The sequence below is a fragment of the Malaya genurostris genome, chromosome 3 (assembly GCF_030247185.1).
Source record: "Malaya genurostris strain Urasoe2022 chromosome 3, Malgen_1.1, whole genome shotgun sequence".
Lineage (NCBI taxonomy): Eukaryota > Metazoa > Arthropoda > Insecta > Diptera > Culicidae > Malaya > Malaya genurostris.
The window spans coordinates 205324757-205613114 of NC_080572.1; the positions used below are offsets into that span (position 1 = coordinate 205324757).

Sequence of the window (288358 nt, forward strand, 5' to 3'; positions counted from 1 at the left end):
ATTCGAAGCCGAAACAGTTTTATTGAAATATTAATATCAATAATATAAATCAACTAAAGTCACGGATACCAAAAACATACTTTTTGATGATATTTTGAAGAAGAAAAACAATTTTTGTTTTGTAACATTATGAGATATCTTGGCAACTTTGCGAAACCAAATGAGATGAAAACAAAGCGCAATCAAGTGAACTAAGTGAAAAACTTCCATCTCATATGTTTGAAGACTTTTATTGCTTGTCGGGTAATTTTTGAAGTTTTTAATCGTTAACTAAACAAGTGGCAAGTGAACATTACTAATTATGAAGTCATCCAGCATTCAATGGTAGTGTAATTGTGCGAAATAGTGATCATGTTTTGAGATGAATCGATTAGTAGATAATCAGAAACATGACGAACTGTAAATATTAAGACGAGTATGTGTCTTAAATTGAAAAGTGAGTTTATTTTAAATGAAAAAAAAACGATCACCGAAGAATTTAAAACCATTTCTTTCAATGGGAAAGTGTGACAATAGCATTTTTAATTATTTTAAAACATTTCACAGTTTGGTTTAGGTAGGTTGTAAAATATTATTCATGTTCAAAGTAATGAGGTGACGGGATGAGATGGAAATAAAACGTGCTTTAGATTTAAAAAATGACAGATTTTCTTTACATTCTGAAATTGATCACAGACTGACAATGGTATGTAGGCGTTACGAAGCGCTAAATTACTTTTTAGTAAGTTAAAAGCGTTACTTTTTTGTGATTAATAGGCGGTGCGAAGTGTTATATGTGTTACATATTTTTAAAATATAGGTGTTACGAAACATAACATGCGTTACTTTTTGTGAGCCATAATCGCTAAGGAGCGTTACATGCGTTATGTTTTAGTAAGTTATAGGTGTTACGGAATGTTACTAAGTGTAACTTTTTAGTAAGTTAACTTTTTTTTGTAAATTACATGCCTTACGAAGAGTTACATGCTTAATTTTTTTGTATGTTATAGACGTTACGAAGCGCTACATGCGATACTTTTTTGTAAGTTATAGGAGTTACAAAGCGTAACATGCGTAACATTTTTGTTAGTTATAGGTGTTACGATGCGTTACTTTTTTGTAAGTTATAAATGTTACAAAGCGTTACATGCGTTACTTTTTTGTAAGATTTAGATTTAACGAAGTGTTACATGCGTTATTTTTTTAAGTTGTAGGTGTTACGAGCGTTACACATGTTACTTTTGTAAGTTTTAAGTTTAAAAAAAATTTAAAACTTTATATGTGTTACATTTTAAAAAGGAACAAAAGTTATGAGGCGCTACTCTGTTACTCTTTTGTAAGTTTTGTGTGTTACGAAGCGTTATATGTGTAACATTTTGTGAGTTATAGGTATTAAAAAAGCGCTACAAGAGTTTTGACATCCAAATTTTATCATATTGAAGTCACTTAAAGGCAAAATCTACTGGAAATGTCAACATTATGAAATGATTAGAAATGATCCTACAACGACATGAAATACTTTGAAATTAGCAAGATGACTTATCTTACCGAAACGGGAACTTGTATCTATTTTTTTTAAGGAAAACAATCATAAATAATATTCAAGTGAATTAACTGTTCTTTCCTATTTATGAAGGAATCATTCGTTCTTTTATTGATATGATAGTATTCAGTAAATTGAAATCTTATTTCACAATACTCAACTGTTTCAATATTTTAAATGTTACCGACAGCCACGTACCCAAAGCATTTTTTCAAACCCGAACCCGACCCGTACCCGATCAAAAATAAAAAAAAACTTTTACTCGTACACGACCCGAAAACGAAAAAAGTCTTGAAACCCGAAACCCGTCCCGAACCCGACAAACTCGGGCTTGGATCGGATCTCGGGTACAAATACCCGAAACCCGATCATCTCTAGTTGGTACTAATGAAAAATAATACGGAAATTTTGTAGAAAAACGGCCCTCTGTCATGGCACCATCTCTATTAGACCAAAATCGGAACGGCAGAAATCAACTGATTACAACGTAAATAAACAAGCAGTAACGCAATCATTAGGGCTGAAAAGTCACCACTTGTGGCTGAACACCTAATTTAAATTCATATTTCAAAAAAATAATGCCACCGTATTTCCGTTTTGACTTCCTGCGCAGCTCTCACCGACGTCTTTTTGAAGCACAGAACAAAACCTCACCAATGACAAAATATTGGTTAAACGTTTTTGCTTTCTCATATAGAAAGGCTATGCAGCCACTGTAAAAACCGACTTTCGAACGGTGATTCAAGTGTCATATGCCATTCGACTCAGTTCATCGTGATCGCAAAATGCAAAATGTATGTGAAAAATAATGTCAGGAAAGGCTGAGCCAATTTTCACAAATTAATATTCAAATGAAAGGTCTTATGCCCCCACAGACTGCTATTGAATTCATTTCCAATTCGACGGTTTCGGTAAAATTTATTTTAAAAAAATTTAAAAAAATTGTCACTCACTTTTCTCAGAGATGGTTGAACCAATTTTCACAAACTGCACAAGATTCAATCAAAAGATCCTATGATTCCAAAACTTGCTTTTGAATTTTATCTTTATATGATTTCCGGTTCCGGAATTACAAGGTAATATGTGCAAATCTATGAGAAAATGCGCACTCAATTTTATCGAAAAGTTCTAAACCAATTTTTACAAACTGAGATGCAAATAAAAGGTCTTAAAATTCTTTATAAAATCCTCGAAAAATTGATCTAGATCCGACTTCCGGCTTCGGTATTACATCGCGATAAGTGAAAATTTTTCATTTTCATGAGTAATTTTTAACAAGTGATGGCGAAACGAGGTGCAATTTTATATTAAACTTACTGGTAAATTCATCTAGATCGCAGACCTTGTTAGTTAGTGTATATAAATCTACTTTAAGACTACTAGTCCCGGTTTCCGCTTCCAAAAGCACCAATAATAGTGATGAACGGAACTCACTTCGACTTCTCAGCAACGGTTGAACCGATTTTCACAAATCAAGATTCAAATCAATGCTCTCATTGTCTTAAAAAATACTTTGCACTTTCATCCAGATCTGACTTCCGGTTCTGAAATTATAGAGCGATAAGTGTCAAAACTTTCAAACTGTAATACAAAGTGACGATATACTTTCAAACTGTAATACAAAGTGACGATACAGAACCGGTACGTGCTGGTACGGATGAAGAAAACACCACCGCCTAGCATACAGCGTGCTTTGTTAATTTTTGTATAGCGTGAAGGGTTGCCACATTTAAATCAACTTAATATAATTAATCAACTTGATATAACTGTTTACAAACTGAACGAATTAATAAGGTTATGGTAGTTTATACCCAAAGAAAGTTTTTAATTTTATTCAAGTATGGAAAAAAATTCTAGACAGAAGCGATGTTTTTGAAAATATAAGTAATATGAGAAAGGCATCATTACACTACTAGGTGGATTAAAAAAGATTTTTCCTTCGCTAAACATTCTTCATAAATTGTTGAAGTTGCATGCATTTTTGTTATTTAAAATAAAACACAATTGGCGGTTTCGTGCTACGAAAGTGTTGTTTTACTTAAACGTAATCAATTAAATTATCCTTCGAAATAATGCTTTCTCGTCGTAAAATACTGATATACAAGTACTTGAAAAACGAGGTCACAATATTACCCCCTTCTACTCCACTCTTATGACCACATCTGAAGTGCAAAAATACTTGTGCTAAATTTGATAATTATTTACTGAGTTATTTCAGAGTTATGCCGAAACATACAAACAATTTCACTTCTTGACAAGAATAAATATCCTTACGACCATTTCCGAGCTGCAAGAAATATCTGTGTTCGTAAAAAAATCGATTTTCGCAAAACTCGAAACATTTTGCCTCAGGCTCCCCTGTTAGGAGTGCTTGCTAGACTTCCTTTCCCTAAAATATCCCGATTCCAACCTATAAACAGCACGAAGTATTTATGTCAAGCTCGGTTGTAATCATTTGGGTTATTTTGGAGCTATGTTGGATCATTCAAATTTGAGTCGAACAAGAAGTCGAAAAGATTCGATTTAAAAATAAAATCAATTTTATGTTATTTGGTTTTAACTGCCGCATAATGTCTACTTAATCGATTTTGATTGGTTCTTTTCGACAAGCATTAACTGAGAGAGACGAAAGATATGAAATGAAAAGACGGATAGGTATTCTAGATTGAATCAGTTATAAATTTAGAACGGAAAAGCTAGCCTAGGCAGGCTCATATAGGCATGATCAGAAGAAAGAAATGAATTCTATTTTACCTTCTACTTGAGGGGGTCGAACACTAAATTCGAGTCCCAAAGTATGGTCGTGTAACAAGTGTAGTTCTTCACCACACTATGCTACTGACACGTCTCTCTCAGTTAATGCTTGCCGAAAAGAACCAATCAAAATCGATATAGTAAAACCAATTTTATCAGCTGTTCTTGACTTGACCTGACTACAGATACGATCGTTCTAAAAATTTCGTTGAAATTTATTCGCACTGCAAAATTCTGATCAATATATCAATATAAAACGATCCTGACCAAAGCCAAATTCCATGATTATGTTGATAAAATGATTTCTACGGCAGCACTCAAAATGATAGATTTTTCCAGCAGCGTTCCTTATCTCTCACTTAATGTACAACCTGTTTCTAATTTACTTCAAGTGGCGCTAGGCCGAAAGCCCTCAGTTTCCCAGCTCTAATCTGTTTTCATCGAGGGTGGTTGTCAAAGCGATAAGACCACAAACTTTGCCTTACGGGTACAAAAAAAATACTCTCACATTTCTCTCGCGTCGTTTTTTACTGCTATTTTGTTTTTTTTTGTTCAGGAGTAATACATTTTACAGTGCTTAGTTTTTTCAACCTTTTTTTATGCTGTAATTTCGTCCCTTTTCTTGCAGTCGAACAGAACAACATGCATGTTAAACGTTAGATAGCAGTAAAACATTCGGCGTGGGCCTCCTTTACGCTTCTCAACTACTTTTCACCGTCACACGAGGATAAGGGCATTAGGCCAACTTTTAAGAATTTCATCTTGAGTTCACCTTAAGCATTTTGAGGGTGAGTTTTTTTATGATCAAGATGACTCATTTGAAAATATTTTCTAGGGTGACAACATATTTAGTGTATTATTTTTTCATTCGATTTTTTTTTTCAAGAAAAATGCTAAACATGGACCAGCCGCGAAGTTTTGTATTATTATATCATTCTATAAATAGAAATAAATATCGCGAAAACGTTTTGCTGAAGCAGCGATGGCCAATGAGATGGATGCATAAAACTAGAGCATATGCTCCAGTTATCATCATTAGCTCTGGCAGAGTATCACGTTCCCACGGTTTGTTGTAATTGCTTCAACATTTATTTTTTACCTCCCGATTCAAGTTTCTCTCTCTAATGGCGCCAGTATGATAAAATAATTACCCTGCCAAAACATTGAACGGACGGCAGACTGTTCATGTTCAATAGATTCATCACTACGTACGTCTGTACATTCAGTTACTGGTGCCTTTGCGAGATAGGCTACATTAGCTCACACCGAACTTCATTGCAAGTCTTATATTGATCCGATATAGACCACTAAAGTGCGCTCATGATCTGAAACGGAAAACGTATACAATTGAAAATAGCTATTATCGGTAATATATTAGAATATAATTGCGATGATTTGCAAACAACAAATGTATTGCACACTCTGAACTAGAAGAGTACTTAGGATCAAGCTTCACTTCCTAGCTTCATTTCTTCCCTAAGCACCAACCAAGAACGCCGATGGCCAAACATTGTTTATGTCCTTCAAACTAAGTGATACATTTTCAGCAGATGCGGATTATTCATTATTTTCTGTTCCTAATGATTACTTGTCTCATCATCAGTCTCAGCAAAGACCTCGTCATTTGATGCAAATCTCTTTCCAGCAAGCTTCTTTTTTCTAATCTGAGAACAGAAAATAGTCGCAGTGGACTAAATTGGGTGAATATGGTGTATGCGGTAGCAATTCTCATTTCAATTGATGAAATTTAGCCATCGTAACGATAAGTTGATTTCATAAGCTGTGTGAAAACGCGGTACTTACTTTCCAAACATTTTTGTTCATATTGAAATGCTCATTCAAAATTGTCATCTTTACGATGTTGGCTATCTCTTGAAACTTCATTTTTCGATTATTCTTAGCCTCGTTTGAACGATCACTGTGTGGTGCATCATCGGTGTTTGCACAACCACACTTAAATTAAACTTACCAATCAATAATGACTGATTTGTTTGAAGCGGTGCCCTAAAAAAGCTCATCAAGTCTTTTATACATTGCTTGTCGATGATGGTTTCGATTATGAGAGTGTTAGATTGTTGATTGAGGTCAGCGAAGAAGTAACTCGACTGTCCTTGAGTGTTGATGTCTTCTTGTCCGTTTTTTCACGAGGCTTACTAAAATGGTCGGTTTGTTGATAGTATTGACACCTTGCTCGCTGATTTGCATAGGAGGCCAGCGAACTTCATGATTAGCTTACGTTGTAATCAAAAGTCATTCAAGATGGATTTTGTTTAGTTAAGCGTATTCGTAAGACACGTTGGTTTTGGAAGCAAAATCAAAGTCAAAGTCTTGACATTACATTCCTTTTGTGGAATTTGGCCTTTCTGTTTCAATAGACTTCGCAGCCGATTCTTAGTGTACAGAATCATTGCATGGCTAGTACTATGGATCCTACTGACACTAAGAATCCTTCCAGGTCGGGGCTCGAACATACGACAACTGGCTTGTAAGACCAGCATCCTATGCATTGAACCGCCAACCCGGGATTGGAAGCAAAATCACTCTTCCCAATTAACTATTATCACGAAATCACTTTCACGGGGGTTCAAGGAGCTCCGACCCCTTCCAAAATCAAAAATCTCTCAGTTTTAATCCATTCAGATTTAAACAGTTATGTGAAATTTCAGCGAAGGACCCATTGGTTTTGTTTTGACAGTCGTAAAACTTTATTTGAGGGACAAAACGGTGAATAATTGAATACATCAGGAATCAGAACATAATGGCTTAGATGGCACGTTCCCCACGTTTATCGGAGATTTGTGCCTTGCCTTTGTCTATGTCTTCTTATCATTTTCCTGATGTGTAGGGATATGGGAGAGGAAAGTTTAGGAGGGGAGTAAAACAACACGAAACACAAATAATGTACAAAGCTTTTCTTCACTCCCGGAAGGATGCGGAATGCTCTGCTGGTTAGAAAGCAGATTGAGACACCCAAATCCTAAAGGAAATTGGTGTATCATGTTTGCTCGTAAGACACTAAGCGTTCCAGAAGGTATGCTGAATGCATTATAAGTGCCTATTGACACGAAAATAAATCTTTGTGTCTCCGTAAAAAATTAAAGTTTTACTTTATCAGATGACAGTTTGTGTCTTATGACACGCGCTGTCACCTTATGTAATCCATAATTCATTCTGAATTCGAGCTTCTTAAGAACATCCAGAGACTCATCATCAATGCTGAAGATAATCAACTGATTACCTGCAACACTAGAGTTGGACTTCAGAATTCTCCATCAAAGCGCCGGAATCGTCGGGTTATGGAAATTTTACCTTTTCAAAACATCGATCGCCTTCAAGCTTTCCTTGCTATTCCAAGGAATACTAAAAGAGATCTTATTTTGAAGAAGGCTATAGGGTTCAATTACGAACCTGTTGAACCTTGTCTTCTCATTATCATTTCCAACCTCTGAATGAGCCAGACGCGACTGTCCTCGTTCTCAGGAAAGAACCAGACAGCACCGTATCGTAGCTCACAACCTGTGAAGCTGGGAATGAATGAGGAGGGCGGGGTTGAATAAAGGAGACCATTAAAATCTCTCAGTAAATCGTCCTTCAAGTCCGAAGTAAATATTCCGTCCACTATTCGTACTTGAACACAATTATCAACAGTAGAAGCTAAATTTTTCTCAGAGGAAGTATCTCTCAGAGAGGGCCACGGCTAGGTGACTCTCTCGTATCTTGTTCAATATTGCTTCGGAAGGTGTGATTCGAAGAGCGAGGATCAACACGAAAGGCACGATCTTCCGAAAGTCCGTAAAACTTTTTGGTTTCACTTACGATATTGATATAGTGACACGTAACCTTGAGAAGATGATGGAAACATACATCGAACTGAAAGCTGAAGCTAGGTCCCACCACGAATATTGATAGACGGTGACGATATCGAGGTGGTTGACGAGTTCGTTTATTTGGGCTCACTGGTGACCGCCGATAATGACACCAGCAGAGAAATTAAGAGGCGTATTTTGGCTGGAAATCGTGCGTACTTTGGACTCAGAAAAACCATTCGATCAAGAAAAGTACGCCATCGCACGAAATTGATTATCTACAAAACGCTCATTAGACCTCTTGTTCTGTATGGCCACAAGACCTGGACTATGTTGGCAGTGGACCAACGCACCCTTAGTTTTTTCGAAAGAAAGGTACTGAAGACCATCTATGGCGGAGTGCAAATGGAAGACGGAAGCGTCTTATTGAAATTTATAACAATTAATTAATTAATTAATTTTTATAAATTATTTATTTCCAATCAGCAAACTCTTAATAACAACCTTTATTTCCGAGAAAACCAAACGCAAATTTTGTCACATACACACATAGCTAATTTTTTGGATCTCAACTACGTGAGTATATTACACTCGTATCTTCGGGCTTGTTTTCCAGGATGACTGTAAAGATTTCCGGAAACTATTCTTTTCGGAGGCGTTTTGTACAAAAGTCTTCATTGTCTGATGGTGACTTCGCCTTGCGTCTTTTGGCCAATGATTTGGATGGTGGCGCCTTTGGTGTTGATTAGGCCGGCCTTCCACCGGCTTAGCGGGATTGAATACGTTGCTGCAGTCGAATTTATAGGCTTCTTATCCACTAAGCAACGTTTAATGGCATTAATCAGTGCATTAATGTTCATTTTCCTTGATTTTGACGATTTGTTTGGAGTCGCCATGGCTAACAGAACAAGAGAGACAAAGTTTTTACTTATATGACAGATGTATTGAAGCTGTCAAGTTGTCCACGAATTGCATGTCACCAGAGATGCCAGATAATACAATAATTTTATCTAACAAAAACGAAAAGATCGCGCCAATTTTCAAAAGTCTGTAATTTCTGACGAATGTCTACAAACAATCGAAGTTTCAAAAGTCTGTGAAAAGTCTTTAGACGAAAAAAGGTTTACATGTTAACTAAGAAGTTTGATAATTTACAGACAAATTTACAGACTTGGCATCTCTGCATATCACTGACAATTTTTCGCGATTTGTGGAAAAAATGTAGTATCGGTAACCGCACACCTTGAGGTGCCGGTATTCGGCACAAAAAGAACGTGACATTTGTCGGAATGACGCTATCTGCTTTCTGTCAAAAGTTACGGTGGGGTGTCCGAACACTGCCGGCAACCGAACATCTTCCCCTAAAATTAGTTCCTAAAGTACACGCGACCGAGAAGTTGGTAGAAAAATAGGGAGGACGGCGGTGCGTGCACAGTCGCGAACAAAAACGTTATTCGGCTTTTTCCCGAAACCACGTCCAGCCAAGCGGCATTTTACTCGTTAGATGTCTCTCTGTGGTCGGCATTACAACCAAAAATATCAATTGTAATTTAAAAATGTTATTAACAATTAAAAGTTCACGAAAGAGTCGAAAATTGAAAAATGGTCGGCTTTTCGTTTATTCGCCGTGGAAATTTTTCACCATAGCCAATTCGATTCGGAATATGAAACTGTTTGACTTTATGCTTTCCGATGATTGGTTTCCAAGAAATGATGACACCCACCAACAAATATTACGAGTTTGAGAACCTGTTTTCGAAGCCGCGGTATTGAAAAAATAAAAAGAAACAAATGTTTATTGAAGTTTAATATATGTATGTACTTTTATCTGTGAAGAGTATAATTTCGAAATATTGTTTAAACAATAAGTAAAAAAAAATTTTTATCGCGTTTTTTGGAGAAACCTGGCCCTTAATGATATGTGCCTCAGAATCTGCTGCCACACTTATTTTCTCAACACTTTGACGTGTTGATCCTCGACTTCTCGTGGCATCGAAACAGTAAAAATAAATGCAGGATGTTTAGTTCCTTGAATTACGTAAACTATCGTACAAACATCTATAAACACTCATCCGACCCAGATCTTTACACCGTTTCTGCAATCACTTACGAATAAAAAGTACAACGGAAGCTGCTTTCATTCACATCCCGACCATATGATTCGGTTTATTTTACACCTCGCAAATATTTATATAGAATCCGCCCAGTCACGCAGTACAGTAAACAATCATAGATTACTTCGTACTCAAAATTGCAGAGTAAATTCTTGCTTTTCGATTTATTATTCTCGTGTACTTCGCGAATAAACAACAGTGGATTAGTAATGCACTTTCATTGCAAACAGCGTTTGTTGTTCCAACGAAACTGTGGAAACTGTTATTTATTATCTGCTTTTTTTTCGATTTGCAGTAGTGTACACTACGTACTTGACGTCATAAGCTAAATTTTCAGACGAAACACCCACTGAGAATGACGTCTGTTGTTCGTAGAAAACATCTAACATACGCTCCTAGACATATACAGTATGTATAATTTTTCGGTTTACTTGAACAATTTTCAGACATAGATTTTAGGTTCCGTGATTACTCATGACGATCAAATAGTTTTGAAAAGGAGCGTCGTCTGCGACGGTGTAGTTCTACCGACAGGCGAAGCAACTAACCTCCGATTATTAAAGTCGCCAACCCCTTAAACGATGATGAGTCACATGTTGCAAAAACCGATATCCGGTGACCAGTTCGTATGCGCTGTCGGTTCAAAGAAGAAATTCTTTACCGGTTTGAACAATAATTTATTGCTACGTCAAAATGATTTCCGTTTCCGAATCATGTTGTGGGCGAACGAGGAGCATTGTGCATTTGGCATGCGCCGCTCGCGCAACTAAAGGTAAGCCCCAAGTCGACATTGTGGGCATTGTGCGGCAGGAGAAGGCGATGAATAAACATAACCGCAAACCAAAATGAGCTGGCTGAGTAGATGCGTTTTCAGAATAATAAATAGAGTTGTGGTAAGTGAGCTAGTGAAGTTAGCAAGATTGGATATGTCGTGGTAGTGCTGTCTAAATCTTTTTGAGCCTGAAAAGATCAACCAATCAGAGGTGGGTGAGTTTCATGAGCAATTTTACAAGTCTAAATTTTGGATAATTCTAAAAACTCTTCAGCTAAAATCGATTCATTGGACTATGTTAAATTACTGCAAATCGTGATTACAGTCCAATTCCAGTCGAATGCCTTATTCGCAAGCACTTTCTTCCCATCATTGTGCCTCGAAAACTATTACGGAAAATCCAAAGAAAAATTAATTTAAATTTATTACTGTTGCATAATTTTTTTCGCAATATTTAAATTTCTCCCCTCTTATTAACTCAAATATTTAACGATAATTTGATTAGAATCAGGTAATAGAATGGCTGGGAAACCGACCTTTGAACGAAACCCCGGAGACCCATAGTGTTATATACCATTCGACTCAGATCGACGAGATCGGAAAATGTTTGTGTGAGTATGCACTTTTCAAAGATTTTGTTTGAAAGCTATTTTTGGGTTGTGAAACACGTTCGAAAAACAAATCGGTATCACTTCCGTTTCTGCAGATATAATGGTATAAGTAGCGTAAGCGACAAAACGCGTTGTGTTTTTACCGCTTAATTTTCTCAGCCGTTTAGCCGACTTAAACACGCTTAGGCTCGTTTGAAAGCTACTTCTGTGTCGCGAATTTAATTCGAAGATGAAGTCGCTATCATTTCCGGTTCTGGGGATACAAAGGTATAAGTAACGTGAGCGTACTATTTCTTACCGCTCAATTTTCTCAGAGATGGCAGAGCCGATTTCTACAAGTCTAGACTCGTTTGAAAGCTACTATTGAGTTTTGGATGAAGTTATAAAATCAAATGGCTTCCGGTTCTGAAAATATAATAATAAGTGATAAGTATAAGTGACGTAACCGACTAACCGCACGTTTTTCATCGGCTGAATTTTCTCCAAGATGCCTCAACGAATTTAGATAAACTAAGGCTCGTAACTCGTCATTAATTATGAAATCTACTCGGAAATATTATTTGAACCAAACGATTAACTTCTATAAATTATAAAATAAGCTGTTATTTTCAGACATTTTGTTAATAATTTCATAAACTGTTTCGAGTTTGTTTGTATCATTACATTATTTTTATTCTAATTTAGCTATTGGTTGAACTCATGGACGCAGCTGGGATCAGAACTAAGTCTTGAAAGGGGCCTTTATTAAATTGAAACTCCAGTTTTCTTTATGAAATGATAAATAAGTTTCATGTATGAAAGGTCACGACAAGCAAGAATGTCTCGAACTGGGATATTGGATAGTCTACCTTGGGTACGCAAAGAATTTATTAGTTGAGATCTGACATCACGATACTCCACGCATGTCCAAACGACATGATCAATATCTCGATAACCTTCGCCACAAGCACAATGATTAGTCTCGGAGAGCCCAATTCGAAGGAGATGTGCATCTAACGTGTAGTGATTGGACATGAGTCTGGACATCACACGAATGAAATCTCTACTCACATCCAGTCCCCTGAACCATGCCTTTGTCGATATTTTCGGAATAATTGAGTGCATCCACCGACCCAGATCATCTTTATCCCAAGAAGCTTGCCAGCTGGCAAGTGTTCTTTGGCGAGACGAGCTATAGAATTCGTTGAAAGCAATTGGTCTCTCATAAATTTCACCCTCAATAGCACCACGTTTGGCTAAAATATCGGCTCTTTCATTGCCAGGAATGGAGCAATGAGCCGGGACCCAGACTATAGTGATTAGATAATTATTGTTCAATATGTCGTTCAGGCACTGTTTTATTTTGCCCAGGAAAAACGGTTCAGTCTTGCCAGTCATGTTTGAGCGAATGGCTTCAATTGCACTCAGACTATCTGTGAAGAGGAAATAATGGTTTGGAATTAATGTGACGATTACACTCAAACTATAATGAACTGCTGCTAGCTCTGCTATATAAACAGATGCAGGTTCTTGAAGCCTAAATGAGGCCGAAACATTATTGTTGAACATACCAAACCCTGTCGCTTCTTCAATTCGCGATCCGTCCGTGTAAAACATTTTCTCAGAGTCAATATGCCTGAACTTACTTGAAAATATTTTTGGGATTTCCGTCGAACGTAGATGATCCGGGATTCCACGCACTTCGCGCTGCATGGATGTATCGAAAAATAAAGTTGAGTCAGGGACATTTAGGAGGCTGACACTGATAGGAATATATCTTGAAGGGTTGATTTCCTGTGACATATGGTTAAAATATACTGTCATGAATTTTGTTTGAGATCGAAGCTCGACTAGTCGTTCGAAATTATTAATTACCATGGGATTCAGCACCTCACATCTTATTAGCAGGCGTGATGAAAGCTCCCAAAATCGATCTTTTAATGGAAGAACTCCCGCCAGAACTTCAAGACTCATTGTATGTGTCGAATGCATGCACCCTAAAGCAATTCGCAAACAACGATACTGAATTCGCTCCAGTTTGATAATATGAGAGTTTGCAGCGGAACGAAAGCAAACGCATCCATATTCCATCACTGAAAGTATCGTTGTCTGATACAATTTTATTAGATCTTCCGGATGAGCACCCCACCAAGATCCTGTTATTGTTCGAAGAAAATTTACTCTTTGTTGGCATTTTGTTATCAGAAACCTAATGTGTCCTCCCCACGTGCATTTGGAATCGAACCACACCCCGAGGTATTTAAAAGTTAAAACCTGTTGGATCATTCTTCCCATCATATGGAGCTGAAGCTGCGCGGGATCATGCTTTCTTGAAAAGACGACTAACTCTGTTTTCTCCGCAGAGAATTCGATACCAAGATGAACAGCCCAATCGGACAAGTTAACTAATGTCGTTTTCGTTTTCAAATTGCACTACACCGGTGTAGCGAAAGCTCCACCTAAACCGTTCGTTTTTACCAATTGCACTACACCAGTGCTACACTTTTTCTGCACCGATACCATCGGTGTAGCACTCATCAAAAGTTTGGTGTAGCTCTGTGCAATGGAATCGTGTATTGTAGTCAATGGTTACTGTTTATGTTTTCGTCATTTTTGTTCGTTTATTCATGCCTCAGTGTAGCACTGCACCGGTGTAGTGCAAATTAAAAACGAAAACGCCATAAGGTATCTTGCAATGGTTTATGCAGATCAATAGCTTTGGGTCCAGTAACTGAAACCACGCCATCATCTGCCAATTGCCTTAGTGTACATGGGGTTACTAGACAGCTGTCAATGTCATTTACGTAAAAATTATAGAGGAGCGGACTGAGGCATGAGCCTTGCGGGAGACCCATGTAACTATTTCTGAGTGTTGCCAAATCGCCATGTGAAAAATGCATGTGTTTCTCTGACAAAAGGTTGTGCAAATAATTATTTATAACCGCTGGGAGTCCATTTTGGTGAAGCTTGTCTGAAAGAACATCAATGGAAACTGAATCAAATGCTCCTTTAATGTCTAAAAATACAGATGCCATTTGTTGCTTTTGAGCGAAGGCAATTTGGATGTCAGACGAAAGTAATGCAAGGCAATCATTCGTCCCTTTATTTCTACGGAAGCCAAACTGAGTATCTGACAACAAACCGTTCGTCTCGACCCAAGTGTCGAGACGTCGTAGAATAATTTTTTCGAACAATTTTCTGATGCAGGACAACATCGCAATGGGTCTATATGAGTTGTGATTGGAAGCTGGTTTCCCCGGTTTTTGAATGGCGATAACTTTCACTTGTCTCCAGTCAGGTGGAACAATATTTTGCTCAAGAAACTTGTTGAACAATTCCAACAAACGTCTTTTTGCGAGGTTGGGCAGATTCTTCACCAAGTTGAATTTAATTCTGTCCAACCCTGGAGCGTTATTGTTACAAGACAAGAGTGCTATAGAAAATTCCATCATTGAAAATGGGTTATTAATAAAACCATTATTTGGAGGAGATTCCCGTATAATGCTCTGCGTAGGAACAGAATCTGGGCAAACTTTCCTAGCAAAGTCAAATATCCATCGGTTCGAGTATTCATCACTCTCATTGCCCACGTTACGATTCCTCATTCGTCTGGCCGTGTTCCAAAGAGTGCTCATTGAGGTATCTCTTGACAAACCTTCGACAAAATGTCTCCAATAGCTACATTTTTTGGCTCGAAGTATGCTCTTGTACTTGGTTTCTAAAACCATAAGTTTTTCAAAATTCTGAGGAGTTCCTCCTCCCCGTTTTAGAAACGTCTTGCAAGCATTTTGTTTTGCGAGTTTAGCCTCTGAGCACTCTTTGTCCCACCAGGGGTTGGGAGGCCTTCTGTTAGTCGTTGGCCCAGGAAAGCGTTTAGTTTGGGATTGTTCGGCTGCCTCCAGAATCGAACAAATGAGGAAGTCATATTCTTCAAGTGGAGGGAGCTCTTCCATTGAATTCAAAATACTAGAGATACTACTTTGGTATTTAATCCAGTCGATATTTTTTGTCAAATCATATGGAATACTAGCGGAAGTAGCAATGCAATTGCTACTGCTAATTGAGATGATGATTGGTAAATGATCGCTACCGTGTAAATCAGGCAGTATTTTCCAGGTGCAATCTAGTCGAATTGATGTTGAGCAAAGAGATAGATCTAATGCACTTGGGCGTGCCGGAGGTCTTGGGATCCGTGTCATGCTACCCATATTTAATACCGTCATGCTAAAATTGTCACAAATGTTTTGTATTAAAGATGATCTGCTATCATTGTAAACGGAGCCCCACATAATACCGTGCGAATTTAAATCCCCCAGAATCAATCGTGGTGCAGGAAGGGCTTCAACAATTTCATTAAGCTGTTGCTGTCCAACTTGTGCTTTTGGAGGAATATAAACCGAAGCTATGCAAATATCTTTGCCTTTAATGTTTATTTGGCAAGCAACAACTTCTATACTAGAAGTTGAAGAGATGTTTTATCTATAAAAGGAATAGCATTTCTTAATTCCCAAAAGCACTCCACCATACGGAGAGTCTCTATCGAGACGTATAATGTTAAAATCATTAAAATTTAAAGCTATGTTTGAAGTAAGCCATGTTTCGCATAAAGCAAATACATCACATTTTTGACTATGCAATAATATTTTAAATGAATCAAGTTTTGGCATGATGCTTCGACAATTCCACTGCAGGACAGTGATTGTATCATTTGCGACGGGTGATAAATTATCCATCAAAAGATACAAAACCTGAGACAATTGGCCATTGAGCTGATAATTGCTTCAAAAAGGTTCTAGCTATTGGAAGGAATGCCATTATGAGGGTCTTTAAGGGTTCAGATATATTGAATGCTGAGAAAATCCATTCAACATTTTCCGAAAACTTCAGTAATCCTGTTGGTGGCTGTGAAATGGAGCCCACTGGATTATTATCTTTTTCTGTACTAGATCCTGGATTGGTTTGTGAATTTGACAAACCAGGAGGCACAGTCTTTGGTTTTGACTTTTTTTGTTTAACACGGGGATCTTTTTTTGAAGATGAAATTTTAGGTGTCTTTTTTGGTAATTTGGAGGAAGACTTCTTTCTCTTAACTGACCCTTGGGTAGTGATAAACGAATTACCTTCACTATTTTCGTCAGAGTCAGAGTCCTCTGGTTCCTCTAGATTTGAAAACCCGTTTTCGGTTTCCAAAGGGGGGACATCAATGACCGTTTTAAGCATTTCTGCATATGTGCGCTTAGACCGTGCTTTTAAAGAAAGCTTAATTTTGTCTTTGTGCACTTTAAATGCAGTGCATACTGAAATATCATCATGAGGACTATTCCCACAATAAATACATTTTTCAATTTCCTTGTTGCAATCATTATCTTTATGAGGCCCTTCACACTTAATACATTTTGGTTTATTACTACAGTAAGTAGCTGTGTGGCCGAATTTTTTGCAGATCGTACAATTCATTACATTTGGAACAAAAAGCCGAACAAGGAGGCGAATTTTATCGATATAGACATGGGACGGCAACGCAGACCCGGCAAATGTCACTCGAAACGAGTCTGATGGGCGATAAACTTTTTTTTCCTCTTCATGAACTACTGAGTACAGTTGTTTGCACTCCAGTATTTTCACACCCTCAAGCATAGAGTTCTTGAAACGACCAACACCATGCTTGAGTAAATCATCTACCGAAAGACTCGCTTCGGTAACAACACCGTCAATTTCGACATCTTTGGAGGGTATGTAAACTTTATACTCTTTAATGAAATGTTCCGAAGAGACAATATCATTCGCGTGTTTCAAATTATTTACCACAACACGAATTTTATCGTTATTTACTTTTATGATCTCTTTGATTGAAGAGTATCGTGATGTCAAACCTTTATTAATTTGAAAAATGTTTAATGGCTTTGATATACGTCTAAAAAAGACTATCCAAGGCCCAGAAGAGCTCTCCTGATATTTTTTCGTTCGTGGGGGTATCAGATTCATGCTAGGATTTACGTCCATGGATTCATCCATTACATTAAAATTTTTAACTAAACTTTAAAATAAAATTTGAAACCAACACTACACAGTACTCAATCAAAAGGAAAAGAAAAAACTTCTACCTTGAAATTGTTGTCTATCTCCGTTGCACTGCCGTGTAGATCCTCGTTGCTCTAGATGTTCTTGTTGGATGTATCTGGACGTTGATACAATGCTGAAGCTCACTGTAGCGATAGAATATGATGTGATGCTACTGCTACCTGACATCCAGCACCACTCGAATTCCGATTTGCTTTCGTCTTCGCCAGCTGTAACCAGCGCAGGTCACCGGTGTATACCTGCGTGTTGTATGGCAGTGGAAAGACCGAGTTGTCTTGTCTCCTTCTTCCTAGTGCTCCGCACCGATATGCTTCTGCACCGAAGTGCCTTCGCACCGGTGTGCCTTTGCACTCTCCTGCTTCTATGTGCCTTTGCACTCTTCCTCTTCGATGTGCCTTTGCACTCTCCTGCTCAGCACTTGTGGCTGTATATTGCGGCCTGGGTAGAGTTTGGGAAACGCCCTTTGTTGTTTCCTTCACCAGCTTGGCCCAGCACTAGGGCTCTCTTATGCAGCACGACTATACGTTTTAACGGCTGCTGCCAACAGGTCTCTACCTGTAGTTCAACCGTTGTCGTATTTAACGCGTGTAAACCAACCAGCGTTATTAAACTGTACGCTTCTATACACAACCTTCTCGGTTGAACGGCTATTACGAACTCCGGTTCGAGAAATGTAATCTTATATATGACGTAACCGTAGCTTACAATACTAGTGACCGAGGACAGAATTTTGCACATGTTCCAATGAGACCATTGAAGTTACAAGATAAAGGCATTATCACGCAACTAGGGGGATTAAGAAGGGTTTTTTAATGAGAGGTTTGTTGAATTGTGTTATTTATTTTCCGAATCGTAGTAACTCGGAAACAATTAACTACGCAAAATGATGATAAACTACGCAGATCATCTAAAAAAAAAAAAGTTGTAGGATACTAGACACTCTAAAAAAATACACACTAAGAGAAATATTTGAACGCCTTTCCAAGAATCAATATATCAACCGAAAAAAAAATTTAGTAAGAAGCGAAACTTTTTCATTTCAAACTATTTTCTATACGTTTCGTTTTTCATTCGTCATTGCATTCGTTCTTACTGAGATTTAACAAGTTTCGATTTACTGACTGATTAAGTTTGTGGTCATTCAGGGGTTAACCCAATTTTTGACAAGAGCATATAACAAAATTGTTTTTTGTTACTTTACGCTGTGTTCCAGTATCACAAGATAGAATAAAAAAATCCAAAACCTCCCTTCTTACGAGCTACGGACGACCGATATAGGGTTAACATTTAAAAATATTTCTTGCAGAACGATTTATCTTTTATCTCAATAAAAGCGTTTGTTTCAGTGATGACTTCCTCATTGGAGTACAATCTCCTTCCTTCAAGTTTGAAGGCTTGCAAATAGTAATCGTATGCCCGGTGAACGACCATAATTAAGTTAAAACCGGGTATAAATGAACGATAAAAAACAGTTATCGTTGGGGCCATATCCGGTGAATATGGTGGATGCGGCAGTGATTCGAAGACTATTTCATGTAATTTCGCCATGGTAACGAGCGACTTGTGACACGGCGCATTATTCGTGTGTAGAAGCTCTTTATCTGCTTCATTTGAATTTCGTTCTTCAAACGTATCAATTGGCGAATGTAATGTTCGCTATTGATAGTGTTACGTTTTTCAAGGTAGTCGATGAAAAATTTCCCTTGCAAGCCCACATTTGAGATTTTGACTACTTTGGACGGTTCTTCGGAGTGTAGTGTAGGATCCAAGCTTCGTCCATTGTCTCATATAGATGCAAATAACAACACAACAGTATAGAACAATTGTCGAACTTTTTTATCTGCGATATTAGTTTTTTAGAGCTGTGTACTGTTTTCAAAAATGCTGATCAACGAAATGTAGCAAATTGTCGAAGAATAACCAGCCTCTCAGGATCATCGAAATTATTCGAGATAATAGCGAGTGGTGCTATTTTAGATCGTGCAAAGAACTATATTTCATATGATCAACACGGTTTCATGCCTGGTAGATCAGTTACAACGGATTTGTTGACCTTCACGTCTAAATATATATCTAGTATGGAGGCAAAAGCACAAATGGATATTATCTACACCGATCTAAAAGCAGCTTTTGACAAGATTTATCATCGAATACTGTTATGTAAATTACCTCGACTTGGTTTATCATCGCAACTCGTGTCTTGGCTCAACTCATATCTTTCCGATAGACAACTGCGTGTAAAAATCAATAACGTTGCGCCAAGTTATCACATTTCATCGGATTCTACGTTCCATTATTTTCGGCTATAACATTGATGCAACAATGTAGCCACTCAGCCTTAGACTCGAAGGTGTTCAGAAATGCTTTTTTCGCATGGCATTACGACATTTGCCTTGGAGAAATCCTGTAAACTTGCCACTATATCCGGACAGATGCCAATTATTGGGAATCGATACTTTACAGCGCCGAAGAAAAATTCAACAAGCATTGACCATTGTGAAATTAATAAACGGGGAGATTGATGCTCCAGAATTGCGTAGCAAAATTAGTTTTTGAGTACCAAGCAGATCATTGCGATATACGACTCTACTTCAAAACGGATTCCACAGGACTTTTTCCCACTCTGTCGGTTCATTTAGACATATGTCCGATGAACCCAATAAGAAATAAATAAATAAAATAACATGTCAGCTTTACTAATGTGATGACTATTGGTATAATAACCCTATTCATTCGATGCTTGCTATTTTTCCATTTTGATTTCCGGTTTCCAAAATCGGCTGTCATTTGGCTATCCGGAGAGTTCATCATCTTCAGTGTAACTATGAGCACTTTAAACCCAGCAGACGACCGAAAAACGGTTATTTTTGATGGAGTAGAATATCTATAGCATTTTTGAAACCTTTGTTGACCCATTGTCCATTGTTTTAAGAATATCAAGACCAGGGTCACATAAAGCACCTCGAAGGGCAAACATCAGAATACCATGAAACTCATGAAAAAATTATACAGAACATTCTGTTGGCAACGGATTTATTTATTCACGTGTTGTATCATATCTCGTGTTTGAATTTCTGAAAAACATGCATTGGACAAGCAAAGAGAGTACTAAAAATTCGCTTTAAGAAACATAATGAAAAAATAGCAAAAAATTGGAAAGTAGTCGAAAAAGGATTACCACAAGTTGTAGTTTTAATAAATTTCCTGTTTTTTTTTCTTGGACAGATGACATTCTACTATTTGAGTTGCTATTGATAAAATATAGGAAAATTGGTTGGCATTATTGGATGAAGACGACATGCAATCGCAACGACAGCTCGCAGTGGCACTGGAAATTCAATAGCAAGCAATTCCTTTACTCATTACAGTGGATCCACGAACAAGGCATAACTCTCGGTGAATTTCAGCAGGAGAAGATCCTGGTACACATTACATTTTTACAGCGAATAGTTCACAACTAACGAAGGCAATGATTACCGAGGGTATTGTTTATATTAGCCCACGGTCTTAGAAAGCCTTTGACAGGACAAACCGAGTAAAAAAAAGTTACAGGGTTGTGGGCGAGACACGACCGAACATAATGACATTAAAAATACAATTTTTAAACTCTCTCATCAACAGATTTAAATTTAAAAAATAGGCAAATAATGGTGAAATACTAACGTTACTAATATATCATCGTCAACTGCGTTCAAGAGGTATTTATAACAATATTCTATGCTTTTTGCGAACTTCGACTTCCGTTCGTAAGTAAAGATTTCTGTTTACGACCAACGCAGTCGCAACCTAATATTGAAAGAATGAGAAAAAAATTCCCCCGAACACATTTTATTTACCTCGAAATTCGACATATTCATACTAAAACTATATTGTAATTTATTTTTCAGTTTAATGACACATAATGATTCTGAAACTGTATGACAGTAGCTTTAACTTAACTTTAACTTTAAAGTTAGCTTTTTTAAAACCAGTCGCAGGAAATGTTCGGTATGTTAGCCTTATTAAATATTTTTTTATAAAAATTGTTTTTATTATCCTTAAACGAACATCTACAGATACTTCAAATGAAAATTACCGTTCTTTTTCTATTTCTGTATACAATAAAGAAAATTGTCAAATTTATCTACCGTTTCATAGAGTGGACCCTTAACGGAAAGATGAAAAGCGATACATAAGATTTAAACTTTTGCGTTGATTAGGGCCATCGTCCAAGTACCATGCGCGCGGGTGGGTTTAGAAAATTATCGATGGAAATTTTGACAAATTAGCCAAACCCAAAAGCATACAGACCTTTGAAAAGCTTTTATCTATCTGCAGGGCAAAAATGGCTGAAAAATTCGGAGGATTTTTCGAGTCTTATCAAAAATAGCTGAAAAAAAGAGTTTTTTTTGTGATCTTTAACAATTATTTGAAAAAATAATTCGATGATATGAACTTTGTTTTTCAAATGAACCTTATGCTGGCTACAAGAATCACATTCGGACACATTTTTGGAAAACCTTTTCACGCTTTTCACGGAAAATCAACGAATTTCATACAACCGATTTCGTTGAAATTTTGGAAATTCGTTGATTTTCTATGAAAAGCGTTAAAAAGTTTTCCAAAAATGTGTCCGAATGTAAACTTTGTAGCCATCATAAGGTTTATTTGAAAAAAAAAAGTTATATCATCGCATTATTTTTTAGGATAATTGTGAAAGGTCACAAACACTCATTTTTCAGAGCCCTTTTTGATATGACTCAGAAAATCCTTCGAATTTTTCAGCCATTTTAGCTCTGCAGATATATAAAAGCTTTTCAAAAGTCTGTATGTTTTTGGTTTTGGCAAATCTTTCAAAATTACCATCGAAAATTTCTTAAAACCACTCGCGCGCATGGTACCTGGACGATGGCCTTAAATAGAAATATTCCAAATTTATCACACTCGGTAATCTGTTTTTGTTTTTTAGGGCCGATGCGAAGAAATTGGCTCCGAGTACACCGTAATTTGTTGATTGTCGTTCGAAAAACAAAGAAAAATAATGAGATGACAATTACCTCACAATCGATACGAAAGCTCATGCATGTACTCAAAATTGGAAAGGACCATCGGTGGAAAAGTAAAAACAGTGATGACTAATGACTACTACAAGTACAAGCAACATCGAGAAAGAATCTTCGAAGTTCTAAACGAAAGGGAAACATGCCCACCTATCGATCAAGCGCCATTGAGCCTAGCCAGACATTGAAACAACCAACCCACACCTCGACACGAGATGACTCACTTTAGTCGCGCAAATACAGTGTCATCTTTCCTGCTATAGGAAGAAAAAGGAACGGGCAAGGTACCGGAAGCATCAAGACCCACGTGCGTCTGCGTCTGCGAAAGCGAATGCAACCTGGTAGCTTGTAATAAGGAACTGTCATCAATGTGTGAGGGAAAGCGTTGTGTAATTTTCGAATTTTTTATTAAAGTTTTTTCCGACAATTTTTGCCACTTTTGCTTTTGAATATACTTTTTTCGCATACAATAATTTATTATAAATACATCCTATTAGAGTTTTCCGGTTGTTTTCCGTGTGAGATAGTGATTTTGTTCCCAAAGGGGACACTCAAATTTTTTCACGTGAGAAAATGAATGCGTTTTCTGGTTCTGCCTGTTGCTGTGTTCTTATGTTCATCTTGAAAAAGTAATATCAAATTTACTGGCAGTGATGCTTAAAATCTGGAAAAAGCACTTCGATTTGCATCATTTGTACTTTCGAGAGCGGTTTACCTGACTATTTTGGGAGAGTGGAGTTTCATTGTCATTCATTATTTGGTTTTCGTCTATTTGGTAAGGCATATCCGACTTTTGTTTTCGGATCGATCTCGTCTCAAACGCAAACATTTCCTATGGAAAGACAATTTCATAACTGCGAAGAACTGCTCTGCTTTCGAAATAATTTACGATATAAAAATAAATAAATCTTCTTTGGCTTTTCCTAATAAAACAAAAATAATCATAATTATATAGACAAAAAAAAACAATTAGGATCGTGCTTAACAGAATCGATTCATAACATGTTGTCTCTTTGCAAATGGAACGGAGAAAACTAGAGAGTGAGAGAGAGAGAGAGATGGAAGCTGGCGCGGCTGATCCGTGCCGCGTTCCACCGCTGAGGACGTATTTCACTGTTCGACGGCTATATCTCGATTGCATTGTTAGAGAAAAATAATAATAAATAATCGCTTAGTTCTTTGTGATTAATGACTTGAATAGGTTGAGTGTATTTTTGTCTCTACAATACTTTTTTGTTCTATTCTCTCTAGAAAGTCGGATTTACTTAGGTTAAATGAATAATAATTATTATAGTAGGTTCATAGAGATTTGACTAGAATTATTGATTTCTTCCTCTTGCAGTAATAATGCAATACTAATGCGTGTTTTTTTTTCAATTAGTAGTATTCAATTCAGAGTTCGGTAGACTCTTTATTTTTTCTTATTTGGAACGATAGGTAATTGTATACCATTTTGCAGTGAGGTTAGTGAGTAAATGTACAAAATGAAATTTCGTATTAATTTCAAATTCACTGAAAAATTCTCGAAATTTTGTTTTGGATTGAACTCGGATTAATTAGATTGCTATAAAAATTCACATATTTACAGGCTTTACTGGACTTGATTAGGAGATCATCGACTCCTTCGATTTACGATATTTGCTACCTATTATCATCGTGTATTCAGGTGATTTGTTTAAATGTCATTTACAGTCTTTGGTATCTTGGATCGAAATGGAACGTCTCACGGTGCAATGCGCCATCTAAATGGCTATCCGTGCGAAGGAATAATCAGTTCAATTCATTTGAACTGCAAGTAATGCACTTTTTTCTATCGAATTCATTGAAATGTTACGTATTTGATTGGAGTTCAAAGTTTTATGCTACATACGCAGCCAGTTCGATTGTCGTGCAAAACGTTCGCGTTCATTCCGTTTCGAATCTTTACAAAACATCACACAAAGCTAGTCCGATCGATCGTTGCCTGCTGTGCGAAGGATCAGACTGTCGAGGTCACTGAGCTTTCTTTCATTGCATTTATTGCTCTTCCGATTCAAGACGCTAGTCCCTAACAACAAGTGTTCGATGGTGCTAAATGTAAACATACACGTAAATAGAAAATAAGTCTATACACAAATCACAACTTTTTCCGAGGCCCTCAATAGTTCAATTCGCATGCACAGCCTCGACGTTTCACTAGTCTACTAAACGGTACCGAAGACTACATGTTTCACTCGCTTTTGAATTTTATACTCTTCCGCTCGACCCCGAACTAGACGAAGAAAGTTTTAAATCACGGGGTGCGTTTAGAACGCTACCGAGCACATTCGAGTGTATTCCCAAACCCAACTATGTGTCTGTGTGCGGTTTTCTAAAATCCAAAATTGTTGAAAAGACGCTGCTTCAGTACTTGTTCGCCTTCCTCCTCTAGCCTCTGGACGGTGACGGTGTTGACCAGGTTGAATACAACGGCGAAAATTGTGCACGCTGCATACACTCCCAGCGCCACCCACCAGAGCAGCTGTTCATGTAGTTTCTGCTCGAAGTTTTTCAGCACTAGCAGCCCGATCGTCAACCCAGCCAATGCTCCGGTCAGATGGGCTACGTACGATACTGATGGCGCACCACTTTCCGGTTCCACCGCGTACCGGGAATAGATCGCGAAACCCACGTCGCACGATGCTGTTTTTTTTTTTGGTGAAAGAAGAAAGATACGGAATGGTTACTATTTTGGGTAGAATAAGATAGCAAAATGATTCAATGATACAACAATTTTACTAAAATGATATGCTAGAAATAGATGATAAATGATATACGAATACTAACCGAACAGGAATATCGCCAGCAACCGAATTACTCCATATTGCATGTTTCGGTAGTTTAACATCACGTTAGCCAGATGGGCAGCTAGAAGGGCGTAAACACCACCACTAGCACCAACTAGGTATACTTCGGGATCGAATACACTAGTACCTGTGAAAACGAAGCATCATGTTAATGTTTGAATTGAAACCACGAGCCAAAAAAATCGTTCAACGATAGAGAAATAGACCGTACCTAGCGATCCTGCAAGGACACCTGCTAAATATACACAACCGATCCTAGTTGATCCATGTACCATCTCCAATGGTAATCCAACTAGGAGCTGAACGACTAAGTTGAAGCCGAGATGAAACCACCTGTGAGTCGAAGAAAAAAAACAGAAAATTGTTAGTAAACTCTCAAAAGACCAACCGAATTGGGCTGACTTACCCAGCATGTAGAACCATGTAGAATAGGAACCGCCAGATTTCGTGTCGTTTATCCGGCCGATAAATGAACATCGAGTCGATTGGAACCGGTCCGGCCGGATCCGCTTGTCCCGAGGTCAATGTATGATAGGTGAAGAATCCCAACTGCAAAAAAAATGAAAATACACAGGTTTCAAAGTTAGTTTCGGAGTCTACAGAAAGGGCTGGAGAGTTCGATCAGATACCGGAAGGGAAAGGATCACACTTTTTCGATGAAAGACTGTCACCTAACCCAACCGTGAGAGCCAATATGCGACCAGATTCCTTCTTTCTGAGATCATCTCTCCAGCACGCTTGTTGGCTGCATTTGCTTGCATATATTATATGTTGTATATGCAGTGATATAATAAAAGTATAATAAAAAGAAAGGGTACATACCTCAACTAATGTAACTAATATCACAAATAATGGAGGCGGACAGCATGAATAATTGTCTGCATAATATTTCCGATCCCGCTCTTCGGGGAGCACTTCCATTGCAATTACGTGCACCATTCTGGAATGAAGAAAGACCAAGAAGACAACACATATAAGAACGGTAAGTGAAGAGAAAACATTTTGATTCACTCAGAGCTTTCCTCAGAGCTTGCGAGGATTGCGGATTGTTCATGCATGCATAGACAGGGGTAAGAAAGATGTACAAATTAGCATTCAAACAGGTACAGGGCGCAAGCGCAAACACAGAACTCACTTACCTCTTGAATAATGGTGGATCTTCAAATATCAGATGAAAATCGTTCTCCGAACAAACTTCACGATCGCGATGATGTACTGCACACTTGAAACTACGCGACCGCTTGCCGCTCATCTGTTCCGGAGTCGGGAGAAACATGGAAGAAGAAAACAGAATGACATTAGCGATTATGATTTGAGACATTTGGCTCGGCTGCGAGTGCAGCGAGCGGCCGTGAGGAAGAGGAAAAAATCGTTTAACATAAAATTGCAATCAAGCGGTGTAATATTTTACTATTGCTATTATGAGAAGAAGAAAAACACTCTGGTGAAAGTATAAATTAAAATAATTAAAATATTAGCTATTGTGTTTCCGAAAATCGAGCTCATCAGCTCGAGTGTGTCTACTAGACGAGGTGGTTTGATGGTGGCTCATTTTCCCTTCGAAAACAATTGCGAGAAAAGCTTCGGCTGCCTCATAACAATCGAAAATTTCCAAGAAAACAGCCGCTTTCAGCTACAGTCTTCTTTTGGCTGTAGCCAGCCTTTTCCCGAGTAACTTGAGCCTCATATTAGATAATTATGGGCACTTCATTGCTAACCGACTCCACCAACTAGGTTCCAAATCAGAGTCGAAAAATAGTGGTAAAAATAAAATAGTTGATGCACCGAGAAACCGAGCGCGCCCGATTTTTTTTTCACCGCGTAAAAGCGTTGCGGTGAAACTGTGATTATTGTTTTGATGACGCTCGTTTCCCACCGCACCACCAACGTCGAATGAAGAGAGAGACAGACAAAAAAAAACTCACGCCACAGGAAAAAGAAAACACAATCGCATCATTAGCCGAAATGCGAAAGTGTTGCGTTGCATCGGTGCGACCGTGAGACCGTGGCGCTGACGTCACATGCGGAAGGTCTTGAGCTCTCTTGAAAATGAGACCTTCCCAGAGCTGAATAGTTCCAGCAAAAAGAACGTGTCAGCGAATTCTGATTTGGGCAAATAGGTCGTTTTCATTAACGATTTAATACTAGAACAGATATTTTGAATCAATCAATTTTGAATTTCCTATGAATCAAGTAACTAGTAGGTATAAACTACACTGTGGAAAAAATTCATTGTGATCTCCGAGAAGAAAATAAGATTATCGATTTCCGAAGAAAAATATTTCGTAAGTAGCACATATAGTCTTCATGATAAATATTCACGGCGAACGAATTACTGGCTGTAATACTAGGGAAGCTCAACAAGTTCTGAGATATGGCAACACTTGTTTCAATAAACCGAATCTAACATCAACATCATATAACTGAATGTTTTGAACGGTATGCGTGCTCAGAACACTGTGTCATTTGAGTCTACTGGTGCTATTTACACAAAGTTACAAAATTCGGCTCGGCGGAACATGGAATTTAGACTTTCCCCGTGGTTTATCTCAACAACATGTATGCTGTGCGGGACCAGATTTCGATTCAGGCATGTCTGTTTACAACTATCGAGAAATAACGGCATTATGTGCAGTATCGTAATTCGTTCGAACTGATTGTCTTGGTTTTCATTACGCGTAATTGCTCAGATTATATATCCGAGAACCTACACGCACTCATACCGAGCCGATCTATCAAATCAATAAATCTTGTGTCATATAACTCGTTCATCATTCAATCCCTTAACGCATGATCACAAGTACACCGATTTCTCTGCAGCTTTAGAAAAAATAAATGATGTTTAAACTAAGTAGAATTGGTTTCATTGACTCTTTGCTAAACTGGTTGGGCTCGTATTTAACAGATCGTAAAATGCCGCACGGAACGACCGAAATTTCCAAAATAACTATAAAATTAGTTAAAATTGAGAATTTACTTTGCTGAAAAAACTCTTATTTTTAGAGAATGTGTTTAGTTGGCGAATATTCTGGACACAAACCAGCAATATTTCAATCCAACACGAAATTCTCATTGACAACTAATTTTGTTATTAAAATCAGAAAATTTGTTTCTACTTATCTATCACTGTCATTACTGAAGGATAGCACAAAGAAAACAAAAATGAAATTGGTTTTATCAACAAGTTTATTAGCCAAAAACTCATGAGAAGTGTCAAAGCAAAACAAGCCATTAAAAAGCTAAAAGGGGCAGTCTTGTTGAAACTGATTGCAAATTGTTTAGATGTTTTTCGCATGTGTTACGATATTCCATATATAAATTTCTAAACCGATATGTGAAAATAACGTCAACTGTTAGTGGAAAGTGTATTTATTAAGAATTTGTGCGCATGTGAAGCGATTGTGGGTAATAATGTTTTTACGTGGAACAGTGAAGTGAGTTTCGAATGTTGCACTCTAATTGTACACGTCAAATGATGTTTTTTGTATCTTCTAACATTCCGGGCAACGCAGTCCGGTGTACTACTTGTATTCGGTTTTTGTTTTCGGAGTGTTGAGTTTTCAGTGAGAGAGTCGATCTCGCGAAGTCGAATGAAGAAAACAGCGGTTTAGAAGTAAAATTTTCCAAAAGCAGTTTATGATTCGCTTATGTCTTTTTCTCCAATACAACATCGTATTTATACCTGCCAATATAGAAAAGATAACCGCGACTGAATTTTTTTTCGGTAGTAGTGTGCCATCTAGTGGCTAGTAGTCATTACGGTGTTAACGTTTTTTCGGTGACAGAGCGCCATATAGCCGCAAATTGCAGAAACTAATTCAACCATTTATGTTGGTTGAAAACAACGTTTTATTTCTAAAAAAATAGTTAAATGGATATGAAGGGTGCCTTAGCTAAAAAAATGACAGCACGTTTAATGGGTGAATTCAACTAAATAAAAAGCCATTTCAACAAATATTTTATTATTATTAAGGGAACTAGAATTAGAAAATCTAAATTAGCAAAAGTAAGATTTTTTTAGTTGTCTTAAAAAATAACTAACTAAAATCAGAAAATCAACTAATTTTTTCGCCAAAATACTGATTTCGGTCTTTCCGTGCGGTGAAAATCGATAACATTACTTCACCATTTGCTGTCAACTCCGCAGTTCCTCAAGGTTATAATTTATCACCATTAATATTTGTTTGTTTCACATACCGCCAATTTATTTGAAAAAATCAACCAAATCTGCCGATTTACCAAGATTGTTACAAGCTGTCGATATACTGTCAGTTCGCAGAAATGTATTTATGGCAACTTTCATTGCAGATCTGTAAAGCAAAGCTAAGTCACGGCATTCCTTTTGTGGAATTTCGCCTATCTGTTTCAACAGACTTCGTAGTCGATTCATAGCTTACAGAATAATCATTGCATGGCTGGTACTACGATCCTACTGACACTAAGAACCCTTCCAGGTCGTGGTTCGAACATACGACAACTGGCTTGTAAGACCAGTGCGTTGACCGGCAAACCCGAAACGATCGTAGATCTGCCCTAATCACGAATCGATTATTCTGAACTCTTACGCTCACTTAGCAGTATACTTAATGAAGTGTATTATTTTAATATTTGTAACCTGTTGGTTTAAAAAAATGAGGAGGTTTTATGCCTACTGCGGACGAAGTTGAAATTTTGGTAATAGCTTAGCTCCAGTGGACTTTTACTTGACCCAAAAACAAGAACAATTTGAAAAAATAAAGGAACTATTAAATATAATTATACTATGTGACTATTTGGCCGTTAAAAAAAACTTGCTTTGAACAACAGTTAAATCGTTTTTGATAACAACCCTTTATTTTTTATTTAATTTTTTTCGGATAAATCGTCCATTGGAATGTTACAAAATTAATGTTCGATTCAACGCTTACTTTTTCGACTAACGAAAGAGAAGAATTTCCAAAAAAAAAATAAAATATTATCACAGATCGATTATTTCCGGATAGCTGGACAGATCGATTATTTCCGGATAGCTTCGGTAAAATTTGCCACCAGATACCGAATGCTCGTAGGTGGTTCCCCGGCATGACAGTTACTGAAGGAAGCGAACCCGATAACCCGGACTCTGCTGAGGGATAGCGAAACAAGCACACCTATTGTTTTATCAATCTTTCACCTTCTTTACCTCAGACCACTCACGGGCCATACAATATCGAATCGAAGAAAATGCGCTGGCACATGACATTTGCCGTCACGGTGGGTAATGAAACCAGCTCGTGTACATTGTTTTCGTTCGCTGTCTGTTTCAGGAAGGGGAAAGGATGATGCACAATTATAAAAGGGGGGCGATTGAATTCCAGCATAATTACAACATGCAGCCTGGTAATTAGAGTGATACGCGTCAAAACCTTGGCATTGGGGTACGTTCATACAGCCCGTTTGGGAAAGTAATGCACTGAAGGGCTTAGAAAAACGCGGTTCGTTCCGCTAGCTGACCACACGGTGTTCCACAGACGACTAGCTTCTGAAATAGTTAATTAAAATCTTTCTCTTCGAAGCTGAGGGTTTTAATTACACGAAAAGGGGTATATTAGATGGAGGCTCAGACTAGAATAACTAGAACATTTATTTTACTCCGTAATCTTCATAATTGATTATAGTATACAATAAACAATGGATTAGTCTGGGAGCGCGGTGCAATGTGGAGAAGCAACGACGCGTTTCAAGGTAAGAATTGACGTTTTGATGCGTTTTAAAATCTAGATAAGAACTCGAAGAAGGCAAAAAACGCACTCGTATATCGAGAAAGACGGAAATAATGAACTATAGGTAGCAAAGCGTTCTGCCCCAGAGCAGCCGCAATTATATCCACATTCGTCCATCAAAAACACTACTTTTGCTTTGAAGTTTTTTTTATCTAACTAGCAATTATGACATCAAACTAGGAGTTTTAAGCGCCTGATTTTAATCTGTCCACATACAGCATGGCAACGGAAACGCGGAAGAAAAAAAACATCGTCATGTCGTCAACCGCAGCGTTGATTACCGCTGATTAAAGTGTCAAACTATGTGTACCAAAATGACACTTTAGTTTTCCCGGATGACAGCTAGAAAACAATTGATACTCCCGAAAAAAACGTACCTAGTTGGCACAAACCAGGTACCAGTTGGGAGTCAGCTATCCGTGAAATTACTTCTCTCTCGCTTCCCTAGAAGTGGCTATTGTTTTCACAGTGACTGGAAGGTTTTGCCGCCCTCTTTTGCGAAGCGAGCCTATTTAGTGCCATCGGAGGAAAAAGCTAGTTTTTACGGAATCATTTTGATTTTCACAAGATATGCGCGAGGCAAATCATCGATGTTCCACGCAGGGGAAAAAGTTGAAAAGTTGAAGCTGAATTCACATTCTTTTGCTAACAGGGTCGTTATGACGTGGGTTGTTATTCATGTTTATTGGATGTCACTTACCATGGTTATTGCTTCACCTTCCCGTGAAGGATACAGTTTACATTGAAATTTGGAATCAACCAGGTAATCTTAAACGTATCATCACCACCAGCAGTTTGGCTCGACGTAAGCCAACCAGGCAGCAAATGCAACCGGCCAAAGTGGGCAAAGTTCCTTGAACCTGTCTGTAGTTTTCCACTTTTTTTTAGTTGTGTTTTAATCGCTTCAGCTGTTGCTGCCCTCGACATTGCACTCCCTTGGAAGACCTTTAGGTACAATCTCGTTTCGTTCGTTGCTTTACACTTAATGCTCCAAATGGCAGTGCACCAGTTCCCAGATGTTGAAAGACTCCGTCGTCTACTGCAACACCCCAGCCGACTATCAGTGAAATGGGGGAGAAGTACTTTGCTACCTTGCAAGTGTACAAGTTCGTTGTTTAATGAAAAGAATGCATTAGGAAAAGCGCACAGAATTGTATACAAATCGCAAAATATTTACTATAATAAATAGCAACAAAACGTTCTGCTTCGTTGAGCACACTCCGGCGCAACGCGAAGCAACATATTTATATATCTCAAGGGTGGTGTAGTAGCGAAAAAACGGCAATTTTTTCTCGCCGAGTGCACCCACCACAAGGCCTATTGTTCGTCGTTAACTCCCCACGATACAAGTACACAACAACAACAACAACAACAAAAAAGCCGCACAAGAGAATTATTCCGACTGACATCAACCGGGTCGCTGACGTCACAGAAAATCTCACGCAGCCCAGCCCAGAGATCAAGGTGATCAAATTGGACTTTTCTCTGTTAAATAATTCATCGCCAACACTCATTCCGTGCGAGTTTCCGTGCACATACACTTCTATCTACGATCACCTTGGACTTGAAACGAAAATTCCACAATGAAAAGAAGAGAAAAAGGGTAAAATATAATTTAAATTCATGTTGTTCTTGTAATTTCAATGAATTTTATATGTGTTTCCGGTACGAACTAATCGGTGGAGGTCGCGCGGCGGTTGCGCAGGCCACGGGGGTAAATTCCGAGAGCTGCTCGCTGTAACCTGTCGGTCAGGAAGCATGGTCAAAGCGAATCCCATCTCATATCGAGGCGAGTAAGAACTGCGGATGCACGGAAAAGGCCCGAAAAGGAGCCGGGGATTTCGAAATAAAAGTACGGCAATATAAACACGTCTCCCGCCCGGTACACGACCAGACGGTCAGTATCAGCGCCTTAACCGGGCGCGATAAAAAAACACGTCACGTTACGAGCCATGAAAAATGATAGAAACAATATGAAATAATAACGTTCTCATCAATTAATTACATTACTTCTCAGTTAACTCCCCTGCTGGATTATCTCCTTTTCAACCGATTCCGGTTCGTGAGATTTGGTACGATTGCTACATTCGGGTACGTTCTATATAATCGAGCTCTCCGCTTCTAAAACGGACAAACGAGAAAAAAAGAAAAAATCGTCAGAGGTCGAAAATGATTCGCTACGCCACCGTTGTGTAGGGCTATGGTTTAACCTTTTGTAGTACGAACATCATTATCATCATTCTTTTATTGAAACAATTAGATCAGCGATCTGGGATCAGGAGGAGCCCTTTTCCGATTCGGCCAACCAACCGAGTGCAAACAGAAGATCGCAGCCAGCCACGTGTGCGGAAATCATGCACTTTCCATTCCTGGTAGTGGCCAGAAGTAGCAAACAGCAAAAGGATGATGATAGCCGGCACACGCCTTTCTGTTTACACCTGCAGCGGATTTTTGTTTGCGCCAGTCAATCCATCCTGGAGGTGGTTGAAAAGGGCGTAATCGGCTGTCCGGTTGTAGCAATTTACAGACTTAACCTCAAATTACGGCTTTTCGTCCAGCGGAATCGAAAAGAACGAAATAGACATCGTGATGCACCTGCCCCCGTTTCCCCCGGGTACGGGAAAGGCATAATCGCATGAAGGCGAAGAATTTGTTCGTTTCAGAGGGCTATTGGAAATCGGCGATCCGTCAAATTAAAACATGACGAGCAACATTTCGCTGACTCGGTAGTCCACTGTCTGTCGGAGTGGGGCGTTACGCTTTGTTGTAAAGCCGACAAAGACGCAAACAAACACTCACAAACTGTCAAACTGACGGTTTCTCCCCGTGATGCCTTCCCCGATAAGTGAATATTATATGCGTGGCGTAAACATCACCGGATAATGGCTTAGGTCCAGAGCCTAAGTGGCCGTAATTCTTTCCGCGTTCACGCAAATACATTAATATCATTTCCATCGAATCAACGCTTATAAGTAGCTTGTTTACAAAGATTTTGACATGAGCTATCAAGGTATTCCTCATCCCTGAGAGAGCGGGATAACTCGCGAGTAATTTAAATACAATTAGTTCACTACTACGCGATAGCAATCTGCCGGGAGAAAAAAAAACGGCACGAAGCGCGAGCGCTAGCAAAGTTTTCATCACCTCCGAACTCAGGCGCTCCAAATCTGGTTAATTTTATTAGCCCGTTTTGCCCCCGTTGGTCAGGTATAATTTCGCTCCGTGAAGATCCGATATTATTTATAATTAACCGTGTGTAAACATTACATAAATACCGACTTCCTGTTCTACTTTTCCTGGGCGCACACGGGCGTACAACGCTTCTTGAACTGGACTTTCTCGATCGGTACTGCACCATTGCTGCGCGCACCGAACCGAACGCAAATTACCACTTGGAGGCCCCCGGAGGCCGCTAACTTAAAGCGGTATTTAATGGTTGCACCCCCAACGAACGTTGGCGGGTAACACGAAATCGTTTTAGCCTAGTGAAATAGAAACGCGAAAATGAAATTTCGTTCAGAGAAAAAAAACTGCAATAATCAACCGTTTCGGTTTTGGGTCAGCCAGAGTTGCATTGATTAGCGGAATAGGTCTGACGGTTGTTAAATACTGTGCGGGTAACAGACTTCCTATATGGAAAGAATAAGCTTAATAGATTCGACGGTAAAATGATATTCTTTCTCGGAAAAGAATGGAAAACCTCGGCTCGAGCCACACAAACTAAAACAAGTATCAATTATTTCCAAAGAAAACCTATCAATTGCAGTGGTTTCTGAATCCGAAACAGCAGAAGTAAACAGCTACCTCGAATCATCCATAGGACCTTCTAACCCACACGCCCGAACGACAAATAAACAACTAAATTAGTACCGAGGGCACGCATGGTCTGTTCGAGCGCTACGATCCAACCAAACCGTACAGACATTCTTTAATGAATATCGAGCAACCGGAAAAGTTGTACGCCGCCTGGGCCATGGCGCGAGCCAAGCAGCGGCAGCCGTAGTTTCTGTTTTATTTTTTTTTACACTGATGTTGTTTAATCGATATCAGGTTTGTTAAAGACGCCAAAATGTCTGATGTAACACGAGCAAGAGTGAAATGTGCTTGTAAGCCCGAGCGCCGATCGAAGCTCCTCAGCCGAAGGTCCGCGACGGCGTTGCGATGGGGCCCGTTCACGCATCGCACCAGTCAGCAATTAATTACGGGCCGTATCTTTGAATTGACTCTCGTCCGGGATCGGATTTCAAGTGGCTATGTCTGATCAAACCTGCGCTGCACGGCATCTGTGTGACTGGCACACGTTTTGTTTATCGCGCCAGGCTGAGTAGTGCGTGCGTTTCGTTTGTATTGTTTATCTCAAGTCCACCAGCGAGTTGATCGGATTCCGTTGATGGACTAGAGGCTGGTACCGGTCCGTTCTAGTCTACACGAAATGGTTATGAAGTGTGAAAATACTCCGGGATTACTTACGAGCCAATTATAGGCGTTGTTTACACCAGTCTAAACGAGCAGCAGTTAATAAGAGCGTAGCAGTGAAAATAAACCATCAACGGTGAATCTTTAGCAGCAGCAGGGGTTCTTTGCCATGGATGGATTTGCCAAGTTTTCGTCGACTCTCAAATGTCTCTGAATGGTGCAACCGTAGCGGCCCGAGCCATTCGTGGTTTTTTAGTTATTAGTAGTCAAGTGGTTGCATGGATGATTGCGACTACGGACTTTACAAGGAAAGGAGGCTCACAAATAATGGGAATTAGTTTTGTGAACATTCCAGTTTATGACTTCAAGGAAAATGCACCTGCGTACGGACCCAATCATACTATTTCGCGGTTGTTTCAAGTGTTACTTGGTACCTAAATACCGGACGATCAACAGTGCCTGGTGAAGGCGCATTGCTGTGTCTGAGTGGAATGATTTCATTTCTATTCTATAAAAATTTGCCATCCCATGGAATTAATATATGAAAATTGTAGAGCCATAGTTCTCAAGAAAGAACAAGCATGTCAAGATGAAATGCGGAAAAGTGAGACCAGGTGTACTATTGTGAGAAAGTGAGTATCACTTTCTCCCGTTCCCGGTGCCAAATTCTGATAATTTTTGAACGACTCGGTTCAAAACAATAATTTGTGCATTGTATCGTTAAGTATTAACCATTTCATTCGTTTTCATTAGCTCGTAGTAAATAACACCACGATAATCCCACAGAATGCAGAGCATTGTCTTCTTGCCGAACCGGGTTGACTATGCTATCGTCGTAGTCTACATTTCATTCCTCATATAATTACTTTTGAGTTTGCGTGTCATCTTCGTCCAATAATTCGGTTTCTGGGAATTTTTTGACGGTCTTCCACATTCCTCGTTTCTCACACCAAAATCACCCTTTTGAAGCGTTCAAACCAAATCAAAATTAACATATTTTCGGAACAGATTTGAATTTATTAACATCACAATTTTAATTAATTGTATGACATGGCTTAAAAAAATCAAAATTTTTATTTGAAATAGGTTTTATTCAGTTCGATGTATGCATGTTTATTTCCACGCATAGCGAAATTAATGTGTAATCCTAAAGAGCCATAATCAAAATAAAAACTATTTCATCAAGATTTATTGAGTTTAAATTGATCTTCAGAAGGAATACATTCAAAGACAAAATATTTAAACCACTGATAAATGTCAAACAATCTAAAAAATGTTGGTATCTTACGTAAAAAATGTGCCTATTATGTCATCTTATTTCATATTTGAAACCAAGTCACGTTTAACAAACATAACGCCTGGATATCAGGAGTATTATGCATGGTGTATTTTTTATAACAAGAAGTTTATTAACCAATCATGGAATCTTTCGTCTAAATCATTCAAATTGTTTTTAAAAGTTCTCGTGGCACATCCGAGCTGTAACCCGGCAGAGGTATTTTTCAAAACGATAACTCAAATAGACCAGACGCCGCCAGACAAGGCCAGTGCAGAGGTGCCAGCCCTGGTTGTAGTAATACCACTCAAATTATTTTACAATGCCAAATATATTTATGAGCTTGTGCTATATTTTTATACAATTTTTGATCTCTATTGGCCGATCCTTACATGCAATTATTGAAGCTAAAAGGATGACAATTGTTTTCCCAGGTGTAGTCAATTGAAATAATTTAACGTGATCGGCATTGATTCAATGAGAACACGGTCACTCGAAACAAGTTCAATCGAATTATTCGACATCCGGAATATTGTCAACATGCGAATACAGGTTTTCCACTCCGGCCATGTCCGTTCCTGCGGCTGAGAATTTAAAAGCAAACTGCCCCAAACAGCTCGACGATTATGTCGTTACAGAAAATTGTCGCTTTGTTAACGTGTGAGCCGAGCACAATCATCGCCAGCTAAAGATAATTGCATAATTTCCTCATAAAGACGAGCAGATTTGGACCCCGGGAGGAACGTTTCGTCATTCATAATCTTAATTGATCAAAACTCGGCGTCTTCGAATGGCGCGCGAGTAAAATAGCGGAAGGAAAATTAAGTCATGATGACAAATTGAAAGCGCGTGGAACGGACCCGAAGTAGCCGAGTCGAACTAATATTCCTGTCTGACTACAAAACCAGCGACGCGGTTGGCAAAATAATGAGAAAAAAAAACTCAACTCATACAGAAAAGTAGCAACCGACTTGGCACCATATGGCTATACCTATAGCTGATCTCGCTCGTTCGTTCGCGTTCATTCACTGACGGAGAGTGTTGCCGTCAGTTATCGAAATCGTTATTGCTGCTTCACAGGATGTGTTCAACAATCGAACACAAGGGCAGAGGTGTCCATCAGCCGCGCCAGTGGAGAGTGAAATCGATAACATATTCGGTATTGCACAATTGTCAGGAAATTACGGTTCAAGCATATTGCAAGCTGGCAACTCGGAACATACACGCGACTGGCGCTAAATTCTACCAGACGGTTGAGCGAGCAGCTGAGCGACCGGATACAGCGATTTACTGCAAGAATTTCAACGATTCCGCACGTCTCAGTGCAGCTAGTGTTCAGCTACTACAACGATTAGTAAAACGAGAAGTGTCGCGGACAGAATGCACTTGTGACAGCTCGATGATGGCAGTCCGCGCAACAATGTACGAATTCGTCTAGACAGTTTTTCCTTTAATCTTTTCGCTTTCATTTTGGAAAACTGCCAACCGAAGCACTTAATCTTGTTCTGGATTTTCTCCCCACGGCAGTATTCCTATCCAGACTCCAAGATACGCACGACTGTTTGCGGGACGTCTCCGCAGTGTTGCGGCGTTGTGAGAAAGCGAAAAACAGTTTAATGTCTCATGACAAGACATTTCCTCTCGGGCTGCCAGACGGAATTCTTCGTGTTTGTCAGGAGGCCGACTGCCGGCAGAGTATCCCAGATCGAAGAGGAAACTTTTACTTTTGTTGGTCGCATTGTGATGTCTGCTGGTATTCCCATTCCAATGACGTCACTCTGAAGTGTATGCTCTCTCCCTACTTTTGGCTCAGTGTCAGGCCCCACAGCATTGGCGGCGTGGTAAGCAATACAGACGCTGCATTTGTCATTCAAATAAACGAGCCGGAACGGCGTCGGTTCCGCGTGCGACAAGGTCTCGGTCAGCTAGGTTCCAACACCATCTGATCGGCGTGTTTGCATACATGCTCTATAGGATGGATTTCAATTCAATTTTTTCGAGAGCAACCTTGACAATGAATCATTGCGCGGAACGATGCGGTACTAGCCAAGGTCACCTGCGAATGTGGAACAAAAGCAAGCGCAAGCTAATCGAAAGTCAGGCTCATCAAAATTCCGATCCACCTTCTTTTATTTGGCCCGTCGACGGCCGAACACAATTCAATGATTCACTGTCAGCGGGCGAACATAAACTATTTCTCGTTTTGACATTTCTTTCATTTTTAAATATTTCTGCAATTTTTCCTCTGCATCCCGAAAACGAAGTCTGAAAAGCGATATCGCTCCGGCAACACCCACTTTATTATTGTTATTGAATCCCGAGCGCAACACGCTACGGTATTCCATCGGCAAGGATCTTCTGCCAAGATGCGTCCCGACAAGCCTGTGCAGTGCAGTGCAGTTGAGGACCGGATCCGCATACAACGTGAATAATTATTTTCAACATCGCCGCGAATCTGTAGAAAATATTCCCAAAACAAAACAGAGCCATTCCAATTTATAATTGACTTAATTTATATTCATCAGGTTTATTCTCTGATGCCTTCCCCTTCCTACCCAGAACGATCCGGTTCACCGCTGATCTAAGCCGAACAGTGCACAGAGCACAGAGCAAATCCACCATTCGGAGCTGTTCCCATTTTCGGAAATTCAACCGATCGTGGCCGAAGTCGCGGTCTTCTGTTTTTGGACAAAGCACGAAAATTTAGCTGCTTGCGATTCCTTGCCGCAAGGGTTACGTACAGTATCAAAATTAACCTATCGCCTTTTTTTTGTTTTGCTGGTCAAGCTACGCATTCTCCCTGATTTATTTTGATTTTCACGACTACAAAATTCGTCGAATATCAGAAACAAAGCAGTAGTGTTGCCGGTGCGCCGCAGTGCTTGATGGTTCGGTTGGTACAAACCAATTTGCAATTAATTTCAAGAATTCCATTTTGGGAATTCCTTCACTCCAAATGCCCAAAAACCGTTGCTGGTGTGAAAGAGCAACGGGGTAGGTGGAGTTTGAAAACATGCAAATAAATTGCGGTGTGTAAGTACACGCGTGTGAAGATGAATTCCTTTATTTTTTTTGTTGCTGCTGGTCGGGCGTCTCAGGGCAAGTGCCGGAAAGTATCGAAGTGTCGACGAGAAGCTGCTGGAGACTGGTACCCGGTTGACTCTGCGGTGTGGAGACCTTCGGCAACAAGACAGATCATTTCAACACGAAGCGCGAAAACGAGAAGAAAATATTTAAATTTAATATTACAAAATTTATGTATGCAAAAACATAAAAGAAGAATGCAAAATCCCGAAAAGACGCGTGAGAAGCACAGAAAAAAGGGTTCCCGATATGCGCCGAATTTGGTGGCAGGCGCCAATCGCCTGGAGGACATGCAGGAACTCGTATAGTAAAAAACAAGAGGCCGGTGACCGACGAAGGAGTTCGACTAATTCGGTCGGCTTTATGCAACCAATGGGCACCTACAACTAGCTCCGTGTGTGTGTGTTGATGTGTGTATGTATGTTTAAATATGTATAGCGATATCTACACGAACTATACATCGACCAAGGACTGTGCAGTCTAAATTATCGTTATCGCCTCCGGTACGAGGGTAAATTTCGCGTGCACAGGTGCAACGTTCGTCCCGGAGAGCTTGAACTGCAGTTGTCCGACTGCCAATGCGGAGAACTATTCGTCTTACGTCTTGTGGTGACCACCTGGAACATCAGCAACGGCAGCAGCACATGCCTCGCATGTTTGACTCCACCAACCAACCAACCAACCAGCCAACGAGAAATCCAACCTGTAATGGCAGTTTTGCATGTTGGGCTTTTATTTCCCTGCCGCCACGTATCAGTTCTCTTTTGGACTGTACGCGAAGCGACGATTAAATCCTCTAGCGCCGCCGTTTGTTTTTTTTTTGGTGTTGTTGCTGTAGTTGTTGTACACACAACTGCCCACAATCCTTTTAGTGACCGTCAATACCCACCACTCGGGAACAAAACTTCGACCTCACACTCCTGTCACGTGATTATTGAATTATTAAACAGGTCTAATTATAGAACTACCTGTCTGTGGTGTACATATATCGAACTGTCAGTCCCAGAGCCGACGGGTGACCGGTTCCGCCTTCTGCATAACAAGCAGTAAATGTTTCTCCCTTTTAGTGGTGCCAGATCAAAAGGTCCAATTATGCAGCGTTTCGTAATTGAACCGATGATGTTTATGGCAAACGATTCCGTGCCCCAGACAAGTGCAACACACTTACAAATTCTATTAGAAGGGCACGGCAGGGCAAAATCGATTCCTGCCGATGATCTCGGTCGGACACCATAACACAGAGTACAGAGAGGAGCCACACAAAAAATTAAAGGGGGCAACTCGCGCATCATCAATCATTATCTCCGAAAGCTAGGGTAAAGGAACTTGGGGTGGTACCGCAGACAGTGGTAAACTACCGCCACCGTTGCAAAACATTGCAGGGTGGTTGGTTCGTCGGTCGGTGTAATAAACTTTTATGGCCCCCAGGGTATCTCTTCTTCCTCAAAACGGCTGCAGAATGCATTAATACAGACAGGAATTACTGTGCGTTGTGGTGGAATGGCAAAGGTAGTCCCACACTGGCTCGGTTCCGAGGAATGGCGCATTTGGCTGTGATGAGATGTAGAACGCACTGAAACATAAACGCTTATGATAACGATGCCATTTGGGGAAGCTGCGTTATGGTCCACCGCTAGCGTTCTCAACCGAACTTCAATTTGATCCGTATGAGTTCCAAAGGGTTCGGTAGGGACCACAGACCGATCGGTCAGATTTTTAATTAAATATTCATGGAATATTTTAATTTCGAAAATTCCTTAACCCGATATATCATTAGTTTCTTCCATTAAAACTCGTACAGCTCTCGTTTGCTCAGCGGTTCGATTCGTCTGTGTTTTATAGATGTGAGAAGTTATTATTTTTAATAAGTGCCTCTTCAATCTACATAAAAGCGATATGGTCCTGAGCACATGTTAAGAGCCATCTTATCCTGCCAGCAACTGGTCTCGGTCAAGATCATCATCATCGGACCCGTAACAGGATACTTCGGAGTTAACACGAGCACTGGCAAGCAAGGAAGCATGCAGGCAAGGCCTTCCGCAGCAGCGGCAAGAAACCGATTAGATTTTAAACAGCGTTAAAGCGTATTTCGCCTAAAGCGCCGACCCGTGCAATAATTTCACCTGGACCGATCCACTGTTTGTCTGATATTGTTACTAAAGATATATAATATAACGATGAATGTAATTATAAGCAAAATAAATATTCTGTTTCTTCACGTTCTCTCCGTTTTAAGCTTTCCTTTCGCTTGTCGTAACGTACCCACTTACTCGTTGCATTTTTTTTCGGATGCTTCTGCGACGGATTCCCGGGTCATCTTATTATATTCCTTCTTCAGCAGCATCGCTGCAGCCGGTCATTTTGCCACATTCCGTGCAACTATTAATCTTGGCTCCTGCGCAAGATTTTGCCCGACCGGAGCCATTGGGCCATTGTTGTTCCAGGCAGCAGCCATCCGTTTGATATATTTCTAATAATCATTTTTGCGTCCGTCGTGAAGTCGCGTTCGTTAGCATTCGTTGCCATGACGTCACAGAAACACGAATGACTCACAATACAAGAGGCGAGGAGAGGCTTGCTGCTAAAATTGGCCAGCGCAAATATTGTAAAACATTCCCACGCTCACTTTCAGGACCGCGAGATTGTACCGTGGTCAACCGAATGCAACAAAGAACAGCCACAGCACACCTTTCAATCATGTAATTAGAATGTTGGTGTCAGAGCGTATTTGTGTATGTGTGTGTGTTTCTTTAGTCTGGTGGTGGGTTGGCAAACGGAAGACGGCCTCGGCGGAGAAATCAGATGTCACTTGATGAATGATTTGCAGCGGTGGTATCAAGGTGTTCAACAGATCTCGATACTGAAAATTTAGTTGAACATTGCTGTCCTTGGTAATAATTTATTCAACTGTTTTCCTTATGATTATTATATTCCTTGCATGAGCGCATGTACCGAAAAAATCTTTGGAACGAAAACTAAAATCACTCCTGGAATCTAACAACGTAAAATTCTGGTTCAATCTTGTCATCAAGTTTGACAGATTTCCCCAACACCAACCGACGAGAATCCCTGAGAATGTATTCGTGTGATGCGTTCGATTGGTTTTTCAGTGACTCTTCCGAGAAATTGCTTGGCATGCCTTCTCGAACATCATCCGAAAGTGACGCCCCACAAATTGGAGGTTTTGAAGTAGCACAGCGACAGCAGAAACAAAAAAAAAAGAACAGCCAAACCGGTACCCACTAACTATAACACGGACCGTAAGCCGCCAGTACGCAGGAAAAATTATAGCCTTTGAGCGAAATTCCTTAAGCCACGCAGCAGTATATCATATGGACATCGTACAATCATTATGCAGGTTGCAGCCAGCGACACACCGAATTCCGTTCCTTCCCTGATTTGACGGTATGTAAGGTAATGATAGCAACTGTCAAATTGTTAACGAATATATTGCTCTTATTCTCAATCCTTTTGGTAACCGTCAACGGTGTGGCCCTGAATCAATACAGTCCATCTTCTTGCCACCACGGAGCGGCTGTCCCACACGGGTGACGGGTGAAGTCGTTGGTGTGAATATACAAATTTATCTACTAATTACCACCTTCAATTTCACCCTGTCGTTTTACACCAGTTTCGTAAATATTATTACTGCCGGTGTTTGCCTTCGTTCCTCTACTCGTGTGGTTTTTTGCTATCCATATGTTTATTTTCTAAACATATGAGATACTCCGATGATCATCATGCTGCTATTCTTCGCGGCGGTCATCTTGTTTATCTTTTTTCACTTCTTCCACCGTATCCCCGGTTGCCGGTAGGTGGTTTTCGGTTTCGGCTATTAGCAGCAGTGGGAGCCAGCAGAAGCACCAGCAGCTGACCCATTGCGGTCTCTTGCTCGGTTCTACTATTAGGGAAGACAGCCAGAACGGAATCTCCTATGGCTCTCGTGTGTACCCACAGCCAGCAACCGTCTGTATGTGTGAGGAAAGGTGTGATTGAGTGCACGAAAGATGAATGCTCCTTTGCGCTACATGTCTCTATTACATGCCGGAGACTCGGATGGACTCGGCGCTTGCTAAATGTCGGATCACCAGCGGCCAGTGAGTCAGCCACGCGTAGAATAATTTACGAGATGCTGTTACTGTCACATGCCTTCTGGCTTTTATTTATTTGTTTGTCCTCTACAACCAGAGGCACCTCTCTCGCGCGCTCTTCGCTCAAATGTTCTAGATTGCAATCGATCCTAAGGTACTCGCGTGTGTGTCGCAAGGAAGCAGACCATTCGGTGATTGACAGTTGCGTTAAAGTTGTTTATTAGATTGAAAGTCTGCCGGGTCTGCGGTGCCCGCTTTTCCCTGTGCTATTAAAAGGCAGCCACCGCGAGGGAAAAGATTACCGTAATTGTATTGTTTTAGCTTTTTTCGCATTCCTAAAGAAAAGCAGAAAAAAGCAAGCAATCCCTCTCCGCTGGTGGTGGTGGTGGTGGTGATGGTGATGATGATGCTGAGATGCTGCTGCTGCTGCTGCTGTGCTGGTGGCATCGGTTGGAGTTGTACAACACCCATAAAAATTCCTTCTAAAGACAACGGCGGCAACGTTTAACACGGCGGTCGTTTTTATAGCACACCAATCACAGTGTGCAGAAGGCGCGAGTGCGAGGATAGTCGACCTACGAGAACAAACTAAAACATCATCATCAATAAAGATACCAACCGTACTTTGGGTAATATTGCAAAATAAAGCAATAACAATAAAAGTGTTTGTATTAATTTATTTCGAAGATTCTCTCCATGGTCCGGAGATGTTTATTGCATAACTTCGGGAAAGCATCTTTCTCGTTGATTTCCGATCAAATTAAGTTACAGTATCCGAGCCGGGGGGCGTGGTAATAAAAGCAAAGCAACATAACAAACAAGTCCTATTTTTAGCAACCTGAAGAACGGGGCATTCTTGGGGATATGTCTGGGAAGAGTCCCTGGCATCTACGGCGATTACGTCATGCTCGTCCTTCCAGCATTCGGTAGATCCGAAATGATAAACGACAGCGGTCGGGAGACGCACTGGAAAACTGTCGCTTAATTGTTCCACGAGCGAACGTCTGTGTAGGTGTCGCTGAAGCACATTATAAATTAACAGGCTTCCCATGTCAACAACGACAACCTGCGGCACATCATCCTCTGATGTTGCCAACGATTACTCTACAGTTCACCATAAATTTCAGCTTTTTGACCGATAAAAACCGACGCAGTGCCTCCGCCGTCGAATGTCGGTGATGGTGGTCTAAAAACGCCATAAAATCACGCTCGGCGTAGGTCATTTGAATAAACGGAGGGAATGCCTTTAAAATCGATTAATGGCCGATTAAGACGTTCCCGGGTAATCCGGGTGAGACCTGCCATGGCAAAGACGACCCGTCGTTCATTAAAAGCCGGGAGGTATCCCGATGAACAAACATACAAAGACAGAGAGACGGCCAGGTCAGTCAAAATCAGGGAAAGAGCAAAAAGGGAAATATGTAATGCACTGTCCGTGTTCTTCGGGGGTCGATATCTTAGAGGTGAAAAAGGAATTAACAAGCATACCCGAGAAAAAAGAAGCCCAGTCTTCTGGAACCCGAATACGTCGTCTCGTCTCGTGCTGTGTCTCGGCTCTGTAACAACTTAATTAAATTCGACCGCCGGCTCGGCAGTCAAGGACACACGATCAGCCTCGGCATTAATGACACTACTGCCGAACTGACATCAATTAAGGGAGTGCAGAAAAAATTTTCGGACTCGGCAGCTTGATCACCGAACCAGAATATGAATCACCATCACCTTTGATGTTGAGCGTGTGAGTATCCGCTATCGAGCCGGGGGATGGGGCCCGGTTCGGTAGTGATCCAATCAGAGCACGACTAGTGACAATGAAAAGCCTGGCCCAAGAACCGAGAAATTTACCCCCCATCACGTTCACAACTGTGGCACTTTCCCACTTAAAACCTCAATTGACTGCTTCGGCGACTGCGAGTTCACGAAACGGTGAAAAAGAGCAGTCAATAAACAGGAGAACAGATCTAAACCTATAATAAACAAATAAATAAATTTATACAAAAGAGATGATACCGTCCAATAATAATATTGGAATAATAAAGAATAATACCACAAATCGAGCTCAAGCTCCAGTGAGACCACACTGCTTTATGGCTTTTTGAGCGAGCAAAGGAGCAAATTCAGTCTGTTGGCGAACAAGTTACGAAAGAGGAGCCGGAAAAAAAACTCCATATCCAACAAGCTCCATATCCATCTACCAAGAAGGCACCACTGAGCCAGTTCAGCATCCAGGCAGAAAAGAAGGCAGTTTGTGTGAAGCGTGAGGCAGACCACCAGGTGATACTCATTAATTCGTTAACACAAAAGTACAATATTTTAGTGAGAAAGAGAGACGGTCGCGAGAGTTCACCTCGCACACGTCGTTCGTCCACCACCTTCGAGGCGAAGGGATCAGGATTTTTTTATTTCCACCGATGCAGCGTGGTCGTCGCCGGTACTCACACTTGCCCGAGTTTCCTAGTGAGGCAGAAAGCGCGAGGGGACTGCACAGAAGCGCCAATGTGAGACAAACGAGAGAATCCACCCGCAGTGTGTCTGCTGCGGACGGACGGCTGGCTCACGGATACCTCATACGAAGGAATTCGAGATTCTTGAAGCTCAGAGCCGATCGAAAGGGTAGATTCTGTTAATTAAGAAATATACAAACAATCTCTCGCTGTTGCGCGCGCCTCTTCACGGGGTAATTACGAGGTTCTTTATTGGCTGCACTGGCCGCTCCCTCGGCGATCTTTCGGTAGCACATCCTGATTTCCGAGTAATACAGTTTGCGAGCAACCCAAGTACTAAACAATGTAATTGCAATAGACAAACATCTAAATGTTTAGGGATTTTAAAATTTTGGTGACACATGTAACATCTTTTAAATTGGTAGTTTCGATTTAGAAAACAAAAATTTCTTCGGAAGTACGGAAGTATGTAATATTTAAGAGAAAATATCTTTCCACTATTAACAAGTTTTACGCACAACCATTTTATTTACTTTAAGTTTCGTCTTCGATTCGTCCCTGCAAAATTGTTATGCCACTTAGCATTTAACATAAGCCGCTAAGCAGACATAAAGTTTCTGTCCCATCCAGAACACGTTGTCAGATTTCGACATTCTGTTATGCATTGACACGTCGAAAACGAAACGTAAAGTGCATAATACTGGTTATGCGCTCTAAGCACAAAAATTGTCTAACCCTTCAATGACCACTACCTGAATCGGCGAGTATATATCGAAACAAGTTTTCGCTCTGTATTTGAGTTAAGGCTTTACCTAAAAAAAAAAGTTTGCAGGTAGCAAAAACCTTACGTCAACTTTGCGGTTCATGTTGAAGTGATAAAATAGTTTAACACAAATTGCTACGCACTGCCAAATTGACGATTGTTTCGATCACACAGTTGATACGATAAAACGCTATCCAAATGTATTTTCTGTAGTTTGATGGAAAAGCAATTTGTGCATGATACATACATTGTTTCGTTGGTCACTTTTCGGTACTGACTGAGCTTCACTCTGTAGTAACTCCGAGGCCACCAACACTCGTTGGAGCGTTGAATAATTAGTAATCATTAATAAAGAGGTCATTCAAAGAACTGAGCATGACAGTTGCAGCAGCCCGAACAAACATTCTCCAACCCAGATCGACCATTAGTTACTGGATGATTTATGTCGCTCTGCTTTGGTCACTTACCTGAAAATAGATGAAAGCGAGAGAAAAAAAAGATACATTAATAGCTGAATTTGTTGGATAATTATCACAGCTTTTTTTATTATTGATGTTCGGCGGATTTTGTCGACTTAATCCTATCAAGAATTTCTCTCCGGTTTTACCGGCTGTACGACGGATGCGACTTCTAAGAAATTTGGATCAGCTTCCAAAGGAGGAGCATCGACAAAACGCTCGGTAATGACAATCCAAAGATGAGATATTTGGAAGAAGGAGAGAAAATCACACGGATTCAGCTTTCGACCGTAAACGGCGTTTCGGTCACTGGAAAAATGAGTTGAACCATGCCGGTGCTAAGCCTGCTAAGTATCTACAAAATATGGGTAATTCTGCTTGAAAAAAAGCTATTGAGTACGCGGTATTCCTTTAACACTTCGCGATAGAAACCACGGGGAGCACAATTCCGTCGAGGTTTTGGTCTCCGTGCGGTACAACTCCGACGTTTATTGATTCGTTACACTTAATATCGATAATTTAATAGCAGCTGACAGTAGATGTGAGGTAGTAAGTGTTAACATAGAAAAACCGACCATCGCATCGATTGACTCACGGTTGGGCAGAACGTTGTTAGCGGTCGCACTGACCGCGGCAGGGCGAACAAAAAAAAACAAACAAAAAGCGGCTGAATTCAGTTCTCCTTCCCCTATCGACAATTTCACGGTGAAATTATCGTACAAGGGAGTGAGGTTTATGGGAATCTTTGGGACCTGGAACCGACACGCGATTGGTCCTATGTGATGTGATGCCGTCACTATAGCGAATGAGGTTGTGTGCCTGTTTACCGTTCCTATTAGTGTCGGTAGCGGGTGTTCTAGGCTAAACTTCTAGACCTTGCAGTTGCAGTCTCACCTTTGCTACACTGGTTTCACCGTAAGAGAGCGTGATCTTACCGAAGATGAAGGGAGGAAAAACTGGAGGAAAAGACAATAATGAAACAAAATAAAAACCAATAATAATAAAAATATTTTAAAATAAACATAAATTATTCCTCGTCTACCGCCCGATATCATGGGCTTTTGCGTTCTCGGCTGGGCCAAACTACTCCGGTACCAGCGGACACAGTCGCGGGCTTTGTGCGCGCTCAACTCGTTCCTGGTGATGTGTTTTTGTTATAATTTTACAAATATGCCACCAAAGGCGCTGGTGATATCATTGTTCTCATTGGCACCTCACGCGCGCGGTTGTTCGTTCCAGTCCATACCAGGACCCGGGCACTATAAATTCCCACGCCTTCGGAACCAGCGCACCACCTCTGGCTACACGAGTGCCAACCACAAAAGGCTGTGTGTGTGCTTTTATTGTTACACTTTATACGCTCATCCCATTTGTTTTTCCCTGCTTTCATCTGCGCGGGTCAAGCAAGGCAGGCGTTTACGACATCATCACGATGCACACTGCTGTCGCGTCGGACCGCAGATTCCGACCGGTCAGAGGCGACCACCCTCGCGGTCGGGTCTTTACAATGTAATAAACCACTACAGGTGGTTCAAATGAAGCCGTTCGTCAGGCGTTAATTGGCACGAAGGAGCCGCCACCACAAAATGGCACGGCTTAATACAACCGCCAGAAGATGCTTTGTGGTATATCTTATTTGGGAAGTGGTGCGATACTTTTCATAGTTAATCGAACTCCCCATTAGGCTTCGAGAATGCGACGTCTATTAGGAAGCTATAAATATAACTATGACTGGCATACATAAATTAAATAAACTTATTTATAAGCCTTCAGCATATTTTTAAGTTCAGTGGAATCATCTCTAATTATCAGACTTTTTAGTACCGAAAATAACTGCTCATCAGAGAATTGTTGGGCAAGGACCTCTACAAAACACGGAAGACTCGACGCATTAGATGAAAATTGATTTCTTTGTTCTACAGATCTTCGTACGAATGTAGTCGTGTTACTCGATTGATGTGGATTTGTGCAGCATCATGCTGTAATTATACCGAATCCTAGCGCTGGCGTTAGCTAAAAGCAAAACTCTTCATCGTCTTCCAACAGTATCCTGAAGCGGTACAGACCACAGTTGGAAACTTTCTCACGACTATTTGTCCAGCCTCGAGGAAACCTCTAATGTATATCGGTTCTAATTTTCACTAATTACTTCCCATGATGCTGGAACGAGAGCAGGCATTCTTATTCGCCCTGCCGCCTCACATCGGAAATGGAGTAAAAACAATGGAAATTGCCCGAAATCAGCCACTTGAAGATAGTTTCATCCGTCTTTCGCCGATTTCGTACCGTTCTCGATCATGCTTCCTGGTATGCCGATGATGGGTGGACCCTGCCACCCGGTGCCCCACGCAATCCAACATTGATTGTTCAGTTCCGATATCTACATCATCTACTTCTACCTATCTCCTCCTTATGAGTAGCTAATTATCGTTTCTCCAAAACCATAACATAAACATCTTTCTTTTGCTATCCGACACCGACACCGGGATCTTGGTTGGAAGGCCAACTAGCATCGATTAGTCTTTACGCGCTATGTGTTATAGCAGAAAGACGAGAAACGAGCCCCTTCTTTTCGTCGAATGCTAATTTTCAGAAGCTGAGCGCTAAAGCGAGATAAGCGCAGTGCGAATCAACACCAAGCGTGTCCATATACGATCAGCGCCTATTTTGAACCTGAGTTCCGTGGGTGCGAGACTATTCAATTCCAATGACTGCGAACCGCGATCTCATGATTATCGAGTTGGCAAATTTGAAATTGACACGATTTCGTTCATTTTCAAATCGGTTCAATAATATTCCATTGTGGATGTGCCGAAAAATTTATTTTTCCATTACTACCAGGAGATAAACTTAAACCGTGGAAACTTAAACTTAAACCTTCTACGCACCGCTTTTTAATCTCAGCTAATAGTTGAAAGGCAAGACAAAAGATAGAGCAATTGTGAACGATTGACACAAATACCAAGCAAACTATTCACCGCATATTTTCACACGCACTGCGGTTGATGTTGTTTTCACGAGGTCGTAAGACTTTAGTTAATTGAATCATTTAGTCGATTGTGGGGATGGTGAAAATCGTATCACAAACGAAAAAAAAGTAGAGCATGATACGGCCGTCAAACCGAGGCCGGTCGAACCGGTTGCTCCTGTCAGCAGAATGGTGTCAGTGACGGGGTGTCAGGTGAAGTGATTATGCTAGTTTATGGAACCGTGTCCGAGTCAATAAACCGAAGCAAAGGTTCTAGAGATCTTCGAAATCGTACCGAACCGCGAAACGGACCCAAAGAAAAGCAAAAACAGTCTGTGTGGGCGAAAACACCGACATCACCCCGCCTGCACGCGCTCCCAGCAGTGCACAAAACTTCGTCAGCTTCCCGCGATCGTAAACAAGCTCCATTCCCACTCGATATTTACATACAAATAATCAGACTATAAGGAGAGCTCCATCGGGCTGCACAGAGAGTGCCGGAGGTTTTATTTGCTTTTCGTCTAACCACACCAACTCCTCGTTTGTCCTCCCGGGGATGACGACGACGACGACGCCGCGCTCGTCATCAACAACGTGCAGCGTGCTTCGAAGCCTTTTCTGGACCTCTCCGAAAAGTTCTCACACCGCGGGATGACGCGATTTCTCTCCACACACTCTGTAGGCTGGATCCTAGCGGCGTGTGGTGTGTCGCGCAGGAATGCGTGTACTCTCGATTCTTCCCGCTTCTTTGCATACTAATGTAATAATCGATGACCGGCGGTGGCGGCAGCAGCAGCAACAGCAGCAAACCTGGGCTGCCACCGGGAAACCGAGCTACGACCCGCGGAACACACATCTCTAGAGCTGGGTTCAAGATCGAGTGAACTGTCCAAAAACGCTGATTTTGAATTGTTTCAAAAACAATACACGAAACAGAAGAACAACAGAACAGACGACGATTGAACGGGTGTATACAGATGCGGAGAATCGCGGTTTAAAGAGCTTAATTTGTTCCAAACGTTATGGGAACGGAATTAGTTTTAATAACTCAATTCTGTGTAAGTATGGAGGTACGTACGCAGTCGTACACAGTTGAAGCATGCTGGGAAATATTTTCTAATTTTAATGTCAATCATCATCTAGAGGTTTGTGGTCATTTTTGGAATGTCAAGTGTCACTTCGAGTATGTGACAAGAGGAAATATTACGGTACTTCCTGCGCCATGAACAGTACGAACTAAGTATAGGAATTATGAATGTTTTTTTTCCTCTATTCTTCGGTACGGTTCAACGCCCGGTTGACAATAACGACAAGTAATGTTTAAAATAGATCCCGCGTTATTGTGGTGTGGAACAAAATATATTTGCACATTGGCTCACCGGAATCGACAGTCGATAGTTTCTTTTTTTCAGAATGCAGCACTATTTTAATTCTATGGGACTCCTCACCTTTCTTTTAATTTCATTGTCAATTGGATTATAGCGATAAAAATGAGTCACCTCCCAATTTCTATCGGCACCCTACTCATCACTATTTCTGATGGTGGCAACAATGTTGAATTAAAATATTTTATGTCAGTGCATGATTTGTATACTAAAATATTATATGAAAAGAAACAGACACCAACATAACAGACAGTGAAACGATCATATGAATCATTCATTCATATGTGCAATACTATTCATTCGTTTACTTTGAGGTGATGTGCCGTGCCGTCGTGCCGTCCCGACGGTCCGTTCCATGTTTGCTCATTTGTTTATACTCAAAATCATCCAATCCGTGACGACAAGTACTTGGGGCATTTTACCGTCGGTGCAGTCCCACTGCAGCTAATGGTGTTCCACATTGTGAAAAGGTAGACTAAATCCAATCTCAACGACAGCAATTGACTGGATGAGCGATCGTTTATTTGTAACTAAAAAATCCCTAAGTTTTCACATTCAACATTACTGCCCATACTCGCATATCAATCCCATTTCGATTTTCGCCATTTTTGAGTTAGCTTGAGGAATGAAATCTATTCTCAATATACTCTCAGAAATTGCAATAAAATTTGAGGGTTTGTTCAGTAAAATGTGAAAAAAAATATCAACTCATGTCTGTCCCATTTGCAAAATACCCGTATATCAGTCCCATTCAGTGCAAATTTCAATAATTTTATTTGCTGAAATGTTGGAATAGTAAAAGTGTATTACTGATATTTCATGTAATAATGCCATGATTTAGCATTAGGTAGCACAATATATCAAAAAATTCGGAAATAATATTTTAATCGTCTTTTTCTCGACTTGCCGATTTTCCATATGGGACTGATATGCAAGTATGGGCAGTATGAGCAATATTCTTAAAGAGTCACATAAGTACTGTGTGAAATTTGCGTCTGTTCAGTGGTTTAAATTGAACTACTAAAGCATTGATGAGCTGAAGGCGAAAAATAAGTTGAATATTTTCAATAATCGAAAAAATAAAAAAAATTACTCTAAATTTGTAATTTTTGTTTTCTTTTTCAAATAGAGATTTTAACCTTAAAGTCACTACGATCATGAGCACTATTGAAATTTTGGAAAAAAAATCAACTTCGAAATTTAGGCAACCCAGCCAGAAGAGTTTTTCTTTATTTTGAGACTTGAAACCGTCATCAGTTGCATTGTACCCAATAAAGAAACAAAGACTCAAAAAGAATAAATAAATGATTGAAATTATGAAAGCAAAATATACACATCACCGGCAAAGCGAAATTATACACATCACCGGCAAACTTTCGCCAACCAGCAAAATTGATTTATTTCAACCACTTATTAACTTTTCTTTCCTATCGTTCGTCCAGTAAAGATGTTTAAAATTTATTGCATCATCAACAATTGTCTAATTTTAGTCTACGAGGAGTACGAAAGGTCCTGAATTTAGCTGTTCATTGAACGTGGAACCTGTAATTCATGAAGGATTTAGTAGTCGGTCGAGCAGAACCCTAAATTCAACATTTTTGCAACTTGACGTTCCCATGTAGGTCATTTTAGTTTTGAACATTTCACTGGAGTGAAATCTCGCATGTAAGATCCGGCGCCGAAATTCTCGAAGAAAAAACTGTACAATTGCAACTGAACACCGGGTGAAATCCAGTAATGTGCAACACCTCGCCAAGCTGGAGCAACTTTTTGGTTAATGAGCGTGAAAATCAGCACTCCGCCAGCACAAGCGCATTCAACGACTCAACCAACTGCAACCACGTGTAGTAGCGGTAGCCCAGCTGCTGCTGCTGTTGCTGCTACCGCCGCCTTTAATGGAGAAGATCAGGCACTAGCGCTGAGGTTTCTCCTGCATTTCTAATGAGGCTAAAGCCCGTTGCGCTCAAGTGATCTTAACACAAAATCGCAAGCGCAGCGCGGGCGCGTGCAAGCCAAACAGGCCTGAATCAGAGCGAAACAGGTACGCGCAGTTGCCTTCACCATGCCACTGCCACTGGCACTGGCGCTTTTCCGAAGAAAACTGTACCAACGAAAAACAATTCACCACGCGCGGTGCCACGCCAGGAAGGAATGATAATGTGAAGCCCTTCCGTGACGGAATGTGATGGCCGCAGCAGCAGCGGCGGCGGCAGCTCAAACAAACCAACGTCGCCATCGAAAGCGTGCTGTCAACTTTGGGCGACACCTACCTACCGGTGCTGGGGAACATGGCAAATAAAATTAAAAATTTCTCAGCCCATTTAGCCAGACGGTAGAAAATTTACGATTGTTCTGAGAGTAAGTTAATTTCTTCTTATTTGCCCTCTACGGCAGCCACAAGCCCAGATGTTCCGGCGAGAGAAATACGATGGGACCAGAAATTGAGGTTAAAACCCGTCATAAAACTAGAATCGGTTTTTCTGCTGTCAAAACAACAAACAATAGGCAAAATGAGCCTAACCGTATCGTCGCAGAAGTCTGGCAAAATTACTCTTCAATCGGTTCTTGTTTGTTTTTCCTACCGCTTTCTGCCTCCCGTCCTTCGCACGGTCTATTGTTTCTCGGCAGGACCCGTAACGACCAAACCGAGGCGAGGCTGCAGAAGGAATAAATTTTTTTATTGATATGTTGATTTCTTTTATTATCGATTCCCACCCTTGGCCGTTTCGGGGTTTGCTCTTCGGTTTGTCCTCACCCTGTATTTTCTTTTCTCTTTTATAATCCATGAAATTACAATAATCACATCAGAAGGAAAAGTCCGAATCGTTGGCTTGGGACGAAAGGATTTCTCGGTGTGTTTCTAAGTTGACAGTTCACTCCGGGCGACACAATAGAGTTCTGTCAGCTTCGGATCCACTCTATTTCTCTCGCCGTTTCGTGACAAGCCTTGTGAGAAACTGAGTGACAAGCGAGAATCTGAACACTCGCCGAAATACAGCACCACTCTACCGTTCTGCCTGAAGGAGGAAAACTTGAAACAAAGGACGAATAAATATAACCGCAGGCGCTAAGCCCGGCACCGTGCGCATTGGTCTTAACTGTCGATTCGGGCTACATAAAAAGACAATGTCCCCTCTCTTTTTTTTTGCAGTCACTTGTACGGAGGCCGGTTGCACTTTGGCCTCCTCGCGTCTCAAGCAAAGTGACAAATGTTCTGCAATGCGTCCCACGTTCTGCATTCCCATCCGCCTGCCGATAGCAGTAGGTACCAAGAAATGCCAACTTCTGCAAAACGAAAAGATAAATAAAAGCCTTCGCGCACCACAAAAAAAAAAATAATAAAACCTTTCGGTACGAAGATCTCTCCTCGGGAATCTTTGGATGCGTTCTTGCTTCCTTCGAATAATCGCTATATTTTTGCGCTGGCTGTAGTGCGCAATGTCTCGAAAATCCGTTCGGTATGGATATGCGTAGGCTTCTGGATAAACAAGTTCGATCGCATTCGGCGGCTCGGATGGTCCAACCAAACAAGCCGACAACGAGAGTGTATTGGCTCTATTGGCTATTCCCATCACTACCGAAAGTGTCAACGGTGACAGCGGCTTTGTTTATCGAACAACCGCAGTACGATGACTGGTGCGCTCTGACCCATTTGTGTACAAATACAAACATACGTTTGAATCGAGAAAATCCCAAGCCCTACACCCGATGTCAATATTGCATGCTTGTGTTACAATGTATGCCATAATTACAGAGCAAACTGTTTAATCTAAGGCAAATATTGACAGCTCATTTGATTTTTGTTCGTATTCAGAGAGTCCCCGATGAGGAATGCAGCAAACATTCCAGCAAAGTGTAACCTGTGGAAATGTGGAACAACAAAAGTGCTATTCTACTGTTACCTATGTTGGTCGCACCGACCGACCGGCGACGGCGTCGGCGGCTACTTCCACGACCGTCTGTGGTGTTGACACATTGCGGAACAACGTGAGAACTTCGACGCTCACACACCCATCGATGATGTCTGGCTGGTGTACGCGCAGCTCGGCCTACAACAAGCGACATGTCGTGCCTGGTAATATGTGAATTAATTTAAATTAGTTTTCACACATTTGATCCAACTACAAAAAATAAAACAGTACCTCTTCATAATCTATTAGTCGAAATGGTAGAGATACCACTGTTAACTTGACCCAAATTTAGTTTGAACTGTCGCGATTAGGTGTCATTTTTTAAGGCGAAAAAAAAAATTATCTCGTCCAATTTAAGCAATGCCACGGACTACCAGGAAATAAATTGCTCAATTCAACACTCAAGAGATGGATTTCTCTGCACTTTGTAGGTGACCCGCCAGCAGAAGTCCAATAAGTGGAATGAGTGCGGTGTTTGGTAAGAGGGGTAGCTAGAAGCGGAAATTCCTCCCACGTTATTTCACAATCGTTCCGCATCGTTGCACAGGCGAGACAATTATCTTTATTCGATATTTATTTCCGCTCCTGCGCCAAGCACTAGCACTATAGGGTATACATGGAAGTGCAAGTATGCAGTTCCCACGTGAATTTTCCCTATCTCCGGTGGTACACACAACCGACCATGGTACCTTTCGTCGTAACCAACGTGTGAGTTTGAAGAATTAGGCACACCACTCCGTCTGAATGAAACTGATGTGATGGTACACATCGTACACGTAATAACACCAACCAGTGAATTTGGCTCCGAACCAAAGGCTAACAAGTTGTCTTCGTAACATTGCGGCAAGCGCCAATGTTGATTCGGCCATTTCGCCATAATTAACAGGTAATCAACATCAATGCCACGTGAAATAACTGAATTTGATTTCCCGTCGAGTGTGCGGCACCGGTGGCCTCGAGCTTTTCGAGCCAAGCCACCCATCTTAGAAATTGGTGCAATCTTCGGTTTCCCTCCAAATTGATTTAATACGATTGCCAAATTATGAAGGCACGGTTTCTCACGCAGCGCAGCGCAACAATGGAAGTAATAATTGCATACAAAAGAGACCGCCAAGACTAACCAACTGAAGCATAAGGGTAGTGGTATGAAAACATTCCGACACGATAAGATAAAACCATTCGGGGGAAGTACCACACGCCAACGCAATCGAATTACCTGTAAGCACGAATCATTGCAATTAGTCACTCGTAGCAGCTTCTCGAAGACGATGCAGTTCTAGTAATACAGTGATAGTTTAAGTGAAGGAACCTGGTAGACCGTTAACATGCAAGTACTCTGAACGAGTTCATCAGCCGAAGCTGGCGAGTATTACATCATCTTGCAGCAAAAAAAAACAACAAATGGAGTGACGCACCGCTCACAAGCTCAGACGATGACGCTATGACGTATGCAACGGAATTTCTCAAATCGCTGTCACGTTGCGTCGTGAATTTGTCAGAGCAACAATCACACGCCACCGCTACCGTCGTGATTCAGCGCGACCTTGCCTATTTAGGTGTGTACCATTGAGGCATTCCAATCAATATTACCTAAGCCATGACTTCGTCATCGCGAAACGGATACACAGAAGTTTGAAATATAATGTCTCTTCCTGGGCTTAACGCCATTCACAGATCGACCGCGGCCAGCAGCTTTGGAAATTCAATCAATTGATCGATGAAAAACCCACAGGGCAATCCCAGTCTCTAGTTGTCTTCTCGTCCCCCGTTTTGAAGCTAATGAATGGGAGTTAACGCAAATGATGATACCGCGATCGTGTAGGGGAACTAAAGGGCCGTACGCGCCCCTGGCTGAATTTAGCCTAGCGTAAACTGATTGAACGCAGGCGGAATGAATTAACCGATCCATGGCACCTATGTGCGCGGACACAGTTACTGCACCTTTACATATATAGGCACCAGTCAATCAGCACGCGGTCGCTTAAACTAGAAAAACGGTAGCATTGCTGCCGTCGTCTCTCGCGCGAGTGCCGCACGTCCAGACGTGTTTGATCATGAACCATATGCGCGAGAATCAACGCCCCGGCTGTATTATGAATAGGGTTTGCTTACTTCCACTACCAGGCCCCGCTCGGCAGACTGTGCGAATGATTATCGGCTCGGTTTGTATCCCTCTGGGTGGTAGAGGCATTCTTGTAACGCAACAACAGACACCGGGAGCTGAAGCGTTTTTTTGGTGTCTAGGTCTTTTATGAATGAAATGAAGCTGGAAGTGGCGAACTTGCTGTATGGAAAATATGCAAAGCAAGAATTAATGATCAACGATTTGTTTAAGTCCTGTAACTGTTTAAGACCTGTAACCGTCTTGAACTTGTTTTGGGCTTTTATCAGTATCTAACGAGAAAACCAGATCGGAAAAAAACTGACCATTGATACTGCAAAATGCAAATCTACGAAAAAGTTACCGCAGAGACGGTACTTGAATCAGAGTTTAAATTCAAAAATAGTCATACCTCTACGGTACCCTACCTGTCAGAGATCAGTGCCGTTGGTTCCTACCGTAGGTAGTTGAACATGCTTGGTTTATTTTCTGTTCAATAGGCTGTTCCTTCGTGTGTTTCAAATGCTAATTGAAAAACGATTTCTCCGAACAGAAGAAAGCTTCGAGGGTTCGAGTTCGGTCTCTGTGACACCTTTTCCGCAAATTTTCATTTCGCTATTGCATTTGTCAGTCTCTTTCCAACCTGTTTATACAGTCAGTCAGTAATAGCCGTTCAACCGAGAAGGTTGTGTATAGAAGCGTACAGTTTAATAACGCTGGTTGGTTTACACGCGTTAAATACGACAACGGTTGAACTACAGGTAGAGACCTGTTGGCAGCAGCCGTTAAAACGTATAGTCGTGCTGCATAAGAGAGCCCTAGTGCTGGGCCAAGCTGGTGAAGGAAACAACAAAGGGCGTTTCCCAAACTCTACCCAGGCCGCAATATACAGCCACAAGTGCTGAGCAGGAGAGTGCAAAGGCACATCGAAGAGGAAGAGTGCAAAGGCACATAGAAGCAGGAGAGTGCAAAGGCACACCGGTGCGAAGGCACTTCGGTGCAGAAGCATATCGGTGCGGAGCACTAGGAAGAAGGAGACAAGACAACTCGGTCTTTCCACTGCCATACAACACGCAGGTATACACCGGTGACCTGCGCTGGTTACAGCTGGCGAAGACGAAAGCAAATCGGAATTCGAGTGGTGCTGGATGTCAGGTAGCAGTAGCATCACATCATATTCTATCGCTACAGTGAGCTTCAGCATTGTATCAACGTCCAGATACATCCAACAAGAACATCTAGAGCAACGAGGATCTACACGGCAGTGCAACGGAGATAGACAACAATTTCAAGGTAGAAGTTTTTTCTTTTCCTTTTGATTGAGTACTGTGTAGTGTTGGTTTCAAATTTTATTTTAAAGTTTAGTTAAAAATTTTAATGTGATGGATGAATCCATGGACGTAAATCCTAGCATGAATCCGATACCCCCACGAACGAAAAAATATCAGGAGAGCTCTTCTGGGCCTTGGATAGTCTTTTTTAGACGTATATCAAAGCCATTAAACATTTTACAAATTTCTAAAGGTTTGACATCACGATACTCTTCAATCAAAGAGATCATAAAAGTAAATAACGATAAAATTCGTGTTGTGGTAAATAATTTGAAACACGCGAATGATATTGTCTCTTCGGAACATTTCAATAAAGAGTATAAAGTTTACATACCCTCCAAAGATGTCGAAATTGACGGTGTTGTTACCGAAGCGAGTCTTTCGGTAGATGATTTACTCAAGCATGGTGTTGGTCGTTTCAAGAACTCTATGCTTGAGGGTGTGAAAATACTGGAGTGCAAACAACTGTACTCAGTAGTTCATGAAGAGGAAAAAAAAGTTTATCGCCCATCAGACTCGTTTCGAGTGACATTTGCCGGGTCTGCGTTGCCGTCCCATGTCTATGTCGATAAAATTCGCCTCCCTGTTCGGCTTTTTGTTCCAAATGTAATGAATTGTACGAACTGCAAAAAATTCGGCCACACAGCTACTTACTGTAGTAATAAACCAAAATGTATTAAGTGTGAAGGGCCTCATAAAGATAATGATTGCAACAAGGAAATTGAAAAATGTATTTATTGTGGGAATAGTCCTCATGATGATATTTCAGTATGCACTGCATTTAAAGTGCACAAAGACAAAATTAAGCTTTCTTTAAAAGCACGGTCTAAGCGCACATATGCAGAAATGCTTAAAACGGTAATTGATGTCCCCCCTTTGGAAACCGAAAACGGGTTTTCAAATCTAGAGGAACCAGAGGACTCTGACTCTGACGAAAATAGTGAAGGTAATTCGTTTATCACTACCCAAGGGTCAGTTAAGAGAAAGAAGTCTTCCTCCAAATTACCAAAAAAGACACCTAAAATTTCATCTTCAAAAAAAGATCCCCGTGTTAAACAAAAAAAGTCAAAACCAAAGACTGTGCCTCCTGGTTTGTCAAATTCACAAACCAATCCAGGATCTAGTACAGAAAAAGATAATAATCCAGTGGGCTCCATTTCACAGCCACCAACAGGATTACTGAAGTTTTCGGAAATTGTTGAATGGATTTTCTCAGCATTCAATATATCTGAACCCTTAAAGACCCTCATAATGGCATTCCTTCCAATAGCTAGAACCTTTTTGAAGCAGTTATCAGCTCAATGGCCAATTGTCTCAGGTTTTGTATCTTTTGATGGATAATTTATCACCCGTCGCAAATGATACAATCACTGTCCTGCAGTGGAATTGTCGAAGCATCATGCCAAAACTTGATTCATTTAAAATATTATTGCATAGTCAAAAATGTGATGTATTTGCTTTATGCGAAACATGGCTTACTTCAAACATAGCTTTAAATTTTAATGATTTTAACATTATACGTCTCGATAGAGACACTTCCGTATGGTGGAGTGCTTTTGGGAATTAAGAAATGCTATTCCTTTTATAGATTAAACATCCCTTCAACTTCTAGTATAGAAGTTGTTGCTTGCCAAATAAACATTAAAGGCAAAGATATTTGCATAGCTTCGGTTTATATTCCTCCAAAAGCACAAGTTGGACAGCAACAGCTTAATGAAATGGTTGAAGCCCTTCCTGCACCACGATTGATTCTGGGGGATTTAAATTCGCACGGTACTATGTGGGGTTCCGTTTACAATGATAGCAGATCATCTTTAATACAAAACATTTGTGACAATTTTAGCATGACGGTATTAAATATGGGTAGCATGACACGGATCCCAAGACCTCCGGCACGCCCAAGTGCATTAGATCTATCTCTTTGCTCAACATCAATTCGACTAGATTGCACCTGGAAAATACTGCCTGATTTACACGGTAGCGATCATTTACCAATCATCATCTTAATTAGCAGTAGCAATTGCATTGCTACTTCCGCTAGTATTCCATATGATTTGACAAAAAATATCGACTGGATTAAATACCAAAGTAGTATCTCTAGTATTTTGAATTCAATGGAAGAGCTCCCTCCACTTGAAGAATATGACTTCCTCATTTGTTCGATTCTGGAGGCAGCAGAACAATCCCAAACTAAACGCTTTCCTGGGCCAACGACTAACAGAAGGCCTCCCAACCCCTGGTGGGACAAAGAGTGCTCAGAGGCTAAACTCGCAAAACAAAATGCTTGCAAGACGTTTCTAAAACGGGGAGGAGGAACTCCTCAGAATTTTGAAAAACTTATGGTTTTAGAAACCAAGTACAAGAGCATACTTCGAGCCAAAAAATGTAGCTATTGGAGACATTTTGTCGAAGGTTTGTCAAGAGATACCTCAATGAGCACTCTTTGGAACACGGCCAGACGAATGAGGAATCGTAACGTGGGCAATGAGAGTGATGAATACTCGAACCGATGGATATTTGACTTTGCTAGGAAAGTTTGCCCAGATTCTGTTCCTACGCAGAGCATTATACGGGAATCTCCTTCAAATAATGGTTTTATTAATAACCCATTTTCAATGATGGAATTTTCTATAGCACTCTTGTCTTGTAACAATAACGCTCCAGGGTTGGACAGAATTAAATTCAACTTGGTGAAGAATCTGCCCAACCTCGCAAAAAGACGTTTGTTGGAATTGTTCAACAAGTTTCTTGAGCAAAATATTGTTCCACCTGACTGGAGACAAGTGAAAGTTATCGCCATTCAAAAACCGGGGAAACCAGCTTCCAATCACAACTCATATAGACCCATTGCGATGTTGTCCTGCATCAGAAAATTTTTCGAAAAAATTATTCTACGACGTCTCGACACTTGGGTCGAGACGAACGGTTTGTTGTCAGATACTCAGTTTGGCTTCCGTAGAAATAAAGGGACGAATGATTGCCTTGCATTACTTTCGTCTGACATCCAAATTGCCTTCGTTCAAAAGCAACAAATGGCATCTGTATTTTTAGACATTAAAGGAGCATTTGATTCAGTTTCCATTGATGTTCTTTCAGACAAGCTTCACCAAAATGGACTCCCAGCGGTTATAAATAATTATTTGCACAACCTTTTGTCAGAGAAACACATGCATTTTTCACATGGCGATTTGGCAACACTCAGAAATAGTTACATGGGTCTCCCGCAAGGCTCATGCCTCAGTCCGCTCCTCTATAATTTTTACGTAAATGACATTGACAGCTGTCTAGTAACCCCATGTACACTAAGACAATTGGCAGATGATGGCGTGGTTTCAGTTACTGGACCCAAAGCTATTGATCTGCATAAACCATTGCAAGATACCTTAGATAACTTGTCCGATTGGGCTGTTCATCTTGGTATCGAATTCTCTGCGGAGAAAACAGAGTTAGTCGTCTTTTCAAGAAAGCATGATCCCGCGCAGCTTCAGCTCCATATGATGGGAAGAATGATCCAACAGGTTTTAACTTTTAAATACCTCGGGGTGTGGTTCGATTCCAAATGCACGTGGGGAGGACACATTAGGTTTCTGATAACAAAATGCCAACAAAGAGTAAATTTTCTTCGAACAATAACAGGATCTTGGTGGGGTGCTCATCCGGAAGATCTAATAAAATTGTATCAGACAACGATACTTTCAGTGATGGAATATGGATGCGTTTGCTTTCGTTCCGCTGCAAACTCTCATATTATCAAACTGGAGCGAATTCAGTATCGTTGTTTGCGAATTGCTTTAGGGTGCATGCATTCGACACATACAATGAGTCTTGAAGTTCTGGCGGGAGTTCTTCCATTAAAAGATCGATTTTGGGAGCTTTCATCACGCCTGCTAATAAGATGTGAGGTGCTGAATCCCATGGTAATTAATAATTTCGAACGACTAGTCGAGCTTCGATCTCAAACAAAATTCATGACAGTATATTTTAACCATATGTCACAGGAAATCAACCCTTCAAGATATATTCCTATCCGTGTCAGCCTCCTAAATGTCCCTGACTCAACTTTATTTTTCGATACATCCATGCAGCGCGAAGTGCGTGGAATCCCGGATCATCTACGTTCGACGGAAATCCCAAAAATATTTTCAAGTAAGTTCAGGCATATTGACTCTGAGAAAATGTTTTACACGGACGGATCGCGAATTGAAGAAGCGACAGGGTTTGGTATGTTCAACAATAATGTTTCGGCCTCATTTAGGCTTCAAGAACCTGCATCTGTTTATATAGCAGAGCTAGCAGCAGTTCATTATAGTTTGAGTGTAATCGTCACATTAATTCCAAACCATTATTTCCTCTTCACAGATAGTCTGAGTGCAATTGAAGCCATTCGCTCAAACATGACTGGCAAGACTGAACCGTTTTTCCTGGGCAAAATAAAACAGTGCCTGAACGACATATTGAACAATAATTATCTAATCACTATAGTCTGGGTCCCGGCTCATTGCTCCATTCCTGGCAATGAAAGAGCCGATATTTTAGCCAAAGGTGGTGCTATTGAGGGTGAAATTTATGAGAGACCAATTGCTTTCAACGAATTCTATAGCTCGTCTCGCCAAAGAACACTTGCCAGCTGGCAAGCCTCTTGGGATAAAGATGATCTGGGTCGGTGGATGCACTCAATTATTCCGAAAATATCGACAAAGGCATGGTTCAGGGGACTGGATGTGAGTAGAGATTTCATTCGTGTGATGTTCAGACTCATGTCCAATCACTACACGTTAGATGCACATCTCCTTCGAATTGGGCTCTCCGAGACTAATCATTGTGCTTGTGGCGAAGGTTATCGAGATATTGATCATGTCGTTTGGACATGCGTGGAGTATCGTGATGTCAGATCTCAACTAATAAATTCTTTGCGTACCCAAGGTAGACTATCCAATATCCCAGTTCGAGACATTCTTGCTTGTCGTGACCTTTCATACATGAAACTTATTTATCATTTCATAAAGAAAACTGGAGTTTCAATTTAATAAAGGCCCCTTTCAAGACTTAGTTCTGATCCCAGCTGCGTCCATGAGTTCAACCAATAGCTAAATTAGAATAAAAATAATGTAATGATACAAACAAACTCGAAACAGTTTATGAAATTATTAACAAAATGTCTGAAAATAACAGCTTATTTTATAATTTATAGAAGTTATTCGTTTGGTTCAAATAATATTTCCGAGTAGATTTCATAATTAATGACGAGTTACCTAAGATGATATTTAAGTAATAAGAGAATATGTTTTAATAAATGCAAAACGTTGTGACTATGTTAGAATTAAATTAGGATAAGAATATTATGTAAAAGTGATGCTACGGCGAAGAAAAACTTATGTAAACTGCCTTAAGAAATAAACGTATTTATGAAAAAAAAAAAACCTGTTTATACTGTTCGATACTGCTAAAACCCTGAGCATTAATGGTTTCTTGTGTCATTTAGTGAAATTGAATCTTCTATCTCAACTACCACGGGGACCCGTTTCTAAATGATCTTCGATAAAACAGAGCGCAACACATTTACACTTTTCACGACTATTTTCATCCTTTTTGCAAGCACACATCTCAAATAATATACATTCATCGAATATTTTAAACCAAATAATAAGTTAAATCTAGTTTTAAAACCGTTACTAACCGTTCACTAACCGATTTTTTGTTAGTGAAAATGAATTCGTTTGAATATGCTCTGTAATCGGTGTCGTATTTCTGCTTTCATTGTTCAAAATGTAACTTTATTCAAGCTATGACATCTAACTCGAGTTTGGAAATTTGATTATAGGTTTTGAACAAAACCAGTTCACACTTTGTACTAAATAGCAATATCTTAAAATGAAATTAAATATCCTACAGATCAATACAACGTCCGTTTATAAGCACAATAAATTATTCCAGCAAAATTATATCTGATCCAGTCAAGGTCATTTTTCGAAAGTTATTTCACCGAAAACCGAAAGTTATTTGACCGAATATATAACTTTTCGGATAATGTAGTACTCAGTGCATATTGTTTCTTCAGTTTTTTGTTAGCGTTTGATTGACACTCGTGCTACATGGAATTGAAGGTCCCGGACCTCAGGTCATTGCAGAAACGGGAGCCTATTTTGACGGGCTTCACAAATCTTTCTTTTTTCAAAGGATATCACAATGTAAGAGGGCCGATAGGTCAAGTGTATCGCTCTACACGGATAAAAATCCATTTCTGGTACCATGATTAAAAATCATGAAATCATGAAACATGTCTTCTCATTAAATTTCATGAGTAAAATGATTGATGTCATGAAAACGTTTATAGGAGATGAGTTATTATTCATGATATCAATAATTTTGCTTATGAAATCATGAATAATAAGGCATGATTTTTTTTTGTTTCAATTATAAAGGTTTTAACCTTAAGGTCATTCGCCTCTTCGGGTCAGAAAATTTTTCTGATCCTATGTGCGGGGTTGGGAATCGAACCCAGGTGGACTGCGCGAAAGGCATCGACTAACCCATCACGCTATTCACGTCCCCCCTAAGGCATGATTGACATGTTTCATGATTTCATGATTTTTAATCATGATACCATCAATGGATTTTTATCCGTGTAGATTATACTGAAGAACAAAAAAGTTTTTCCGTTAAAAAATCGACTATTTCTTTGTTAGGCCCGGGACTTCTCATTCCACCTTTGTGACTAATTTATGGCGATCTTGATCCTCCACGAGCAAAGTTTGTGCATTTTAAATTCTATGAAGTAGATTCCCCCCAATTTGGAATCTAACGATCGCGATTCCATACAATATCCAAATTATGTTTATTATTGTGAGTAAACTCATTTGCTAATAAGTATTGTCATTTGCTAATGAAAAGTGAACTTATTGAGTATATTTGTTATGTTATACATCAAATCAAAAGTTCATATCGTGAAAGTTTTTTATGGAATTAGGCATAGCGGAAAAGGACTGAAAAGTTCATATATAATGTTTGTAAAGAAAATCACTGACGCAAAAGTTTTCCTGATATGGGTGCAGATTCTCTGCAAATTCCTATTCCATTCCTTGAAATTCCTCAATACTATAAGCTTTTTTCGATCCATTTATAATACCAATAGTCTTTATAATATCTGAAAAGATACAACATTGTGTAGAAATCCGGATTTGGATCTTCGCAGTGCAAATAAAAACTAAGGTCGATATGTTTCTAGAAGATATTAAGTTAAAGAGATATTGAAGAACGAATATGATTTCATCCAATACTTGCTCACAATAACTACTGAAACTTAAATTTAAAAAAAGATTATAAATAGATACGTAATGATCGATTGAACGTTGAAGACTATTAATCATTCAGGGATATAATTTACAACAGTCTAAAACTTCAAGGAAAAAGATTACGTTTATCTTATGCTTGAATTTTCTAATTTATATAATTCACCGTATGAAAGATACACTAAAACTGAAAACTGTTGAACTCTTAACAGACATGTACTATCCCTGACAGTTGATTGCTTAAATTTCCAGTAGTTCGTTAGTAAATCGAAAATGCTGTTGGATAGAAAAAGACCCCCGGAGGTCCGGGTGTAGGCTGCGCCTAGTAAAGGAACATATTTCTTTGGGCTCATCGTTGTCCCTGCCAGTTATGGATTGTGCAATGGTACCATACTGGATCAAAGAAAGAGAGCGAGAGCGAGAGAGAAAGCAGGAGAAAAATAAATGACAAGTGCGTGGGAAATAAACAAAATTGATTCAATTATTTATCCAAGCAACTCCACATCGCCACCACAAGCTTCGCACAGAACTTGCGGCAAAGTGGCACGATTGAGATGATGATGATGATGATGTTAGCGTCAGTCGCGGAGGCCACGGCAGCGATGTCATTGACGATGACTGTGGCGACGGCTAAATCAAGAACTAGACAACTTTTGACGGTTTAGGAATGCTCTTCTACGCCCTGACTCCCGCGTTCGTTGCAAGATACTTAAGACACCTTTTCATGACTTCGGGAGCACCTACGCGTAAATCAAGCAACGCAAACTCTTCAAATCGAATTTTAGAAATGAAACGAACATAGCTTTACGGGTGGTGACGGACGGGTCGAAATCATTCTCCGGCAACGATCCGCATGACTGCGGGAGGTTTTCGTCGACGTTTTTTACACCTTGTTTACATTAACAGCCAAAAAGTAAAATGCGAATGACCTTTATTTTGGGGCCAGTGGAAACTTTCTAATTGCAGTTTAAATTAAAATTACTGATTTCAATGAAATTAAAATAAAACGATTCTCTTCGTTTCACTAGCACATTGTTTCAGCAAATATGAGACAGATTGATTGTAAAGTATGACTGTTAATGCAGTCAATTTTTTCTCTGCAATTACTAAAGAATAAATTTAAATTGACAATTACCTATCACGGTTATCCAGGACTTGGAAAAAACAATAAATTGCTTTTTCTACATCAATCCTGAACATGCAAATGACATCCATTTTCTCATGCGTATAATCAATCAACTTTAGAAATGTTCAGTAAGTGATAACTAAGTCAATTCGAAAATATTATTCCAGAGTTCCCAATCACAATCAAAATCCCCATTTGTTGGAAACGTTCTAGATTTCAGATTGCTTGCCCTTCACTGGTTTATTTCACGACCCATTACCAAAATATCTTACAGCAAAAATCCCAACTCACCCATTGCTATCGTATCCAGAAATGGGGAAAGAATATAATTTTTCGTTTCCTCAACTTCTTTCCTTCCGGAACGGTTGTTTTCCTCCTCCGTGCGAGAACTATTGGCTGCTCGGTTTCCGCTTATGGAATGTAGCTAAGGCAAATTGCTACTGCACTAAAAATCCTGTTTGTGGCCTCGTTTTTCTTCCTCTCACTTTTTACTTAGCAAAAAGGGAACACACTTGTTTTTCATACTTTCCCTATAAACAAACGGCTTCTATTTCGATTTTCTTCCTGCTGTTTTGCCAAACACGGGCCACTTTTATTATTCCCGCACAGAACTCGTCCAGAATACTAGACTCGATATCACAAATATTCGATCAAATTTTGCTGTTATTTATTTACCTCATTCAGAATTGTGACAATAACCTTATATTCTCGTTTTAATTTCTGCTACAAATTACACAATAGCACGCTTCTTCTAACTTTTCTACCCGCAGTTCAATTGCCGGGTTGCCGCGGTCACTGGTTTGGGTAATTTTTCACCAGATTTGATAATTTCGTAGTACTGATGGGACCACCGAGGCCGGGATCAACGGTTTCTAGCTCCGGAAGCGAATCAAAAGGACGTCTTAAACTGAACTGATGCAACGTGCTAACTCAGTATTACAACCCACTCCCGACGATGTCTAACGAATGACTGGCTCGGCTTCACGCGTTGCACCGTACTAATATCAGCCGCCGCTGGCCGCACAGGAGTTTCGTACAGCACATAAGTACTTCACTTTTGAGGAAGTAGCGAATAGGGATGTCGGAAATTTCGAATTACTCGATTATTTAGTAATCGAGTATAATTTTGAAACTAATCGATTGAAATTTATTCGATTATCTGGGTTATTATTCGATTACTCGATCATTCATTCGATTATTACTATGGGATTTTTTTAATTATTCGATTAGCTCAATAATCGAATATTAGTTTTAAGTTAATCGATTAAATATTACTCGATTATCTGGGTTATTAATCGATTACTCGATTAAACGATCGATATTACGACATCCCTAGTAGCGAAGCGACCTGGCTCTTGGCACGGCAGCAACAGCAGCAGACCGAAACTCAGCACAAAAGGAAAACACACAATTTGCCGGCATGTGCGGTCTCGATCTCTTTCGGCATCGTGGAGAAAAGCAATATTGACGTGAGCGAGAGAGTGTTTTATATGAGAATACAAAGTAAATACTCAACAGCTTCGAAGAGAAGAGCATTGAAAAAAATACGAATGTTCCTACTCGGGTGAACGCGCTCTTCCCTACTCACGAAGCGGAAAGTGTGCTCTCTGTTTATGCTTTTTTATACTGTAGTATAGTGAAAAAAGTCACAAAAGGCCAAGATAACATTCTAAGATGGTAATGGCATTATTTCAAAAGTCGTGTGAAAGATTACAAGCATTATTTTTGCTTAGTATTGTAATTTTCATTGTCGGCTAGAAAAGATTGCGATGCGATAAGATAGCGACAAAATGCCACAAAGATAGCGAAATTGTCATTCGCATCGATTCAACTCCTTCGAGACCACAAGCCAGAAAAAATATTTTTTAAATTGATCGTTACAATGACAAATTTCTATTAACAGAATAATTATTAAGTAAACTTCAATCATAATGAATTCATTTTGATAATGCACATGAGATATGCCATCGGTTACAACTTGCACGGATTTTTAAACGTGTGCTATTTATTTGACATAATGGTTATTTTGTGCTTAGTATTTTTCCTTTTCATTCATATTTTATATGAATCGACGGTTTGCTATTCAAAACCTCTTGCTTTATTCGAAACATTGTCGATTTTGACTATAAAAATAAACTATAACAAAAAATCGTGAATAGTCCACTCTAAAAAGTTGGTCGTCTTTGACAGATATACATTTGTTGATGCTTTCAATGAACAATGAAATAACACTTGTCTCTAAGGAATATTACCAGTTGAAACTGCAATGACCTCAATCCACCAGCCGATTAATTTTTCTTGTGGCTCTAATGCTAATCAATTTCAATACAACAGACAGCGAAGGGGTTAAAACAATTCGACCGTCCCACGACAAAAGGGCCTAACTGCAAATTACAGTTTCTCTTTGTTTACTTTTTCATTCACGATTTACCGAACTGATTTTATATTTGACGCTTTACTCTTCGCAAAACTTTCAAGGTAAAACTACAATCTTTCGATTTATATTGGAAACTTTAGAGAATTTGCAATAATGGCTCCGTAATAATCAAAAGAGAAAGTAAACAAAAAGAGGCTCTCATTTGCAGTTAGGCCCTTTTGTCGTGGGACTATCGATTTGTTGATGTATTCAATGAACAATGAAATAACACTTGTCGCTAAGGAATATTACCAGTTGAAACTGCAATGACCTCAATCCACCAGCCGATTAATTGTTCGTGTGGCTCTAATGCAATTCAACAAACAGCGAAGGGGTTAAAACTACCCGTAAAAAAATAAACCATTGATTTTACAGCAAAAACAATTGATTCACAATTAGATATATGGGTTACAATACATTTTATTGTATCTTGACAAGATTTTTTCCATTTCCAACGATTCAATATATTGTTCCTACGATTCTACAATTGAATTCATTGTACACGTGGTGTTTCAAACAATATGCACACTGTACATGTTATTGTTTTCCAAGAAAATATGTATGAGAAAACTTTAGGATTTGAATTGTTACGATACTTAACAACCTATACATTCTATTGTAAAAAGCATTTTCACAATTGATTGAATAGTGTATAACAATACATTAAAATATTTTTCAATGGTCAAAGCAAAATTGTGGCAGGTTTTGTAACAGCAAATCGTATTGTTTTTCTACAATATTTTTTATTCGGGTACTGTCCAATATTCTGGCAGAGATGCCAGCTGAAATTTTGTGCGTCTGCGTACTAGAAATGCTCCTATGGGAGCTCAAAATTTGAAAGTATGACGAGAAAAACCAAATAAAAGCCCTACAGTAATAGCAAAAGTCATTAAATTGGACGATTGTTTATAAAAACTTCGAAAATCTACAAAAAAGTCTGCTTAATTGCAAAGTCTGCTAACAAACCAAATTGTCAATTTACATACCAATCTGAAAATCTGGCATCTGTGTGCTCATTATTTCGCTATTCTGTGAACCACTATACGAATGCAGAAATTAGAATTCAAATTATTGCTCATTCTTACATACTCAGTCTCATATAATAAATCAGCATGTCGAAAAAATCGATTCAAATTTTTCTAAATTTTTTGATTTTTTTTGATATACAAAGCGTCACAATTTTAAATATACTCTAATGTAATTTGCACTGTATGGGTCGTATATGCGGGTATTTTCATATTAAAAACAACATTGTAAAAATAATATCCTGATAATTCTAACAATTTTTTTCTTGTTGATATAGTGACAATAACAATTCTGGTTTGATTCAACCAATGTTTTTTTTAATAAACAACATTTGTTTGGAACTACTATATTCTATTTTACAGCAAGCATATTATGTTTGAATCTGTGATATCTTGGTTTGAATCAACTTTAGGCATCAAACCGTTTTGTTGTTTTAAACAGTCGGGATTTTTCAGCGTGAACAGACAAGAGTTGATCTATTTTTACATTTTACGGAGCGAACACGTAATTATAATTGCATATATAGCCATTGAATCGGCGAAGCAAATCGTGTTGCAAAATCGTTCTGTACCGATTAGAGAGATTGGTATTTGTGAAACTTACTCAAAAATAGTGAAAACCCACATGAGTACACACGGAATTAATTTTAGAGGTCAGTAAGACTTTACATACTTACATACAGAACATTCAGTAATCAACTCATTAAAAATTTGATTTATGGAGTGTCATTGTAAGTATAATAGAATATTATCTGAGACGCACACATCCGTCAGCAATTATCATAAGAGCAAATCCAGATACGGGTCGCATGTCATCAGAATTCACTTACTTCAATTTAGATCAAACTTTGCCACGCTTTCAGTATGACAAATCATTTGCTTTTCATGCATCTTCTATCCACGAATTCGACTTTAGACTGATTTTTGAAAAGAAACTATTTAGTTGTGTGTGCACATTCTTCAAAACGCTAGAGCTCGGAATCTGCAAATTGTTCAGAACTGATTTCGAGGAAGAGGTTTATAAAATTTGTGCACTTTGCACATTTATTCACTGAAAAAGTAAATTTTATGATTATATTCGATGTAATAATGTAATAGAATAAACGTCTCCTTAATTTTCTTCAATATATTTATTTTAAACTTGAGCTTAAAACCATAATAATGCGATTAGTCTCATTTAAAAAATGAAGAAGACTAAAACACTAAACACTAGAAAAGCTTCGAATTCACTAATAGTGACTTTCCTCGTACAAGTTGTCATTTTTATATATTTGGCCATAATATTAAAAAAGCTTAAGTAAATAAGTGAAATAAACACAAATGTTCTGTAAATTTTTGGTGCATAACATTGTCTATTTTTGTAATTAACTGGAATTTGATCATTTTTTCTTATTTCCGACAGTCAAACAGATTTTTAGACAGATTTTGTCAATTGTCTGCAATATTAGTAAAGATTTTGCGTAATGGCATAATCGAGTCAAATTTTTTTTAACAGGAAAGATATATAATTATAGACTAATTGCGTTTTAATTTTTACATAACACTAACCGGGCAGCGGAGGTTGTACTAAAACCTGATTATTTTTCCCAATTCTCGGGTAATTTTTCAAAAGGGCCTATAAGCAAGTGACATAAACTTTAATCACTCTCTCTTTCGATTATTGTGATATGATTAAAAAGATTTTCTTTAATATCACTATTTTGTTTGAAAGTCGAAAGTTTCGGGTATCATTTCATGCAAAGAGTTGAGTGATAAACATGGAAACCGCTTGGTAATTAATGGAAGAGAAAGTAAATAAAGAGAAACTGTCACTTGCGTATACGCCCTTTTGAAAAATTAACCGAGAATTGCATTACATCTTTTCTGCACCGATAACGCTGGTAGCACTTTTTATAGTAACACACCGGTGCGGTGTAGTGCAATTTAAAAACAAAACGCTGTTAAAATCCTCTATTAGGGGAATAAATAATCTCGTACTGTTTTAGCGAAATTTGAAACTTCATTGACAAAAATGATCACAAATTCAATATTCAAAGTGTTGTTCATCGATTTCCACTACTTTTCCCATCTTTCTGGTAATTCGCAGATAATTTTTTTGAAAAATTCGACTGGTTTAGCTGAAATCCACGAATCGAACCATTTTTTGACTTCATCTCAATTGGAGAAGTGCTGGTCAGCCAGACCATGTTGTTACGACCAAAACTAGTAGTAATTGGTAAGAGCAATGTCTGGGATTTACGGCATGTGGGGTAGGACCGACGACACGACCAGGCACTCCGAAGAAAAATCGAAATAAAACGTGTCTGTTAGCGATTTACCACCAGTTACCACAAATATAGCGACCCCTTGATAATGATAAAAATATTATTCTCGAGCAACACTGTTTAAGTTGCTACGAGCTAGTTACCTAGGAACCCCGAATAAATAAACAAAACTAAATTGAGGAACAGTTAAAATTATTTAACTTTTGGTCCCTCATTACCACTTTATAAGAGTAACCTAAGAAAGTAGAACGTGCAAATGTTACAGCCATCATGAGTGCAAGCTGTAATAAAAGTGAGTGCATGAAATTTTATTTGTGAGCTTTCAATATAGGTATGTTGTGGTATATAAACATACCATGATTACGTTCCAAATCATTTTCATTCGGCTAACACAGATTTTACTCTTTGCAGTTCACCGTATTCGGAAATGATCTTAGAGTTGGACATGTACGGCCTATGCAAGGGCGATATACTGTTCCCTAGAAAAACATTTGCCAAAGTTCATTTGTCTGATAAAATTTTGCCAATACAATGAATAAATGAGAATTGAGGGAAACGCTTAAAAATCATTCACTAATTTTATTTCATACTATTACGTACATTAAACTATCTGAGAAGAGTGACAAAAAAAATGACGAATAAAAACAAAAGGATTTTCCCTAGTGAGTCCAAACTTCTGCAGTACATTCGATCATTTCAAGATCAGTTTAGTTTTTTGTATGTCAGTTTCCTTCAAGTAGAATTTATTTCAGGTATCATTGTTTATCGGTAGTAGCATGGCATAATTATTTTGAATGCCAAATCCGTGTATCCTTTTCAAATACAGTAGTACTTTGTAGTCCTACCCATAGGCTAATTTCAAGCCACAAATGTGACTAAAATTACTACACCAAGACCCCGACTAATTGATCCACTGCTCTAACAGAAACCGCATAAAACGGATCTTCCACTTGAACCGATGAATCCATTTTTATTTTTTCGTAATAATATACCCGTTTTGCAGTTTCATTTGTTTACATTTCTTAAGTCTTCAATATACAGTTACCAAGGTTATGGTAACTGTTATTCAAAATCATTAAAATATCAACTTGCGTTGCCAGTTTGAATATTTTTCCAAGCGATTTCGCTTTGACATTACGAGTTACTGAGGGGTAGTTAAATTTCCGATACAGTTTTAATAGACGAGTGGCAAGTCGTGTCGTCGGTAGGACTTCCCATTTGAGCGTTGCTAAGTATGTTTTGAGCGACTGTGGAACATGTGGGCAAGCATTGTCATATTGCAAAATTACTTTGTCGCATCTATCGGTGTATTGTAGCCGGATTTCTTGCAATGCTCGGCTATAATCAAATAATTATAATTATTTTTTTATTAAAAAACACAGCACAAGCTCAACAATAGCTTGAAAAGTACTACGACAACTCTGCTCCATATAAATCAACCGTTTGTCGGTGGTATGCTGAGTCTAGACTGAGTTTAAATAGTCCGAGAACTTATTGATCAGCCCATTTAACATATCAAGATTTGTTGCTAATCAAACCCAGTGATTGATGATTTCAAACTTATTAAGGTTTCAAACTTATTAAGGTTAGTCTGAATCGTAACGTTCCTGTTCTAAAGAAACTGGGTTGCAAATAATCTGCTTCGACAAAAGTTTTGATACACAAAACATGAGAGTTCATTGCAATCTGTATCGAATAATTTGCTATGGCGGTGCCTTAATTCATTTACAGAGAAAATGCCACTCGAAAAGCTGAATTTCTATCAATTATACGGAATGAAATAACAAGGATAACTGAACAGGAACAATCTAAACCTGACACAGCAGTGAAATGAAAAAGGGATTTCTAAATTTCTAAAGGGAAGTTCTAATTTCATCTAAGCCCAAAGCAACAAAAATAAACCTAGATATCGTAGTTAACGCCAATCACAGGATGAAGGGCTATGCTTATAAGTGGTCGCTAACGAAATGAGTAGGATACAATCTCAGTTTCAACAAACATGGAGAATTTGGAACAGAGAGAGAAAGAGTATGTACAAACAGGCATGCGCATAAACTCCGCCTTCACGATCAGTTGCTAAGCACACTGAATTAGTGGAGAACTATGATGGTCTCATTCTTGCGTGTGCAACCTAGTGGAGCATTCTCATATGATCTATCTCATTTTGGGACTCTCTCATCTTCGCACTGATCGATGCTCCGGTGACTATATTCGTGCGATTCGGATGATCACAGTCGATCATCATTATGGGGCATGAAATAGTACATTGCTTTTAGATCTAATATAAAAAAATGTAAACATTCTGTTTTGAGACGATATAACTAATAATGTTACAACCTACTGCTGTTTCTTGCAGAAAGATACCATTGTAACTCGATCAGTTTCATTAAGATAAATATTTCATCTGTTGGACATGGCTTTATGAGGAGGATAATCCTTCTGACACGAAAAAGTGATTTATGTATTATTCATAATTGGTAAATCCGAGGTTGTTGTTGTCCTTCAATGTTGTTGATATATAAAATGTATCAGAAGTCCTAATCAGCCCCTATCGCATATTCCAAGAATTTCTCTTTTTTCGAGTGTAGATTGATTATTGACTCAATAACGTATGACCAACAATATGAAACTTCGGTACACAAAAATATGTCCCTGGTTTCCACTTCATTAATGATCGGGATCACCAGAAATCGTACAGAGAATTGCTAGATGATCAGTCCTGGAATTAGAAATTATCCTTCAATGTACATCTACTGCTAACCCCAGAATTGAATGATCAGTACTGGCGCCGGTTCGAATGTAGATCGGCTAATGAATAGGAAGGAAGGAAGGAACAAATAGGGGTAGATGGGGTAAAACGCACTCCCTAAGGAAATGTTGCTATATCTTAACTATAGAGAATAACACGGAAGAGTTTCATGCATGACTATCTTCCGTAATCATTATTTCTCAAAATTACGTACAAATGCTCGCTGAATGCATTGAAAAATACATGAAATATCTTATTTTCCAAAACCCTTAAAAGTTTTCTATTGAAATATATGCGGGGCATGACGCCCGATCGTGGAATACATGAAAAATATACAATTTAAATTACGAGAAGTGCGATTATCTGAACATAGAGGCAGGATGATCTTAAACAACGGGTAAACATCCATCAAAACAACGGATTAAAGCTCTTGACAACCACGGGGTAATATGCACCCTCATAAAGCTTCTTCTTATTATTTAAAGAAAGCTTTAGACTTTTCGTTGACGAAATATTTTCCAGGTGGAAGATGGTTCACTATTATTCATTAAATTGATATCTTATGGATAATTGTTGTGAGCGAATTCTTGAGCATTTTGCCTCACACAATTCGGGTCGTTTTGCCCCAAAAATATGAGACGATAAATTTGTTGATTTTTCTATAAAATTGCAAATACATCGTCTGTATTAGAACTAACTTTAGAAACCAGAATAATTGGCAAAGAAGTTCATTGGTTACACAATTAAAATCGTTTTCCTCACCCTAGAAAATTGCTATGGAACGAACATAAAAAATTACGTATAACAGAGACTTAACTGGTTTTTTTAAAGTTTTCCAGAACCATCGCTACCAAAATTTTAAAGTAATCTGTTGTTATGGCGGACTTTCAGTTCCATTAAAATTTCAGTGAAAAATTGGTAACTTTTGAGAAAAGCAAAAGGTGCATTATGCCTCGGGGGAGATTTAACCCCATCATCCCCTAATTGTTCACGGGACTATTATGTGATTATTGCTTTGAGTGAATATCTGAATATTTGCTGATTCATCTGGTTTGCTTTCATGTACAAAAAAAGACATTTTGACTTGATTCAATTTTTCAACAGCAAAACTAGCTCGAAATTCTTCAAACGAAAGTGAAGCAGACAAAAGCAGTGTACTACATTCGGAACTAAACCCTCTGTTTCAACAGTCTTTGCTACCGACTCTTAAGTGCACAGGAAACAGATAAAAAGGGAGATTAGAGTCGATTCTAGTAATTTTGCAGCTAATAAGGTCATGGAAATCGTCTTTGTTCGTTTAACACAACAAAACCTGAGAGGGCTGGGTCTGGTGAGTAAATTGCATGGGATCGAACTTCCCATCCGGACTCCTCTATCTGCTCCCCGCCGGTTTCAAAGCATGTGTGAGACGGATCATCGTCATGAAGGAGCACTTGTCTCTGCCTGGAGAAATATCCTGGATTGTTTTGGCTGAATTACTCGGTACAAATGGATTATTTATGGTTTGTAGCATTGAATATTAACCGTTCCACGCAGTTCCAAATTTCAGCACCTTTCAATAGATCTCACCAAACGCAAAGCATTGTCTTCTCACCGAATCGATTTTGTTTTGTAGTCGGTGCTTATGCCTCACCTGGACTATCCCATGATTGTTTTTGCTTGGGATTCTCAAAAAAAAATCTCTTTTAAACTTCAGTCACAATTCGATGCGAATATGACTTTCTTTTGTACCTTTTCAGTAGCATTTCACTAATGGTTGGTTTTTTGTTCAATTCATGTGGTACAGTAAGATTTTTGGGGGCGACAAATGAATATTTTTTTTCGGTCGGTTTTCGTCGATAGTGAAGGAGGAATCGTTTTTTTTTGTCCTATCAGTGATGGGTTCACGCCTAGGCACGCGAGACCTGGGCCTAGAGTGGCGCGATTTGAGGAGCGGAAATTTTTACAGAATGCCAATCAATTTGAAAATTGATTCTGTTTTGAACATTTACAAATAATTTCCAATGCAACAGAATGTGTCATTTTTCAATTAATTTTTTTATTCGTTGATGGAACATTAGTATTTTTAATGTTGAACGTTTGTTTAACGTTTCTTGAGAAATTTTAAAGCTGTTTATTTTACTCTATTTTAATAAGGCTACTCTTAGATGTAAACAGCTTCTTATTTTGTTTTCGGTATTGAATAAATTCATGGATAATTAATATTTAGTATTCATTTAGAACTCAACTTTTTGTTAGGATATTTCGTTTTCAAAACGAGTCCTATGGGATAAAATAAATAAATAAATATATTTGCTTCATATCAATTTTTTTTGGATAAGTAAAATTTATTTTTTTTTTTTGACCTTCCATACATGAAACTTCTTTATCATTTCATTAAATCCATTGGAGTTCCAATTTAAATTTTATTTTATGTTAGACTATTTTCTCTTCCATGAGTTCAACCAATAGCCAACTATAGGATATTGAATATAAGTGGTGAACTGATACAAACAATCCTGAAATAGTTATAAGATCATGTACAAAATAAATGTATTTTATTTAATGTAATTTAAAATAGCAACTCGCTTGATAAAAACAGTGTTTAGATTAACTAATGAGTACCAACATACTAATATGATATTCGAAATGTATTAGGTTTAAACTACTATGTATTGTGGATGCCACGGCGAAGAAAAACTTATGTATATTGCCTATGAAATAAACGTATTTATGAAAAAAAAAAAAAAATTTATTTTTTGTCTAGATCGAAAATGTCTATATATTTTATAAATTTTTAAGATCTTAAGGCGAGAATTAATCATTATTGTAAAATTCGAGCAGCATTTATGTGTTGTTCTTATTATTATAAGCAAAAAATTTCAAAGCCGAATTTTAAGTCCGAACGTTTAATTTTTTGGATCGAATTTACAGTAACTTGAGTGAAGTGAGAGTATTGTATAAACAAAAGTTTTAATGAGGAGTCGAGTGTGTTAAACACTGAAAACTGAAACAACCTAATTATTGAGCTAAAGGTTCTTACTGCATATGAATACTCAAAAATAGACAGAAAATTTAAAATTTCGGCTACCCAAAATTCGAGGTCGTCGCTTTGTTCACGAAATTTATTATAACGACATAATTGGTGTTATTGCTCGGACGAAATCCAGAAAAAAAAATCAAACTAAGTAATACGTTATAGTTTAAGAAACCTAATTTTTTTTTTCATTTGTTAAAGTTTATAAAATATTTATTTGTATTGCTTAACATACTTGAATGAAATAAAATTATATCTAAATAATGATAAGAAATAGAATTTCGTCTATCGAGAAGGGGGGCTCATCGGACAGGACCTAGGGTAGTAGTAAGCCTAAATTCGCCACTGCTTCCAATGTATGATACCGGCCGAAAGCCTTCTCAAGCATTCGACGAAATTCAGCTATGGGTTTCTAGTAATGGAAACATTTTGTTCTCGATTGATACTTTATTGGCACAAAATACGTTATATTTGGACTAAAAAACAAATACGGTACAACAAATGGTAACCTGTTGTATACTGAATATTGTTGACAGATGTCAAAATTATTATTTTCTTTAATTTATATTCCGTTAAAAATCATTTAACAGAACTAAAACACTTACTTCTCAATCATTCGCAGGCAATAATGTTTTTCCTCTGTTGTACCAAAAAATAATGAATAATTATCCAAATAAAATGGAATAAACTAATATTACCATATAAAAGTTGAAGCTTAAAACAAAACTGTAGCTCGTGTAAAAATTATTTCTCACTCATACCCATGAGCAAACACACGAGGCAAACAGATCTGTTATTGATCACTGGGTTACAAGATTTTTAAAAAGCGACGCATAAGTATTTTGAAGTAGAACTAAGCAATATTTTCGTTCAAGGATATAATGTAATTTTAATTTAATTTAATTTATCGTTTTTGATTAGAGTAAAAACTATCGCACAGAATTAAGAATATCTATCTAGTCTAATAACATTAACTTAACAATACACTGGAATCTCAATTTACGCGCAGAGTTGGGGTGCGTAAATTAAATTTCGCGTAAATTAAATAGAACATCGCGTTATTTCAAATTTTTCGCGTTAAAATAGGATTTTCAAATTTCATTTTATTTTAGTGTAAATAACATGAACAATCCTACTATGTCCTATGCTTTAGCACCTGAGGACCCTCTGAGTATATTCTGAGACTATGGAAATGCTTAAGAGATGTTCCAATATCCAAGAATTACTTGGAGTATTGTCCTTAGGGACTACGTTGTGCACAGCAAGAACTACAACGGTTAATGACTGTTTTGATTATGGTTCATACTTTTAGAGTTACACATCGCTTACTTGTCTATTTATAGTTCTTCCAGGTAGGTTCCAAGTCGTCCAAAACCGTAGGTGAAAACAGGTCTTAAGATCTACTCGAGGATTCAGCAGTCTATGTATAGGTTTTCAATGCTGCTCATAGTCCTAGAGCTACATACTGCTTACTTGTGTATTTTGACCTTTACTCGGAACATTCCCAGTCGTCCAAGAACTTCAGTTCTTAAGATCTACACGAAAATTCAGCAGTTTATACATAATTTTTCAATGGACTAGGATGGCCTAGAGCATTCACAATTGTTCTATTGATCGCATGTGGCATCACGAATATGGACCGAAAACGATAAGTTCTTTAATGCACTTTGTTACACTGATAGATGTTAAGGCCTAAACTTCAGGTAGTTTCTGGATGGAGAATCGGTTACGTTGGTAGACCTTAAGGCTTTTTTCGAGAAGGTTTTGGGTGTGCAAGTTTTTTACAGATCTTAACACAGTATGTCAATTTTCTGTGAATAGTACTACGAGTACTAATGTACATTTCACAATATTCAATTCGATGAAGCATGTTAGATTGTTTTGTATGTGTATATAAATTGAGATTTCCTTCCTTATGTAAATATCTTTTGTTACGCGATCATCGTGTAAATTAAATAAAACGCGTAAAAATGTCGCGTAAATTAAGGTTTAGTGTAGTTTCGATTTAAATGTGTCTTTGTTCATAGTAAAATCAAACATATGATAAACTCTATTGAATTGATTGCAGCAAACATCCATTAGATTATGTTGTCCATACTGTGTGTGATGAGCTGATCGTCGTATGGAGTCCATTCTTCGCAAAGATCTTCCCGAAACATTGATATGAATCCTAGCCAGAAGTGTGGGGCCAAAAAAAATATATTTGTGAGAATAATGGTAATTATCTTCTGTTTAAGTAATTATAAGAAAATACCCTTGACATCTTAGAGCTAACAATGCAAAGTAAGATCAATCCCATCAACCACTGCCAACCACCAACTGGATACTGGATCTCCCAGAGTTGCGGTGATCTACATACAACAATGTTATAATTCAATAAATTATCCTAATCTTAAATACTGTTAAGAAATACCCTCGGCGTCTTAGAGCTATGGCAGTGTGCCTTATTAAATATATCGTTAAATAAAAAAACGCAAAGCATACCAAAGTTTCGACATTACATTTCTTTTGTGGAATATGGTCTTTTTGTTTCAACAAACTTCGCTGCCGATTCTTAGGTTGCTGTCAGATTGAACGCGATTTGCGAAGCGTTTTGATGCGATGCACTATTATCGCATCGCGTTCACTGTGACAGGTTTGCTTTGATCAAATGTAACTAGCTTGCACGCGCGACTTGACGCTTCACGTTCCGCGCTCACTCTGACAGCAACCTTGGCGTACTGAATCATTGCATGACTAGTACTACGATCCTACTGACACAAAGAATCCTTCCAGGTCAAAACCCGAACATACGACAACTGGCTTGTAAGACCAGCACCCTATGCGAACCGCCAACACGGGCTAACAACGGTATGTGGCCTAATAAACATATCTATGAAAAAATAACCAACGGAAGCTGAGAGACGCTTGTCGAGTTTCGAAATACATTTGAATAAACCAAAAACAGTTATAGACAAAATTTCGTTGCTGTATTGTCAATAAAAAAGCAGAAGTTTGTTCTGACACTGATCGAAATTCGAAAAAGGTTCGGTATTGAGACTCGATGGAAATATGATAAAATATTGTAACTTACAACTAGATATGAAACCTAATTCTTCACGTCAACACCTGACCAAATATCGTACATTGTATCATGAATCTCTTAAATTTCCGAGGCTCAGTCACAAATTGAAAACTTCTTACAAAGTCGAATATTGACAAACTTACTTCTAGAACATAATATTTCTCATACCACCAATAGTCACAGCCATGTCTATAACGATATTGTGCATGATCAAACAAAAGATCCTAGATAATTACCTCAAACAAACACGTCTGAAACTAATTGATTTACCTGCTGGGATGTCCATCTCGGTAGTTTTTTTTCACAAATCTAATACTCAAATCCATCTCGCATACGTATACTGCCAATCAGCATTGTTTATTTTTCCACTTAGCTGCAAATGTTTGGTAATCTATAGCTTTTCAGGGGTTTCGCATTATACTGCTGATCCGTAAAAACAGGACTTTCAACCACGAAGAATGAAGATTGGTCCACAAAAAAAAGAGAAAACCAAGATCAAGTAACCTTCTAATAGACGATCACCTTCCAGTTCCAATAATTTAAAGACGTGACGACAACAAAAAAGATTAAGGAATCCTTTACTTTTACAGTCTCTGTTCGTTTATCAGCAGAAAACATGTTCAAATCTTTCTTTTCTCACCAGCTTTGATCAGGCGAAACGGTACGGTACACTTTGAGGAGCAGAAAATTGCCTTCTGTACGTGATGAGCCTGTAGTTTGAATTTGTTTTCACTTCGGTTCCCTTCCCTTTCCAGGCTTAGAGAAAATGTTTTAACATTACAATAAAACCTCCGAACGTTCTTTTGCATAAATAACAGTGTGGGTATTTGATTTATGGCGAAAGTACAAGATAAAATGGTAAACATCCAGTTTCGGAACATTACCGCGCAGTGAGGGGGAAGGTCGACGGAAATATCAGAATTCACTCTAGGCACTTGTTCAGTAAAACTATAAAGGATTTTCCCACGGTCTTCAGTTAGTAGTAATAAATGCATATTTTTCATAGTTTTCGTTATTTCTTTTATCACGTAGATTTTCGTTTACAAATCCAAGATCGTTTGAGGACAGCGTTATTTAGTGCTTGTGTAAAATGTTTCTTATCACAACGAGATTCATGCATCAAAAAACTAAGATGCAGAAAAAAATATATTCCTCAAGAAACGACATCGCTAATACTTAATCTTCTAAAAAAATTACTTTTTAATACAAAACATCAGCAAGTTTTAGTTTCAATGGATGGAAAAAATGCCTTTGGTTGAGTTGCATGAGAATGAGGTATGCGAAATAACTTCAAATTATATATTTCCAATTTTGATTGTAAGATGAAATGATATTTTTCATGTACAAAACAATTGTAATATATCAAAAGGTTGAAACATTTCATCTACACACAATATTTGGTTGTGTCTGATTGTTTCATGCGTCAAAATGTGACTAGGGGCAAGGTGGCGATTAGTGCGCACCTAAGCTTTTTGAAGTATTACAAATAAAATATTACTTTTATGAAGATCCTAAACAAGTCCACGGAAACATAAAATCTTGTTTTTTAATATCCTCAAATAAACGATTACAATTATTATATTACTTCCAAGCATGAAAGCCACAAAATAATCGTGTTTTGTCCCTAATTGTGCGCAAGGTAAGGTAATAGTGCGCAGTGGTACACAATTATGCACACAATGAATTTTCCGTAGTTCTCGAATACTCGAATTTTCCTCGGAATACTCGATTATTACTTCGTTTGGGTCGAAAAGCTGTTACGAAACAAAAAAAACGTGATCCTATTAGAAATAAATATAAAGCTTATTTTCTAATGACAGATTTTATATTTACGTCTGCGTATTGGTATAATATTATTAGGGAATTTTAAATGTAGTCGAATATAGTTAATTGGGTCAAATCTCAATAATTATTGTAAGTAAACATTAACAGGAGCTTACAATTAGATGCGCACTAATATGTGCAGCGCACTATTACCCACCTTTCCCCTAACCATTTATGCCGCCCTCATTTTCAGATTCTCAATTTCGAGATTGATGAAATCTGCTCCAGATTGCGCCCGTATAAGTACAGATAGGGTAAAGTGTTATAATATGGCCCCCTTAAGAAAACATTGAGATATTTTCAACTGTAATAATATATTTTCCACGAGAATGTGAGTATTTCATTGCAATACGGCTGAGGAACATAATTTTCAATGACTCCAATAGAAAAGATGAGAATTGATTGATATAAACACATTTTCCAAAACGACCACATTCTTAGTTTTTTCGCATGTCTCAGTCATAATGTCCAAGCACCCGTAAAGTATGTCTCACAACAAATTAGTGGCATGACACACAACAAAGGACATTTTACCCCACAGCAATGATGCATTATGCTTCTTGAAATGTCCATAAAGTGACTGTTTTGAGATCAGTATGTATGTCGAAGAAATGGCGGATAAAACGCTTATTTAGTCGAAGCAAAACCTTACATCGAAAAGCTGCTAAATGAAATTTTAAATTTTTTCTTACTTTCCGGCGAACGACAACTACCAAACTTGCATAGGAGAAAGATGCTACGAAAAGATAGTGTAAGTGATAAAACTTTGGTTCAGAAAAGGGCTAGCAGGGTGGCTTTATACGAATTTCCCCCATGTGCCTCAAATGAAATGCATTTTGTAACTGAAGGTTGTAGTTTTCGAACAGTATGTAACATTCTAAGTGAAAATATTATTGTCCGCACTATTTTTTGCGCAAGACCAAAAAGTGACCAAAATAATCGCTAAACTTACTAATTACTACATACTAACAAATGATTGGATTTGGATGGGGAAAAGAAGTTACATTCAAAAATCGTTGATCAGTTCGTGCTCGCATCTCATCCAACACAGTCAAAAATTTATTATGGTCGAGACGACAGAAACAAAGACAATACAGTGCAGTAAACAATAGAGTGTACGAAATGGGCAAATACGATTTAACAAAGCCTGAAACTTGGCTACAAGACCAAATTCAATTTGTATTGACTTCAAGCGCTGCAAAGTTAGACCAGCAGCAACCGAAATTGAAATCTTGCTTATTGAACGAATGGATCTAAACGTCAACGATGTAAGTGAGATTCAATTCAACAGGGCGTCTAACTGTGTGTACATTATGTTCAAACGTGAAAGAGATGCAATTGCATTTGCTTCGGTTAATAACGGGGTGCAAAGTGTTGATCATGACAATGTTAAATATAAAATCCCTGTGTACATGGTGGACAATGCCATATAGATCCCAAGACCTCCGGCACGCCCAAGTGCATTAGATCTATCTCTTTGCTCAACATCAATTCGACTAGATTGCACCTGGAAAATACTGCCTGATTTACACGGTAGCGATCATTTACCAATCATCATCTCAATTAGCAGTAGCAATTGCATTGCTACTTCCGCTAGTATTCCATATGATTTGACAAAAAATATCGACTGGATTAAATACCATAGTAGTATCTCTAGTATTTTGAATTCAATGGAAGAGCTCCCTCCACTTGAAGAATATGACTTCCTCATTTGTTCGATTCTGGAGGCAGCAGAACAATCCCAAACTAAACGCTTTCCTGGGCCAACGACTAACAGAAGGCCTCCCAACCCCTGGTGGGACAAAGAGTGCTCAGAGGCTAAACTCGCAAAACAAAATGCTTGCAAGACGTTTCTAAAACGGGGAGGAGGAACTCCTCAGAATTTTGAAAAACTTATGGTTTTAGAAACCAAGTACAAGAGCATACTTCGAGCCAAAAAATGTAGCTATTGGAGACATTTTGTCGAAGGTTTGTCAAGAGATACCTCAATGAGCACTCTTTGGAACACGGCCAGACGAATGAGGAATCGTACCGTGGGCAATGAGAGTGATGAATACTCGAACCGATGGATATTTGACTTTGCTAGGAAAGTTTGCCCAGATTCTGTTCCTACGCAGAGCATTATACGGGAATCTCCTCCAAATAATGGTTTTATTAATAACCCATTTTCAATGATGGAATTTTCTATAGCACTCTTGTCTTGTAACAATAACGCTCCAGGGTTGGACAGAATTAAATTCAACTTGGTGAAGAATCTGCCCAACCTCGCAAAAAGACGTTTGTTGGAATTGTTCAACAAGTTTCTTGAGCAAAATATTGTTCCACCTGACTGGAGACAAGTGAAAGTTATCGCCATTCAAAAACCGGGGAAACCAGCTTCCAATCACAACTCATATAGACCCATTGCGATGTTGTCCTGCATCAGAAAATTGTTCGAAAAAATTATTCTACGACGTCTCGACACTTGGGTCGAGACGAACGGTTTGTTGTCAGATACTCAGTTTGGCTTCCGTAGAAATAAAGGGACGAATGATTGCCTTGCATTACTTTCGTCTGACATCCAAATTGCCTTCGCTCAAAAGCAACAAATGGCATCTGTATTTTTAGACATTAAAGGAGCATTTGATTCAGTTTCCATTGATGTTCTTTCAGACAAGCTTCACCAAAATGGACTCCCAGCGGTTATAAATAATTATTTGCACAACCTTTTGTCAGAGAAACACATGCATTTTTCACATGGCGATTTGGCAACACTCAGAAATAGTTACATGGGTCTCCCGCAAGGCTCATGCCTCAGTCCGCTCCTCTATAATTTTTACGTAAATGACATTGACAGCTGTCTAGTAACCCCATGTACACTAAGACAATTGGCAGATGATGGCGTGGTTTCAGTTACTGGACCCAAAGCTATTGATCTGCATAAACCATTGCAAGATACCTTAGATAACTTGTCCGATTGGGCTGTTCATCTTGGTATCGAATTCTCTGCGGAGAAAACAGAGTTAGTCGTCTTTTCAAGAAAACATGATCCCGCGCAGCTTCAGCTCCATATGATGGGAAGAATGATCCAACAGGTTTTAACTTTTAAATACCTCGGGGTGTGGTTCGATTCCAAATGCACGTGGGGAGGACACATTAGGTTTCTGATAACAAAATGCCAACAAAGAGTAAATTTTCTTCGAACAATAACAGGATCTTGGTGGGGTGCTCATCCGGAAGATCTAATAAAATTGTATCAGACAACGATACTTTCAGTGATGGAATATGGATGCGTTTGCTTTCGTTCCGCTGCAAACTCTCATATTATCAAACTGGAGCGAATTCAGTATCGTTGTTTGCGAATTGCTTTAGGGTGCATGCATTCGACACATACAATGAGTCTTGAAGTTCTGGCGGGAGTTCTTCCATTAAAAGATCGATTTTGGGAGCTTTCATCACGCCTGCTAATAAGATGTGAGGTGCTGAATCCCATGGTAATTAATAATTTCGAACGACTAGTCGAGCTTCAATCTCAAACAAAATTCATGACAGTATATTTTAACCATATGTCACAGGAAATCAACCCTTCAAGATATATTCCTATCCGTGTCAGCCTCCTAAATGTCCCTGACTCAACTTTATTTTTCGATACATCCATGCAGCGCGAAGTGCGTGGAATCCCGGATCATCTACGTTCGACGGAAATCCCAAAAATATTTTCAAGTAAGTTCAGGCATATTGACTCTGAGAAAATGTTTTACACGGACGGATCGCGAATTGAAGAAGCGACAGGGTTTGGTATGTTCAACAATAATGTTTCGGCCTCATTTAGGCTTCAAGAACCTGCATCTGTTTATATAGCAGAGCTAGCAGCAGTTCAATATAGTTTGAGTGTAATCGTCACATTAATTCCAAACCATTATTTCCTCTTCACAGATAGTCTGAGTGCAATTGAAGCCATTCGCTCAAACATGACTGGCAAGACTGAACCGTTTTTCCTGGGCAAAATAAAACAGTGCCTGAACGACATATTGAACAATAATTATCTAATCACTATAGTCTGGGTCCCGGCTCATTGCTCCATTCCTGGCAATGAAAGAGCCGATATTTTAGCCAAACGTGGTGCTATTGAGGGTGAAATTTATGAGAGACCAATTGCTTTCAACGAATTCTATAGCTCGTCTCGCCAAAGAACACTTGCCAGCTGGCAAGCTTCTTGGGATAAAGATGATCTGGGTCGGTGGATGCACTCAATTATTCCGAAAATATCGACAAAGGCATGGTTCAGGGGACTGGATGTGAGTAGAGATTTCATTCGTGTGATGTCTAGACTCATGTCCAATCACTACACGTTAGATGCACATCTCCTTCGAATTGGGCTCTCCGAGACTAATCATTGTGCTTGTGGCGAAGGTTATCGAGATATTGATCATGTCGTTTGGACATGCGTGGAGTATCGTGATGTCAGATCTCAACTAATAAATTCTTTGCGTACCCAAGGTAGACTATCCAATATCCCAGTTCGAGACATTCTTGCTTGTCGTGACCTTTCATACATGAAACTTATTTATCATTTCATAAAGAAAACTGGAGTTTCAATTTAATAAAGGCCCCTTTCAAGACTTAGTTCTGATCCCAGCTGCGTCCATGAGTTCAACCAATAGCTAAATTAGAATAAAAATAATGTAATGATACAAACAAACTCGAAACAGTTTATGAAATTATTAACAAAATGTCTGAAAATAACAGCTTATTTTATAATTTATAGAAGTTAATCGTTTGGTTCAAATAATATTTCCGAGTAGATTTCATAATTAATGACGAGTTACCTAAGATGATATTTAAGTAATAAGAGAATATGTTTTAATAAATGCAAAACGTTGTGACTATGTTAGAATTAAATTAGGATAAGAATATTATGTAAAAGTGATGCTACGGCGAAGAAAAACTTATGTAAACTGCCTTAAGAAATAAACGTATTTATGAAAAAAAAAAAATGCCATATAGAAGTACGCGTGCATGACCTTCCTCCGCAGACCAGCGATCAGTTCGTTCGGGAAAGTATCTCGCACTACGGTGAAGTTCTTTCCATCGAAAGGGAAGTATGGCGGAATTTTATTCCGGGTATCTGGAATGGCGTGCGAGTGGTACGTATGCAACTACGTAAAGCAATCCCATATTACATCTTTTGTGATCAAGACGGGATCCTTAAACAAAGGCTGATTACTTATGAAAATCAACTGGTTACATGTCAGTTTTGTGAACAACCTGCACACTACGGCAAACCTTGCACTGAAACTGCAAAAAGGACATCTTCAAACAAAAACAAGGAGAACCGCTCAACAACGGAAACTAGTGAATGCAGTGCTCCTGTTTCAAAAACACCTTCTCCATCAAACCAACTATCAACTGTAATCAATGTACAAAGTGCATCTACAGGAACTAGCAGTGAACCCAAGACTGCGATCAACAATGACAACAAGGAAACGGAAACCACTCACAACTCCAACGATGTAGCAAAGGATGATATGAGCCATGGACAAAGTGACCTCCAATCTTCGCTAGAAGGAGAAGGAAGCTCCGCTCCTTCTAGAAAAGGCGTGACAACGAGATCCAACAATAAAAAATAATATTGTGTAACTAAAATATGGGTCAATCGGCCACGTAAAGCTTATGTGTACGCAAATTGGCCTGAATAAAAGTTGTTATAAAAAAATCGTTGATATTGAGTGACAAAACTCTTGTTTGTCAGAGCATTGTCTTGTGGAAAAAAAAACTTTTTCGCTCCATATGTGGCCGTTTCGGCCTTCAATAACTCAAATAAAGCGCAGCAATACTCGCACTTGGTAGTGCTTATATTCGACGAAATCTTAGTTTCATTCAACGCCAAAAGTTTACACGAATCTTCAACAGTATGGCCAAACACGCTTTCAAAGTGCGCTCACGTACGAGTTTTTGGTCCAGATTCACCATACGCGGTACCCAGTGGCAGGATAATTGTTTATCTGCAGGATTTCGCCCAAAATATGATGGCTACGCAAAGTACTAATCCTTACGGCACCTGCGAACCTCCTTTTTCCGGTCGACCAACACCATCTCAAGGATTTGTTGATACTATACTGCCCTGCGTAACCACATCGCAGGGTCTACCGGTGCGGATTTCACCTGCACTTGAGTTTCTTTGTCGGCGAAACTCTTCATACCAAAATTTGTTGGTTTCTTTTGCTGCAAAAGCCTTTCAGAAAATGCTGTTTTATGAGAGAACAAAAACCGTTTTCTTTAACACTAATGCCAAACACGATAATAAAAGTCGACTGTCAAACTTGTATGGTTGTATCGCGTTGAAATTTCACTGATGCCTATTTTATGTCTTCAATGGTAACACGGTCAATAGTAAGACCTAGTTCTTATTATATTCATTGTTTAATGTCATTCTCATCATACCATTAACAATAACGGACATGCAATGCCATTATCCGTATTGCCTGTTGCGACATTTTATATCCCGAATATTATTCCGATATTATGATATGCGTTGGCATTAAATCATTTGGGATATCAGGTGACCTTAGAGCCACCTAAGCCAATTTGTTCCTGATATCATCATGATAAAGTATATTGATATCAGCGCTAATGTGAGCATGCTGTAAGTATGTAAGGACTGTTATTCTTTTTGCGGTTGCAGCACATTTTGGAGGTCATGAAAGTTACTTTTCACCATTTTCTGTCAAATAAATTGCATTTACTGAGGAATCTTACAAATTTTCATTAAAAAATTTATCGAATATTCCAATTAAATCTTAGTGTGAAAGCCTACTATAAGAAGAACTTTCACTGTTAAGGACTTACAAAGCGTTACTACCAAATGAATTTAAAAAAAAACTAAACAGTAATGGATGGTTAAAGCTGTAACAAAATACATCTAATTGAAATTATCATGTCAGTCGAATGAGATTATCTTCAGTTATTCAAGACACTTCCTCAAAAAACTCATAATTCGTAAGCCATCGGATCATGTCCATTCAAGAAATGACTCTTTTGTTTGTTAAGGTAACTTCGAAACATGATATATTAATTAATCTTCCACGCCTGTCCCGCAAACCGCAAGCGCACTTTATTTCATTCAAATTCAAATTTTTATATTTTTGTATCCGCAACCAGACTATAGTAAGCCACTTGAGCATCAAAATATGAAAACCGGCGTAGTGCATAAACAAATAGGCCGTCTCATTAAATTCACCTTCGTGACGAACGTGCGCACCCAGTTGAATTGTTTCCTGAAACCACACTAGAAGGGAAAACAAGATATGAAATGCTTCTCATATACACGATCCACTAACGGCATCAAACGGAGGGTCATAAACCTATGCACGGTCGATCGCTGATGGAAACATATATCCAAACAATAATGATGACTTGGTGCCTGCCGAAGAATTTGAAATAATTTTTCGGCAGAATCGAATTAGCGGTCAATGACGGCGGCGGTGTTCGCATCAAAGGTCGCGACGATTGCCTTCCGTGTGGGTAATTTTCAAGCTCGGAGTGTTTCGCTTTTTCTGTTCCTCTGTGGATGCCGAAAATGACAAAGGGACTTTACTCTGCTGCCTGCTCCTAGAGGGCCAACAGGTGTTCAAGCATAGCTGCGGTGTATAGAAAAACGCTACTTTTACCTAACAACAACTGAAGGCAGCGTGCAATGGAAAAAAAATTTACGGTTCCAATTTCCAAATTTTTCTTTATTGCGGTTGAATTCTCCTTCTGTGTTACACGATTTAACATTTTCGCGGAACCGCGACTTTCGAGAAGATTGCCAGCGATATTCATGCAGTCTCAAAGACGGAATTCCTGAACTGGTCGGCCATGGTGCAGAGGTAACTCATTAAATATTTCAAGCACAATCCGCACGAATCGAACACAGTCGGGTTCTTTTCCGAGCGAGACCTTTTTATGAGCTTCCATACACTCTGTTTGACCAAATTAATTTTTAATTTCTCGTGTAATTTCGTTTCAATCAAGTTACGTAAATTATTCATGACAACAACGGGACGTTCATTTCTTTGATTTTTTTTTGTTTGATCAACGGTTGCGGACAGTTGCTAGTCGGCGTGTGAACAGAAACTGCAGCTGGCGAAAGGGATACTTGACGCGTTCCTGGGACAGGTTGGTCTCCGGTACGCTTCTTGTCTCATGCCACACGACCAACCGGTACAGCCGTCTTGAACGGAGCACGAGTCTGGCACAAGCTGGTCATTTTTGATTTGATAAATTCAACGGTATGCGACTGATTTTAAATTCCGGTAAGGTTATTCGTTGAAAGAACAGTAGTTAGGGCAACTATCAATTATTTATCCTTCTTCTAGTAGAATTTGATGTGGAAGATTGCATTCATCGGATTGTTAAAAGTACTTATTACTTTAACAATATATTTCCAGGTAATCCTGACTAAAAACACAAAATGTGTTTATGAAGGATTTTCTACAATTGTTTTTTTTTTCGTTTTTCTTAAATTAACTACAAAAAAGAGTATAAAACGAGGGGAAAACCTACATGAACACTGTGCAGGTTGCACGATTAAATTCAAACAAAAGTATAATCAATAAGATTATCTGCAATCGCTCAGTGGATCTCCGCAGTAAGCTTCTCTGAACTTATAAAGAAATCTCTTTCATCGTTTCTTTTCACCAGATAGAATATTATGCAAACACTAGACTGATTTGCATTAAAGTGCGATAAAAATAACTGATAATTACAAAAACCACTCTGATTAATGCTGAAAACGACTCCGGTTTTAGTTGAATCAAAGTTTGGGATTTGGAATCAGTCGTCCTCGAGAAGATGATTCGAGAGTTATTCGGCTTTCGATAATTAAGGTTGTAACAAAGTAGCCAAATCAATTTCCATTCGCGATCGAAAACTGCAAGTTGGTGCAATTAAGTTCTATAATTTCGAGACATCTCGCTTTAATTAGTAAAATTTAAATACAACCCTAGTATAAGAAATATTTTGCAGTTTAATAATCAACAATGTCAAGAAGATGGTCAAAATAATAAATTAAAATATAAAGCTGAATGTCATATAACTTTCATAAAATCAAAAATCTGTGTTTTTCTTGGTAAAAAACGAATAAAAGTTGAAAGTCGTTTAAAAAATATTTCAGCGCCCAAAGCTTATAGCAAAGAAATTTGATAAATCCATTGCCGACAGGTGCGTATACAGGAAGTGCTTTAAGGGTTCAAACTTTCTCCGAAACATAAAATATTATTTTATTTTGAAAACTTCTTTCTTTAAATACGTAAGTCAATTATGAAATAAATAATTTTCAACACGGGACTTTATAACTAAAAATGTTTCAAGTAATTATATACACATTTCCATTCGTGTAGAAATTGATCAACATGTTCTAAAGCACTGGAATAAATATCGTTTATCTGATTTGAGTACAAATGACACATTTCGCGCCAAATCACAAAAAATCACTTTGATTACAATGAAAGAAAAATTGATCAAGACCGCCTTTTGAAAGTGGCCTAACTTGTATTATCGATTTTATTCAAATGGATAGAATCGAAAAATGGAAACTCCTACAAAAACTGATGCATAGGTGACTTGCGCAGAGTTAGTCAAATTTCCGAATGAAAATACAAAAAAAAATCTGTTTTAATCCACCTAGTGGTGTTATGATGTCTTTCTAATGAAAAAACGAGAAAAAGAAGTGAGTTCCACTATTGTAGGTACTCCCGGCACCGGAACCCGAGAACTGGTATAATCGATGTCGGTACGTATGGCCGTCAACTAACATGACGTACAAACTCTACTAGTTTTTATTCAAATTGTGAAAATTTTATACGATTCGTAGTAAATTTTTGTTGTATCCTAAAAAAAACAGTCATTTTTGGTATGATTAAAAGACCTATCATTTAACCCTAAGGTTGGGAGTATCAGTTCTACATTCTCTTAACAAAGTGAATAAGATCCACTCTTGGGCATATTATTATTATCTCCCGTCGTTAAACCAAAGCCGGGAATCAGGATAGCCGGAATCGGTTTGCTTAGCTGCCTACTGATAATGGCTATCGATTTATGCAGTTTTTAGTTCAGTTTAGAATTTTTTTTCGAGTTTTGTTTCGCCGCTTTAGATGACGGTGTGAAATATTCAACACACTATGGGGTAAAGTGTGTTGATTCCAGCTATCCTGATTCCCGGTCCCGGACTCCGGAACCGGAAGTCAGTCCCGGATGAAATTTAGGCATTCCGTATGAGACCTTGAAATATCTTGTCATTTGAACTTATGTTTGTGGAAATCGGTCAAACCATCGCTGAAAAAAGTGAGCGAGATCCATTTTGGAATATATAACCACTATTTTCGATACTTCCGGAACCGGAAACCGGGAGACAGGATAGCCGGAGTTGGTTGCCTACTTAGAACGACTACCGATCTATGTAGTTTTGAGTCCAGTTTAAAAAGAATTACCGGTTTTTGTTTCACCGCTTCAAGTGACGGTGTACAATATTTAACACACTTTACCCTATAACCAGTGGCGTCTCGTCCTCATGTGCACCTCGTGCACTGCACAACCGGTCGAATTCAAGGAATTAACTGCGTTCCCAACCCCATAAAAAATTCAACTATTTTTCGGAATCTTTATTTATACGATGAAAGCAGGTTGGATCGCACCGAAATTGCGTGTATTTACACGCAACTCATATACATCAGACATAAAATTTCAAGTATCTGTTGTCGCTGTGTTAGTGTCTTTTCCGTGCACATGAGTTACTGCACAGATTCAAGAAGAGAAAGAATTACTCAGCTCAGCTCTTAGATTTGTTTGTGTAATAAAAATCCCATCCGAAAGTATATCGTTATCTCATTATATTGAAAAAATACAAGCGAATCTTCATTCCTCAATCTTTAGTTTTCACTTACAACGAACTGTTACATCTGCTATCATACCACATAAGCAGTGCACAACTAGTCAATTTCGTCACGAGACGCCACTGCCTATAACTCCGGAACCGGAAGTCTGATCCGCATTAAATTTAGGGATTCCGTATGAGAAATACGTCCAAGACATGAAATGTGCGTCTTTTCCTCAGCTTTCAAATAAGCGATTCCATAGAACATCCTTTAAAGTTAGTTTCATGAAAAATGTTAAAAATGTTCAAAAATAAAATATATCAAGCTTGGGCCTAGTTTTTTTCTTTTTTTTTCTTGAAAAAAGAAGCCTTAGTGGCTTAACTCAATCTCGGCAAAGTTTCAGAGTGGAAAGATTAAAACTTTCGGAGCAGTGAATTTTTCAATCATGACCCGCACGCGCGGAGCGTACCACAGCGCAACTCGCTCGGATACGGGCTTAACTTGTCGACACATACCGTGCCACTGATCGAATCCTAACTTTGACAGTTTATTGCTAGCAATGTTTCAGTTTAGATCGCGGTTCAAAAATCAAAATTCGTTGCTGCAATCCGTCGCGTTTCGTCGGGTTTCTTCTTTCCTTCTTGAGAAATTCGATTTTTGGTAAGGTAATGATGTTTTGTGTGCACCGTATGTTTTCAGTAAAATATAAATATTAATGATTTCAATATAAAGACATTTCTTTACCGAAAATAAAACTAAAAATAGTTAGATGAACAAAAAAATTTGGGTGGCTGATTTTGCGTGGAATGCACCGTATATATCAAACTAGATATTTTGGGTGAACTTCTTACAAGGCAGTTGTAATTCCATAAAAAAAATCTTGTTCATTTATAAAACGATGCTTAGTTGGAATAAGCTAGGTGAAATATTGTCATCATGCCAAAGATTTTTATCTGTAACAATGAACAATTTCGCTATAAGCGGAAAAATTAATTGTATGAGCATTTTGGTTATAAATTGAATGACTAAATTTACCGTCTTAAACAACAGGTACGAATCAGTTCGGTTTCACACCAACCCCAACAACAACGAGATCCAATACAAAAAAAAATTATCTAAAAACTCAGCTAAATCGGCCACGTAAAGCTTGTACGCAAATAGGCCTGAATAAAATATCTTTTAAATAAAAAAAAAACATGCACGAATGTGTCTAACTCATATGAGTTGATTTAAAATACTCATGGTTTACATAGCCAGTCCCTGTTCTACTAGCTTTATTAACGGGATTTCACCATAATGCTCATTCATTCCAAGCATTTTAGAAAACTTACATTACATACTATTGAAAATTTGAACATAATACCGATGGTATGGAGAAAAAATGATCTTGCTGCGTTAAATATATGAGATGTTCACGATTAAGTTCTACCCATTCTTGTACAGGTGAATCTTGAAAAGGCATCGTAAAGTACGACGTATTCACGTCAAAACAGTTTTTGGTTCAGTACACAATGAGTTTTTAGTTCAGATTATTAGCAATCTAGTTTATACGAATATATGAGCAAAATGCAGTTTTCCATGAATCACATAAGCCAGTTTTCATAAGTTTGATCCTCAATCGCGAACATTTATTAGTCTCAGTATGTAATTATCCCTTTGTAATTATCGTGCACGTTAAAATCGGCAGCAAAATCAGTTGAAACGAAAGACCAAGTTTCGCATTAGCATTTATTAGAAGGGTTATTTTTTTACATGTGACAAATTTAATTTTATCTTACCTTAGCTAACAGGAAGTGATATGATGAAATTCCTCTCAAGTTAGAAAATTTACTGAATAACAAAACACACATGGTCATACTTCAGCAATATACTATCCTCTTCACTCACACCCCCGTCGGCTTCCGTTTTTTCGTGAATCAAGGACCAGCTGCCAGTACTTATCCGGTATGGGTGCGGCATCAATCAAACATACATTTTTGAAGAGTATAACAATATGGAATCCGAAATCAATCAATCGAAAAAGTAAATAACTCCATTAAACCCGTATCAGAAAACGCGTGGGAAAGTTTTCCTGCTGCCATCACTACATTTCCATTCGCTGACCGATGAAGCAATAACGTAAGAAAAACAATCACACCGAAAAAAGAGTTCGAAAAATGAAGAGTGCCCACTACTTCGAAGAATTCGTTCAATGAAATCAAATGGTGCCGGTTCAATTAAATGTTATTACATACTTTGGCTCGCATTATACATTTCATACACCTGATCGAAGAGCGTGAGAGCTGGCAGCGGGATTCACATTCATCTCTCTCGAATTCGGACAACCGAGGTGGATTGAAAGGAAGCCCGATTTTGGTTCCCTTTGCCGCCGACACTTCCTTTCGAAGCTACGAAGAATTTTTTGTTCCTACTCCCGGAACGTGACACAAAGTGGCCAACCCGCATCAGAAAAGCATCCCCGGCGTTGAAAGATCTACTGTTGCCTTCTGTCCAAGCTCAGCTCACTGCTACCGACGATGAATTCGAATCAATTGGATTTCGTCAATTAAATTGCATGAATTCAATTAATATCCGTGATTGATTGAGTGAATTCGATGCTTCCTTTATTTGGTCATTACTCGGAGTGTTATTGGCGAATCGTCGTCGCATTGGAACGAAAATTATACGGCTCGGGCTTGCGTTGAACTCGATTTTTGGGATTTTTTCATCGATTATGTCGATCGGTAGTGGAAATTGGGGCGAAAATAGCCACTGATGGCTACCTTATCGAACCATGCAATAATTGTATTGATTAAGCTTTATAGCTATATAACTTTACTGTCGAAAACAAACTATTAGCGATTTTGCAATATTTAGCTTACAAAACTATGGAAAGCCCCACCTTCCCGATAGCCATTTTGAACAATCGATTTGTGTTGCATTGTATTGCATCACTTTAAGTACGGCATACATTGAATACATTTTGGCAGCGCCTCATAATTACCAGTCGGCATCGAATAAGGGTTTTGGTTTCGAAAAATGCCGATTTAAAAGGTCAACTTTCAATTGCTAAATTATTTTCACCATGACATGCATAATTCACCATCGCTGAACCCTCGGATTCTGCTGACAGATTTGGTTCTCTGGTTGCCATCATCAACAGTGCTTACTACCATCATCCTATTAGGTTTGCAATACGTATGCTTTCCAAATAACAATTCTTCAATAACTAAACGAAAATAATACTGGTTCTACATATGGCAGAGGGGTTGTCCGGCAGACTTAATCATTATAAATGAACTGCTGGAAGGACGAAGCGCTAAACTAGTAAAATCACGGCATGATTGAATTGGGAAGAAATATGAATAACGCTATGGGTAACAGAACTTTGAAAAGTGCTCTGTACTGTGTAATGAACCGAGCGGAAACAAACTTCATATGGGTCATCTATTTCGACGATATAATTGATACAAGTCCATATAACTGATCATGCTGAAATATTTGAACTGTTGATTACTTTCACCCTCAAAATCATCCCGTTTTGCAGTGCCATACAACACGTCGATCAACAAATCTGTCATTTGACGGACAGATGGCGTCACAACTAATTGATCCCCCGAAGCGATCAATAGAGACATTCTTCAGATGTTATCGGTTCATTAGTGTGTTAGTTATTGTACTTTCGATGGCGCATACTTTTGAAATAATGTGCTAGCGAAGAAATAGCTTGATCAGCTTTATATGGGCACCGCTCTAAATAAATCAAGTATTAAATACTGGGGACGGGTATAGTGTGATGGATAAGTCCATGCCTTTCACGCAGCCCGCCTGGGTTCGATTCCCAACCCCGCACATATGGTCAGAAAGTTTTTCTGATCCGAAGAGGCGAATGACCACAAGGTTAAAACCTCTATAATCGAAACAAAAAAAAAAGTATTAAAGACTCATCCAGAAAGTATGGACGCACTTTGATTTCGCTGTAAATAATTCACAAGTGTTAGATATTCAAATTTTATTCGATATACTGTTAATATTTGACTACAACAACAGAATATTATTCTCAACATTTGCTACTTAGCCATTGTAGACTAGCTGGTGCGAACGTTCCTCATTAAATTCCGTACAGACTTCTTGGCGACAAGTTTTGACACTTTTTTCCAATCTTTTTCGAACTGTTGAATGACTTCGGCTGCCGAGACATGTATCCTAAGATGTGCCTACGTTAATGCCCAAAATTCCTCGATTGGTTTCTTACCAAATTTTTCGACTTTAATCGATGTCTCGGGCGTTAAACTTGCCCTTCTCGCACCGTGTAATATTGTGGTCCCGGCAAGGATTTGTAATCGAGTTTCACGTAGATTTCGTCGTCCATGATTATGCAGTTCAAATTTCCAGCAAGAATCGTATTGTACAGCTTTCGAACCCTAGGCCTGATCGATGCTTCTTGTTTCGGACTACGTTTTGGTTGTATCTGCTTCTTATAGGTTCGAAGATTCAAACGTTCTTTAGCACGAAGAAAATTTGACTTCGAAGTGCCCACTTTTTTGCCCATATCCCGAACTGAAACCTCCTTCTTTTGCTCGAACGCCTTCAGTATACGTTTATTCAACTGAGGGTTACCAGGACCTTTTTTACGACCCGTTTTCGGTTTATCCTCAAAGGTGTTAACCTCACCGAACTTCCTGATTGCATTTCGCACGGCTCCACTTACTCCTTCCATTTTTGCTATCTTTCTCAGTAACAGTCCGCGTTCTGTGCACCATTTGTACACAATTTTTCGACGTTGTTCTGCTGAATGCATTTCGAAACAAACTAATGAAAAAGAGTGGTTAGAGAAGATTGTAAACAACAGGACGCAGCCATAAAAATTGACAGATTCTGAACCATTGCGAAATGGCAGCGGTTTTTGGTTGCGTCCATACTTTCTGGGACAGTCTTTAAACCTGGTCTTGCAAACACTTAAGATACACCACGCTCTGGTCGTCCGATTCAAACTGTTTTTTCCGGAAATCATCTTGTTTGCATCGTATTCTCTCAGCTGATCAGAAACAACTTATCGCTACGATAGCTACATTCTAAGATTTGAAATAACTATTGCTGTCATTTCCACCATATTCGTCAAATTTAACCCTCTGCGACTATTTTATAATTTGTTTTATAATAGCGACTATTTTATTTTCTGCTCTCAGATAAATAAAAAAGCTAGCTGGAAAGAAATTAAGGGTGAGGCGTTCGATTGCTGGCAACCCACCGTAACTTTTGACAGAAAGCAGATCATCAATGAACAACACTTCTCCTGCAATCACCACTGTAAGAAAACACTTCTCCCGCAATCACCTCCAGAGGAGTTTAACAATAAAACGATTTCACCGGATTAGGGAAACTATCGGGTTGGATCTTCGTATCGGGAGTACATTAAACAATCTTTTTCCAGTCTGTTTTCCATTGGATCAATATGAAGTTCAATATGGCTTATACGTCTTAACAAATATAATGAAATATATCCCAAAGCCACAATTGACTGTGGAGTACAATGTATTTCAGCAACACCAAAAGAGAGCAAAGTCAATTATCAAAGAACATTTTTTGTAGGAAGCCGTTTCACCGGGAGCTATTTAACCGTATGAGTCATTTCACTGAATGAGTCATTTCGCTGAAATGATTATTCCCCCGAAAAGGTTATTTCGTCGAAAGAGTCGAAATATAGTATTGCATTCCAGTCTAGCGGTCTCAAAAATAAGAATAGCTGTTTACCGGTTTCGACTTCTGATTTTATTCTTTATTAAGGGAAATATCTTAATTTTCCTAGTCGGAAAATCGTATTTCCCCAAAGATCATCTTAGAAAATGTTTTAAGTTAAAGTATTATGGAAACATTGCTGTAAGCTAACCATTTATTTATTTAAACAATACATGGCATTAACCATTTATTTATTGAAATAATAGTGTGTGGTGAAGTTTAATCATGCAAATAATCGTTGGCATACGATTTTCAGACGAGATATGTTAAAACATTTCTTTCGATCAAAACGTTGGGTAAAAACAACTGTTCCGTCGTCGGAAGATATTAACTTTTATGCTCTAATTATTTGAAATCAATTTCAATTCAATCCATTTTTAGGACAGTTGCATGATTCGGCGAAATGGCATTCGACGATATGACGCTTTCAGTGAAATTACACATACAGTAAAATGGCTTTCGGTGAAACGGATTTCGATGAAACTTATTCAGCAACATTTAACTGTGGAGTATAATTCTTTTCAGCAACATGAAACGAAAGTAATCGAAATTAGAAGTCTTCATGAATGATAAGCGATTCCACCTAAACCATGTTTATGTTCGTCAAATTAAATTCTAAACATATATGTTATAACATCAAACTTCATCCAACTCCCCAACTAGAACACTCAGGATAAAAATGCATTAATATCGGTAGAAATGTTTGCATGATCTACCATTACAGCTTGATTTGCAATTATTATCGCAAAAGATGTCGAAGACTTCCTTTTATGGTAGTACAACATGACGTAGTTTGTGTATTTATAGTATCTCACGAATAATCATCATCAAGACCACTATGCGAGTTTGAAAAGCATAACTATGCACTTTCTGGTTATTTATACATGAAAATAAATTGAAGAATTACTTCAATATCTGCAGAGCTGGATTATTCAGGAATATTGGCGGACAGAAGTCATACAACACAATTATCTTTAGACAGAACATAATACACATATACATTTGCCTTTAGTGTGTGTGTATTTCATAATGTACAGAACACATCACACATTAATGGTTAATGTCCTATAACTTATGTTGACTTCGATTGCAATACCTATTCAACTTATATTCACATGTTAAATGTAAATGTAACTGATCTAATGATTAATGCATTAAGATCCACCGGGATATTGGAATGTAACAAAAACTATTCAAAGGGAACACATGAGCACGCGTCCAGTGGCACTCAGATGGAATAGCTTCGATTGAATGTACGCACAAGCGTTCAGCATCGATGCTTCCAGCTGGACTTTTGAATTCCTTAAACTGGTTCCCAAGACGCATCCCAATCAATCTGCGTTGTTCGGTTTGTGCACTGCACCCGACTTGTACATATGTCGTCCACATTCGACTTCAAAGAAACAAACGGTATCCTTTGCTCCCAACGACGAAACCTTTATGCGATAATGATGCTTTGCGACAAACGATGGAATAAAAAAACTCTCCGAACAGGCTGCAAGCAGTATAAATAAGTCAGTATGATTACGTATGATGTTGCGCAATATAATGGTTCCAAGGTAAAAAATGTATTGAACACGCGTGCATCAATTTATTGATGCAACTCACGTCACGTCAAACACCAGAATCATTTTCTGTCATATTATTTATGTTGAACTTGAAAATTTCATACGGCAGACGAAACATTGTTGGTGCGATGGGGAGCTGGCGCATCGCCTGAGGGACACTGCAATGTGCAACAAATGGTAATTATGCATGGTACAGGTGCTCGTACATGAAATTTTTACGGACAGGAGATAGTGGATGAAACACACTCAAATTGTGCAACCAATGTAGGATAAATGAGACTTTTCGTGCACAAAGAAATAACTAACAAAGTCAAACATAAACAACTCCTCAAAATCTTGATGCGATCTGAAAAATCGTTCGTAACTAATCCTCAAGTGATCAATCAATATCTGTTTTCAACTTGAAACAATATGTATTATACAGATAGCATTTTTAGTGTACAATTAAATTACCTACTGTGCTAAAACAGCTTGCTACTATTTCTTCATTGAACTCAGGTCAACCAAGTGCTTTAAGGCTTGTTCGCGACAAAATCTGGACAAATAAAATTGGGAGTAAAACCAATTTGCTGTTTATTCAATCCAAGATGCATTTTGTCGTGAATACGACTTACTTTACTATGGGGTGCCTTTTCAAAATTAGCCATATGGAAGAATGGGCAGAACTTAATCGTGAATATCTCGACTTGTATTAATGGTAGCAACATAATTCTTTCACCATTTCATCAAAAATATGATCAGGAATTTAGGATAATATTTTGAACAGTGTGAGATAACCACAAACAACTGAAAAATTAAGTTTTCTCAAAATTTGAAAACAATGCGGAAAACTCTTCACTTTCGCTTGGGTTTTTCTCGCAAGGACGACGATTTTGAGGTATTCAGGCACATATCTTCAACTGAATGCGTATAAAAGGGGAACCGTGGTGAAAACCGATCATTCGTCATCTAACACTCGATGTGGATAGACGAATAACCTACTACGACTAATTTCGATTTTGTTTTATTTTTTATTCGCAGTTGTCTACCTACCCAAGCTATGGGTAAAAACCGCCATAGATCCGAGAAGGATCCAAAGGATGCTAAGCGTCTGAAGCCAAGTGATGTACAGGTAAACGACCGTTTGCTGAGTAAAAACCAATATGCTGATCTGCCAGTAGATGTCGAAGAGGAACTGCAGAAGAAGGAAAAAATGCCGCCTTTCTACCTGAAGGGCTTCCCACCAACTCTACGCTCGGATTTCAACACACTGATCAGCAAAGGACTACAGGCAACAATCCGTTTATGTACTAAAGGCTACAAAATAACTGTTCCGGCTTTGAACCACTACAAAGGAGTGGAATGTTATCTGAAGCAGACAAAAGCGGAATACTTCACACACGATATTGCCGCCAACAAACCTATGAAGGTTGTACTTCGAGGACTACCCGACATGATGGAAGCCGAACTAAAGCAGGCACTGTCGGAGGCTGGACTAAAGCCTTTGATGGTGTTCAAAATGAAGCGACATAATACGGATAAAAAGTTTAGAGATCAACTGTACCTGATTCATCTGGAGAAGGGCTCCATCACCATGAGTCAACTGAAAACGATTAAATCGTTATTTCACATAATCATCGAATGGCAAAAGTATAAACCGGTACATCGGGATGTCACACAGTGCACGAACTGTTTGAACTACGGCCATGGAGCGAGGAATTGCCACATGAAAAGTCGGTGCGGGAAATGTGCCGAACCACACAATACCAACGATTGCCTACTAGATGACATCGCTGTAAAATGTGTGAACTGTGATGGCGACCATCCATCTACTAGCAAATCGTGTCCCAAACGTGCTGAGTTCACAAAAATTCGACAACAGGCGTCCCGCAAACAATCAACGCGCAAGAATGTTCCACAGAAGGATGAAGTTAATTTCCCACGGCTCCCACCGAAGAGGGATATTCCGAATTTGCCGCCACTTCCTCGCAGCAATCCAAAGACTTCAGCCGCTGGATCTCAAAAAGAATCTTCCTCAAGAATCCCTCCTGGATGGGGCAATAATCAACCACAAGCAAAGGATGACTCTGGTGATTTATTCTCTGCTGAACAACTGATCGTCATTTTTGAAACAATGACAACAAAACTACGAAACTGCAGAACGCGGTTAGAGCAAATCAACGCCTTAGGCAAATTCATCATCGAATATGCAATATAATGAGTTGGTTATAGTAAATTGGAATGCTTGCTCACTCAGGAGCAAAACTGCTGAATTGTCCGACTTTCTTCAAGAGAAGAATGCCGATATTGCTATTTTAACTGAAACTCATCTTAAACCTGAAATTTCTATTTTTATTTCCAATTACAGGATTCACAGGCTCGACAGGGCAACTACCAGAGGAGGGGGAGTTGCCATTGCCATTAAACGATCCATTCAGCACAGGCTTCTGTCAGCCTTTAAATTGCAACTCATAGAAGCCATCGGAATTGAGATTACAACGACGATGGGACCCATCATCATCATTGCAGCGTACTGCCCCAAACAAGCCAATCTTCGAGATGGTACGTGTGCATCATTGAAGCGAGATCTGGCTATGCTCACTCGACGACAGAACAAATTCATCATTGCTGGGGACCTGAACGCACGGCATGAGCTGTGGGGAAACAGAAGACAGAATCGAAACGGATTCGTACTTGCCGAAGATTACGAAGCTGGACAATACAACATCTTCGCTCCGGATCAACCAACGCGACTTTCCAGATCGGGAGTTCATTCCATTTTGGATATATTCATCAGCAACATCGCCATAGACAGCTCTCCGGTTGTCTTCTACGAGCTCTCTTCTGACCACTTTCCAGTAATATTGACGTTGGGATCTTCACCAGAAACAGTGCCTATTCAACCACGGAGGAACTATTATCGCACCGATTGGGTCCAATTTCAACAAATCGCCGACCAACTTATTAATATCAATGTTCCACTAGATTCCCCGATGGAAATCGATGCGGCCCTATCTTCCTTCCAGCATTCAATCACAGTCGCTCGTGATAGGACGGTTCCAGTACAACATATGCCGAGTTCCTCTCTTCAAATCGACAGTGTCACCAAGAAACTCATCCGACTTCGGAATATCTACCGGAGGCAGTATCAACGAACTGGCATCCTAGATAGGAAGACTACTTATAACAACTTAACTAGGATAATCCAGGAAAGGATATCTGAGCTTCGCAACAGGAACTTCCAGCAAAAGCTTCGAAAAATTCTCCCACATTCAAAGCCCTCTGGTCCTTAACGAAGGTGCTTAAGAAAAAACCGAAGCCTATTCCTCCTCTGATGTCACCCCAGGACGCAGCTGAAGGAATACCTTTAATCACACCAGTAGAGAAGGCAAATGCGCTAGGCCAGCAGTTTGTGTGTTCTCACAATTTAGGACTCAACATTGTTAGTCCATATGAAAGAGCCGTTGCTGATAGCGTAGCTGAGGTTGACCAATCAGACAGCTTAGTTCCTGAGGAAAGTAGAGTCACTGCGAATGAGCTGATGGCTTTTGTGAAAAAATCCAAAAATATGAAGGCCCCCGGTTTCGACAACACATTCAACATTGAGCTGAAACATTTGAGTATTCGCTCATTTGTCTTCTTAGCTAAACTTTTTAACAGGTGCTGGGAGCTTGGTTACTTCCCTTCAATGTGGAAGTTAGCTAAAGTTATCCCAGTTTTGAAACCGGGGAAAGATCCTTCCTTTTCCAAGAGCTATCGGCCCATCAGCTTACTCTCTGCCCTATCCAAGCTGTTTGAAAAGTCAATACAAAGGCGAATTCTTGCTTTTGCAGATGAACAGGATATATTTCTGGAAGAACAGTTTGGGTTCCGGAAAGGAAGATCCACCATCCACCAGCTCACAAGGGTTAACAACGTCATCCAGCAAAACAAATCAGTGTCCAAAACGACTGCCATGGCAATATTGGATATTGAAAAGGCATTCGATAATGTGTGGCACGATGGACTGGTGTTTAAACTGCATCGGTATAATTTTCCCATGTATCTTATTAAAATTATCAAAAATTATCTTGCAGATAGAGCATTCCAGGTTTCTCTGAATAATGCACTTTCAGAAAGATTTACTATTCCTGCTGGTGTACCCCAGGGAAGTATCCTAGGTCCCATTCTATACAACATTTTCACATCAGACATCCCACCTCTTCCAGGTGGTGGTGTTCTGTCACAATTTGCTGATGATACTGCCATTCTTTACAAAGGTCGTGTCATTAATGCTCTGAAAAATAAACTACAGGCAGGTCTGGACGCTTTAACAGAATATTTTACAAGCTGGAAAATTGTGATCAATGCAGCAAAAACTCAGGTCATCTTGTTTCCACATTCAAGATCTCCAAAACTTGTTCCATCAGACGAATGCAGAATACGATTCGGTGATGAGGTCATTCAATGGTCCGATGAAGTTATCTATCTAGGACTCACCTTTGACAGACATCTGATATTCAGGTCACATGTTGACAAAATCGTTCAAAAATGCAGCATACTCATTAGGTCTCTGTATCCGCTGATTTGTAGAACATCTAAACTATGCCTGAAGAATCAGATGGCTGTCTATAAACAAATCATCTACCCCGCAATTGAATACGCAGTCCCTGTTTGGCGGGGTTGTGCACGAACACACAAACTTAGGCTTCAACGCATTCAAAGTAAGATCTTAAAGATGATTCTAAATCTACCCCCTTGGACAAGGACTAGTGAAGTACATGAGATGGCCTCACTGGATATACTAGAACAAAAATTCGAACAATACTGCACGAAATTTGAAGAGAGGTGCTCAATCTCTGAAATACAAATAATTCAAAATTTGTACGTATTAGGTTAGGGATAGTTATAAGTAGGTAGACATTTTATAAATAATTAAAATAAATATTATGATTAAACATTAGTATGTAAAACAAGAGTAACTAAAACACCTATTATTAATAACGAATCGTATGAACAACAAAGATGAAAGGCCAAAGGGTCAAAACACTTGTACTGTAAAATGTTGATGTAATACACAAAAATAAGATTAATAAACAGATATTTATGCAATGCGAAAAAAAAAACCGATCATTTCTTTTCGTGCGTTCGATGGAAACAGACATCGTGGAAGTTAAACCTTCAACCAGCAGCGACGGAGAGTGCACGCTCAAACGCTCAGGTCGCAACTCTCATTTGCTTTTCGGTAGTCGTAACGAGAAGTTCAAGTTTCAGATTTTAGTTCCGCAATATAGGTTTAGAATTCAGAGTTTCAGAGCTTAGTTCCAGAATATGGGTTCAGAATTCAGAGTCTGCGTGCTGAACTAACTCAACTCGTCACTCTTCATCACGAACGCTTACATAAAAAGTTCTTTTCAGAGCCACCATTATTTTATTATAAAGAACTATACTGTTTATTTCATAATATTTAATTGCGTTTCAGAATGTTTAATGTAACTAATCTGTAATTTAGTCTTGGTGCATCGTTTAAATTTCTAGTAACGAAAGAGGGGAAAGTTGCACAATTCAAACAATCGATCAACTACCAATTCGAATTCGGAAGCATAAATAAAGCGTGTCATATTCGTATTCACGACATCCAGTTATGTCTCTGACATTGCAAACCCGTACTTTTTTATTTTAATTTTTACTGTGCATTAACAGTTCGGCTGAAAAGTTCGTATCGTTTCTATGAGAGGGCGCCACTAGAATTAAATCCATACCATTTTCAGTTAGTACCAACCTTCAAAAGATACGTGTATAAATTTGACAGCTGTCTGATTATTAGTTTGTGAGATATTGCATTTTGAGTGTAGCTACTGTAGCTTGTTATTGTGAAAAAAATGGAAAAAAAGGAATTTCGTGTGTGAAGTGGGAATTTCGGAGTGAAGCGATGGAGCCATGTTTCGTCCATTGTTATATATCGACGAAAAAAATCGGTTTTATTTCGATATAACAGCTCCAAACACTGCTCAGAATCATCAATTCGTTGTTGTTTTTGATCGATTGTGAGCTCACGCGGCACCCATTTTGCACAAAGCTTTCTCATATCCAAATATTCGTGAATAATATGTCCAACACGTTCCTTTGATATCTTTAGGGTGTCAGCTATCTCGATCAACTTCATTTTACGGTCATTGAAAATCATTTTGTGGATTTTTTTCACGTTTTCATCGGTAATAGCCTCTTTTGGAGTCCACTGCGTTCATCGTCTTTGGTGCTCATATGACCAGTACGAAATTTTGCAAAACACTAATTACGAATTGTTGCTTCACCCGGTGCAGAGTCTGGATAACACTCATCAAGCCATTTTTTGGTATCGGCGGCACTTTTTTTCATCAAAAAGTAGTGTTTCATCAACACACGAAATTCCTTTTCTTCCATTTTTTTTCACAATAACAAAAGTAGCTACACTCAAAATGCAATATCTCACAAACTAATAATCCGACAGCTGTCAAATTTATACACGTATCTTTTGAAGGTTGGTACTAACTGAAAATGGTATGGATTTAATTTTAGTGGCGCCCTCTCATAGAAACGATACGAACTTATCAGCCGATGTTATTAGTCACCTTAATACTAATTACAGTTACCTAATTAGGCTGCATGCAGAAATTACAACATTTTTTGTTTACTCTAGTCCTTTAGGTCGGTGCAGATTGCTCTGATTTTGTCCAAGATTTTCGAAATTTTGCTAAAGTTGTAGCTTGTTTTGTTTAATTTGAGAGAGGTGCCCAATACTGCTTGATAGATCGCAACTCCGGGCAATTTGGTGGACTCGCTTCTTTCGGTATAACATGAACTCCATTCGTTTTATACCATTCCAAAACATCTTTGACGTTGTGACAAGATGTCAAATCACGCCAGAATAGCGCGATAGCGTCATGGCTGCGTACGAATGGTAACAATCTCTTCTTTAGGAATTCTCCACTTGTTTACCGTTCCGGTAGTGATGAAGCTTTGGCTTGCTCGACCACAGCTGCATATTGCCTACCAAATCAATTGTTTGTTGGGAAGCTTGGCCTTTTTCTTCGTCCTGCAATGCTCTTCTGTGCCGTTTTGTTGAAAAGCAGTTTAAAAAAACTATCCGGGAAGCTACTTGAAGTCTTCCAGTGATAGATTTTGCGAGTCTGGGTTTTAGCAGTCACATTCTGTTTATCATTACAGTTCAGTACAGTTTTCACCTTGAACATCTTCATACCTTGTCGATGCTTGGAAGTGTTCACGAAAGCTGGAGATATTTTTATTTTTCTAGTCACAATACGTACCGAAAGATCTGGTCTCTTTTGCAATATTTGTTTCACCCTTTCTTTCTTCTGGTGGTGAGAAAGAAATTAAGTATTGTAGAAAGGGAAACTACAAAATATTCTTCGAAGAATTAGATGTATTTCGTAAAGAAATACTAGGTGCTATTGGATGAAATGTTCCTCATGAACCGTACTATTCCAGAAACATATACCTCATACTTTCAGTTCAGTTGAAGAAATTCAAACCTCCCTCGGTCTGCGAGTTTATTTAAGTAGTGAGTTTGTATATAGCAATTAAGATAAATATATTATTCTTGTGAAGTTATTCTAGCAAATATTCACTTGAGTAATAAAAAGAATAATATACAAATTTACCTGATTAAAATTTTTCATGCTGAGCTACCCTACGCTCACCGAAAATGTCCAAAAATATCAAATTCAAAGTGATTTTGATTCAATAATTAACGAAACATCGCATTGGTAATCAGTGGCGTATCTAGGAAGGGGCGAAGGGAACACCGTTCTTAGGGGGGCGACAAACCAATCTTTTTTTACTCGTCCAGGAGATGGAGTTCAACCTTTTCTTCTATTTTTTCTCACTAAAGCAACATTTGGGGCGGCAAATTCTATACTGTTGGGGATAGTAAAAACCTGTTTGAATCCACCTAGTGGTGTAATGATGCCTTTCTCGTTTTCATTTTCTCCTGTATATTACAGCAGGAATTCCCCGAAATACTACAATTTGAAAAATTCAGAAAATAGTTTTGAAGATTTCTGTTTCAAATACTACTACATTGATACACTACATTTGAACTTAAGTTAGTGAAAATCTATTCAATCATATGTGAGAAAGTGAAGTGAGCTCCATTTTATCATATTTGATTATTATTGCCGGTACCGAAACCGAAAGCTGGATACCGGCATAGTGACATTCGGTTCATTCAACCATACACTAACATGAACTACAAATTTATTTACTCTATGACGATTTGAATATGGGAAAAATGTACCGGAAATCGGACTTGGATAAAATTTAGCAAATCATTTATGGGACTATCAATGGTTTAATTGGTTACAGAGTCTCATGGTCTGCAAACTAGAGGAAATAATTAGCCAATATAAAAAGGTAGCTTATGAACAAAGTATTCCTGAAATTGACGTTTTCATACTGAGCACCCTATCTCCGAAGCCAGGGGTTTGATCCGAATGAAAAAATTGGGATATTCTTATGACATCATAAGAATTTCCATCTCCGAGAAAAGTGAGTGACATTATTTGCACATTTTTTGTGCATTACTTTCACATTTTTGTGCATTATTTTCACATTTTTGTGCAATATTTTCACATTTTTATGCATATCACTCTGTAATTCCGAAACCGGAAGTTAAACCCAAATGAAGTTCCGGAACTTTGTATGAGACCGTAATCTAAGTTTGTAAAATCGGTTCAGACATCTCCTAGAAAAGTGAGTGACATTATATTCACATTTTTAATGCATTATTCCCTTAATTTTGTTGCATATCAGCCTATCAAGTTTTGTTTATTTTGTTTATTTTGGGAAAAGCCCGATGGCGATAAAATTTGGCAATCTCTCTCTCCAGCAGGCATAAAACCTCCTCATCTTTTGTATCTACAGATTACAATGATACATATGAAATTCCGGAACTTTGTTGGAACCATGAGACCTTTTATTTGAATCTAAGTTCGTGAAAATCGGTTTAGCCATCTCTGAGAAAAGTAGGTGGCGCTTTAGTTGGCCAATGCGCAAGGTTCAATGTTGGCACATTCTTTCCAACGTATCGACCGGTATTTTAGGAATAATGCCACCGGACCATAATCCACACAAAATAGTTACTTTTTAAGCTTGTTCAGTAGCTCTTGCAATGCTTCTGGCTGGTCTTCACTCTAGATGCGCAATTTTGCTTGTTGACGCAGCCATTCCAGAAATTAGCTTCGTCGTTGAACACAATTTTTCGATAAAAATGTGGATCTTCCTCCAACTTTGCCAGCGACGATTCATGATTAAATTATAATCCATACGAAGATTCATGATTAAATTCTAGACCAAATTGAACAAGTTTGACAATGACACAAGACACGAGTCACACGTGATCTGTCAATACAGTGTTGCTAGAAGAATACCAGCTAAAAATCCCCCTTTATATTGATTGAATGAATTATAAACAACTAGGGCAACGGCTCCCTATTTCATCTCAGCTCCTATTTCCATCTCATCCCTTCACCTCATAACTTTGAACATGAATAATATTTTACAACCTACCGGAAGCAAACTGTGAAATGTTTTAAAATGATTTGAAAAGCTATTGTCACACTTCCCTATTGAAAGAAATGGTTTTAAATTCTTCGGTGATCGTTTTTTTCATATAAAATAAACTCACTTTTCAATTTAGGACATACTTTCGTCTCAAGATTTACAGTTCGTCATGTTTCTGAATATCTACTAATCGATTCGTCTCAAAACATGATCACTATTTCGCACAATTACACTACCATTGAATGCTGGATGACTTCATAATTAATTATGTTCACTTGGCACTTGTTTAGTTAACGATTAAAAACTTCAAAATTTACCCGACAAGCAATAAAAGTCTTCAAAAATATGAGATGAAAGTTTTTCACTTCGTTCACTTGATTGCGCTTTGTTTTCATCTCATTTGGTTTCGCAACGTTGCCAAGTTATCTCATAATGTTACAAAACAAAAATTGATTATCTTCTTCAAATTATCATCAAAAAGTATGTTTTTGGTATCCGTGAGATTAGTTTAATTATATTATTGATATTAATATTTCAATAAAACTGTTTCTGCTTCGAATATTACCAGAAAGAACGTGTTAAATACTAATGAAATAACCATTGTGGCAAATCTAGTAGCACTGGTTTCATTCCGCTATACGCCAACATAACGCTGTGAAGTGTGTGTGTGTTTCATCGGCTGTGCACAGAGATGCCAGATCTTTTCATAGAAAATATGTATTACGTTGCATAGAAAGTCTATATCTGCTCTATCTGTTTTCACTAATAAAATGATGTTAAAAGATAGTTCTTTAGATCTCCGTAAGTCATTGCCCCATTAATTAAATAATTCAACTGGTAAATTTTTTACCAATAATGATAATGTGAAAAAATTGTATCGTTTGAGTTGTATATCTGGCAGCGGTAAGGCAGTCGGTCACCAGAATGCCTGCAAGCCATATTTTTCCAGCTGGCAGCGTTTAGTCAGCCATCTGGCAGCCATGCGAATGCGGGTGAGAGTGTAATAGTGGAATATTTTGTTTTGATTGCTGTCGCCATTGCTAATTTATAGGATGAATAAAAGATCAACGATAGGATGGATAAAAATCCATTGAGATGAAATTAGGAGCAGAGTAGTGAAAACATCATTAGTGTTTTTAGCTGTTTTATAAATATTAGTTGAATTTTCAAGAAATGTGAATCAATTTTCAACGTGGAGCAAGGCGAATGAAGCAGTAATATGAAATAGTTACAGTGATTTTAGTGGCTAAATCGGGGTTTGAAGGCGACGTCCTTACAAATGAGATGAAATAGGGAGCCCTTACCCTATAAAATAAACAGTACGATGAAAAACCTGTCAAATTCCAATGAATCAACCGTTACAATGAGCATGTATTGAACAGAACTTCAAATGCAATTTTAAAATAACATGGATTTGGAAAGAAAAAAAACTACTAGAGCCAGCCCTATGAACTGTTGACGTAAAAGTACACAATTATTGTCAAAATCACTGCTTTTTTAGATATTTAGTCCACGATTTTTGTGTGTTTCTTTTATAATTATTTGCATCTAACCAAATTTTGAAGAACAGTTTAGTTTGTTGGTGATGCGATGATGACAGGATCTGATCATGATCATCCAGCACTCCATGATCGACGTCGTCCTGCGATTTCTACAACTTCGAAAAATAAGCACAATTTCGCAAAATTTTTTTGAAAATGTCTCTCATAAAACAAATCCCTACAAACGGTCCACTTCTTGTTGATGTGCACAGCAACCTTCTCTACAGCATTAACGAACCGCACAGAGTGAAAGACGGTTCGGTACTGATTATTTTGTAAGAGAACTTTTTTAAAATGCAAACAAAAACATTAAAAAACCTCCAATTGTGTATTATGACTACTGCTTGTTCGGATCTTTTTTCCATATTTTGAAGCCGGATTTATACATAGAATACAAAGACATAGTCCTGCGTCAAACAACTGGTAGCCACTGAGGCTGAACCGAGGATCGTTTAATCATAATGTATGTCCATTATTGAATGAAACACAGAAACACATGTCAGCTGGATAGATAAATGGTACGTATAAATTCAAACAGTTGCTCTCACAAACCGTTTAGTAGCGGTGGGCGATAATTTCATAATAAAGATGTAAAGCTCGATCAGTTATGATGACATATTTTTTATTTCATTTTAAAATTAATGTGCCACGAAAAATTAATTTAAATACACATGTGCGGAAATTAACATTTTATTGAAAGTAAAATTATGTCCCATATATTATTATGTCGTCGTAGCAATTTAAGTTAGCATGAAAAATAACGCAAAATACGTGATTTTTATGATAATAAAGAAAACAATGTAAATGAGACATAAATCTTACAATTTTGTTCATTTATTCAGTCATGAAAAATTCATTGCAGTCCACATATTTGCTACATAGCAACAATGTTTGCAAATTGGTTCCATTATTTGATGCTCATGAATTTAAATTCACGTTAAAATATTCACCAATTTATTCACTATTTAAAACAGCAGTTATCGTTACCAATCAAATGTATGCCACCCTAAATGTGGGAAGTGTTGGCGCATCATCTGTTCGGTTCGTTGGCGTCACGTCAAGCCATCATTAATAGATGTTTCGCACTCATTACAGAAAGGGCAACATCCTACAATTTTTGCCCCGACAATCGCATTGCTGAATTTAATTTCATATCTGCACCGAAATATCAGCGTGCAAACAAGCCAAACAACTGACTGCCATTTATCCGCTTGCGTAGTCGTAGAAGTTTGGTAGTAAGAACATTGCGGTAGTAAGAACAGTTCGCTGTATTTTGCCGCATTGGATCGATGGAAAAGGGGTACGCGATCTTCGATGCGAGAACAAGATTATAAGATACGACGCGGAAAGGTTCGTCGTCTGCTTCTGGCGGCCCGCGCTCGGAAAGTCTCTCAGCATTTCAAAGCGAAACCCCGTACACAGCAGAGCAAAAGGGGATATCTGCACTCACTCGTACCTGAGCGTAGGCCGAAGGCAGGTAAGCAAGTAAGGTAGGCGGGTAAATGCGATAAAGTAAAAGTGAAATTTTAATGTGCCTCCAACCAGTCAGCCACTCATCCAGCAACGATGTTGGCGTTGAACACACAAAAAGGACCTCTCATTGCTTCGTGTGAAGAAGAGTCTACCGCAGCAGAACGCAACCAGTGGATGCAGCTCCGTTTAGGCACGTCTTCCGAAATTGTTACGACGACAGAAAAATAAGGAAAGCTTTCCCAAAATAGTGACATCGACAATCTTACTCAGTTTTTATCTGTTTTTTTTTTTATAAATATAAAACCTGTTTTTAGCCACCTAGTGGTGTAATGATGCCTTTCTCATATCAATCATACTATAATACACTATAATACGATATAATACTGTGTTATTCTTCAAAATAATTTTCTTCGATTCTTAAAAATAAACCGAAATCGGTTTGTTTGAAATTGGAGAAGATTTGAGGTCGATTTAGAAATGTTTTTACTGTTTTTCGCACTTTTCAGTGATGGTATAATTTTTTTAACACACTTTACCCTACATTCCCGGACCTCGAAGTCGGATCCGGATGAAATTCAGGAATTTTGTATGGGACCACAGAACCTTTCATTTGAACCTAAGTTTTTGAAAATCGGTCGCGCCATCTATGAGAAAAGTTATAACATATATTTTTATTTTTTGCACATTTTACTCCATAACTCCGGCACCGGAAGTCGGATCCAAAACATGTTCAGGAATTTTGTATGGGACCACAAGACCTTTCATTGGAATCTAAATTTGTCGAAATACTAATAAAATATGTTCGAATTGTGGGCAAAAGCGAATTTATATTTATTGAAGACATAGCTTAAAATTGTCACGTGTTTTCAATGAAAAAATACAATGCATTATCCTCGGGTTTTTACAGTCCCATTCGTGAATATTCGCTTTCAAAATAAACGAAGAGAGAGAAAGCATTTCCGTCTCTCATTTCAACAAAAGATAGTATCAATGCCAACGTCATACGTTTCCCCACGATAAAACGAAATCAAAATATGATTCGCATGGAAATTCAATAAGCGTATTGATTGCAAATTAAAGTGCTGCACTGTAAATTGATGAGATGTTCTAGTTCTTTATAGGTTGGCTGATAACAAAATAAACAGTATCGGACCCAGATGGCTTCCTAGGGGTGCTGCTGGTGGTATTTAAAAAGCACTTTTGCCTGTGTGAAGCCGACTAAAACGCTGCGCCTGGCAAAATCGACTGTGTCTGACCAATTTCTTTTAAATGCCCAACGTCAATTTCTCTCGAATTTTTTATTACGTTTCGGGATAATTTTTTTTTGTTTGCCCACCACACTTCCCCACACCAAAAAGCTTCAATTTGGAACCCCCTGGTAGTGGGCGCAACTGGTCTCAGCGGGAAACAAGAAACAAATATACACTGGCAAAAATAATACCAGAAATACAAATATAATTTTGATACAAAGTCCGCCGAGATTTTTTATTTATTTATGCTTTGATGTGCAATTTATCATTCCGTTCCTTTTAAGGGATCCACAATTTAATTACTACGCTATGTTGAAAAGAAAGTACAAATATATTAGGAAATTAGTTATTAATATGAAATACTGTTGACAATAAATACATTATAAAACTAAACACTACATTAGCTAAATATCTCGTTCAGTCTGTGCTTAAAATGGTACTTTAGTCTAGCCGCAAATGTGGCACGGTTGTTTATTCCTTGTATATCAGGCGGAAGTGCATTATATTTAGTTGGCCAACTAAAAGGATCCGTCTTTGGCCAAGGCTTGTAACTGCTCGAACACGAAACAAATTGTTACTACGGCGTGTTGTTCGAGAATGGGATATAGTTGGGAACTGTAGATTATGGTGAACTGTGGAGTTATTCAGATTATCATGGACGAATAGAAACGTTTGGACATCAAATAAGTATGTTATTGGTAAAACATTAGTCAACTTTTTCAATAATATTGTGTTCACGCTGGGGATGATTATGCGTTGGTATGGTTTTCCTAATAGAACGAAAAATCATATACTTAGTCTTTGTGGCATTTAATGAAAATAAGTTCCCATTAAAATATTGATCAAGAATTCTTAAATCACTTTCCATTGAGTTAATAATAGCATTGATGTCACTGTCAGAATAGAACAGAGCTGTGTCGTCGGCGAATAGTCGTGAAGTTTCTTTAAGCTGTAAATTACCTGTGTCAATAATATATAAAAGAAACAATAGCGGTTCAATATTACTTCCTTGTGGAACACCAATGTTTATTGGAGCAATGTTGATGCTGAGCAATTCCAGGAATGAGTAGACGAAAAAGTGACAAAATCAGAAAGAAGGTCGATTCTGATTTTGTCACGATTTGGATGAAACTTTGCACAAAGCTTCAGTATGGCAAACCATAAGTTTTGAACCGATTGAGAGGTCAATCCGACTCACGACTGATTTTTAAAAAGGGCGTATGTATTTTTGCATTTCACAAAAATTGCCTTTTTCAAATCGTTGTAACTTGGAAACCGTTAATTGTACAAAAATGGCGTTAAGGAAGAAGTTGTAGGGAATCGATTGGACACTCTGCCATTTTTGTACAATTAACGGTTTCCGAGTTACAACGATTTGAAAAAGGCAATTTTTGTGAAATGTAAAAATACATACCCCTTTTTTAAAAAACAGTCCTGAGTCGGATTGACCTCTCAACCGGTTCAAAACTTATGGTTTGCCATACTGAAGCCATGTGCAAAATTTCATCCAAATCGGAAAATGTCGAGTCTGATGATCTGCTAAGCATTTCTGGAATTGCTCTGCTGTCACTTTCGATGGATACAAATTGTTTTCTATTAGTCTACGGATAATTGAATTAGCAATGCCCCTGATACCATAGCAATCGTGTTTGTCCAAAAGTATACTATGATCTAATGTGTCAAAAGCTTTTTTAAGGTCTAAAAATAATGCACCAACTATATTTTCACTATCGATCTCGCTTATAATTTCGTCAACTAATTCAATTATAGCGGTATGTGTGCTAGAACCTTGTCTGAAGCCATATTGGAATTTAAAGAGGATATTATGCTTACTTAGGAATTCGATAAGTCTAGTGACTAGAAGTTTTTCAAATATTTTGTTAAATGCGGACAATGTAGATACTTTGCTTGCAACATACAATCGGCGGTTGTCTTTTCCCATATTTCGCATCCAAGAAGTAAAATTTCAACAACGAGACGATGAATGTTGTCTGTTCTCGACAACAAAATATGGAAAATAATTTATGATACAACAAAATAATAATCTGCGAAAGTTTTTGTAAATATTACTCTTTAAATGTGTGGCAACGGAATAGACATTTAAGAGCATGGTTTTCTTATTTTGGTGAGGTCATATACTAAAAATTACATCGGAAATTTTTTAGCCATTTTCTCAACCCTTGCAGAAAACTAGTGACTGTGCTCAAAACCGCAGCCGGCGCACAAAAGGAACGTACCCAAAGACGCTTGTTTTAGGGCTTGTCCTGCACCATATGTCGCATCAGAACAACACTAAACAACCGTCCTGTGTCGACCTGTGCCGGTCGTCCGTCAGCTACGTTAGCGAGCCCTCAAGTGTACACAAGTCACATTATTCGGAGGAATGCCAAAATTTTAAAACAATGCAGACGGTGAATCTAACGGTACTTTTTGCCGGTCTTCTTCGGAGGGTCTTAGAATTTCAATGCGCCCTTATGCTTCGCTGCTCGATGTTATTTCGCGAATGCGACCGAGCGCCGAAATCGTGGGGCATCATAAGCACATGACCGTTTAGTTGATATTGGAGGTTGTAGAATATTGAGTTTCATTTACTGCTTCGAATATTTAGGAATGAGTTATAGCTTGGGGCCCTTTTTTAGACGACTGTATATTTATCACAAACAAATATCCATTCAATAATATTTATTTGTGTACTTAAGATTCCAAAAGTGTTAAATTGATTACTAAATTAGTAACATAGTTAGAACTTGGGCAGTTTCAAAGTGTACGAATAGAATAATGATTTAGTTTTATAACACAGTTATATATTACAAATTGTTGAAAAAATTCTTCAATCAAACTGTATAGTACTCAATGCATTAAAACCCGATAGCAATAGTAGTCGAGTTCGAGAAAATTTTGTTTTACGATAAAACCTTTATCCCCTGATGTAAAACTATGAGTTAATTCCCATACTGTTCTTCAATGAAAACTCTTCAGGATTGATGTCGTCGATGTTTTGGAAGAAATAATCGTTCAGCAAGTCACGGTAACGGGGTCTATTCAACGTCACTTTGGCTTCATTCTCATTTTTGAAGGAATGAGGATCGATGATGCAACCAGCATGAATTCCGCACCAAACAATGCACTTTGTGAGTGTAAAGGTGTCTCGTAAGGATTGCCGTCGCTCATAATACGGCAATCTTGTTTTTTTCATAAATTTCACTTTTTTTCTCAATTGTCTGTGTGTTTCACGAATTGAACTATTGTTCTAGATATAGATTTTCGCAATTCGGAAGCGTTTTTTTGTGATGAATTATCAAAAATTACTGTACAAAAAAACAGAATTGACTTTAACAGTTGCACGACCAGAATGACAAGTATCCTTATCGGAAGATGTGACAACAGAAGCACCCTATAGGGTAACGGTACAAAGATAAAATACACCCTATAGGGTAACGACATCCTCATTCATCTCAGCTTCAGTAGTCATCTAGATGGACTTTAGGAGTAAGATGAAATTAGATGCATTCGTTTCGAGTTTTCGCGTCTGTATAACAGCACTATTACACATTTTTCAACCTATTTTTCCTACGGTATTGCTTCTTAGAGCCGAAGCTAAGGTATTGTACTCGATTATTTATCACAATTCGTTGATTGGAAGTCGAGTAATAGGCAAAATAGCATGGCGTCTCTACTAATGAGATGACAGAGATGACTACAATAGACCTATAATGATTTGTTTTAGTTTTGTTAAGACATAGAGCCACTTTGAGCTCAACGTAACAACAGGCAGTTACAAAAAAACGATTAATTCTAAAGAATAATGAATTATTACGAAAAAAAATCTTACAGTGAGTGAATAATCAGTTCGCAATGAGTTGTGATGTGATGAATTATTTTGCGATGAACCAATCTGGAACTTTTGTTCATTGGATTTTCAATCACTTACATAAAAAAATCAAATTTAATTGATTTAATATGATGCCATATTGAATCTACTGAATTAGGAACTGAAACAGCTAAACAGAATAGTTAAAAATTTTTATTCACATGAGCATAGTAATATTTAATTGAAATATATTAAACACCAAAACAATAGCACAGAAAATTTTAAAAGTGGAATACAGTAACTAAATTTGAAATGTATTTGAATTATATTTGAGGTTAGCCCAAAGAAAATTTCGAAAATATTATCGTGACTCATCTGGGCATTTTTGAGCTTATCATATTTATTAACCCGTAAATGACTTTGATCATCAACTAACCCAACGAACAAATCGGAATAATGTTCATACAAACCTTAATGATACCGTTCCTGTTTTTGCGTCATCAACCATATGGAGGTTGGGATTTTTAACACCCATCATCCTACAACTAGAATTTTGAAAGAGATTCAAGATCAGATTGTAAAATTTTGTGACTTTTCTAAGTCGTCGTTTGTTTGACTGTTTAAAAAATTTTCAATCTCCTTGTGATTCAGGAACCGGAATTTTCGCTAAAACTCAATTATACCACATTGAAGCATTTTTTGGCACACCAAAATCTTGGTATTACATGGCATTTATGGAATTTGGCCTTTCTGTTTCAACAGATTTCGCAGCCGATTTATTGCGTACAGAATCATTGCATGGCTAGTACTACGATCCTACTGACACTATGAATCCTTCCAGGTCAGGGCTCGAACATACGACAACTGGCTTGTGAGACCAACGTCCTATGTATTGAACTGCAAATCCGTATTAAAATAATAAAGTAATGCTTAAATAAGCATTGAAATTAAAATAAGATATTACTACTATATTAGTTTATTAATTATTAGTTTGTATATGACAATTCTAGGACGCTGTTTTATCTGTTAATTACGACAGTAATGAATAGTTATTTGTTACTTAAAGATTCTGGTTTGAAGTTGGGTTTTGATATGGTATTTTTGTTTTGCTCGCTACACATATTTTGTCCCGGGTGCAAATTTTCCTCGATACGACACTGGTTTTGTTTCACGTTAACTGTGGTACATCGATTAATCAATGTGCACGGAACACGATCAAACTTTAATGTTATCTACTATCGATTGTTTTGAGTATTGTACCTATGAATAATTTATTTCATACAACTGTATCCAGCTTATAATCAAACTTAATAAACAATCAATCAAATAAACGAATATTGGGGCTAGACAAGCATGGCATCGGTGCGGAGAGCTATTGTAATTGTAAGTGTTTATATATTCGAACTTTCTCGCCTTAAGGAAACTATTGTGATAAATTTCATCACGTCTCCAAGACACAAATGAACTTATTCGTGCCAACTGTCGATTGGAAGACAAATGATGCGTTTTCGAAACCATAAAAAAGAGCAACTGCAATCAGGTGTGCGTCAGCCTCGTAATCAAATGCCGCAGCCAAACAATGGCATCCAAGAAAAAAAAAGCTTACGTGAGTCAGTTAGCCGATCCTACCTCGAACAGGGCTTCCGAAACAGGATTCAGCTTAAATGAGAAAACAAAAAGCATAAATTGGTCGAAATTATCCGTCCATAAAATGTTACTATTCATTAAAAATAACAAAAGTACAAGCGCGTTAAACATGCAAAGCTTGGCGATCTCTCTTTTTATGATCCTCTTCTACACTTATGGTTCTAAAATGCTTGCTCTAAATTCCCAGTTCCAATCACCATATTCCAGAACCAATTCCAAAGCGGTAAGGAAAAATGGAAAATCATGCAAGCTTGCTTATCCTTTCTCCCGACGTCGAGGATGCAATTTGGAGCATCATCAGACTGAAAAATTGGCTGTTAAACTGCCGCCGCGCCACAAGTCTTTGGCTTGTGCACCTCTAACTATGTGCACTTGGTCGGATGCGCTCAGATGGTGCCGGAGATTACGATGACGGGGCGGTGATGAGCAGCATCGGGCTGCCTGCAGTGGTCCTGTCTGGAGGCTAAACGAAGACGGGTCCGTCTTTAACAGGACATGCCTGCCGCAAGAACGATGGCACAGGTGTTCTCAGTACCATCGAAATCCATCAACTACGGAATGATTATTTGCATGCCGAAAGCTAATAAACAAGTCAGATGTAAGAAGTACTATCCTGACCAGAAAGAAAATTTGACTTTCAAACAGTTTGGAACGATTGATAATATTAGTTCTTTTGAAAAATTAAGGTACATTTTGAATAATTTTCAAACAGTTCATAACAACATTCACATGAAAGAAATTAACCTGGTTGAACAGTAATCAATCAAATTTAGTGTGTTCTGTTTTGAGGTAGAACATTTTAGATACTAGTTTTTAAAAAAGCTAAAAAGAGTACATTACTTCATTACATTTCATCAATTAATTGTTTGTTTATTAATAAGTAATTCAAATCATTAGTTGATTACATTCTTCACTCTTGATTGCTTATTGTCTGTCCCACATAACATCTCAGACGATGACAAAAATGAAAACAATAAAACTCATCACGATAAACTCCGTAACTTTAAGTCGACTTCTTTTTTTCTTCAACATGCATTATGAAAAAACTCGCACTTTGCTCGTTTAAAAGATGTCTGAATATTTAGTATCATTCCAACTATTTGAATTTGACATTTACTCTTCAATTGGGAAAATGGCACAGTAACAAGACGAGCAACGCGTCCTAATTTCGCTCGTGTATTGCAGAAGTCCGAACTATCCGCACGCCAAGTTAACGAAAATTTGAACTAGCTGAATCAACTGTTACCAACATAATGAGCACGTTTGGAGAGCATTTGTCGACAGCTGAGAAAACTGAATTGGGGAGAAATCGAGAGCTTAAGCTACCAAAACGGTCGGATGAGTTGACAACTTTTTTAAGCAGATGGCGCAAACAAACTGAAAGTGTCGTCCATCCAATCACGCGTTAGCTCATCTCACCCAATACTACATTGTGGTAAAAGGTCAAACTCAGGGACGAACAAATTGTACTTGGCCAGTAAATTTTCAAAAAACGATTTGTTTTTTGATGAACCTAAAAAAACTTGTTTTAATCCACCTCGTGATGTAATGATGCTTATCTCATATAACTTTTGTTTTATAAAAGAAGTTTCAATCATTTGGTCATTCGCCCAGAGCCAGAAAAAAATTCTGACTCTATATGCGGGGGTAGAAATTGAACCCAGATGGGCTGCGTTAAAGGCATCGACTAACCCATCACACTATACCCGTCCCCATATAACAATATAAATATAACTGTGGATTTCGCAAAAACAACTGTTCATTGAATTAAAATAGGAAAATTTGTTCGAACGTAATCTAACAAAATCTACAAATCCTGTTTACCCTGCAGTTCTGAAACCGGATGTAGTAACCACAACGAATACAGTAATTCCGTATGAAACTGTAAGATTTTTTTTTTTTGAATCTAAAAATTTGAGAAAATCGATTTAGCCATCTTGAAGAAAAGTTAAAGGTATAGTTTTGTACCATTATTTTCAATACTTCTGAAACCAGATTTCTAGGAGAAGTAGCTGAAGTAGATCGCCCGTAACAGATCGGCTGAAAAGTTCGTATCGTTTCTATGAGAGGGCGCCACTAGAATTAAATCCATACCATTTTCAGTTAGTACCAACCTTCAAAAGATACGTGTATAAATTTGACAGCTGTCGGATTATTAGTTTGTGAGATATTGCATTTTGAGTGAAGCTACTTTTGTTATTGTGAAAAAAATGGAAAAAAGGAAGTGAAGCTACTTTTGTTATTGTGAAAAAAATGGAAATTTCGTGTGTTGATGAAACACTACTTTTTGATGAAAAAAAGTGCCGCCGATACCAAAAAATGGCTTGATGAGTGTTATCCAGACTCTGCACCGGGCGAAGAAACAATTCGTAAGTTGTTTGCAAAATTTCGTACTGGTCATATGAGCACCGAAGACGATGAACGCAGTGGACGTCCAAAAGAGGCTGTTACCGATGAAAACGTGAAAAAAATCCACAAAATGATTTTCAATGACCATAAAGTGAAGTTGATCGAGATAGCTGACACCCTAAAGATATCAAAGGAACGTGTTGGACATATTATTCACGAATATTTGGATATGAGAAAGCTTTGTGCATAATGGGTGCCGCGTGAGCTCACAATCGATCAAAAACAACAACGAATTGATGATTCTTAGCAGTGTTTTGAGCTGTTATATCGAAATAAAACCGATTTTTTCGTCGATATATAACAATGGACGAAACATGGCTCCATCACTTCACTCCGGAGTCCAATCGACAGTCAGCTGAGTGGACTGCACGCGATGAACCGAACCCAAAGCGTGGAAAGACTCAACAATCGGCCGGTAAGGTTATGGCGTCTGTATTTTGGGATTCGCATGGTATAATTTTCATCTACTACCTTGAAAAGGGAAAAACCATCAACAGTGACTATTATATAGCGTTATTAGAGCGTTTGAAGGACGAAATTTCAAAAAAAACGGCCTCATTTGAAGAAGAAAAAAGTTTTGTTTCATCAAGACAATGCACCGTGTCACAAGTCGATGAAAACCATGCTGAAATTGAACGAATTGGGCTTCGAATTGCTCCCTCATCCACCGTATTCTCCAGATTTGGCCCCCAGTGACTTATTTCTGTTCTCAGACCTCAAGATTATTATTATTATTATTTATATTATTATTATTATTATTATTATTATTATTATTATTATTATTATTATTATTATTATTATTATTATTATTATTATTATTATTATTATTATTATTATTATTATTATTATTATTATTATTATTATTATTATTATTATTATTATTATTATTATTATTATTATTATTATTATTATTATTATTATTATTATTATTGTTTTAACTTTTATAAATCAGAATAATTTTCATAACAGTATCTATGTTAGTATTATTTGCTGTATTCATTGACATCACTACACCCCTAGCACGGTATTATTGCACTAACGGCTGTGAAATTTGTATATGAAACATGAAGTTCCGATGTATGCTTATTTCTTAGAATAAATTACAATTAATTGATATTCTTTTATTCTTTCTGTCGCACTAATCATAAAACAGCTAAGATTTTCATCAACCGCAGCACCGTTTTTTACCAAAATCATACACCAGTAGCAGACATTCGTAACCGTTTCGTTTTCTTTATAGCGTGTACGAAATAGAACAAAGCACGCATCGTTCGTGTTGTGTTTTCCTCTTCCACGTTGCACGTACCGGTGCGTACCGGTGTTGTATTGTCATTCTATATGGCGGTTTGAAAGCTTTGACACTAATCTCCCTGTAACTTTGGAACCGACAGTCGGATACGGATGAAATTTCAATTCGTGAAAATCAGTTGAAGCGTCGCTGAGAAATCGAAGTGAGTTCTACTTCTGGAGTTTTCGGTGCTTCCGGAACAGGAAAACGGGGTAGCAGTAGAGCTGAATTAAGTTTATATGCAACTAACAAACAAACAAACTAACAAATTCTGCAAATTAGAAGAATTTACCAGTCGATTTTATAGGATTTGGACCTATTTTTGACCATCGTTTGTGCAAAAATACTCAAAAAATTGAAAATTTTCATCTAAACTCGCTTTATTTCCGGAGCCGGAACTCGGATCCAGATAAATTGATCTGGAAATTAAAAAAAACTCACTTTATTTTCTATCGTTCAATTTTCTTAGAGATGACTATACCGATTTCAATACACTTCGTTTTAAAAAAATATTTTAATGAAACTGTTTCAATTGAAGAGATAGGCATTACGATATTCCTTTACGTATGTTAGTAACGAATAAGAAATCACTAAACAAATTCCAAAAATATTTACCGATTGCAACGGAAATCTTAGCTTCGCAGTAAATCGCTACTAGGATCCTCTAAAGACTTCTAGTCTTATGTGAGAAGATATGTCCGTTTGGTTTCAACATTTCTTTTTATTCTATTACTATGAAAACTTATCTGACAAAAAAATCATAATCTATCGATGATCCGTGCCGAACTCGTGCTGGCTGTTAGTGATTATGAATCAGAAAAACAGCCGTCATTATCATCCTCTGAAAGCCGGCCAAAGATCGAATCGACTTTTAGATAACAAAAAAGCGCATTTGACCGCCGAAAGAGCTAAAATTTTACGTACCCCAAATTATGGTACACAAAACGCGATCTTTGAAGGTGAATGCGAAAGGAATTTAAATTGCTATTCTGCTGACTAAAGCCGGTGCAACAACGGCAGCAGCAAGCAGCTTACAAAAGACGAAAATTGCATCACACTGACGTGGGCCACTGGTCCACACTGATAATAATGCTTTGTATCAGTTCGTTCCAGCGCAGAGATATCTGAGGGAGCAGACGGGACCCGTGATTTAGTGTTTAGTAGGTATATCGGACCGCTTGGCGATCACAACCCTGAGTTATGCGTTGCTTTACTTATTTGGTGCAACTTTCGATGGACGATTTGTTTTTGTGCGCCTTTTAATTGGATTCCGTCAGTTGCGAATCCACGTCCGTAGCAGGACTCCGAACCAGACATCGCCCATCATCATTTCAGCTGGACATGCCACAACCGGTTGCGAATACCGAACAGTAACAGATGCGTTCGTCCGAATGTGAAACGGAGAAAATCACACACAGTTAATAAGGAAAGTGAGGTTAGAGGATAAAACGTGTAGCTGGCAAAGCTGCATTTTAATCATCGGTTCGTTTTTGGGGAACGTTGTGTCTCGTCCAGCCCAGTCCAGATGTCGGTGCGTGTGAGATCGGTTTTTATTGATCATTGGAGCTAAGGGTTCACTCAATTACTTTGACGGGATATGCAAATAACTTCAACGTTAAAATAAATGCCTTATATGCAGCACATCTGGTTACAGTTTCTAACTCCATCAAATGTGATCAGGCTTTCCAGTTTGAGATAACAAAATTAGCAAATTTATGCAATTATCCTTAAGTACAACTGATCCGGTTAGGTGAGTGAAATAGTTGATTATCTATTTTATACTATGAGTTGGTTCATGTCAGTCAGTTTACTTTTTGAAATCTATATCTGCCAATCGGTGGTTTAAAAACAATCGCTGCCAAATTCTATAAATTTGAAAATTATAAGTAAGAGTCTAGCCTTTTTTTAACCGTTTATTTAACTCCGGCTTTAACCTTTCGGTGCTCGTTCATCGGAAGCTCGTATAACCTTTATTTTTATTGCTTCAAGGTTGCCCCCATCAGACCAAGCTGACCGATCTGATCTCTCCGGCACCGACTTTTTTTTGCTCTGTGCATGTGCAGCTCAGCCATAACCGAAGCAGTGGTTCCGGAGAGCTGGAATCGGTCGGATTGGCCTAGTGCGGATAGACTTTTAGGGGCTTTGGTTAGTTTCAACCATATTTCGAATATATCCAATAAACTTACTTTTTCGCCTCGAATTTAATCAGTAAGAGTTTAATTGGGAAGTTGTTGCGTAATAATCACCAGTTTGAGCTTCGTATGATTATGATTGTCAAGAATATCATGTCAAATTATATGAGGATGTGGGTAAATAGCTAACTGAATAGTTTGTTTTGAAACAAAAACAATAACATTGAAATTCATAATTCGAAAAGATGGCACAAGTTAAAAGCATTGAATTAGATAAACCACGAAAATTTCATAAACCAAAAACCAAAATAAAACAGCATCCACAGCCACAGTAATGCGAATTCCACATAATTCCATAGACTCTTTTAATTATTCTTTCAACTATTTTTTGTCACAAATTTATTCGGTAGATACATTTGGGACCATTCAGATTGAACTGAGTAAATCACAAAAACATACTTCAGCCTACGCCGCTTACTCAGTAGCATTCGAGGAACCAGAAGTACCAGTAATGATACTTTTGAATAAGATAACTGAGCCCACTTTGAGAAAATATAATGCGTGTGTTCGCCATGAGTACAGTGAAGTTTTCAAATAACCTAACAGTAGCTTTAAACTGGTCTAAAAGTTTTGGGATCATTCAGTAATAGCCGTTCAACCGAGAAGGTTGTGTATAGAAGCGTACAGTTTAATAACGCTGGTTAGTTTACACGCGTTAAATACGACAACGGTTGAACTACAGGTAGAGACCTGTTGGCAGCAGCCGTTAAAACGTAAAATCGTGCTGCATAAGAGAGCCCTAGTGCTGGGCCAAGCTGGTGAAGGAAACAACAAAGGGCGTTTCCCAAGCTCTACCCAGGCCACAATATACAGCCACAAGTGCTGAGCAGGAGAGTGCAAAGGCACATTGAAGAAGAAGAGTGCAAAGGCACACATAAGCAGGAGAGTGCAAAAGCACACCGGTGCGAAGGCACTTCGGTGCAGAAGCATATCGGTGCGGAGCACAAGGAAGAAGGAGACAAGACAACTCGGTCTTTCCACTGCCATACAACACGCAGGTATACACCGGTGACCTGCGCTGGTTACAGCTGGCGAAGACAAAAGTAAATCGGAGATCGAGTGGTGCTGGATGTCAGGTAGCAGTAGCATCACATCCAACAATCAGCAACCAACAAGAACATCTAGAGCAACGAGGATCTACACGGCAGTGCAACGGAGATAGACAACAATTTCAAGGTAGAAGTTTTTTTTTCCTTTTAATTGAGTACTGTGTAGTGTTGGTTTCATTTTTTATTTTAAAGTTTGATTAAAAATTTTAATGTGATGGATGAATCCATGGACGTAAATCCTAGCATGAATCCTATACCCCCACGAACGAAAAAATATCAGGAGAGCTCTTCTGGGCCTTGGATAGTCTTTTTTAGACGTATATCAAAGCCATTAAACATTTACCAAATTTCTAAAGGTTTGACATCACGATACTCTTCAATCAAAGAGATCATAAAAGTAAATAACGATAAAATTCGTGTTGTGGTAAATAATTTGAAACACGCGAATGATATTGTCTCTTCGGAACATTTCATTAAAGAGTATAAAGTTTACATACCCTCCAAAGATGTCGAAATTGACGGTGTTGTTACCGAAGCGAGTCTTTCGGTAGATGATTTACTCAAGCATGGTGTTGGTCGTTTCAAGAACTCTATGCTTGAGGGTGTGAAAATACTGGAGTGCAGACAACTGTACTCAGTAGTTTATGAAGAGGGAAAAAAAGTTTATCGCCCATCAGACTCGTTTCGAGTGACATTTGCCGGATCTGCGTTGCCGTCCCATGTCTATGTCGATAAAATTCGCCTCCCTGTTCGGCTTTTTTTTCCAAATGTAATGAATTGTACGAACTGCAAAAAATTCGGACACACAGCTACTTACTGTAGCAATAAACCAAAATGTATTAAGTGTGAAGGACCTCATAAAGATAATGATTGCAACAAGGAAATTGAAAAATGTATTTATTGTGGGGAAAGTCCTCATGAGGATATTTCATTATGCACTGCATTTAAAGTGCACAAAGACAAAATTAAGCTTTCTTTAAAAGCACGGTCTAAGCGTACATATGCAGAAATGCTTAAAACGGTCATTGATGTCCCCCCTTTGGAAACCGAAAACGGGTTTTCAAATCTAGAGGAAACAGAGGACTCTGACTCTGACGAAAATAGTGAAGGTAATTCGTTTATCACTACCCAAGGGTCAGTTAAGAGAAAGAAGTCTTCTTCCAAATTACCAAAAAAGACACCTAAAGTTTCATCTTCAAAAAAAGATCCCCGTGTTAAACAAAAAAAGTCAAAACCAAAGACTGTGCCTCCTGGTTTGTCAAATTCACAAACCAATCCAGGATCTAGCACAGAAAAAGGTAATAATCCTGTGGGCTCCATTTCACAGCCACCAACAGGATTACTGAAGTTTTCGGAAATTGTTGAATGGATTTTCTCAGCATTCAATATATCTGAACCCTTAAAGACCCTCATAATGGCATTCCTTCCAATAGCTAGAAATTTTTTGAAGCAGTTATCAGCTCAATGGCCAATTGTCTCAGGTTTTGTATCTTTTGATGGATAATTTATCACCCGCCGCAAATGATACAATCACTGTCCTGCAGTGGAATTGTCGAAGCATCATGCCAAAACTTGATTCATTTAAAATATTATTGCATAGTCAAAAATGTGATGTATTTGCTTTATGCGAAACATGGCTTACTTCAAACATAGCTTTAAATTTTAATGATTTTAACATTATACGTCTCGATAGAGACTCTCCGTATGGTGGAGTGCTTTTGGGAATTAAGAAATGCTGTTCCTTTTATAGATTAAACATCCCTTCAACTTCTAGTATAGAAGTTGTTGCTTGCCAAATAAACATTAAAGGCAAAGATATTTGCATAGCTTCGGTTTATATTCCTCCAAAAGCACAAGTTGGACAGCGACAGCTTAATGAAATGGTTGAAGCCCTTCCTGCTCCACGATTGATTCTGGGGGATTTAAATTCGCACGGAATGATGTGGGGTTCCGTTTACAATGATAGCAGATCATCTTTAATACAAAACATTTGTGACAATTTTAGCATGACGGTATTAAATATGGGTAGCATGACACGGATCCCAAGACCTCCTGCACGCCCAAGTGCATTAGATCTATCTCTTTGCTCAACATCAATTCGACTAGATTGCACCTGGAAAATATTGCCTGATTTACACGGTAGCGATCATTTACCAATCATCATCTCAATTAGCTGTAACAAATGTATTGCTAATTCAGCTAGTATTCCATATGATTTGACAAAAAATATCGACTGGATTAAATACCAAAGTAGAATCTCTAGTATTTTGAATTCAATGGAAGAGCTCCCTCCACTTGAAGAATATGACTTCCTCATTTGTTCGATTCTGGAGGCAGCAGAACAATCCCAAACTAAACGCTTTCCTGGGCCAACGACTAACAGAAGGCCTCCCAACCCCTGGTGGGACAAAGAGTGCTCAGAGGCTAAACTCGCAAAACAAAATGCTTGCAAGACGTTTCTAAAACGGGGAGGAGGAACTCCTCAGAATTTTGAAAAACTTATGGTTTTAGAAACCAAGTACAAGAGCATACTTCGAGCCAAAAAATGTAGCTATTGGAGACATTTTGTCGAAGGTTTGTCAAGAGAAACCTCAATGAGCACTCTTTGGAACACGGCCAGACGAATGAGGAATCGTAACGTGGGCAATGAGAGTGATGAATACTCGAACCGATGGATATTTGACTTTGCTAGGAAAGTTTGCCCAGATTCTGTTCCTACACAAAGCATTATACGGGAATCTCCTCCAAATAATGGTTTTATTAATAACCCATTTTCAATGATGGAATTTTCTATAGCACTCTTGTCTTGTAACAATAACGCCCCTGGGTTGGACAGAATTAAATTCAACTTGGTGAAGAATCTGCCCAACCTCGCAAAAAGACGTTTGTTGGAATTGTTCAACAAGTTTCTTGAGCAAAATATTGTTCCACCTGACTGGAGACAAGTGAAAGTTATCGCCATTCAAAAACCGGGGAAACCAGCTTCCAATCACAACTCATATAGACCCATTGCGATGTTGTCCTGCATCAGAAAATTGTTCGAAAAAATTATTCTACGACGTCTCGACACTTGGGTCGAGACGAACGGTTTGTTGTCAGATACTCAGTTTGGCTTCCGTAGAAATAAAGGGACGAATGATTGCCTTGCATTACTTTCGTCTGACATCCAAATTGCCTTCGCTCAAAAGCAACAAATGGCATCTGTATTTTTAGACATTAAAGGAGCATTTGATTCAGTTTCCATTGATGTTCTTTCAGACAAGCTCCACCAACATGGACTTCCAGCGGTTATAAATAATTATTTGCACAACCTTTTGTCAGAGAAGTGCATGTATTTTTCACATGGCGATTTGGCAACATTCAGAATTAGCTACATGGGTCTCCCGCAAGGCTCATGCCTCAGTCCGCTCCTCTATAATTTTTACGTGAATGACATTGACAGCTGTCTAGTAACCCCATGTACACTAAGGCAATTGGCAGATGATGGCGTGGTTTCAGTTACTGGGCCCAAAGCTATTGATCTGCATAAACCATTGCAAGATACCTTAGATAACTTGTCCGTTTGGGCTGTTCATCTTGGTATCGAATTCTCTGCGGGGAAAACAGAGTTAGTCGTCTTTTCAAGAAAGCATGATCCCGCGCAGCTTCAGCTCCATATGATGGGAAGAATGATCCAACAGGTCTTAACTTTTAAATACCTCGGGGTGTGGTTCGATTCCAAATGCACGTGGGGAGGACACATTAGGTATCTGATAACGAAATGCCAACAAAGAGTAAATTTTCTTCGAACAATAACAGGATCTTGGTGGGGTTCTCATCCGCAAGATCTAATAAAATTGTATCAAACAACGATACTTTCAGTGATGGAATATGGATGCGTTTGTTTTCGTTCCGCTGCAAACTCTCATTTTATCAAACTTGAGCGAATTCAGTACCGTTGTTTGCGAATTGCCTTAGGCTGCATGCACTCGACACATACAATGAGTCTTGAAGTTCTCGCGGGAGTTCTTCCATTAAAAGATCGATTTTGGGAGCTTTCATCACGCCTGCTAATAAGATGTGAGGTGCTGAATCCCATGGTAATTAATAATTTCGAACGACTAGTCGAGCTTCGATCTCAAACAAAATTTATGACAGTATATTTTAACCATATGTCACAGGAAATCAACCCTTCAAGATATATTCCTATCCGTGTCAGCATCCTAAGTGCCCCTGACTCAACTTTATTTTTCGATACATCCATGCAGCGTGAAGTGCGTGGAATCCCGGATCATCTACGCTCGACGGAAATCCCAAAAATATTTTCAAGTAAGTTCAGGCATATTGACTCTGAGAAAATGTTTTACACGGACGGATCGCGAATTGAAGAAGCGACAGGGTTTGGTATGTTCAACAATAATGTTTCGGCCTCATTTAGGCTTCAAGAACCTGCATCTGTTTATATAGCAGAGCTAGCAGCAGCTCATTATAGTTTGAGTGTAATCGTCACATTATCTCCAAACCATTATTTCCTCTTCACAGATAGTCTGAGTGCAATTGAAGCCATTCGCTCAATCGCTGCTGGCAAAAATGAACCGTTTTTCTTGGGTAAAATAAAACAGTGTCTGAACGACATATTGAATAATAATTATCTAATCACTATAGTCTGGGTCCCGGCTCATTGCTCCATTCCAGGCAATGAAAGAGCCGATAATTTAGCCAAACGTGGTGCTATTGAGGGTGAAATTTATGAGCGACCGATTGCTTTCAACGAATTCTATAGTTCGTCTCGCCAAAGAACACTTGCCAGCTGGCAAGCATCTTGGGATAGAGATGATCTGGGTCGGTGGATGCACTCAATTATTCCGAAAATATCGACAAAGGCATGGTTCAGGGGACTGGATGTGAGTAGGGATTTCATTCGTGTGATGTCCAGACTCATGTCCAATCACTACACGTTAGATGCACATCTCCTTCGAATTGGGCTCTCCGAGACTAATCATTGTGCTTGCGGAGAAGGTTATCGGGATATTGATCATGTCGTTTGGACATGCGTGGAGTATCGTGATGTCAGATCTCAACTAATAAATTCTTTGCGTACCCAAGGTAAACTATCCAATATACCAGTTCGAGACATTCTTGCTTGTCGTGACCTTTCATACATGAAACTTATTTATCATTTCATAAAGAAAATTGGAGTTTCAATTTAATAAAGGCCCCTTTTAAGACTTAGTTCTGATCCCAGCTACGTCCATGAGTTCAACCAATAGCTAAATTAGAATAAAAATTATGTAATGATACAAACAAACTCGAAACAGTTTATGAAATTATCAACAAAATGTCTGAAAATAACAGCTTATTTTATAATTTATAGAAGTTAATCGTTTGGTTCAAATAATATTTCCGAGTAGATTTCATAATTAATGACGAGTTACCTAAGATGATATTTAAGCTATAAGAGAATATGTTTTAATAAATTCAAAACGTTGTGACTATGTTAGAATTAAATTAGGATAAGAATATTATGTAAAAGTGATGCTACGGCGAAGAAAAACTTATGTAAACTGCCTTAAGAAATAAACGTATTTATGGAAAAAAAAAAATAAAAGTTTTGGGACCTATTTAGGCTGTTCCGAGAAAGTTGAGCATACTAAAAAAAACTATCTCGAACCGGAAATGTTTGCCATAACTTTTTCGTGCTTTATCAATGACCTCAAATTGGCATTTAAACAAGCTAATCTTATCGAAACTCATCTCCGAAAAATCGAGTCGTGCCATTTCAGTCCCATGTCTAAGACCTTCTAAATTTCCATTTCTAGAGCACAAAAATCCAAAAGACTCTCTTACTTCGACTCGTGGAGAACGCAAAGCATCTTCTAAATTTGTAGGTCATATTAGTTGATGGCCATACAAATTACTTTATCTGTACATGTTACACCATCAGGTGCCGGAAGTAGCGGTCTAAAATTCCAGATTTGGAAGCAGATAACAGTTCGAGGATCCAAATCAGGTGAACAAGGTAGTTAGGCAAGTAATTGGAAAACCAAACCGTTTATTTTAACTATGGTAGCGATGCTCATGTGCTTCATGTAGCGCCCTTTCACAACGATTTCACTTCACGTCTTTAATCACTTTAGTACTGCGAAAGTATACTAAGACAATCCCAGAAAACCGGCATCATGATCTTTCCGACCCATTGAGCCTCCCTTCCAGGCAGTCATGCCTCGACGACTTCAGTCCATTCTTGAGCAATCATTTATTATCTGGCGTATAATAATGGATCCAGCCAAACATGTACTCGAAGTGCACTTACGTTCGTCTTTTTAGTCCTAAATAAGTATGTGCGAGAACCAGTGGCGGAAGCAGAATCGTAAGCTCGCTAGCCTTCTCTTTCTAGTCATCGAGTACAATTAATTATCATTATCGATTATTATCATTGTCGTTTATTTTGTCCCATATTTAATTTACATTTTATTTAGTTTTGACACTGTTCGCTTCATATCAAACATTTTTTTGTTCATGTTTCTGATTTCGCGAGGGGCCAGGACCCCTCGGGCCAGGACCCCTTTTCTAGGTACGTGCCTGATACCAAGAGATATTACAAAAAACTCCAATACTTCGCCATTCAATAACTCAAACTCATCATCTTATCTCTAGACCTCGTTCTTCCTTACATAGACATGCACTTAAAGTGAAATTCTTCAAAATTCTTTTCTTTAACACCTGAATAATATTGTTATTTAAAAAAGCACAGCAACAAGACCTGCAAATCGAAACCTTTTTGAGTCCAATTTGAAATAAAAAGTTACGGTTTTCGCATCGTCTCGATAGAATGACGGCTTAAAACTCTCATCGCAGAAATACATATGAAATTCAATAGGAATCCACATGAAGTTCGATTCTATGGGGCTATGAGACCTTTTGATTGATTTTATGTTTGTGAAAATCTGTCAAATCATCTCCGCAAAGACGATGTGAGCTACTTTTCGGAGTTGTTGATCACAATTTTTGGTAGAAATTATTCAAAAGCCAATAGCAAAGTTTTTTTATTATATCCGTATATCTCAATGATAGAACCTAACTTTATTTTGTTTTAAATCAGGGTAAATAAATAATAATAACCATCATCATCATCATCAACATTTGTATTGCACGATTTTGATTACTAAGTGTACTAATTAATTTCCGTTTTTCCCGATAGATGGCGTTCTGTTTGTATGTTTTGTGTTGCTGTTGGTAAAAAATAGGTGGCATTAAATTTCGTTGTGATGACTGTCGAAATCGCGTTGTTTTTTTTCCAAAGAAAAGGAAAGTTACTGGTGATATATTCAAAAGAAAATGTGACCGAGAAGAGGAAATTTATAATGATCGTTCTCTAACTCTATGTGAAACATGCTTTCGAGACATGAATTATCAGAGATACTCTAATGGTATCAAACTAACATTGCATTAAAAGCTTTGCAATTAGTATCGGAAAATTATTCAAAAGCGCAATCAAATTGAAAACTTTGCAGTCGTATTTATAGATTTGAAAAAGATAAAAGATTCAGAAACTGTTCAACTCACTCTTGATTTTCATAGCGATTGCATAGCCTATCCATACGAGAAAGGCTAAAATTGTACTTCAACAGTATGTTGACTAGATTAGTGCCACATTCACACAAAAAACTATTTAACCATTATTACGAAATGAACGATCGCCAAGAAAACAATAATCATCCGTCGCATGTAATTCGAACTATTTCCAGTACGTCGCGGTTCATTGAACAACAACGCGCCACCGGTTACGTAGAAACGGTCGAATATACACTGAAAACCTATTCAATATTTGTACACACTTCACTGGATAATTTCTGAGCGTGTCCAAACGGAAGGCAGATGTCGACGCGGTTGCCACCACCACCGTTGTGTGAATAATTACTTTTCTACCCACTGATGCATGCAGCGAATTAAACCAATCAACCTTTTTCGAGCAATGGTTTGATCTAAGCCGGCCGGTCGGTCTCATCGTCACCATCGTACCATAAAGTCGCCGGATGATGCGAGCTATGCGCTCAAGGCAACATTAAAAAAAAACATCAGCCTGTTCGGGCCAACAAAACCAAAAGATCGATCCTTTCTTCGTCTGCAATCTTTTCTTCGATGATGATGATGATGAGGAACAAGGCCTGACGGGGAGACGTGATTAGATCAACATTCCTTAGACAGATTTTGACTTCTGCGGCAGAAGTCGACCGTGCTGCCAATTAAGATGGCGCTACCCAGTGTTATAAGTCTGTTTTGAGATACCGATCAAAAACGATTATGTGGGAGCAAAAAATCGAGCGGAAAATGCTTAGCACAGGATAACCAACGAACGTGTTCGTATGGGCAGATGTCGATGAAGACCAATGCATGCAATAAAATGATCAAAAATCACAGTTTCGTGTGTGAGATTTATGGGTCTTTCAGTCTGTTTGATTAGTGACGGTGGTGGCCGGGAAGGACCGCAACCAGGAAGGCTAAATACATGACTGATCGCTCCAGGGATGAACATTTTGAATGCATCACAACCGAATTCAACCGACTTGACCGGCCGTTCGGCATAACCGGTACAAAGCTAGCATTTTTTTTCGTTTTTTAGAATATCATGGAGAACTGAACATTCAGGTAAAAGAAATTGAAATGTTTGGCATTCACCAGTGCACCGAAAACGAAAACTTTCGCATTTATATTTTATTACGTACAATACAAAATGGATTGATGCTATTATACTTCACATCATTATACTTAGATAAGAACGATTGAGTTTCAAAGTCGTACAGTTGCCCGTATCAACACAATCACAAATTAATATTGTGGATAATTTGAAGTAGCAGTATAAATGTTTAGAATAATCTATTTACTAACAAACTAAATTGGTGACAACCCGGGTGGATGTAAATAGCAAAGAAAGACCAAAGATACAACAAATTTAGAACTTGCTATTTCTAGGCTGTCATTGCAATACTTGATATTTTCTTAGTATTTCAATGAAGGAATCAAGAAATAGTTTAATGCCATCTATATTAGTTATTGCATCTCATTTTATTATTGATGAAATATTTATTTGTAATCTGTACAACTGATCGAATAGATCCGTCTTCGAATAAAAAGCAATTTAATAAACTGACTCAGAATTAGATAAAAGAATTGTTTATAATATTATTCTGAATATAATCTGAATGTTAAAAAAACAACTCAGATAAATTTGTTTTCTAGAAATATTTTACTATTGGTTTGTTTATTTGTTTGGAGCCGGGAAAAGCCCGCTGGAGCAGAGATTTTTAAACCTCCTCCAATAGGCATAAAACCTTCTCGTTTTTTGTATCAACAGATTGAAATTATCCAGCAGATACATTTTTTTACTTAAAAATACAACTATCACAAATATTTATCTCAGCATAACAAATAAAAAAAAATTAAAAAAATAAAGTAACATAAATACTATAACTGTGCCTGTCTCTGAGATCGTAGATAGAATTAGAGCTAACTAGAGAGAGTATTCAGGAAACGTTTTTTTGCAGTAGTACGCGACAAGTGGAAATCGAAAACATCAGAACAGCGATTGAAAAGGCGACATATGCTGAGGAAAGGTTCGTTAGATGCATAATTTGTTCTAGCACGAGGTAACCTCAGAAATGGCTGGTATCGAAGACTGCGTCGATGGATGTTGAAATTCAATTTTGTAACATATCTGGACAATCAGTTCGTGATAATATCAAATCAGAAACAAAGACTACTTTTGAGACATCACGGCGAACGAATAGCAGGTCAAGATCAATTAGCTTACAACGGTCCTGGTAGCTGGGAAGGTGATGAGGGTCGTTCCAAGACGATGAACTGCAAAGGGAACGAAGTTGCGTTGAATTTATTATTTATTTATTTATTTATTATTAAATTTATTCATCTGACAATAAAATGGTCTTAATGAATTGGTTTAGTCAAGTCATAAAATTGTAGATCGCTGTACTTTCTGCACGAATTTGTGTGATGGTTCATCAAATTCAAAAAGGTGTTCAACGGTGCCAAATGTCCTCAAGCATGATGTTATCGGTTCGTAATACCCGAACGTCGTTCGATGAAATCTCGGCTGAAATAAACTGGAAGAGCGCAGTGATCGTTGTGAAGCACGAAAATCGAGTTGAGACAAAATCTTCGGTGAGTCGATATCCCCGTTGATCAGTTTTGCCACGAAAGTAGTTTGCTGAATTTTCCTGCGTCGTTCCAATGAGTCGAGTCCGATCAGTCGACAGCGATCGTGGTATGGTGGAAGATCAAGCGGGTTCTGCCAGGGAAGGTTTCTTAGAGCAAGACGAACAAATCGTTTCTGAACGCGCTCAATCCGTAAGTTCCATGTAAGTTGATAAGGACTCCAAATTACGCTAGCATTTTCCAGTATTGGACGAACCAAAGAACAATATAACGCCTTCAAACAATACGGATCTTTGAAGTCCCGCCCGATCTTTGCAATAAAACCTAGTTGTCTGGTCGCTTTTGAAATTACAGATGAACGATGCAGATTGAAGGTAAGTTTGGCATCTAACAAAACACCAAGGTCATTAACATGGTCAACTCTCTGGAGCGTTTGTCCATCAATTGCATAGTCGAATCGAATTGGGTTCAGTATTCGGTGAAACGTTATGACCTGGCATTTTGAAATGCTGACAATCAACCAGTTTCTACGACACCAGGCGACAAATGTATCTAGAAGTTTTTGAAGCCGGAAGCAGTCGTCAATAGAGCGAACTTCAAGATATAATTTCAAATCATCGGCATATACTAATCTGCAGCCAACTCCGAGCACCGAAACAGCATCGTTGAAGAACAGCAAAAACAAAAGTGGACCCATATTGCTGCCTTGAGGAACTCCTGATAAATTTGAGAACGAAGATGATACACAAGAGCCTCTACCACATAAGTAAGAGCATAGCCAGTCAGTAAACTTTTGTGTGGCGCCCAGCCGCAACATCTTGCACAAGAGTATTCGGTGGTCAATTCGGTCGAAAGCTGCTTTCAGATCAGTGTATACTGCATCAATTTGTACTTTATTCTCCAAACTAGAAAAACAACTGGAAGTGAAATCTAAGAGATTCGTGCTGACTGAACGACCTGGCATAAATCCATGCTGATCAGTAGAGATGTAATTTTTAGTACGAAAAAGTACCTCAGTGCTCACAATTATTTCGAACAGTTTAGATGCAGCTGATAAATTGGTTATGCCTCGATAATTTCTAACATTTGTACGATCACCGCTCTTGTATACAGGAAACATGAAAGACTGCTTCCAAGTCATCGGAAAAATACCTTGCTCAAACGATTTGTTAAATATAGTGCACAAAGGATCGGCTAAAGCAGAAGCGCAATGACTGTACACCGCTGCAGGTATGCCATCTGGTCCGGCAGAGAACGATCGTTTCAACTTCTTCGCTGCGGCAACAATCATATCGGAAGTAACCAAAAATGTGTCAATGTGCACTAAATTCTCAGGAACATCCACCGCGGCGGTCTCCGCATCGATACCGGAGGCTGTTTTTTCTGCAAACCCCGAAGCAAAGAACTTTGCAAACAGATCACATGACTCCAAGGATGACCTGGATTCAACACCATCGAGACAAACTTTTGAAGGAATTGATGAGCATTTACGTTTCGAGTTTACAAAAGTCCAGAATTTTTGCGATAGTTATCACTGGAACTTTTGAACATTCGTTTTATTTCAAAGCTCTTCCAGCGACGATGTTTGCGCTGCCAAGCATTTCGAATTCGTTTCAATTTACGAAGCAAAGCTGTGCTCCAAGGGGGACTTATTGGCCGTTTTACAAAAGGCAAATTTGAACTTAACCACTGAGTTATTTTGTTACAGAAAAAATATGCCATTTCATTTGCGTTGTCGATATCTTGCAAAGCACTCCAGTTAACGTTTTGCAAGAATTCAAGTAAAGCACCAAAATCAATTTTTCTATAATTTAATGGCCTTGATTCATTCGTGAAGTCCATGTTCCGAAAATTGTTTTCGCAGTCACCAGCCAACGAGATAACTAAAGGCGGATGATGCGGGTCGACAGGTAGCAGTGGAGTAACACTACAATCAACTATTAATTGATGCTCCGAAGAACAAAAGACCAAATCGAGCAATCGCCCAAGATGATTTCTGCACTGGTTTGCTTGATGTAGATTTAAAAAATCCATACCGTCGATCAGCGCTGTACCAGCAGCGGATGGCAACAAAGAACAAGCGGGTTGTGTTTCTTCATGCCGTTGATTCCACACAATGCGGGGCTGGTTGAAATCACCACACACCAGAACAATATCATTCACAGAACCTTTACTGCACAGTTCCGGAACAGTTGAAATGTGCGCATCGATCACATCAACGTTTTGGCTTTTATCAGGGGGAATGTACACACCGCATAACAGTAACTTTCTACCCCGCACTGTAGCACTTGCACACACTTGTTCAAGACACTGACCATTCACCGTTTCAATGATAGAGCTGACGTGTTTTCGTGAAACGGCAATCAAAACTCCACCAAATGATGCTTTGTCACTATTAGCTGAGCTGCGGTCACAGCGAAAAACATTGAAGGAATTTCCAAACAACTGCTGAGAGTTTATTCGGCTATCCAGTCCGGTCTCGGTCAAAAAGATGACATCAAAGTTGCAGTCACTCGTCGTTAAAAAGATCTCGTCGATTTTTGTCCTCAACCCCCGAACATTCTGGTAGTACACCCAGATACCAACGTCATCTTGTTCGTCATTCTGCGACACGGGATAAAACAAATCAGCGCTTGATAATCTGGAAGCTAACGAATACTTACCAAGATGAGTAGTTTGGAAGACCTCTTCACCACACCTACCCGCAGGACCAGGACGGCTGATGAACGCTGGCAGCGGTGGCACGACTGGGGAAGGGGGGTCAGGGGCTTCCACAATATCAACTACGGTGCGTCCCAGTATACTGCATTGCATCACTGCTGAACTATTCCTCCTTGCGTTGAAACAGGCGTTGGAGATGGATCCACAGCAGCTGGTTTCCAAAATTTTTGGGATGATTTCTCCTGGAATTGGCGAAAATAGATTCCTTGGGGCCAAGTTGAAGGTTCCAAGGCGATAGCTTGTAGTGCAGGATCGAGGCCAACTTTAAATGATACAAAAGTCATGTTGCTAACATCGGTACCTTTGGCGACCAGTTTAACAACTACTGGATCCTCATTCATTTCAAGATTGGCTCGCACCATAGCAGCAATATCATCATTGGTGACGTCTGGACGTATACGAGACAAATATAGCCAAAATTTGTCGGGTTGCTGTTCACAAACTGGAACACAAACAACGTTTTCTCCGATTTGCTTCGATCCAGATTTGCACTCGAAAGCTTTTTGTTCCAAGTCAGGCCCACGAGGTCTTTTGGCTGGACGGCGACCCTCGATGAATGGCCAGCGCATATTGAGCGGTGTGGGAGTCAGAGGAGCAGGTTTCGACAATGTTTTGATTTCGTTTTGTAAACCATTAATTGCTTCCGTCAACGACACCAAAGGTGAATTTTCGTCTGCCAATTTCGTAATGGAGCGGAGATGCGAATTTTCGAACAAATTGGCGCAATCATCACACATCCAAAATAAATTTTTACGATGAGATGAGAAATAGCCCAATAGAGCGCGGGAAACTCCAGAGCATGCCATATGAAACATGCGTCCACAGTAGCCTCTGCATACAACGGAATCGATGCCTGCAATAATCAGACTGCACTTTGCACAATTTTTCTCCGAACTCATTCTAAGTGCAGGAATACGCCTTTAACTATGCAGATGGTAAATCACAGCAGCAAACGGTTCGTCGATTGTTTATTGTCAAACTACAACGACGGCCTCAAGAAGAATAGCTACAGGCACGACACAGATGAACGTGAATTACGACTTGACTAGCACTTGGCGGTTTAGAATAACACCTCACTTCGATCCAGGCAGTATACAGTCATTCACTGATAAAAACTTTAGTGATTAACTAACGCGGAAACGGTTTGAAACGGCAAAAATACGGTATGTAAAAAAACACAACAAACTTAACTGAACAGTGTTCCCAAAAAATTCAATATTCAATACGCTGGATGCCGTTTTGATAGTACGGTGCCCAAACAACGGCAGCGTGCTCGAGAAAAGATCGGACCAAACTGAAATACAGCGCTTTTAAACAGTATGTTATATGTCAGTGAAGTGCTTAGTTACGCGGAATACGAATCCAAGCATTTCAGAAGCTGAAACAGTTTAAAATCGTCGGCGAATGATAGTTTTAGGCACTTCAGCGATAAATTTAAATCATTCAAATAAAGTAGAAATATGAAGGGTCCGAGATGAGTGTCTTGAGGTACACTGGAGCTCACTCGGAAAGGCATGATAATACAGGTAACAATTTTTACTGCCATGTCACGATTTGTTAGGTAAGACTGAAGCCAGGCCAAAAGTGCGTCGTTGAATCTGAGCCTCGCTAATTTAGCAACGGCTATTTGATGATTTATTTTGTCAAAAGCAGCTGAGAAGTCCGTGTATATAGCTCGACCTGTAGTCGCGCTTGTAATGACTGGATGATAAATGATGTGTAAGACACAAGATTTAAAGGCATAAAACCGTGCTGAACTGGTTTGATATTACAATTACATAAGTTCTTATTACTTATTTTACTTTAATGGTGCACATCCCGTCTCCGGAACATGACCGAACGAATTGTAGATTTCTAGGATGCTCGTTCTTGAGCCGCCTTTCTCCAATAGCTCTACACTCCCGCTGTGCATCTTCTTTGATTGCACACACTCAGCGAGTTCGGGGTCTACACCGCAGTCGACGACCTCTCCCAGGTTATCTGCTGGGCATCACCTAGGCCATTCTCTCTTCCGGCATTCTTGCTACATGTCCAGTCCACTGTAGTCTGCCGTATTTTATACGCTTTCCAATGTCCGCATGTTCTTTCTTGAAGGGCACAAGAGGCTCTTCAACAGCTCTACGATCCACACCAATAATAGCAATGTCATCCGCAAAACCAAGAAGCATGTGAGACTTATTGATGATGGTTCCGTTTCTCTGCACGTTCTCTTCGTATCGCACCTTTAAGCGCTATATTGAACAACAAATTTGAGAACGCGTCGCCCTCCTTCAATCCATCTAACATCACGCAACCATCGGATGTCGTACCAGTTATCTTGACGCTTGATTTCGATCCATCGAGCGTCGAACGAATCAGTCTAATTAGCTTTGTCAGGAAGCCATGTTCTAACATGATCTGCGGCATGTCGTTTCATTTCACTGATTCATACGCCACTTTGAAATCTACAAACAGATGATGAGTCCGCAAGTTGTACTCCCGAAACTTATCGAGAATTTGTCTCAAGGTGAACAACTGGTCCGTCGTTGAACCTTCTTCTCCTCTTCTTCTCAGATCATTCCAATCACTTTGTGGAATGCGTAGTCCCGTCTTTCTTAGCGGCCTTTCCATTTTTAAGCTAAGGAGTGTATCGATAAGTAGTTCAACATTCAGTAGTTCAACATTCAAACAGTTATTACTCTGAAATGGCCTAATTTTTTCAGCGTGTTTTGCGGTGACATGTTTGTTTACATGTCAATAACAGCTGCGCATTCGATTGGTTTCGGTACGGTTTATCGTTTCAATGATGAGTCGAATTGATCCGGAAACGCGAAAGAAAATTCTGCACACTTGGTGCACAGAAAGGGGTGTCACGTACAACGAAATTGCAAAACGGGTGAAAGTACACCACACCATTGTCAAAAATATTATCGAGAAGTTCGGTAAGACGCTTTCCATGAAGGATTTGCCCCGATCCGGTAGGAAAACGGGTCCCAACCAGCCCGGCCGGGACTTAAAAGTGATTGAGTACATCAGGAAAAACCCATCGGCGTCGACGCGGGATTTGGCCAAGCAGTTCAACACCAGCATCGGGATGATTCAACGGATCAAAGTTCGGAACTCCCTGAAAACGTACAAGAAACAGAAGGTGCCGAAAAAGTCCCTGATACAGCAAGTTCAGGAAAAAAAAGAGCGCGAAAACTGTATAACTGGATTCTACAGAATACAGACTCTCGAGCGCTGCCCGGACCGCAATATTATACGAAATCGTGTACCAGGACCTGGACGACGCTGACACCAATGTTTGAAGAAGAGAATGCTGCCACTGTACAGAAAGCATAAGGCTCCTCCTCTCTTCTGGCCGGATTGGGCTTCAGCCCACTACGCCAACTCCGTTCTACAGTGGTTGTCAAAAAATAATGTACAATTCGTGAAAAAGGACATCAACCCACCGAACTGTCCGGATCTTCGGCCAATTGAAAGGTATTGGGCAATTGTTAAGCGGCACTTTCGGAAGGAAGGTACAGTGTCCCAAAACATGCAGGAGTTCAAAAAAAACTTGAAAAGTCACAAAAGTAACTGTGCAGAATTTAATGAAGGATGTCAACTCGTGTTTCACAGAAACTAGGATTTTCTTCAATATAATCAGGGAAATGCATAAAAATGTAATTTTTCTACAATATATCGAAAACTGATGTCAATATATGTTTTTTATTTCGCTTTTTTATTCAATAATCAATGTTGCTAACTACTTTTCGATACACTTTTCGTATGTGGTCTAGCGTGGGTGGGGCCACAGCATGTCCATCATCCTCATTCTGTTTGTGCTCTCTTCTATCGAATGTTCATTTAATAGTCGCTCGAAGTGTTTCTTCAACCTGGCAGAATTTCCTAATTGTTGTTGTTCACTTATTCAAATTTATTCATTATTTTGGATATTTTAACTTTTATTTCAAACACTTTTACTATTGAGTTATTTGGTTTTAATAACAGCTATTGGTTTACAAATCACTTGTACTCGGGAAAGGTAGCTTTGTGAACACTATGATGAGCATATAACACATTAAGTTTAATAGTGGCCCACAACGTATCGTAATGAAAATCAAATCCAAAAAACTGCCGTGTCGCTTCAACACAAAGAAAATCATTAGGATGAATTCAGATAACTATTAACTCATACTACTATGTGGGTGCGCCCATGTATATTTTTAGTGAAATTTTTTTTTTTTTCATTTATTCATTTACATTATTTTTGAGCTGGGGAAAGTCGTGGGAGTTATTTATTATAAATTCCTCACATCCGATTATAAGTGTCGAAGCTATAGATTAATATACCAGATACCCAAGCTTGAAGAGAAGATTAATCAATACTTTTTTTCAAATTTCGATTTTGTTCATCAATGTATTCTCAAGGAATAGCGGTACAATTGTTCCATAACAGCATCCACAATATTCGCAAGATTTAGCTCTCAGGGACTATTTTCTAATCTCAGATTGAAAAAAAATTGGAAAGAGATTTGCATCAAATGATGAGGTCATCACTGAGGCTGAAGTGTTTTATTAAGCTAATAAAAAATAAGAAACTGTTGCAGTGGTATAAGCTTTTTTAATTCTTATATCTTTTTAGCACGTAAAACACTTCAGTTTCAACGCAGACCTCATCACTCGATGGGATTCTCTTTTCTATAAGCTTCTTTTTTTAATCTGATAATAGAAAATAATAGAAGGGGGCTAAATCCGGCGAATGTTGTGAATACGATAGCAATTCGACTTTCATTTCATGGAATATAGCCATTATAACGATCGACTTGTGATATGGTGCATTTAATCAGCTGTAAAAAAACCCACTTTGCAAACAATTGTTTCATATGCAGGTGCTCACGCAAATTTATGAATCAACTTCCATTTGTTATCTTTACAATGTCAGCTATCTCCAGCAACTTCCCTTCTCGATTAAGAAGAAAAGAGCTTTTGAGATGATATCCGAAACAACAGCATCATTTGAACGTACAGAATGTGGTGTTTTCAAGGCCGTTCAAAATTTGTTTAGAGAAGATCTTGTCAAGCTATTTCTTTGCTTGTGCAGTGTGTTTATTTTTGTCATTAAAAGCAATGTTTTATTAACAGACTAATGACATTTTTCTACATTATTTATTGTTTTCCAATAGTAGAGTTACTAAAGGCACAACTAATAACTCTCTAATAAACCGAATGTCATGTTTTCCGATGCCATACCATACCAGGAACATCCACATGCTCGATCTTATCTTCATCAGTTAAAACAAACATCCACAACATTGACGCCACCACTCTCTTCTGATAATCAATATTTGTGATAGTTATCCAATTGTAATCGAAACAGTTGCAGAACAAATCTATCTTGATTTCAATATGGGAGGATTTATCGTAAATCAATTCATCCTCCTTGATCAAATTCTATTTTAAAGCGTTACAAAAGTGCCAAACGTTCAGCGCTGATAAAAATTACCTAACGACCATCATTACAGTCGATACAAACGCTTCACTGTGCGAAACGCTTCACACTCACATCCACAAAAAAAATCTTCAATCCAACAGAAACACTTTTTGAACTTAGTCAACTCACAGAGGAAAGATCCACCACGTCCGAAACTTACGAATTGTTTCGCAAACAATTTGAGAGTGTTTTCTCTAAAGAAATGTTCCTCTATGTTTTCTAACTGGATGTCATCCTATCACCTCGACTGCTACTAGAGGTCACCTTGGACCGTTCAACAAGAAAGTTAATTTGGACCGCTTATATTCATTCTCTATCTCAACGATCTAAATTTGTCGATCAAATGTATGAAACTATCGTTCGCCGATCACTTAATGCTCTGCCATCGCTTTTAGTCGCCAACGATCTGTAGTTAAGTTCGACTATAATATTTCACAAACTGCTCTTGAACGCTCATTGTCTGTAAAGGACCTTGGTGTTCTCCTGGATTATAAGTTGAACTTTTAGAATCCCATTGAGCTTTAAATCTTCAAAACCTCTAAGCTACTAGGATCAATTTTCTGCGCTACTGAATAATTCACTGATGTACATTGATTGAGAGCACTGATTAATGCCTTAGTGCGCTCAACGTTCCTTCTTTACCAAAACGATATCCATCGCAAATTTGCTGCTTTTGTGGCAGATATACTTCAATTACGAGTCGATTGATCTGAGCTATTACAATTGATACAATTAGATATTCTTCGCCGTAATTTTCAAATTTATTCCTATCTTCGGATTCTCTATGCTAGAACTAATTATGAGTGTAATATCGCTGACAGACATGTGATTTCCGTACAATGATTTCTATACAACGTTGTACGCGTACAACGATGAGGTGACAGACATGTTTTGCGCACAGAATGAATGTACTGTGAAACGAAAAAACTCAAAATTTAGCTTAATTTCACAGCACCGATGATCGATAATATAGAAATCAAAAATTTTTGTGGTTTGAAGATTATTATTAGCAACTAATTTATGAAAGATATAATCTTGTCTCTCTGTCTTAGCTATTAAACTATTTGTGTGTGAGTGTTCATTGGATGACAGTATCACTCATATCATTGTTAAAATGTAATGAGCATTAAAGAAAATTAGATGTTCATAATTTTGATGTTCTACCGTAACATTCACTGATAAAAATAAAAAACAAATATAAACATAGAATGGAGGAAATATGAAAGGCTTTTAGAACTAATTTTCGTAACATGAGCACTATGTTTTTGCAACGACGCTGATTTCTACCAAAACGGTGATGAATCACTAAATGTTTGTTTGTAAATCTTACCGCATTGCCAAATCCGCATAAATTTCAAGGTGTTCAGTCATAATTCCTTTTTCACCCACATATTCACGATACAAATAAGAGCGCATAAACTATTAAGATTGAGTCTCAAAATAGTAAATAAATCTAAGATATTATTAGTATGTAACCATCAGAAACGGCATGACACACACATATCTCAGAAAAATTCTGTCAACGTAACAGTTTATTCATCACGAAATTTTCATAAAAAGGATTATGTTCATCATAAAACTGAATTTAAAACCTTCTTTAATTTTAAATCATTCCGAAATAGATTTGACATAGGTTTAAAGCTATTATATAATAGCAATATAATAATGCTTCAGAAATCTTATGAAAAACGGTCTACTACAATGGAATATAATCTGATAATGGTTTTATTAGGATTTTGAGAAGTTTAAAGTTGTTATGCTATATTTATGAAGTAACACTGAAAACTATTACAAGTATTTCTTAAATTGAATATGTAACTTGGTACGTGTTCTGCTTCAATTTACTCACACTGAAAGACATGATTCGCTGTTCTCTCTATTCATACCCAAAATAAGACTCTTTCTAAACAATTTAAAAACAAGTTTTCTTTCCATCGAACGGCATTCAACCCGATGACACAAGACTAAGTAATAAGAAGATTTAGAGTTTCCAGAAGTGAATATAGGGGACCAATGTTATAAATAGAATTTCGATAGGTCATCAATAAACAGGATGATAACACAATTGGTTTATTCGTGTATTGGATATTTATCGTTTATTATTACCACATGTGCATTCAAAATATGAATCATTATGTTTTTAAATCCATTTCAACAACAATCTTACTTGTTATTGAATAGAAAACAATTACTCAATAGTGCTGATTTTTTGTACAAATATGAATAAATTGTTTTCCTGATTTGTGTTTCAAAACTTCACCAAATTAATGAATATTTCTTGGTTTGACTGCTTTTTGAAAATATGCTACAAAGTATATAAGTTTTATGCTGCTTGTTAGCATTTTACCGAGATTTTTTTCAAAATATGACGATGGTTGCTTATTATTTGATGCTCAGGAGAAGGAAATATTGTTTCATGAGTTCACCATCGCTCGCCAATGGCGCTGGTAGCAGTAAACAGTGATGTGATTTTGCGCAGTACAACGATGAATGACCGTATTATACCCCTGACAGACATGTGATTTCCTTACAATGATTTCTGTACAACGCTGTACGCGTACAATGATGAAGTGACAGACATGTTTTGCGCACAGAATGAAAATACAGTGAAACGAAACAACTCAAAACCTAGCTTGATTTCCTAGCTCCGATGATCGATAATATAGAAACCAAAAAATTTCACGGTTTGGAGTGTATTCCCAGTAGCTGGTTTATGACTGATATAATCAATGCCTCTCTTAATTAATAAACTAGTTTTGTGTGTGAGTGTTCATCGGATGACTGTTTCGCTCATATCAGATTTTGTAGTTTTAAGGAACATTTATGACACATTTTCTGGGATACAGAATTTTTTCCTTCATTGTTTAAATGTTATTAACATTAGGGAAAATTTGATGTTCTACCGTAACATTTACTGACAAAAAACGAAGGAAATATGATTGACACTAGCACTATTTTATTATGCAAAGAATCTGATTTCTACCCAAAAAGGTGATGAATTGCGAAATTTTGTTTGTAAATCATGCCGACTTTGGCAAAATCCGCATAAATTTCACTTTTCACCAGCATAATCACGATAAAATTAAAACCCCTAAACTTTCAACATTGAGCCTCAAAAAAGTAAATAAATCTAAGATGTTCTTAGTATGCAACCATCAAAAACGGCATGGCACACACACATTCCTGAAAAATGATATCAATACAAAATTTTCATAAAAAGGATTATGTTTATCATAAACCAGATTTCAAAACCTTCTTGTATTATTCATACCGAAAATAAGACTCTCTTTCTAAACAATTTAAAAACAAGTTTCCTTTCTATCCAGCGGCATTCATTCTGATGATATAAGGCAAAGTAATTAGTAGATTTAGAATTTCCAAAAGTGAATATAGGGGATCAATGTGATAAATGGAATTCAATATAGGTCATCAATAAACAGGATGATCAATCAATTGGTTTATGTTTGCTATTGGATATTTATCCTTTATTATTACCACATGTGCATTCAAAATATGAATCATTATTTTTTTAAATCCATTTCAACAATAAATTTACTTATTTGTATTTCAAACACATTTCTTTGTTGACTGCATTTTGAAAATATGCTACAACGTTGATAAAGTAAAAATGTTTTATGCAGCTTGTTAGCATTTAATCGAGATTTTTTTTTCAAAATAAAACGATGGTTGTTTGTTATTTGATGCTTAAAAGAAGGATATATTGTTTCATGAGTTCACCATTGCTCGCCAATGGCGCTGGTAGCAGCAAACAGTGATGTGATTTTGTACAGTACAACGATCATTGACCGTAGTACGGAAATCACCGTTGTATCATGATGCTCGCGTGATACCACCGTGATTCAGGGTGACAGACATGTGATTTCATGGTGTACAGTGATACCGATATCACATGTCTGTCATAAGCATAACGTACATTTTGCCACTATGTGCCGCCTATACAACAACAGTTTCAGTACATTCGATTTTCATTTATCACGAAGTGCTGTCAAGAAACTGTTCCCTGGGTTAATGTCTAATTAGTTTTAGTTACTGTAGAAACACTGGATTTGAGTAATATGCATCATCAGGATGATTGCAATCTATTGATGCAAAAGAAGAGTAGTTTTTATGCTTGCTGGAATTCAAATTTGACAGAAACTAACTACACTAGACTTTCCCTGCTCCAAATAATAAATGACACAAAATATACACGAAATTTTGACAGATGACATCTACAGGGTGTCTCTATAGAACGCTAGAAAGATTTTCAATATGTGACGCCATCTGTCTGTACGACCGGTGACTTATTGACCGACGTGTTATACTAGCATCAAATATCAGCCGTTTTGATATGTGAAAAAAATAGAAAATAATAAATATTTTACATGAACTCAAGGATCAATTTCGACCAAACGGTAAATAATCGATGACAGATGACAGAGCACATATGTTAAATACAATTGATTACGAGAATGTAATATCTTTGTATTCCTGTCGAAGATTCATGGTTTGCATCAAATTTATGATTATTAACGTTCTATATGAGAACGACGTTCGGTACAAAACACACATGTCCAATTATCAAAACTTCGATCGAGTGCAAGATGACTATGTTTTGATCAAAGACCGCACTATAATTACATCAGCTTGGCGCACAATCCTATCACCATGTTACCGACCAACTATTGTCTGAAGAGATCCCTTGACAATAGCCGACAGAGTTCTCCTAAACAAACACCGACCGAAAGGACAGGGGTCTAAGTTGCGGCGATCGATCACCATGCTAGAGATGACTAATTGCCGTTCGTCGTCCGCGGCGGTCATGACCACTTGATGATTTCCTTGATTATTGGCACCCTTAATAGAGAGAAGAAGAAAGGACTATCCGGATTGTAATCATCCGTTTGCTGTTGAGCCGTTGATATTTTCGGCCCATTAGAACAAACAGAATTGACCGCCGGGAAAATTCGAACGCGCAAAGAACTTCAAACTGGCCACCTCCAGAGTGTCTTTACGAACGCCGACCGACAACACCCCAACCAACAGGTTTCTTTTCGGTGTACTGTTCGTTTTACGTTTTCGGTTCGTCGTCCAACATCAGAGACAAAACAACAAGTGATTAATTACAGTTTCTCCCACCCAGCCGTAGCTAAATCATCAAACTGTTTCTTTCCGTGAGAGAGAAAATAAATGTTGCGGCGATCGGTAACAAATCATAAAAAAAATAATTCCCTGAATGGATCCCCTCTCTGAAAAACTAAAATCTTATTACTGAAACAAGTTCATGACGGATGATAATCAGATGCCGAGAGGTGGGCTTTGCTTCTAATTCTTCTACATCATTGCTTCACCGCGGTTCATGTTAGTTCCCTCGAATGCGGCCAATTCCGCATGAGGGGCAGATGTGAAGACCACCCAAAACCCATTGCTTCGCCTATTAATTTTCGCGCCATTCACTGATTTGTTGTGTCCGATTAGAACGTTTGATCTTTTTCCTTCTGTTAGAAGACAGTAGGCTCTTTTCTCGCTCGCTCCACCTGCCGTTCGGATCGAGGAAAGGAAATGATCATTAATGGGGGTTTCTCCAGCAATCTTCCTGAGGACCAGAGTGAAATCACACCCGCGGGAACCGACACACCAATGCCGGTAAGAGCGATGGAGAAAGACCACCGAAACATTATTGGTTGATTAGTCATAGACAATAGACTCCCGCGAGCTACAGTGATGAGAAGCTACTGGATCGATTGAATTTGATCTTACTGTTCTTGTTGGAAAAGTAGTTTGATGAGTTAATAGAAAGGATTCGAATTTAAAAAAAAATTATGAATGTGACGAATACACCAAAAATTAATTTTTCATATGTTCAACTTTCTGACCAGATTTTTTTCGCGAACATGCCTTACTCTAAGTGTCATCAATTTTGATGTAATATTTTATGAACACGTTAGTTAATACCAGAACACTTTTTGCTTTTTTTGTTTGGTTTGAATAGTAGAGACTTAAACCACTCTTGATCCTGAGAGAGACAAGCAATGGTTAATCATCTTACCCATCACGCTATGCTCGTACGCAGTAAAAAATACTTTTTTCGTATAAAACTAATTGATTGCGAATGTGCAAAGAACAAATTAATTAGGTAGGTTGGTTATGGGCTCTTCCATGGGTCGAATATGGAACCCAATTAAACCGCATTCATTTTGGGATATAGAAAAATATCTAATATAGTTCATACTATCGCAATTGCAGAAGTTTCTCTTTTCCTATTTTCAAGTACCAGTTTTTTTAAAGATTCAAATATGACTGCTTTCCTTTTTTTTCACCAAACGATCTCTTCGTTCAACATACATATTTAAAACTATTCGATCGTGTTCTTTTTGCCTTTCTCTATAGAAAGGTATTAGTTCGAAGATCAAATAGCTGTGACTTTTGGTTCCGGAGATATGATGGTATAAATGACGTAACCGACAAAACGTGTTGTTTTTTACCGCACAAGTCTCTCGGAGATGGTTTAACTGATTTTAACACGCTTAGACTCGTTTGAAGGCTACTATTGGGCCATTGATCAAGTTCGAATATCAAATGACTGTGACCTTTGGCTCCGGATATATAATGATATAAGTGGCGTAACCGACAAAACACGTTGTTTTTATCGCTCTAATGTATAGAGATTTCCGAAATTAATTTTTTTTTATGTCAAACGTCTTGAAATTGCATGAAACGTCGAGATTTAGTGTCACTTATATTTTTACACGTTTCGTCTTCGGCTCATCAACGCTTATTGCAGTTCAAATTTAACTGTCATCTCCGCCTAGCTGCGAATAACTTATTTATCGTAAAAACAAAAGTGGAAAGATTCACAAACTATTGATGTTGTAGATCTTCTAACAGCCGGTTGTCTGGAGTTTTACGAAATATTTTTTTTTATTATGGACTTTTTAACCGACTGATCATTCGGGTCAGCTCAGCTCTGACAGTATGCACGCAGTCATTCAATTTGGAAGATTTCATTTTTCTATATGATACTACTAATGAACTGCTTATAAAGCAATTTGACTCAGTGCACAGTGGTTCAAAAGCGTAATTTCACGCTCCTAATTGATAACTCAAAGAAACTTGGTTTTTGAGGCACAGTATTTTCAGCAAAGACGCCATCTTTTGGCAAATTTTGTTTATGTGATTAATTCCCCTCAAAGTGAAATACAAATATTATTTTAGCTCAGGGCCAACATAGGGGCTAAATTACTTCGACAAAGTTATTCAGAAAGTTATTTCAAACAAATTTGCTGCATGTACTACTCCCGTAACTTGAGTGTAATTCATGATATAATGTATTTTCTGAAAAGGTTATCTTGAAACAAGTTTTTGTCAGAAAACATACGTATTTTCAGTTTATATGAGCTTTTCATGTTCTACAAAGTTTTTAATCATAAAAAACTACACAACTTTCTCAAACATACTATGTCGCTATCATTGCAGTTACATGAAATAGAGCCATTTTTAATTTTTTTTACATATTTTCAACTTGTCTATCATCAAAAGGCGCAGAAAGGTGCAGATGAGACCACTTACATATAAATCTACTTCAGAAGAGCTTTCATAACGTGGAATTACTCGTCTGCGATCGTCTGCAGGCGAGATATGTTCTTTTCAAATATCCTTGTCCTTGACATTTGCAATGATAAGGTTCATTGTATGTCAGATCAGATTTCAGTATATATTCATTACTATGGTACTTGCCACAAAAATTGATTTTTTTTTTGCACTTTGAAGTCTATAAATTGAATAATTAAGTAACTTTAAAAAAGCAATAATCAAATCCAATTCATGGGATCCCGATTTGTAAGTGATCTGGATTGCTCGCGTGTATAATACTCCCGACATCTGTATAAAAAAAACTTTTTAATCATTATGAACAGTACAATATAGCAAGCGTTTATCGATCTCCACATATATTGATGAATAGAGGATATTTATCCGCAGAGCTTTTCTATAGAAAAACTTACCAAAAAATGATTATTAGTTTCATCGGATCCTTTGATTACAAATATTCGTGAATGGCAAAAACAGTCAGAGAAGAATCTGTCGGACGATGCTAACAGTCTTTTAGCTGGTTAAGAACACTGTCAGCTATCATAAAATAGATACAAATAACTAAAAAATGAGTTTTGATCATACTTTTCTCTACCAGAAGATGCAATAACTTAATTCGATTTGATGATTGCTTTTTTTAAGTTTCTAAACTATTCAAGTTGGAATTTTAAAAAAACATAGAAAATGGCTCTATTTCATTAAACTGAAATTATAGCAGCATAGTATGTTTGAGAAAGTTGTATAGTTTTTTTCTATGAAAAATTTTGTATAACATGAAAAACTCATATAAATTGAAAATATATGTATTTTCTTACAAAAATTGGTTTTAAGACACCTTTTCAAAAATACATTATATCATGAGTTACACCCAAGTTACGCGAATAGTACCTTCTGCAAACTTGTTTGAAATGACTTTCTGATCAACTTTACCGAAGTTACCTACCCCCATCTGTCGAATCTGAGTTGAAATAATATGTTTATCTCACTTTTAGGGGGATTAATCTTTGCTGAAGGTACCGTACCTCAAAAACCACGTTCCTTAGAGTTATCAATAAGGAACGTGAAATTGCGCTTTTGAACCACTGTGCATTGGCTGAAATAAAAAATTGTCCGTTCAGCACTTATAGGTGTATAGCGCACCGGCTATCCGTGGCATTAAGCTATTGAGAGTAACGTTTCATTCCTTTACTCATTGATCGTATTGTCAGCGGGAAATTCGGCATTTCATCATCACATCAACTCCGTCATCGTGGCTCTAGCTGCCGCAACAGGAACAGCTATCATAGCGATCTGTTCGGAAGCAACCGTTCCCATCAGCAGGGGGTCCGCGGTAAGCCTTTAGACAAGTCGAGTGCTTTTTAAACCGAAACACCGTCCGTTTCGGTTCAAATTGTTTATGTTTTCTGTACCGAAAAAGTGAAATAATGCACCAATTAGTGACGGTTATTGTTGGTTGAGTAGGAATAAGGTCGCTGTCGAGTTGCAAAAAAAATAATCAAAACGCGACCAGTGAATGAAGTGGAATGAGAATTTCCCAAAATTTCAGCAACAGTTCGGAGCGAATTATGGCTGAACTTTCGGCAAATCGTATTGTTATTCAAACAGTGAAGTTTCGGACGTCTTAATCAAAAGCCAGAAACATTTACTTTTGAATTACGTCGAAAAATACAAGCTGCAACCTCGAGAAAAAATGCGGACTGCACTTCTTAAATTATTCCTTCGTCTGTCGGTACTGTTTGCATACCTCCTCGTATTATTATCTCTAATTGTTTGCATTCATACGCACGCCTGTGTTTATTGAGTTATACTTCATTTCATGTGCTCATGTTTAACTTTCAAACAGTGCAGCTCGACAACTGAATGTTCCGTCTCCGCTCTTGTGAACACAATCAAAACGTAATAATAATAGTAATAATAATGAAAATAAATACTGGTAAAACAGCGAACCATATGCCAACTATTTTCCGCTTTCTTCCTGGCCAGGAAGTGCCAGGAAATAATAATAAAAGGTGAATTATAACAAGTCTATTTAGACACGAGCCACGTAGTCTATTGAAGGAGCAGCTTTCGATTCACTAGTTGGAACAGAAAGAAATCTGCTTCTTGGTATACAAAAGGCACAAACGGCATGTGGCTTAAATTTTTTTGTTCAATCTACCACTTAACTTCCGTTGTTTTGTTAGGCCCCTAAATCCTTTTTCATGAATGTTAACGATAATTGAGGGTACCGGTGGAATACGAATAAAAATAAGGACCTATGTGTACAAAAAGGGGTCGATTGTCGGCAATCATTTCTAGCCGAATTTTAATGAAATTTTTATTATTTGAATATACAGAATCGGTGATCAATCTTTCATTGGAGTGTGACAAGCTCTGGCGAGCGTTTCATATTAGAAAAAGATGGAAGATTTTTTTATACAAGGCTTTGGCATATATCCGTCCATACCTATAACCAACAATAATCGCAAATTTCAAATACTCACAATAGATGTCTATATAAGATCATTTGAATTTTGAATTAAATGATGGTTGAACCAACTGTTTGTTCAATTTAATTTCTAGCGTATATTTGATTCCGAGGTGTAATTACTGTACATACTAGCTAAATTTAAATCTCATTCATTGTAAAACGAATACAATATTGATTGAAATGGTTACTGACTTTGACCGGAGAAGTATCGGATAAATCAATAAAATAAGCAGGTTTCGGTGGTAAAGTCTAGAATTTAAATACCACAGACGCATGAAACACAAAATGTAAAGAGTATGAAAAAATGTCAATATAACAGTTTGTACGAGCTTCTGCGTGGTAACGGGTATATTGTGATGGGTTAGTCGATGTCTTTCACGCAGCCCGCCTGGGTTCGATTCTCAAACCCTTAAGGGTTAAAATCCCTATAATCGAAAACAAAAAAAAAACTTCTGCGTCGAGCTGGACTTCCCGAGAGTAATTACTGTGCTTATAGCGAAGGTTATCGCGATATTGATCATACCGTTAGGACATGTGTCGAGCCCCGTATTTTTATGTATTTACTTAACACGACCCTAACGTTTACCAATCACAATTTGTGAAAAAAAATCAATTAAAACGTATTTCCTTTTACTGAATCTCATTGTTACCATTTTGCTTAGGGAAGAGGAACTCTCCTCGCTATGCAGCAAATTGAAGGATACGATGGTTTACTATTCTTGCCATCGTCCATGTATTCGCCGTCGCTATTATTCTTGTAAGTTTTGTTATGAGGCATTTTTGTGTCTTTCCCAAGTGTTGGGTTCATGTTTAGATTGAGCAGATGCGCCATGTACATTGGAAACAGATGATAGGTTCTGTTGATTAGAATGTTTTTTGTTGTTATTAAGGTCTGTTTCCGATGTACTGAGGTTGCTTGGGTCCGGTGTAGAGCAAGTAATGTTTGTCCTTGGGTGTAGATGTTTTTATTATCAGATTCTCGCAAGGCTCACCGACAGTTTCATGCATTTCTAAGATCAAGCAAGAAAAAAGCGTAGCTTGGGAATTTCATGCGAAAAAAACCGCATGAATTCGGAAATCCGCGTAAAAAACCGCGTAACTTCGGAAATCCGCGTAACTTCGGAAATCCGAGTAAAAAAGCCGCGTAAAAAGAAACTGAATGAAAACTCGTAAAAATGACCCCAGTGTACATACACACAGGGACATGTCCCTATCCTTTATTACCGAAAAGTCTAAAAGTCTAAAGAGCCCTTGTCCGCAAGTTAAGAAAGACGAGACTTTAACATTCCTTCAAAGAAAAAGGTAACAAGAAAATAATTACTTACTAGGGAACATAGGTTATTCAATATCCAATTCACAAATATCATTGTCACAAAGTAACGTAACGCTTATGTACTAAAATGTCTATAACAGATAGAGAGTTTAAAATGAAGCATAATTTTACAAAATCAGTCGTAAAATATGAGCAGGTTTCCATCTGCTATATCTGATAGATCATTTTTGTTTTTTTTTGCTTTTAATCTACATGTTTTTTAAATGCGGTCATTCGCATTTGTGGTTTGAAATACTACATAAACTTATATGCTGTGATCTTAAAAATTCCATTAGAATTAACTGACGGAGTTAACCATCAACATTGAACTACTTTTTTATACTGCTAGTAACAAATTTGAACAAATTGCGCCGAATTAGTTATTTTATCCCTATAATTCGAACAATATTGAAGTACAACAACAGCAGTACATGAATCAACAGAAAAGTTAATCAACGGAAAGTTTATTGTAGGAAACACGACGATTGCTGTTAATAGTATGTCCTGACTCTGCTCCGGAACAGACGATCATGCGCGTCGCCTCATCTAACAGAAACGAAACACCTTTTTCGATGGTCGAGTTCTCACTTGCGCTTTTATCGTGTAACAATAAAGCTCCGGGGTTAGACAAAATCAAATTCAACTTGTTGAAAAATTTGCCTGACTCTGCCAAAAGGCGCTTATTGAATTTATTCAATAGGCTTCTTGAGGATAATATTGTCCCACATGACTGGAGACAAGTAAGAGTTATCGCCATTCAAAAACCAGGGAAACCAGCCTCCGATCACAATTCGTATCGGCCGATTGCTATGCTTTCCTGTATCCGGAAATTGTTCGAAAAAATGATTCTGTTTCGTCTAGACAATTGGGTCGAGACTAATGGCTTACTTTCAGATACACAATTCGGCTTCCGCAGGGGCAAAGGAACGAACGATTGTCTTGCGTTGCTCTCAACCGAAATTCAAATGGCATTTGCTCGTAAAGAACAAATGGCGTCAGTTTTCCTAGACATCAAGGGGGCTTTTGATTCAGTTTCCATAAACATCCTATCTGAGAAGCTGCATCAGCAAGGTCTTTCACCAATTTTGAATAACTTTTTGTATAATCTGTTGTCCGAGAAATACATGTATTTCGCGCATGGTGATTTGTCGACATTACGATTCAGTTACATGGGTCTTCCTCAGGGCTCATGCTTAAGCCCCCTTTTATACAACTTTTACGTAAACAACATTGATGAATGTATCAACACATCTTGCACGCTAAGACAACTTGCCGACGACAGCGTTGTGTCTATTATAGGACCCAAAGCTGCCGATCTCCAAGGACCATTGCAAGATACCCTCGACAACTTGTCGACATGGGCTCTTCAAACGGGTATCGAGTTCTCTACGGAGAAAACTGAGCTGGTTGTATTTTCAAGGAAGCGAGAACCAGCACAACTACAGCTTCAACTAGGGGGTGAAACCATAGCTCAGGTCTTCACATTTAAATATCTCGGGGTCTGGTTCGATTCCAAAGGCAACTGGGGATGTCACATTAGGTATCTGAAACAAAAATGCCAGCAGAGAATCAATTTTCTTCGCACAATAACCGGAACTTGGTGGGGTGCAAACCCAGGAGACCTGATCAGGCTGTACCAAACAACGATATTGTCCGTAATGGAATATGGATGCTTCTGCTTCCGATCCGCCGCGAACACCCATTTCATTAAACTGGAAAGAATTCAGTATCGTTGTTTGCGTATTGCCTTAGGTTGCATGCAGTCGACTCATACGATGAGTCTCGAAGTGCTCGCGGGCGTATTACCGTTGAAAAATCGATTCTGGGATCTCTCATATCGATTGCTTATCCGATGCGATATCTTGAATCCGATGGTGATTGAAAACTTCGAAAGGCTTGTCGAGCTCAATTCTCAGACCCGTTTTATGTCCTTGTATTTTGATTACATGGCTCAGAATATTAATCCTTCTTCGTTTGTTTCCAACCGTGCTCATTTCTTGGATACTTCTGATTCTACTGTGTTTTTCGACACATCCATGAGAGAAGAAATTCATGGAATTCCGGATCACGTGCGCCCTCAAGTGGCCCCAAATATTTTCTATAATAAATTTAGAACTGTCAACTGTGAAAAGGTGTTTTACACTGACGGATCAAACATCGACAGGTCCACAGGCTTCGGCATCTTCAATCAAAACATCACCGCTTCTTACAAACTCAGTGATCCGGCTTCAGTTTACGTCGCAGAATTAGCTGCTATTCAGTACACCCTCGAGATCATTGAAACCATGCCCAAAGACCATTACTTCATTGCCACGGACAGTCTAAGTTCAATAGAAGCTCTCCGGGCAATGAAGCCAGGAAAGTATCCCCCATATTTCCTGGGGAAAATACGGGAACATTTGAGAACTTTATCTGAACGGTCTTATTTAATATCGTTAGTCTGGGTCCCTTCGCATTGTTCCATTCCGGGCAATGAAAAGGCAGACTCATTGGCTAAAGTGGGCGCATTGGAAGGTGATATTTATGAAAGACCAATCTGCTTCAATGAATTTTTCAGTATCTCTCGTCAGAAAACTCTCGAAAGTTGGCAAACTTCATGGAGCAATGGCGAACTGGGACGATGGCTGCATTCCATTATCCCTAGGGTATCGACGAAACCTTGGTTCAGGGGGATGAACGTGAGTCGCGATTTCATTCGTGTTATGTCGCGGCTCATGTCAAATCACTACACCTTCAACGCACATCTCCGGCGTGTTGGGCTTGCGGAGAGCGGTCTCTGCACCTGTGGCGACGGTTATCAGGACATCGAGCATGTCGTGTGGTCGTGCGTAGAGTATCGTGACGCCAGGTCGAAGCTACTGGAATCCCTTAGGGCCCGAGGTAGACCGCCTGAGGTTCCGGTTCGGGATGTGTTGGCGAGTCGGGATAGTTCATATATGCTTCTCATATACCAGTACCTTAAACACATTGATATACAAGTGTAATGTGTTTATCCTCGTTCAGAAAGTATAAACTTCACCTACAGGTTCGACACTAACATCTGCCCGATTCTCTCGATCCCCGTCCCTGTCCACCATCTTCATTGGAACTAACAAGATCTTTTTTTTTGTCACTAACTTTTTCGTTCCCCCTTCCCTGTCTCTTCACCATCTCGATGGCAACTAATTAGATCTCTATCGTTTTCAGACATTTTGTCCCCACATCCCCTGTTTTACCCCGTTTCCACAATATTTATTTTTTTTTTCTTCATCTCTTCCGTAACATCACCATCATCGTCCAGGGAAGACCGCTCCAGTCGAAAACCAGCATGCGGGCCACCCGCCAGGCCTTCGTAGCCTGGGGGTGTTTTCCGCGGACCCACACGGACCGAAGGATGCGGCCAACATGGATATTTGCAAACGCCATATGGAAGACCCATATGCAATATCCAATTCACCGGCATTACATAATGATACTATTCTAGTTTTAATATAGTCGTAATTAAGATTAGTAAATATCCTTGGCATCTTAGAGCTTAAGCAGTGTGCCTTAAAATTATATTATAATATTGAATAAAAAAAAAAAACGACGATTGCTGTCTTCACCAAGTTCTAAAATGACCTGAAAAGAACCTTTAGAGACAGTAATCATCTCATGTTTGGAACAAAATCAAACATAAAAGCAAAACTCCATTTTTTCCCGGCTTGTTTGTTTGATTTGTGGTGGCACCGAAACCAATTTTATCCATTCGGACGGTTGAACAAAGGAACCACTGAGAGATTCCGAAAAAATATCGAAAATTGCTTGGAAGCGAAATCCCGGTCTTTAATTTCGATGCTAGCCGGTGTTGTTCCGCATTTGTTTCTTTTTTTTCCTAGCAAATCGTTCCACCAGTCATTCAGACCAGCCCAGACAGCAAAGCATTAGGCCACTTGCGTATTAATTACCTAATTATCTACGGATGGCCTAAGCCAACAAAACGAGCCAGTTTCGTACATCGTGTATCTGATTCCAAATGTGGGTGATTGCAGACAGGCATCAGACTCCGGTCGCACAGGTCTGCTGAAGCATTCGGGTGGGACTGAAGCGGCATTTATTGTGTAAAACACAAGAAACTCATAAGTCATCCGAAGAATGCAAGCAGCATTTCGGGAGAAAAACCAGCAAGGTCGGATTAGAAGGGGCGCTAGGACTGCTAAAAAAAGGCCCCTTTGAGATGAGTGGGCGTTCTGGACACACGAATTAGTGCCGATTGAAATAAAGATAACGTTTTAACGATCTGTTGAAATTAGCAGGTTGGCAGAGATTTCGCTTTTTCATGTGCAGTGTTTTCCAGTGTGGATTTTTGTCTTCCCTGTGTTTGGTTTGCGAAATATCCGATGACATTGGTGCTTGTTTTTTGTTTAGCTGAAGCCTAACCGGGACTGATGATAATTGCCCATCATTGGCCACACAAGGTAGAAGGTTTTTTACGAGCGAACTCGACGTCACTGCGGCAAGCATCACATAAGATGATAAATGACTTGTGGATCAAAATCTTTTTCTACCTTTCATGTAACTTTAAATAAACATTATGAGTTATGTGTTACAGAAATGTTTAGTTTGTTTTTGACTAGTCGATTGAATGTTTATCAATTCGATTGACTAATTAGATGGATTACATTCACGTTGAGAAAAATAACTTTAGTGTAATAATATGCCGTTGGCAGTACAGTTATCGCCTGTAAGATTAGAATGCTGACAATATTATTCAATTTCAACTTGAAGCTTCAGCTCTTGAAAAGCAATGTAAATGATATCTTTTTCCCTAATTGCATACAAAGCATAAGATCTACTGTTGTAATAGTAAATTTCAAAAATAAACTCTTGTTTCAATATGCCCGGGTTGGCGGTTCAATGCATAGGACGCTGGTCTTGCAAGCCAGCTGTCGTATGTTCGAGCCCCGACCTTGAAGGATTCTTAGAGTCAGTAGCATCCATAGTACTAGCCATGTTATGATTCTGTACGATATGAATCGGCTGCGAAGTCTGTTGTAACAGAAAGGCCAAATTCCACGAAAGAAATGTAATACCAAGACTTTGCTTTTTCAATATGTATCCAATAACGGAAAACAATACAGCTATATTGTAGTTATATTATCCAGCAGTTTTCCTTTGATTTTCAAATCGAAAATAGTTAAACGTTACATATATTTCGTTCACACGAAAAACTTCAAACTAGATAAAGGGCATTTCAGTTTAATAACTTCTATATTCCAAGCAAGAATTACCCTTCATGAAGTGTTCGTATAAAATTGCAGGATTTTGTGAAGAACTTCAATCTGTACATAATTTTATCGCCGTATTTCGTATTTCAAGTGATTGAAAATTCGTTAAAATATTCGATATTACGAAAACCACTTCATTTCCGAATTCATGATTGGAGTATATCAGGTGTACAACTTTGCTTCCGCCGTTTTCCGATAGGTGGATGTACCGGCTGAGGCTGGTTAAAATACATAGATGATAATACCTTTAAAGTGAGTATGTACAGTGCCTAACGAATTGTCATCGCCGTTTCAGTGACAGTTGTTCTTGTTTTCGTATTATTCACGCTCGAAAATGTCTGTTTATGTGCCCAATTCTCGCCATTTGCGGGAAGTTTTACTTTTCTGTTACAATTCGAAAAAAAATGCATCGAATGCTTCTAGAAACTTACGGTGATGCTGCTCTGAGTAAAAGAACGTGTCGGGAGTGGTTTCAACGTTTTAAAAATGGTGATTTCGATTTCGAAGACAAACATGATGGTGGAAGAGAAAAAACCTTCAAAGATGAATAACAATTTACTACGAGCTCTTAAAACCAGGTGAAACAATCATAGGAGATCGCTACCGAACGCAACTGATGCGCCTTAGTCGCGCGGTAAAAGAAAAGCGGCCACAGTATCAAGAGCGACATGGCAAAATCATCCTCCAACACGACAATGCTCGGCCTCACGTCGCAAAAGTGGTCAAAAAGTACCTGGAAACGCTGAAATGGGAAGTCTTGCCCCACCCGCCGTATTCCCCAGATGTCGCCCCTTCTGACTTCCACCTATTCCGTTCGATGGCACACGGCATGACAGATCAACATTTTCAATCCTTCGAAGAGTTGGAAAAATGGATTGCTTCATGGATAGCGTCAAAAGAGGACTCCCTTTTTCGAGCCGGGATCCGAAAATTGTCGGAAAGATGGGAGAAAGTTGTCGCTAGCCACGGACAATACTTTGAATAATACATCTGTAAGCACTTTTTCGCAATAAAGCTTTAAATTTTGGAAAAAACGGCGGAAGCAAAGTTGTACACCTAATAGAAGTTATGAAAGTGAAATGCCCTTCAGTTTGCAGTTTTATGTGTGATCTAGCTCAGTTGGTGAGACTCTTAATCTCAAGGGCAGCAGAGACAATATAATTGGCAACACGGCTGAACGAGAAAACGACCATTCACATTTCGCATAAAAAGAAAGGAAATGACTTCGAGCAAGCAGTGATTGATTGTTGGATCTTGTTTAAGGTCATTAAAATATATACACTAAGGTCTTTATTTACGTATTTTTTACACGGATATCCGAAGTTACGCGGTTTTGCCTTTTTCATATAGAAAGGATATGCAATCACTGTGAAAATCGACTTTTTAACCGAGGCCCGGAGGGCCGAATGTCATATACCATTCGACTCAGCTCGACGAACTGAGCAAATATCTGTGTGTGTGTATGTGTCCGTGTGTGTGTGTATGTGTGTGTATGTAACAAAAATATGCACTCACTTTTTTCAGAGATGGCTGAACCGATTTTCAAAAACTAAGATTCAAATGAAAGGTATTATGATCCCAAAGATTGCTATTGCATTTCATTTGAATGTGACTTCCGGATCCGGAGTTATATGGTAATATGTGAAAATTTAAGAAAAAGTTTATACTCAATTATCTATGGAACAGTTAAACCGCAAACTAAGATTCAAATGAAAGGTCTTATAATATCCTAAAAATTTGTGGAACATTTTATCTGGATCCGACTTCCGGTTCCGGAACTAAAGCGTGATAAGTGGAAAATTACCAATTTTATTAGTATTTTTCCACGAACGATGTTTAAAAAAAGGTACAAATCCCCTTAAAACTGTCTGATAAATTCTTCTAGTTTGCAGAGCTTGTTAGTTTGTGTAGAGTGACTATAATCAGAGTGGCGACAGCTGTTCGTTTGGAATGACAGCTCCCATTTCCAACGAGCAAACGACCTGTCAATTCAATGTAAAGCTAATGGAATGTTTTGAATTGTTGCCAAAATTACGGATGAGATGTCGTCACTCTGGTTATAGGCACTCTAAGTTTGTGAGCATGATAACTTAATTCGGCACTACTGGTCCCCTCTTTTCCTGTTCCGAGAGCACCGAAAGTGGAGAAGAAAAACTCCTAAAACTAAATTCACTTCGATTTCTCTGCGATGCTTGAACCGATTTTCACAAATCTTGATTTGAATTAAAGTTCATACTGTCTTTAAAGCTACTGTGAAATTTCATCTGAATCCGACTTCCGGTTCCGCAGTTACAGGGCGATGAGTGTCAAAGTTTTCAAATCGCCATATAGAGTGACAATATGTACAACACCGAAAGAAGAAGAAAACACAAAACGAACAAGGCGTGCTTTGTTCTATTTCGTACACGTTATGTAGTGATGTCAATATTAATAATAATAATAATAATAATAAAAATAATAATAATAATAATCATAAAAATAATAATAATAATAATAATAATAATAATAATAATAATAATAATAATAATAATAATAATAATAATAATAATAATAATAATAATAAAACAATTATTAATATTTTATTATTATTATTATTATTATTATTGTTCATAAGGCGGACTTTCTCGAGCAAAACACGATCATTTAGCAGTCTCGGTTGGAAACAGCTTTTATACTGGAATTTATTAAACATTATTAGTGTAACTTCACAAATACATCAGTAACTTACATTCAGTATTTCTCGAGTTCACTCCGCAAATAAGTCTACTTCTGCAATTTCTGACTCTTCATGCCAGTGACATCCTACCATAAATGATTTCTGTTAGACAGATGAACACGTGATATAATAGTCTGCATGTTAGGTTTAGTTTAGGTTATGAATTCATTTTCGTAGGTTATACAAGTTTTCGTTTAGTTTTACATTTCGATACTTTAGATTATACAATTCAATAGGTAACTCGTTATTCTAGTTAGATAGATTAGCTTATCAGAACAAATTGGCTCAAATGGCACGTTCCCCTTGATATTTGGAGATTTGTGCCTGTTAGCTGCCTGCCAACTAGCGAAGATGTGAGCACACTTATGCACTGACTCAGACTGGTTTTACTTCTACTTCTTTTGTTGAGTGTTTGCCTTCGCTTCCGTCGTCGTTCGTCATTTGACAATTATCGATCGGGGAGCATTCGGAGCTCACGTAACTATTCGTTTGGTTACAGCGGTTTTTAACATCCCCTTGCCCGTGTAGTTCCGGGTCTCGTCGATCCTCACATTGTTTCTGTTTTGCGCAAATATCGATAAGTGCTAGTTTCACTGTTGGTCTTTTAATGAGGCCATCACTGGTTTGTACTACTGCTCTTCGAACCTGTCCATCTTGGCCAGTCAGTACCTCTACTATTCTACCTCGTTGCCATCCGTTGCGTTTGTTTTCGTCAATCACGAATACCACATCACCGGGCTTCAAAGGCTTCGTTGGTTGGAACCACTTTGTGCGTCTAGTTAATGTTGGCAGATACTCACGAACCCATCTCCTCCAGCATTGATCAACAAGATACTGCGTGAGTTTCCAGCTGTCGCGCAATGTTGCTCCCTCGGTCACAAATGCTGTCTTTGGTTGAACGATTCCTTGAACTCCATAGAGCAGGAAGTGGTTAGGCGTGAGGGCCTCTTGATTATCATTTTCAAGTGGAATGTAGGTGAGCGGACGAGAATTGACCATGCTTTCAGCATCTAACACCACGGTCTCCAGCACTTCGTCCGTTGGATAGCGAGAATATTCTGCAATTGAGGATAAAGCTGCCTTTACGGATCGAACCATCCTCTCCCAGCACCCGCCCATGTGAGGTGCTGATGGTGGGTTGAAGTACCAACTTGTCCGTGCATTTGTGAATGATGCTGAACACTCTTTTTGAAGCGTCCGGATCTCTTCTAATAACAAGTTGCTGGCTCCCTTGAAGCAAGTGCCGTTGTCGGAATAGAATGCTGTGGGTGAGCCTCTCCGGCTGACGAAACGGCGGATCGCCATCACGCAGGACTGTGTCGTCAGACTATGAACAATCTCCAAGTGCACCGCCCGTATCGTGAGGCACGTGAAGAGTGCGATCCATCTCTTTACCAAGCAGCCAATAGTCGACGTCGGTGTAGGTGAATGCACGGAGTTGTGGGGTTAATCTTACTGCTGGAAGGGGTGCCATCATCGGTGCTCGTGGTTTCGCTTTTCTAATTTTGCAGCACTGACAACTTTTGATGACATGCTTGATCACCGCACGAAGCTGAGAGATTCTAAAGCGTTGCCGTAACTCATTAAATACGGTATCAGGATTAATATGCAAGAAGCGACGGTGATAGCTGGCAACAAGGAGATGTGTTAAGATGTGATCTTTTGGCAAAATAATTGGATACTTAGCTTCAAAGGGGGCAGTGGGTGCAGCCCCAATCCGACTATTCATTCTGATTACTCCTGCATCATCAAGGAATGGAGATTCTTTATATAGTGCGCTGTGCTTCTCGATTTGTTTCGGTGGAGTATCGTGGTTCTGTTTATTGTATCGTAGTGTACAGTATTCATCCGGATAAACTTGGATTTGCACTTGACGCCACAGGAGATTCTCGGCATACAACAGCTCATCACTTGTCAAGTGCTCAGGGACTTCAAACCCTCGGAATTTTTGCGAGGCGCGATATACATAGGCCGCAGCTCGAAGCAGGCGATTCCAATTTGAATATCTGCTAAAGTCGATTAGCAAACGCGGTAGTTCTTTGTGGTAGAAAAACACAGCACGTAATTCCTCATCAGTGATCCACTGTTTCTTCGTCTGCTTTGGCCAGTTGCTCATCGTCTGGTACAGAAATACTGGGGCAGTAAACCATCGGTTGCTGGGACTGAAACTAGGACCGTTTCCCCATTTTGTGGCATCATCAGCCACGTTTTGTTTGGAGGGAACATAGAACCATTCGTCGATGCTGCTATTGTTCAGTATTTCGCCTACACGGCACGCTACGTACGGATGATACCGACGACTATCAGATGTAATCCATGAGAGAACTGTGGCAGAATCTGTCCATATGTATCGCCCTTCTATTGGCAAATCTAACGTGGAACAAATCCCATTACTCAAACGACAGCCGATGACACCTGCTTGCAATTCAAGCCGTGGTATAGAGAGCGGCTTTAATGGCGCCACCTTGGTTTTTGCAGCAATTAAAGCACAGCGAACAACACTTGATTGGACTATACGAAGGTAGGCCACGCATGCGTAGGCGAGCTCGCTAGCGTCAACGAAGACGTGTAGCTGAATGCTGGCCGGTAGCTTGCTGTTCGATTCTCCGAAAAAACATCGCGGAATTTCGACTTCATCTAACTGCTTGAGGAGACCGGTCCATTTACTCCACATTTCGCACAGTCCTGGGGCAATTTTTTCGTCCCATCCCGTACCGGCTCGCCATATATGCTGCATCAGAATTTTACCATGTACTATGAAATGAGCAATGAATCCGTAGGGGTCAAATAAAGACATGACGAGTCGAAGTACCTGCCGTTTAGTTGGCGTAACATTCTGTTCCAGAAGCATTTTCAAATCATCTTTCAGGGAGGTATCGAATGTGAACACATCTATCGCAGGATTCCATACCATTCCTAGTACGCGCTGAACGTAGGGCGATACTTCCAAATTCATTGACTTGTTTTGAAGTTTAAATGTTTCGCCTAATTTCTGTAGGACTTCCTGTGAATTTGAGAGAAAGTTTCGGATCTCAAATCCTCCCTGCGCATGCACATACTTTACTTCAGTCACCAGCTTTATTGCCTCTTCTGCCGTATCCGTGCTGTCCAAATAATCGTCCACATAGTGAGCATTAATGATAGCTTCGCACGCCTTAGGGAACTGCAGTTCGAACTCTCGGGCATTTTTGTTCTTAACGAACTGAGACGAGCACGGGGAACAGGTTGCCCCAAAGGTAGCTACGTCCATGACGTAGGTTTGCGGCGATATATCTGCATCGGTACGAAACAAGAATCTTTAAGACTGCTTATCCTCCGAGATAATTCGAATTTGGTGGAACATCTCGCGGATGTCTCCACAAACAGCAACCGACCTTTGTCTAAACCGAAGCAAGACAGCGAACAGCGATCTCAACAAGTCAGGACCTTTTAGAAGCATGTCGTTCAAGGACAAACCATTCACTCGCGCTGCTGCGTCCCAAACAAGACGAACTTTAGCAGGTTTTTTTGGATTTTGCACTATTCCTAAAGGTAAATACCAAATGCGGTTGGGATCAGTCGATTCTCGTTCGTGTTCGGTGATTCGATGAAGATACCCTTTCTCTTCATATTCCTTTATGAGCGCCACAACTTTTACTCGTAAATTCTGGTCCTTGTCGAGTCTCCTCTCTAAAGCCTGTAATCTACGCAAAGCCAGTGGGTAACTGTTTGGAAGATTTGGTCGATCAAACTTCCAGAGCAATCCGGTTTCGAAACCATTATCGATCCTGCGAGTCGTACGCTCCAAAATTTTTCGCGCTCGGCTGTCATCGGCAGATTCTAGTGGTGTCGATACTCCAGATTCTTCGACCTCAAAATATTGCTTCATTAATTCGTGCAATTCACGACTTTCAATTTGATTCTCCTCTGTGTGAATATTTAGTTGCTTAATTGCTACAGAACGTCCGGTATGTTTGCCAAACGCACACCATCCCAGTCGTGTTTTCACTGCCACCGGTTGGCATGCCTTCCCTTCACGCACTTTCAAAGAGGTAAGAAGCTGTGCGTGTTCGATTCCGATAATTAATCTGGGAACCGCATCGACGTAGCTGCGTAGCGGAAGACCTCTTAGATGAGGGTACAGCATTTGTAAATCTTCATATTGAAATGATTGCGCTTGCAGGTTGAGTTTCTGTACCGTCCGCACATTGTTCAATCTGAACTGATTTTTAATTCCTCTGCCAGATATATTTACAGAAACTCGAAGTGAATCTTTTTCTTCACGAGTGATATTTCCCGTCCATCCAAGCCAAAGGGGTTCTGCTGGTCCGACAAGATCTAACTCTGATGCCAGCTCATTCTCCATTAAGGTGGTTTGACATCCATCGTCAAGGAATGCAAACGTATCTACTCTCTTTCCGTTCATATGAAGTGTCACTGGTAAATAGCGAAAGATGCAAAATCCGTACGTTGAATGGTGGTTTTGGCGTGTAACGTTTTCACCAGCGAATGCGATCTTAGAGTTAGCCCCGCCTTGAATAGTAGGGTTCACAGCGATAGCTCGGCTGTGCAACAAAGCGTGGTGGCGCAAACGACAGCCTTCCACACCACATTCCTTTGCGGAGCGACACGGCCACTTTCGATGTGGGATCAAGCATGTTCTACATAGACCTTTAGAACGCATAGCCTTCCACCTTCCATCTAGATCCAGAGCTTTGAACTGTGGGCATTCCGCCACTTCGTGTTTCTCGTTCGAGCAATACGAGCAACATTTTTTTGACATATCTAATCCTGGGGAGGATTTTCGCTTTACGTTCGAACTTGTAACTGTACTTTGATAATGTCCAGCTTCCGAATGTAGATATAGTCTTTGCTTATCTTTTCCTGTCGTACATGGTTTCGATTGTAATGTCGTTTCCGTCAAGAACGTTACATCCGAAGCTGTATCGACTAATTCTGTCATAAACTTCCCGAATGTCGCCAGGCTCACGTCTGCATGCGAATTTTTATACGATGACCACTGCATTCTCATCTGCGACGGAAGTTTTTCCACTAGTTCATGAAGCAATATCGGATTGCGAAGATGGTCCAGAAGACGAGCAATGTACATGTGGTCTACCAGGTTGCGCACCGCCATTCCGAACGTTATGATTGACTGTAGATTCTCAGTTCTCGGTGGGGGGACCTTTCGCAGTTTCGCAAGCAAGGTATGGATAAGAACTTCGGGTCTACCATACAGTTTCTTTAGAGTCTCCATCACGTGAGGAACAGATTGCGGCATCAGTAGACGGCTCTTCACTGTGTCCAGGGCGTGACCTTTCAGACAACGTTGAAGTCGCGATAGATTCTCTGCATCCGAAAATCCACAGGCCGCCGTTGTGTTGTAGAAACAGCTAGAAAACAGAGGCCAATCCTGTGGGTCACCAGAAAATATTGGCAACTCACGTGGCATCACTTGTCGTGCTGCTAACTGCGCACCAGTGGGTGCTGCATTAAATGTGTCTGTGTGTTGAAACGTGTGGTGAGATTCATCTAACGGTTGGGGTAGCGTGGAGCTCGTAATAAGAGAGGTTGTTGATTTTGTATGCATCGGTATCCCGATCGAATCCGCTGGGATTTGAACTTGTGAGCCTAACCCACCCGTTAAGTTGCTTTCATATTTCGGTGGGTACAGATTTCCCATTCCACTGATTGGTATCGACTCTGACACAGCTTGCTCCGTTACTCGTGTCGATAGAACTGAGACGGTACTGGGTAATGTAGATAAATTGGCAACGAGAGAGGGAACTCTTGATATAGGTAAACAAGACGAGATAATTGGCTGATACTGATTGAGTAATTGCGTATTCACACTCGATACCAAGGAAGTTGTACGAGAGCTAGTTCCAAGATTATATTCGTTGGAATTCGGAAACAAGGATGTCGTATGAGAGGTATTTCTACGGTTATATCCGCTATACTGAATAGACGTAGGAAGGACGGCTGGCTTGAATGGTACTTTCGCTCGATGAACCGATACGTGAGAAGGAACTATTATTTTCGAGTTTGGGGTGGACGAAGATGTCGGGACGCTCATTTGCTGCCCCGTTATTATAGTAGTGCTCAGGGCTTCAGACTCTGACGTAAGAATTTCAGGTTGATGGGGTACTTGTGACTTGGAAACGGCTCCAAGGGATAACGAACTCGGCGGTACTACTCCCACGACATGTTCATTATTAAGCCAAGTAACAACTTTTTCTCGACTCGCCCTACTGCTCAGTTTACTTTTCTTGCTCTCATCGTCGTCCTCCAGAATGATACTCATCTTCTGTTGATAAAAAGTCTCATCTTCTTCCGCTCGCTTTTTCCTTATGGCATCTTCTTCCTCTCGCTGTTTCAATTGTAACAAACGCTGCTCTTCTAGTTGTTTCAACAGTAGTTCTTTTCTAGCTCGACTGCTTGTTGAGCTACGTAGTGATTTTTGGGTATGCTGGCTAGCTAGTTCTGCAACTTCGTCATCTGCGCACCGACGACACCTCCAGCTCTTGTCGGGGTCCAGATTGGAATCGATAACTCCTACACAATTGGGATGAAACCACGTATCACACAAATCGCAGCCGATCATCTGGCCCGTAAAGCCACCCGATGAGCATTTTCCGCAGATTCGGTCAGTTTGCATCCTAGGTTCGCTGTTTACTGCACAGGCGATTTATAATGCTTCACTATACTGCTGTATTGATCGAGTAGAATCTATACAAGCAACCACTTGAATTATAAAAGTTTGTTCATAAGGCGGACTTTCTCGAGCAAAACACGATCATTTAGCAGTCTCGGTTGGAAACAGCTTTTATACTGGAATTTATTAAACATTATTAGTGTAACTTCACAAATACATCAGTAACTTACATTCAGTATTTCTCGAGTTCACTCCGCAAATAAGTCTACTTCTGCAATTTCTGACTCTTTATGCCAGTGACATCCTACCATAAATGATTTCTGTTAGACAGATGAACACGTGATATAATAGTCTGCATGTTAGGTTTAGTTTAGGTTATGAATTCATTTTCGTAGGTTATACAAGTTTTCGTTTAGTTTTACATTTCGATACTTTAGATTATACAATTCAATAGGTAACTCGTTATTCTAGTTAGATAGATTAGCTTATACTAGGATCGGTATAGATTAAACAATTTTATATTTTATTCGGGAAAAATGTAATATATAAACTCACGTATTAGCATGTGATTTTGATCAACAAAAACGACAGATCTTCGTTCACTGGTTGATTCACCGGTTGGTTTGCTTCGTGATTTCTAATCTAACGTTGACCACCGTAGATTCCGACTGCAAACCATACGACTTAGACTGTTAGCTGCCTGCCAACTAGCGAAGATGTGAGCACACTTATGCACTGACTCAGACTGGTTTTACTTCTACTTCTTTTGTTGAGTGTTTGCCTTCGCTTCCGTCGTCGTTCGTCATTTGACAATTATCGATCGGGGAGCATTCGGAGCTCACGTAACTATTCGTTTGGTTACAGCGGTTTTTAACAATTATTATTATTATTATAATTATAATAATAATCCTACTACACGTTTTATGCTGCTGATTCATGTTGTTTAGCTTGACTTACATTAGCAGAAGTAACGGAAACGCAGGTTCATTTCGTTTGTTAAATTTCGTTTAATTAGTTTAATCGAAATAGAGCATGAGATAGTAAGTATAAGTTTAACTACGTTCAAAACAGTTCCAATTTGTTGGTCATATTTGTTGGTAGCAAACGAACCAACTTCGGCTATTCCGTTTATCTTGATCCGATTTCGGAAGAATTAGAAATAGTGATTGAAAACTGCAAAAAAAGGATCTCACTCACTTTTCTTGGAGATGGCCAAATCGATTTTCACAAACTTATAGGTTCAAAAGAAAAGTCTTACAGTTTCATATGGAATTCCTTATTTTGTTGTGGATACTACTTTCGGTTCCGGAACTACAAGTTAAACAGGATTTATAGAGTTTGTGAGATTAGATCCGAACAAATTATACTATTTCTATTCAATAAACAATTGTTTTTGCGAATTTCACGGTTATATTTATGATGTAATGAATAATATGAGAAAGGCATTATTACACCACTAGGTGGATTAAAATAGGTTTTTATTTTATTACACGGATATCCGAGGTTACGCTATTTTTCTTGTTTTGTCTTTTGTTATACGGTCTATTTTTTTTGTTTTTGACGCTTAGAATTAGAATTTTTTTAGATTACACCAGATCTGGACGTTTCATGCATTTCTAAGACATATTTCTGCGGGTTTTTTACGCGGATTTCCGGATTTCTTGGTTGTTTTTTCGCGGTACGTTCTCCCGTGTAAAAAGAAACCTCAGTGTAATTGATTTATCGAATTATTGGATGGAAAATTATTTTTGATATAGTTTATTGTATTAATGAATTTTTAAACGTAATAACAAGGTTTCTAGTAATTTACCAAAAAAATTTGTTCGACACTGATTATAATTAATTTTTGCAGTTTAAAGCTGTTAATATATCTACTGACATCAGACATATTGTTCTATTTCGGTTACACAAGCACAGTAGTTTTATTCTACTAAGTTTGCACAATCTAATTTTATATACTCAATTGTTACGATTTGATGCCATGTAGGAACATCTCTGTCCGATTTACCGAACTCAAAAAACATTCCAAAACGACCGAAATTAAGAAATTTTCACTAAACTTCATTTTGAAATCATTGTATTTAAAAAAATTGATTTGCACCATTTTTGTTTAAAAAGTTTTCATAACAGTGGATTGAAACAAATGTAAGGAAAATGTAAACGGCACAATTTTAAAAATTTCAATTAATTTTGAAAATCATTAGCATTTTAACTGTTATTAAGCCGTCTTGACGGATAGTGCAATAAACTTCTTCAGCTACAACGCATCCAAACATTCAAAATTGAAATGTAGCTTTCAAAAACATTTATTCTTAGGGTCTTTCTTAAAAGTAAGGCTTCAGTTCAGTGGTAAACGTATGATGCAAATTGACGTTCAGGCAATCTCAACGACCGTTTAACTGTTGATCGGAAAGAAAAGAAGTGTTCAAAATGGATTTGCGTGTAGTGAAAAGGATCACATGCGGAAGTTAAAGTTTTCAAGAGGAATCCAACAATTCTGGAAAAGAACTGCACATCAGTACAACCACACACGAAAAAACACGTACAAAGTTCAAAAGGCACCAAATCGCAATAAACGCCAGAATACGGTAGAAAAATCAGGTGTAGGGAAGCTCTCCACACAAATGTTGACAAAACCGCATTAGCTTATTATGGATGACGAGACACACGAGAAAGCGGACTTCCGGCAGCTTCTTGGAACTCCTGTTTTTACTGCCCATCATAAATTTGATGGCCAAGAAGACGTTAGAAAGCAGAAGACGCGAAAATCTACATAATTTGTCAATCAATTTGCTCATGTGGAAAGCGGAGGACTCCATTTGTGACAACCGGAACAATCAATAGGCATAAATACATAAAGGAATGCTTCCAAATGTATACTACTACTTCCACTTCTAAGGTCACACAATGGTCCTACGCATTTCTGACAGGATTTAGTCTCGTGCCATTACTTGAAAGATGTTTGAGTTTCTAAATAAGAAGCAAAGAAACAACCATAAAACAATATAAATACAGTTTGATTGTATTCCTAACAATAATCCATAATGCCATAAAACACCCTGGGGTATAAGTAAACATTTTCATATGTTGTGGTAAAAAAAATTAATAAATCCTTTCGTTGTGAAAGTTACTTTGCCTGTGCTCTTTTCATTAATTTCAAATTATACCGACACATGTTATTCTAGCAACGACACGATTTTGTGTCATCGTTCTGGCATGAATCAATAATCATCACCGTCATGGGTTGATCCTATCACCAATGTCAGCCAATTGGATTAATTGTTACTACCGCCAATCCCATTCTCGTTTTGATCGACTGACGGTGGAATCCGCCTTCAAACTAGTCAAAAGCAATCGGGCAGACACAAACGAACGTTCCGTAATTAAAGGTGATTATTTATGTAGACGAGTTCAAAGAACACCCATCGGTTTAAACGATTGGCTTTGTAACGACACCGCATGATTTTTTTTCTTCGGTTGGGAAACGCAGTGCCACACATGTTCTAGTTTTGTGTTAACATCAAACGGTGTTTGTTGCGTTGAATAGTAAGCAGGACATCGACGAACGATTTAGTCGATCGTCGTTATGAGTTTTCGGAAACATCATGCCTTCAAAACTGGTGGTACACAGTTTCTTTGGAAAAGGTTATTCAATGCCATAGTTTGATTGTTTATAATCACATAGAATAAATGAAGCTTATACTTATCAATTATGTAAAAACATTGTTTTTGATGTTATAGTTTGCTCATTTGTGATAATTAGAATAATGTCTATAGTTACATTGATTTCGTACGACAGTTTTAATTCGAACTTGATTTCGAAGAATACTTTGTAATTTATAAAGTAGGTAGAAGAGAGCCTTCGATAGAGAAATATTCAGAAATAATGACTTTATTTCAAAATCAGAAGTCAAAAATCAGAGAATAAAATCTTTTTTTGAAAACTTGATAAGAAGTAAGACGATTCCAATTTGTTAACTATATAAAAAATTATAAATACAAGAAAGTTTCGTTGTGTGTTTACCGCCCGTTAGGAATTATTATTTGGTCATCTTAAAATAATATGATTCCACGTTAATTTCAATCATACACTTTTCAAGTTACCTGAAACTCGTTTATAGTACCCCCATACCAAATTCTGTTTCGAATACAGGTTCCAAGGAACCTGATTTGCATTTTCAGCACAAACATTATATTCGTTTTATAATACTAAACACTGCAAAAAAATGTGTGACTGAAAATGATAGATTCCACGAATCCTAAACTGTAACATTACAAGCAGAAAAACACGACACGATTTTCAACACCTCCCAAGCTCAACAGTCCTCTAGACTTATTGAAAAGTCTCATATTTCCGAGAAAAAAATCATCCCTAGATAAGCATACGATTTCATCTGATCTGGTCACCGATCTACAATGCTGTAATTGACAAAGCTAATCCAAAGAAGCTCCTAGTTGTCCTGCCTATAGCAGACGTCTCCAGGTAATTCCCCAGCGGTAAGGGATAGAGGGAACCAACTGTACAGTTAGTTATTTTTATCCATGACCCATCCTGCGACACGGAGACCTTATGCCAACTGGATGAACACCGACCGTTTACTGTAATTCGATCCGAAATGACCCATAATATCCTATGTACACAGCAGCAAAAAAAAAAGAAAGACTTGAAGACTTTGAGCAGAAACCGACTGTCAGTTGTCAGCATGTACACGAGACCAAACACAAACAGATGGACAAGCTAGCAAGCAGACAAATTAACTGCTAAATGATATAAGCATGTAACAAATTTGGAAAACTTCGAAATGGATGGACGATCAAGCTGCAGCTCAACGTTCTACGGTGAGATGTAGAAGCTGGAGTCGGTTTAAACAGCTGCTACCTTCTTGACGTTAGAGGGAACAAAAAACCTTGGTTCAGGACTGTGGCAAAATCGGCATTTTAGTTCAAGCATGTGACACGTGTTTAAATAAGACCAGATTACAACTCAGTGTCACGTGGTCATAGTGTCTAGACATCTTACAGATTTTAGCACAGACATATAATAAACTATAATTTCAACAATAAAGAAATTGCAAATTGATGTAGCAAAAATTGCTAATTGAAAGGATTTCATTCGATTCATACACGAGATAAAGTACTGTATAGTCTGTCTCCCAGAGAATGTTATCTGTTATCAAATTATTTCTTAAATCTTCAACCTGTAACCGTTTTTTTTTCACTTGAACAAAAAGTCATTCACATTTTATTGATTTTATGATTACATTAACACGGTCAGGTCAACAGCATTAATCATCGTCACCTCTTGGGTGGGTTCCAAATCAACTTTCCACAGCTATTTACGCACTGTACCTGTGTACCTGGTATAGAGTTCTACAGTTTGGTTTGGTTTGGCTTTCTGGCTACAAAAAAATAACAATCTCACATTTACATATTCATAACTTAATGTATCACGAACAATAATTCGGAGCGACGCTAGGGGTTGTGAGTTTGCCACTTTTGTTATGGACTGTTCGACTGGTTGGTGTAAATGGCCCACTTGATTATACTGGTAAAAGTGACTAATGATGATGGCCGCTCGGAGCTTTGGAAGAAAATTGTATCGTTGTTCACCTATTGGAATAGTTGATCTCTTTCTCTTAAATTCATAAACGATTCATGATATAATCATACGTATCACTCATGAATATAAAACGTGGTGTATACTGAAATACATATTTCATCTAACTTTTCCGTAACTTTTTTGAATGTGTTTCTATCGTTTATTTTTTAATTAGACATACTTCAATATTGCACACCCTACCCACGTTTTGCTACACTTTCAGAATACTTCACACATCATAGGGTGTTTTAGAATGTTATTTCGTGGCCTTTCTTCAACCATTCTACTAATAACAAATCAGCTGGCCAACTAACAACTGATCCTATCAGGTGTCATGCATGGAAGAAATTGAATTCCAAGATCGCGGTCGTCTTTTTACAGCTCATGACAACTCTCGGTCCCCTGACTATAGCAGAAGCTTATCATTTCCTTCTATGAACACATAATACTATTCTGGAGTATTTCAATGTATTTTTTCATAATAATATGTTTCAGAAAATAAATTAATATATGTCGAGTTCAGTACCAAAAGGGTGAGTTTTATGTGTTTTAATTGGCCATTAGTATGTTAATGTGTAGCAATGTTGATACACAGAAAAATATGGAGTAGGTAATGCCAGAGACAGCGAGATTGATGTAGGACTGCATTCGAGATGTGTATAGATATTAATTGATTGGATACCGTTTGACCATAGCAGATTTGGTAGTACTGAAAAAACTGGTTTCTACAGATTGCGTTTGTATTCTAGGAAGTAGAGCGGCGATTAAAGACAGTTTTCTCTGTTCTTTACGTTACTTTTGAAGTACTGGAAAGGACTAATAAAAGGCCACTAAGGCTTTGGCTTCTGGTTACGGATGATTACATTTGTATTCAAGGAAGTAGGGCGCCATTCCAAGTATGAGTCTGGACCTAGCAAAAATCATTACATAAATATAATCGTAACACAAGCCGTACAATTGCTTATATATATATATATATATATATATATATATATATATATATATATATATATATATATATATATATATATATATATATATATATATATATATATATATATATATATATATATATATATATATATATATATATATATATATATATATATATATATATATATATATATATATATATATATATATCAATATATCATACATCTCAATATTTGAGAACTATCAAAATGCGGTACGGGATTCATCTTCGGCTTTCAGAAGGGTCAAATTGTGGAATTCTCAACGGTACAGTTCGGTTAAGAGTTCGGTACATTTTACTCGAACGAATTCCGCACAGCGAAAAGTCCGCAAAGATAATCAAATTATTCTAGATTTGCACTAAGTTGTTGATTTCTAGCTTTGATTTACAAAGAACTACAATCTTAATAGTTCTTTATATAACATTTAGAGCCATTAGAATGGCTGATTTAAAAATGCACCCAGGTGAGCATAGCTAAAAAAGATGTAGTCAAAACTGTTCAAATCGACAAATGAATTAATTTTATTAACCCGGTAGTACTAGATAGGAATCCGAATTTCATACATATTTGACAGTTATAAAACAAAAGCTTCTTTAATTAATTTTATTTGATGAAGGAGCTGAAAGGAACTTAATCTAACAGTAATCATAAAAATCATGATAAATCTAGCATATTAAAAAATTACCCATATGAACCGATATCAGACGAATTTTTATGCGAGAACAGGAAGTGAAAAGATTGTCAACAAGGATGGCAATCTTTTCACTTCTTGAGAATCAAAGAACGCTCTCTAGCAACTCTTCACACAATTCAATCACTACCATCAAAGACAGACGGATATCATCTCAGCAACAACAAAATCGGCATGGTTCATTTAACATAGAATAGACACCAGTGCGAGATTGAATTTCTCTCGATGACCTGTCTGAGCATCACGAGTTAGCACGCTGCTGTGGGGATTCTCTCTGAAGCAACAAACGGTTGCTTATTCTCGTTTCGCTATCCCATTCTATATTCTATAGAATCATTTAACTATTGCCGCTTATTCTGACTAAGTGCATATAACCTTTGTATAAGTTGTGTCTATGAAAATGTATGAGAATGCTTCAAAAGGGTTTTGAAATATTGCAACGTAGTATGAGAATCATCAAGTCGAATCAACGATTCGATTTCTGCGATAATTGTGAACTTGCGATTCTCTCTTGGTAAATTCCACACGGCTCCGATCATTACCAGACTGTATATTTTTTAAGGGCCGTGAAAAACTCAGAGTATGGAGTGGAGCAAGGAAATATGGAAAAATTCTCTCACTGTTCATGCATTGAGATTCACGAATTCTTGTAACATCTTCTACCGGATTGAAAATGTTGTATACAATGTAAAGAAATATCGAATAGCTTCTGTCAAATTATCGGCAATTACCAAAAGTGATTGCCAGTATTGATTTTGAAATCAATGAACAAATCAGAAGGCGGTACGTTGCTATAGACGAAGAGAGTTTTTTATCTGGCAGGCAATCTGTAAATGTGACAGAATGAGTCGAAGTTTGAATGAACTTGTAAGCAGCGACACTTACACGAATTTTGCGCCCTTCAGAAGTGGTCAGATTGCTAGATTGTTGAAACCGATTAAGCCATCTTCGCCATTTGATCTTCGAACTTGATCCACAATCCAATAGTAGCTTTCAAACGAGCCTAAGCTTGTTGAAATCGGTTGAGCTATCTCCGAGAAAATTGAGTGTATAGAAAAAATCGTGAAAAGGAACACATACACACATACAGACATTATCCGTCGAGGTGAGTTGAATGGTATATAACACTAGGCTCTAGGCTCTGTTCGAAAGTCGGTTTTCAAACAATTTTATTGACTTTCTATAGAAAAGGCAAAACACAACTCTTAACTGTCTTTTTCAAGAATAATAGACCACGTCATTTTTAATATTTTGATAATCATGATGAAGTAAACTCTGGTCTAAAAATGATGGAAAAGCAACGCGGGGGTGCTCGGCCATCCATGGAAGTTGACCATCAATGTCAATTTCCCTCTCTGAGCAGCCTAGATAGCCGTGTAGTGTCGGTAGCGGTTTCCCAACTGGCTAAGAATAACGCTACGGTCCACCTGTACCGGTGGTATAAGTCCACCAAACAGGTAAGCCGTGTGGCATCCGGCGGAATTATTTTTTACCAAGAATTGATCCACTGGTTTCCTGTTCCATGTCGTAAAAGGCCACAAAAATAGGAACTCCTAAGTCAAGGTGTATTTCCGTGCCGATGGCTGAATGGCTGCAGGAGGTTAAACAATGCAGTCGTGAACGGAATAACTTGGGATTTTCCCTTACTGTGTTAAGCGAAGCTCTGGCACAGTGGACGACTTCTTTCTTCGCAACTCGTGGGATTTAAATGATTAAAACATTTAAAAAAATCCTTACATGGTTCGCTATAGGCGATTATAAGCCAATATATTTGGTTTCTTGTAGTTGTTGTACGGTAAGTGCTGGAGGTGGAGTGTTCGTTACTTTAATTGATAATGGTTAGAGTAGCACAAATCAATCTCCAGCATAAACGTACAGCAACTATGAATCTATCCAGACTTCTGCAAGAAGGTAAAGCTTCTTTAGCTTTGGTTCAAGAACCATATTTCCAAAAGGGAAACTTCTACGTTGGAAAATTGTTAAACCCAGTCTTTGTTGCCTTCAACAAGACCGGAATGACTAATCCACGTGAAATGCCTCGAGCATGCATACTTGCAAATAGTGCTCTCGATGTTTCTCTCATATCGGAGCTCACAACTCGGGATATTTGTGCTGTCACAGTTGGTATGACTATTGATGGCATAGACAGGAAATATGTCTATTGTTCGGCATATTTGCCGCATAACCAACCTTCGCCAAGCGATGACTTCAAAAAGGTTGTATCATACTGCTGCAAAAGTGATTTACCGCTTGTAATCGGCAGTGACATAAATGCTCACCATATCATTTGGGGCAGCACAGATATAAATTCGAGAGGCTCTGATATGATGGAATTTGTGAGCAGTACAAACCTGCACATAGTCAATGCAGGAAACCGTCCAACTTTTGCGAGATCTGGAAGAGAGGAGGTTTTGGACGTAACTCTCTGCTCTGATAGAATTGCGCATGACTTGGTAAATTGGCTCGTCTCCGATGAGCTCGAACCTTCGTTGTCTGATCATAAGTACATCTTCTTCGATCATTCAAACGTTAAATTTGATATTATCACATATCGTAATCCCAAATCTACAAACTGGGACCTCTATGAAGAGGGCTTGGCGACTAGATTTTACGGGTACCAACCAACAATTGAAACCCCAATTGATTTGGAAAATGTTGTCGACGAGACAAATTCACTCATAGTTGCAGCATATGAAGAGGCTTGTCCACTTCGGATTGTGCGAGCTACTAGAGGAACTCCTTGGTGGAATGCTGAACTTGCTAGACTAAGGAAACTATGCAGAAGAGCTTGGAACCACCGACGCAGAAATGGGTCGGAGGCATTCGTGTCGGCTCGAAGGGCTTACAAAAATGCTCTTCGATCGTCTGAGCGAAGTGGTTGGAAAAGCCTCTGCACAAATGTCTCTAGTCTCAACGAGGCTAGCAGATTAAATAAGTTACTTTCGAAGTCTAAGGACTTTAATGTCAGTTTCTTAAGAACTTCAGATGGTGAACACTTGTCTGATGAAGGTGATGTACTTCACTATCTTTTTAACACTCACTTTCCAGGATGTATGGATCCATCACCGACAGCTCTTCCCGAGACTTTATCAGGTAGTTACGATTCTTGGGCCCTTGCTCGAAGCGTTGTGACGATTGAATCGGTCAAATGGGCAGTTGAGAGTTTTGCTCCGTACAAGTCTCCTGGAAAGGATGGAGTTTTCCCAGTGTTACTGCAGAAAGGGTATGAACATTTCAAACATGTTTTGAAGAAAATACTTACTTTTAGTCTTGCGACAGGATATATTCCAAGAGCCTGGCAGGAAATAATTGTCAAATTTATTCCCAAAGGCGGTCGCAACACTTATGAGGAAGCGAAGAGTTTCAGGCCTATCAGTCTAAGCTCATTTCTTCTTAAAACAGTGGAACGCATAGTCGATCACTATATCAGGAATGTTAGTTTGGGCGTGCATCCGCTACATGGAATGCAACATGCTTACCAGCGTGGAAAGTCCACTACTACCCTGTTACATGATGTTGTGTACAACATTGAAAAAGCTTTCTCACAAAAGCAATCTTGCTTGGGAGTTTTCCTAGATATTGAAGGTGCCTTTGATAACGTGTCTTTCAATTCAATTCTGGAAGCAGCCCGTGGTCATGGCATACCTTCAAGTATCACAAATTGGATACACGCAATGCTTAGCAATCGACTTCTTTGTTCATCGCTTCGGCAAGCAGAGATTAGAAAACTGAGTGTCTGTGGGTGTCCTCAAGGTGGTGTACTATCCCCACTTTTATGGAACCTAGTCGCTGATGGTTTGTTAAGGAAACTTAATAACCTTGGATTTCCGACTTATGGTTTTGCCGACGATTATCATATATTGATGACCGGTATAAGCATTAACACTCTCTTTGATTTAATGCAGCAAGCCCTGCGATCTGTTGAACAATGGTGTTGTCAGGTTGGATTATCTGTAAATCCGGGCAAAACATCAATGGTGCTCTTCACTCATCGTAGGATAATCACAGGAGCTCGTCCGTTGCAGTTCTTTGGTTCAGAGGTCACTGTGGTCGATCAAGTTAAATACGTCGGGGTTATTCTTGACTCAAAACTGAATTGGTCTGCTCACATTGATTTCAGGATTAAAAGAGCTTGCATGGCTTTCGGCCAATGCAGACGAGCTTTTGGAAAATCATGGGGACTCAAACCCAGATATATTCATTGGATCTACACAACTATTGTTAGACCAATTTTAGCATATGGATGTCTTGTATGGTGGCAGAAAGGAGAAGTCGCGACAGTTCAGTCAAAGCTAAATCATCTCCAAAGGATGGTCCTAATGGCGATGACAGGAGCATTCACGACAACTCCTACTGCTGCTCTAGAGGCGCTACTGTGCATTAAACCACTACATGTGTTCCTAAAACAAGAAGCATTATCTTGTGCATACCGTCTTAAGGTTACAGGGCTTTGGAACAGTAACCCATTAGATTATGCTACCAGCCACACTCGCTTGTGGTCTCAAATGGTTACGTGGGATGAGTATTTACTCGCTCCTAGTGACCTAACTCTCACATGCAGTTTTCCTTTCAAAACATTCAATGTGAGCTATCCTTTTCGTGAGGAATGGTTGTCTGGTTGTCTGGAACGACAACTTGATGAACACATAGTTTGTTATACGGACGGTTCTCTGTTGAATGGTCGTGCTGGTGCTGGTGTCTACTGTCGTGAAATGAGGCTGGAGCAGTCTCATTCACTTGGTAGATACTGTACTGTGTTTCAAGCAGAAATCTACGCGATTCTGTGTGGAGTACAATCGGCACTTCAGCAGAGGATCTGTGGTAAGCGAATTTATTTTTGTTCCGACAGTCAGGCAGCCTTAAAAGCACTCAGTTCGAATGACTCACGGTCGAATCTAGTGATCGCATGTCGAACTCAAATTGAAGACCTCAGCATTTCAAATGCTGTTTACTTCTTATGGGTACCCGGCCATTCTGGTATTACTGGAAATGAATGGGCTGATGAGTTGGCTAGAGCTGGTGCAACGAATGATTTCGTTGGTCCTGAACCAGCTTTACCACTTTCAACTAGTTGGATAAAGCACAAGATTCGTTCTTGGGCTGTATCCAAACATGCCAGCTACTGGCGCAGCTTGCAAACTTGCGCTCAGACAAAAGCATTTCTACCAGATTTAAATCTGAAAATGTCAAAGTGTCTACTGCATTTCTCCAAGCATCATTGCAGTATTCTGGTCAGAGCTCTGACTGGACATTGCAAACTCAATTATCACATGGCTACTATTCAACGTGCTGAGTATTATTCGTGTGATTTGTGTGAATGCGATTATGGTACTTCATATCATCTGATATGTAACTGTCCCGCATTGACGCAGCTACGTATCCGGGTTTTTGGTTCTCCATACATGGTTGAGTCTGTGTATGCGGAGCTAAAATTGAAGGATATTCTCTCGTTTCTTACCCAATGTGGTAAGGAGCTATAGTCAGAAGGGTTCATCGTTCTTCCTGGAGTGAATGAATCCCTTCTGTATTCACCTTAAATAGGGTTTAGCAGATTGTTTGGCATCCTTTAGGGGGTGCCGAATTTACTTCTGCTCGTACATACTGCGAATCGTTCTGCATTCTTCCGGGAGTGCAGAATGGTGTCGCTTTTGTAAGATCTTCAAATCCTCTCGGGGGTTGGAGGTTTTATTAAGAGCAGACTGTTCGGGACCTCGTAGAGGTTCAGAATTTACTTCTGCTTTTATGTGTTTTTGTGTCGTCAATTTTTCCCATCCTCCTAGTCCAACCCTTACCATTTCCTTTCAATCCTTCCCTCTTATATATCGGGAAAATGATGCTAAAAACAAATTGATGGCAAGGCACAAATCTCCAAATATCAAGGGGAACGTGCCATTTGAGCCAATTTGTTCTGATTCCTGATTCCTGATCCGTCGAGGTGAGTTGAATGGTATATAACACTAGGCTCTAGGCTCTGTTCGAAAGTCGGTTTTCAAACAATTTTATTGACTTTCTATAGAAAAGGCAAAACACAACTCTTAACTGTCTTTTTCAAGAATAATAGACCACGTCATTTTTAATATTTTGATAATCATGATGAAGTAAACTCTGGTCTAAAAATGATGGAAAAGCAACGCTATTTGAGAAACGCTTCCTAATACGTAAGAACTTATTCGTTAGAGAGTTACAAATGAGCTCGAAAGAAAAGCATATTTTCTTTCCGCTACATTGAATTAGATAACATACTTCATGCCGCCCGAATACACGCCTTGACAAACGTTATTTTTCATCAGGTCGAACACTTTTCCTATCCATTCTTTTCCCCTTCTGTGGATGAATTTTCCACTCTGGCCACGGTAATCCCATGAAATTCATTGCTGTAACTGACTATAACACATCACATATCGTTGCGGCATCGCCCACGGCTACAGTGGTATCCGGGCAGCTATAAAATACAGGCCATAAGCGTGAAGTAACGTGTTGAGCGGAAAGTAGCACCCTAGCCACCGTTGAAGGATATCTGATTACATTCACGTATCCACGGATAGGCTAGGAATTCTCTCCATGATCACCAAAATAAACCAGAGCGTAAACTCTGACTGGCGTGTCCGTGCAAGATGTTAAAGATTAATCACACAAAACCGGTGTTCAGTAGTGGCAGGGCGCCTCCGCTCGTGCCGTACATTGCCAGGCTTACGCGGAAATTAATGGGAATTACGGTCGGAGTAGACAAGCGGCAATCGGACAGGATAGCTGAATGCATCCAACTTGCACACGTATAGCGCTAGTGCACATGCCTTCTTACACCACAACCACCCCCACTGCTAGGATTGCACATACAGCTGCAAGGAAGTTGAGCCCTGAATTCCGAAAGATATTCGAAACAGATAGGAATCCTAGGTCTTGCCTGCTGTTGTAAGGCTGATACACTTTTGAAATCGGGATGCAGGAATTCTAGGTAGACATATACACACAAATATGTTCAACGAAATATGATCGCTGTTTTTCGGGAGTTTTGTTTTCTCTTATTTTTCAACGAATTTTTTACGTCATCTGCCTTTTCGGCAGTGGCATTGCCCGAAGAGTCAGTTATGACAAGAATTAGTAGAACTAACAGTGCACAGTGGAGAAAAGTGACCCTTTGGTAGTTCAATGAATAAGGGAAGAGCATAAGTGCTCCTGAAAAGCTGTATCATATCAAAACTGTGTCAAATGTTTGTGTTTTTTTTTTTTATTATTTAACATGTTTGTGTTTGGAAATAAAGTGGCAATTATTTTCTTCATCATTTGAATTAATTTTATTTTGGAGAGACAGAAAATCTGGCTCTAACAAATGGTCTGAACCAGAAAAATCGTCAAAATCGATTTTGGGATGAAAAGGTTTAACAATCGATTCCAATTATCAAACGCTTGGTTTTATTACAAACATTAAGCTACTGAATAAGTTGCGTATATTTAAATATATTTACGAAATTTATACCAATTTAATTTAACCCGGGTTGGTCAAGCATACGGCGCTGGTCTTACAAGCCAGTTGTCATATGCTCGAGCCCCGACTTGGAAGGATTCATAGTGTCAGTAAAGGCCAAATTCCACAAAAGGAATGCAATGTCAAGACTTTGATTTTTGACGAAATTTATATTAATGATTATCTATGTAACTTTGTAATTACTTGTCACTTTATAATTACTTGTCAATTTAGGGTTTCTTGGTTCGATTTCAAAGTAACTTGACGAATTTTAGGGAATGAGCTTAATTTGGAAAAGCGTATCTTGCTCAAAATAGTTTGGGAATCTTTTATTTAACCCTAAAGATATCGTGACCGGTTAAATAACATGTTTTTTATGTTAGCATTGAAACTTCAATTTATCATCTAATTGTTTTTGCGAATTTTATTTAATGACTTTCTCTTATTCATCAATATATAGTTAATACTCTATTTTTGCTAATTTTGTGATTTATTATACTTTGAGTAACACTTGACGTATACCGATTTCTACCACAACCGGTCATTTGAACGGAGGAACTATTGGGCGATTTATCAACGTCGAATATCAAATGACAAATACTTCCGGTTCCGGAAGTATAATCGAAAAAGTAACATACGTATGTTTTTTCCTATTCGATCAGCTATGGCACGTTTGAAAGCTAATGTTCGGTTTTTGAACATATATTAATGGCATATGGAATATGGTTATTGATAATATATGAATGGTAATTGATCATATAAAAATGGCACCTCCGGTTCGGGAGATATAATCGTTTGAGTTACGTAACCCATATAGTGCATTTCTCTTTATTCGCCCAAGCTACGATGTGATGATGAATCAAGTATAAATAGATTGTGGCGTGCACTTCCGGTTCCGAAGATATAATCAAAAAAAAAGATAGCAACCGACCTCGCGTTCAATCACACCTTGGGGAACTATCCGAATCGATCTGGAAATTACTGGATCTACCTGTTTTTGTGTCAAAAATTAGCTCAATAAAAAAAAATGTATAAAGAGACCACTTGAGAGATAAGAGAAAGACATTATCACATCCCAAGGTAGATAATTTAGTTTAGTGAAGTTTTATAATGCGACTGGATGACGACAGAAAGACATTATCACACCACTAGGTGAATTAAGTAAAGGAATGGTCAAAATAATGATTCGTTTAATAAAAAATTATGAACATTTAAGGGTCTTTGGTTTGTACAAAAAGTACGTATTTCGTTTCGAAATTATGTTTTATCTCTATTTCGTTCCTAATGTCATTTGACCGGTCGTGGTACAAATAGGTACATATAAAACGTTGGATAACATAGGATTAGCAAATGTACTATTGCTCTGCATTATGATGTAATCAGTCAAAGATAAACAATGATAGAAATATTGCAAAAATATTTACAATATAAACCAGAGGTGGAAATAAGCCCATTTTGCGCAGCAAAATGTGAATCAAGATTTCCGATTGTGAATCAGAAAACCGAACACCGTGAATTAAAAAATTGAATAACAAAACTAAAATGGCGATCAGTTTTTAAATGGTGGGAACTTACACAGAGTAGCAGCAGACCTTATCCATACGCCCTCTATTTATTGCGAGACAAATTTGTTCTCATACTCAGAAGACAACCATGCGAAGGCAAAGAGCATTAGCTGCTCTCAAAAACTCGTTCGCGCATTTAAGTACCGCGGCAGAAATGGATGTACAACGCTTCGTTCATTCTCAGCGCATTTAGCCAAGAACGGAGTTCGAGTGCTCCGTTCGCATGAGAACATGTGTAGCAACTTTGTGCTAATTAACAAGTCCCCGATCAAAATGTAATATTCATACAATTTTGTAATAATATTAAACCCTATATTTTTGGCAGTTGTGTTTTCTGAGACTTGTTCAATTACTTTCCTGGTGTACGGCACAATAGTTAATAATTAGGTTTTCTAAAGCGGGTAAAAATATCTGTAACTATTCAATCATTCTAGAGTTTTTTTTATCTACTTCTTGAAAATCCTGATGCGATCTTGCTCAACACCACCTTACAATTTATTAAATATTATCTAGAATTAAATATAGTAGTCACGTAAGTAATTGTAATTATATTAAACTATCTTTTAAACCTGAAAATATCGATAATTGAAGTAATTTTTGACACTTTTATGAATTTTGATTCCGAAAAATATTTTGATAGGCATATATTATCGAACTTAATTCGACAAGATAAAAATATGTGAATTCTATACAATTACATTAAAATGAAAGGTTCGTCATCAATATCCAGTACGCAAAAAAATCTTTTAGATCTCAAACAACATGTAGGTTAAAAAGTGGACTGCAAGCGCATACGTTTAATTTATACAGCAAACTGCTTTGAATCTGTTCGATAAAATGAATTCAATATGTGGAATGAATCCCGCAGCCTAGAGAAACACGTAGAAAGTTTCCTTGCAAAAATCAACACATTTGCTCTGAAAGTACCGTCTAAGATTTTATCCGGTTATCCCATTCGAAGTGGAAAAATCAAGAACCAACAATCATATAATCGTAATCACTAGCAAAGATGATCGTTTGTGATATTTCCCAATAAAGATCACTACTGATCTAATTTTTTTTAAGATCAGTTGATCATCTTTGAATCACATCGATCAAAATCAATACTGATCGGTGAAATTTTGAGCTACTATTATCACTGATTCCTGTAAGATCAAATTACTGGACGATTCGATCAGCTTTGAGCATTTTGGAAGAAAATCACATATAAGCAAAATCAGATATGAGCGCTGATTGATTTACGTCTAAATTCGTTGATCCCAATGAGGGGCGTGAAAATTAGTGACAACAGTAATCCTACAGTAATTTTTAACTACGAATAACGCGTGTCAATGAGACTTTTAAAATCGTGGAAAATTGCAAATTTTGCATCTTTTGGTGATAAGGAATATTAAAGGAGTTTGTACACCAATGATTTTTGTCAATTTGTATGCATGAGGGTGCTCAAATTGGGGAAAATTGTCAATTTGTAACTTTCAGGAATGCTCGTTTAACAGTCTTTATCACCAGAGTTGGGAAAAATGCCAGTTTCGTTACGGCACGGTTTACGAAGATTCAACACATGTTCTCCTTTGATACAAACCGTATTCTATTTCGCAAGCTGTTGTTTAATTGCAGTAAAATGAATACTAGATGAAAGGAAATGAATGCTAGATGAAGGTTTTATGAAAATAATCAGATTGAATCGGAATCCAATTGATAATGTTAATTTTACAGTTTCCGCTGCGCAATATCAACACACAATACAAAATTAGTAAAAAATATACCTCACCAAACAGTGATTTTAGCGACAAAAGACTTTGTTTTACTTCCAGCTGGTTGATGGTGATGATGATGTTCATGCACTATCTAGATACAACCCAATAAAACGCTATTTGACATAAATTTGATTTCATTTGATTTAATGCAGCATTTCAATCGTGAGTTTGAATTGGCGTAGTCAAATCCTGCACTCCTATTATTTCTGTGTATGATATTCAAGCTAAATTGGGTAATATTAATCAACTCCATAGCACGCTTTGTGACGCTTTGACATGTTTTTCTCATAGTTATAATTATTATTCATCGCAGCATGTATGTTAATAGCTGTTTTTATTGATGATATTACTCCACCACGACGGTATTACTGAATAAATTTCAAACACATCACGAAACATGGAATTTCGATGCAACCGACGAAATAAACTCACTTAACAAGCTTAAAATTATTGATATCAGATAATATATATATATATATATATATATATATATATATATATATATATATATATATATATATATATATATATATATATATATATATATATATATATATATATATATATATATATATATATATATATCAGTTTTGACGTTAACGTCACTTATACCACTACATCACCGGAACTGTAAGTGACAGCCATTTGAACTTCAAACTTGTTGATTGAACACAGAGTAGCGTTAAAACAAACCGAACTTTGTTGAAATGTTGATTCCGAATCAGACAGTAATACTGATAACGATGAAAACATTTATAAATTCTAAATAAAATCAAAATTTATCTTACCAAAAATCATTCGTTGCAGAATTCATTATAATAAATAAATAAATAAATATGTGATATGAAATAATAATATTAACTATTTTTATTTACTGTGAATCAAAAACTTTGCTTATTTCCACCCCTGATATAAACATTAGAATAGTAACTACAAACCTCACAAATGAGATGTCCCGAATTTCAGGAACATTGCAGTTAACAACTTATGAAATTATTTCTGTTTTTTTACTCATTTCCAAATTTGGACTTTCCCACAATCAAACTTTACTGCTTTACCAATATTTATTGCATTTCTCGGGATTTTACTGCCATCTTAAGTTCGTAAACTTTCCCACGAGTACTTTCGTCCAAAGCGGCTGCATGGTTCGTCCAAAGTAAACATACATTTGCATCCAACAGAACAGGGAAGCTTCCGAATCATACTTGCCAAGGGACAGTTTGTCGATTTGTTTGTTAATTAGATTATCTTTAATAATCGCTCGATTTCATCTGCCATTCCTCAACGGTTCGCCTAGTTTTCGAATGACTATTTTATGGTTACGCTTTTTAATTTCTTCTTTTGGACCAATTTGAGAATTGACAGACCAAAGAATACGATACTAAAAATGCCAAAGCGGAACCGAACCACATTTTAGGCAATGACAATGCGTTTCCTTGCCGGATCGCCACAGACGAAGCCGATTAGCTGCCGTTTCCTTTCAATCATGGGGAAAAATTGTGCGGAAAATTTCAAACAAAATAAAAGCTGCTGAGTTCGCCCTGCCGACTAAACGGGACTGATGTTGGTAAATAGAAGACAAATAAATAAAAATAAATTGAGACACAAAGGACATTCCGGTGGTCCAGTGCGGAAGAAAGATGGTCACAAGAAAAATAAGAGGATAAATTGGCCCTGTACTCTCTCAATGCCGCAGTGAGCTAACCCGAAAGGTGGTGATGGGACAAACGAAAATAAAGAATAAATAGGGTCCAAGATAAATTAACGGCAATTTCAGCAACAATAGGACCCCTGCATGTTAATATCAACTCACGTTGCACCAATGCAGTGCAGCTTTTAGTTCTACTGAAATAGGTTCTTACAGTTCAAACTAGGATAAAACTGCAAATGAATGAAATTGATCGAATTATCAATTTGGAAGCACTTAAAGTTAAACTGTAGGTTGATTATTTATTGAAGGTGAAAATCCAGTGAAATCCTGACCCGGAGCTTTTTAGTCACGAACAACTACCATGTATTATATTGAACGTATTTATGTCTTGCATAATTTACAAACCGACCAAATACCCAGCCAATGTAGATCTAATGAGTTACACCCTTAATAGACTTTTTCTTCCAGTAACCTGTCTCATTCTACATTACGAGGCAAGAAATTGCCTGATGTTTGGCGTTACACTGAATAACAAAACCACGTGGAAACAAGTTTAACATCTCTTATATTAACTGTAAAGCTTCAAAGGCGATTTCCAAAAAATAAAGCGATTACCTTAACTTCACTGAACGTTTACGTACAAACGCTCAAATCCATGCAAACTATACCAAATAGCTAGAGATATACGACCCAGCTAATGGTAAACTCGAACCTACTTTGACTCATAGACGTCGGTAGGCCAATTGAGGGATTATTACTGTTTACCGCTTATTTTGTCGTGGTTTCGAATCTCTCGGTCTATGTACTGTTTCCAAAGGTAGCTGGAAAGCAATTCACACGCATACAGCGGTGCTACGGTTCATTCCACTGGGGTTTTCCGTCAGTTAGGTTTTTATTGTACACCATACACTGTCCTTTGCAATGTTTTGTGAGCCGTATTCAAGCATAAATGGCTTTGGCTGTAAATAGGATTTTAAGCACGGTTCAACTGATCTCTATGCAGTAGTTTGTTATTGCATTAAGAAAACTTTCTATTCGCCAAAATATGGCTGCACTGGAATCGATGTTTGCTATTCCACGTTCTGTACAAAAGTCTTACTCTTGACACTAAAGTTGAGTGTGAACAATATTAAACTTTCACTTCATATTTGAATCTTAAGACGACGAGAAATTCTAACTGCAAAAAAGACTATCCCAATTAAAATTAATTACTGTTTGAAATCATCATCAATTACTCATTCACATGATCGAAACCAATACAGAAAAATATAACGAAATTTACACGATATGTAGATCAATAGTACTAAAAAAAGACCTCAGTTGAATCCAGAATCTGATTTACAATCAGGATCGATGTAAAATCAAATTGGAATGCATTTTTCATCTGTGAATGCCTAATGACTGATCAACTAGCTTTTCTAGTTTATGGCTTTAAGCATCATAACCCATTTTGGGAAGTTCCACCCCGAGAATTTTTCTTCAACAACTGCCTCAAGCCAGGGCCGGTGAAAGAGGTGGGTACGGTGGGTAGTACTACCCACTCGAAAATTCCAAAGGTGGGTAATTACCCACCTGAAATTTCGAGCGAAAAACAACGGTAATATTAGTATTATTCATAACAATAAGAATCTTTTTATAGTAATTCGGAATCATAAATAAAATCCAAATTATAGAATGCTAGTTCTGAAGGTAGAGCAAAGATGTGAAGACATACCGCAGAAAGATGAGACTTTTTTTTATTTAACAATATATTTATTAAGATGAGACTTGACAAGGATCATTTGAGCAAGCAGAAATCTTTCAGTAACTTAACTTTCTCCTTCCAGCAGAGGAGCCGAGCTTAAGCATCTCATCAGTGTAAATCACTCAAGTCTTCGATATACCGGAAAGTACCGATAAAGGTTTTTTACACTTCACTATCCGAACCGGCAAAAGAAGAATGCAGTAGCAATAAGAAAGTAACAACTTCTGATAGCTTTCACGAATCTAATAGTAAATAGTAGAAGGGGTTTATCGAAATTTTTCCAGTAGATGTTTAAGCTCCTTTGGTAAAAATTGATGGCTAAGGTACTAAGATACTTGTCTTGTCTCAGCTTCTATATTTTCATATAAATAAAATCGCTCAAAATGTTTTGACGTAGGACTACGTTTATGTTTTCTTCACCATTCTGCAAATTCAAAATACAGAAAATAATACCGTTCAAACATCTTTTGAACATTAATATCTCAATCATTTTGAATTGATTTTCAATATCATTACACAAACTGCTTGGAAATATTTCTACGCATATTTCAGATAATTAGTGATTGAAACTTCAGTTAGGAAGGAAAATCATTGTCATGGTTTCCTTTAGCAAATAAGACAATTTCGTCTGTACACGATTTTCATAAGATTTCTGGGTTCCAATGAGTGCGTTCGCATTTAATAAAATTACTCATACAAAACAAGATTCTGTATCGAATAGACTCCATCCTTATAGAATTATTTGTCATAGACTTCAGTTGTAGTGATGACTGTCTCGTGCGAGCCAAATATTTTTCACTTGCGTGTCCTTTTCTGATCAGTAAAGGACAAGCAGTCACCGGGGGCTAGGTTATTGTGGATAAGGTGGGCGAGGAAGCAGATTGCAGCCCAATTCGATTAATGTTTTCATTGACTTATGTCACGATGCATTGTCTTGGTTAACGGTGATATTTGTGTTAATTTTATGAACACCGTTTTTTACTATTTCACACATCAAACGCATCAATAAATCAATGTACTAATCACTTTTGAAGGTACATTCTAGCTCCAGGTAGTCGATTTTAATTATACCTCAAGCATCTTAAAACCAGACGCCATGATTGTTCAGCTACCTATTACGTTTTCTGGTGGCTTTCCCTGTATGAATAATATGACTACGGATAAAAATAGTAGTTCTATGTTTCGTCCACTGTTTCATACAAACGCATTGTGAGCGAATGCGACACCCATTTGGAAAAGATGCCTAGATTTTCGTACAAGATCGAAGAAGAACTTCCAGTTAATGTGCTATCCATCTCAGAACATCTAATCGAACGAACTTTGAATTTGCGTTCGTACATTACGATTATTAAAATATGCTTATTTTTTCCGGTTGACTGTTTCATTTGGCCACGCTCAAAATCAGAACTCCACAAACTTTTATTTTTAATGTATCCGAGTGAGGGAAATACTTCTCAAGCTAGTGCTTGGCTTGCGCTGATTTTTCCCTTTAAAAAGCAATGTTTTATCAATACACGGATTTCGTTATTCGATAACGTCACTTATATTCAGTGTTTGTGATGCTATTGATGTGAAAATTTGACACATGTTCTCTGAAAGTTGGTACTTTCGCAAAATTAGATTAGTTCGACATCACAAACGTCATCTCTGGGTCAGTCCCGGGACTTATTGATCAACGCGTTGTGTACATCAGCGGCTGAATTGTTCATGGATTTGATTTATGCGCCGTTCGACTCGCGCCACATTTAGATCGAAGATAGGTTGTTTCCAAACCAAAATTCTCAAAGAAATAATTTCGAAATTTCGCAGACACGAATAAGTTAAAACGGATGGCAAAACACTGCTGCCATTGTATTGAAAACAAATGTTGTCATTGATTTTGAAACTAGCTGGGTAGTCCAATGTTACATGCAATGTTTTTTAGAAACAAAATATTAAGAAAAAAACGACCTTGCACTTTTACGGGATGAATATAATTTCCGTTAGAATAAAGGAATACACTGGAACCTTAATTTACGTGTAGAGCCGGAGGTGCGTAAATTAAATGAAGCATCGCGTTATGTCAAATTTTTCTCGTAAAAAAAGGTTTATCAAATTTCATTTGATTTTAGTATAAATAAAATGAACAATCCTACTGCGTCCGATGCTTTAGCGCCTAATGGCTAAGATCCAAGAACTACTTGGAGTATTGTCCTTAGGGACTACACTGTTTCACAGCAAGCAGAGATGTCCATCTCCTCTGTGTGACGAAGAACAAGCAAAATTTCTCCCCTCGCACTGACAACTTCCACGAGAGCTCTTCTCTTTCACATATATACAGCACTGCTGTATAAAGTGTGCACGCATCATGAGTGCGTTTGTTTATTTCCTTTTACCTCCTCCACTGAATCGCACCTAAGTGCTAGAGCGTTAGTTAATAAATTCTCTGAGGTGGATGCAGATACTTTCACAGAGGTGTACACGCCGGTGAGCACTCTGCTGTATGGTTTGCGTAGAAGAAGCGTGGACCAGTGTTGCGAAAATATCAAATAATCAAATCTCACCGCTGCAGAAAATCATGCGCGATTTTCGACAGCGATTATCACTATCTACAATATCAATGATAATTGTGATCACTCGAAGTGAGTATGGAAAATATCACACCCCGTCCAATATCACCATAGTGATGTTTCGTAAACTCACACATGATTATAAATTATCATCATTGAAAATCATTCTCACAATTATCAGCCATGCAAAGATTTTCACTATCACATGGTGATATTCAATGAGGTGAGTGAAGTTTTGAAAATCAATTTCAACCAAATCTTATCATGCAGTATGATTATTTTTGGAATGGGTGGTGTCGAATCTCGATGTCTGAAGTAATTTGAAATTGTTGATAGTGAAATTCGGTTCGTAAAAATTCATCTAAACCCATGGCAATATGGATATTTTTGAAACGGGTATGATGAGTAGATGTTAAATATCGATGTCTGGAGTCATTTTGAAATCCAAGATGGCGGCTCTCGGATCATGAAAATTCATCTGAAACCATGCAATATGGGTATTTTTGGAACGGGTACGATGAGTAGATGTTGAATATTGGTGTCTGAAGTGATTTTGAAATCCAAGATGGCGGCTTTCGGTTCATGAAAATTCATCTGAAACCATACAATATGGGTATTTTTGGAACGGGTACGATGAGTAGATGTTGAATATTGGTGTCTGAAGTGATTTTGAAATCCAAGATGGCGGCTTTCGGTTCATGAAAATTCATCTGAAACCATGCAATATGGGTATTTTTGAAACGGGTACGATGAGTAGATGTTGAATATGGGTGTCTGGAGTCATTTTGAAATCCAACATGGTGGCTCTCGGTTCATGAAAATTCAACTAAACCCATGCAATATGGGTATTTTTGGAACGGGTATGATGAGTAGATGTTGAATATTGATGTCTGGAGTCATTTTGAAATCCAAGATGGCGGCTTTCGGTTCATGAAAATTCATCTAAACCCATGCAATATGGGTATTTTTGGAACGGGTATGATGAGTAGATGTTGAATATTGGTGTCTGAAGTGATTTTGAAATCCAAGATGGCGGCTTTCGGTTCATGAAAATTCATCTGAAACCATGCAATATGGGTATTTTTGAAACGGGTACGATGAGTAGATGTTGAATATGGGTGTCTGGAGTCATTTTGAAATCCAACATGGTGGCTCTCGGTTCATGAAAATTCAACTAAACCCATGCAATATGGGTATTTTTGGAACGGGTACGATGAGTAGATGTTGAATATTGGTGTCTGAAGTGATTTTGAAATCCAAGATGGCGGCTTTCGGTTCATGAAAATTCATCTGAAACCATACAATATGGGTATTTTTGGAACGGGTACGATGAGTAGATGTTGAATATGGGTGTCTGGAGTCATTTTGAAATCCAACATGGTGGCTCTCGGTTCATGAAAATTCAACTAAACCCATGCAATATGGGTATTTTTGGAACGGGTACGATGAGTAGATGTTGAATATTGGTGTCTGAAGTGATTTTGAAATCCAACATGGTGGTTCTCGGTTCATGAAAATTCAACTAAACCCATGCAATATGGGTATTTTTGGAACGGGTATGATGAGTAGGTGTCGATTATCGATGTCTGGAGTCATTTTGATATCCAAAATGTGAACTTCTAGTTTATGAAAATTTTTCGAAAAATTTGAACTTAGTTTGTGTAGAACGCTCGTCGCGTGCGATTGTATTTCTTTGTTGCTCTGCGTTGTTTCGCTGTGTTTCGGTCGGATTTTTCTGCAGGTTCCAGTGTTGCATTCAATATTTTTGTTGTTAAAAACGGAGAAATGATGAATTTGAAAGAGGAAAGAAACTACAACTGATGCCAGAAGGGTGGACAGTGCATGGAAGTTCTTTTTTGGTGTTGGTATTTTATTCTCGTGAATGCAATCTATCACCGTGTTTTACCCACCAAAACTGAAGTGAAAACCACGGAGTTTTAACTTTTTCGGGAGTTGAGTGTCATCTAGCGGCAAGTAACACTCATCAATTAACCATTTACTATATATTAAATGGCATTAAGTGTGAATTGAAAATATTAAACGTCACCGTGATTGGTAGTATCTGCTACACAACCTTGTAATTTTGTCGCTATAATCTGCATCTCTAAATTCTAATTTCATAAGCTTGTAGGTCTACTAGAAGACAACTGTGCAGGCTATTGCGCATTAACGTCGATTTTGCAGTAATGTTTCCGACATTACTTACCGTTTGTTTATAGAGGTAATTTTTTTCAAATTTCGGATAAAAACGGACAATTTTCTTTGAAAAATTAGTGCAACACTTCGAGACGGTATTGTAGATTTGAATTCATTGTGCGAAAGCAGACATTTATTTAAGAATCACTATCAAAAATTTATCATCGACAGTTCTGCAAATATTGCACTTGAACCAATACTACTGTTCTAAAGCTTGGGAAAAGTAAGGAACTCGTTTGTTGAGCATTCTGGTAGTCGAATTGTTGACATCAAATTGGTTGCTGTCAACCAAATGATTGGCGATTGAAAACTAACACAATCCAATTATACATATTTTCGAAAATTTGCTATGTTTAATCTATCACTTCAAACAATTTTCTTACTTTCGTAGTATATTTTTATTGCTGATCTTGGATTTCAAAATGACTCCAGACATCAATATTCAACATCTACTCATCATACCCGTTCCAAAAATACCCATATTGCATGGGTTTAGATGAATTTTCATGAACCGAAAGCCGCCATCTTGGATTTCAAAATGACTCCAGACATCAATATTCAACATCTACTCATCATACCCGTTCCAAAAATACCCATATTGCATGGGTTTAGTTGAATTTTCATGAACCGAGAGCCACCATGTTGGATTTCAAAATGACTCCAGACACCCATATTCAACATCTACTCATCATACCCGTTCCAAAAATACCCATATTGCATGGGTTTAGATGAATTTTCATGAACCGAAAGCCGCCATCTTGGATTTCAAAATGACTCCAGACATCAATATTCAACATCTACTCATCATACCCGTTCCAAAAATACCCATATTGCATGGGTTTAGATGAATTTTCATGAACCGAAAGCCGCCATCTTGGATTTCAAAATGACTCCAGACATCAATATTCAACATCTACTCATCATACCCGTTCCAAAAATACCCATATTGCATGGGTTTAGTTGAATTTTCATTAACCGAGAGCCACCATGTTGGATTTCAAAAGACTCCAGACACCCATATTCAACATCTACTCATCGTACCCGTTCCAAAAATACCCATATTGCATGGTTTCAGATGAATTTTCATGAACCGAAAGCCGCCATCTTGGATTTCAAAATGACTCCAGACACCCATATTCAACATCTACTCATCGTACCCGTTTCAAAAATACCCATATTGCATGGTTTCAGATGAATTTTCATGAACCGAAAGCCGCCATCTTGGATTTCAAAATCACTTCAGACACCAATATTCAACATCTACTCATCATACCCGTTCCAAAAATACCCATATTGCATGGGTTTAGATGAATTTTCATGAACCGAGAGCCGCCATGTTGGATTTCAAAATAACTCCAGACATCGATAATCAACATCTACTCATCATACCCATTCCAAAAATACCCATATTGCATGGGTTTAGATGAATTTTCATGAACCGAAAGCCGCCATCTTGGATTTCAAAATGACTCCAGACATCAATATTCAACATCTACTCATCATACCCGTTCCAAAAATACCCATATTGTATGGTTTCAGATGAATTTTCATGAACCGAAAGCCGCCATCTTGGATTTCAAAATCACTTCAGACACCAATATTCAACATCTACTCATCGTACCCGTTCCAAAAATACCCATATTGTATGGTTTCAGATGAATTTTCATGAACCGAAAGCCGCCATCTTGGATTTCAAAATCACTTCAGACACCAATATTCAACATCTACTCATCGTACCCGTTCCAAAAATACCCATATTGCATGGGTTTAGTTGAATTTTCATGAACCGAGAGCCACCATGTTGGATTTCAAAATGACTCCAGACACCCATATTCAACATCTACTCATCGTACCCGTTTCAAAAATACCCATATTGCATGGTTTCAGATGAATTTTCATGAACCGAAAGCCGCCATCTTGGATTTCAAAATCACTTCAGACACCAATATTCAACATCTACTCATCGTACCCGTTCCAAAAATACCCATATTGTATGGTTTCAGATGAATTTTCATGAACCGAAAGCCGCCATCTTGGATTTCAAAATCACTTCAGACACCAATATTCAACATCTACTCATCGTACCCGTTCCAAAAATACCCATATTGCATGGTTTCAGATGAATTTTCATGAACCGAAAGCCGCCATCTTGGATTTCAAAATCACTTCAGACACCAATATTCAACATCTACTCATCGTACCCGTTCCAAAAATACCCATATTGCATGGGTTTAGTTGAATTTTCATGAACCGAGAGCCACCATGTTGGATTTCAAAATCACTTCAGACACCAATATTCAACATCTACTCATCGTACCCGTTCCAAAAATACCCATATTGCATGGGTTTAGTTGAATTTTCATGAACCGAGAGCCACCATGTTGGATTTCAAAATGACTCCAGACACCCATATTCAACATCTACTCATCGTACCCGTTCCAAAAATACCCATATTGTTTGGTTTCAGATGAATTTTCATGAACCGAAAGCCGCCATCTTGGATTTCAAAATCACTTCAGACACCAATATTCAACATCTACTCATCGTACCCGTTCCAAAAATACCCATATTGCATGGGTTTAGTTGAATTTTCATGAACCGAGAGCCACCATGTTGGATTTCAAAATGACTCCAGACACCCATATTCAACATCTACTCATCGTACCCGTTTCAAAAATACCCATATTGCATGGTTTCAGATGAATTTTCATGAACCGAAAGCCGCCATCTTGGATTTCAAAATCACTTCAGACACCAATATTCAACATCTACTCATCATACCCGTTCCAAAAATACCCATATTGCATGGGTTTAGATGAATTTTCATGAACCGAAAGCCGCCATCTTGGATTTCAAAATGACTCCAGACATCAATATTCAACATCTACTCATCATACCCGTTCCAAAAATACCCATATTGCATGGGTTTAGTTGAATTTTCATGAACCGAGAGCCACCATGTTGGATTTCAAAATGACTCCAGACACCCATATTCAACATCTACTCATCGTACCCGTTTCAAAAATACCCATATTGCATGGTTTCAGATGAATTTTCATGAACCGAAAGCCGCCATCTTGGATTTCAAAATCACTTCAGACACCAATATTCAACATCTACTCATCGTACCCGTTCCAAAAATACCCATATTGCATGGGTTTAGTTGAATTTTCATGAACCGAGAGCCACCATGTTGGATTTCAAAATGACTCCAGACACCCATATTCAACATCTACTCATCGTACCCGTTTCAAAAATACCTATATTGCATGGGTTTAGTTGAATTTTCATGAACCGAGAGCCACCATGTTGGATTTCAAAATGACTCCAGACACCCATATTCAACATCTACTCATCGTACCCGTTTCAAAAATACCCATATTGCATGGTTTCAGATGAATTTTCATGAACCGAAAGCCGCCATCTTGGATTTCAAAATCACTTCAGACACCAATATTCAACATCTACTCATCATACCCGTTCCAAAAATACCCATATTGCATGGGTTTAGATGAATTTTCATGAACCGAGAGCCGCCATGTTGGATTTCAAAATAACTCCAGACATCGATAATCAACATCTACTCATCATACCCATTCCAAAAATACCCATATTGCATGGGTTTAGATGAATTTTCATGAACCGAAAGCCGCCATCTTGGATTTCAAAATGACTCCAGACATCAATATTCAACATCTACTCATCATACCCGTTCCAAAAATACCCATATTGCATGGGTTTAGTTGAATTTTCATGAACCGAGAGCCGCCATGTTGGATTTCAAAATGACTCCAGACATCAATATTCAACACCTACTCATCATACCCGTTCTAAAAACACCCATATTGCATGGGTTTCGTTGAATTTTCATGAACCGAGAGCCGCCATCTTGGATTTCAAAATGACTCCAGACACCAATATTCAACACCTACTCATCATACCCGTTCTAAAAATACCCATATTGCATGGGTTTAGTTGAATTTTCATGAACCGAGAGCCGCCATGTTGGATTTCAAAATAACTCCAGACATCGATAATCAACATCTACTCATCATACCCATTCCAAAAATACCAATATTGCATGGGTTTTGATAAAATTTTACGAACCGAAATTCACTATCATCAATTTCAAATAACTTCAGACAATGATTTTCGACACCACCCGTTCCAAAAATAATCATACTGCATGTTAAGATTTGGTTGAAATTGATTTTCAATACCACACTCACCTCACGGAATATCACCATGTGGTAGTGAAAATCGCGCATGGGTGATAATCGTGATAATGCTTTTGAATGATAATCATGTGTGAGTTTACGAAACATCGCTAAAGTGAGATTGAACGGGTGATGATTTCCCCCATACTCAGCGGTGATATTTGATGTTTTGAAAATTTCGCACACCGATATTAAGTGATAATCGTTTTCTAATATCATTCTCAGAATATCAAATGATTTTCTTCATGATGTTCGGCGATGATTTTGTAAGTGATAATCACCAACAATTATTATCGGCGATAATAACTGATTTTTGATATTTTGAGAATGATAATGCCAACACTGGCGTGGACACGCAAAATCAGCAAAATAAAACAATTTATCGTAAAATTTTCGATTTTCCTTGCAAATTTTTCATAGCAAGGCCAGATCTACTCTCTATTAATTGAAGTTCACAGAAGTGTTCGCTCACCATCACGCGCCAGTGCACAGTGGTTCAAAAGCCCATTTTCACGCTCTTAATTGATAACTCATAGGATCGTGGTTTTTGAGGTACAGTATCTTCAGAAAAGTTGTTTAGAATGATAGACGCCATCTTTTGGCAAATTTTATTTATGTGATTAATCCCCCTAAAAGTGAGATAAATATTTTATTTTAGCTCAGGGCCAACATAGGGGCTAAGTTACTTCGACAAAGTTGTTCAGAAAGTTATTTCAAACAAATTTGCTGAAGGTACTATTCCCGTAACTTGAGTGTAATTCAAGATATAATGTATTTTCTTAAAAGGGTTTCCAAAAACCAGTTTTTGTAAGAAAACATATATATTTTCAATTTATATGAGTTTTTCATGTTATACAAAGTTTTTCATCTTTAAAAACTACACAACTTTCTCGAACATACTATGCTGCTATCATTTCAGTTTAATGAAATAGAGCAATTTTTCATGTTTTTTTGCATAAAATTCTAACTTGTCTTTTATCAAAAGGCGCAGGAAGGTGCAGATGAGACTACTTACATATTAAACTACTTCAAAAGAGCTTTCATACCGTGGTTGAATTACTCGTCTGCGATCGTCTGCAGGCGAGATATGTTCTTTTCAAATATCCTCGTCCTTGACATTTGCAATGATAAGGTTTATTGTATTTCAGATCAGATTTCAGTATATATTCATTACTATGGTACTTGCCACAAAATATTATTTTTTGAGCACATTGAAGTCTATAAATTGAATAGTTTAGTAACTGTTTTGTCACGACTTTTAAAAAATCATCATCAAATCGAACTAAGTTATGTCATCTTCTGGTAGAGAAAAGTATGATCAAAACTCATTTTTTAGTTATTTGTATTTATTTTATGATAGCTGACAATGTTCTTAACCAGCTAAAAGACTCTTAGCATCGTTCAACAGATTCTTCTTGGACTGTTTTGGCCATTTAAGAATATTTGTAACCAAAGGATCCAATGAAACTAATTACCAATTCGTGGGATCCCGATTCGTAAGTGATCTGGATTGCTCGCTTGTATAATACTCCCAATACCTGTATAAAAGAAACTTCTTAATCATTATGAACAGTACAATATAGCAAGCGTTTATCGATCTCCACTTAAATTTATGAATAGAGGATATTTATCCGCAGAGCTTTTCTATAAAAAAAATTTATCAAAAAATGACATAACGTAATTCGACATGATAATTGCCTTTTGTCAAAGTCGTGGCATCTTATCTCACTTTTAAAAAACGTCGGACAGTTACTTTCAAAAAACCGTCTGTAATTATTACTAAACTTTTCTATTTGTAGATTTCGATGTCCATAAAAACCTTGTATTATGAGAGTTTCCATGGTAACGAATATATACTGAACTCTGATCGGATATACAATAAACTTTATCATTGCAAATGTCAAGGACAAGGATATTTGAAAAGAACATATCTCGCCTGCAGACGATCGCAGACGAGTATTTCAACCACGGTATGAAAGCTCTTTTGAAGTAGTTTAGTATGTAAGTAGTCTCATCTGCACCTTCCTGCGCCTTTTGATAAAAGACAAGTTAGAATTTTATGCAAAAAAACATGAAAAATTGCTCTATTTCATTAAACTGAAATGGTAGCAGCATAGTATGTTCGAGAAAGTTGTGTAGTTTTTAAAGATTAAAAACTTTGTATAACATGAAAAACTCATATAAATTGAAAATATATATGTTTTCTTACAAAAACTGGTTTTTGGAAACCCTTTTAAGAAAATACATTATATCTTGAATTACACTCAAGTTACGGGAATAGTACCTTCAGCAAATTTGTTTGAAATAACTTTCTGAACAACTTTGTCGAAGTAACTTAGCCCCTATGTTGGCCCTGAGCTAAAATAAAATATTTATCTCACTTTTAGGGGGATTAATCACATAAATAAAATTTGCCAAAAGATGGCGTCTATCATTCTGAACAACTTTTCTGAAGATACTGTACCTCAAAAACCACGATACTATGAGCTATCAACTAAGAGCGTGAAATTGCGCTTTTGAACCACTGTGCAGTGGTCACTTGGGTGTATTTAGACGAGAGCGCGTAAGAGCGATTCATGCGAAGAGAATGTGTTTCACTCGCGCCAGCTGCTTTAACCACAAGCACACACTCAAATGCTGTCTATTCGACACTGAGAAGAAGTGCGCTTTCCTCTTTGTGCGATGCTTCGTTTTTTGCATCCTCGGTGTGGACAAGAATCTGACGCCAGCGTGTATCACTCTGGTGAAATGCCATCTCTGACAGCAAGAACTACAACGACGAGTGCCTTTTTTGTTTGTTGTTCAAACTTTTAGAGCTACTTATTGCTTACTTGTCTATTTATAGCTGTTACAGGTAGGTTCCCAGCCGTCCAAGAACATCAGTGAAAACAGATCTAAGGTATATGAGCATTCAGCAGACCGAGAACGATAAGTTTGATAATACACTTTGTTACACAGGTAGATCTCAAGGCCTAAACTCCAGGAAGTTTTCGGATAGATCATCGGTTACGTTGGTAGAGGTTTTGAATGAGCAAGTTCTTCTACAGATCTTATCACAGTATGTAAATTTTCTGTAAATAGTACTACGAATACATACCGCACTTAATAGTTATATAAGAGCGATTACATAAAATATTAGTTTTCCAGATAATTCTTGGATGGCCACGCTCTTATTTAGATTATTTTAAATTAAACAATTCATTAATATACATTTCACAATATTCAATTCCCTGAAGCATGTTTTTACCTTTTTCTATAAATATAAAAAATAGGTATAGAATTCGCTCAAACTTTCGAAAAATTTTCCGAGGCCCGGAGGGCCGAATGTCATATACCAATCAAATCAGCTCGACGAACTGATCAAATGTCCGTGTGTGTGTATGTGTGTGTGTCTGTATGTGTGTTGTCAACTAAGAGGTCGAGATCTCAGAGATGGCTGGACCGATTTTGATCAAACTAGTCGCAAATGAAAGGTCTCCTCGTCACCCAGAACGCTATTGAATGGAGATCGGATGTTTACTTTTTGAGTTATACGAAGTTTTATGTCAAAATTTTCAGTTTTTGACAGTATCTGTCACAATTGACCTTGAAAACAGCATATGTTTTCAGACTAAGATTTCGAACGGTAATAGCTATCCAACAAGCCATAGATTGTTAAAATCCGTCCATTTTTAACGGAGATATCGAAATTTTTGTGTAAGCGACTTTTCCCCCATATTCCAGCAGTATAAGTTCTGAGCGCTTGATGGCAAAGAAAGGCTTGGGAGCAACGTAAAACACGATTTTTTATACTGTCACATACAATTGTTTCTAAGTACCAAAAAGACTACGCACAGCATACTTTTTCATGACATTTTGCCTCGGACCGATTTTAGCACGGTTCGTTTTTGGCAACATAATCGTTCGAATATGACATATTGGAAAGATGGCAGTACTTCCGAATTCAGAACAATTTCATAATTATATTGATTAAAACTGCTTACAGCAATAAATGCTGGAAGAACATAACAGCCATATACCATTCGAATCAGTTCGTCGAGATCAGCAAATGCGTATGTGACAAATAATTTCACTCAATTTTTTACCTTTTTTCGAAGATGACTCAACCGTTTTCTACAAACTCAGATTCATATGAAAATTCGTATGCTCCTAAACAAGGTTCCTCAATTATGTTTGGATTCGACTTCTGGTTCCGGAACTACAGGATGATATGTGAAACGAAATTAAAATTGTGCAACTCATTTTCCTCGTAGAAGGCTGAACCGATCTAAGATTCAAATGAAATCTAAGAATCATCTAAGATTTGCTGATTTGAATAGACGACAACCAAATAAACATATTTCAGTTTTAGTGGTATTCAGTTTTCGATTCGGAAGGCACCCAACAATTTAACTCGTACTACGATTTCTCAAAGATGCCTAAACTGATATTTAGACATTTTGAAACAAAGTTTACATTTACTCAGGTGAATTTGTCTAATTTCGGCTACACCGATTTACGAATTCCGGCTCCAGTATCGAATTGTTTCTCAAAGCTCAATCGTTTTCTCAAATAAAGCCAAATCGAATTTCAGAAACAAAAGGTCAAATTAAAATAAACTTATAGTCCCACACAAAATTAATTAATTTTATCCAATGTTGACTTCCGATTCTGGAATTACAGGAGGATGAATTTTTAAAATTCAAACCGATATAGAAGATGATAATCCCGAAAAGCTTGAAAGTTGGACTCAAAACTATGGCAATTTATTCGTCATATGGCCATAAGCATCGGTTTGGGTTATGCTGGTTCTTGAATACCGGCTCTGGAAATACCTTGAATTACCGTAAATTCTAAAGTGGAACTTACTTCGACATATCATGGAATGTTTAATCGATTGTCCCACTTTTAGATAGAGTAATGAGTGATTAAAATGTCAAATTGCAGCGTAAAACGACGGCCATTGAAATAATGTTATGAAAACCGAAGAATATTCATGGAAAAAACACATGCGGATTGATAAAAAAAGGTATCATCTCACTGCTAGGTGGATTAAGCACGTTTTTGTATGTGTATTTAAATTGAAATTTTTATCATTATACAAAAACCTTTTTTTACGCGATCATCGCGTAAATTAAACAAAAAATCGCGTTGTTTCGAATAAAACGCGTAAATTGCGGTTTTAGTGTACTTTAAAATAGTGGGTCGTTCCCTCCGGTATGAAAAATTACCCACCTGAGTTTTACATGTTTCACCGGCCCTGCCTCAAGCAACTAAAAATTACACATTATGTGAAAGAATACACTTTTAAGATTGACAAAATATCAGTTTCAATCCCGAATGTACTTTTTTGATGCTTAAAAGTACACGTGGAACTTTTGGCAACGTGAAAATATAGTTGGTTCATCACCGCAAGACATGGACAATAACCATCATAGATTTTTTTCGTTCACCTCAATACCAACTTGAATTCTGAAAAAATCACTAGGTCTAAGAAATGGATAGAAGTGGTTCGTTACTCAAAAACCCATTCTAATCTACCCTGAGGGATAATTATGCATTTCTCATGTTACTCATAGTATCATACATATTACTGAGAAATGTTCATTGAACAAAAACTGGAAAGTTTGTTCGGACGTGAACTAGCCCAATCTACAAATCGAAACACCCTGTGGTTCCGAAACCGATATTGGTATCCGTAACAAACTCAGGTATTCTGTATGAAACCGAAAACTTTTCATTTGAATCTTAGTTTGTGAAAATCGGTTTAGCCATCTTGAAGAAAAGTGAGTCCATTTTGCAGTTTTTGACCACTATTTCCGGTACTTACGAAACGGAATTCCGAATACTGCTATTGCCTTGTTGGCTCGTATGGCCAGCAACAAAACTGGTTCACAAATTGAAACAGTTTTGAAAGTAATTGAAAAGGATTTTTCCCTAATTTACGTTTGGTATACAATTTTTCACACTCTTCATCTGGCAATTCCGGAACCAGAAGTCGGATCCAGATAAAGTTCAGGAATTTGATATCGGACCTAACACCTTTCAATTAAACCTAAGTTTGTGAAAATCGATCAAACCATCTCTGATAAAATTGAGTGAGTCCATTTCGGAGTATATTGCCATTATTTCCGGTTCTTCCGGAAGCGGAAACCGGAAACCAAGAGAGCCGGAATCTACTAGCATTGAATACCGATTGGAATGATTTTGAGCCCAATTTATAATTTTTGAAGGTTTTTGCTACGAAGCTGTAAATGACGGTATACCATTTTAAGCACTTTTCACCCTGTAATTCCGGAACCAGAAGTCGGACCCGGATGAACATTATGAGTTTTGTATAGTATCTAAGATCTTTCAGCTAAACCTAAGTTTGCTGAATCAGTCAAACCATCTCTGAGAAAAGTGAGAAAATTCCATTTCGGAGTATATTACCACTATTTCCGTAGTAAGTTAGTATAGCAAAAATCGATTTGTTTGATAACATAACATAACATAACATAACACCTTTCACTTGAACATTACTTAGTAATAATCGGTCTCTGTAAGTATTTTGAAATCGATATTTTTACTCATCTTTTAAACACTCTACAATTCTGGTACCGACAGCTGGATCAAGATGATATTCACGAATTTTCTATGGTATCTTTAGACCTAAAACACACACCCCAGGCATAATGCACCTTTTGCTTTCCTCAAAAGTTACCAATTTTTTTCACTGTAATTTTAATGAAACTGAAAGTCCGCCATAACAACAGATTACTATGAAATTTTGGTAGCGATGCATATTGCCCCGTGGTTGTCATGAGCTTTAATCCGTTGTTTTGATGAATGTTTTCCCGTTGTTTAAGATCATCCTGCCTCTATCGTCACTTCGCGCAATTTAAATGGTATATTTTTCATGTTTTCCACGATCGGGCGTCATGCCCCGCATATATTTCAATAGACAATTTTTAAGGGTTTTGTAAAAAAAGATATTTCATGTATTTTTCAAGGCATTTAGTGAGTATTTGTCGCAATTTTGAGAAATAATGATTACGGAAGATAGTCATGCATGAAACTCTTCCGTGTTATTCTCTATAGTTAAGATATAACTACATTTCCTTAGGGGGGTGCGATTTACCTCATCTACCCCTACTTACCCTCACATTAATTTTCATGTGAAATCAAGTGAATTGTACATCTAACAATACGTAAAGTCATAAGGTTTTTGACGTGGAACTATGTACTTCTATGCTATACTGAGTGTCACTTCGAGGACATTGCGAAATTACTCCAGATTTAGTGTCCTGAAAACTTTTCCCCTGCTCGTTTTTTACTGTAATTGTTGAACTAATCAAAAGAAAATGTCGAAAAAATGTTGTCAAGATCACGTTTATTACGAGATAATTGCATAACTTGTGCAAAATAGATCGTCCAAACACCAGGCTTATTCAAAAAGTAAGGGCCATACGCTTATATTTTAGATTAAAAAGTTGTTACACGTTTAAACTTGTGCATATCGGAAAGTACCCTACTTTCGCCGCTATTTCGGGTGTTCTTTGGATTCAATAGTCTATCGGTACGAATAGTAAACGAACAATTCAGCCCGGGTTGGCGGTTTAAGGTTTAGAGCGATGGTCTCAAAAGCCAATTGTCATATGTTCGAGCCCCAACCTGGAAAGATTCATATGTGGAATGTAATGCTTTGCTTTACTTTGCTTTACAAACAGTAAAAAATTTTCGCAAAGATCGTTACTCCTACCAGGTTGTTACATCGTGTTGCAATAGAATTTTTGTGAGTAAAATAGTCTTCAGTTGCAGCAATTGATCGAGGGTTATGCCTAATTTATGGGCTTACTGTAATGAGTGAAGAAAGGGTTGGACAAGACCCAAGATTTTCGTCCATATTACCATTTACCGTATAGTCCTATCCTTGTACTGCTTCCGTTTCTTACATTTGAAGCAATGGCTTGGTGATCAATGCTTTGAATTTGATAAGGAACATAGGAACGCGATAGGAAATTTTTGTAGTACACAAATTGTTTCGATAAAAAGGAAGTTGTAAAGTTTTTTTTACCTTAGTATTCGGAATGACGTACATGTATTGCATATGCATTCAATGAGACCCTTTATATCGTATGGCTGTACACTAAGGTATTGATTACATAGGAACGATCAAGAAATTGTCTCGAATGAAATCCAAAATATATTATTCATGTCGAATACTTTTAGGTTACTCCAAAATCATGCAAATATTGGAAATAAAACTACAAGCAATATTCAACAAGTTTCATGTGTTGTTGTAACCAACACCGACAAAATTCTAAACATTCTAAACATGAATAAGGACAACAAGAGAAAAACTAATTGATGCAAAAACAACATCGAAAAGTGAATCAACTGTCTCTCAGCCGTCACAGAATGATGGTCATCTTTCTCCCAGAAAAAACAATAATTAGCAGAAAAATTGAATTGAAATGATTTCATTTACATACTACAAGATAAACCGACTACTCTACATAGTTCATTTTTTGAGCCATGTCAAAAGAGTGTGTACAATTTTGTTGAAACAACACTTAACCATTGTATTGTCTGGCTAGAGATTCGAAGAGTGCGTCCCTTCAAACTCGTAAGATACCAACGGATAATTCACTTAATAAAATTTTAAATTACCCATTCCATAGTTCCATCTGTGAAACAGTCAATTTGTGTCAATTATACCTTCCTATGGATAAACGGAGGAAAACATAGTTTACCAGAGCACCTATCACTTCTAAATAAAGAGCGCTCGAAAATGAACGTCACTTATTTAAAGGGTTGTTGGTTGTTTGAAAACGGATCAATCAACGCCGCTGACAAACAACCAACCACGGTATAGGAAGATAAAATAGAACTATCAAGGGCCTCTCATCTGCGAGATGGCTCATCTGCCGCAGATCGTTTCTCACTTCTCCACGTTTCCAGACTAATTGTGCGTTGTCCCGCGGGAGTACTGCTTACACGCTTTATATCGAGTAAGTGGTTTCAATAGTTGTTTATTTTAACCCATTAAGGAAAACCAGACTGGTGACGGCATGTCAGTGAGAGGGTTGCGACACCGACGTCATCTGGCGTGCTGCCTTCGGTGTAGGTAATCGAATTTCATGATCGAGAAACCCACCGAAATATTTTCATCAGCACGTGCTACACTCCATTCCGATCGTGTACAAGGGTTTCCTTCGGTAGAGCGTTAGCATATGAATTTCTAAGATAACGAGTGAAAGAACGAAAAGCGAACGGATCATATTTCTAACCTCACAAACCTTGACGACACGTATTAATTTGCTCAATTATCAGCAATAGTAGGGATTCTTTTTGTAACTGTCAACCCTCCATGAACTATTGGCAAAAAAAATACAATACAAGCCCTGTTCCACACTATGCAATGTGTGCAGACTGCATCCGGTTTCCTCTCGTCGGCAGTGAACTAGATGGATGAAAATGTAAGGATTCAGATACACTATTTGGTATGGTTTGATGCGGATTGTCTCTTTATTCATAGAAGCTAGCTTTGGGGTGACAATGTAAATATGCACATCTGCATTCGGAAACAGTTATTTTTCCATCCAGTACAGTTTTGACGCCGTTTTTATTTGGTTTGCCGATTTTTTATATATTACATTTCATTTTAATGTAAATTTGATTCGCATTACATTTTAATTCAAATTTGATTAACGCGGAAAGTAATTCTTCAAAGCGAGGAATGTAACAGAAATTTCGAAATATTTATTGAATTTTTCAGTAACACCATTCTACGGTGATTCCAAAATTATATTAACTTGTTCTGAAAAGAATAGTTAAGTTTATTGGCAATTCAAGAAATTTGTTCTTGATCAAACTTATCACGTACGAGGCGAAATCTGCGTTAAAACCATGTCATGATGTCGAGTGGAATATATTTGGTTAAAATTTTGTCTTTAGGTCAAAACACAGTTCGAAATTCGGCTACAACTCCCTGCTGATGAGCTGCCAGACAGATTAAATATTGACACAACAGGAGCGGTAAAAGTTTAAATAAATTTGTAGGCTAAGCGCACAAATTTTACACAAACAATGCAGACCTCCCTGGCCGGTCAATCCTAGGATGTCGGCATCTGTGTTCGATGACAGATTTATAAAAATGTCCTCCTTCATAAAGACTAATTGTGACCAAGCATTCCCCGATTCGGGAAGGTCGGATCTGAGTCGGATATTTTGTTTTCATCTGGTTATTTAATTTCGTAAAATAAATTATCAATGTTAGGAAGCAGACAAAACGGAACGCAGGAGACCTCCGCAGGTAATCTCATGCAGTCAACAATATTTTCCTCCATGTGGAAGTTCTAGTTCAACAATAGTGGCCCCTGCGGCACAGCAGCCCCTTTGTACATCACCGCCGACGACGACGGCCCACAACGGTGTCAGAAATCCAATATAAATTAATTCAGCTCTATTCTAAGTGAAAATGGAAGAATTACGAAAAGTAAACATTCCCGTAGAAAAAAAATCTACCAGCAGCACACTGTTATAGGTCAATACCGACTTGGGAAACAGACAGGAATGTCCTGTTCTTATCTTTGTGTGCTACACGTTCAGACGTGACGTGACGTTTTGTTATCTTAATTTTATAACTTTTTTTTTCTTTTTCGCTGTATAGTTTCGATCTTCCTTTCCTTCGAGCCTTCCCACATGATGTCCTCGTCAGAGCGGCTGTCCATTGCGTCCAGAACCAGAGTTCCATTCAATCTGACCATGAATTATTGCATTTTCTCCCTCTGCTGCACTCTTATGGGTAGTTTCTTCTGTTCGACCGGTTGTTGACGCTAATAAAAAGCACAAGATGCAGCCAAACAAACCTCCCATGTGTTAAGAAAACTGACCTACATCAAAAAATGGGACGAAAATAAACATAAAATGTAATCTAGACTGCATAAAGACGCCGCTCGCAAAACGATCAAAAGGCAAATTTTATATCGTGAATTCGAATCAGTTAGTTCTATTTTCATTTTGATTGTTTGACAAGTTTCAAAATTCCTAAATATTATCGAAAACTTTAAATTTAAATTATAAAACAGTGAATTTTATCAATAAGACAGTGACCAAATCGAAAACATTGAATAAATAGATCAACGAATAAAATAGTTGTTGTATCCACACACTTAGAAAAACTGTGTAAATTTACGTCTTCATAGATGCACATAAATTGAGCGCCGTAATTCACTTAAATTTACAAATTCAAAGCATGTAAAGGTAAGTCATAAATGAATATTATGTCATCACCGAAGAAAAAGAAATTACGGCATGCTTGAATTTACGTCAAGCGTAAGCTTAATTTTTTTAAGAGTGCAAAATGTATTTTACCTTAATAACACACTTAGAAAAAATCATGTAAATACGTTTTCTGAAATCGACAAATTCGAACATAAAAAATGACTCTTTTTCGCAATTGATCTAACACATAGTTAATGCATTCTGACATATTTTTAAGTGCTGAAACATGTAAGTTCAGCTGGGTAAGTTTGGCGAATATTCAAATCTTTCTTGTAAAATTCAGTAATTGCACGGTGGTTCAAAAGTGCAATTTCACGCTCTTAATTGATAACTCATAGAAACGTGGTTTTTGAGGTACAGTATCTTCAGCAAAGTTGCTCAGAATGATAGACACCATCTTTTGGCAAATTTTATTCATGTGATTAATCCCCCTAAAAGTGCGATAAAAAAATTGATTAATTTAGGTGCGATAAAAAAGCTTTCATACCGTGGTTGAATTACTCGTCTGCGATCGTCTGCAGGCGAGATATGTTCTTTTCAAATATCTTTGTTCTTGACATTTGCAATGAAAAGGTTCATTGCATATCAGATCAGATTTCTATATGTATTCGTTACCATAGTAACTCGCACAATAAATGATTTTTATGGACATCGAAGTCTACAAATTATTCATTACTGACGTTTTTTGAAAGTAACTTTCAAAACGTTTTTTGAAGATAAGTCACGACTTTGAAAAATGGCAATCATCATGTCGAATTACGTTATGTCATTTTTGGTAAGTTTTTCTATAGAAAAACTCAAAAACTCTGTAAAACTGAGGCTCGATCGGAAGAACTATATTTTCGCGCTCGCAGTTCGAATTTTGTATGAGATTTATTACGGGGAAACTGATTTTTAACCATAAAAATCGTCTGAAAGTTACCCTTCAGAATCTAAAAACAAGCGTATTTTCGTTGAAAATTTAAAGAGGAAGGAAAGACCTCCGAACGATCCGACGTTTGTAGGTAAAGTTATTAAAGAGAGGTCCGAACAATGGCTCATTGGCTATAAGTTTTCTAGTGGAAAACCTTGTGGATAAATACCTGGTCATTCATCAATTGAAGTGGAGATCGATAAACGCTTGCTATATTGTACTGTTTATAGCGATTAAGAAGTTTCTTTTATACAGATGTCGAGAGTATTATACACACGATCAACTCAGATCACTTACGAATCGGGATTTCATGAATTGATTATTAGTTTCATCGGATTCTCTGTTGACAAATATTCGTGAATGGCCGAAACAGTCCAAGAAGAATCTGTCGGACGATGCTAAGAATTTTTTAGCTGGTTAAGAACATTGTCAGCTATCATAAAATAAATACAAATAACTAAAAAATGAGTTTTGATCATACTTTTCTCTACCAGAAGATGACATAACATAATTCGATTTGATGATTGCTTTTTTTAAAGTCGTGACAAAACAGTTACTAAACTATTGACTTTATAGACTTCGATGTGCATAAAAATCATATTTTGTGGCAAGTACCATATATACTGAAATCTGATCTGACATGAAGTGAAACATGGATATTTCCAAAGAACATATCTCTTTTCAAGTAGTTTAATATGTGAGTAGTCTCATCTGCACTTTTCTGCGCCTTTTGATGATAGACAAGTTGGAATTTTGTTTAAAAAACCATGAAAAATGGCTCTATTTCATTAAACTGAAATGATAGCAGCATAGTTGTGTAGTTTTTAATGATAAAAAACATTGTAGAACATGAAAACCTCATTTAAATTGAAAACATATATGTTTTCGTACAAAAACTGGTTTTAGGACACTTTTTTCAGAAAATACATTATATCATGAATTACACTCAAGTTACGGGAATAATACCTTCAGCAAATTTAGCTAAAATAACTTTCTGCACAACTTTGCCGAAGTAACTTCCCCTATCTTGGCCCTGAGCAAAAATATTTTTTTATCTCACTTTTAGGGGGATTAATCACATAAATAAAATTTGCCAAAAGATGGTGTCTATCATTCTGAACAACTTTGCTGAAGATACTGTACCCCAAAAACCACGTTTCTATGAGTTATCAATTAAGAGCGTGAAATTGCACCTTTGAACCACTGTGCATTGTACAGATTAGGTTCTTAAGAATTGAATCATGCGTACACGTCACTTGAAAATTTCATAATTTTTTTCTGTGTTGAAGCAGTGTAACATCTTACACAGAAAAAAGGAATCCGCACGACATGTGAATCAATAGTATTATGAAATAGACAGCAGTTGAATCGAAAATCTGATTTAAAACCATGATCGATATAAAATTTTATTGAGATGCATGGGATTTTTCAATGAACAAGACTGTATATTTAAAAAAACGCCTTGGTTTGCTTTCGGAAATGAGGAACTGTAAAATAACTTTCCAATCATTTGCCTGCTCCTGCCTGTGCATAAAAATTGATATAAATTCACAAAATATTTTTATCTGCGTACGACGGGTGTTAAGTCCTAATCAAGAACTGGGTTTCTTCCGTGATTTTTAAGCTACACATTATCCATACAGTACTCTTATAGCTTAGAGCTCGTATCATATACCATTCGAATCAGTTCATATAAAAATGTATGTGTTTTTGAAACATTTTTGTGCACTCACTTCTTTCAGAGTGAGTGGCTTTGCAGACTCTAACTAAAATTCAAATATAAGGTCTTGTGTTACCATGTAAAGCTTCTAAATTTTATCCGAATCGGGCACTCGGTTCCGGAATTACAGGGTTTGAAGTGAAAAAAAAATTAAAAAGCATTAACTTTTCACGAAGACGGCTGAACTGATTTTGGCAAACTTAGTTTAAAAGCCCATATGAAAATCCTGAATTTTATTTAGATCCGAATTCCGGCTCCGGATTAAAAAGGTGCAAACAATTCAATTCCAAGAGTGTTTTCTCTATAACTGATCATGCAAACAAAAGCGGATTCTTCTAAACTGATAAGCCAAATCTTTTAACACGCAGATCTTGTTAGTTGACGGCCAAATATACAAATGGTCACGAGCACTTTTCCGATACTTCCGAGACCAGGAACGATGATCCGGTTTACTCTAAAGTCATAAACTTCGAAGGGCTTCGAATCCTATATGAAATGATTTGAACTCCAGCTCCGGAGTTAAAAGTGCCAGGAGTCCGATTCCGTACTTGAAATAGTGTTTGAAAACTCCAAAATGGAATTTATTTCGAATTTTCAGAGACGGTTCTACTGATTTTCACTAATTTAAATGAAATTTTAATCGGATCCGACTTCCGGTTTCGAAATTAAAAGGTGAACATTGTTCGAAATGTCCAACCATGATTTAATTATATGTAAAATTATTCAAGAACGTAGATACTGTTAGGTGATAGTAAAACGAATTGGTTTCGACTATACCGGATTCCATTTTCCGCATCCAGAATAACCAATTGAACTCACTTTGATTTCTCACGGACAGATAAACCGATTTTCATAAACTTAAGATCACTGACTGTTGAGACTGTTGTCGTTTGTATAACATTGATTCCGTCGATTCTTGAAACAAATGAAATGGTCAATATCAATATCCTACTAACACTGAGAATTGATCCAGATCGGAACTCGAGTGCATGAGGGACAACATTTAGTGAAAAGTTTTCTCAAGTGCAAATTACCATTATAGAATTTTATTGATGTTTATCTCTTAGATAGAAAATTGGATAAACGGTACTCACCACATTAACGAAATCCTGGAACGAAATGGAGTCCGATTTCGAAGATTTGGCTTTCAGGGCCCGATCATACAAAATATCGCGTTTGTTGGGTGGAACACTGGAAATGAATTCTGGTGACTTGAGAGCATCGATGAATTCATCGACAGGAATCTCTCCGAAGCCTTCCGGATCAAACTGAGAAAAAATCATGCGTATTAATTGAAGACTGAACAGTTCTCTGAAACATACCGCATCGAAAAGTTGTCGCCATTTCTGAAAAACAAATCCCGAGCATTTAGCAAATTATTCAAAATAATACGAAAAATAAATACTTACATCTTTCATGAGTTCCTTGCGCATCTCCGCCTCATCGTATTCGGAGTTGAGATCGGTATGATCCGTCTCATACACAGGCTCGCCATCAGCACACTGTGAAATCGTCCCGATGCTACCAAGTGACCCGGCAATCGTCGAGATATGCTCTATATCGGCCAAAGTTTCCTGTTGGCTATGACTGGCACCATCGACCTTAGTAGCACTACCAACTCTATCAAAGCCAGCCCACATCGCTTCTCCGTTTCACCAGGCACATCACTTTCACTATTCAAATTTGCATCAACTGACACTTCATCACCGAACACACGTCCCTAATAATTTCATTGTGCTGTTATTAACACCTTATTGAGAGATCCTCTTACTCATATAAACAACCTTCATATAACACCTCAATTCCTATGTAGTATTTAATCCTTTTCTACAGCATAGTGGCAGCATTTAATTAACTGAAGAACACTTATGGTATTAAACACATGCCAACACGTGTAAACCGTGTAATATACACACACACCTTGGACAGAAATAAGTGTTCGGAATCACGCGAATTCTCATGTTCCGTTTAATTGGTGCGAAAATGAACTGCTCTTGTGGTGAAGGTTCATGCCCCTACGCATATTTATGCTTGGGCGGTGGTGGTTCCTGTGAATCGATAAGTAGAATTACATCAATATATAATCATTTAATTAGCGTTTGGTGGTAAATTGCGTTTTTTTTTTGAATAACCTCTACTTTTCTTCGCCTGATCTTATTGTCATTTACATTTGGATTAAACTAGCAAGCCTTGGTCGTAGTTAAGTGAGATCAAAGCCTCCTTTTTAGTTATATACCGAGCTTTACATGCCATCATTATCTATCAATCTCTCATATATTCTTTTATATTGCCGCTTTTATACTGCTTCGATGACAAATTAATGACAGAATGCATATAACTGTATGACCGGTAGAAGAAAAATTCTGATACCCAGTTGAAGGAGTGTGTATCAGAAAATTTTTGAATGAATCAATGAAAAGATTGTGCTGTAGAAGCGCTAAGGTCAAACTAAGAGGTCTTCCTTGCATTTTATTTTCGAATGTTTTAGATTACACTAAGCACACATAATAAGTTGCAATTAGATCAATGTTCAAGATGATTACCATAATGGATTGAGACTGCCATTTTCTATTTCATATTCTGTGAAGAATATTAAAATTGGTAAGATAAATATCAAATTAAAATTTAAGCGTCGTCTCTCCAAGCAACCACAGTACCTGAAAAGTATCAACTTTATTAGAACTTTAATGTACGCGTGGTACTTTTTAGCAACTAGAACGTACAGAAAATGTTTCTCGCTGCTTTAAGCTGTAAAAAATTTGTTCTGTTGCGTCAGGTGAACATTCAAGTTTGAGTAATTCCTTACAAAACGGACTGTTGGGAATGTTTTGTTTGCTACTTAAGCCAAATCCTTCTTTACGGACTTTTGGTTACTTGGGCTAAAAACAAATTGTAAATATATCTTACTCTACCGCATGAACAACTCTAGAAGAGAAATTCTGCAAAATTGTGTTAAGTTTATCAATCCAACATTATGGTTAGTGAGCTTTTTTATCGATTACCAGAAGTAAGAGTCACATCTGGAACGGAAAACGTGGCACCTTATATCCATTCCGTCGAAGCCGTTAGAGAAGGATCTCTGTTCACTTCATTGACTCAAAGGACGAGATGACAACCTATGCATTTGCTCAGTTTTAATATAAGTATTTCACATTTTCACATTAATTTTTTGTAACACTTCTTTTTTGAGTTAAAGCGTGTGTGTGTCGCATTCCGTTGATTGTAGGTTAGGTAATCAGAAAAACAATGGAGACATACGTGAAGCACTTAGTCGTCGTTTCTGCTGTTCGAAAACATAAATTCGAACGAATAATTTTTGGGAGAGACGAAGTTCGACGGGTCAGCTAGTATGTAATGAAAGTAACACAAGATCAACTTAGTAGGTTTATGTTTCAGGGAAAATTTTAAAACTTCGATTCGAAATATTAGTGACTGTTAGTATGAAGAATAATTCATCTCCATTCTGTGATGTTCAACTTTTGAATATAAACTGAAATGATATGTAAAGTACTAATAGAAGAAACTAGTGAATCAATAGAATAACATCGAGTAATTGTTTTATTTTCTCTACATCAACCATTGAACGAAAATCAACAGTGACTCTAATGGTACACATCCTTCTCATTCTAACCGAAACGGCTACTATCTCCAATCAGTTGACTCACAGATGCTGGTAATCAAGAACCGAAATTCATAAAACTTCACAAACCATTAATCCTACTTCTATCTTGACCGTCTATCTGAAACTTCATCATCACCCCAGTCTATGGCGTATCGCACAGCCGCAGGTCCTCGCTTTCTCCTCTGCTCCTGCCAGAATGAGTAAGAAACTTTTTCTCTTCGGCACAGTGGAAGCGCACCGAAGGGAAGCGATTCACACTACGCCCTGTGAAACAACACAGAATCTAACGGTACATACTCCCTATGTCAAATAGTTTGTTCTGGAAACAAGTCATCACCGAACTTTCTGTGCCCTATCAGTATAGGATGATCTCGATAACATTAATACATAATTTATGACTGTTTCAGCTATTCTTTACGACACGGTGAATTTTAAGCAAACATAGCTCAATCGAAAAACCAAAGGAACCGATTGGACGACTCGGTGGTGTCCTGCACTATGTTCAGTAGTACAATTCGAAGAAAGCACCGTCAAGAAAGTTCAATACAAAAATTAAGCCTGGCGCCTGTTAATATTTTTATTGTGAGAAAACTATAAAACTGTAGACTTTCTTCTTGCGTCTGAGCAAACAATACAGGCATAGTTTTCTCAAGGTCATAATAAGAAATTTGACAATCTCTTCATTATTTTGGGCGCTATGGCGTTTAGATTATATTAGCTTCCCACATACATTCGTAGGCAATGATTGGATGAAGTTTATAATGAAATTGTACACATACGGACATAATTCCTATTTAAAAAATGAGCAATACAAATTATGATTCCGGGAGAGTAGTAAATGTTCATATTATGAAAATACACCATGAACACCGGAACATTCGCCATGGTGGACGAAAGCATGTGCGTAGGCATGTTTCTGAGGTATTTCTTCGTTTTATTTATCAACTTGGGACGTTGGGCTGGTTCGCTGACTTGGGTACTACATCGATATTCAGCTGCTCCATCTCCTCCAACGATCGCTTTGAGTAGTGGGCCGACGCCAAATCCGGCCAGAACACCGCGTTATCACACTTATGGGATTTCTTGATAAACGACGCAATTTCTCGCAGGCATTTCGTACTATAAATTTCCCCGTTCGCGTCCAGTCCAAAGCGAAAAAAGAGCGACTTTGACATCCCCTTCTCGCTGTACCTACTTGGGGAACTTAATAATAACCAAGGCCTTCGTGAGATAAGTAAAATACAAAGTGCCCTGACGTCCCTCCCGTTGCCGTCTAGGGAGAGATAGGTATCGTCGTCCATAACCACCTCCACGTCGCGATTCGCCGGGAAAATCAAATTCAGCCACTGCCGCTGCGCCATTACCTGCAACTTCGAAACCAGTGGACGCGACTTCCGCTTCTTGACGTTTTCGCCAGGTACGTTTTCACTGTTTGACCAGTTGCACCGACCTCCCGGCCAAGCGCATGCAGTGATGTAGTCACTTTTCCCTCGGTCTTCCTCTTCAGCTTCCTTTGGAGTTTCTTCTCGCTCAGGGTCGTCGATCGTCCGGAATCGGGGTTTCTTTTGGTGCTCTGATTGTTATTTAATAGTGCCAAGATGTTGTAGATGCCGGAACGGGCGTATTCGGCCTTCACAAAGTGCCACACGATGTCCGTTTTCGACGTTCGAGTTGCTTCACTGTTTTTGCCATCACGGTTAGAGTTCGACTGATAAAGCTGTCAAATTTTGTCTGCTGACTCATGGGTTACTAAGATCGATGCTACATGGGTAGTTTCGTCAGTGCGGGTAAAGGTAAACCTACTGTAATTGACAGGTCGTTTGCTCGTTTGGAACTGAAAGCTGTCATTCCAAACGAACAGCTGTTGTGACTCTGGTTATAGGCACTCTAGGTAAACCCATGAAAAATACGGTAAATTTTGTCATTTTTTTTCAAATGAAAACGTTACATTAAAAAGTACAAATTCGTACAGTAGTGTTTAAGTTCTGATTCCGAATAGGGTTCTGTGTACACGGTTAAAACTGTCATTGTATCGTTAGTCAACAAAATAAATTGGTCAAATAATACCCATAAGTGGTTGAACATTTTTTAATGCTTCTTGGAAGCGAGAGAATGGTATTTCGAAATCCAACAGAATTTGCTCATGGTTTGCCTACTAGTCCATTTTTAGTAAGTTCTACCAGTATTCAATAGAGGTTCCGATTTATGAAGCTCGATTCTTGTTTCAGCAGATCACTGATTTTCTTAAAGCAGAGTTCACCTTAACAATGTTATCACATTTGGCGCCTCTGTGCACTAATTGCAACGTACACTACAGAACCAGATGAACAATGAGTAAAATTGAAGACATGGCATACGTAAACATTTCAATAATTTGTTAGGGGACGGGTATATCGTGAAGGGTAAATCGATGCCTTTCACGCCGCTCACCTGGGTTCGATTCCCAACCTTGTACATAGGATTCCCAACCTCGTACCCAACGTTTGACACATATTCGCTTGGGAAAAGAATATGTAACCCAATGCACAGTGGGAAAAAACCCAGGAAACCCGAAAAGAAATCGGGAACCATGGAAAAAGGCAACAAACAAGAGTGTTTCTTATGTAAAAAAAACCCAAGAAATTCAATGGAATGGTTTTTAATAGCCGCACGAATCGCCATCTTGCTCGTTTTCCCCCAAACGCCCAGAAGAAATCGAGTGCGGTCTACTGAAAAAGCTTGATTTTATGTAAAAATGACTGGAAAATCAACAGTTCGGCTGAAAAGTTTGTATCGTTTAATAGAAACACACATTTTTTTACCAAAATTCGTTTTTATTTTTCAACATAATTGCCATCAGAGGCGATACAGCGATTATAGCGATCTTCCAACTTTTCGATACCATTTTGTAGTACGATTTGTTCTTTGCCTCAAAATAGGCCTCAGTTTCAGCGATTACCTCTTCATTGCTTCTAAATTTTTTACCAGCGAGCATTCTCTTGAGGTCTGAGAACAGGAAAAAGTCACTGGGGGCCAAATCTGGAGAATACAGTGGATGAGGGAGCAATTCGAAGCCCAATTCGTTCAATTTCCGCATGGTTTTTCGTTGTTGTTTTTGATCGATTGTGAGCTCACGCGGCACCCATTTTGCACAAAGCTTTCTCATATCCAAATATTCGTGAATAATATGTCCAACACGTTCCTTTGATATCTTTAGGGTGTCAGCTATCTCGATCAACTTCACTTTACGGTCATTGAAAATCATTTTGTGGATTTTTGTCACGTTTTCATCGGTAACAGCCTCTTTTGGACGTCCACTGCGTTCATCGTCTTCGGTGCTCATATGACCAGTACGAAATTTTGCCAACCACTTACGAATTGTTGCTTCGCCCGGTGCAGAGTCTGGATAACACTCATCAAGCCATTTTTTGGTATCGGCGGCACTTTTTTTCATCAAAAAGTAGTGTTTCATCAACACACGAAATTCCTTTTTTTTTAATTTTTTGTTCACAATAACAAAAGTAGCTTCACTCAAAATGCAATATCTCACAAACTAATAATCAGACAGCTGTCAAATTTATACACGTATCTTTTGAAGGTTGGTACTAACTGACAATGGTATGGATTTAATTCTAGTGGCGCCCTCTCATAGAAACGATACGAACTTTTCAGCCGATCTGTTAGCCGTACGTAACGTTTTGGTGGCTATTTTACCCCAATTCCTCCAATATATGAAATTTTTATCTGAATCACCCTTAAGTCTTAAGCGAACCACGTTGAAAGCATACGAAAACTATCTTACTTTATGTAAAAAAAAGTGTGGAAAATCGAATGGAAGAACCTACACTGGCCGCACGAAACGACTATTTTACCCCATTTCTTCATTTCATTATATCTTATTGTAAATCGTCTTTAAATCTCGGTAAAATAGTCATCAAAACGTTTCGTGCGGCCAGTGTAGGTTCTTCCATTCGGTTCTACAGACTTTTTTCTATAAGATAGGCTAGATTTAGTAAACTTCCAATAAGTTTTACCGAGAACGATTTACAATAAAATATCATGAAATGAAGAAACGGAGTAAAACAGTCACCAGAACGTTTCGTGCGGCCAGTATAAGTTCTGGCCTTCGATTCTACAGACTTTTTACATAAGAAAAGCTAGATTTAGTAAACTTCCAATAAGTTTTACCATGATTTACCGATTTAAAATAAAATACCATAAAATGGAGGAAATGGGGTAAAATAGTCATCAAAACGTTTCGTGCGGCCAGTGAAGGTTTTTCCATTCGATTCTACCAACTTTTTTACATAAGATAAGCTAGATTTAGTAAACTTCCAATAAGTTTTATCGAGATTTAGGGACGATTTACATTAGGATATAACGAAATAGAGCAGTTGGGGTAAATTCGTTTCTCCAGACTTTTTAACATAATATAAGATAGTTTTCATATGCTTACAACGTGGTTCGCTTAAGACTTAAGGGTGATTTAGATGCAAATTTCACATATTGGAGGAATTGGGGTAAAACAGCCACCAAAACTTTTCGTGCGGCCAGTGTGGGTTCTTCTAATCGATTCTCCAGACTTTTTTACATGAAAGTAGGCTATTCCAGAATACTGCACTCGACTTCTTTTCAAGTTACAGAGCGACTGTTATAGGAAACTCAAAACTGCTGTACATTTGGACTAAAACGAGCAGGATTGCGATTCGTGCGGCCATTATTAACCATTCCATTGAATTCCTTGGACATTTTTACATAAGAAACGCTTTTGTTTCTATTTTTACGCTTTAGTTTGTTGACCTATCTCAATTAGTTCATGAGTTACAGAATTCTTTGCGGGTTTTCATAGATTTTTTCCCACTGTGCAATGTATGAGTTTTCCCAGTTTTTTCGGAAATTGGTCGAAGAACACACATTATTGAGTATTTCAATTTAATCGTGTAGTATGAGTTCTAGCAATATGTCTTCAAATGTGAAATGGTCTCAAAAATAAAATGCAAAGACTTGATAAGCACTTTCGTTTGACATTAATGGTTTATTTGCTGTCTTCGAATATATTTCTTCTAAAGATCAATTTGAATTCATCAATGTATTTCGATTAAAGCCACAACGGTTACTATATAATAAATCATATTACTCACTAGTTTTATGTAAGGAAGGTCACGACAAGCAAACATGCCGCGAACTGGGAACTTGGATAGTCTACCTTGGGTACACAAAGAATTTATTAGTTGGGACCTGGCATCACGACAATCTACGCATGTCCAAATGATATGGCTACAAGTACAATGATTAGTTTTGGAAAGTCCGATACCAAGGAGATGTACATCTGACGTGTAGTGATTGGACACGAGTCTGGACATCACACGAATAAAATCCTTAGTCACATCTAGCCCCCTGAACCATGCCTTTGTCGACATTTTTGGAATAATTGAGAGCATCCACCCACCCAGATCAACTTTATCCCGAAATGCTTGTCAGCTGGCAAGCGTTATTCGGCGAGACGCGCTATAGTATACTTTGAAATCAATCGGTCGCTTTTAAATTTCACTCTCGAGTGCATCACATTTAGCTAAATTGACGTCTTTTTCATTGGCTAGAATGAAGCAACGAGTTGAGACAATATTGCGCTGCTGGAGAACGGTTAAACCATTTTTATTTCGTTTAAAGCTCTCGATATGCTATTCTACTTTTTGCTCAGTATTTTTAGAATTCACTAAAAAGTCAATCTCGCCTTTAAATTTTTAGGGTTCTAAGTCACTAAATCGTTACTTAATTCGTTTAAAATATTTTTATCTGCTATCTCTGTTTCAAAACTTTATTTATTTCTGTGTTAAAGACAAAATATTATTAGTTTGTGAGATATTGCATTTTGAGTGAAGCTACTTTTGTTATTGTGAAAAAAATGGAAAAAAAGGAATTTCCTGTGTTGATGAAACACTACTTTTTGATGAAAAAAAGTGCCGCCGATACCAAAAAATGGCTTGATGAGTGTCATCCACACTCTGCACCAGGCGAAGCAACAATTCGTAAGTGGTTTGCAAAATTTCGTACTGGTCATATGAGCACCGAAGACGATGAACGCAGTGGACGTCCAAAAGAGGCTGTTACCGATGAAAACGTGAAAAAAATCCACAAAATGATTTTCAATGACCGTAAAGTGAAGTTGATCGAGATAGCTGACACCCTAAAGATATCAAAGGAACGTGTTGGACATATTATTCACGAATATTTGGATATGAGAAAGCTTTGTGCAAAATGGGTGCCGCGTGAGCTCACAATCGATCAAAAACAACAACGAAAAACCATGCTGAAATTGAACGAATTAGGCTTCGAATTGCTCCCTCATCCACTGTATTCTCCAGATTTGGCCCCCAGTGACTTTTTCCTGTTCTCAGACCTCAAGAGAATGCTCGCTGGTAAAAAATTTAGAAGTAATGAACAGGTAATCGCTGAAACTGAGGCCTATTTTGAGGCAAAGGACAAATCGTACTACAAAAATGGTATCGAAAAGTTGGAAGATAGCTATAATCGCTGTATCGCCTCTGATGGCAATTATGTTGAATAATAAGAACGAATTTTGGCAAAAAAAATGTGTGTTTCTATTAAACGATACGATCTTTTCAGCCGAATGTAATATATACCTAAACCTATATTAAAGTAGTCTTCAGCACTGTTTTACAGTGTTTTCATCGTCACCTTAAATAAAGTCAGATCCGAATAAATTTTTATAGAGATCTATGATATGACACGATCTTTCATTTGAATCTATGTTTATGAATATCGGTCGAACCACCTTAGAAAAATTGAAGTAAATTCAATTTTGGAGTATTCAACCGAACAAAATTCCGAAGTTTTGTATGGGATCATAAGACTTCAAATATAAACTTAAGTTTGTGAGAATTGTTTAAGTCGTATCCAAGATATCGAATTGAATTCCATATTGATAATTTTAATTACTATTTCCGGTACTTTCGGAACCGAAATGCGACTACAGATATAGCCGAAGGTAACATAACTACTAGTATTTAGTCCAATTTAGGATACAATCACAATGAAAACCGAGTTCCCGGTTTCGGAAGTACCAGAAACAGTGCTCCAAAACTCTGAGAACGGAACTCACTTCATTTTCTCAGAAATGACTGAACTTATTTTCACAAAATGCTGCTATTAGGTTTTGTCTAAATCCAACGTCCGGTTCCTGAAATACAGGATGAGATGTGCTCAAAAATTAAAACCGTTATTTCAAGCGACGATTCAGAAAATAGAAAAGGTAATCTAAATTTAGCTTGAAACTGTTTACAATTGGAAAAGCTATACCCTTTTTTGTTTTCGTTTAAAGTTCGAGGAAAAGTTTTTTTTTAATCCATTCCCCCTATATAAAAATGTGTAATATGAGCAAGGCATCATAACACCACTAGGTGGATTAAAACAGGTTTTGTCTTTCTCATATAAAAAGGCTATGCAATGTGTGTGTGAGTAAAATATGTCCCAAAGAAATTTCATAAATTTGGTATGAATCTTACTTCCGGTTCCGGAATTACAGGGTAACTCTCCTCTAGTTAACAGATCTTGTAAGTTGAAAACAACGCAAACTTACATCGGATATACCGGTTCGCGAAATCAGGTGCCGGTAGTACCGGAAATAGTAGTTAAAATATTCAAAATGGAACTAACTCATTTTTATTCATGACCGCACAACCGATTTTCTCAAACTTAGAATCAAATGAAAGGGCTTACGGTCCTTTATAGATTTGCTGAATTTTATTCGGATTGGACTTTCAGAAGTACAGGGTTATGAGTGTTTAAAATTTCAAGCCAAGCTTCTAACTTGCACCCAAAACTTCCAATTCGTAGGTCATATTAGTTGCTGGTCGTACGAACCGACTTTAGATATACATGGTCCCTTGAAATTGTGGCTAAAAACTCCAAAACAGAAAACACTCACTTTTCTCCGTAACGGCACAACCGATTTTTACAAACAAAAAATCCAAATAAAAGGTAATCCGGAACTACAGGGAGAAGTGTGTTTAAAATTTTAAACCGTCACTTAGACCGATGCTGCAAAAAAACTGACAGAAAACTTCTAATTTACTAGTTTGTACCCGAACAAACTTCCCTGTTTCTATTCAATAAGCAGTTTTTATCAAGAATACCACAGTAATATTGCTGAAAATACTAGTCACATGAGAAAGGCACATTACACCACTTGGTAGATTAAAACAAGATCTTTTATATTTATTAAATAGTGGCTCTAAACAACGGTTTGCAATTTTGAGCACTTATCAATCTCCAATTCCGGAACCGGATTTCGGATGCAGATAAAATTCAGCAGATTTCTATGGCACCATTTGAATCTGAGAGTTTGGGAGTTCAATTTTGGAGTATGTGACCAGTATTTCCTGTGCCTCCAGCACCGTAATCCGGACACCCTAATCGATTTTCAAAATCTTCAAATTCAACAGTCCTATTAGTAACGACACAAAAATATACGAAATCTCCTAAATCAGTCACAAAATTATTCCACCTTCCAGTCCAGTTAGGTGATGGCTAATCAAACTCACATACATAGAAATTTCGTTGAAGAATTTCATAGTAATATATGGCATTATGTGAAATACTTCATCAGTACACTAGGTACAGTCTTAGCACTAATATAAATTGAACTGAATTAATTGCAAGTTCAGGTCATAACAAACAAAATAAGTCATGAAAGTTTCAGTTGACATGTTAAATTAGAACACGTATACATATCATGCCAGTCACTTCTAATCTCTATATTTACTGGCACCTTGTTTACAGAAAAAAATATAATAACAATCTTACTAGAACAAATTATCCACTCGTATAGATTTCCCGTGACGGATCATCGACGAATCCAACTAGAGCTGGAGCCGGTTATTTGCATTTTACTACTACTTGCATTTTTAGTGGAAATGACACACAAATTACTTTCACGCGAAACAAAGATTGTGACTCTTCACAGTAAACCAGAGTTATGTCAATTCAGTACATTGAACTTTCCTTCGTGCATAACCTATGCCACTTCCGAGTGCCAAATTCCGTTTGTTAAGAACATTATCCTCGCACTTTCCGTTCTACTGTTGGAAAACATTAGCTTCTGCACATTTTTTATAAATACCACATAAATTTTACACTCAAAGTAATGCACTTCAACATACCACACGTTGTCGAGCACAGTTTTTTATAATTCGTTAGAAAAACTTCAAAAATACCGTTCAATAGCGATTAAATTGCAGCAAAACAGAACGAGGTATGAAAACGCATTGTTTACGCCATTTGTTTTCATCCGTAAGTACGTATCTACTTCGCCGAAGTGCGTCGGTGCGGTAGAGGAATTGACGGCAGGAAAAACACGGAAAGGGAAACATGCAGGAAATTTGTCTAGGGATGTTCATGTATGTGGTGAGATTACCTACTGCTTTTGTTTCAAAGTTAAAAACAATAAGAGAATCAGGGCCGGTAAAACCCCTGATAATTTTTCTTACTGAGGGTAACATCCAGTAATTTGAAGAATTCTTCAATTCGAATAGGATTGTTATTTAAATAAGACATACAAGTTTTTAAACTATTTAATTATTATACCGAGTTACAAAAATTTTTCTAATTACTATAAATAGTAATAATATCACAATTGTTTTCCGCTCGAAATTAGTAGTATTACCCACCGCACCTGAAGAGACACTTAATACAGTTCAGCTTACTTAACCACGGACTTTAGGAAATACAATTTCAATTCGATAAAGTTTTAGAACTATATCTGAACGTCAAATTATTGCACAAGTCTTTGTCTGAAATAGTCTCTGTCTGCGTTACAAAGTTTGTACGAAAATAGTGTCTAAAATTAACAATTATGGCTTTCTTCACTCTGCCGAAAACCTAGGAAAGATTGAAAAATATACTATATTTTTCCGGGTAATCTAATTTTGGCATCTAGTTTTTGCACATCAATAAAAATGACATGAATTGAAACACATGCCAAAATAAGGGATAAAGTTCGAATGGACGAGGGTGCGGGAATTCGCGCATGCGTCACATCACGCGTTTGTGACAACTACACCAACTATGTTTGACGTTCCTCGTTGAACTTATACTGACGGTATGCTCTAAAGAGGAATGTTTTTCAAGACAGCTTTTAACCTATAACAGTGCAAAGGATGGTGCGAACTAGCACAGGGTAGATGACCCAATGGTTGTGCTAGTAGGAAAATGCATTTAGTCGTACCATTATTACACATTCTTATACTTCAAGCTATTGGGTAGTAATTATTACATAAGAAATCAATTACCTATATTCCAAAATAATGTATTGCTATCTCATTGTACAATCCATACTAAACCAATGGAATGCGCATCTACAAGTGACGGAATCATTATTAGTTCAGGGCACATCTTCACCTGTAGTGTAATATAATTCAAACGGCATTCAAATCAATGATGCTGTGAATATGCAATTACGGAATCATAAATTGAATTATAAATCGGTTTTGGTGTAATTTAACCAGAGTAATAGTTGACATTATTAAGGGAACGATCATAAAATAAAATTAGATCCTCTTATAGTTATGAAATTATATCGTTTTCGTATATTACACTGAACTATGTACATCGAAATAGCGCCGATTGTACTTTCTTGATCTCTAGTGAAATCGAAGTACTAACTTCTTTCTGAAGAAAACGCTATTATTGTTCAATTTTTTTTGATCTTAGCTCAATGAAAATATCCATTAGTGACCCAAAACTACTTTGAACAATATAAACGCAAGGCATAGTCTTCTGAGAATGAGCACGTAAAAATCCAACAGAGCAATTTGTTCCCTATGGAAATTGCAACGTCCGATTACTTTTCAATTTCGATTGTTTTATTTGTATATAATGTTCTCTTATGCACTATGGCGCCACGGAGGAGCTTCACCTCTGATAAAGCATTTGTGGAAAAGGAGAGTTTACTGTGTTCAGCGATAATTTCTGAATGAGAGTTCCGTTTTTTCCCAAAAAACCGACCGCACAATTTCCCATTCTCTGTGCCTACCGACTGCTTCTCTGTGCATTTTCCATCCGATGCCGCAGAAATCATAAGACCAGCAGGCAGTACCGCGAAGTGTTATAATTCGACCATGCAAACCAGACCGTTTCGTGCAATTGTTCTGAATAATTAATTACCGATAAAATTGTTGCCCCGGCCAGGAGCACCGTATACGTTCAATGATCTTTTTGTATATTTCCACTGATTGGCCAGTGGCCTCTATAAACTGACGTACGAACCCCGAACGGAGAGGGGGTTTTCAAGCTTTTTATACGTTCTTTTTCGTTCATTGTTCCCGAAGCGTTGGTTACGTGTGCCGTTTTCGCAATTATTATCTAATACATTACAAATAATTAATATTTTGATTATACATTGCGCTTCTTGCTCACGCTTATGCAGATTTGCTGAGCCAGTGTATCATTACTTGGTACCGGCTTCAAAACGATAGTGTTGGTTGAGCCTAACAATTGAATTAATCATTGTTTTAGTGCCACAAACATGCATTTTTTGGCATTCCGTGTTTTTTTTATCCATCTAGATTTCCCCGTCAGAAAGTCGACGTATATCAATGGAACAGCGGGTGTAACGTTTGAACACTAGAAATATATAACCGATCATAATTCAAAACTAAATTAGTATACTATAGAAAGCATGAACGAGAAATGCTGCTACGAAAGCAGCTGATGATTACGGTCACTGAAGCACATCACGTCATCCACACTCGATTAGCAAAACTTGTAAACAAGTGTTACTGATTACATTCATTTAATTCAAATTTTCAGTTATTGTCACGAAAAATTTTGATTCAGCTACAACAATTATTTTTCCTATTCGTGGAGTAGTATAGATATGAACAACAAACGATCGAAGATAAGGAATCATATCAGTTTATGTAAGTATTTGAAACATTTCATACAATTTGCGTTACAATTGTAGATCGTCATCTTGTCAATTGCTTCGAGGAGGCGGAGTACAGATCGCAATTAAGGTAAGTTTAACTGAAATCGCATTTCCTGTAAATATTAATCGCGATATATTTTTTGCATATATCTGAGGCCAAATATTGACCCAAATCCTTGAAAAAGCTATTAGTCCGGACAGTGTACTCATTGTAGGCGATTATAAAATCCCTAATCTAATATGGACATTCGATCGTGATCCTAAATGCGTCCGTCAGGATTAATACCTTGAGCTCCAACCTGCTCGAAACGTCAAACAATGTTCCTCAAGTAAGTCACTTGAGACAGCTAATATCCGTTTTATTTATTAACGATCTCGGCACTCGCATAAATCCAGGAACACTACTACACAGAAAGAAAATATGAAATTTACACGACATGTAAACCAGTAGTACTATGAAATAGACATTAGTTGAAGAGAAAATCTGATTTAAAACTATGATTGATGTAAAATTACACTGAAATGCATTTAGTTTTTCATTGAACAAGACTGTATATTTACAAACCGCTTAGTTGTGTAATGTAACTTTCCATTCAATTCCCTGCTTCAAATATGTGGCATATCATGAGAGAGAGTGTGGAGAGGAGGAGAGGAAAGGGGGTTGTGTCGAAGGGGAACGGTGTTTTTTGGGGGCGACAAAACAACTCTTGGGACCATTATTTTGCTCACCAAAACCGATACGTCCAGAGATGGAGTAGAGGAACCTTTTTTTGTTGCTCACTAAACCAACGACGGGAACGATAAATCAAATTTTACCTTGAGAGCAAATTTTCTTTTGTATGCCACTAACGAATAACTTTGACTGCTCTGAAATTCTTGCGAGAATTAATCCTTCTATTGGTACAAGGATTCGCCAAAACAATCCGGTTGATAGATTCTGTGGAAAATTTAATAAAACTAGACTCATAACTTAGTCATTTTATACAGTTTTACAGTTCATACTTATTTTCGTTGTTGTCGCAAAGGATGCAAACTTTCCTATATGAATCCTAAAATAATCTAAATTATGGTCAGAATATTGATAAGATTGTTCACTTAAAGAGTTAGAAACCTAATCTCACTAAAGTCTCCTAGCTAAATATGATCTTCGGTCAGGTTTGATTTTACGAACTAATGAACAAAATCCTTGGTTATTATCCATTGGAAAACTTTACAAGGCGATTATAGAGATATCTAACAAATTTGTGATACTTATTTTTTAGATCCCAACGACAGAACGAATTCTATAGCGTAAATTTCATTTTTCTAAGAGTGTTGTATTAGGTGAAAAAGCTTTTGCAGTTCGTTTTTACCACCAGATGACATAATGTAATTTTCTTTCGCGTTTCATCTTCGACTCGTGAGTGCATAACAGTTCATGTTCAACCATTATGTCACCTAGCATTTCAACATAAACCGCTAAATAGACGTAACCACCTACTCGAATATTTGCCGCGATCTTTCAAAACGTTTCTACGTTTGAACAATAACAATCGTTCGAATCACATATGAGTTGAATCGAAAAAAAGGCGGAATGGTGATGTCAGAGACATAACTGGATGACGTGAATTCGAATAGAATTGACATGCTTTTTCCACACATCGTAATATCTAGTTAATTGATTGTGTGAATTTTACAAACTTTCAAAAACGCCACTTGCATAATATAATATATGGATTTAGTAGAGGACAATGCCGATTAAATCTAAAATGCAATGTTAAAATTCTTTCATAAATTGAAAAATCCACAAGAATTGTAAAATTTAAATTATTGATACCTACTCGCCAAGCGTGTACAAATAGCATCTATAATTCTTTCAAAAATTCATAAGAAATGGTATACTATTATTCACTTATGTACTGATATGCACTTCGCACACTAGATATTTTAAGTGAACATCTTACAAGCCAGTTGTAATTCCATATAAAAAGATTTTGTTTGATCAAGGATGGCTTTTATCGTATCAAAGAACGCTCACTAGCAACTCTGCACACGATTCAATCAGTGCCGTCAAAGAGAGACGGATATCATCGCAGCAACAAAAAACCGGCATGGTTCATTTAACATAGAATAGACTCCAGTGCGAGAACGAATTTCTCTCGATGACCTGTCTGAGAATCAAAGGTTAGTTCGCTGCTGTGGGGATTCTCTCTAAAGCAACAAACGGTCGCTTAGATTGCTGTCAGAGTGAAAGCGTCACGCGAAGCGTCGAGGCGCGCGTGCGAGCTAGTTGCATTTGATCAAAGCAAACATGTCAGAGTGAATGCGATGCGAAAACAGTACATCGCATTGAATCGCTTCGCTTCGGTCCTGTAATAAAGAATGAACAATTTTGCAATAGGCGAGAAAATGAAATTCAATTTTAAGTCAAATTCGGTTATGAATTGAATGACTTAATTTATTAGTCATTTAAAAGGACTCATGGTTTATAAGCATACATAGTTAGTGTCTGTTTTACTAGCGAACAAAACATGTCGTAAGCCCACTGCCCTTAACCTTTTCACATATTCCGTATTTTTATGTGTCGATTTTGCGCGATACGCTTTGTGCGATGATTATACCTTCGCTTTGTGCGGTTGAGAGTTTGCGCGCCTTGTTTAGGCACTGGTTTTTACCTTAATGCTTGTTCATACCATACATTTTAGAAAACTTCAATACTACTAGTTGTAGTTGTACTTTCGATGATGGTGATGATGATGACAAAATCGAAATAAACTTGTCATTTTGACCAACAGCTAAACAACCATTTTACGTGAATTGAATATAGCTAAAAAAAAGTGCCGTGAAGTGAATGCAGCACCCAAAGTAGTGTCAATCGCAGTGACATCTGTAAGTATTTATCACGCTGAATAAGCAAATACTTACAGATGTCACTTCTGAGGAGCGTTTTGCCTCCGTGGTGCATTTTACTGCATTAATTTTAGCCGTTTATGTTGAACTGCGAAATGGCATTAGCAATTCAACATAAGCAACTGTTGCACTTATGAGTCGAAGAAGATATGTTAAACAAATTAATTATTACAAATTCTTCTGGAAGATATTCCATATCGAAAATTCTAGTAAAAAATTGTATCGTCACAGCTAATTTCTGAATACAAAATACATACTTTATGAAAAAATAGGGATACTTCTCGCACATTCCAATGTAATTTTTCCAGACCTTGCCAAAAATTATTTTGCTTTGACGCAGTTTTGAAAAAATGAAATATTTATTTTACTCATACTTTCCATTGTTTTGAAAGCAATTTCAACCTCTATAAATCTTTAAGCAGAACACTTGATTGGCTAATACCTTTAGGTTCTATACCAACAAGAAATACAGAGATCATCATTTGATGCACGTTTCTCGAACACGCTCTTGATCGACAATATTGATATGGCCATGATAATTATCGATATAAATTCATTAAACGTATCTTCATTCAAAGAAGAATACGCATCGGCAATAGTATGGTAGTGACAATGAACGCAAATTTTCAATGGTTTGGCTCAGAGAAATGATGTCCATCGTGAATGAGCAATGTTCCATATACTCATTAAAACAGGAAGTTCAATTGTGTAGCTGCCGTTGGGTAAAGCTGAATACAGTGCACATACGGACTGTTAATGACATTCGTATCGAGTATCAATTAAAGTAAGTTGTAATGAAGGATAATTTATTCATCAATTAAAAAACTTTAAATTTTTATCTTCCTTCGACCTGTGTTTTGTTTGCGTACAGATTTCTGTAAATGTATATCATATTTCTCCTTCAAGTTCGTGCGTGAATTGACGTATTTTTATTTTTCAATAAATTAACTCCGAAATTCAAGATTATTTCTATTCGTATTTCTTTATCAGTTAAAACAAAATCATTTCCAAAACTTAGAACCTTCCTTCCATTTGTTTAAAGTAAATACCAAGAAAAGAAGACTGAGGTAAAATGGAATTTTCAAAAATGAATATCGAACTACTTTCGAATCACAGTTTCGTATCCGGAATCATTGCACAGTGGTACAAAAATCTATGTGAATCCACAAAAAAATCGATAACGCAGAATTAATTGAGATTGGTCTTATTGATAAAAGCGTTTCTTATGCAACAACGTCCAAGAAAATAAATTGAATGGTGTCTTGGTATTACATTCCTGTAGTGGAATTTGACCTTCTGTTTCAACAGACTTCGCAGCCGATTCAGAGTGTACAGAACCAGTGCATGGCTGGTGCTACGATTCTACTGACACTACGAATCCTTCCAGGTCGGGGCTCGAACATACGACAACTGGTTTGAAAGACCAGCGCCCTATGCATTGAACCGCCAACACGGCACAAATTGCGGTCCTGTCCATTTTCAACCCAAATGCACATTAGTTGCATGGAGCTAAATTATTAACTCTGTAGCTTGAAAATAAGTTGATCATGTGTTTCTTGTGATCGCAAAGTAAATCGCGCTCAAGTGTTAAGGGAAACTGATTGGGAGTTTATCAAAGCTAGATCACTTTGAAGACTGTCCCAGAAAGTATGGACGCAACCAAAAACCGCTGCCATTTCGCAATGGTTCAGAATCTGTCAATTTTTCTGGCTGAGTCCTGTTGTTTACACTCTTCTCTAACCACTTGTGCAGTTGTTCATTCGTTTTCATTAGTTTGTTGCGAAATGCGTGGACTTTCAGCTGAACAACGTCTAAAAATTGTGTACAAATGATGCACAGAACGCGGACTGTAACTGAGAAAGATAGCAAAAATGGAAGGAGTAAGTGAAAAAGCCGTGCAAAATGCAATCAGGAAGTTCGGTGAGGATAACACCTTTGAGGATAAACCGAAAACGGATCGAAAAAAAGGTCCTGCTAACCTTCAGTTGGATAAACGTATACTGAAGGCATTCGTGCAAAAGAAGGATGTTTCAGTTCGGGATGTGGCCGAAAATAGTGGGCACTTCGAAGTCAAATGTTCTTCGTGCTAAAGAACGTTTGAGTCTTCGAACCTATAAGAAGCAGAAACAACCAAAACGTAGTCCGAAACAAGAAGCATCGATCAGGCCGAGGGTTCGAAAGTTGTACAATACGATTCTTGCTGGAAATTTGAACTGCATAATCATGGACGAAGAAAAATTATGTGAAACTCAATTACAAATCCTTGCCGGGACCACAATATTATACGGTGCGAGAAGGGCAAGTGTTAAACGAGTCCGAGACATCGATTGAAGTCGAAAAATTTGGTAAGAAAGCTATGGTCTGGCAAGCAATTTGTAGCTGCGGTAAAATTTTGAAACCCTCCATCACCACTGCTTCAATGAACAGCGAAATATACATCAAGGAATGTTATCAAAAACGACTTCTACCCATGATTCGAAGCCACTAGGATCCTGTTGCTTTCTGGCGAGATCTTGCTTCTTGCCACTACTCGAAATCAACGGTAGAATGGTATACTACCAAAAATGTCACTTTCGTCCCAAAAGACATGAATCCACCAAATTGCCCACAACTTCGACCAATTGAGGAATTTTGGACATTAACGAAGGCACATCTTAGGTAACATGTCTCGGCTGCCGAAACCATTCAACAGTTCGAAAAAGATTGGAAAAAAGTGTCAAAACTTGTCGTCAAGAAGTCTGTACGGAATTTAATGAGGTGCGTTCGCAAGAAGGTGCTTTCGCAAGAAGGTGTTTTCGCAAGAAGGTGCGCCAGCTAGTCTACAATGGCTAAGTAGCAAATGTTGAGAATAATATTCTGTTGTTGTAGTCTAATATTATCAGTATATCGAATAAAATTTGAATATCTAACACTTGTGAATTATGCTTCTGTGGCTCAGTCGACTATCTGGTGTGCTTTGTGATCTAATGTTTTTCGATTCAAGTCGCGTTGTTGCTCTTGATCTTTAGATTTTTGTTAATCCATTCGTTATAATGCCATGAAATTTCCAAATTACACAATTTTTCATGTTCTTGAATAGGGTAACAGAGGTATTTTGGCCACTTCATATATTTTGGCCCACCTAACAAACTTTATGGATTTAATCGATGTTAAGTAACCCATGTTACATCAATTTGAAGCTAATCACATTAAATTACCTATTGCCGAAGGCGTTTTCAAAGATATTACAACATTTGGTGGATATTTTTACAAAGTGGGCCAAAATAAAATCAATCCTAAAGTGAGCCAAAATACCTCTGTTACCCTATATGTGCATCTGATTTATGTGCATCTGATAAGATGGTAAATTCACAAGCATTTTTTGAACTGTGTGAGTCTTTTTATATATCCATGGAAAGCCTGCAGGCTTTTGGTTACATTGAAAACATTTTGCTGCGCAAGTTGCGAAATTTCCATATAGAACAGAAAAAGTATCTGGTCACTATCAGTTTCAGTTTGTGTCATGTGTCCACCACACACCGTGCGTTTCAGATATTCATGTTATTTCAATGTAGCTTAACGCGTGTTTTCCGTCTATCATCAAAAACCATTTGAAATTTAATATTGCACCAAATGCATGATACTTGAGAATATTAGATCATGCCTAACGTGCAACCGAAACTGATGTAGAACATGAAATAATCGATAACGTAAAAGGCCCCGTGTGCAGTGGAGGATGTACTGAAACCAATTGCCAATTGCACTAATACTGTGCTAAACTTTTTGCACCGATACAACTTCGCAGTTTGGAAGAAACCTGTAAAATTGAATTGAATCAGATGTAACAAAAAGTATCCATCAGATATTACAAAAAATTTACGAGTGATTTGAAAAAAAAAATGATGCAAGAAATTATCGAAATAAAACAGATAAGTTCGATTGATAACAACTAGATTTCAACCAAGAACCATTTGATTACAAAGCGCCCGTCTATTCATTGAGCCACAGAAGCACGTATCTGCAAGTCAGGTAAATCGTATATATAAATTCATACAGTCGTACTAGTTACTCGTGTGGAAACGGTAAGTGAAATTTACGCGCTAAACATGGTAATTTCAATCAATTATGATGGAAAATACAACTGATAGAAAGAAAAATGAGAATAATCTATTTTAAAGTTTACTCTGCATAAAAAAATTAACGGAAACAAATTTAATATTAATATGTGAATAGATTTTTTTAAATTTATGTTACATTTAATGGAAAATTGTGTCTAATGCAGATTTCCGTTTTCACTGTTTTTGTGAGCATTAAGATTCCATTTTATTAACACAGAAAAAAATTGTAAATTTTACAGGTGGTGATGGCGATACCAAAAACCTGTTTTAATCCACCTACTGGTGTAATTATGCCTTTCTCATACCAATCATACTACCATATATAATACTGTAGTATTCTTCAAAATAATTTTCTTCGATTCTTGAAAGAATAATTAAAAACGGTTTGTTTGACCGTCTACTGATAAAAACTATCAATTGAAAAAAATTTGAGGTGGAATTAGGAAATTATTTATGGGTTTTCGCCCTTTTTACAGTGATGGTGTACAAATTTTTAACCCACTTTACCCTATATTTCCGGATCCGGAAGTCTTCTTGGTTAGGAAATTTATCAGAAATGAAAGAATAAAGAACGCAACAGCTGTTCCAACGAATTGTATTTAGCCATGAACTAACAAGACCTGCAAATTGATTTTGCGTATTTTTGCACTGTCACTTTCAAATAAAATATTCGTGGAAATTGAAATATTTAACACCTATCACCCTATTATCCCGGAATCCGTTGTTAGATTCAGATAAAATTCAATTGAAATTTCAGTTAAACTGTTGTAATACTTTTCGTTCGAATTGAAATTTATGCAAATTAGCCAAGCAATTATTGTAAAAAATTTGTCAAATATTTTGACACACACCTACACGAACATTTTGCCATCTAGACTAATTCAAATGATATAGGGCAGTTGAACCAATAGTCGTCTCATTAGTCAGGACATCACAGTATTTATCCGATTACTCGGTCTTCAGCAGCAGAGCCCCAACCTGGAAGGATTCTTAGCGTCAGTAGGATCCATAGTACTAGCCATGCAATGATTCTGTACGCTATATGAATCGGATGCGAAGTCTGTTGAAACAGAAAGGCCAAATTCCACAAAAGGAATGTAATGCCAAGACTTTGCGGTCTTCAGCACACATATGATGCATTCGGAGCCTATATATTCGCCAATGCAGCCCTAACAATCAAAATTAGTGTGAAAATGAACTATACTTCTGTTATGAAAACGTGAAAATCGGAGCAGAATGCATATATTTCATTCTTATTTATTGAACCAATGCACAGTAGGGAAAAATGGATCAAAAACGACTTTTTGGAGGCAGATGACCACAAAGCATTTTTTGGTGTAAAATGGTCAGTAAAATCGATTCTACGTACTTAGAAGGACCGCACTAAATGCTATCATGTTCATTTACCTCAAGGTCCCTTTTGTCGTGAATACTTTACTATGAGGCGCCTTTTACAAATTTCCCCTCTGAGAGAGTAATAAGTTTTTGATCGTGAATATCTCTTATTGTATCTAACGTATCGACATAATTTTTACCACATGCCGTCAGAAATATTATCATCAATTTATGATAACATTTTCAGTTGTATGACATAATCACAAATAATTCAAAATTAAAGTGTTCTGAAATTTTTGGTATAAACGAAAGAAAAGTCATGACCTCTTTCTCGTACCTGGGTAGGTATAAACGTTAATACTTGATATATTTCGTTCAGCTCAGGTTCAAGTATCAAGAATTCAGTTCGATATTTCATCAATTGCGTTCAGTATTTAATCCCTTCAAAGCAGATCGATTGCGTCATCCTGTTGCTTATCGTTTGTATTCTATCAAAATAAGTGGAAAACGATGGGGAACATTACGCAAAATCAGCCCTTCTAATGGATTTAAATATTATCTAAAGAACTATTAGAAATACTTATCTGATAAAATACCTATGCAAATCAGAAGTGAATATAATCAGTTTAGTGAAGGTTTACAGTTTAATTGATTCTAATTGAAAAATTTTCGCTTTTTTCCGGCTTTTTTAATTGGATTTTGGTAGTGTCAGATGTTTTAATGTTCGTTAAATGAACTATATAAATTATTTCATAATATTGAACTGTATGACAGAACGTTTGATGTAACTAATCCGTACTTGAGTGCAGTGCATCGTTTCAAACTCTAGTAAAGAAGGGAAAAGCTTGCACAATTCACATAATCGATTCACTAACTGATATTCGGAAGTGTACCAGTTTAATTCCTATTCAAGTCATCCAGTTATGTCTCTGACATTACTCACCCTTCTTTTTGTACTGGATTGTAATAAAGTTTAACTATATAACATATCACAGAAGAAGTTTCAGAAGACCGAATAGAATGTTTCTGATGTAAAAAGGTCTGACAAATCATTGGCATATAGTTTTAATGACAGAAGGAAACTCGTGGTACCGTTTTTAATCTACAATCCAGAAGCAGATCCAATACGATCTATCAATATTGGTTCACATTACGTAGGAAACTACAGAAATCCAAGTACATACAATAGGATTGGTAGTACTAGCCCTTTTAATCCGTTTTACACCAATTTATTTCATAAATCGTATCATTGGTTAAAATTTCTATCGCATTCCGAAAGGAGGCTTATTGCGGTTGATTAAAATTATATCAGTCAAAAAAAATTGAAGAACTAGAAAGAACTAAAAATTAAATTACAAATAACTTCAGTGACCGTTACACCGTTTCACACCAATATTGATAGGATAAATTGGAGTAACACGGTATAACATGATTCGTGCGGTTATTGATTCTATTTGTAATCTACTTTTTATGATATTCTACACAATATCAGTCGATTTTGATCAACCGCAGTTAGCCTTTTTTTTAAATGCGAAAGAAAGTTTAATTATTGGTACAATTTATGGAATTAATTGGAGTGAAACGGGTTAACAAGCTAGTATTGTTATTCCTATTGTACGTACTTAGATCACTGAAGTTTTCTAAGTAATATGGACCACTATGGCTATGTCGCATTGATTCTGCTTCAGTATCGTAAATCAGAATTAAACTTAAAATTAAATTTAAAGGAAAATTGGGGTAAAACGATGTTGCACGATTCATGGGATCATGGAAACTACATGTTAATTAGTTTGTAGGGCTATGTGCGTAACATCGAACTATCTTGATTTAGCATATTTGATTGAAGAAAATGAATGGAGTAAGACAGAAAACAGTGTTTTTGCGATCGTTATGACAAACAGCAATCTATTTATAGAACTTATAAAAATGTCAAGAGTATCTTTTCATTAGTCGAATACCTTTTTCAGGGTTTTACAGTTAGTGAGGTAGGAAAAAAAGAAAAAATTGGGGCAAAACGGCCATGATAGTGAATTTTACGGCTGTTCTAATTGTCATCAATTGATTCTAAGGTCAATTCTACATAAGATAAACCTACTTTGAAAATATTTTCAAAGATTTCTATGAAATTATTGAGTAAAGTCGCGTTTATCATCCTTTTTCCCCTCAGTGCAATGTATTAATCAAAGACAGCAGATATCATTATTAGTAATGATCCTGAAATGTTGAATTAGTGGTAAACCGGAGATGATTTAGGGTACAGATACCCTATGAAACTCAGCCTCGTTTTAAAAGATGGTTGATGCAATTATTGCATACTTTTCAAAATGAGAAAAACAAAAAGCACGTCTCACTATCCATGAAATACAGTATCTATTCATACCCTAATGGCAACGACAAATGGAGCTCATGCCGGTAGAATCTATCTACAGATAAATTTATTCATAAAAATGTCATTTAATACATGCTGGGTACAGCTAACGTATACGCGGCACAATATTATAATCCAGTCTACTCTAGTTCATTATCAATATTTTGGCGATTGATTATTTTCCATTTTAGTCAAATTGCCTAAATGTATGCAATTTAGTACTACGCGTCTTGTACACAAACGAGTATACATTGACAGAAAATACCAGCAAACAGCTTTTCGAATTAATACAGCTTGTCATATCATTGAAAAAAATCATGATGTCCTCAAGTGGCTATCATAGTCTATAACGTTAAATGTGTTAGATATTCTGCAATCGGGAGATCTCGAAGTTCGAAACCAGTTGTGAATCCATCACAGATTTTTTTTCGTTGTTGCGAATAAAATCACTAAAATGTAAGTTCCCGATGATGTTTTGCCCATTCTATTTTTAGCCTTTGTTCGCGGTGTTTTCAGTAATGTCAGAGCAGATCAATAACTGATTATGTTTTTCAATTTTGTTTTTGTTATTTGGCAGTAAAATTAAACTGAGAATTAGTTTTGTTATCAACTAGAGAAATTCCATATCTCTTTTCGATTTCAGTATGTTTTTCGATATTATAGGAATATTTACCTGCTTCCGATTTTGATTTTTTAACTTTTAAGGCGACCAATACTAAGAAAATTGAGTAACCGATAAATACGAATATCACATCAAATTCAGAAGAAAATGTTAATTTTAGCGCTTAGTGGATAGCTTTTTAAGAAAATAAATTCCATTTAATTCCACAATATTAAAAATTTCCTAACTATTTCCCACTAATGTCACGAAATAGTAACAGACACAGATACTGAAAGTGAGAGGAAAGTGCGGTGCTATCTCTGTTGTACTAGTACAGGTGAATCATTTCACATCTTACAGATAACTCATTTAGTTAAGTTACACACAAAAAAATGGTAACTTGGAATGTTTATATTTACATATATTCTTAAACTTTCAGCTACGTTTAGTTTCTATCGGTTAGATGTTTAACATAAAATTTTAATGTGATTCGTTGTAAGCTCATAATTTTCTAAGCATGTTCAGCTATTTTTGACTTGGAATGATAACCTTATCTAATTTCTCCGAAGTGCACTTTGTTTATATGATCCGGATTTTTTCAAAGTATCTCTATGGTCTTATGTAGATCCTAGTATTATTCTTACGGAATACCAAATCCAGACCAAAACTTTTTAGTTTTTTTTTGGGCAGATGTGTAATATCATGGCTGAAATCTATTAAAACTATTTTTTTACGATGGTTGGGTTGAAGTAGTAAGTGATTGCCTATGAAAATGATTAGAAGTATAACGTATAATACTTTCCGTATTAGTTAGCTTTCTATATATCAAAAAGGATAAGTTTTCCGTCTTCCTCGTGATGAAAATGTCTAAGAAGTCTGGTGTTATTTGCTTCTTCACAAGTGAATTTAATGCTTTTGTTCATGTTATCGAATGGTGAACTACCTCACTATGTATTGAGTAGGTATTTAATCAAAATGATAAAATTGCATTAAGTCTCATCTCGGAAGCATATAAAAAATTGGAGAATACCAATGAAATCCCCATCAGTTGAATTCATGTGGTAATTAATTCTACTATACCGACCTTCCACTATACAAGGCCGAGTTTTAAGAAAAGATGTCAGTATTTATAATTATGCATCTCGTTCAAAATTATTGAAATTCATCATTTCTTATTCAAAACCTCATTATTGTCCAATTTTTCAATAAAGACAACTTAAAACTATTAAAAGCTGTTAATGAAGATTACAAACAGTTATAAATGCTAGTATATTTTATGTTTGAATATAATAACTGTTAGAAAAAATTTTGTTAAGGCAGCACTGCTTAAAGCTGACTTGTGCATTGCTTCCTCCCGAGATTCTATTTATATAACTCACAAACAAAGAAAAAATTTGCGCTCCATTTATGCTTTCGAAAGCTTTGTAGTATGGGGCTGTCCATAAAAGACGTCACGCCGCATGGGGGAGGGGGGTGTTTCATAAAACGTGACCTTTTGTGACAGGGGGGAGGGGGGGAGGTTTTTGGAATGTGACGTCCAATACTTTCAATGAGCGCATTTTTGAAATACTTAATTATATTACTGCTTTGCCCTATTTCCTGAAAAAATCTCCACAATAAACGTTTACATTCTATAGGAAAACGTGTATTTGTTGATGTAAAAGCTTCTTCTTGTAAATTCGGAAATGAGTGATGCAGGAAATCATTTTTGTTGTGATCAGGAAATGTGAACGGAGGAGTGAGTAAATTAGCGAAATTAATAAATTTTTCCTAATATGAGTAAAAAGAAAAAGATGCCTTCAAACGGTTTAATTTAAGTTATGCACTGACAATTTTTTCAGTAATTTTTAATTACAGCATTGATAATAGTATATCATAGGAATTTCTCTCATTTGATTCTGATGCAGTTTATTTAATTGTACTCCATTTGAAAAAATGGGCGGGAATTCAACGATTTCAGACGAAGATCATGTCATGTCTTATCTTGATCATATGTGATTTTCCTCCACCAACATCAAAGCTTATCGAATCATCCAATGATTGAACTTACATAAATCAAGAATCATTTTAGCTCAAAATCACTACCCATTGTGTGACGGAAGATCAGTACCGATATTGATCGATGTGATTTAAAATTCACTGATCAACTGATCATGAAAAGATTCTCCGGCAGTGATCTCGTTTTGATGAGGTTTTGGTCTTTATTTTCTCAGCCCTGTATGCTACACTAAGGAAATATGATTCTTTACCTAAAACAATAATATATCTGTGTACCCCTAGGAGGAAAAAAACAGATGATTTAAATGTTTCATCAATTCCAACCAAATACTTTTGTTAATTAATATAATTTATATTAATAAAATAATTCCGATGATTTTGTAGTTTTAGGGATATTTTTTAATCTAATGACAGCATGTAATAAATCGATTTTCCCTCATATTTGTATGGTTTGTCATACATATTGAGAATGTATTGAATTCGTGACACGTGACATAGAGGGGGTGGGGGGTCTTTGCTTCTGAGACAATTTGTGACAAAGGGGGGATGGGGAGTCAAAAATAGTCAAAAAAAGCGTGACGTCTTTTATGAACAGCCCCTATTAGGTAAAAAAATTCGTTCTGCACCCTGATGTCAATCCTGAGGCACTCCATACTTATGCTATTAATTTAGCTTGGAAATAAATAATGATTTGCGTCCTCAGTAGAATTATATAAAGTATTTAAAAAGATTTCCACCATACGCCCGGAATAAGTTTTAAGAGCACCCTTTTCAATTCTCCTACCGTGATTCTGCGCTCTTAAAACATTCCTAAGGAATCCTTCCAAATTAGGCGTACAAGATTTTTTTTGCTTGAAAATAGATAGTGATTTGCGCCCTTAGTTGGATCATTTGATGTATTTTAAAATACTTCCACCCTGCGCCCTGAAATCGTTCCTAAAGCGTCCTTCCAAATTATCTTTACAAGATGTTATTTATTTAGCGTGAAAACATATAAAAACTTGCGCCCTCACTAGGATTAATTAATGTATTTAAAAATACTTTCATCCTCCACTCCTTCATTTCCCTATCGTGATTCTGCGCCTTGGAATAATTCCTGAGGTGCCCTTCTAAATTATCTTTACAAGATGTTATGTATTAATCTTGAAAATAAGTAATAAGTTGCGCCCTCAGTTGGATCAACTAATGTATTTAAAAATAAGTGATAAGTTCCGCAATCGGTTGGATCAATTAATGTTTAGAAAATACTTTCATTCTGCGCCCTGAAATCTATTGTATGGGTCGCCCTTTTCCATTTTCCTGCGCCCTGGAACTGTTACTAAGGCAACCTTCCAAATTATCCTTACAATATGTTATTTTTTAGCTTGAGAATAAAGTGATAATTTGTGTCCTCTTCTTACTTCTTACTTATTTCTTTTATTTTTCTTACTTCTTATTTATTATTCAATGTATTTAAAATACTTTCATCCTGCGCCCTGGAATTAATTATATGGGCGCCCTTTTCAATTCTCTTACCGTGATTCTGCGCCCTAGAATCATTCCTAGTGCGCCCTACCAAATTGTCCTTACAAGATGTTATTTATTAAGCTTGAAAACAAATAAAATCTTGCGCCCTCACTGGGATTACTATTGTACTATCATTCTGCGCCCTGAAATCTATTATTTTCATTTTCCTCTTGTGATTGTAAGCCCTGGAACTATTCCTAAAGCGCCCATCCAAATTATCCTTACAAGATGTTATTTATTTGAATTGAAAACAAATAATTATTTGCGCCTTCAGCAGGATATTTTCTATAATCAAGATTACTTTAATCCTGCGCTCTGAGAGCAATTATGTGGGCGCCTTCTTCAATTCTCCTACCGTGAGTCTGCGCCCTGGAATCATTTCCAAAGCGCCCTTCCAAATTATCCATACAAGATGTTATTTATTTAGATTGAAATTGAATATGATTTGCGCCCTCAGAAGGACATTTCACTATAATCAAGATTACTTTAATCCTGCGCCGTGAGAGCAATTATGTGGGCGCCTTTTTCAATTCTCCTACCGTGAGTCGGCGCCCTGGAATCATTTCCAAAGTGCCCTTCCAAATCATCCATACAAGATGTTATTTTGTTAGATTGAACATAAATAATGATGCGCCCCCTTAGAAAGATATTTTACTATAATCAAGATTACTTTCATCCTGCGCCCTGGAACAATCGTGTGGGCGCTTTTTTCAATTCTCCTACCGTGAGTCTGCGCCCTGGAATCATTTCCAAGGTGCCCTTCCAAATTATTTATACAAGATGTTATTTATTTAGATTGAAAATAAATAATGATTTGCGCCCTCAGAAGGATATTTCACTATAATCAAGATTACTTTCACCTCGCGCCCTGGGAGCAATTACATGGCACCTTTTTCAATTGTATTATTATTTTTTGCACCCTTCAGAATACTTGAATCAGTTATTATCAAAATTTCAAAAAAAAATTTTTTTCGGTTGCAGTTTCAAGAGCTGGTTAGTCACTGACTAACTGTGACTAACCGCAACTACAGCACTGTATCATGAGAAGTCATTTTTCTGAACAACGTTGAGAAAAATGATTTGTTGCCTTCAAACATTGCTAAAAACGTTAAATATATTATCAACGTAATCCCATAATTTATTGCGACGATTCATTTTCAATTATTCTACAAAGCCTGATGAAATCAGGCATCCCTGCAAAATGTTTACATAACACAAGGGGTGAACCGATAGTAAATAGTTCGCGTAGTTCAATATAGGTGGAACTAGTGCCCCACGAAAATTTATTTCTAGAAGAATTTACTCATACTGTCATGTCTGTTAGTCTGTAGTTACTGTGGTTATATTATAAGATTGGCACATTGTCGCAAAACTGAATTACCGGTAGCGACACCTGCAAATGAAAAGTGGAACCAAGAAAATGAGGATTCTTCCGAAAACTTTCATATTGGCAGTAGTGATCAGCAAAAATTTTTTCATTTATTAAATACTACAAATAGATATCAGCAATAAAAGTAAACTCGGATTAGAAGAAAATCGATTTCAAACTGAAAACTATTACTTTTTTAGTGTAAACGGCGATTAAAAATGGAAAATCTTCAAAAATATGTCAAATTGGGTAAGGTTAGGTTTTTTCGGATCAACTTTTTTTAACAGAAACCAGTGTAATGTTGTTTGCTCGAGTACTAGAATGTATAGCGATCGAGTACCATTTATTTTTGATACTTTATTTGTTATTTTCCGGGCATGAGAAAAATGATATTGTAAAATGTTTATTGCTCCATTCTAAATAAACGTTGTAAATCATTCTGTTGAGTTTTGTTTTTAACATTTTTACCTAAGAAATATTTTTGTTTATAAACATTTTCAAAGGTTTTCAGATTCTTAGCAGATTTCCATAGTTTTCTTCCTACTGTTAGTTGGTTAACTTTGATTAATTCTAGCGAAGCTTAGTGATAGAGGTCAAAGATCAACTTAAAAACAATTTCAAAAGATTATTTATTCAATCCAAATCAAATTTATTGGTGTTGATAATCAATTTTTTCTGCGATGTTGCTTCTTTAAGCCAAAGCGAAGATATTGTATCCGTCAAAAAACCAAAGTCCGGGTATTCCTTTTGTGGAATTTGGCCTTTCTGTTTGAACAGACTTCACAGCCGATTGCATGACTAGTACTACGATCCTATTGACACTAAGAATCCTTCCAGGTCGGGACTCGAACATACGACAACCGCCACAATTCATTAATCAATCAGTCAAGTAAATCGCAAAATAATGTGATGCCACTACTAATGAAATGACTATTAGTACAATAATCTTACCTCGATTTCGTTCTGAATCTCGATCAATCAAAGATTCTCCCGTATTCTATAGAGGTAATCCGGCCCAATTAGGAGTATACTGAACTCCACACCTGGAAAATGTCTGGGTATAGAATTCTTCACCTGGAAATGTCGGTAGCTCTAGAGGTCGATTTTATCACAATTCGTTGACTACACTTACATTTGGAACCAGAACCCATTGTCCTCTAAAAAATGTTTCCTTTTTATATGTTAAAAAAAAAATGCTAAACCATGACATGACTCTGAACTTTTCGCGACTTGTGATCACATCGGTTTTGATCTGACCGAATTTGATTCGAACTCGTCATGCTTATCACAGGCAAGAGCACACCGTAGTCTTTTCTGTGCGTACCGCTACCGACCCGATGGCGGTCACAAACAGAACATGAAAAAGAACCGAAAATAATTAAATTTTAAGTAGTGAATCCAGCTTTGCTCTTTCTAATTTCATTATCTACGGATAATTTTAGATGTAGAACAACCAGAGGAAACATTTTTCTCACGTTTATCTAGACCACAGTACGCTCTTCCTGACCATCCAGTGCGAGTTGCCACGCGGCTTTGGTAACGAAACCATGCACCACGGTTCTAATTTCCACAAATTACTTCCCATGGGCGGCCTCCGGGACTGGACACAAAGCTGAAACAATGAAAATTATCCGGAATTAGCCACTTCAGTTGGTTTTCACGCAATCCGTTCGCCCACCGACTTTTCGGCACTTTCAGAAACAGTTGCTTGCTCCCACATTTTTCTTGTGCCTTTTCACCTACATATATTGAGATCCAATAGTCTGCCTCCGAAGATATGATAGCTCAATTTAATTGCGTTCGATGATGAAGATATTTTTCCCATCGTAAATCTTGGCGCCTGTGATTACATAGTTTGCTGGCCTAGTCTCCAAGGTGTGTTCAACCTTACCTTCATTTATTCGATTGGAGGAAACTAAAACGCTAATGTTGTGGTTTGTTAAATCTGAATCAAATATACAAAAAGTAGAACGGAAAAACAAATTTGTTTGATAATAACAGTAACGCTTTATTCCAAATCGAATGAACCTTCTTATATGTGTTCTGTTCTTCAGGCTTTCGAGATATTTTACACAGTCATATATAAAAACACACTCTATAAATTGAGATATTTCACACTCATCACTCTGTTATTCAATCCTGGAACCGGAAGTCGAATTTAATAGTAGTGCCTGGTGTCTCTAGGAAAATTGAGAGCAATTTTTTTATTATTTTATTCAATCCATCTCCGAGAAAATGAAGTGCACATTTGCATATTACAAAATAAACCAGTATAGTAAACAATGACGGTTTAAACTTTTGCCACACTTCACCCTGTAATTCCGGAGCTGGAAATTAGATCCAAATAAACTTCATTAGCAGCATATAAGACCATAAGACCTTTCAATTGAGTCCAATGGAGGAAATAAAGTGAGTTCTGTTTCGACTGATTACAATTTTTGGTACTTCCGGAACCGGGAACTAAAACTAAACCAATTTTAAGTCAATTCACAAAATCCATGCTTGTGAAAATCAGTTTATTGATTTTTGCGAAAACCGAAACCTTTCATCTGAATCTTAGTTTGTAAAAATCGGTCCAGTTATCACCTAGAATTTAAAGTGCATATTTTTAGTGGTGGCATGATAGTATTTTATTAGTCAGAATTGAGATGCTCAAACGACAACAAGTGTGTTTTTTATGTTTGAATTCAATTTTTGTTCATAATTGTCTACAGGATACTTCTTTTTGTTAATATGATTGCATGAGAAGGTAAGTGGATTTAGATTCTTTGATTGAAATCCTACAAAGTGCATATAACTTTGATTCACATTTTCATAATTTTTCTTTAATTGCGTCGTAATGATGGGGAAAATCCCACCTCTGAATATTGAACTAAATCCAAGTGCCAATATTGAGATGGCCTAAGCAATTTTCGCAAACTTACATTTAAATGAAAGATCTTATGGTTTTACACGAAGTTCCTGAATTTGATTCCGACTTTCGGTTCAGGAATTACAGGGTGGTATGCACCGAAAAGGGAAAATAATGTCACTCAAATTTCTTGGAGATGGCTGAATCGATTTTCAAAAGCTTAGATTCAAATGAAAGGTCTTATGGTTCTATATAAAGTCATTCATACCTGACTTCCGGTTCCGGAATTACAAGGTAGGGGCGACGGAACAGATTTCACCCAGTAAGTAGGTGGGAAAGGTGGTGGTGTCAGAGAAAAGTGATAAAATATCGGAACAAACAAGTGCACGAAAAAAAAGGTTTCGAGAGTGTACCGCAATCAGTTATATCCACGAATGCACCCGCATTTCCTGGTGTGGAATTTCACACACAAATATTTTCCAGATATTGAGTTCAGTGTACACCCAATAGGGCTTCCACCGCCCTGTTAGAGGTTGATATGCACCGAAAAAGTGAAAATAATATCACTCATTTTTTTTAAGAAGACTGAATCGATTTTCACAATTTTGCTCAATTTTATCCTAGTCCGACTTCCGGGTTTAGAATTACAAGGTGATCAGTTTTTAAAATTTTAAACCGTAATAGAAAATCGTAGGAAAACTTCTACGTTGAGTTTATATTTACCTTACCTAACAGCTATAGGCCTGGGGTGTCCTTTGCTGTATCAAGAATACGTCTCCACATAACTCGGTCCATGGCTGCTCGTCGCCAGCCACTCAATGCACGAACGCTTCTGAGATCACCCTCCACTTGATCGATCTACCTTGCTCGCTGCGCTCCTCTTCTTCTTGTACCAGTCGGATTAGATTCAAGAACCATTTTCACTGGGCTGTCGTCCGACATCCTTATGACATGCCCAGCCCATCGTAGACGTCCGATTTTAGCTGTTCATACGATGGTTGGTTCTCCTAGCAACAGTTGCAATTCGTGATTCATACGCCGTCTCCACGTTCTATCTTCCATCTGCACTCCGCCATAGATGGTCCTCAGTACCTTTTTTTCGAAAACACTGAGGGCGCGTTGGTCCTCTGCCAACATAGTCCAGGTCTCGTGGCCATAGAGAACAACCGATCTAATGAGCGTTTTGTAAATGGTCAATTTCGTGCGGTGGCGTATTTTTCTCGATCGAAGGGTTTTTTGAGTCTAAAGTACGCATGATTCCCTGCCAAAATACGTTTCTGTATTTCTCTGCTGGTGTCATTGTCGGCGGTCACCAGTGAGCCCAAATACACAAACTCGTCAACCACCTCGATATCGTCACCGTCTATCAATATTCGTGGTGGGAGGCGTAGTGTTTCTTCTCTAGAGCCTCTTCCTCTCATGAATTTTGTTTTCGACGCATTTATGGCCAGTCCGATACGCCTAGCTTCAGCTTTCAGTCCGATGTAGGTTTCCGTCATCTTATCAAGGTTACGTGTTACAATATCAATATCGTCAGCGAAGCCAAAAAGTTGTACGGACTTTCGGAAGATCGTGCCACTCGTGTCGATCCTCGCTCTTCGAATCACACCTTCCAAGGCAATATTGAACAAGATACAAGAGAGTCGATCACCTTGCCGTAGCCCTCTCCGAGATTCGAAGGGACTCGAGAACATCCCAGATACTCGGACGTAGAACATCACTCTATCTATCGTTGCTTTGACCAATCGCGTCAGTTTATCCGGGAAACCGTATTCGTGCATGATCTGCCATAACTGTTCTCGATCGATTGTGTCGTATGCCGCTTTGTAGTCAATGAACAGGTGATGCGTGGGTACGTTGTATTCACGACACTCTTGGAGTACTTGTCTTATCGCGAATATGTGATCCGTAGTGGCGCGGGCTCCAGTAAATCCCGCTTGGTCCTACAAATTCCTTAGCTATTGATGATAGACGACGCCAAAGGATTTGGGAGAGTAGGCGGCATTGAGCAATGTGATTGCGCGGTAATTGCAACAATCTAGCTTATCGCCCTTTTTGTAGACGGGACGTGGTCTCCATCCATCCATTCCTGCGGTAGAATCTCCTCCTCCCAAATCTTAGAAATCATCCAGTGCAGCGCTCTAGCCAGTGCCTCTCCTCCATGTTTGAACAGCTCGCCTGGTAACTGGCCCGCGGCTTTGTTGTTCCTCAGCTTGCCGATTTCTCACTTATCTCCGTCAGATCAGGTGTTGGGAATCTGTCGTCGGCTGAGCGTGCACCCAGATTGGTTCCTGTACCGTTCTCTGTATCTTGTGCTTCGCCATTCAGATGCTCGTCATAGTACTGCTTCCACCTGTCGATCACCTTACATTCGTTCGTGAGAAGGTTACCACTGGTATCTATGCACATTTCGGCCTGTGGCGTGAAGCCTCTACGTGAGCGGTCCACCTTCTCATAGAATTTCCGTGTATTATTGGCGCGGTACAGCTGTTCCATCGCTTCGCGATCTTGGTCTTCCTGGTGGCGCTTTTTCCCCCGGAAAACCGTGTTCTGTCTGTTCCGTGCCTGTCTGTATCGTTCCTCGTTCGCTCTAGTGCGGTGTTGCAGCATCCTCGCCCTTGCTACATTCTTCTCTTCGACCAACTGCTGACATTCGCCGTCAAACCAGTCATTTCCTCGATTCGATAACCTCGTACCTAGTACGGTTGAAGCAGTGCTACTCACGGCGGATCTTATATTCCTCCAGCCGTCTTCAAGAGTCGCCGCGTCAAGCTGCTCTTCCGTTGGTAGCACTTGCTCCAGTTGTTGCGCGTATTCCTCTGCAGTACGGACGCTACGTAGCTGCTCGAGATTGAATCCCGGCGTTCCTGTGCGACGAGTGTTGTGCAACAAGGTAGTGGTCAGAATCAATGTAGGCACTGCGGTAGGTGCGGACATTGATGACGTCGGAGAAGAATCGCCCGTCGATGAGAACGTGGTCGATTTGATTTTCCGTATGTTGATCAGGTGATCTCCAGGTGGCTTTGTAGATATCTTTGCGGGGGAAGAAAGTGCTTCGAACTACCATTCCTCGGGAGGCTGCAAAGTTCACGCATCGTTGGCCGTTGTCGTTTATCACCTCCTGTAGGCTCTCCAGCCCGATCACAGGCCTGTACATTGCCTCCCGGCCTACCTGAGCTTTCATGTCGCCGATGACAAGTTTTACATTTTACATTTACATGACAAGTGAGTCCGACCATTCTGGTTTCCGATTCCAGAAGCACTGTTGCATTTTGTAGGTTGTACTAGTTGATGAACAAAGAAACATTTTTGGTTTTCTTCCAAGAAGCAAAGAAAATTATCATATGTGAGAATATGAGTGACATGAGAAAGGTATCATTATACCACAAAGTGGATTGAAACAGGTTTTGCTATGAAATTTTTGTTACTTTTTTCACACATTTGTTCGTGATTACAAACGAAAGACACAAAAATTCGATGAAAATATTATTCATCGAGCAGTTACTGCGATGCAAATGGGAATCACTTTGCGTGCTACTGCTCTTGCTTTCTACACTCACCCGCCATTGATTCAGTAAAGATATTTCGTGGTTTGCAATTATAAATCAATGAGTGTTATGGTATTGAATGGTAATAAAAAATAATGGAATTAAGAAAATGAAAATAGCGGAATAATTAACCAGAGTCATCCAGTTCGCTGCCGATATCCAACTATCTGCTATCAGACCCTGTCAGCTTGGAGCGAGATCAATCTTTAGTTTAGCAACGCCATCTCTCGGCATCACATTGAGCATATCAGTTGTATGGGTGTGATGTGCTGCTATTTTCGCACACACGAATTTGACATTTCTCTCGTATCTATTCGTATTCGATGCGGACTCGCCAGGGTCCACGCTCGCGAAAAAGGATATTGCCAGTGATTTGTTCGTGAAATGTGAGAGCTGGATATCTTGTTAATAAGATGTCTTTGCTACTATGGAAACTGGTTCCGGAAGCCAACGCTTTTTGTTGTGGTGGCGTTGTTATCAGCAATATGTTAAGCTACGTTCATAACGCAAATGAATTGCTGTCTAATACTGAAAATCATAAATTTCTCAATCCAGAGCAGAGGATTCAAAAATAAAAAAAAATTATATTAATATCATATAAATCATATAAATTGTATGGACTTTGCGTCTGCTTAGCAATACAAATTGAACTGTTAGGCGGAGATAGGGGTTTAATTTGAACTGTTTTCAGCACTGATAAGCCGAAGGCGAAACGCGAAGAAATCGAAACGAAATATCTACTTTTTGTACAAACCAAAACCCCCTAAATGTTCAAATTCTGCGGCGGCCAGTAGTCGGTCGTCACACGTTTTCGCCCGTCAGATAGGATATGGCACCTAGTGAAATATCCCTAAAGGGTCATATAAATTGTATGCAGAGATGGCATTTCACCAGAGTTATACACGCTAGAGTCAGATTTTTGCCACACCAAAGATGAAAAAAACGAAGCACCCCACAAAGAGGAAAGCGCACTTCTTCTCAGTGTCGAATAGACAGCATTTGAGTGTGTGCTTGTGGTTAAAGCAGCTGGCGCGAGTGAAACACATTCTCTTCGCATGAATCGCTCACACGCGCTCTCGTCTAAATACACCCAAGTGACCACTGGCGCGTGATTGTGAGCGAACACTTCTGTGAACTTCAATTAATAGAGAGTAGATCTGGCTTTGCTATGAAAAATTTGCAAGGAAAACCGAAAATTTTACGATAAATTGTTTTATTTTGCTGATTTTGCGTGTCCATGCTTCAGCTACGAAAACCATACAGCAGAGTGCTCACCGGCGTGTACACCTCTGTGAAAGTAATTGCATCCTCCTCAGAGAATTTGTTAGCTAATGCTCTAGCACTTTGGTGCGATTCAGTGGAAGAGGTAAAAGGAAATAAACAAACGCACTCATGATGCGTGCACACTTACACAACAGCGGTGTATAAATGTGAAAGAGAAGAGCTCTCGTTGAAGTTGTCAGTGCGAGGGGAGAAATTTTGCTTGCTCTTCGTCACACAGAGGAGATAGACATCTCTGATTGTATGAACTTTGTGTCTGCTTAGCGGTTCAAATTGAACTGTTAGGCGAAGATGGTGGTATAATTTGAACTACTTTAAGCACTGATGAGCCAAAGGCGAAACGCGAAGAAACCGAAACGAAATATGTATTTTTTTGTACAAACCAAAAACCCCTAAATGTTTTTATATTATTCCGAAACGTAAACACAATCGAATCCCGTCGAAGTTTCGTTGTATGTAATATAAATATAATTCTAACTTTGTGTTCTCATTATAATCGATAATTTGACATTTCTTTGAATAAGAAATAAGATCTTGTTTATTGCAATTTCATTAAATTCTTACGAAATAGTTCACTCATGTTACCGCATGAAAAAAGACGTGCACAGTGCTTGAACACAGCATTCGACAGCGAAAATGAAATTTCGCTTCAAGCCATTTGTATACAGATGACAATCGTGCCACCGACGTGGGTTTACCTTTACCCTACCATTTCTGAAAATAGCAAAAATAAAAATTGTCGCGAAACGCTTGCATCTCAAAATTTTCAATGGAATGAATAATATTCTGAAGTCTAACCTCTAATTTGGTGTATATAACGACTTGATCCGGTGTAAAATAAGCAATTTATAGCCAAAATCATTTAATAGGTCGGATTTACTCCACCTTGCCCCATTGTTCGCTTAGTACAAAGTTATTTGGACTTGATTTACCCCATCTTTTGGGTACGTGTTCTCTTAAAGACTGTCGCAGAAAATATGGACGTACTTTGATTTCGCTGAAAATAATTCACAAGTGTAAGATATTCAAATTTTATTCGATATACTGTTAATATTAGACTACAACAACAGAATATTATTCTCAACATTTGCTACTTAGCCATTGTAGACTAACTGGCGCACCTTCTTGCGAACACTCCTCATTAAATTCCGTACAGACTTCTTGACGACAAGTTTTGACACTTTTTTCCAATCTTTTTCAAACTGTTGAATGGTTTCGGCTGCCGAGACATGTTACCTAAGATGTGCCTTCGTTAATGCCCAAAATTCCTCAATTGGTCGAAGTTGTGGGCAATTTGGTGGATTCATGTCTTTTGGGACGAAAGTGACATTTTTGGCAGTATACCATTCTACCGTTGATTTCGAGTAGTGGCAAGAAGCAAGATCTCGCCAGAAGACAACAGGATCCTTGTGGCTTCGAATCATGGGTAGAAGTCGTTTTTGTAAACATTCCTTGATGTATATTTCGTTGTTCATTGAAGCAGTGGTGATGAAGGGTTTCGAAATCTTACCGCAGCTACAAATTGCTTGCCAGACCATAGCTTTCTTACCAAATTTTTCGACTTCAATCGATGTCTCGGACTGGTTTAACACTTGCCCTTCTCGCACCGTATAATATTGTGGTCCCGGCAAGGATTTGTAATCGAGTTTCACGTAGGCTTTTTCACTTACTCCTTCCATTTTTGCTATCTTTCTCAGTTACAGTCCGCGTTCTGTGCACCATTTGTACACAATTTTTCGACGTTCTTCAGCTGAAAGTCCACGCATTTCGAAACAAACTAATGAAAACGAATAAACAACTGCACAAGTGGTTAGAGAAGAGTGTAAACAACAGGACGCGGCCATAAAAATTGACAGATTCTGAACCATTGCGAAATGGCAGCGGTTTTTGGTTGCGTCTGTTGGGACCTGAGAGAAACACACGCGTACGGTACAAGATCAAGTTTTTATTTCTACAGAAGTGTTGGCAGTTTTGCAAGTCGAATCACAACATATGCCTGTTTCTCTAATAAAATAAATTGAATTTTCTTCCACACCTCTACTGCATTTGTATCAAACCTCCATCGTATAGTCCTCGAATCTCTTTGGTAGCGTTTTGAGGCGTGGTGGTCTGGTACTTCCATTTCCGACGTTTTCATTGATACTAGCGTTAGCCTTCTTTTGGTTCAATGATTCTCTTGTTGCTTTCACATGTGAAGTGTTGCGCCTGTAGACTTCGCCATCAGGAGTTTTCAACGTTAGACTATTTTCGCACCGATCAATCACGCGCGCCGGGGTCGGTAGAAATGTTGTATCTAACTTATTTTGTGGAACCATATTTTTCATCCATACTTCGTCCCCTATGCTTACTGTTGATTGTTTTGCACCAACTCGTTTATCCCGGTTCTCTTTTGTGTAGTATTTCACGGTACGATCACGATCCCGCATTTCGTCATCTTCGGAAACATAATTATAGAAATTTGGAATCAAATCGCGGAATCTGCGACCGAACATCAATTGAGCTGGCGCGACGTTTGTAACGGAATGTGGAGTTAGTGAATACATGTAGATGTAATCTTGAATAGCTTCTTTCCAATCCGTACCATTCTGCTTACTTATTTTGAGAACCTTGAGGATCGATCGATTCTGACGCTCGACTTCGCCATTGGCACTTGGCCAGTATGGAGTCGTGTGTTTTAATTTGATATCGTAATCTACGCAATATTCTTTTAATTCTTGGCTGGAGAAATTCTTAGCATTATCGAATGTTAACATGAATGGTAAACCCAGTCTGGTAAAAACGTTCTTTAAAATGCGAATGACTTCACTGGATGTGGTACGGGTCGTTGGTTCAACTACCGTGTAGCGACTATAGAGATCGATCAGGACAAATAGATAGTACCCGTTCGGCAACGGTCCTAAGAAATCTCCCGACAGATGCACCCATGGAGCTTTGGGAAGTTCTCTAATTCGCAAAGGTTCCGGCTTGTCATAAGGTGCAACCAACTGACATTCAATGCACTCTTTACAACATTTTTCAGCATCTCCGTCCATGGCTGGCCACCAAACCGCTGCTCGTAGACGACGTTTCATCTTTTCTCGGCCTGGATGGCCTACGTGGGATAACGCGATCACCGTTTCCCTTAGCTTTTTAGGTACAACGATTCGGTCTTTTCTTAAAAGTATTTCTTTGGCGAATACTAACTCTGACTTGAACGATGCATATTTTTTCAAGTTTTCTTCCCAAATGTCGGTTTGGAGCGCTTTCCTTACATCTTGTATTTCATGATCCTCTTCTGACGCTAGAATGATCTCGGTCATGCTGACAGCTGCAGGTCTGTTTATTTCTACAATCGCACAAAGAACATCCTCCGAAGCTTTATCAAAAGTCTTCTCTCCAAGCGAAACTGATAACCGAGATAAAGGGTCGGCAATGTTTATCTCCCCGGGAACGTGACGAATTCGGTATCGGTATTCCTGCATACGAAGCACCCAACTTTCCTGGCGTTTATTCGGTATAGAGGTTTCGTTGAAAATACCTACCAACGGTTTGTGGTCCGTTAAGATAGTGAATTCGAGTCCTTTCAAATACATCTGGAAACGTTCTGTGGCCCAGACTACAGACAGTGCCTCTTTATCTAATGTGGAATACTTTCGTTCGGTTGTTGTTAAACTTTTGCTGGCAAAACTAATGGGTCTCAATTTCCCCTCTACACGTTGCAATAATACAGCTCCTAGTCCATGTTCGCTTGCATCTGTCACTAGCGTTGTTGGATTGTGCACACTATAGTACGCTAAATGTTGTGTGTTTGACATAGCTCTTTTAATCTTTTCGAACGATTGCATTTCCGCGCTTGTCCACTGGAATTTCGTATGTTTATGTAGCATATTTCTTAGTGGAGAGGATATTGTAGACAGATTAGGGATGAATTTTCCAACGTAATTTACTAACCCCATGAAACTTCTCAGCTCCTTCACGTTTCTTGGATTCCTGAAGCGTTGAATTGCATCAACCTTGTCGTTCATGGGCAGGATACCTTTTTCGGACAGTGAATGACCCATAAAAATTACAGACGGTTTTCCAATTTGGCATTTTTCTAGATTTACTGTCAAACCATGTAGTTCCAATCGTGACAATACCGATTTCACTCTTGCAGCATGATCCTTTTTGGTTCGAGCGAAAACCAATATATCATCTATGAATACCTTTGTACCTTTCAGTCCTCGCAAAACTCGTTCGATTTCTCTTTGAAACACCTCAGCAGAGCAATTCATTCCAAACATCAACCTTTTGTATCTATAATATGCATTTGGAGTTACGAATGTAGTAATAGTTCTCGAAGACGGAGTAAGTTCAATTTGGTGGAATGCCTTCACCAAGTCTATTTTACTGAAAAACCGACTTCCTTCAAGGTATGGCATTATTTCGTCGAAAGTTGGCAGAGGATGACGTTCCGGTATGATGGCATTATTTGCTCGTCGCATATCGACACATAGCCGTACGCTTCTGCCACCGTTCTTAGGTGTTACTACCAAAGGCGAAGCCCAAGAAATATTCAATGGAGCCGGTTCTATGATATCCTGACGCAGTAAATCCTCTAATTTTGCTTCGACCAGCTTCTGAAGTGGTATCGGTAATCTCCGGCATGGTTGTTGAACCGGGTTGACGGCAGTATTGATTTTTAGTTCCACTTGCACTCCTTTCAATTTTCCTATCGGAGGCTCTTCCTTTGCCGAAATGTTAAAAACCTTACCGTGAATCTCCAAAATACCTAACTCCATTGATGATTTCTTACTTAGCAGGTTACCTCCTCTATCTGAATCGACCACGTAGATTTCGTGATGAACAGTTTTCTCTTTTGTGGCGATGTCCGCCTTTATAACTTTATGTACTTTTAATGACCCATCTCCATAAACCCGCAGAATATTTTTAGACTTTTTCTCACTGCTCGTTTTGCATCCTTTTTTTCGTAATTCCTTCCACGTGTTTCTATTAATAACATTAACATATGCACCGGAGTCGATAATCCAGTTCATCTTTACACCGCCTGTGTAACAAGTTACTATATCATGATCGGCTCCGATCACGCATATTTGCTGAATTTCATTATTAGATCCATCATCTTCCGAATCGCAGTCGTCTGAATTTGAACTGCAGCCACTTTTCTCGGATTCAACATAAAGAACCTGTTTACGTTTTGAACTAGACGTTTTCGTTGCCTTCGTTCTACACATTTTTTTAAAGTGGCCTACTAACTTGCATTTACCGCATTCTTTTCCGCGGGCTGGGCAACCTTTGTCGTTGGCAAAATGCCCCTTTTGGCCACAACGGAAACAAGCATCTTTTTTCTTACTGTTCGTTACTAGGTTGATATTTTCAGCTTCCGTTGAAATTATGCCTTTTGCCATTTGTTCTCGGTTACGTTTTACCGTTTCCAAAATTCTGGCTTCTTCGACGATTTCTCTTACAGTCATTAATTTCTTTTTTAATATCATTTCTCGTAATTCGTCCATTTGGCAACGGTCAAAAACCTGTTCGGTTATTCTTATGTCTAGTGCCGCACCGTATTCACAAAGACGGCCTCGCTCCTTCAACCGACTTACAAATTTGTCGACACTTTCATCGTTCTCCTGTTTCAGATTCCTGAACACGTAGCGGTCGTATGGGATACTCGTCATTGGCGCAAAATGATTGTCCAAAAGCCTGATAGCTTCGCGATACACATCGGAGTTAGCTGGTGGAACAGCATCATGACCGGGAATGTCGTAAAAAATGTCTTGCACTTCTGGTCCCGCAAAATGTAGTAAATACGCCTTTTTCCTTGAAGGTAGCGCAATACAGTTTACTTCCATGTATAGCTCCAGGGAGCGTTTCCATTTTTGCCACCTGGTTCCTATTGATGATGAATCCTTGGTGTCAAACGACGATAATATTTGCTTAGGGTTTTCCATTTTTTTTTCGCAACTTTGGCGTGGACACTGTTCCCTCTATTGCACCGTCTCCTATTACACCGTTTTCTCTTGCAGCTTTTGTGCTTTACAAATACGAACCTTTTCCGCTTTGGCCCCGTCGGCGTTACTTTTTCAGTACTTTCTCGACGGAACGCGTCTATATTTATTAACCGTTGCACTTATGCAGTGCCAAAATCTTTCAGCATCCCGAAACAACTCGAACTACACGTTTTTACAGATCAAAATCCACTTCTCGTCGCCAAAATGTTGGGACCTGAGAGAAACACACGCGTACGGTACAAGATCAAGTTTTTATTTCTACAGAAGTGTTGGCAGTTTTGCAAGTCGAATCACAACAGCGTCCATACTTTCTGGTACAGTCTTTACTATGTAATCATCTAGTTAAAGACTACCTCGAATATGCATTATAAAACTAAATCAATCATTTCATTTAAGTTGAAAGAATAGGCGTGTGAACTACAGAAAACTACTAACAAACACTTTGCAGAACACTTTCAATAACAGCATTGCTGACGAATCGCTACATGAGAAAAGGTGACACTGACAAATTGAGCTCACTATCACGCTAAAGCACACACTTTTATGAAAAATTAATTCATTGAAAGAAATGTTCTTATGGTCTGTATTTTTAGTTTTCTTCACTCCTAAAAATTATCAATAATACTTCAAGCAAAAATCAATATAATCTTGGTTTCCTGTTACGAGCAGTAATACAGGATATCACTTAGTGGCCCGAGAGAAGACCTTGCATCCTACGTACCATTCACGCCAAGAATCTACGCTGTTGGAAAATCAGATTACTTGAAATCGTTACATGTATCGAAGAAACCTAACAAGCTGAGATATTGAGAGTAGGGGTGAGAGATGTTCATCAAAATGATGTATAACAGATTGTCAAAAACTCCAATATGAAAGTTGTACCGATTTCACACATGATCATGAGCATGATCACACCACAAGGTGGCTTGAAACAGGTTTTTAGAGTGGGTTTTTCTTTCTTTGCAATGTTATATTAGAGTGTAGGTTCAAATTTAATGACAATTTTATTGAGATCCTAATAATTCACATAATTCACTCCCACTGCTACTTTAAATTTCCCAAAAAAATATCTCCAAAATTTCATAATTCTACCACAGTGCTTCCGAGTAACAGTACCAATGTATAATTATCTTCCCACTCGAAAAATAACAACCAACCACTAATCCATGTCTCATTAAGATTATCTCTAATTATCGCTTTCAATCTTCCGGAAGAATGTTTTTGCATCATCAGTCCTGTCATTATTGCCAATCAATTCGGTCATACCTATTCTTATTCCAGAAAAATTCTCAAGCACATGCAAATCAACTCATCGTCAACTTAAATTTGAGCCACGTCTCCATACTGTCAATTATGTCACACACGAAAACGTGTACAGTATATTTCATGTGAAAAAATGGAATGATTACGTTTTCCGGCTTTCGCAGTTCGGGAGAATAATCTATAGTGTTTCAATGCATGCTTTGTAGCATGAAAATATATGGCAACTGCTTGAGAGAATGGAAACAATCATTCACGAATGACCCGAACAATTTTCTTCTTGCGTTCCAATTCACTTTCCACCCAAAACGTAAGATATATAATTACATATGTAGTTGGCTGACAATGGTGGAGTAAAACAAAATTCATTCATTTCCTCGAGTTTTTCTGTTTTTAATGAAAAGTAATGTGGTACGATAACAGCATTTTAGAGAAAAAAAATTGTTGTATATAATAAGACGAGCTGAGATGATGCAAGTACGGTTACCATACATTTTGAAATGTAAACATTTTTTTAAATCATATTAGTTCTAAATCGTTGATGTCAGTCTCGAACTTTATAATCACTGCCGCCGAAGCTGCCGAAGCCGCTCAAAAAATCTGAAATTCGATTCTGGTGACTCGAAGACGTCATCATCACCACTAGTCCAACGTGTTATTGTGGGATGTTCGGACACATTGTCGTAAGCCAGGCTATCGTCAGCTAGAAAAGCTAAGCTGGTTCTGGAGCCGTGATCACTCCATGGCCAACGGAAACCAGACCTCACCACCTGATTTTCCCGTAGCCTGCAGCGAACTCGTAGGTAGACGCACAATGTGAGAATTATCCCAAAACTAACAACAGCCATTACTTCGTTTGTGTCCATAGTTGAATCCGACAGCACCGATTCTTGAAAATCTTTTTTCAATCCAAGGAATAGATTTCTCAGCGAATAATGTAGTCTGGCACTAAAAATCACGTTCACTCCATAGAACAGTGACATGGCGCTAAACAGAAAAGCATTTCCAAACAGAAATAATCGTATAGAACTGAATAAAATTCCCGCAGCTAATGCAGAAATTACAAACAAAATGCTGATGAACGGATGACTCAAAAAGTTGCCATCTAAAATAAAGAAAAAGAAAACACATAAAATAATCTCAACGGGGTTCTATAAAATTAGAGTCCTGCAACATTATATTTGTTATAACCAGTAGCACAATAGCATCCATATCATAAAATATAATGACGATGGTTTCTATCTAACTAGTCTGAATCTAATGAAACCCAGGAGTTGAGGACGTTATTCAAATAAATGCAATTGCAATATCAACTAGGTGAGACTTGACCGATTTTGTTTTGTTTATCAATACAATGTTACTGAACTCGATAAACCTAATAAAAATCAGTGTCAAATATAGAACAATTACTTACTTATTCCATAGTATATCACACTACACATCAGAAATCCGACGAGAAAATTACAAAGGACTATAGATGCAATTGGACAAAATATTGAGATTACCACGAGTAGTACAGCACATGCGATCGATCCAACTACTAACAAAATAATTAACTGACTATCACTGACTGCCAAATTGGAAGCCTTAAGAATTTTCACGGTTCCCAAAATTCCAATTACGCCACCACATACGAAAGCTTTTAGGGGAATTGGGAAACACGATACGACAATCTCCGCTGCCATCATTATGGTAATGATGAATCCAACAATTCGAATAGGTACGTTAAACTCATAACATTCATCCACATACATAAACGGTCGGCAGGCATACGTTTGAACTGGCACATAGGCGGCAAACCCATGGTGTACCGGATCGATCGCTACGGTGACGAATACCATTCCTCGGCCATTCTGACGATCATAAATTCTCGTTATGCTTGGCGAAGTTGACATAAGATCATTAACTCTACCAGAAACTTTAGCACTAGCATAGCTGATCAACTTTCGTATGTATGTGAAGTATGTCCTTTGTGAAAAATCATAGGTAGGCATGGACAAATAGAACGATTCGTAATTCAATTTCGTTTTTCCGCATTGGTTGTCCGGTTTTAGGAAAGGTTTCGCTACTGATGCTGGTGGGGTGTCAACTTCTATTGTTGATTCGTTTAGAATAACTTTCATTACGGGGGATACCTCGACTGGGAATTCCATATTGCATCCACCAGGTACCGGCGCCGTCTTATTGTACAACATCAAAACCAGAGATACCCAAATATCTTCATGTGGATGTGTATTAATTGCATACAAACTTCCATCTTCGTATAGAACTAGACCTACATTAATTCCCGTTAAGGAACGATCTTTGAGTATGGATGGAGTATAACTTAATGTAATGTTATATTCATAGGCATGCATCTGAATAACAGCAAATCCTAAATGTTTGCTGTTAACTGACATATTCCTTAGTTGTATATTGGTGTTAGAGTAAGCCGGAAGAACAATCTCATGGTAATCGTTAATGTCGTTCATTTTAATACGTGCAGGGACGATAAGCTGTACTGCTTTATAGGCTGAAAACATAAAATATTAAAATTAACATAATAAACAATTAAATGATAATAATACTATAATTGAAATGCTCGGAAATTCCAATATTCGACATAAGAGACTTTTCACTATTTGTAGCTTCATATTGACGAAGACGAAAAATTAGTAAGACAACAATAAACCAACCACAAAACTTTGTTGATTTCTTTGAATTATTACTAAATACTGCCTTCATTTAACTTTTATCGATGCTTCGTATTTTATTTCTTCGTATTGTCTTGATAGACGGCTAAGACCGATAATGCTTCGTATTTGCAAAAATAAACTTCTTGTGAAGTGCTAGAGTGCCTATCAGCAGAGATGCCAGGTAAAAATTTCGAATATCTGCAGACTTTTTGGAAAAAGTTTGTAAATCCGAAAAATAATCTTTAGTCAGCAAGTGTGTCTTGCTGGCTGCAGTTTCTCTATAAGGCAAAACTGACTTGGCGGCCAAAAAAAGGTCGCGAAAATGTCAAAACTCTGCAAAACTCTCGATTTTCAAAAGTCTGCAGCACTACACACGAAATCTTCAGATTTACAGACAAATCTGCAGATCTGGCATCTCTGCCTAAATCTGCACATTAAATTTTAAAGATAAATCTGCAGAACTGCCCGCATAGCGTTTTGGCTACCTGGGCAGCCATGGCCACCAGAAGGCTACCAAAATTGATTCAGTTACGGTTGTCAAATCCAATTTGACAAAACAAAGTCGCCTGTATCCAAGTTAGCCGAGCGTTTTTATCTTCTCACCTTCGCTGAAAATGTCAAAGATTTCAATGTGGAAAAATCCTGGTGGATACGGTTGTATCGTTTGAGTTGTATTCCTGGCAGCGGTGAGGCAGCCGGTCACCAGAATGTCTGCCAGCCATATTTTTCCAGCTGGCAGCGTTTAGTCAGCCATCTGGCAGCCATGCGTATGCGGGTGGCTTCTCTGGTTTGGAATGACAGCTTCCAGTTCCTTACACGCTCGTTCAATGTTACTCTAAAGTGAGTACAATTTCACTCGCTATCATTAAAAGTGGAACTACTCTATAGTGAGTAAAGCTTGTTTACTCACTTTTGAGTAAATATGGTACTAGTCAAATTCTGAGTAAGATTTACACAGTGCTGCAAATAGGAAAATTAGCTCGAGTGAGTAAATATTACCAGACACCATATTGACAAGATAGCCAGCTCTCATATTTCCCGAACAAATCAATGGAAACATCCTTTCTTGCGAGCATGGCGCCCTCAGGCGAGTCCGCATCGAATATAGCACATAAAAATAGAGGAGAGATATTTCAAATTCGTGCGCGCCTAAATAGCAGCACTGCGCACCCATACAATTGACATGATATGTTGAATGTGATGCCGTGCGATGGCGTTGCTGAATTGAAGATTGATTTCGCTCAAAGCTGACAGGGTCTGATATTACTCAACATCATTCGAATTCTCTAAAGAATTATTTACTTTAAACAAAACTGCGTGTAGATTAAAAACAATGCAACTTTTTAAATATTTTCTTATTTGCATTTTGTAGTTTTTCCATAGAAAGTTGAAAAATATCTGTTAACTCCCTCACGTATCCTGGAACGAAGGTTGCATAAATGTGGCAACGAAATCCTTCAATCATGGAAACAGTCGCGCAAATTTTTCTTGATAGGAGGTATAACAATATTACTTTTTAATTTTTGATAGACTTCTTCATCTACCACGGCTCCAACCTGCTCCATTTTCCTTCAAATTTCCAAAATCATTGAACGCAAATTTTCACACAAGGTCTGTGAGTAAAACTTGTTGTCAATTTAGAAACTGAGTAGAAGTTACTCAGTCTTTAAAAACAAATTTTACTTCTTTTTTGACATTTGAACTAAATAATCAACAGTGAGTACAAATTACTCACTTGAGAGTAACATTGAATGAGCGTGTACCAGCGTGGCCAGGTTGTCAGATTTCGCCTGGCAAATGCCAGATTTTTCTCGTGTCTCCAGACACTCAAACTAACCAGATCTTTTGCCAGATTTTCCAAATGCTCCCAGATTTTTCAAATTTTCCTAGATTTTGTCAGATCTCGCTAGCTCTTCACGGTTGTTGCCTCTATACGATAGATGGGGAGCGTTTTTTTTTGCTGGAAATGAAGCCCGACAAAAATTTCCCTGTATATAGTAGACCCAGACAAATCCAGATAAATTTATGAGTTTTGAAAGATTTTTAAAAAAATAACCTAGCAACTCTACCAGTCTATTACAATGTAAAGCTACCCTCTTAGAAAAAAACGCTTAACGGTGGTCCTTCGTTGGTCCAATACATTGGACGAGAGTCCAACAGGGGACCTTCGTTTGCTGATTTTGAAACAGATCGTTCCCACTCAGCAAGCGATTATATTTTGGTGGGTTTGTTGAACGGCATACTGCACAAAATAATCGTTCAGTTTGCTGGAATAGTTTATTGTTGTTTTTCTCCTGCAAAAACAGTGTGAAAATTAGGTGTAACCTTAATAAAGAAAGAAAAATTATTATTATTCTACGTGAAGTAGAAGTTTCGTACAGGTATGTATTGTTAGTTAGTTTTCCGAGATCCACGCAAATAAACATCGGAACAAAACCTGGCTCAAAATTCTATTTCAGAGCTAATATGTGGTGTTTTCGGGTATGCAGTTCATTTCCTCAAGGTTATCAAGTATTCCCGTCTTGGTAAATATGAAATAAAACTTAGTTCTAGGTTATTACAATTGGACATGATTCGACGGATGATCTTGAAACGCTCGATGTTTACACCTTTCTTTCCCATATCTTCTTGTTTATCCAAAAAAAATCTCGGTTGATTTTTCATTAGGGTGTATAAGCAAGTGACAGTACACACTTAAATTTTATAGCTGAGTCTCGACAAAAATATGCAAGCATCTCGGCAAATATAAAATTACTGAGCGTCTCGGCACCCTCAAATTTGACAAACGTAAAATATTGTCGAAATCGTCAGCATAAGATTTAATGTTTGCTCAGTGAAACGTGAAACGTGAATATTCGGCAATCCAATAAAACGAAAAAAAGAAAAAATAAATTACCGAATCATCAGTAATTAAAAATCTAGTCGATTAATTTTGTTTGTGATTTCTCAACATTATAAACACGCCATTTAGGATCAAAAATTCTTTTCATTAACATTTAAAGGAGGCTTACAAATTTGTTGCCACCATGTAGCATACAAAAAAAAATGTCGGAAGACTCGCATTTGATACCGAATACTGTAAAAACCATGCAAGAGTTTTAAATGCAGACAGTATTTCCGGTCCTATGGGAATTATTACATCTCTCCAAACTAATGAGCAGTCTCTTTCGCCAAATTCCTCAGACATCACTACCATCAGCGGCGTTTCCGGATGCCTTGAGTCGAGCTGGCAATATGAAAATAAATAAATATATATATATATATATATATATATATATATATATATATATATATATATATATATATATATATATATATATATATATATAATTATATATATATATATATATATATATATATATATATATATATATATATATATATATATATATATATATATATATATATATATATATATATATACATATATATATACATTTTTTTTTTTTTGGTTTACAAAAATTTTCAATATTTAATGATGCATATATGGTATTGTTCAAATAAACTTACTTTGATCCATTGAATTATTCCATGCTATGGGATATTTTTTCGCATATCCCCCAAAGTTTTGTCTCAAGGACGCTTTGAGCCCCGAGTTGAGTGTTTTCCCTTAAAATCGCGAGTGCTCTGATAAAGTCGCGAAACATTCAAGCTATTTATTCAAAATTTGTCAGTGGTTCAACACTTCTTCGAAGATTATCCATTTTTTCACTAGAGAATTTCATCAGAAAATAATCGCGCAATGCGAAGCGAAAATGTTACGCGGCAATAAATGACAGCTGTTTTGCTGAATCTCGGCAACAGCTAGCGCATATTCCGAAATCTCGGCAAACGTCTCTGCTGATGTCGGCATATCTGTTGTTTACTGATAAATTCAAAAATATCAACTCATGTCTGTCCCAAATGCAAAGTACCCGCATATCAATCCCATTCAGTGCAAATTTCAATAATTTCATTTGTTGCAATATTGGAATAGCAAAGATATATTACCGATATTTCATGTAATGATACCGTGATTTAGCAGTAGGTAGCACAACAAATCAAAGTAATCGGAAATAAAATTTGGATCGTCTTTTTCTCGACATGCCAATTTTCCATATGGGACTGATATGCATGTATGCACTCAGGAAAATATTACAGTAACCGCGACCTGTTCCTCATGGTCATTTCAACTATGTACTCATATGATAGTAACGACCATGATTTCAGATTATTCACCATCCGTGTTGTAATAAGCACTACAACAAAAAATCTACTATCTGACAATACTATTTGTCTTTATGACTTTTCTGGCGTGGTAATTCTGACAATCATTAAAATAAGAACGAAAAAGTCCCAATGACAATTACAAGTAAGGTGAAATTGAACTTTCGGTCACCATAAAGTTGAGAAGTAATATAGTTATGACTACCATGTGAGCACAGAAAACAGATATACAGGCTCGCATATGAACTGTGTGTAAAATTTGCTCAAGCACGTGGCGAACACTTGCAGATGTCACCACGATCAACACAAGGTGCAACCACGATTTGGGTGCCGCTTTCACATGAGCCACGATTTTTTGGTACAACATTCACTCACGCTAGATTTTTGTTTTGACGTTGGTTAAAATGACAAGTTTATTTTTGTTTTATTCCGATCGATTTCTCGTGTGATTTATGCGCTATGGAAATTAAGTTGTCTTTAACACTTAGAAAAATCGTGTGGTAAGTGTAAAAATTGTTGTAGTTGGAATATTTCTATAACAGGCAGGAGGATTTTGTTATCGTTCCGGAACGTAGTGGAACGTTTTGAAAGATCGCGGCGAACATTCGAGTAGGTGGCAGAAGTGTTTCCAACGTATAGCAATTTGAAATTTACACAGGATTTTGAAAATGTAAGTTCTTCTTCAGAATATAATAATGTTACCATGAATAAACATATAGTTGGATAGAGATTGTCAAGTTTGAAAGCACTATACATATTGTTCATATCAACATATTTTATGTAGAAAGAACATCGTCGCACGGTGTTTTTCAACCGACTATGTATTTTCTTAACGCGACTATACAAATTGTCAATTACCGCGTCTGCTCATTTAAGTGTCACATAAAGCTTCATCACAGCGGCAGATTTCATATTTCAGCATTGGTACTGCAGGTGAGTAAACTTCAAAAGATTTTTGTATATAAGTACTGGCTACATCAATGAAAGGAAATGTTAAGGCTGAAATAATCATTGACGATTACCTTGCTGATCCTCAATATTTGAACGGTAGAGAACTTTTTTATTCTACAGTTTAATATTGCAAGTCCTTAGATATCGTTTTCAGAAGATGATGAAGATAAAGATCGGAAACAGACAATTTTGGAGTAGTTTCAACTTTCCCCGGCAATCTATTCAATTATTATTCGTAAGTTAAAATCAATTTTAGTAATAGCTATTTCCATCTATTGAAAATGTGTCAATTTGTCTATAGATAACAAACATTTCTGACAGAACGATGTATATATTCATTCAGTAAAAAGCGTTCAAGCAGACAGGTTGTGTTACTGGCTTGTGAGTTAACGGCTATCACCGAGTCAAGGCAACTTTAGCTGCAGGTAAACAAAACCCGCCTGCTCCTATTGCAAACGCAGCAAAAGCTGGTGTACAGCCAATATTCGGGGCGTTCCCGACTTGGAAGCAATCGAAGAAGGCCATCCCATTCATACGCACAGAGGTGAAGAGACACAGAGGTGCGAACGCATAGAAGTGCTCAGACACAGAGGTGCGGAGACGAAGGGGTGTAAAGGCACAGAGGTGCTAAGGCACAGAGGTGCTACGGCGCATCAGCGCAAAGCCACAAAGACAACCACCAGGTATCATTTCGTATGGTGTACACACTTAAAACCATTTCTTGAGCTCGGCATAATAAAATGCCGAAACTGATCAGCAACACGTAAATTTGCTGATTGCTCAGTAATCAATACGCATGTTTCTGAGCTTCGTTAAATGCATTCACTGATATTTCGGTAAAATGCTTCACTTTGCTGAAATTTGGTATAATTGCTTGCTGAATTTATCAGTAAACAACAGATATGCCGACATCAGCAGAGACGTTTGCCGAGATTTCGGAATATGCGCTAGCTGTTTCCGAGATTCAGCACGACAGCTGTCATTTATTGCCGCGTTACATTTTCGCTTCGCATTGTGCGATTATTTTCTAAGAAAATTCTCGAGTGAAAAAATGGATAATCTTCGAAGAAGCGTGGAACCACTTGCAAGTAAAAATATTGAATAAATATAGTGACATGTTTCGCTTTATAAAAAGCGACTTCATCAGAGCACTCGCGATTATAAGGGAAAAACACCCAACACGGGGCTCAAAGCGTTCTCGAGACAAAACTTTGAGGGGTATGCGAAAAAATAACCCAATGCATGGAATAATTCAATAGATCAAAGTAAGTTTATTTTTTGAACAATACCGTATATGCATCATTAAATATTGAACATTTTTGTAAGCCAAAAATCAATATATATTTTTCTTTTCATATTTCCAGCTCGACTCAAGGTGGCCGCATCTGGAAACGCTGCTTTTCATTTATGCTACATGTTTTCAGGTAGGCTTTAAGCACTACTGGCAACAAATTTGTACAAACAAAATTAATTGACTAGATTTTTAATTACTGATGATTCGGTAATTTATTTTTTTCATTTTTTCGTTTTATTGGATTGCCGAATATTCAGTGAACGTTTCACTGAGCAAACAGTAAATCTTATGCTGACGATTTCGGCAATATTTGACGTTTGTCAAATTTGAGGATGCCGAGACGCTCAGTAATTTTATTTTTGCCGAGATGATTGCTGATTACTCGGCTGTGCGAATCTCGGCATTTTTTTGCCGAGACTCAGCTAAAAAATTTAAGTGTGTATAGTACCGGTTGCGGTGGACAAAACGAAGCATTATCGTGTGGTGCTACACAAGAAGCATCACAACTCATCGTCAACAAGAGCTACAACGCTGTATCTAAGGCCAGGTACAGACAGCGTACAGACTAAGCTCAGCGAAGACCACGACGGCAGAGCAACGGAGATAGAAGACAGCAAATTTAAAATAGTTTCAGCGAGCTTCATGCCGAGTACCTGTGGGAAGCAGAAAGCGACTAACAGGTAGATCTATAATTTTAATTTCTTTCACTTCAAAGAGTATTCTCGTTTATATAATTCAGTTGAGATCAATTATTTAAACACATTTATGTAATGGATGATCTAATGGATGAGAATCCAGGAGATCCATCTCTGCCAACATACGAAAATTTAACGGTTCCTAACTCGCAGAGAACGAAGTTTTACAATGAAACTTCAGCGGGCCCATGGATAGTCTATTTTCGGCGTAAAATGAAGGCATTAAATTTATTTAATATATCTAAAGAATTGACATCACGATTTCCCGCTACCAAAGAGATCGTAAGAGTCCATAAAGACAAGATCCGTGTTGTAGTCGATTCCTTAAAGCAGGCTAACGAGATTGTTGTTTGCGAATTATTTACCCGCGAATATCGCGTATATATTCCTTCGAAAGACGTTGAAATAGACGGTGTTATCACCGAAGCGGGTCTTTCGGTTAAAGAGTTGCTTGAGCATGGAGTTGGACGTTTTAAAAACTCTATGCTTGAGGGAGTAAGGATACTCGAGTGCAAGCAATTGTACTCAGCATCTTTTGAAGAAGGAATCAAAACTTATCGACCTTCGGATTCGTATCGAGTAACATTCGCTGGATCTGCCTTGCCTAGCCATGTCCACATCGATAGAGTTCGCCTTCCTGTTCGGCTTTTCATACCAAATGTTATGAATTGCACGAACTGCAAAAAATTTGGCCACACAGCTACTTACTGTAGCAATAAGTCGAAAAGTACAAAATGTCAAGGGCCTCATAAGGATAATCTTTGCGATAAAGATATTGAAAAATGTGATTATTGTGGAGAAAGTCCTCATGATGATCTTTCAGTATGCGCTCCATTTAAATTGCGTAAGGACAAAATGAAGCTTTCTTTAAAAGCACGGTCTAAGCGCACATATGCGGAAATGCTCAAAACTATTATTTATGTCCCACCTTTGGAATCCGAAAACGGTTTTTCAAATCTGGCGGAACTAGAGGAATCTGACTCTGACGGAAATAGTGAAGATACCTCGTTTGTCACTCCTCAAGGGTCTGTTAAGAGGAGATTAACAAACCACAAAATACCAAAAAAGACACCTAAAATTACACCTTCAAAAAAAGATCCCCGTGTTAAATCTAAAAAATCAAATTTAAAACCAAAAACTGTGCCTCCTGGTTTGTCAAATTCACAAACCAATCCAGGAACTAGCACAAGAAAAGACAATAATCCAGTGGGCTCCGTTTCACAGCCACCATCAGGATTACTGAAGTTTTCGGAAATTGTAGAATGGATTTTTGCAGCATTCAATATTTCTGAACCACTAAAGACCATCATAACGGCATTCCTTCCAATAGCTGGAACTTTTTTGAAACAGTTATCAGCTCAATGGCCAGTTCTTTCAGGTTTTGTATCATTTGATGGATAAATTATCATCCGCCGCAAATGATTCAATCACTGTCCTGCAGTGGAATTGTCGAAGCATCATGCCAAAACTTGATTCATTTAAAGTTTTGTTGCATAGTCAAAAATGTGATGTATTTGCTTTGTGCGAAACATGGCTTACATCAAACATAGCCTTAAATTTTAATGACTTTAACATTATACGTCTCGATAGAGACTCTCCGTATGGTGGAGTGCTTTTAGGAATTAAGAAATGTTATTCCTTTTATAGATTAAACATTCCTTCGACTTCTAGTATAGAAGTTGTTGCTTGTCAAATAAACATTAAAGGAAAGGACATTTGCATTGCTTCGGTATATATTCCTCCAAGAGCTCAAGTTGGACAACGACAGCTTAATGAAATGGTCGAAGCCCTTCCTGCTCCACGTTTGATTTTAGGAGATTTCAATTCGCACGGAATGATGTGGGGTTCCGTTTACAATGATAGCAGATCATCTTTAATATATAATATTTGCGACAATTTCAATATGACAGTATTGAATATGGGTAGCATGACACGGATTCCAAGACCTCCTGCACGTCCAAGTGCATTAGATTTATCTCTTTGCTCGACTTCAATTCGACTATATTGCACCTGGAAAGTATTTCCTGATTTACACGGTAGCGATCATTTACCAATCATCATCTCAATTAGCAGTAACAAATGTATTGCTAATTCAGTTAATATTCCATATGATTTGACAAAAAATATTGACTGGATTAAATTCCAAAGTAATATGTCAAGTATCTTAAATTCCATGGAAGAGCTCCCCCACTTGAAGAATATGACTTCCTCGTTTGTTCGATACTGGAGGCCGCTGAACAAGCACAAACCAAACGATTTCTTGGTCCGTCGTCTAACAGAAGGCCTCCAAATCCTTGGTGGGACAAAGAGTGCTCAGATGCTAAACACGCGAAACAAAATGCTTTCAAGACGTTTTTAAAACGAGGAGGAGGAACTCCCCAGAATTTTGAAAAATTCTTGGTTTTAGAAACCAAGTACAAGAACATACTTCGGGTCAAGAAATGCAGCTATTGGAGACATTTTGTGGAAGGTTTGTCAAGAGAAACCTCAATGAGCACTCTTTGGAATACGGCCAGACGAATGAGGAATCGTAACGTAGGAAATGAGAGTGAGGAGTACTCGAATCGATAGATATTTGATTTTGCGAGGAAAGTTTGTCCAGATTCTGTTCCTACGCATAGCATTATTAGGGAGTCTTCTTCAAATGATGATTCCATTGATAGCCCCTTTTCAATGATGGAATTTTCCATAGCACTCATGTCTTGTAACAATAACGCTCCTGGGTTGGACAAAATTAAATTCAATTTGGTGAAGAATCTGCCCGACCTAGCAAAAAGACGTTTGTTGGAATTGTTCAACAAGCTTCTTGAGCAAAATATTGTTCCACCTGACTGGAGACAAGTGAAAGTTATCGCCATTCAAAAGCCGGGGAAACCAGCTTCCAATCACAACTCATATAGACCTATTGCAATGTTGTCCTGCATCAGAAAATTGTTCGAAAAAATTATTCTTCGATTCATTATAGCTTGAATGTAATCGTCACATTATCTCCAAACCATTATTTCCTCTTCACAGATAGTCTGAGTGCAATCGAAGCCATTCGCTCAAACGCTGCTGGCAAAAATGAACCGTTTTTCTTGGACAAAATAAAACAGTGTCTGAACGACATATTGAATAATAATTATCAAATCACAATAGTCTGGGTCCCGGCTCATTGCTCCATTCCAGGCAATGAAAGAGCCGATAGTTTTGCCAAACGTGGTGCTATTGAAGGTGAAATTTATGAGAGACCGATTGCTTTCAACGAATTTTATAGCGCGACTCGCCAAAGAACACTTGCCAGCTGGCAAGCTTCTTGGGATAGAGATGATCTAGGTCGGTGGATGCACTCAATTATTCCTAAAATATCGACAAAGGCATGGTTCAAGGGACTGGATGTGAGTAGGGACTTCATTCGTTTGATGTCCAGACTGATGTCCAATCACTACACCTTAGATGCACATCTCCTTCGAATTGGACTTTCCGAGACTAATCTTTGTGCTTGTGGCGAAGACTATCGCGATATTGATCATGTCGTTTGGACATGCGTGGAGTATCGTGATGTCAGATCTCAACTAATAAATTCCCTGCGTACCCAAGGTAGACTATCCAATGTCCCAGTTCGAGACATTCTTGCTTGTCGTGACCTTTCTTACATGAAACTTCTTTATCGTTTCATAAAGACAATTGAAGTTTCAATTTAATAATTGACCCTTTTGAGGGTTAGTTCTGACTCCTACTGTGTCCATTAGTTCATCCAATAGCAAAATTTTAATAAAAATGATGTGCTGATACAAACAAACTCAAAATAGGTTACGAGATCAACAACAAAATGTATAAAAATTTAAGCTTATCTTATAATTTATAGCAGTTAATCGCTTGGTTCAAATAATGTTCTTAAGTAGATTTAATAATAAATAACGAAATAGCTAATATGATATTTAAAATATAAGAGGAATATGTTTTATTAAACTCAAATCGATGTGACTATATTAGTAAAGGGTGATTTTTTAAGAGCTTGAGAACTTTTTTAAACAATAAAACGCATAAAATTTGCAAAATCTCATCGGTTCTTTATTTTAAACGTTAGATTGGTACATGACATTTACTTTTTGAAGATAATTTCATTTAAATGTTGACCGCGGCTGCGTCTTAGGTGGTCCATTCGGAAAGTCCAATTTTGGGCAACTTTTTCGAGCATTTCGGCCGGAATAGCCCGAATTTCTTCGGAAATGTTGTCTTCCAAAGCTGGAATAGTTACTGGCTTATTTCTGTAGACTTTAGACTTGACGTAGCCCCACAAAAAATAGTCTAAAGGCGTCAAATCGCATGATCTTGGTGGCCAACTTACCGGTCCATTTCTTGAGATGAATTGTTCTCCGAAGTTTTCCCTCAAAATGGCCATAGAATCGCGAGCTGTGTGGCATGTAGCGCCATCTTGTTGAAACCACATGTCAACCAAGTTCAGTTCTTCCATTTTTGGCAACAAAAAGTTTGTTAGCATCGAACGATAGCGATCGCCATTCACTGTAACGTTGCGTCCAACAGCATCTTTGAAAAAATACGGTCCAATGATTCCACCAGCGTACAAACCACACCAAACAGTGCATTTTTCGGGATGCATGGGCAGTTCTTGAACGGCTTCTGGTTGCTCTTCACTCCAAATACGGCAATTTTGCTTATTTACGTAGCCATTCAACCAGAAATGAGCCTCATCGCTGAACAAAATTTGTCGATAAAAAAGCGGATTTTCCGAATGGACCACCTAAGACGCAGCCGCGGTCAACATTTAAATGAAATTATCTTCAAAAAGTAAATGTCATGTACCAATCTAACGTTTAAAATAAAGAACCGATGAGATTTTGCAAATTTTATGCGTTTTATTGTTTAAAAAAGTTCTCAAGCTCTTAAAAAATCACCCTTTATTATATTAGGTTAAGAATTCTATGTAAAAGTGATGATACGGCGAAGAAAAACTTATGAAAATTGCCTTAAGAAATAAACGTATTTATGAAAAAAAAAAAAAGAACGATGTATAAACTTCTGTTATTTGAAAATACTTGATGACCGCGCGTTGGGGAACATATTCACGGTAGCCAAATGGGCAGGACACAAACATGCAAAAATTAGTTTCCGGCGATAAAATCACTATTTCCACAAGATAGGTGTTGCATCTATAATTGTTCAGAGCAATATGAAAACAAGCCAAATACATCATAGCAACGGCTCATTCATCTTCCTATCGAGATTTGTGGACAGGTTCGGAATACTGCATTAAAAAATAATGATAATAATGATAAATTTATCATCAATGAACAATTGGAAGTAACAAAAATAAAAATCAATTGCTACAAGTCGCTTGTTTCATTACTTAAAAGAAATGATTCAGAATCAGGCTTTTCAATAGGCTGACGAAATACAATAAATAATTATTTTTTAATTTATAGATGATTTCTATATTTAATGTTGAATCAGTGTAAGAATGTATTAGTAATGGTTTTAATGTTTTCTGTGTTATTCTTGTATCGAATTTTTAACTAATATAACTTTTGAGCATTATCGCATGTTTGAAATGTCAAAAATACCATGGCACTAGTTAAAACAATAGGTACAATGTAAAAATAAGATGCTATCATGGTTATGCTAAACATCCCAAGTAACAATTTTTGTTACGCTAGCGTGTTTGTGACTAGTTTGCAACCAGATATTTGAGTGATTGTTACTAACATCTAACCACTTGCATGACTCAAAAAGCGCAGTTTCTACTAGTTATTAAGTCGGCTAAAAATAAGTTGTCGTTACGTTGTAATGCCATACTGAAATAACTTATCATTTCATAATTTGAAAATAACTTGTTCTCAAGTAAACTAGTTGAAACTTAGTCACCATCGACATTATAAACATTGAATAAATCCAGAATACTTTTCTATCATCAATAAAAAAGCAGAAGAGTACTTTAAATCACAAACTTGATACAAGGTACAAATTTCACAACGATCCAAAAACTGTCGAGCGGAATTCAATTTTACTTAACTGTTTTTTATGCGCCTTCAATCAAAATCTGTTTATAAAGATATAAAAAATAAACAACAAAATAACCCTATGGTCAGAATGCTCAAAATTATTCCAAGTAAATGATTTCTCATCATTTTAAATTCATATATCATGAGAATTATAATATTATCACAATCGATGTTCAATCCCTATATTATTTTTTCGTGTTTATGACAGTGCATAGAACAAAAATGACTATTCTGCCTTTCACTATTTTCGGCAAAAAGTAGTTTTGAAACAAGTAATATCCTGGTTTTATTTATGTTTCATACACTTCTTGAGACTCCATGTTGTGTTCGCCATATTCAAGCCAACAAAGGTTGTTTTGTTTGCATTTTCGTTATCATAACGTTGGGAAAACCTACCGATAACTATCTGAATCAATGAAGAAATTATATGTTATAATCTTATAATATCTAAGTTATTACTACATCAATTCACAGTAAATATTTACATATACGCTTACGTATTTATAATGGTTTCGCAACGGAAAATAAACCTTTTTTCAACTAGTAGCTAAAAGCATAGCTGTGATTAAAGATATGTTAGAATCAAGTAACGATAACTTACAAACGATAGTTAGTTCAATGTTTACGTTATAAAGAAACACTGCTGTCACCTTGTTTTAACCAGTATAACATAAAAACATGTTCGTGCTCTTGTTGCAACACAGTTGGGTTAAGTGGTATCAAAACTAGTTACGGGTTGCTACTATTGAAGTCAAATAAACTTATTTTCAACTAGTAGCTAGAAGCATAGTTGTGATTAAAGATATGTTTGGATTAAGTAACGATAGCTTATAAATTATATTTAATTCAATATGACACGAAGATGTTATGATTGGAAACCTAAATAACTATTTCGTAACTAGTTATGTTATGATGAAACATTGCTGTCACCATGTTTTAACCAGTTTAACATAAAAAACATATTCGTGCTCTTGTTTCAACATAGTTTGGACTTTGTCGTATCAGAACTAGTTGCGAATTGCTACTTGGGATTCCAACTGTAGTAGTTTTTCATACAATATACAGTTCAATATTACTATTCTAGAGCCAAAACCATTCATAGTAAAAGTGAGCTTGCGTATTGTTAACATCATCTGATTTTATTGTGTGCTGAAAACCACTATACTCGTATGGTTATACTTAGAGTGCCTATAACCAGAGTGACGACATCTCATCCGTAATGCTGGCAACAATTAAAATATTCCATTAGCTTTACATTGATTTGACAGGTCGTTTGCTCGTTTGGAACTGGTAGCTGTCATTCCAAACGAACAGCTGTCGCCACTCTGATTATAGTCACTCTAGTTATACTAACCTTCCATATGGTAACTGTTACCATCATATTTTTCTGAGTGTGGACAGTGTAGCACGCCACGAAAACGCCATTAATTTCGAGTATGAGATACGTAGAGTGCCTATAACCAAAGACATCATATTAACAAGATATCCAGCTCTCACATTTTCCGAACAAATCATTGGCAACATTCTTTTTTGCGAGCATGTCGCCACCAGGCGAGTCCGCATCGAATCTCATACATAGAAGCAGGGGAGAGAAATGTCAAATTCGTGCACGCCAAAATAGCAGGGCTGCGCACTCATACAATTGACATGATATGTTGAATGTGATGCCGTGCGATGGCGCTGCTGAACTGAAGATTGATTTCGCTCCAAGCTGACAGGGTCTGCTATAACTCTATAACTCTAGAGATACGAACTTACATTTTTTATTGGGATCGTGTTCTTTGATTACTGACATTACATCGTTCCTAAGACAAGACCTGACAACTGGCTTCTTATTCTTCCTTCCGAATCATCCTTCTCGTCGTTTTCGCCCTGTGGAATAAATACCAACGTATCGGCTACAGTGTAGCCATATTTACAGATTTTTTTTAATAACTATGCTAGGAAAAAATTACATTTAAATTTTTAGACTTTAGGTTTTTGATTTGAAATAAACATAAAACATGTTTTGGTGAATGCATTTCTTTATTATATATTAATGCTTAAAAACAATTAATTGAGCTTTGATGACAAAACACGAAATATCTCATGTTGAACGAAAAATCGAATCCATTGTTGACGTATTACCGGATCTTTTGGAAACCGGAAAAAGTCAGGTTTGGATAGCAATGCTTAATGCGACCACATTGTGGAACACAACAGTTCATTCTTCTCGTAAAACTAAACACACTTACACTTTAACTCACTAAAAAGAAAAACGGCTTGATGCCTATTTTAATTACACAGTCCTGCCACTATAAACATTTATGACCAATGATATTGAAAAACAGTGAAACATTCTCCGAAAATTTTCATTTTCATTGGCGAGCTAAAATTATACATTTTAATAAATTTGTTTTCTGTTTTTTTTATACTTGGCATCATTGCTCGCGTACCCTGCAAAAGTTTTTTCTTTTCACATTGTGCAGGTGGCAACATCAAAATCAGCCAATCAGAAACTGGTCCATTTTGGAACAAAAGCAGCCCCCCCAGATGTCAGGTCTTGTCTTAGCATCGTACTAGTAGTAAAGACACCCCTGGTGTTGCTTTTACCTCGAGAAATCTAGTACTGCAATTCATTTTTGACAACACTCTACCGATTTTCTTTCTAGCATTATTCTTTTTATACCCGTTAGCTTGCGGCATTTTGGTTAAAAAGTTTGTGAAGTGAAAAAATCTAATGAAACTGAATACGAGGTTCACTTGAATTAACAAGTCAGCTTGTTCAAAATATTGAAATCTAAAGTCGTGAAACTTGTCCTAACCGTTTTACTAATAATTTGTAAGAATTAGAAAGTGTTTTGAAGGAAAAAAGTTCACAGAGTTCTACGCTGTAGTTTGTTGGCGAATGAGGAGCAAAAATGGCCGATGGCGTGGATATTGATTTATATGCCGATGATCTCGAGCAGGATTTTAATCAAAATAATGTTGGTTCAGATTATAAAGACAGGGTATTGAATCGATTTGTAACTAAAATTCACTCTTCAGGACGAATTTGGTGGCGACGGGAACGATTTGTATGACGATGTTATTACACCTTCCGGAGATCATAATAGGAACAATTCCAGTACTGGTGCCTCGTTGGACAGGATGGATGGAATGGACACGAATGGTGGCTACCATCACCATGGGTCAGGATCCATGAACCATATTGCCCGTAGACATCAGTTGTATGTAGGAAATTTGTCATGGTGGACAACGGATCAAGATATTGCGGATGCAATTACTGATGTGGGAGTGAATGATTTCCAGGAAGTGAAATTTTTCGAAAATCGAGCTAATGGTCAATCTAAAGGATTCTGTGTGGTTTCATTGGGTTCGGAAAACAGCATGCGTTACGTGATGGAGCGTTTACCGAAGAAAGAATTGTATGGACAAAATCCAGTTGTAACTCTTCCAACGAAGCAAGCATTGAATCAATTTGAAAGTCAACAGAAAACAAGACCCACTCCACCGGCGCAAGGGCAAACTAATGGTCCAAGACCTCCTGGTCCCAATATGGGTATGGGGATGGGGATGGGTGGTCCCGGTGGTTCTCACGGGGGCCCGGGTGGTCCCGGAGGACCAGGAGGCCCTGGTATTGGAGGTCCACCGCGTATGAGTATGGGAATGGGACCCAATATGCCACCTGGTATGAGACCGCCTCATAATCATCCAATGCAAGGACCAATGCACATGCAAGGTCCACCAGGGCCCGGAGGTCCTCCTAGACCGCAGGTTCGTATTATTTGGAAAGAATTCTGGTTCACAGTGTAATGATGTTAATGTTCAGGGACCACCGATGCACCAAGGAAACGGACCGCCCCAGCAAGGACACCCGCGATTCCAAAATCAAGGTCAATGGAATGGACCTCCACGAATGAATGGTCCAAGGCCGGGTGGACCTGGTCCAATGCAGCATAGACCGCAAATGGTAAATAAACCGCATTACCAATCACAGAGATCACAGAGATTCATGGATGTAAATATGTCTTGCACATTTCTTCTAATCCAGCTATTATCCATAATAGCTTTCATACAATTTTGCACGGTGTATTTTCAATAATGGTAACAATCTTTTCAGTATGCTGGACCGCCGTCTCGTGGACCCCGGCCAGATTGGAATGGTCCACCGATGCACGGAGGACCCGGGTTTCCGCCAGGGCCACCTGGTCCTAGACAAGGTCCACCACATATGCAAGGACCGGGACGTGGTCCTCCGATGGGTGGTGGTCCACACGGTCCAGCACCACATGTAAATCCAGCATTTTTCAACCAAGGAGGCGGTCCTCCGTCTCATCCCAACGGAGGACCAGTTCCCCATGGTCCTCCTGCTGGGCAAGGTCCTCCACAACAATTCAATCCACAGGGTGGAGCCGCACCTCGTGGACCGTGGCCTCCAGGTCCTAGCGGTAAGCCACCAGGAGGTCAGTTCCCTGAGCATGGGGTGACGCCACAATTGAGTGAGGCAGAGTTTGAAGAGATTATGACACGGAATCGTACTGTTAGCAGCTCAGCTATTGCTAGGTATTGCAGTGTAAGGTTTAAAAAATTCTATATCCCAAATTTCTTAATTTTCAGAGCCGTATCGGATGCCGCAGCTGGAGAATATTCGAGTGCGATCGAAACGCTGGCCACGGCTATATCCCTTATCAAACAATCTAAGGTAGCTCACGATGAACGTTGTAAGATTTTGATCAGTTCCTTGCAAGATACGTTGCACGGTATCGAAACGAAGAGCTACAGCAGACGGGAACGGTCCCGGTCTAGAGATCGTTCTTCACATCCTCGCTCTAGGTCACGTCGAGAAAGGTCTAGTTCGCGTGGCTATCGTGAACGTTCTAGAGAAAGAGACCGTAGCGAACGAGACCGCGATAGAGATCGCGAGAGGGATGGGTAAGTGTTTTGCTATGCTTTTCACCTCCAATGAACGGGTTATCTGAAAACGGTATGTAATTTACAGCTCAAGGCGTTCTCGTCCACGCAACAAGACACCGGAGACAACTACTGACAATTCAACTGACAACACTAAGCGCTACTACAATGACGACCGCTATAGGTCATCGGATCGTGACCGTGAGCGAGATCGAGATCGCGAACGTAGGGAGGAACACCGATCACGTCATTAAAGTTCAATTTTTGCATCATACGTACATTAACATACAAAAACCACGTCCCATGTTGGATCCCACTTCTCATGTTGCGAAGGTGAATGCAACAAACAACAAAATCCGTGCCCATTCTATACAACTAATGTGGAGGAATTTTTCCGAATGATTGAACTCTCATTACTACTGCAGTTCTTTATGAGAAGTGTTTTAAAATTCTACCAAATGTATCCTTACCCTTCGGTCACCCTCTCAAACATTTTAGAGCATAGGAATAATGTTGAAATAACTGTCACCATACGCGAAGGGCTAACATTCATTGATCATAATTTTGTGGAACTTTTTCTGTACCCATTTGCTGGGTATCGAGCACCACAATGAAGTAGCATAATAAGTGTGGATTTAATCTATCCATATCTAGTAGATGAAGTTACGAAAAATTACTCCATAATAGAGCATAACGAATCCTTAACACTGGATGAAGTTCTCTGCATCGAATGTCACTTCCATCCGTTTCTTTATCCGCAATTACCAACCAGCTGAAACAAGGATTCGCATGCATACGGCTTGTAACAGTTAATAGTCGATCAACGTCCGCAGTATTCCGTATTCGTCAGCCCGAAACAAAGTAGCGGAGCGATATGGCAGCCTGTCACCACGTTATCGGATCGGAGTTTTGCTGAAGGAAGAATTAGAAGATTGTATTGAATAATTGATTGATTAAACTAATAACAATGATATTCCAAAAAGAACAAAAAACATTTATTGTGTATTTCTATTGTACATTAAGAAACAAATTATAATATTTTAGGATAGCTATGTTTTCGTTTATTTTGATTTTTTTTTAAATATTTTTGTTTTAATTTAAATCTGTTTTGGATTATTTTTATTTCGTTCTATTTATTTTATACATACTCTCGAAATTGTTACTCCTGAACTTGCATTTCTAATATGTATTACAAGCAAGGTACTGTAAATAGTAACGAAAAGACTGACTGCATTGTATGACCTATAATTATATGATTCGTATACTGTCCATATACGCATTTTTGTCTCCACAGCCTGTAAGAAGGTAGATGACTATAATTTTGAATCCGCACCGTGCAGAAATATTTTATAAACTCAAATATCTCCAGACTCCAAAACAAATAGATTAAGCCAAAACAAACGTATGTATGTAGCAAGAAGTTTTGTAATTCTCATTAAGTGCTCCAGAACATAGTCGAAGTTTAACTATGTTACATTACTTTCGTATATGGGCGGTATTCGGTTATTAAGAAACATTGATACCTGTATAAAATTCTGTGATAATGTTTCCATTGTTTCACGATTACAGCAATACTAAATGCTAAATTTATCCGAATACGAAATGTGATCACTGAGTCGTGCGATTAGAAAACTTCACTAGATGCAATCCTCACAACTCAATTCAAATTGCACTTTTGATTGCACTGTAGCTTACGGACTCGTACGACACAGTCGTGCCAGATTGTTTTTAACAATTTAAAAAAATAAACTGTCCAAGCTTCCATGTGAGATAGAGAAGTAACACTACAAACTGTGAACATTCAGTTTTTGTTCTGAAAAATATTGCTTAATAATTGTGCAAACTTTCCGAATGTAGAAACCCCAAGCCATGTCCGTCCGCTTGTTATTGCGATCAAAATTAGCAGAATATAGTTATTTTAATCATTTTATCGCCATTTTGTAACCATAACGAGTAAATTTGAAAACAGCACGTATCACAACTGTAAGACATCACTGGGAAAATCACTGAGCACAACCATATAACTTGTGTTAAATAGAACATTTATATTCACTAACCTATTGGTTTTCTTAAAGAACAGCTTACATAATTTTTCCGTAACCTAATATATGGCCCATAAACCTTTATTTGATTTTTATACAATCATCGAACCTAGTTTTAAAACCGATTATAAAACGATTCACTTAGCTAAACTCAGATCCACAAGGCATTGCTAAAGACAGGTTAGTAGCAACAAAACTTTTTCTGAATGTATTATCTACTTTTTTGTAAGTGAATCTGGAATTAATAACTATGCCAAGCCAATAAAAAACATAAATGTTATTCAAACAATATAATAAATAGTTACCGGGTTTTTTTCAACTAACACATGCTAAAGTAAGTATATTAAAAAAATCTCCACTAGCTTTACTTCGGATATGGAGCCTGAAACCCCACATTCCAGCACAATTACTAAAAATGCTTGCTCGACCTCCGGGACTAGCTAGTACCGAAAATTGTTGTGTTGATTGTATAAATAGTACTTCAAAGTACAACTTCTGCTAACCTCAAAGTAGCAGAACCTAGAACATCTGAATAAAAGAATGAGATGTCAAGTGCGGTGAACGACCCAAACGTGGTTAAAGCCGCTAATAAACGACAACAACAACAACAATGAGATGTCAATTCAACATATGTTACTGGATGTCGCGTACATCAGAAAGTAGATAGAATTAATGGAAGCTCTGACTTTTGATTATATACTATTCGATTCAGCTCGACGGAATCAGAAAATGTCAGTGTGTATGTATGTGTATGCGCATTTCAAATATTTCTCGCTGTTCCATTTCTCGAATGACTGAACCGATTTCAATAATCTTTGGTTTGTTTCAAAGCCACTGTTGGATAATTGATTCATAGATCACACGTCTTACACTTCCGATTCCAGAGATGTAGTGGTGACGTGTGACGTAACCGATACACCGTACTTTTATTCTATCCGCTCAAATTTCTCCAAGATGGCTAAACCGATTTCAGCTACTCATTTTAAAGATACATTGGTTAAAGTAAAAAATCAAATGGCTGATACTTAAAATGTATTATTAATACTTTAAGTGTCTAGAATGGCACCGAAGAAGTGACGTAAGCGTTGAGATACGCTTTTTGTGAATTACTCGAATCAACCAGTTAATGCTTTAATATAACCGTAAAATGACGAGAGAAAGGCAGTGTTGCACCACTAGGAGGTTCATGAAGAGATTGTTTCGTTGTAATTTAGTTTACAGGTACTAACAGTAGAATAACAGGGTTGTGCATGAGAAACGACCGATCACGATGACATTAAAAATGCACAAGCAACCGGCATCATCAAACCATATCGAGTGTAAAGCGGACCTTACACGATCATTAAAAGTGTCATTACTAGAAAATCGATTAACAACCCCGCAAATCCAGTATCATGTATCATCGATTAGTTTTAAACTAATCGAATAATTTGAAAATTTTGAAAGATTAAAGTCGAATTCAGATGACACTCGATTCCCGTAGTTAGTGCGGCGTAAATAGTAGAAGAGAAGCGTTGTTGCGGAGAGGGGGGGGGGGGGGGGGGGGGGGTTCAACTCCTATCGTTCAAAGCATCTGCTATCATTAAAGCACGCGACAGCTCCCGTCTTGCTTGTAGTGTGCATAGCTCGGTAGTTGATGAGGATTAGTCCAAGCAAAGACATCATATTAACAAGATATCCAGCTCTCACATTTCCCGAACAAATTATTGACAACATTCTTTTTTGCGAGTAGGGCGCCCTCAGGCGAGTCCGCAGTCCGCATCGAATCTTGTATATAAAAGTAGATGAGAAAAATGTCAAAGTAGTGCGCGCGAAAATAGCGGCACTGCG

General features: G+C 38.0%; 5 protein-coding genes across 7 annotated transcripts; 1 reads left to right on the forward strand and 4 right to left on the reverse strand.

Moving 5' to 3' along the window:
* Positions 1-23063: 23063 nt before the first annotated feature.
* LOC131439447 (protein rhomboid) lies at positions 23064-230034 on the reverse strand. Of its 2 annotated transcripts, XM_058610449.1 has the most exons (10): positions 229557-230034; positions 218539-219177; positions 218452-218475; positions 218224-218397; positions 26643-26755; positions 26326-26443; positions 25910-26052; positions 25715-25836; positions 25484-25630; positions 23064-25339 (listed from the first exon to the last, which is right to left on the reverse strand). In XM_058610449.1, the coding sequence occupies exons 2-10, from the start codon at positions 218767-218769 to the stop codon at positions 25029-25031; spliced, it is 1383 nt and encodes a 460-aa protein (XP_058466432.1). In that variant the 5' UTR covers positions 218770-219177; positions 229557-230034; the 3' UTR covers positions 23064-25028. The 2 variants fall into 2 exon arrangements, with proteins under 2 accessions (XP_058466432.1, XP_058466433.1); XM_058610450.1 differs by lacking the exons at positions 218224-218397; positions 218452-218475; positions 218539-219177; positions 229557-230034 and adding an exon at positions 68179-68869.
* LOC131439448 (uncharacterized) lies at positions 140198-141530 on the reverse strand. The gene is made up of 2 exons (XM_058610451.1): positions 141400-141530; positions 140198-141345 (listed from the first exon to the last, which is right to left on the reverse strand). The coding sequence occupies exons 1-2, from the start codon at positions 141509-141511 to the stop codon at positions 140198-140200; spliced, it is 1260 nt and encodes a 419-aa protein (XP_058466434.1). The 5' UTR covers positions 141512-141530.
* A 28537-nt stretch (positions 230035-258571) lies between the features above and the next one.
* LOC131434180 (uncharacterized protein K02A2.6-like) lies at positions 258572-262351 on the reverse strand. Its single transcript, XM_058600835.1, has one exon. The coding sequence runs from the start codon at positions 262349-262351 to the stop codon at positions 258572-258574; it is 3780 nt and encodes a 1259-aa protein (XP_058456818.1).
* Positions 262352-263495: 1144 nt separating this feature from the next.
* LOC131436680 (transmembrane 7 superfamily member 3-like) lies at positions 263496-266637 on the reverse strand. Its single transcript, XM_058605538.1, has 3 exons — positions 266338-266637; positions 265185-266282; positions 263496-264875 (listed from the first exon to the last, which is right to left on the reverse strand). The coding sequence occupies exons 1-3, from the start codon at positions 266492-266494 to the stop codon at positions 264334-264336; spliced, it is 1797 nt and encodes a 598-aa protein (XP_058461521.1). The 5' UTR covers positions 266495-266637; the 3' UTR covers positions 263496-264333.
* Positions 266638-282255: 15618 nt separating this feature from the next.
* LOC131435997 (cleavage and polyadenylation specificity factor subunit 6) lies at positions 282256-286826 on the forward strand. 2 transcript variants are annotated; one of them, XM_058604353.1, is made up of 6 exons: positions 282256-282559; positions 282621-283349; positions 283405-283593; positions 283696-284138; positions 284193-284507; positions 284575-286826. In XM_058604353.1, the coding sequence occupies exons 1-6, from the start codon at positions 282494-282496 to the stop codon at positions 284738-284740; spliced, it is 1908 nt and encodes a 635-aa protein (XP_058460336.1). In that variant the 5' UTR covers positions 282256-282493; the 3' UTR covers positions 284741-286826. The 2 variants fall into 2 exon arrangements, with proteins under 2 accessions (XP_058460336.1, XP_058460337.1); XM_058604354.1 differs by having other exon boundaries at positions 283405-283545.
* The last annotated feature ends 1532 nt before the right edge of the window (positions 286827-288358 follow it).

What these genes read in the sequence shown, in the direction of transcription:
- LOC131439448 (XM_058610451.1), bottom strand. Translation starts at nt 141,511, where the DNA reads ATGCAATGCAGTATACTGGGACGCACCGTAGTTGATATTGTGGAAGCC. An exon ending in CAGCCGTCCTGGTCCTGCGG is followed by an intron (nt 141,346 to 141,399) that starts GTAGGTGTGGTG and finishes AGTATTCGTTAG; the next exon opens with CTTCCAGATTATCAAGCGCT.
- LOC131439447 (XM_058610449.1), bottom strand. Translation starts at nt 218,769, where the DNA reads ATGTGGGCTGGCTTTGATAGAGTTGGTAGTGCTACTAAGGTCGATGGT. An exon ending in GATCCACCATTATTCAAGAG is followed by an intron (nt 26,444 to 26,642) that starts GTAAGTGAGTTC and finishes TCTTCATTCCAG; the next exon opens with AATGGTGCACGTAATTGCAA. An exon ending in TGTCCTTGCAGGATCGCTAG is followed by an intron (nt 25,631 to 25,714) that starts GTACGGTCTATT and finishes TCGTTTTCACAG; the next exon opens with GTACTAGTGTATTCGATCCC.
- LOC131434180 (XM_058600835.1), bottom strand. Translation starts at nt 262,351, where the DNA reads ATGGAAGTAAACTGTATTGCGCTACCTTCAAGGAAAAAGGCGTATTTA.
- LOC131436680 (XM_058605538.1), bottom strand. Translation starts at nt 266,494, where the DNA reads ATGAAGGCAGTATTTAGTAATAATTCAAAGAAATCAACAAAGTTTTGT. An exon ending in TTCCGAGCATTTCAATTATA is followed by an intron (nt 266,283 to 266,337) that starts GTATTATTATCA and finishes TTATGTTTTCAG; the next exon opens with CCTATAAAGCAGTACAGCTT. An exon ending in TGTGATATACTATGGAATAA is followed by an intron (nt 264,876 to 265,184) that starts GTAAGTAATTGT and finishes TCTTTATTTTAG; the next exon opens with ATGGCAACTTTTTGAGTCAT.
- LOC131435997 (XM_058604353.1), top strand. Translation starts at nt 282,494, where the DNA reads ATGGCCGATGGCGTGGATATTGATTTATATGCCGATGATCTCGAGCAG. An exon ending in GATCACAGAGATTCATGGAT is followed by an intron (nt 283,594 to 283,695) that starts GTAAATATGTCT and finishes CAATCTTTTCAG; the next exon opens with TATGCTGGACCGCCGTCTCG. An exon ending in AGCAGCTCAGCTATTGCTAG is followed by an intron (nt 284,139 to 284,192) that starts GTATTGCAGTGT and finishes CTTAATTTTCAG; the next exon opens with AGCCGTATCGGATGCCGCAG.